We start from the raw sequence: 288,358 nt of genomic DNA on the forward strand, positions 1-288,358 counted from the left end.
GGAGAGACACATTTTATTGGTCTTTCCCTAGCACATTCGATATTTACCAGCTGTTTTATCTTTGCATTTATAATAAACAAAATAAGTTTAGCAAAGGGAAGGGATACAATGTCATCACCCAAAATCAGTGGCTCTCTTTACATCACTTAGAGAATGTGATAGAAAGTCAGGGGCCAAACATAATAGGAGTGAGTCTATACAGATGTGAGCTGGGATGACAGCACACAGGTGAACGAGGACCAGGGGGAGGGGCCGCACGTGAGGAGGTACCCACCTCACCTGAGTCCCAGACAGGAACACCTGCTCACTCGGCCCATCGCTCACACTTGTCACTTTTTCTATACAGAATACCATTTATTCAAAATTAGTGATCTTGAATACTATTAAAGAAAAAGAAACACACCTCTGTCAAAGGGAGGGATAAAAGTAGGCTTGGAAACCCTGCTGCCGCGGTAAGATTGTGCTGCCCCTGCAGCGTCTGCAAAGGGAAGGACCAGGGAAGCGGGGTGTGCGTGCTCACACCCAGCAGGCTGCACGGAAGGGCGTGGCTGGGAGGGAAAGGCCGGGCAGCACTCTGGACAAAGAGTTTCCTTCCTCAACTTCACATTTCTGTTCTTTTTTTTTTTTTTCCCTGCAGTACGCGGGCCTCTCACTGTTGTGGCCTCTCCCGTTGCGGAGCACAGGCTCCGGACGCGCAGGCTCAGCGGCCATGGCTCACGGGCACAGCCGCTCCGCGGCACGTGGGATCCTCCCGGACCGGGGCACGAACCCGTGTCCCCCGCATCGGCAGGCGGACTCTCAACCACTGCGCCACCAGGGAAGCCCCAGATTTCTGTTCTTGATGATTAAACACCTAAGAGAGAAGATAGGAGATCTATCTTCAATCCTATGACATTTTTTTTTACTGATGTGGAGTTGATTTATAATGTTGTATTAATTTCTGCTGTACAGCAAAGTGATTCAGTTATACATATATATACATATATACATACACAGTTATACACATATATGTACATATGTATAATTGAATCACTCTGCTGTACAGCAGAAATTAACACATATGCTATACATATGTATGTATATATTTTCATATTCTTTTCCATTATGGTTTATCCCAGGATACCGAATATAGTTCCCTGTGCTCTACAGTAGGACCTTGTTGTTTATCCATCCTATATATACTAGTTTGCATCTGCTAATCCCTAACTCCCAATCCTTCCCTTCCCCACCCCCTCCCCCTTGGCAACCACAGTCTGCTCTCTACGTCTGTGAGTCTGTTTCTGCTTTGTAGATAAGTTTATTTGTGTCATATTTTAGATTCCACATATAAGTGATATTGTATGATATTTGTCTTTCTCTGTCTGACTTACTTTACTTAGTATGATCAGCTCTAGGTCTATCCATGTTGCTGCAGATGGCATTATTTCATTCTTTTTTATGGCTGAGTAGTATTCCATTGTATATATGTAGCACATCTTCTTTGTTCATTCCTCTGTCAATGGACAATTAGGTTATTTCCATGTCCTGGCTGCTGTGAATAGTGCTGCTATGAATATAGGGGTGCATGTATCTTTTCAAATTATAGTTTTGCCTATGACAATTTTTAAATGACGAAGTTGGGGTTCACTCAATTAAGTCACTCCGTTAAGTGAAGCAGCTAGTTTGGACACCACTCACTCTAATTCCAAACGCTCAAGCTCCATGTTTCTGCCTCTAGTTCATGCTGTTTTTATAAAAAGGGTTTTTGTTTTTATTTTTCAAATATTACAATTACCTGGCAAAGCAGAAGACCTAATTTGCCTACTTAATTGGACACTTTGCTTTTCTCAGGGCTGCTAAGTGCTTGACGGTGGCCTAATTACACTGCAGCCCTCCCGCTTCACACCAAAGAGAGAACTCTAGAACCCTGTCATCGCAGATGTCATGAGGGGTGCTCTCATGACCTCAGCCTCTCCCCTCAACACACACACAGCCATCCTAAGTGACAAATTCTCTCAAAGTCCTGTTTTAAGGTACATAGCATAGTGCACAGCTAACTGCTCAGGGGGAGGAGAAATGTTATAGTAAATGAGACAGCTTACTTTAGAAAAAAATATCATTCTACAGGCTTTCCTGGTGGCGCAGTGGTTGGGGGTCCGCCTGCTGATGCAGGGGACACGGGTTCGTGCCCCGGTCCGGGAAGATCCCACATGCCACGGAGCGGCTGGGCCTGTGAGCCATGGCTGCTGAGCCTGCACGTCCGGAGCCTGTGCTCCGCAACGGGAGAGGCCACAACAGTGAGAGGCCCGCGTACCGCAAAAAAGAAAAAAAAAAAAATTCATGTCAGCTTTGTAAGGAAAACGTTTCTCCCCCGACTTCTGCAGAGCCCAAAAGAAAAAGTCCCAGGAACCCCATGCACGGGGTGGGGGAGGGAGGAAAGTGGCAACAGTCACCACGAGGCCCCTGACTTCCCCTAGGAAGACACGCAGGGCGCGGTGGCGCTGGTGGTGAGCTGCCCCGGCGGCTGTTGTCCAGAGAGGGAGGGACACCTGGGGAGTGTTACAAACCGTGTTCTATGGTTAAGTGTGTTCAGAAAGCAGATTCCGGCTCACAGACTCGGCGTCTAGAAAAGTGAGATTGGAGGACCCGCGCTGTTAGAACACGTCCCTGCAGTCAGTTCTCACGAGCGGGGCCACGTCTGACTCACCTTCGGGTCCCTGCATGTGGCGCAGTGTCTGGCACATAACAGGTGCCAACCAATGTCTCTCGACTAAACACATCTAGTAATGATGCTGGTCACAGCAACAGGAAGAAGCAGCGTCTGCCATGCACGTTCTGCTATTGTGAGACACATCAGGGGCGTTGGCAGCCCCTGTTTGGGGTGTTCAGACAGACATCACCAGAAGGGTATATCTGACCTAGATCTTGAGGAAGGAATCAGACTGGTGGATGATGGAGGAGGGGCACGTGGCTGGCAGAAGAGAGAAACTCACAGCTGTTCAGTACAGAGCACGTGGTGGGGAGGACCGGGAAGGACCCGGGAGGGGAGTTGGGACACGGGACGGATGCACAGGCAATGTCAAAGCTACCAGGAAGGCACTAGACACTGTTAAGCTGGGATGTGACCCCAGGAGTTGGTTTGATAGAAGTGACTCTAGTCTAGAAATCATGTGGAAGATGATATGCAGAGAGAAGCCCACAGAGGGGAGACCTGGGAGGATTTGCCTGTTGTCTCTGACTTGAACTTACAGGCAGCGAGATGGAGAGGACGGAAGAGATTTTGACGGACAGTGCAGGACCCAGAGACCAATTAGATGCACCAGAGGTGGGCGCATGTGTAGAGAAGACGGTGCCAAAATGGCTAGGGTGGGCATTTGGGAAGCTGCGGCATCTCGAGTTAAGTAGGAATTCAGGAGGAAACAGATGTTTAGGGGTCTGGGAAAAAAATAATGTGCTCTGGACATTATCTGGAGGTGTCAGCTGTGCAGCTGGACTTCAGAGAGCCTGGAGTTCTGGGGAGACGTCAGGACCAGCTCTATTTTGGGGATTCAGTGGCATGTAGGTGAGGTCATTCGGGGAAAGACATATCAAAAGGGAATAGATGGCAGAAGGTGGATGGATTTGAGAAACACCCTGTGGGAAAGCTCTGGCTGGAAGAGACCATGTGTAGTGTCCTGAGATGTGGTTGGAGAAGAAAAGAGACTGAAAACTTGGGCCCCAAGAGAGGAGAGGATCCAGGGCTGGGGAACTCGGTGAGGCAGGAGAGGCAAAGTGAACGGGTGGAGAAAAGCCAACACCTGTCCTCACGCTGGGGACAGAGGTCAGCTGGGACCCCACTAGACAAATTGGACACTGGAGGTGCAAAGTGTGGAATGTTCCACGATGTCTTCCTGTCTGGATCGGAGTCCAGGGGCTCAAAAATATTTTGAAGGAGTGAATACAGGAATGAACCCCCTTCCCTGTAAGAGTGAGGTGTAAGCCACAGCCTCTGTCAAAGGGCTTAAACTGATGCCTGGTACAAATCTTCACCCAGTAAATCCTCAGTTTGAAAGATGCTCAGTTGATTCTTGTGGCAAAAAATTGAGAATAAGCATTGCCATTAAAACTCTCAAGACCACTACCCCAGGGCATTCACAATCTGGGAATTAGCAATGCAGGGGATTCTCTATACGATGGTACCGGAGCCGGTGAACATCAAGGGTGCAGTTGATCTTGCGTCTAGGACGCTGTGACGCCATTCCCTTTGGGACCCCAGACATAGCTGCCGTGCTTCCCAATGGACGGCACCCCCACTTCACCCCCAACGCTGCTAGGGTCCCGCAGACAGGACAGCTCTGCCTCCCCTGGCAAGTCAGGGCTCAACAGTAACCACGGCTCTGTATCCAAAGTGGTTGTTCCCGAGGGACCCCTTGGCTGTGGGGTGTCTCAGTTTAGAGCCGAGGCAGTGCTCAGGAGCCAAGCTCCTCCCAACTTCATCTGTGGGAGCTTGGAGGTGGGGTTGTGGAACGCAATGACCTCTGAAATCTCTCTCTTAACGAGTGATTGCCTTTGGACAGCAGAACCTCCTTCAAGCATTCCGTTTCTTACCTCCAGGAACATCTTTGAAGCTGAACCAAATGTCCATGAACCACTTCTTGGCTGAATATTATTGAACACATGAAGTTGAGATGGAAGAAGCCGGAATATTTTCTCCATAAGTTAGCATGTTTTTTCCTCTCAAATGCCGATGAACCTTAATTTCGGCAAGAGGTAATTCCCATCCTGCCTCCAGACCTGAGCACCGGCCAGGTCTTACTGTGCACCGTGAGACAGTTTAGGATGGCTCTGTACCGATAATGGGGCAGGGGTCCTTGGCATGGCAAGCCAGAACCCCTAGGAAGTGCTGAGTCCTCTGCCTCACAAACAGTCACATCTCTCCACCACAAATCCTCTAGACAGCAACACTACTTGCTCATAGGGCCTGGGCTCTATAGGGTGGTCTGTGCCTCTGTGTTTCTTGCTGGGATAGGCATTCCTGCTCTTCACCCATGCCCAGTCCTTTTCTCCTTCCCAATAAACGCAAGGAGCATCCTTCCATGACTGCTCAAAGTTAGGTGGGCTGCACGACTAGTTGGGGGCAGAATTGTTATGCATCACCACCAGGCCAAGTTTTTAATCTTCAACGTGAGACGCGCTAACAGATGGAACGTCCAGGTGGTGCAGCTTCTGGGTCTGGCCTTTATCTCTGATTGCTGAGTCTCCACTTGAAGGAAAGTTGCCCTGGAGAGTTCCCAGAACCACATCAGACTTTGCATGAGCAAGGAATTCAACTTTGCTTGCAAACTCCTGAGCTACGGGAGATGTTTGTTACTATGGCCTAACCTCACCTATGCTGACAAATACACCTGCCTTGGACAATTACAGCTCCCTCTTCCGAATACCACCTATCATCTCTGCCCCCGTGACATGCTCTCTCCCTTGACACCCGTCACGCTGATCTTCCCCTGATCCTTTGGGATCCTGCTCTTACTTTGAATCCAAAGCCATGCTTACTGTTGAGCTCTCATGGGGCGCTTTGTCACACACTATTACCACTGCTTATTTGCATGTCTGCCTCTCTCTCTGGCAAGAGCTCCTTAAGGACAGGCGTTGTGCCCATCTTATTTATTGTTACAACCCCAGTGTGTGTTCAGGAATGTTTGTTAAACAAATGAATGAATGAAAGTTTTGCAAAGACAGGAAAAATTGTATGATGCAAACGACTGCTTACTAATTCACTGTTTGTGTGAATTAGGAGTATTTTATGTTGGGTTTGTTTTAAATGGGATACACATATTTTACCAGTGCTAGAATTTAGTTTTAATCAAGCAGACACTTCTGCCAAAGTAGTTTTTAATCTTTTAGGTTTAATCTTTTAATGTCTCTCGTTGTCCATGAGCAATTCTGCTTGTTACTTTCTCTTCAGCCGTAGGGAGACTGGAAGATGGTCTGGCTTTCATGAACAGATATCTGCTTTTGATTCAAAATGTAGTTAGCTCAGATGTGGGGCTTTCTAAGTGGGACTCCTAAGGGTGTCGGGGTGCTGGCTCGCATTCCAGGGTATCAGACGGGCTGGGAGAGCTGAAGTTGCAGTGGGGAGAGGTGTCTCTCACGCCTGATGAAAGGATGAGATGTGGGGTCAGTCTTTGGTGCAGGGTCTTGTCTGACTCTATTAACTGCTCTCTCATCCACATATTCACTCATTTACTCACTTTTCAACTCACTGTGGGTCAGTGTTTGAGATCCACGTTGAACAAGGCACATCCCTTGTCATCAAGGTGCTTGGAAGTTCTTTCTCTGGTTCTCTATATCCTTAGACCATCGACCTACAGCCCTTCCCCACCAGAACACATGCACACACTTGTACACACACATGCATACACATACACACTGCTCACAGAGACACAAAAATGCATGCACACGTGTATACACAGAACATGTGCACACACACATATGCAGGTACACATGCATGCATGCATATAAGGACACACGTGCACACACAGACCCACAGGCATAAACATACATTCACAGAGATACAACATACTTGCGTGCACCCCCCCCCCACACACACACACACGCCTTCAGACTCAGTGTGACGGGAGTGGGCTGCTGCATCCAGGGTACCCGTGGCAGTGGGAGGGCATGAAAGCACAGCACTGCTCAGGGCACCTAAGCCTGAAATCTTTTCCACCATAACCTTCAGAGGAGCCATGGACTATTTTTCAGCGATGTCATATCGCTGCTGTCACTGTGATATGTTGACACTTTTTCTGAGCACTGATACTGCAATCACGACTTAACGGAAGGGACATTATCTGCTCTCAGAAATTTCACCAAGTGCTTTTCCTTCTCAGCTTCAGAAGAAAATCCAGTCAGCCTGCAGACCATGTGAAGACATAATCGACCGCCTTCGACAGGGAAAACCACTGAGACGCGACAAACCGCTCGGAGAGCGACGGAGACAGGCCACCTTGGCCAGCTGCCCCGTGGGCTGCCCTTTCATTCCTGCGAATCTCTTTAGTTAAGAGAGAGTTAAAAACTGAGGGGTGCTTATGCAGGTGACTCAGACAGTCATGCTTCTGAAGTTAAGGAGGGCGCCTCTCATTTTACTTGTCTGAAATTTTCCACTCAGTGGGAACTGACTGAAACGGCTCTATTATGAGACTTGGAATCATAGTTTCTGGAAAGGAGAGTACAAAGCATGAAGAGAGCCCTCAGGTGTGGAGCCCCCTTGTGGCACCTATGAAGGTTTACCAAATGTTTTGCTCCCTTTACGTTGGGGAGCCTGGTCTTCGCTGGGCACAACCCGGCTTCCGTCAGGAACACAGCGCACCTGACGTTGGGTGCGCGGGGATGGCAAGGCCGGGCGAATGAGGTGCTCTGCTCCAAAGGGCCACAGTCTTTATTCTTTCCCCACGGCCACAAATAAGCGATGACAAGAGAGGAAGCCACGCTAACAAGGGGCACAGAGATGGCGCAGCACATTCTCCTCTGGGCCTTTCCCTGCCCACTTCCACAGCACTCAAACATTGTATGCTGTTGAGACTAAGGGATAGCCTGGGAGACAAAGCCTGTGATCCAGAGAATGGAAGATTGAACTCCAAATGTAAGTGGGGGAGGAATAGCCCACCGCCCTCTCCCTTTTGGGGCAAACAAGACATCCCTCAGAGCTGGGGCGTGTTTGATCGTGAGCTGCAGAGCCAGACAGTCAGCTGAATATTTCTTGTTAATGTGGAGAAAGAAAACAGCTATGCTGAGTAGACACATTTCCCCCCCCGAAAATCTGCAGTAATTGATTTTTAAAGCTTCTGTAGAAAAGGCTATCTTTCCTGTTCTTTCCTCTGTTGTTAAAATACAGTTTCATGTGAGCACATTTCTGGTCCTATCCCCTTACATCTCTATGCAATAACTAATGATTTTGTCAGATTCTCTTGCCAGGATATTCCCTCATATTTCTTCACCTAAACGTTCACTCGTAAGCAGCGGGCCTGCCTGAGTAGAGCTGGATATCAAGAATCAGAGACGCTCTTTACAAAATGATAGAGACATGATGTGAATGCTTGACTGATTTCCAGATGCTTGACAAACAATTAGTAAAAGGAAAGGCTCTGTTTACCCAATATCTCTTTACAAAATAAAATATGTTCCATCTCCTGAACCTGTGAGAGTCATTTGGAAACCCGAATCTGGAACGATCAGATTGGCCTCAAGAGGCATCAGGATTCCACGCTAAACCTTGTGATTACAGTGAGCTGCCTGTGTGAGTCAGGGTAATTCCGGGGCATCTCCTTAGGTAGATGTGAGCACACTGCGATTCCTCTAAAAGCACGTGTGTGACAGCGTCTCCAGAGTGCTGTCATCCGTGATAATCACCATTTGTTCTGGGTCTAGCATCAGACCGACAGCAAGGGCAGCGCCAGGAGAACTGAGGCCCACGTGGTGCTTAGTGGGGGCCTGCATCCCTCCCTCGGAGCTTCAAGCTGGATGAGAATCGGTAACAAGTCAGGGTGCAGACAACCGATGTTATGAACACAGAATACGAGCCCATAAGAACAGCATTTTCGCTAGTGGGAGATGTTAGTCTTGCGTTTCGGTTGAACTTGTATGTTTTTAGAAAGCCTCCCCACTGAAGGAACATAAAAACTATGTCGTGTTAACCCACCCCTGGTTTACAATTTTAATGGTGCCCAGTAAATTTAACACCACAGGATTTGTGGGGCTGGTTTCTGGCCTTTAGGATCCGGTTGGTCAGTGTTCCTGGGATCTTGGTACCCTGGGATGTCTCCTCTGTGTTGACATTTATCAAATTCCCACTCATCAAAATCTTGGTGTTATGAAAACAGATCAGCAAGAGTTTAGAGAGGGAAGGTTATCAAACACTGGGACTCAACGGCACAGCGCACTTTCCATTTTAAAAAATATAAACCCAATTTTATTTATTTTTTCCCTTTCTTTTTTATTGACGTATAGTTGATTTATAATGTTGTGTTAATGTCTGCTTACAACAAAGTGGTTCAGTTATACACATATATACATTCTTTTTTATATTCCTTTCCATGATGGTTTATCACACGATATTAAATATAGCTCCTTGGGCTATACAGTAGGACCTTGTTGTTTATCTGTTCTACATATAATAGTTTGCATCTGCTAACCCCAAAATCCCAGTTTGAGCTAGCCACTTTGGGGTGATAATTCTAAAACCTAGAATGAAGAAATGGCTGGTCCAAGGTCCCAGAGAAAACCTAAATGAGTCTGAATGGGGATGGAGAAGAGAATTCCGGTGATGGGCCCTCAGGTGGGAGCTTGAGTTCAGGGTGGAAATCATGTTTGTGAATCACAGATTGCCCCTCCCTGGCGTGGGACCTCACCTCTCATTCCTACAGAGAGGTTGGGATGGGGTGGGGAAAGGCACATTTAGGGTATTTGCTGGCTGTCATCCTCCATTCTGTGCTGAAACACTTCCAAGGGCAGGGTTGTTTCCCTGACACTGAGCTGTAAGCTGCTGTGGACTGAGATAAACAAGTTTGGAAGGAGGACGATTATCCCCTAACATGGCAAAGGGGGGAAGAGAAACTATTGGCTCACGCTGGAAAAAAAGGCCTGAGTAAATGAGAAGCTCGCTGTGTTTGGCATTGGTTCAAAGCATTTTCAGCTTCTATTTTAATAAGGTGACATTGAAAATAACCGCAAATTTCTCTTTAAACTCAGAAAGTGAAAAATCTCTTCAGATATTCCCTGCCATAAAAATGTGTCCAAATGTTAGGTGAGGAGGTTCTAAATTATCATCTAGATGCTTCTTGAGTTGCCCTGTGACTTTCAGCCCCAAACTGGTGTAGTGACCATGATCATTACCTTCTGCCAAGCACAGAAGAGCAGTGGGTCCCTAGCGCTGCAGATCACTTAGATTTGTGTCATTAGTGATGAGATGGCAAAAGGAAGCTGCTGCCCAAAATTTAGAGAGGATGCAAAACTGGGCTGCAGCGAAAAGAAAACCCACCCTGCAGCTAGAGATCCGAGCCAGGCTTCCTTGATTAACAAGAACGCACCAGGCCCCTCCTTGGTGCCCAGCGCTGTCCAAGGTGCTGCAGGTACAGCCAGGAAGGAAAAACATTAAACCCCCCTGTCTTCCATGAGGGGCGTGAAGGAACCCAACCAGAAGACTGGTCCAGGTCACGAGACCATATGCTAACCTATACGCTCTTGAGCAGTGATAAATGCATAATGATTTGAGACAAAAATTTTCCAACAACAACAACTAGACCTTATAGCTTTCATCTCAGTGCATAGAAACAGACAATAGGCAGAAAGTACACAGAGGCTGTGATACATCCAATGATAAATGCTATGGGGAAAACAAAGCAGGTGTGGAGGAGAGGTGAGCCACAGCACACCTGTGCACAGCAAGGTCATGGCCAAGGTAAGTGGGTGCCTGGCAACCCAGAGGGGTAGGGAGGAGGCCATGTGGAAGGGGGCATGGTAGGGTAAGGGAGGGAGGGACGGAGCAGGCTGAGCAGGGTCTGGGCAGCAATAGAAACACCTTGGCTTCGTTCTGAGAAGATGGGCACCACGGGAGGGCTCTGACTGAGCAGTGCTGGGACCTGTCCTGACCAACAGGAAGGCCCTCTACTGTGAGCACAGACGGGAGAGCAAAGGAGGGGTGGAAGGAAGCTGTGGTGATGCAGGAGCGAGGTGAGAGCGGCAGCGGGAGCCAGTGATCTGGGACCCGGACACATCTGCCGGGAGCACAGAGAGTGCGTGCTGATGGAGTGGACATGGGTTTGAGGGCAGGAGAGGAAGCAAATGCATGGAGGCTGCAGCTGAGCTTCGAAGGAGAGGGAGACAGTGAGTGCAGAATGGTCACTGGGTAGTGGTCAGCTCATGTGAGGGCTGGATCCTGGATCTGAGGTGAGGACATTCCACCCAGCATGGTGTCCCCCCCACCACATTCAGGAAGAGGGGCAGCAAGCAGCAGGCATGGGCTGGGTTCAATCCAGTTGGCAGCTTGGCTGAAAGGAGGGCGTAGGAGGGAGGGCACCTGCAGAGGAGTGACTGCAGTGGTGGTATAGCTGGAGTCAGCCTGACGAAGGGAGGTGAGGACACAGGCGGAGGAGCAAGGGGCCCTGGAGTATTAGTGTGGGCCGTGGGCGGCTGGTACCGTGTATCAGAGGATCCAGCTGCAAAGAAGGTGGCATTCAGGGATGAGCACCCTGGGCGTCGTGACTGTAAGTGAGCTGCGGTTCCTGGCGTTGACGGGGCCAAGCATGTGAACGTCGAAAAGAGCAGCCACAGTGGGACAGGAGAGAAGGTTCTGGACTAAAGAAGCCCAGGAAACCTGTGTGTTGAGTGGGTCACTTAGGTGGAAATTGAAACGACCACAGGTTAAGATGGGGTAACGGGAGAGAGCAACAGTGAGTCAGGAATGAAATTCATCGAGAAACGAGGGTAGAAGGTGGGTGGGGGCCACCAGACTAGACCTTGGCCATGGCTGTTCTGAAGTGTGGGAACACTGACAGCCAAACCTCGGAGCCCCTTCTGCTGTGGGGACTCCTGCAGCTGAGGGATGGGCTGATGTTCCCCAGCCACAGGTGAGCATGAAGGCCTCGGCCGCGGGCCGTGGGTGCTGCACGGACAAAGCCACAGGAGCTGCATCAGAAACTGCTGTGCAGCGGCCGCCCTGCGCACCCTCCGTGCTCCCACCACCTGCACATTTGCGACTCCTGGCAGCGGTGGGAGCGGTGGGCTGCGTCCGTAGCCCCCGGCTGTGAGGTGGCGTGAAGGAAGGAAGGAAGGAGGGCGGGGTGGGGGAGCAGCCCATCATCGGGTGCTGTACACTGCTGGGGGGTAGCATTTCCAGTTGATTCACACACCTACTTGTCCTCACCTGCCAGGAAGGCTGGATAGGACTACTGATTCTGAATTCAAACAGGACACTGACGTTAAGAGAATTGAAATGACACCCAGGTGCCAGTCCAGTGGGGCTGGGACACAGACCTGGGTCTTCTCCGCTGCCTCTTAGGTTCTTCCCACTAGGCTAGGGAAACCCCTGCCCTTGAGGAGTGGCCGTGAAGTTCAGAACAGGGCCTGGCTGACTTGGCTGGAGGCAGGAGCGTCGGGGAGGTGACAGCAGCCCCGGCCATGGTCCCGAGGCTGGCTCTGTGCCGAGAGACGGGAGGGGCTGTGCTGTGAGGGCCGAGCCCTCCCGGGTCAGTCGCACCTGTGGCTCAGATCTGCCCCCCCGCCAGACACGGGGATCCCTGCCTGTGTGGGTCCCAGGGTCACTCGAAGGGAATGACTTCTGTTGTCTGCCTAATGGGGGGCTGGTGGACCCCCCTTGTCTGGCTATGAAAACAGAGAAGCGAGGGTCTCCAGGCTGAACCTGGGGCCCTGCCTGAAAGTGCAGCACCCCTGCTCCACGCTCCCTCCGGATGGATCCAGCGTCTGCGGGGACACCTTTAACCTGTTTCTAACTCTGCAGAGAAGAAAACAGGGCTGCATCTATTCTCACATTGGACCGTAAACACCTGAGTAGGGTGATTGTCAGACTTCGTTGTCAACTTGGTCAGGCATTTTGTGGACCCTGGTTAACGCTTCCCTCGTTGACTTTAAGTAAAGCAGGTCATCTTCCATAGTGTGTGTGCCTCATCCAATCAGGGGAAGGCGTTAGAGAAAAAGCGGAGGTTTCCTTGAGAGGGAATTCTGCATCAAGCCTGCAGCATCACTCCTGCCTGAGTCCCCAGCCTATCATATAGATCTAGGTCTTGCCAGCCCCACAATGCTTTAATTTCTGAAAAATCTCTAACACCTCTACCTACATCATCTCTAACTGCATCACCTACCTTTATCTTTCTCTCTGTGTCTGTATCTACATTTCTAGCTGCATCCATACACACACACACGCGCACACACACACACACGTGCACACGCACACGCGCACACACACACGCGCACACACACACACGCACACACACACACACTCACACTCACACTCACACTCACCCCGGTGGTTTCTCAGAACTCCTAATTGATACCATCAGTCATAACAAGACATATAAATGCAAATGGGCTTCCTATTAATTTCTCCTGGAAAATATCAGAAGCATCTTAACCTTTCCCTCCCAAACATCTGCCCAGATGTCAGACAAAGTGAATCTAATCGGGGGCCGGGAGCAAAGGGAGCTTGAGACATCTGTCACCTGCTTCAGAAAGGACCACGTCACCCTGGGCTGCTTCCTTATGTGGGAGAATTTTATGTGAAATTATTAATTCTGAAAGCAAAATTATACAGAAACAGATTGTTTGAATGTTCTTGAGTCCAAGTCTCTCACCACTCGATTTATTCCCCGGAAGCTGGCAGGTTGCGTCAGAAATGGAGGACTCGGTATCTGGTGCATTGATACGTCCCACCTCCGACAAAGTAGCCAAGAAAGACAGAAAAGACAAGACGAGCAGCAGTCATGTAACTCTTCCGTTGTTTCTTACAGGAGGGTTTTGTTTGTTTTCTCGTATTCAGGAGTAGATCAACGCCAATGATAGTATTAGTTTAAAATCACAGTGATGGTCAGAGGTGAAGATAAGCCCGTGACGCCTCTGTTGAGCCCCCAGAACAGCCAACGTGCTTATTTCGGGCCCCACGGGTGAGGTCAGGGCTGGGCACCAAGGAGATGCAGGCTTGAGAGTCTACAGGTCAGGCTAGCTCCAGAGACAAGCTGGCGGCGGCTGAGCCTGCCCTGTCCGTGCTCCTGGGCTGGAGGGATCGGCTCTTGCACCCTCTCCTCTTCCAGACCCTGCCCGCTCTCCCCGCACCAGCGCTCCTCTGCCCCTCACCCTACTCCAGGGCGCCCTCTAGCCACTCCTCCAGGGCGCTGCGCATGGACTCCAGCTCGTCATGGCCAGAAGCCTGCAGGTCCCAAGGAGCAGCTTTGTCCTCTGGGGAGGTCTGCACTGATGGGACAGGGAAATGGTCTGGAACTGGACCATTCTCATCTGATGCCAAACTTCCTGTCTGTTCAGCAAGATGATTATTTCTTTAGAAAGCTGGTCTCCAGGAGGCTGGATTAAACTTGCTGCCGTGTTTGCTGCTGTGTTTCCTGCCATGTACAGGAACGGCTTTTGATGTCCTTGGTTGGGTGAACTCACAGGGCAGCAAGCGGACTTGCTTTGCTCTTTGCTACACCAGTTGTGAGCCACACGCAAGCCCAGACCTGCCGTCTTGACCTCATGCAGTTTTCATGATGTGTTTGGAGGCTGTAGAATGTGGGGTAAAAACAGACTCTGAGGCTCTTTTTAAATCCCATGTCTGTCCCTTCCTAGCTGTGTGACCTTATACAAATTACCTGACCTCTCTGTGCCTCAGGTTCCTCAAATGGGGATGCCAATAATGGGAGCAGTTGCCTCATAGGTCTTCTGTGAGGCTAGAAGGCGTTATGCATGTAGAGGACTCAGAACAGTGTCCGGCACCATTGTGCACCGTATGTGTTACAGCTGTTATTGTTTGAGATCCAGTGGCCCAGCTTCTAATCAGCCTTTGTTCTTCAGGACACTCTTTTAAGTATCTGGAAATTATGGTGAAAACACACCCGTGGCTCAAGTCTCAGGTACAGAGGGGAGCCACATCTCAGGGGCTGATAGAGGTACCCATCCTCCTGCTACCCCCAGGCGACCTGAAAAAGCCACAGAGCTCCACGTGGTCCATTCTCAATAATATGCCTCAGTCACAGAAAAAGGACCGAAATCAGTTAAAATAACAACAGAAAGAAATTCTGGTTTTGAAGATGTTTTCGTCCTTAGAAGATGGGGACAGGATGGTGGAGGGGGAGGAAAGGAGGATAACATGCCCTGAACATTCAGCAATGACATCTGTCTAACACACACTTATAAAGCAGAATGTCTGCCCATTGATAACTCAGTTCCAACCCATTAATTAGCCCTCAGCTCTTCTCATCAGGTTCTGAGAGAAAGAAAGAAGAGTTTGGATTAGGAAGGGACTCAAAAGGCAGGGCCAAGTCAGGCATCAGTGGAAGATCCCTGGTCTGCTGGGTGTTCACCTGGGACAGAGACGGGGCTGGTGGCTAGTCCGCAGCTGCGAGCTCTATCCCAGAGCCCATCGGCCTCACCAAAGGGCTGCTGCCTCTCCAGAAACGAAGCCTGTCCTGGCAGGGTTTCCACCCACCCAGTGCCTGAAGGCTCTGCCCTTCCACCTCCGCAGGAACACAAGAGACAGAGATGAAGCCCCTCCCTGCCCATCACTCGGTCTGTGAGCCTCCCAGGGTTTCCCCACTTCCACCTGACTCCTGTGTGGGGCAGGGGAGCTTAAGAGAGCCACCCCCTAAGAGAAAGGCAGCCCTCCCAGACGATCCCCATCCTGCCCACAGCTCGCTCTTCCACTTCTGGGAATAAGTAGCATCTTCAGAGACCACAGGATTTCATCAAGAGATTATTTCCTTCCAACAAGGACAATTGCAGTTTGGCTCTTCAGGATTTATGGACAATAAAAAATCTTGCCCCCGTAGAGAAATGCTCACAGCAGCCACGTGACGTATCCAGCAGTGCAGCGCAGAGCAGGAGAAACGTCTCCGAGATGTCGCTCTGTTATCCCAGCTACCTTTTAACCTCCGGGTGTGCTGTTTACATCAATGACGAGGCAGGAAAACGCATCATAATTCCGCGGGTCGCAGCAGCTGGAAGACAACCAGAGGGTTCTGGGGAGAAATGGGCTTTGACAAAACAATAGCCCAGGGTCTGTGGATAAATATTATACCAAACAGCAACCCCTGGAGTGCGATTGACCCCTGGGTAATAAAGACTGCGCACAAAGGTTTCCCTCAAAGGTGAACTGCGTAACTTAAAGCTAGACTGATTTCCCCTCTGCAAAGCCACCACCAGATGAGGGGCCTGGCTTGATGCCGCTATATTTGTACGTGTCTGACCCAAGGCTACAGGGTGCCAACAAGTAAAGCAAGTCAAAGGCCTCTCCTGGCGGCCACAGGCCGAAAGCCCCACTGCTCTGTGTCCTAAGTGCATTTCTCCCCCTCCAGTTGGGCCAGGGGCAGGGGGCAAGGGATGTTTTGAAGAGAAAATAAGAACTTAGAGCACTTACGTTCAGCTTGTAACACACACGGCAATTAGCCAGGGTGTTAAAATAGAGATTTTGACTTCCAAAGCCTGGGTGGGGCCCAGGAATATGCGTCATAACGAGTGCGCAGGTAGGAGAATCAGACGCAACAGGCCGCAGACACGCTGTGAAGACGCTGCCTCGGAGGAGGGTGAGGGTGAGGGTGAGCCTCCTTTGTCTACTCGTCCAGAAGTCTAAGCTCTGCTTCCTCGGACAGCACCAAGGCCAAGGGGCCTGAGGTTCGAGAGTCAGAAGGAAGAGAGGGGCTGCTGCAGGCTGGGGGGAACCGGACAAGAACAGCTCCTCAGGGGTTGACCAGAAAGCCCGACTGCTCAGGGATGGCCAGAATGGTCTATGTGGGTGGCCATGCCAGGAGGCCGAGGTAGGTAGAAGGCTTTGGGCTCAGCCCCCAGCCCCCGACGGGCCACCTTAGAAGTCGTGTGGAGGGATTACTGGTAAGAATTTTCCTAGAGTGAGCGCACTCTGGACAATGGAGGGGAGTTTGATCTTCTGCACACACCACCTGCAGAGCCCTGTGTGGGGAGGAATCCCTGGACCCCGGCAGGGCACCCGAGCAGCGGCTGTTAGAGCCAAGCCTGTGGATGAGGCCAGACTGCAGCAGGGCAGGGGCAGCTCTGGCCCCACCTCCAGCTCCCTCCAGAGGCCTCACTTGCTCTTGGAGAAGGAGCCGCAGCCAGGGAGGGAGGCAACCAGTTGATGCACTTCAGGCAGGTCAGCACCCACAGGCCCTACTTCCAGCTGCCACTTGGTTTTCTTGGAAACACCTGGCAGCTTGGCAAGAGGAGGCCGACAGTGCCAGAGAGCTCTGCCTGGGAAGCTTATGTTGCCTTGTTATGACTGGGACCAAGTTGGCCTTAAAGTAACTGAACGTCATTTACCGGAGGCCTGGTGGGTCTTTGCCAGAGTCCCCAGTGGAAGGACTCTATCCAGGGTGGTCAGAGTGGCCAGCCTGGACCAAGATGCCTTCTCCTGACCATCCCAGCACCACCAGAGTGTCCCCGAGGGGCTCTTTGTTGATGACGAAGCCCTGACCACAGGCACCCAGCCCCAGGCCTGTGTCCAAGAGCAGGGTCGCTCAGGTGGGGGAGCTACAGGTGAGCCTCTGCGCAGGTGCACACGGTGAAGACTTCCTAAGACATCAATCACCTGTTCCTCTTTGCCCCGGCAGCTCAGGACCATGGGCGCCCTGGGGCTCCCAGTCTGCAGGTGGGCTGATCTTCTGAAGGTCCCTGTGCTTTTGCTCTCCTGCTGTGGAATCCTAGAGGCTTGTGGGCAAGAGCTGCAGGAAGACAGGTTTTGCCATGAACTTTGTCTGCCTTGATGCAAAGCACGTGATCACATAAAAAGCCAGCCAGCCCAGCAGGCTTACCTCTGCACCGGCAATTCCTCCTATTTACCACCTGCACCTGTGCTTTTCAACGAGCGCAGTTTCATTTTTAGATACTTGTGCATTCCAACCAGCTACAGTGGTCAGGAAAATTTCTGTCATGTGACATCTGCTTTATAAGTTGTAACTGACTTTAAAGAAAGGAAAAGAAAAGAAAGGCTTTTTTTTTTTTTCCAGTTGCATCAGCAGCTGTTGCCTGTGTGGTTGTCTTTACCGTCCCTGTGATTCCTGAACTGAGAACAGGTCAGCCAGAGCCTGGCCTGCAGGGCTTGGAAAGGGGTTGTCAGAGGGAAGGAGGGAGGGAGGGAGGGAAGGAGGGAAGGAGGAGATAAGGGAGGGGTAAGGAAAGAAGAGGCAGAGACATGGCGGGGAGGCTGCTCTTTGCTGTCAGGTGCATCGTCCGTGAGCTCCTCAAAGCCGCCTGTTGATCCCCGCCCTCTAAGACTCTAACCTCTACGATGCTGGCCCAGTGGTGTCTGATGAATGTCTGTTATTGAATAAACACGTTGGATTGTTCAGCAAATACTTCTTAACAGATTTTTCTCCACTTAGCTCTGTGCCGGCTGCCAGCGTGTGATGTGAACAAAACTACTGCCTCGATTGATTTTTTTTAATGTCATATAATTATTTGTTCTTATTGACACTTCTCTTGTTTTAGTTTTATTGGAGTAGAGTTGCTTTACAGTATGGTGTTAGTATAAAGTAGACACTAATGAGAACCTACTGCCTTGTTTGATTGAGCTGGCACCTGAGTCATCCAGCCCAGGCCCCCTTTAATACGAGAAGACCCCAGCTTTGCAAGCGGGGCCTCTGTCATCTCATCCCGACGCCCGGTGGGGCCCTGGTGATGTTCCTTCAGAAGTTCCCGGTTTGAGGTGAGTGAGCTTTCATGCTGAGGCTGATGGTCAGACATGCGTGTCATTCCTCTGAGCAGGTAGTTCTCCTTGAACCTCTCTGTACCCCACACTATTAAACAGCAGTAGCACAGCAAAAACACAAAGACAACCCCAAATCTAGGAAACATGTTCATTCCATGTGACTTGAGGACACTGTGATTTTGAAAGTTAAAATAACATGTCCTTGATATTTCATTTGCTCTCTGTCAAATATATCTGTATATGTATATGTCTCTATCCACACAGACACACCCCCCCCAACACACATATATATAAAATCTCTGTTTCTCACAGAGATCCTGAAAAGTAGGACTTCTATCTGCCATTTTGGAGATGGGGTGAAGGAGCCACAGATCTTCTGTACGTAACTTAGGACCACAAAGCCAGTAACCAAAGAGCCAGAGTGCAAAGTGAGCAGCTATTGGATCCTAAAAGAACTTTTCTCCACATTGAGAGAAGCTGTGTCTCTTGGGGACACCGAAGTTTTCAGAGAATGAACACACGGGCCCTTCTCCCCAGAGTCCAGCAGCTACTCAGGTCCACAGAAGCCAGCAGTGCTGCGAGGACCATGTGCAGAGGTGGGCTCTTTCCTAAGCCCGACCCCACCAGAAGAGGATCCTGCTGTGATGGCTTTTCCATCATCCTCCCTGATGGCGCCTCCCTGGCTGACCCTGTAACAGACTGTCAGCCAACATGTTGCCAGCAGAGCCCAGAGGGCTGGGCTTCCCGGCCTTTCCCTCTGCCTTTGCCATGTTCCTGCTGCTGCTGGAGGATGAGACTCAGATGGGAGCCAGGTCCCTCAGGGGTCTTTGATAGACCATTATAGACCCAGTGGCAGCCATCCAAAGTCCAGACATGTGAATCTGGCCAGTTGCCCCACCCATGGATTCATGAGCTAAATAAATGTTTATTGTTTTACACCGTTGAGTGTGGGGGGTCCTTTGTTACACAGCGGGTCCTGTGGCAGAAGATAACTGATACACTTCGGGAATGACAGCTGCAAACCAGGCCCAGGGTGTCTCTCCCAAGGGAGCCAGGTGCTGATCGAGGCCAGAGGAGCTGGGATGGGAAAGACCTGCCTGTGAGGGCACCTGAGTCATCCACCTGCCTAGGATGGAGGTTGGAGGACCCTGCTTATTGCAGAAGGGGACAGGGACTGCCTGCCATATAGTTTTGTTGTAGATTCCCTTGTGGTGATCAGAGAACTCCTCTTTTCCCTTCTGTGGTTTGAATGATCACACCAAGTACTTTATGGGGAAAGAACAGCCCAAGGATGGACGTGCCTCCTTTCACGAAGTGAGACGGACACCTTCCTGGGAGCCAACTGTACTTCCAGGGACAGAGTGAATCACAGTCACGAATACAGGGAAGGCAGAGCCTGATTTTTCTTTCTGAAATGGAGTGTCTAATCTCACCATAAATGCAGCTGCATGATTTGACAAGCTTTTACAGCATGGTGATATAATAATCAATACTAAAAAGGTAAAATGATGCATTTGGACAGTGATGAACCAAAGAAGAACGGGATTGGTGGAATTAAATTAAACAAAAATCTGAAACAAAATAGACACTGACTTCCTATTATTTGAGCTATAGAAAAAGTTCATTTCTGTAAACCTTTTTTAAAAAGATTTCATCCTGTTATTTCAGGATCTCAATTACTTTTTTTGAAAAAATTATTTATTTTTTATACAGCAGGTTCTTATTAGTTATCTATTTTATACATATTAGTGTATATATGTCAACCCCAATCTCCCAATTCATCCCACCACCACCCCATCCCTCCACCACTTTCCCCTCTTGGTGTCCATACGTTTGTTCTCTACATCTGTGTCTCTATTTCTGCCCTGCAAACCGGTTCACCTGTACCATTTTTCTAGATTCCACATATATGCGTTAATATACGATATTTGTTTTTCTCTTTCTGACTTACTTCACTCTGTATGACATCAATAACTCTTGAAAATGAGACAAGCCAGCAATTTAAAACAGCTTTCTTTTAACTATTCAGTGCTAAAGGAAAACACAAAAATGACTCTATTTTAATGAGGAAAACCTACATAGACTATTGACCTTGTGTGGAACCTCCCATTATGTGAAATATTCTGCACCTTGTGTCATCCGATGTTCACTCTTCCTTTCATTTGGTTGACATTTAAAAGTACTTCTCAGAATTAAGAAAAATATCACAGTAATCTTGCTTTTCCATAATCAAAATAGAGGAGGGAGAGAAAGAGCAAATGAACATTTTTCATGGACATAGGGGCACAAAGGCGAAATTCCTGTAGAGCCAGCACCCCAGAGCATGTGACTCCTTCAGGAAATTCATCAGGAGAAGAGGGGAGGCCCTGAGGTGAAGCTTTGGGGTGGCTGAATTCTCAGGGAGAACCTGTGCCCTGGTTCCTTTCAAACACGTTATCTGGCAACCCCAGGAATGGGGTTCTGTGGACCCTGGGCTGCAGTGCCTGCCCCAGATACAGAGTCTGCAGGACCAGGAAGACCAGCGGGATGACAGTGTCACCAATGTGTCCCATCACCTCCTCCCCCTAAGCTCACCTGACTGTGCTTTGCTGGGGGAGGTGATGCAGTCCTGACTCCCAGGATGTCTTCCGGCAGAACTTGAAAAGCAGCCACTGTCAGCTTTCCAGCTACCCTCTTTGAGATTCTTGTGGTCCTTGTTTCTGCCTCCCTCCTTGCCTAAGGCCAGTCTCCCCATTTTTCCTCAAACCTGCCACACTAGAACGATGGCCAGTTTCCTCAGCATCTCCCAGGATGAAGAAACAGGTATCCCTGCCCCTACAGGAGCTCAGCACCAGCAGGGCAGCGGCACACACTCATTCCTTCATTCCTTCATTTCTTCATCCAGGCAGCATTTATTGAGGGCCAGTTGTGTGTGAGCAGATGAAATAACATTTCTGTCTTCAAGAAAAGCATAAGAAAGAGTATGCAGTGGTGTAATCCAGACATGCAACGAGCTATGGCAGGAGAGTGAGGCGTGGGATCAGAAATGCCACAGAGGTAATAAAATGCTTCCTAGGTGAAGATATTTGATTTAGGCCTCGAAGTATGAGGAGGGGAATAAAACATGGGGTAACCTTCTCAGGCAGAGTTCAGATAAGGGAAAGACATTTGTCCCATGGAAAAATGAGCAAGGGCCAGTAATTCACAGTACCTACATATGGACACTAGCAAATAAACATCTTTTAAAAAATGATTCAACCTCAGCAGGAATCCAATATATGTAAATTAAAACTACAAAAAGAGATTCCCTGTTGCCACCCAGATTCTAAGGATTTCAAAATGGTAACCCTCCATGAGAACATGAGATGAACGACCACACTCCTACACCATGACCTAGTAATACGTGTCAGGAATTTTAATAGGGTGAGTACCTTTTGGTCTTCTACAATCTAAAGACAAAGATTTATACACAAAAGACAGTCATGCAGTTCTGTGCACGTCAGAAAAATTGGGAAGCCCTAAATATTCAACATAGGAACATGGAACGCTCATAACGTGGGTTATTTGGAGGCTGTTCAAAATCATGTTTGTAAGAAATGTTTAGTGACTTGGAAAGATAATGATGGTATAAATAAAACTCACGTTACAAAATTACACAAGGACTGTTATCATAGTCCCATAAAATTTGTGTATCAGGGCGTATGCTGTCAGATGCAAGTAACATTGTGTGACTTAGAGTATCTTATACAATAAGAAGTTTATTATCCTCTATAACAAGACATTTGGACGTAGATGCCCTAGAATTAGGATGTTACACTTTTAAGCACTTGGCACTTGCATCTTTCCAAACTGTCAGTCTTACTATCATGGCCCCATCCTCAGGTTGGTCCCTCTTGCTGCCCACAAGATGACTGCCAGTGACACAAACTCACACAGCCATCTCTCTCTCTCTCATATATATTTTACATATCTGTAAAATATAAAATATATTTTCTTCCTTTAACTCTCCTCTTTTAACCAAGTCCCATTAGACCAGCCCTTACAAGCTTGCATTTTATTGACCATGGTTCAATATGTCCATGCCAAAATTTATTTCTGGTTAGGGGAATGGACAAGACAAATCTAACACTCACTTTCTTATGGTGGGAAGGAGCCAGGTTTCCTGAGCACGTTGCCACCTAACATCTGAACAAGGTCAAGAATTCTGCCAGTAAAGATTGTGAACAGAGGAATAATGGCGGTTGGGTAGACAACCAACATCTTCCCATAATACACTTGGAGTAAAAAGAAGAAATAACACCCCCCAAATAAACAGTAATTATCTCTAGGTTATTGTGAGATTAGGGTTGAATTTCATTTTCTTCTTTGTGTGTCTGAATGCTTACAAATATTTTCCATCAGTATAAGTTTATTTTAAAGACAGAGAACAAGTAAACGATAATTTTAAAAGAAGCACTTGTATGAAGAAGTTTTAGTACAATGTGAGATTTGTGTTGACTGTCTGTAACGAGCAACCGTTAGAACACCTGTATTCACTGAAAATGGATATTTTAGAACCTGTGAGTTGATAAGGTGTGTGTCTGTTACACGTCTTACGTAGTTAAGACATAACTTACCTTGTCTTTTTCCTTAAGGACTTCCATAGAATGACAGGCTGACAGTGGCGGTGAGGGCTATAGATGCCAAGACCAGGTTTCAGGGAAAATTTAAAAATAAAGGCAAGTTATATGAATAAAGCTTTGTGAAAGACAGCATGCAAAAAAAGTAGAGTATGATTTTAAAAACAATATATATAACGGTTAGAAATAATAATAGACTATTGTAAATATAAATGCATTTAAATAAAACTAGAATGTGGTGAAGAAAAGTATAAAATGATATAATATGGTTCCTATTCCACTTCCATCCATGATAGATTAGCTTATATAGACTCATCTTCACTCCATTATCTAGAAGACTTACCAAAATATATAAAACAACATTTTGGAGTCTGTCATTAACTGGCAGCCTGAGACTGCCATCCCTGAGAGGAGGTAAACAGATTAGAGAGCCCTATGCTGCCCTCCCCTTTCTCCCTGGAAGCATCTTCCAGACTAGGGCACAAGGAGTGGAACCTAAGTGGTGCATGACGATCTAGCTGAGCTGAGGACACAGCGTTTAACAAGGCTGCTGTGGCTGGAATTCACAGAGCAGTTTACCAGAGAGGAAGGAGCTATACAGAAAAGGAGCTCCAGAAATTTTCATGGGATCCCCACCGTATATTGGGTGAATATCAAGGTGCACAGGCACAAGGTGGAACTCTATAAAATTAGTGAAACACTAACTCCTGCATGGCTGTAAAATGAACAATTCTCACACCTCATACAGAGCTGGAAGGTGTTTGACTGGCCAATCAAAGGAGGGGGGCCTTATTTAGCACCAGATCATTCATCAAAGACATAAGGGAAAACAACAATATGTGGTAGATAACATGTAATGGAGTGAAATGAATGAAGATAACATGAAAGTAAAAGTGAAAACTGAAATATACTGATCTAAGTTTCTTACATTAAATGAGAATTTGTAGATCAGTAAAGGCTGGTTGTCATTTTAATTATGCATATTTCCTACAGCTCCTAGTAAAAAACAAACCAGGAGGTTTTGCGAATAAGCTGGTGGGAGAGAAAAAATAAATACCATATTTTCTCAATCAACCCAAAAGAATGGTGAAAAAAAGCAAAGTGAAAAAAAGTTAAAGAGGAACAGATGGGACAAATAGACAAGAAATAACAAAATGGTGGCCTTAAACCTAACCGTATCAGTAAGTACACTGAGTATAAATGGTCTAAATTAAAATGAGAAGGCCGAAAGCATTAGACTGGAAAAGATGCAGCACAGTTACATGCTGTGTTCATGCAATGTCCCTTAAACGTAAAAAGGGAGAAGCACTTAAAAAATAGAACGATGACAAATTCTGCCACGTTAATATTAGTGATAGTGAATCATTAAGTGGCTTTATAATTTACAGAGTGGCTCTATGATTACTAGTCAAAGTTTTCAGAAAGAGGGTCTATCACAGGAGATAAATAACAAACGTTTACAGTGATAAATGGATCAGTTCATCAAGAAGACACAGTAGTCCTAAATGTGCATGCGCCCAATACCAAAGTCTCAACAAAGAATAAATACTGAATTCCATGGAGAAATAGAGAAATCAATAACTACAGTTAGGTATTTCTCAGCTCCTCTCTCAGTTATCTAGGAACAAGTAGACATAAAATCAGTAAGGACATAGAAGACTTGAACAATGCTTTCAGCCAGATAAATATTGTGTTCATCGAACACTGCACCCAACAATAGTAAAACACACGTTTCTTTTCAAGTACACATGAAACATCACCAAGATAGAATGTATGCAGGGCCAAAACAAATCAAAATAAATTTAAAAAGATTGAAGTCACAAGGGTTATTTTCTCTGAATAAACTAGAAATCCAAAAAATCTCGAAAATATGAAAATATTTTAAGATTAATGTAAAAAACAGTGTCTTAAAATTTGTGGGATACAGGTAAAGCTGACATATAGATTTAAATTCTTATATCAGAGAAGAAGAAAGTTTTAATTAATCAAAAGCTACACTAAGAAGCTGGGAGAAAGAGGTATTCTATAAACCCAGAGTATGCAGAAGAAAGGAAATAATAAAGATAAGAGAAAAAAATAAATGAAATTTTTAAAATGGACAAAAAAAAGAGGAAATAAATGGAAAGTGACAGTTTAAAGTATCAATAAAATTGATGTCTCTCTACTTAGACTTATATTAAGAAACAGAAAAAATACAAGTTATTTATACCAGGAGTGAAAGAGCTGATTTCACTATAGATCCTACAGACGTTGATAGAATAATAAGTGGTTAGTAAGAACAACTATATTTCAATAAACATGAAAAGATAAATGAAATTGGCAAATTCCTTGAAAAGCAATAATGTACCACGAATGATACAAAATAAATATATCTTAACTGGTAATGTAATTGAATTTATATTTAAAACCTACTCACAGAGGAAACTGCAAACCCAGATGGCATTAATGGTGAATTTTCTCATGTCTAGAAAAGATGCAATACCAATATTGCCTAGGCTCCCTCAGAAAATGAAGGAGGGGGGACACTTCCCAAGTCATTTGTGAAAAAAAATTATAAGAAAAGTAAACTGTATTCCTCATGAATATAGATGTAAAAATGCTGAGCTAAATATTAGCAATTCAAATCAAGCAATATATGAAAGAAAAATACATTATTATCAAATGGTGATGATTCTCAGAATGCAAGAGAGATTTTACATTAAAAATCAATCAGTTTAATTTACCATATTATAAGAATAACAAAAAAGTGACCTTAATGTATGTGGAAAACGCATTTGACAGAACTCAACATCCATCCCTGAGGAACAAGAAATAAATTCACAACGAACTGTGAATAGAAGGGAATTTCCTCACTCTGCTCGAGGGCATCTAAAATAAACTATTGACCTTGTATACACTGACCTTGCTAAATTCATTTATAAGTTCTCTGATTTTGTTCCTTTTTGAAATTGTTTTGGCTCTTCCGGTTATTTTTTTTTTTTTTTTTGCGTTACTCGAGCCTCTCACTTTGTGGCCTCTCCCGTGCTCCGGACGCGCAGGCTCAGCGGCCATGGCTCACGGGCCCAGCCGCTCCGCGGCATGTGGGATCCTCCCGGACCGGGGCACGAACCCATGTCCCCTGCATTGGCAGGCAGACTCTCAACCACTGCGCCACCAGGGAAGCCCTCTTCTGGTTATTTTTAATTGTCATGTGATCACACTTATTCCGAGACTTTCTCTTAATCAAGAAAATGTCCAGTTTGCGTGAGTGTAGATCAACAGAGCAAATGAACAGAATATAATGTCCGGGTAATTCATTGGAGAACAGTCTTTTCAGAAAACACTTCCAAAGTGGGTAGGACCTCTGGAAATCCACTACTCCATACAGGCAGTAAGAACACCAAAGAAACATCAACATCAATTTTTTTCAGGACCTTGTAAATTAACCATAGACTTGCAACAATCTGAGAAGCATTTATCCAAGAAAAATCGCTGAATCTTAGGCCCGTATCCCAAACATAAAAAACTCATACAACTCAATAAGAGGAAGATAAACACTCCAATAAAAAATGGGCCGAAGATTTGCACAGACACTTCGACAGAGAAAGTATTAAGTTATACATATTGAACTATACACTTTACATGAGTGCATTTTATTCTATGTAAGTGAAATATCAGTGGAATTGATTTCAAATTTTATATTAAAACCTCAGCAAAATATTTTAGGGGACGTTTGACAAAGAAATACGCATGAATGACAAATTAGCCCGTGAAAAGATGCTCAATATCGTTAGTAATCACCAAAAGGCAAAATAAAGCTCCAGTGGGGAAGGACTGGCATGCATAAAATGTACAAGTAATAATTTTAGGGGAAAATATGAAGCAGCTAAAATTTTCTGTACTTCTGGAGATTAAATAAGGTACAACCATTTTGGAAAAGTTTGGCAGTTCATTATAAAGTTAAACATACACTTTCCAGAAATTCCAGAAACGTATACATAACCCAGGAAATCCACTCGTATATCTACTGAAGAGAAATGAAAACATACATCCACACAACGACCGTACACAAAGGTTTAGAGCAGTTTTACTCATTAAACCCCGAACTGGAAACAACCAAAAAGTCCATCCACAAGTGAATTGATAACAGAATCTGGGTATATTTACATAGTGGAGCACTGAGTAGTAATAAAAAGGGATGTATCGATCATCCTCATAAAAATATTCATGAATCCCAGAACATTGTGCTGAGCAAAAGAATCAGATAAAAATATGTGAATATTGCAAAACTGCTTTTATGTGAAATTTTGGGACATGCAAATCTTACCAATAGACCACTAAGCAGGTCAGTGTTTGCCTAGAGCCTGGGGTGGGCTTTTAAGAAGATGGAATTCAAGGAAAATTTGGGGGGTGATGGGCATGTCCTAGATCTTGATTGTGGTGGTGGTCACATTGGTGTTTGCATTTGTGAAGATATTTAAAATGGATGTATTTATTGCATATAAAATATATTTCATTAAAATTTAAGTTAGAAAAAAAAGAAACTAATGAAGCAAAACCAAAACAGTGTTTTCCTATAGCAAATTCACCTATCCAAGAACTTTAACTGGAGAAACGCCATATATTTCCCAAAGTTCTAGGAGAATCAACCACATCGAGAGAACGGTAGATTGGCCGTGTGACTACTTAGCCATCCCTGGTCCCTAAGTGGATGAACTGATGGCGGCACCTGGGAACCTCTGTGGAGGACCCGCTGGTGCTTACAGGACAGAGACATCATCAAATAAAAGTTCACTTTCAAAAAGGTGTGAGTGGAAAGGAGGCTTTTTAGAAAAGTGAAGTATAGTTAATTTACAATGTTGGGTTAGGTTCAAGTGTACAGCAAAATGATTCAGTTGAATATATATTTTATACATTATATTTCAGATTATTTGTCATGATAGGTTATTAAAAGATATTGAATATAGTTCCCTGTACTGCACAGTAAATCCATGTTGTTTATCTATTTTGTATATAGTGGTGTGTATCTGTTAATCCCATACTCCTAATTATCCCTCTGCCACCCCTTTTCCCCTATGGTAACCATAAGTTTGTTCTCTGTATCTGTAAGTCTGCTTCCAACTAGTAAATAAGTTCATTTGTGTCATATTTTAGATTTCACATATAAGTGATATCATATGGTATTTGTCTTTCTCTTTCTGACTTACTTCACTTAGTGTGATAATCTCTGGGTCCATCCACGTTGCTGCAAATGGCATGATTTCATTCTTTTTTATCTTGAGACAACCAACCAACAAAAGCACTGGGTGTTGGAGCTTCAGGAGGCCGCTTCTACTGGCCCCCACCAGCACAAAGCAAGCTGTTCGCCTCTCAGCACACGTGCATGACCAGCGAGGTGGTCTTCTTAGTCTCTGTTTCACTTGGTGTATAAGACAAAAATATGGCCCCAGTGGCAGTGTGCTGTGCACATTGAATGTGGATGCCTGCAGCGTGCCAGGCCCAGAGAGCTCAAGGACATTGCTGAAGGTCACTCAGCTCATGAGTCAGGATGCAGACTTAGGCAATTAACCAGGAAGGGTAGAGTGTGGTATCTCCCGAAGGGATATTCCTGTGTCCTGTAGTCCATCCCCTGTGTGTGACTGTCCCCGCGAGTCTGCTCTGAAACCATGGACGTAGCTCGCTGTAGATTTCTATTTTTTGCAAAGTCTAAAACCCCATAGGATGTTCTCCGTGGCTAAGATTGCTGCTTGTTATCTAACACCCTTTCTCCTTCCTGCAGAGTAATTAAAGTTTTCAGCTGAGACACCTTCCCCTCAAGTCCAAACGTTGAATTTCCCAGAATCCTTTGCCGATAGGTATGGCAATGTGACTAAATAGTGCACCATAGGCTCTCAGTGGATATGACAGTCTTTGGAACCTTCCTTAAAGACCAGCTGGCATGCACCTGTTGACTTTTCTTCTGCCCTTTCTCATTCTGCTATCCTTTAGCTGGAGCTCTATGTGGGACCATCTGGGACATACCCAGAGGGCTCATTCCCAAAGTTATCTGGGAGCAGAGCCCTGGCCCTGGATGGCTGCCCTCAGCACTTCTACACGTAAGAAAGAAAACCCCAAACGTTAATGCTTAAACAAAATAGGTGGACAAAGCAGATAGATGTTTGTTTTTGCTACTAGTTATATGAACCTAATCTAAACTGTTGGTAGAAAAGTACCTGCGATTTTATTTCTTAGGATTATCTTAACTGTGAAGTATTTCTATCAGATGCACTTATAGAGAAAGTCACCTGTCCTATGTATAAATGGAGTGGGGCCAGAGAATAAAAGAAAGGGGACCCTAAGGCATCAGTACAGAATGTGAAATGGGGGCAGGGCACAGGATTCCCTGTTTACCCAATGGTTACTGAACATAGCATGTCTGTGGGGCCTCTGTGACTGTAAAGACCCAGCCCATGTGCTCCTGGAAACAGGATGCAAAGAACTCTGCTGAGAGGGAACATTTACCCTGGCTTGGCACTGTCATTACAACGTTCTAAGGTGAATGTTAGGGTGTCTGTCCTGTTTCCCAGAGAAGACAGAGTTGCAGGTGTTACATGCCACTCAGAAAGCATTTGAACTAGGATTTTAACCCTGATAGTCAGACTCCAAAGCACGTGTTGTCCAGAAAGCCCAAGGTTTCCTGGAGATCGCCAGCTCACTGAGGATGAAGGAGAGGATGACAGCAAAGAGAGCTAAGAGGCTGAGAAAAGGAAGGGAGGCTGCAACATAAGAAAAATAGGTAAACTGGCCTACATCAAAACGAAATCTTCCGTGCGACCAAGGGCAGAATCAGCAGGGTGAAAGGGCGGCCCACAGAAGAGGAGAAAATATTCGCAACTCATGCGTCTGATAAGGGGTTAATATCCAGAATGTGTAAGGAACTCCTACATTCAACAGCACAAAACAAACAACCTCATCAGACAATGGACAGAGGACATGAAAGAACATTTCTCCACAGAAGATATGCACATGTCCAATAAGCACATGAAGAGATGCAGAACATCGCTAAGCATTAGAGAAACACATATCCAACCACATCAAGTTCCCATTTCATACCCACTAGGCCGGCAACTATTTAAAAGCCAAACAAAATAAAACAGAAAATAGGAAGTGTTGGTAAAGATGGGACGAAATTGGAACCCTTGTGCCCTGTTGGTGGGAATAAAATGGTGCAGCCACGATGGAAAACAATATGATGGTTCCTCCAAAAATTAAAAGTAGAACTACTGTATCATCCAGCAATTCCACTTCTGGGTATATCCCCAACAGAACTGAACGCGGGGTCTCAAAGAGATATTTGTACATTTACGTTCATAGCAACATTATTCACAGTTACCCAAAAGTGGAAGCAATTCAAGTGTTGACCATGGATGATGGATAAACGAAATGTAATCTATACACACAATGGAACATCATTCAGCCATAAAAAGAGCAGAAAGTCTGACACATGCACAACACGGACTGACCTTTCAAACGCTATGTAAGCAGAAGAAGCCAGTCACAAAAGGACACATGCTGTAGGATTCCACTTCTGTGAGGGTCCTAGCGTTCTCAGAGTCAGAGACAGAAAGCAGATGCTTGTTTCCAGAGGCTGGGGTGGGGGGAGGGGCAATGGGATTTGTCGTTTAAAGGGCAGAGAGTTTCAGTTCTGCAGGATGAAAGAAGTTCTAGAGAGGAACGTTGGTGATGGTTGCACAAAAATGTGAGTACGCTGAATGCCTCCAAACTGTACACTTTAAACCGTTTGAGATGATAAGGGTTATGTTTCGTGTATTTTACCATAGTTTTTAAAACTTAAAATAAAAAATCAAAAGAACATAAGTGGAGGTAAATGAAGGCATTGGACCAGGCACCTTCCCTATGGAAAGATATAGGAAGAAAAGAGAAAAAAACAAGTTCATAAACTGAAGCGTAAATGAGGGGGTGAAGCAAGTACTGAAACTGGTGTGCATTCTGCCAAGGCGGGGCTGGTCCCTGGGCGGACAGAAGTAGCTGTAAGGACGATGTGGAAAATAGGTACACATACCATTTTTCAGCGTCTGCCTCCCACCACCTGCCCCCCCCCCAATATTCTAAATAACTTCTAGCGATCGGCTTACCAAATGTCCTCTGATGTTGAGGTTTCGCACGGCAACCCTTCCCTGGCGATCTGTGAGAAATGATGAAATAGTGTGTGGGCTGATGGCAATTAACGCCTCAGAAAAAGTCTGTCCTTGGCATGAAATAAGATTCCTTCCCGATCAGCGGAGGGAGTGTGGGTTTTGCTTGGTGCTGGCGGTGCAGCTGGGTGGGTGGGTCTCCCATCCTTTGAGCCTTCCCACCTGATACCCAGAGCAGCCCAGGGGATACCTTTTGGTTTTGAAATTGCCTGTCTGGATACTTGATATTATTGTTGCAACAAAGCCAACTTATGTTTGCTAGAAAGGGTTTTGTGTATAGACTGACAGATTAAAAGAGGAACAGTGCCATTTTATATTACTTGTTTGTTGAAGGTATTTATTTATTTTTTAGAGATTGTGCATCTTCTTGTTTGTTTGTTTATATATAACAATGTTTTCAGGTGGCGGGGTGTGCATTTAACAAGCTGATTGCGTCACTAATCACCTATTCCATAGGCGATGTTGACGGCACAAAACCCTTTCATTCATACGTTCTCTCGTCCTCCCATTAATCTGCAACGTATTGGTGGAATGTTTGCTGTATGTCGAGCTCTGCACTGGGTCCTGGGGACTTGAAGGTCTTCCAGTTTGGGAAGAGATGACCAACACTACAAGTGTTTCATGGCCACTTGTGCCAACACTATGTGATCGTGGAAAAGGCGGTGACTAGTCCTGCTTAGATGTGCCGGGCCCACACAGAAGTGACTTTGAGGTGGACTTGGAGAGAGGGGAGGGTTAACATAGATGGGACAACGCATTCCAGGAGAGGAAAGCCCTGTCCAGGTCGGCGGGATGGAGATATCACCCTTTGGGGTGCCCCAGTGGCCGCCCAGGCGCCCCTGGTTTCTCCCTGTAAGGGCTACACTGCCCTCCTCTGACCTCTGGGCTGATCGCCCTCCTTCGCTGAGACTTGCCCTCTGTGTGTCTTTGGTGTAAGTTCCTGGCTTCACTCTCACAGCAGTGTCTGCTTCTAGGGAGAAAGGCTTGTCCCAGGGAAGAAGCCTTTAGAAGGAGAGCAGAAGAGGAAACTCTGGCTCCAGAAATCTCAGGGGAGCACATGGTTTCAAGCCTATTCTTCCTCTCCATGACTTCCAAGGAAGGTTTGTACCTGTGTGACCACACAACATGTTTCTCCATTGACCCTCCCTGAGAATTTCATCATCCTTCTTAGGGAGTTCTGCCCTGAAGCTCCCCTCTGCTCCCTGGGCTCAGCCCACCAGGAGGAACCTGGGGGACACACCATCCTTTCCATCAGGAGGACTTGGATGTGAAAGAAGCTTCCTTCCATAGCGAGGGGCTGCTCTGGGGGTCTTCAGGGCAACAGACACACCTCTGAGGTTGAACAGGTGGATGGCTGCTTCGTTCCTGGTGTTGGGAAGGTGCTCCGGCTTCCAGTGTGAGGTCCCATCTCACCTACCACCGCCCCCCTGCAGCTTCTGTCGAGCCCAGAAGAGTGCCTGCTTTGGCATCTTTTATTCATAGGCCCGCCATGAAGCAGGCTCCCAGGGGACGTCCACAACAGCATGAGTGATGTTATTTAAAACCATCTTGCCAGTTGATAGTAAAAGTGGAATCATTCTTGCAGTGCAGCTCATCAATCGCTAAATATGACTTGTTAATGCTTTTCCCTACGGAAGGTCAAGTTCGAATGAATAACGGGTGTGATATCTTTGGTGGCTGCTTGTGGCTTTATGTTTTTCCTTAATGTATCTGAATAAGGAGTTCCCCTTTTGGGATGTCATTTAAGAGAGGTCCCTTCCTCTTCAGGAGGAATGCTGCCGGACGTTCCCTGAGAGTGGAGACGTTCTGTGTATCAACACAGCAGAAGAATAAGAGGACCAAAGCTGGACCCGCCTTTAGGGCAGGATGCTTCATCAGCCGGGGGAAGGTCTTCACCACGGCAAATGGAAGCACCGCAGCCTGAGTCGTCCTGGTTAAAATGAAACCAGGAAAACATGGACAACCACTGGGATGGTGCAGACTTAGGTCATAGTGCAAAGGTCATGCCCACCTTGTCATTAAAATTAGCAACGGGAAGATTTAGGGTCCTGTTTGCTAACCTCCACTTGGTGTCTTACGGGGTGGACATAGAAAGATGGGACTTCAGTCAGGGAGGGAGGAAGCCAAGTTTTAAGAGACGGTTACCAAGTGGTCCACGTTGCTCCAGGTCACATAAGTGTTGATGTGTAGGCGTATGTGATAACTACTGGACCTGTTCCAGAGTCTCCACAGGATGGCTCTGTTGTGGTCATCTTGATGATAGGTCTATGGACATGGCTTCAAGGATCTCCTTTCTTTTGCTATTTTCTTATTCCGTGACATTGGTTCTCAGTGTTGGGTGGAGGGATGTTTCCCCTCAACGGCAATGTCTGGGGACATTTTTTGATAACTATGACTTGGAAGGTTGCTACCGGTACTCCCTGGGGAGAGGCTAAAGTTACTAACCATCCCACAATGGCCAGGACAGCCCCCATTCCAGGTTTTTTTAAAAACATTTGTAACAGCTTCATTGAGATACACAATACATCACCCATTTAGAGCGTATCTTTCGGTGCTTTTTGTATATTCACAGATAGGTACAACTATCACTTCAACTGATTTTAGAACATCTTCATCACCTGAGAAGAGACCTCCCCCAGACCATGTAGATATCCCTCCCCAATCCTTACATCTCCTCCAGCCTTAGGCAACCACCAGTCTATCTTCTGTCCCTAAAGACTTGTCTCTTCCGGACCATTCATAAAGGTTGAATCATATCATATGTGATCTCTTGCGACTGGCTTCCTTCACTTAGCATACTCTGTTTTCAAGGTTCATCCATGTGGTAGCAGGTGTTGGTACTCCTTTCCTTTTTATGGGGAAGGTTCCACTGTATGGATGTGCCGCGTTTTGTGTATCCATTCATCAGCTGATGGACATTCAGCTTCTCTCTGCCTGCCTAACTGATTTTTGCAGAGGTGCAAAAGCGACTCAAGGAAGGAAAGATATTCTTTTCAACAAATGGTGCAGGAGCAGTTGAAATAATGTAAAAGCAAAACAAACAAATAAACATGAACCTTTACCTAGATCTCACGCCTTCTTCAACTGTTAACTCAAAGCGAATCATGAACTTAATGTAAAATATTAACCATGAAACTTTTAGAAAGAAAAAAAAGCAGAGGGACAAATATTTTATGTCTAGGGCTGGACACAGAGTTCCTACACTTGACACTACAACTATGACCCACAAAAGGGAAAAAAATAATAAAATGGACTTAACAAAATTAAAATATTTTGCTCTATGAAAGACCTTGTTTGGAGGATAAAAAGACACAATAAAGACTGAGAGAAAATATTTGCTAATCACCTGTCCAGCAAAGGACTGTTATATAAACCATCCACAGAACACTCATAACTCAATGTTAAAAAAAACCAAACAATCCCATTAGAAAATGGGCAAAGATATGAGGAGATATTTGACCAAAGAGGATATACAGATGGAAAATCAGGACATGAAAGAAATTCAAAAGTATCACCGATTAGGGCAATGCAAATTTAAACCATCAACTACACACCTAACAGGATGGACAATTTTATTTTAAAGTGAGAGCACCAAGTGCTGGTGAGGTTGAGGGGAAACTGGATTTCTCGTACAGGAATGTAAAATGGGGAAGGTACTCTGGAGAGTACAACTTGACAGTGTCTTAAAAAGCTAAACTATCATATGACCCAGAAATTGCATTGCTGGATATCTATCCCAGGGAAATGCGAACATGTTTATACAAAAGCCCATGTAGGAATGTTTATGGATGCTTTATTCATAATAGGCAAACATGAAAACAGTCCAGATGGCCTTCCGTGGATAAATGGCTAAAGAAATTCCATGGTGTGGAAATGCATCCACACCACGAAATACTATTTACCTATAAAGAACAAACCCCTGACACATGCATCAACCTGCGCAGACTTCCAGAGAATTACACTGAGCGACAAAGAACAACCACAAAGGCTACACATGCCACATGATTCCACTTACATAACATGCCCGAAATGACAAAATTATAGGAACGGAGAATAGATTAGTGTTTCCCGGGAGCTGAGGAAGAGCCAACATAGCACTGAAGTGGATGTGGCTGTAACCGGGCGACCGCGGGGGTCCTTGGGATGGTGGAAATGTCCTGTTTCCTGACTGTAGCTCTGTCAGTGTCCTGGTTGTGATGACATTCTATAGTTTTGCAAAATGTTATCATTGGAGGAAGCCGGGTGAAAGTACACATGATCTCTGTATTATTCCTTACAATGGCATGTGAATCGACAATTATCTCAAACAGAAAGTTTAATTTTTAAAAGCATAAAACAAGCGTTTCCGTATAATAGAACTTACCCTCCCTAGGAGTCATTTATAATACTTATGCTTTTATGAGACAAACTTACATAGAGTGAAACACACAGATCTTGAGCGTAAAATTCGATGAGTTTTGATAAATGTTCACACCCATGTAACCCCATCCACTCAAGATACAGGACTCCCCCATCATCCCAGAAGGTTCCTCTGGGTCCCCTTCAAGTCAATCTCTACCCCCATAACAACCTCTGTCCTAATTTCTGTCACTATACATAATTTTTCCTGTTCTTGGATTTTGTAAAATATGGACATATTAAGTTTGTATTCTCTTATGTCTGGTTTCTTTCATTCCGTGTATCTTTTTTGGTATTAATCAATCTTGTAGGTATCAATAACATACTATTTTATTGATGAGTGGTAATCCATTATCTGAATAAGCCACAAGTTGTTTTTCCATTTTCCTATTGATGGACATTTGGGGTGTTTCCAATTTGGGACAGTTATGACTAAGTCTGCTAAGACAATTTGGACGAGTCTATTGCAGACCTATGTCTTCCTGTATCTCAGGTACGTAGCTCAGAGTGAGATTGTTGGTCACATGGCAAACTCCCAAAGTGGAAACGACCAGTAAAATTCTTCTCTGTAACGCATGAGTTCTGGTTACTTCACAGCCTCATGGTGTTTCGTACGGTCAATTGGTCAGTTTTGTTTGTTGGTTTCTTTGTTGATTTTAGCCATCCTGGGGAGGTGTGACATGATATCTCCGTTGGGTGTTAATTTGCATTTTCCCTGGTAATCAATGACATTCTGCCAATTTTCATGAGCATATTAATATTTAACTAGCATCAGTCATTTGTATACCTGATTTTGTGAAATGACTAGTCAGGTCTTTTCTTACTGGATTGTTATTTCTTTGTTGTTGATGTGTGGAAGTTCTTTATATATAATGGATATTCTTTATATATTCTGGATTCTTTTGTCAGATATATGTGTTATGAATTTTTTTCTACCAGTTTGTGGGTTGTGCTTTCATGTTCCTGGTGGTGTCTTTTGAAGAGGAAAAGTTTTAAATTTTGATGGAAACTAATTTATCCATTGTTTCTTTTATATTTCATGCTTTCTGCATCCTCTTATATTCTTGTCAGCTCTGAGGTTGGGAAGATTTTCAAACATGTTTTCTTCTAAAAAGGCTTAATACTTTTGGATTTTACTTTTAGTTCTATGACACATCTTGCATCAAGTTTTATGGAGTATAAGGTAGGGGCCCAATACTTGTTTTCTTGTGTTGTGTTTCATACTTTTATCCAGTAGTTTCAACACCATTTGTTGAAAAGACTTTTGAACAGTTTTCCCTATTGAACAGTTTGCCACGCCTTGGCTATTCTTGCTGTTTACACTTGTGTATCTATTTTAGAATGAGCATATCAGGTATATATAAAGCATGTATGTATCCTCACCTTTGATTTTTTTTTTTTTTTTTTTTTTTTGCAGTACGCAGGCCTCTCACTGCTGTGGCCTCTCCCGTTGTGGAGCACAGGCTCCGGACGCGCAGGCTCAGCGGCCATGGCTCATGGACCCAGCCACTCCGCGGCATGTGGGATCTTCCCGGACCGGGGCACGAACCCGTGTCCCCTGCATCGGCAGGCAGACTCTCAACCACTGTGCCACCAGGGAAGCCCCTGATTATTTTGTTTGCATTAAAATTATACATCACTTTGTGAAGAATTGACAGGTTTAAAATATTGAGTCTTCCTATCCATATATATGGTCTATCCACTTTTAAAGGTTTTTTTTTTAAAATAAATATCTCAAGAAAGTTATACAGTTTCAGCCATAGAGAAACTATACATTTTTTGTTGTTAGATTACTGTTAGGAACCTCATCATTTTTGTTACTATTTTAAATACTACATAATTTTAAATTATATGCTCCACTTGCATTTATGATGAAAATGCAAATAACTTTTATATACTGATTTTTCAAAACTTGCCAAACTCTATTTTTATTCTTTCAGTATTTGCTCTAGAAATTCTAGCATGCATATCTAACTTAAAGTTAAAATTTAATAAATATCTTTACTTCACCCCAGATTTCCATGCTACTTCTGTGCAGTGAGGTAGTTCTAAGTTAATTTTTACCCCCACCAAGTATGGTTGCGTTGGTGCAGGTGTATGTCCTGCCCGCGCCTTTACTGTAATACTTACTCTGCTCAGTCTTGCTTGGGGCGCCCCTGACCTTCCTCCTGGCATCATTTCCCTTCTTTCTCTAGAAGCTCACTGTAACTCCCTTTAGCGAGAGGCCCTTGAAGTAAGCACTCCCCGTTTTTATCAGTTTTCACAAGTTCTTATTTTGACCTTGTTTTTGCATTCCACGGATGTTGGGTACCGTGTTCCATATTTATCAAAAAAGGTGAATTTTGTTACCACCTTTAAAATTTTTTCTACACACTTGCTGATTTCTGTATTTGTCAAGCTGGTCTGTTGGTTACTAAGAGGGATGTGTTAAAACTTCCCGGTGTGTTTACTCATTTTGTCTACTTAAAAAATTCTGCTGATAATTATTTTTTATATTTTGAGGTTATGTTATTAGGTACATACAGATTTAGAACGGAATTATCTTCTTGTGTCATTATGTGCCGCTTCTCTTCAATCTCTAATAATGTTCCTTATTTTAGAGTATACTTCGATATCAGTGTACCTAAACCAACTTTCTTTCGGCTACTGTTTGTAGCCAGGGCTGTCCCTAGTGTTTGTGGGGCCCTGGGCAAGTATTTTATGTGGGGTGTTATCTATAAAACTAATTTAAATTAAATATATATTAGAAACCCATGGGTCTGTTTGAGGTATCATGATTTATCCACGAAGATTTAGAACAATGGACAGAGACGCAGCTTTATTCTCCAATCAGTTACGTGAAGATGCTTGGTCGTTGGGAGACACCATCTCTTCCTGTTCAGGTCCAGGAATCTTCTCTTTGTTATTTATTGCCAAGGGCACCATTCCTGGCCAATTTCTTGTTTCCCAGCAGGAGAAAAAGATGGCAATGCTGTTGTGACTCGCAGTGCGTGGCCCTGGGGACCTGTGTGCTTGGACCAGCCCGTGTCTCTCGCCTCTGTGGTTGAATACTGTGCGTGTTACTTCCTGCATCGTGACTCCAGAAACTGTTCCGTCGGTGCTGCTGGCCACGATCCCTGGCTTCCAATGAGCCACTCAGAGCTTGTCCCTGGGCTTCCTTTGCGGCGACCACACTCTCAAGTCTGCTTCAGAGCACACAGGGGATGAGCTGGGGTCTGTCACGCTTCCAGACACCGGGGACTTGTGATTTCTGTTCACTCCGGAAAATATTTGGCCGTCATCTCTGAATATCGTGTCTCTCCTCTCTTCTTTTTCTCTTCCCTCACTTCTGGGAACTCTTACTGGACATACATTAGCCCTTTCCCTTTGTCCTCCATGTTTCCTCTCATCACTTTCACGTCATCCGGTGCTTTCTCACTGCGGTGTTTTCTGGGAGATTCCTTCCTCCTCTCGTTCATTTACCTCTTCAGCTGTGTCTGATCTGCTTTTTAATCCACATGCTGTGTTTTAAACTTCAAACACTGTGTTTTTCATTTCTAAAAGGTTTATTAAATCAATTTACAAATTCACCTGCCTGTCTTTTATTATCTCTTATTTTTTAGAGGCAACTTTAGTGCATTATTTTAAACTATTTTGGAAGAGCTCACTAAAATATTTAAATGTTATTTGAAGATGTCAAGCACACCTATTTTATATTCCATGTCTTGTCATTCTAACACTCTTCATCTTTTGGGGTCTGACGCTTCTGTTTTAATCTTTTCCCGCAAACCTCCATCGCCTCTTTCCTCCTGTGCTTCTTGCTTTGCGATGTCCCTTTGATCGTCTCCTGTGACATGTCTCTGGGGACTGCATTTACTATGCCTTCCTCGAGAGGGTTTGTATTCCTTACTGCCAGGTGCCTGGGGCCACCTCCCATCAGGGACCACTTCAAATATGTTTTTTTTTTTTTCATGTGGGACAGTCCGTAGTTATAAATTATCCAAGGAGGCATTCTCCACCCACCAGCTGGAATCCGATGCACAAAGAGCAAGTTTCTGACTATCTCTGTTTGCAGGACAGTCTTCCTGGTGGCTGTGTGGTTCCTGGATAGCTAGTCCAGTGCTCTTCCTTCTATCAACAAGACCAGGACAAATTACAGATGGACAGACTTGTTTGGGGAGGAAAGAGGGCGCCCTCGGGGCCGTCACCCCGAAAGGCCCAGCCCGGCCGGACCCAGACCCGCCTGGGAGTCTCGCGGGCAGCCTGTTCCCCACAGCGGCAGCACAAGAAAGCAGGGGCACTTGGTTACTGGGGGCAGCAAGTCCAGGTCAGATGACGGATTCAGCTTAATCATGTTTCCATTTTGGGTTCTCTTGTCATTTTTAGCTTCTAGGAATCTCTCTACCTTTTCTTTTTTTCCCAATTCAGCCCTGTCTCTCTTTTTTTTTTTTTTAAGTTTTAATCATACTTTAAAAAAAATGTTTCATACTAGAAACTCTGTTCAAGACACATTTCATTTGACAAGTGTACGGATGAGTGCTGGTCTGTTGTGCTCCTGGTTCCAAGAACACAGTGCACGTGGCTTACAGTCTAGAGATTCCTGTGCTCAGGGCAGGGAGTGTCCAGATGACTCGGGAACCCCAGCGAGTGCCCTTCTTCCTCCCCACGCCCTGGGGAGTCACTGTCACTGTCCTGGGGCACCTGCAGCTGCTCCACCTGAAGTAGGAGGATGAGGGGGTGACAGATGGCCCTGGGACAGGTCGTGGGGGCCAGGTGCCTGCAGGCAGCTTCTCAGCGGCTACTAGAGGAGTGCGACTGGAGCAGGGGCCGCAGGGAGCCTCTGAGGGCTGTGCGGGAAGAGGAAAGGGGAAAACTCGGGGAGGTGGGGGGCTCTGACCATCCGAGAGGCAGCGGGCCTTTGGGAGAGCCGGCCACCCTGGGGCTCAGACCCGCTCCTCGGCTCAGCCCCGGTCACTGAGCTGACCTGTACCCCCGGCCCACCACGCCCAGGCAGGTCCCGGTGAAGGTCAGAGGCTCCCTGAGCGAACCCCTGTGCGGTGCCCACACCCACGTGCTACCCAGTTGTATATTAAAATAAGAAAAGGTGACACTGCTGCACTGGGCTGAGGGCTGCTTCCGGCCGAGGGGCCACGGACACGACTTGCTCCCCAGCGCTGGCTTCTGCGTTCGCGCAGACGGTCTCGGGCAGAAGCGCAGCAGCTCCGGCGCAGAGGCCCACTCAGCCTCCCGGCAGCGTGGTGATGCAGCATGGCTGTCACTTCAGGTGAACATTTAACCTTCACAGACTCAAACAGTCACCCTGGTCAGAGAAAGAGAGGGTGGAGAGGAGAGGCTGGGGGAGGGCAGGCGCCACTGGTTAGAACCACACAGCTGGGCCGGGCTCCCGGGGCCCTGCCAGGCTCTGGGCGGGTCTGGGTCCCGCCGGGCTGGGCCTTTCTGGGCGACGGCCCCGAGGGTGCCCTCTTTCCTCCCCAGACAAGTCTGTCCATCTGTAATTCGTCCTGGTCTTGTTGATAGAAGGTAGAGCTCTGGACTAGCTGTCCAGGAACCAGGACGCGGGTCTTGACTGGGCTGCTGGAGGGGCCTCAGGCACCCGGGGCAGCAGCGGGGACTTGGTAAGGAGCGCACAGCTCCCCGGGCTCCTGGAGCCCCAGCGTCGTGGGTGTCTCCTCTCCCACAAAGCAGAGGCCGCGGCAGCGTCCGGAAGGGTCTGGGGGCCCGGTCTGGGCTTGGTTCTGGAACGCACAAATCTGCGTCTGGTCGAGCGAAAGGAGCTCTCACCTTGAAATGAAGAGCATGGGGTCTGGGATGATTTACCTGCTTCCCTCCTTCAAGGCTGTTTTCTCCTCTATGTCGTATTGTGTTGTATTGTCTTGTACTGTAGGACCTTTGCCTTGTTCTCTGTGCTGAGGATGGTATCCCTAAGAGGGTGGCCATGTCTGGCTGGCCCGGTACCTAGTCAATGGACCCCAGGCAGTGAGCCGGACTCCCAGAGTTCGGGTGCCCAGGGGTGGGCGAGGCCCTGCGTCAGTTTTGCCGGTTGGGAGCGCAGAAAGCCTGCTGTGCGGTCACCGTCTCATGGGAGGAATGGCCCCGAACAGCACGAGCTCTTTGGGCTTTTGCACATTTTGTTTTATTTCGGGATGGAGTTCAGAAACTTTTGCACACACGTGCTCTCATTATGGACATTTGTGTGCCTCCCTAAAATCACGGTTGAAAGCCTAGCCCCTAATGTACTATGGTTTGGAAGTAGGGCCTCTGGGAGGGGATCGGGTGATGAGCTCATGGAAGAGGAGAGCCCCTATGACGGGATTCGTGTCCTTATAAGAATCCCAAGAGAGCTTGCTTTCCTCCTGCCCTCGGCCATGTGAGGACACAGCGAGAAGACAGCCACATCTGTGGGCCAGAAGGCAGTTCCTCACCAGACACGGAATCTGACGGCACCAGCCTCCAGAACTATGGAAAGCAAAGGCTTGTTGTACAAGTCGAGTCTATGATATTCTGTTGTAGCAGCTGATGGACTGAGACACCGTATCTCTCCTTGAGCTACTGTGTTCCAGGCAGTGGGGACACAGCCCCGACAACGTGGCTTAGGAGCGGTATACATGCTGCTGGACAGAGACACGAGGGCAGAAGGGCACACGTGTGCTTTATTGACCCTTCATGAGCCTCAGCGACATCCTACTCAGTGGATCGGCTGGCAAACATCCCCAGATGGTCTCCCTCGCTTTGCCTCCATCGGATCCCTGCTAAGTTGATGTGACTTACCTCTAGCTTCCGTTGGGGGAAACTGAGCCTGCAAAGGTGGCAGGACTTGTCCAGAAGCAGGCAGCCACTCAGGACACATGGATCACAGACTGAGCTGAGATCCCACGCTGCATGTTAACACTGGCTTGATCCAACTCTGTCTCACGTGTGGACAACTGAGGCCCAGGGATGTCAGGGACTCGGCCAGCAGGTGCCGGGGGCAGGGGGGCCCTGAACTGCCTGATAGGGCTTGGAGGCTGGGCCGTGGGGTCTCTGCCCCCCACAACCACTTACAGACATCCTGTGGAATGGCTTGCGTGCAGGGCAAAGGCTGCCACTCTGCTGAGTCATCCTGCCTTGTCTGATCTCCTGGGCACTCTGGGAAGCTCATAGAACAGGTTGTTGAGCAGCGAGATGGCCCAGCTGTCCTTCCACCGGCGTCCCTACGAAAACCTCACTCCTGGCCCCCGGTTTCATGTATGCACCTCTATTTTACTACTTAGCTCCTTAAATAATCAAAACTTTTGCCCTGTGTAGAGTTCTGAACATAGAAAAAGGTCAGAAGTTGGATGCCCCCGAGATTGGTCCCAAAGCAAGTCTATTTCAATACATTTATTAATGAGCTGGAGAAAAGGTTAAGTGGCAGAATGTGGTGAATGCACAGAATTATTTAAGCGAACAGTTCAGGGAAGAAAACACAGACTATCTTCTGTGAAATTGTATTTTTTTCTTACCCTAAGGATATTTTATCAAGGTGAAAACTATTAAGACAGTCAGCGGCGCAGAGAGCACTTTAGGCATCTCCACCTTTCCTTCTGCTGAGACATAACTCACCGCTGAGGTTAGAGAATTTGGATTTGCAGGATGATGGTCCCTGGGCTCAGGAAAGCAGCTGCTGGCGAAATCGAAGACTTGTAGAGAATAGCTGCCCGGCTGTACCCTGCCAACATGAAGGGAAGCGTGTGAACACGTGTGAGGTCAAGGATGGACGACGTGTCACCCTGGCCTGAGCACAACCGCCCGCTGGTGACTGGTCTGCTGAAGGACCCCACTCCCGCCCTCCTCAGCGCTCTGAGCGCCGGCACACGGCTCACACGACGGGTTGGATCCAGACGTGGACGGCCACCCTGCCTGGCGAGCCCACGTGGCAGGCCTGGCATCCTGGTGGCTTGGTTGCTGCTGGCAGGCAGGGGAGGGGTGCTGTGACCCTCGGCGTTCCGGTCAGCTCTGCTACTGGGAACGGTGAGGGCCATCCTCTCCCCAGGAATCTCGTTCTTCTGGTGCCTCTAAAGAAACGTGTTCTGGACTATGTCATGCATTCAGGCCCTGTACTTTGGAGTTGGTGCTAATTTGAACCTGGTTGGAACTGCAAAGTGTAGCCTTGGACAGAGGAGGCTGATGGCCTGAGAAGGCAGAGGGGTCCTCTCGGGGCGCTAACTGCTGACAGCTCACCTGCTCGAGTCTGCCACAGTGGGCCTTCCCCGACCTCCCGTTACCTCGTGCCCCCGGTTTCGCCTCCTAACAGTAAGACTGCGTTAAAAACGCACTTGATAATCTACATTCTTTCCCACTTCAGACCAAGCTGCTTCTCCTCCTGAATTATTTCCAATTAGCAGGGCTGTTGTAACAAGTCTCCCAGTTGTGGCCCCTCTTACGTGCCAGCGTGTGGCCTGGCCACCATATAATTAAGCAGAGTGACAGCCAAGGGTGCCCTTCAAGGGACACGGAGGGTGGGAATTCCCGCCCCCTTCTCGCTCCAGTTAGGAAATCCAGGGAACGAGCGCTTCATGTGGGACAGATTGGAGCAGGGTTAACACACTGGCTTCACCTGGTGTGAGATCAGCATGCTTTGACAAAATAAAATAAAACTATACACGAGCACAAATGTTTGTGTCCACGTAGGAAGTTCGGGGGTTTTCTGACTGGCAAAGCCCTACTTAGCACACATCATGACGGCTTTCCAGCTGTCTGGTCAGGCTCTGTAGAGAAAACGCACACGATTTCATGTCTCCAGACCCCACAGATCATGCCACGAGATGTGTGTGCCGAGAATAAGGCGATGAATCCTGTGGCTTGTGCGAACGCATGGCATCAAAGGTCTTCCTGTCCCTCCTTGTCTAAGTGCCCGTAAATCATGTTCTGATGAGATTAAAGGCCTCCGTCCCCTCCCCCAGCAGCTGGGATCACCAGAGAGCCCTGGGAAAGGAAAGGGCACAGGAAGGGGCCAGGAGCAGAAAGAATGAGCTGGAGGTGGGGTGACCTCAGAGGGGATGCTGGGCCAGGTCCTCTCCCACCATTGGCTCTCTGGACCCGGGGCACCTAGGATAAGCAGGGCCACTGCTCTTTGTTGTCACCTCTTTGGGGTTGTCACCATCTCCCAGACTCTAAGCTTCATGGGGGACATCTGTCTTCCTCACCATCATTCTCCAGAGCCCAGGCTGTCTTGGTGTGGGTCCCAGGAAGCTGTCTTTCTGGGGGGACACATTCCTGTGCCTGGCTGGACCCCAGTCCCTCTCCTGGCCGGGCACCCTTATGCAGGACACAACCTGCAAAGCCCTGGCTGGGTTATTGTCTGTTGGATGGGACGTGGTCAGACAGCTGGCCTGTCTTTGCACCCACTGGGGGCTCAGTAATGATCCCAGGCTGGGGTTTCAATCCAGCATGAAGAGTATTCTGTTCTAGTCACTGGACACTCAGCTGTTGTGGAGAGGAGAGGGGAGAGCACGCGGTTCCTGCCATCCAGGGCCTCTACTGAGCCGACCCGAGATCAGGGTGGACCTTGGGAAGTGCTCCACGGAGGGCGGCGGGTCTGGACGCAGGGGGGGGGGCCTCTGCGCTGTCTGAGCATCCCTCGATAACTGCCCGGGGTGTCTGGTTTTCAAGGCCTTCACTGTGTCCCACACGGCATCTATGCACTCCAGTGTTTGCGACATTTTACCTATGACTTAGATCGATGGACGGTGGGAAGTTAGGCGGGTAGACGGGTAGTTCTTTATAGCTACAAAATGGACCGGCTGCCGAGTAGGGTGCGCTGCTGTCCCACGTGGGCTACTGATTCCCACTCAGGGCAGACTCACCTCCACTCCTGCATGTCCTCCGTGAGCTTTCTGCTTTGCTGTTGATAACGGGGTTCCTCTAGGTATTTTCAACAATGTGGGGAACCCGCTCATGCTATGATGCTGAGTGAAAAATAAGGTTTAAAACGAATTATTATAAAATGCAATTTAATATAAAATGTCATACGATAAGATGCTATAATATATGCTAACGTATATTACTATATGTGATATATATACAATATACATTATCATGCTATATAGAGAGAGATGAGAAGAACAAAATACTATGGCGGGGAGGCCAACAGAAGGTTCCTATTCCTTTTCCCTGAGTGGGTTTGATGCATGATGCTTTTCTGCATTTTCCAGATATTCTGCAACACCACATTTATAATAAAAACAATAATAATACCCTTTAACAAACGAGCACACTCCTGCCCGTCCAGGGTGGTTTCGTGCTACCACCTGCCTCGGTTCCCCTCCGTCTTTCCTAGAGAGCTTCACTCCCCATGACGGGGACCCCCCCGACGGCCTCTCCTCTCCCGCTCTGTGCTCGCCTGGGGTGACCCCATCCACATCTCTGATCTCAGCCACCACCGCGGAAGGCTACCCCTCTCCATCCTTGTGCTAATTCCAGTTCCGTGTCTTCATCGAAGACTTTGCTCCTGACTCCAGGCAACCGCGACACGGACGGATCTTTCCAGGTGTCCCTCGGAGACTTCCAAGTCGTCCTGTCTGGAGCAACCTCTCCTCTCTGCTGCCCATCCCCAAAGGCCCCTCATATCTGGGAAGGGATGCTCAGCTGCAGACTCCCGAGTTTGGCAGAACTTTGGAAAAATCACTCTTACGCCCGCTCCGTGTCAGCCCACACCGAGTCAGGTATCAAATCACCAATTCCTCCTCCTGAAGATGCCAGTCTCCCGAGGCGGTGGTTCGCTTTCGTGGCTTTCATCCAGGGCCTCATCATAGCACACTTGGCGAGTCTTCAGCAGGGAGGGACCCAGTCGGATCAGCGTTGGTTTTGGAAAGATGTCCTGGCAGTGTGAGCTGGTGGGCAGGACAGGGCCGCTGCTGAGGCAACATCTCAGTTCTCCACCCCACATGTCCCCACTCCCGCCTGCCCCATTGCTCTGGGAATTATCTTAACTCGGCAGGCCTGGAGAAGGCATCTTCATGCTTCTCTCTCTCTTTCTTTTGAGGTGGGAGTTTCTCTTATATTTTACTTAGAAAAAGAGTAAAAAAAAAAAAAAACTTGAAAAAAATCCTTCTACAAGCTGCAAAATCTTACTTCATCCATCTCTCCCTAACACCCAACATTCTTTTTTCCAAAAAGGTGATAAACAATTCAGAACTCATTAGCATATGAGGATAATTCGCACTTTTCTCGTGCTGCGGATCTCGTCTTTCTTCAGTCTGTCACAGATTAGCTGGAAATTTCTGCTGGTTTTGCCTGAATGATACAGACGGACTTAAGGTTGTTTTTATTGGTTAGGAGAACTTGAGACTAGATTGTGTATAAAACCCATTCCAAGGAGAATTTGTCACTGATTGTTACAGGGAGATAAAGGGCCTGAGTTTATGGGGTGCTAACGCCCTGGGGGCACTGATAGGTAAGCGCACCTGTCCACCAGTGGCACAGGTCTACCTGGCATGGAGCCTCTGTGCACAGATGGGAGATCCCCTGATTTCTGGTCCTCATGGAGAACAAGTCTTCCTGCTTTAAAAGAGTCTTCTTAAATACCCATTGGAAAGACAGTACCCATAGGAAAGGGGGCTTCTCCTATCCACGGGGGTGTCTGGTTGTTCCTGGGTTGAGTGGGGTGTGTGAGGAAAACCTTGAGATGAATGTGATTAAAACAAGAGCCAGAAATAGGGGATGAGTCCATCTCCTGGTTCCCCTGTCATATCCATTAACTAATCAGTGAAAATCGCTCTGCACCTCTGTTGTCCTCTGCTGTGTTCCCAGAATTCAGAGCACAGCATGGTAGGGAAAGGGGTTCAAAACGCTGTAATAAATGAATACAGTCAAGCCCATGGCAGGAAGCAGCAAAGGAGTTTGGGCTACTTTGAGGTTCTTTGAATGAACATACTTGTAATTTCCCAGCTCTTGTTCGGAGCGACCAGCTGCCCAAGGCATCCTGTGCTCACGGCACTGGAAAGCCCAGGGAGGGAATAAATACAACCAGTTCACAGAAGCATACTTTAACAGAACCACTTCAAGGACTGGGCTGTGTGGGAACGGGTGAGACTCCCCCAGAGCACCTGCTGAAGCACCCCCAGCTCATGGCTAAATCCTGTTTCCTGGGAGTGTGGGTTCTGCGCACACTGCACTTGCTTTCGCCGAGGGCAGCATGCAAGCCAGGCACTGCCAGCCTCCAAACAATGGAGGAGGGATGAATAACTCCCATGCAAACAGGACCCTTTAAGGGTTCACCTTAGCCTGCCCAAAGCCACCTGCCCCAATTCCTTAGTCTGGCTGTGGCCACCAAGATCAAGACACATTTCACGAGTGTGTGCACATACAAATATATGCGCATGAATTAAGGGCTGAAGCTGAATAGTAACAGTCTTCTAATCTGCAGAGCTTTCTGACTGTAGGTGAGAAAAAACAAAATCTTGCCAGGACTTTTGCATCAAAGAGAGAGATAAACTTGCTAATTGAAAAATGGTTTGCCTGGAGGAAAACACGGAGATGCCAGCTATGTAAATTAGCATATGCCAGGATCTAAAAGAAATCATGCCAGGCCAGGAGGAAATAAGCAAATTAGAAGAATGAGGAAACAACCCTAGAAGCAAACTGAAAGCACTCTGGTGCTTTAGTTTATCTCAGGAGAGAGGTCGACGGATCAGTCCAGAGGTGAGGAGAGCCCGTGTTTGGAGAGTCCCAGGTGTGTCTGTGGTGTACCTGGGTGGGTGCATGCTCTCCTGCCCAGGTCAGGGTGGGCTTTTCATACAAGCTCTTAAAAGCATGCCTCATAATACCTTCCTTCTGCTTTAGGCGGCAGGAAGGCCCTTCACCAAATGCTCCTAAGAAACACCGTGCTTGCGCCGTTGACTGGTGGGGTTTCTCCGGCGTAGCGACCTAAGCAGTTTATTAGCACGTGGAAGTCTCCAACCAGCTCGGCGACGAACAGCCCACAGCTGGGCGGGGTCTCAGAGCCCCAGCATCACAAGGAGGTACCGCGCGGGACCGGGGTCTGCGGCAGGAGGGAGGTCAGCCGGGGCGCGCGCCGCCTGGCGGCGACTGCGTGTGACCCGCGCGGAACCAGCCTCTGCTGTGCGGACCGAGCGAGGGTTCTCGCAGGAGGGGTGGTCCTTGGCCTCAGGCAGCCCAGGTTGCACTGAAGAGGCCGCGTGCGGTGGGTAAAGGAGGAGTACAATTCTGGGCCCGGTAGAATCCAGGACCAGTTCACAGTGGGCAATCCCAGCGAGAACCGTTTGTCCCGTGCAGAGGCCCAGAGGCGACCCGCCTGGAGTGTGTGGCGCCTGAACTAGTAGGGCGTGGGGTAGGGGCCCCCGGGGCAGAGGACCCGCTGGGGTCTTAGGAAAGTGTTTGGCAGATTTTCCAGGGAGAGAAATCTACCTGTCCCCAGTGGCAATCGGTGCCCGCTGGGCGTCGGGGGCTGCAGGCAGCATCCCCTGGGCACCCTCCGCCCTCGACCCAGGTTACGCCAGGCAGAGAGCGGCCCGCGCGCGGTCCCCGTCGGCGGCCCCAGCACCGCCCGGCGGCTGGACGTGCCTGGCTCAGGCGCCGCCACTTTGGCCTCGCTGCTGCTGGTGGACCCCGTCTCCCGGCCTGGCCGGGTGCGCCTTCCCCGGCGTGCGCTCCGTCCGCGACAGCCGGCGGCCTCCAGCGGCCGAACCTGAGCTCCGGGCGCAATCCGCGGGAGCCCCGCGCCTCCGCCTGCTCCCCGCCCCCACCCCCGCCGCCGCCGCGGGGGTCCCGGGGTGAGTGCTGGCCGGAGCCCGGAACCAGGGGACGCTGCGAGCCGGGGCCGGGCCTGGGGGGCGGCGGCGGCGCGGGCGGCAGCGCTAGCAGAGGAGGAGGAGGAGGGGCTCCCGGCGCGGGGCAGGGGCGGAGCGTGCGGCCGCGCAGCGGAACCAAGTGAGTTCGCACCGGAGCCCGCGCCGCCGCCGGCCCGTGCCTCTGGCGCCCGCCGCCCCCGCCGCGCCCGCAGCCGCCGCCCGCGCGGGGATGTAGGATGCTGGTGGGCGCCGGGCTCCAGCGGCGGCGGCGGCAGCTGCAGCAGCCGCAGCAGCCTCGGCGGCGGCAGCCTCTCCTCTGGCCGATGAACGCAGACCCGCCGCCGCCGCCGCCGCCGCCCTGGGTTTGGATGGTCCCCGGCTCGGCCGGGCTGCTCCGGCTGGGAGCCGGGGTCGCGCCCCCGCCAGGGCTGCTTGCCTCGGCCCAGCCCTCTGCCGCCCCGCTGCTCCCGGGGCTGCCCGGCTGGCTGCCGTTGCTGCCGCTGCCCTCTGCGCCAGACCACGCCGCCGCCGCAGCTGTGCACCACTACCCCTTGCTCAACGGGCAGGTAATGTGTCCCCCGGCCCCCGGCCCCTGGCCCCGGGTTCGGGGTCGCCGGCTTCCCCCCTGGCCCCTGGGCGCGGCCCTCGCCCCGCTCCGGCGGCTCCGGCCCTGTGGCTTGCGCTCTTTCCTCCCGCGGTGGTCCTCGGCTCCCCAGCCCATCACGGCGCAGCCTGGCAGCCATGCATCGGCAACAAAGTTCATGCTTCGACGTCTCGTTCTGCCTCTCGGCAGTTTTTGCAGTATGTCTTCCCGGTTTCTCAGACGAGCAGTTTGGAGACCCGCACCCCAAGCCCAGAGTTGGGACCGCCTCGGCCACAACTTTCGCCCGGGCCGGGGTCGTTGTCCAGAGCGCGGTGCTTAAGTATCGCCTCCGGAGCCCGGCGTTGCAGCTGCCAACTGTGGCCGACTTACCGAATAGAAGTTAATACTTTTACAGTCTCTGACAGGCTTGGAAAGCAAGCTGGGAATCAATAGCTGTTTCTGATTCTGATCTAGTTTTTGTTTTGTTTCTGTTTTTTTCATTTGAAAATAGACTCAGGACAATGCTTAAGAAAATTCAAACCAATGGAAGCCTGCAGGGAAATCCTGCCTTTAGTACTGAGAAATGCTACCGGTGATTTCCACTCCCACCCTAGGTCTGCCTGAGTCGACCAAATTACCTAGTGTCATACTGCACTTTAGAAGAGTTTGGCGTTTAAAACCTGGAATTAAAAAGGAAAAGTGACTGTGCCTTTGATTAATGGTGTAACAGAGCAAGGGAAGCTGGTTTTGGCAAGATCCATTGTTTGCTATCTAACTAGGCAGATGCATTTAAATCAGGGAATAACATGTATTTTATTCCAATGACTGTCCTAATTAGCATATTCAAATGAGTGGATGTTAGAATACACCACATAATTAATTTAATTCCAATATTATATCGTGAGCTTTTCTAAAAGATGTTAACTCTCCTAAACTGGTCTTTACATGTAATGATACATCACATATGTGGTACTGGATATGGTATTTTGATGTGTGATGCAGTTCACGTTGGGGTTTTTTTTGAATAAGCGTTGGTAGCTTTTTTGATATTTTGAAGGGGTTGTCATATGCGAGTGCTACCACTAGAGGTATATGGTGTCAAGGAACTACCTTTTATTTTTTTTCCGTATAGAAAATGCTTTTTTTTTTCTTGTGTAAATTTAAAACGAAAAATCTCCCCAAAACTTAGTATTAATCTTTAAAATATTTTGTGCTACCATATTTTCTGTTAAATAACTATTTAAACCAGAAGAACATTTTCACATAACAGGAAATTCAAAAATGCTTTTATGATTTTAGAACAAATGCGTATTGAAGTATTCCGTACCATTGAACAATGATCTTATTCTCCACTGATAAGGATTCAGTTAATTTAATTAGAGAGACTGTCTCCTAAATTGTCTGCCCCCTTTCAACGTTTGCTATTTTATTCTGTGCATTGGGGTCTTCAGTTATGTGATAAGCTCATTTATGTTTTCTTTGCCTTGGAATCTATTTGCATTTGCGAACCTTGGGAAACTTTGAATCCTAACCTCTTATTTTAAAAATATTACTTGTGCCTGTTTTAAAAATGATAAATATAATTAATATAAAATGATATATGGAAAAGAATATCATAAAATATAGCTCTCTGCTTGCTTATAAAAAGAATTCAAGAATTATAAAAGGAATACCCAGCATTTCACCTTTCCCTTGTGGTTTTTCATATTCTCAGGGCAGAAATCCATTTCTTACCATGTTCTCATGGTTTTGTGCTTAGAAATTCTTTCTTAATATTACAGAAAGCAGTGTTGTAAATGCATTGTGATGATTCAGATATGAAAATTTTTACAAATTTTTAGAATTTTGAATGTTTGTGGGGGTTTTTTGGACTGGGAAAAAGGAGATTTTTCTCAGAATCAAATGCATGCATTTTAAAATTCCCTTTTAAAGCAGCTATCCCAGCATCTTTTGGTACAAAGGAGAGTTGATTGATGTAGGCTAATGAGCACACCCTTCTCTTTTCTTGGGTTTCAGTGGCTGTTTGGTGGTCATTCTCCATCGATTGGACTGTCCCCCTCTTCCACTGTGGAATTGGTGCCCATTTTCCCACATGTCTGCCCATCTTCTCTTCCACTTCCCATTGGGAAAAGTTGGATAGACAAAAGGATACCTAATTGTAAGGTAAAAATGCAGCTAGCCTGATTGGATAAATGGGCTGTTAATTTTTAAGTTGTCGGGTACTGCTGTAACAGAAATCACTGTGTATTTTTAGTTTCTAACTGCAATAGATCAACCAGCTCAGTCTGGAGAGAAGTCTTTTCAGAATAAGATTGGTCTGTTCAAAAGCACCAGTAGATGGTGGTGGTGGGGGGGGATTTTGTTTTCGCTTAAAATATTTGGTTTCCATAGGATAATATAAAATTCCTACTTCTGAATCAGAAGTACTACTTTTTGAATTTTTCAGTTTTTAAATCCATAACTATTGTTCAGAATCTAGCCTTCAACCTTATATAACTCAAGTGTACATTTTAAAAGTAAGTTTTCCTTGGTATTATTGCTTTGAGTGTTCATCTTTCGGATGGTTTTTCTTGCCTTTTGAATTCAAATATACTGGCTACACTTTGTTTACCTGAAAACCAATAGAAAGTAGTTCAGTGACTTGTTCTACAACACACTGCTTATCTCACTGGGGTGATTCTATATCTGTTAACTGGCTGCTGGGATGAACTAACCAAGTCAATAGCTGAAGACCAGCCCAGGAGACTTCACGAGAAGGTGACTGGTGTCAGAGCCCTGTGGATCCTCAGGTTTTAAGATAGTGGCCTTATAGAATCTCCATGCATAGAATCTCCAATGTTCAACGTGAGACAAGTATTCTACAGTCTTCAGCGTTTGTTCTGTGCGTGGCCTTAAGTGTTATGCTTGCTCTTTCTTTGGACAGATCTTTTTTAATAATTCCTTTGCTCTGGACTCAACATGGATCTATCCTGAGGAATCAAGATTGTTCCATGGGCCTGAGAAGCCTCAACTGTTGGCAAATCAAGTAGCCGTGTCTCTGTCCAGGCCCGCTCCTGCCTCTAGGCCTCTTCCCACAGTGGTGTTAACACCTCAGCCTATCCCAGGTTGGTGCCCAAATAGCTGTAAACATGTGTGGTTGGTTTTTGTTTGTTTGCTTTTGCTGTAGCTGCAAATTAGCTTTGGGTAGGAAAACTATGTCACTTTGATGAAGCAGTTCTTTCAGTAAAATATAATTTCTTTTTTCACGGGCGTGATTCCTTTTCATAACGACATTGAGTTTGGGGTAGATTATTCGCTGTGTTTTTGGAGGATGGAATCTGCCTGAAGGCGAAGAGATGGCTGAGGGGATTCGTACAGAATCATGTTTTTGGGGCTCTGTTTTTAGAATTGGACCAAATCTTCTGCTGATAGCTCTTAGTAGGAGCCCTAATTGATCAGGCAACTCATTTAAAAAATGTTCCTTATGTGGGGTGAGGTGCATAGCTCCCTGGTCCGCAGGACACGGGCACATGTAAGATTTTATACGTCTTGCCTTCACGAATATGGGGTGATGTTGGCGACGGTCTGTAAATGTGTGCTGTTGGGAAGATGGGTTTTGTTCTCTTTGGAGTCTAGTGACCTAAAAGAACAGTGGTCCTGGAACAGACTCCCATGAAATAACCCCTGGTTGAAAGATGGTGTAATAAACCTATATAGTAACAAGAGAATAAAATCATCTTATGAATTTTTAATTGATTTTTAAAATCACCTTAACATATGATATTAGAGAAGCAGATGTTGCTCATGCGCAAATTATCTTGCAACACCTTCCATTACGGAATATTTTATGACTTCAGAACTATATTATCTTCCTTGTAATTTCCTACCTACCAAGATTGTCCCAATATGTAGCGCTAAAATTTAGTAATAAGGACGTGTATCTGTGGATAGTTCAGTGCTGGTTTAGGAGACGTATTTACTTTCTTCTCTCTCTTTCTACCTTATGTATTATAATTTGCTATGTGTCCTGTTTAGTAATAAGTCAGGAAGAACACTCAACTCTGTGTGTTTTTTCATAGGCCTTAATGATTCTTGACTGAAACTTGCCTTCTGCCCTTGTAATCATCTGTTACTGAGTTGTTAAAATCTGAATAAGCGTCATACATACATACACTTATAAACATTTTACATGAAGATGATCACATATCCTTTTTAATTGAACGATGACAAAGGATGATCAGATAGCATGTAATACATGGTGTTCCAGGGCTTTGGACGTCTTTTTCGGTATATGAAAGGATAATATTTTACTTTCCTAATGCACTGGCAATGCTGTCACCAAAATAATCAGCACATTTAGTTTAAAAAACAGTGAAATTAGTTTAACTGTTCCAACAAGAGCTTCGAGTGACCTTTCCTCCTGTCCGCTCACTCTTGAATAGCATGTAGACATTTGCATTGTACCTCTGTCCTCTTAGAAAACTCATACTGTGAACACGCTAACTACCAATTTTGTCGAAGAAGCTTGTGGCAAATTATCATAGCGTTTATATCATGTGGACATTTTGACTTGCCATTGTGTGACACCTATTTCATACTTAAAGCATATTCATGTTAATTTTACCTTTTGACTTTTTTTTTTTTTTTTTGCGGTACGCGGGCCTCTCACTGTTGTGGCCTCTCCCGTTGCGGAGCACAGGCTCCGGACGCACAGGCTCAGCGGCCATGGCTCACGGGCCCAGCCGCTCCGCGGCATGTGGGATCTTCCCAGACCGGGGCACGAACCCGTGTCCCCTGCATCGGCAGGCGGACTCTCAACCACTGCGCCACCAGGGAAGCCCCACCTTTTGACTTTTTGACTAAGCCTTTTTAAAGGACAAAATAAAACAATATTTCTTACTAACATGGTCGATCATAGAATAACTGTCCACCCCATCTAACATTTATCAAATTTCTGCTTTTATTCTTCCTTGGATTTTTTTTTTTTTTTTTGGACTCATGAACCATAAGAATACAACATGCTTTACTTATCTTTTGGAGAATAATGTATCTGTGCCCAGAGGTATTTTACTAACAGTCGTATAGGCATTTGTTCTGAGATGGCATTTCTGAACTGCTTCATGAAAATTTTGATTTTTTGATACATTTCAGATTCTTAGAAATTACTATTCTAGAAACATGTGTTAAGTGACTGTTAGTCCAAAGAACACATTTAGGGTGTTGTTTACATGTTTGTTGTTTATATGTCACTAACTATTTAACCGAGAACCTGGAAGGGGGAGCAAGTAAAGGTGGAAGGTAGGGTAGCTCCCAGTCAGTTAAAAGTTAAGGTACATTGTTTCAATTTTAATGTAATTAATGAGAAAATATAGCCTCATTAAAACATTTTACATGTAAATTTTCAGATATGTTGTTAAAAGTTATTGTTATAATTGCTATTAAGTCGTATCTTGCTATATATTGATAAATTGAAATATTATATTGGTTTACATTATATAAAGTTATGCATTTATAAATGTAAATATTTATACACACTATATTAATATATAATGTATGAATATATTATATGATTGATATTTTAAGTGGATCCATTTGTAAATTGTTATATTCAGAAGCAAATGGCCTTAGAATCTTAGATATATTTTATTGATCCCTTTCAGTTAATCAATGAAGCACTATTAGAACTCCAGGAGAACCAGGAGAGTGAGTCAGACTCACCTCATTTTATTTTTTAATTTAATTTAATATTTTTTTTAGATTTTTTTAACATCTTTATTGGAGTATAAGTGCTTTACAATGTCATGTTAATTGCTGTTGTATAACAGAGTGACTCAGTTATACATATACATATGCTCCCATATCTCTTCCCTGTTGCGTCTCCTGTCCTCCCACCCTCCCTATCCCACCCCTCTAGGTGGTCGCAAAGCACCAAGCTGATCTCCCTGTGCTATGCAGCTGCTTCCCACTAGCTATCTCTTTTACATTTGGTAGTGTATATATGTCAATGCTTCTCTCTCACTTCGTCCCAGCTTACACTTCCCCCTTCCCTTGTCCTCAAGTCCATTCTCTACGTCTGCATCTCTATTCCTATCCTGCCCCTAGGTTCATCAGAACCATTTTAATTTTTTTTTAGATTCCATATATATGTGTTAGCATATGGTATTTGTTTTTCTCTCTCTGACTTACTTCACTCTGTATGACAGACTCTAGGTCCATCCACCTCACTACAAATAACTCAATTTCATCTCTTTTTATGGCTGAGTAATATTCCATTGTATATATGTGCCACATCTTCTTTATCCCTTCATCTGTCGATGGACACTTAGGTTGCTTCCATGTCCTGGCTATTGTAAATAGAGCTGCAATGAACATTGGGGTGCATGTGTCTTTTTGAATTATGGTTTTCTCAGGGTATATGCCCAGTAGTGGGATTGCTGGGTCGTATGGTAGTTCTATTTTTAGTTTTTTAAGGAACCTCCGTACTGTTCTCTATAGTGGCTGTATCAATTTACATTCCCACCGACAGTGCAGGAGGGTTCCCTTTTCTCCACACTCTCTCCAGCATTTATTGTTTGTAGATTTTTTGATGATGGCCATTCTGACAGACTCGCCTCATTTTAAACAGGCTCATTACATTTTCCTTTCTTGGATAGATAGTACATTTGTGTAATAATCATTCTTGACAATGGCATTACGTAGCATGAGCTCCAATGATGTGACACTAGAAAGTGGTTTTGTTTCAGTAAGCATGTGGTCTGTTGAACTGAGTTAGAAGGTGTGATGGGCAGAGATGTCAGGTGGGTGACCTCTGAGGCTCATGTTAATATCGCTCCCCTCCTGATCTATGGTTGGTTAAGAAGTAACTGCACTGCAGCAACGTCTCATAGAATATTAGCACAACTTGAACGAATTTGGGTAAGTCATCTAAAATTTAATAAATGTTTTGAAGGACTTTATTTTTGATATATACTAGACTCACTTATGTTAACGATAGAGGTAATGATTTGCTGTTATACTCAGACCTGAAGCAAGCCTGTTGGCCACTTAGAAGCGTGAAGGTCAGTCGTGTTCCCACCTGCATTCATCCGAGGAGCTCCTGCAGGCGGTGCAGACATGGGCTCTGCTAGGCGCCCTCGCAGCACATGTTCTCCTGGGGAAGTGCACTCTTAGATCATTACCCAGCACTGCCTTCCTAGGGGCTCTCTGCAGGCGTCCAAGGAGGGTCTCAGGAGGGTCATCAGGGAAGGTCTCCAGGGGATGGTGTACCTGAAACACACCACAAAGATCAGCAGAACCTGACCAGGGCAGGAGAGGGAATGGAGCAGTAGGACATGTAAAGTCACAAACTCACGACAGATGTTTCATCAGGTGATGACAAGCAGTCAAGCAGCCTAAACCAAGGAGGAGAGTGGGGGTGGGGTGCGGCCGTGGGGGTGGGATGGGGCAGTGGGGGTGGGGCGCGGCCGTGGGGGTGGGGTGCGGCAGTGGTGGTGGGGCGCGGCAGTGGTGGCGGGGTGCGGCAGTGGTGGCAGGATGCGGCAGCGGTGGCGGGGTGTGGCAGCGGTGGTGGGATGCGGCAGTGGTGGCCCAGCTCAGGGCCACTTCGTGCAAGATGAATCCCATCATCCCATGGGACCTGTGTAGTAAGTCCTGGGCGCTGTCCAGAGTATCCTGGGATGTTCCATCATTCTTCAGCTTGGGAGCCATGGTTTCTTCAGGAAAGTGTAAATTTGTCCTCAGGAAGCAGAGCAGACAAAGAAAGGGCCGAGTCTTCTCACCGAAAAGTAAATGCAAGCGTCCAAAAATATGCAAGTTACAACTGTACTGGAAAGTAAAGTCTCCAGTGAATAACTTAGTGGCTTTTTAAGGAATCATCCCTAATTACAGTGTGAATGGGTTGAACTGAGAAATAAGCTGGGACTCATTCATTCCCAGTCCTCAGAGGCTGATGCAGGAAAGGCGAGGACACATGAGGACAAGGCACCCCCTCCTCTTCAGGAGTCTCTGCACTTAGGATGAGACCCCATCACTTTGTCTCCAATCTCAACATCTCCCTTCTCCCATGCAGTGCTAAGTCCCTCTTCATCCCAGGGAGAAATGGGCTTGCATTGCTTCTAAGGATATGAGGTTTATCACAAATAGAGGTGGGAGTAGGGCCAGCGTGGAAATCGTGCTTTCCAAAGCATCCCTGTGCTTCACTTCTAAAAATGCGAACTTCAGAGTCCTTCAAGCTATTCAGAAATACAAGTGCTTAGATTCAGAGTATCAGGCAGGAGAATAATTTACTCAGCTTCTATCCGGTAAGGACACATGGCATTATAGTTTGCTGGAAACTGGGGATTTGTCTAAAAGTTGTGTATATCACATTGCCTTTGGGCTGAAGATCAAAGAGCGTGATTCTACCAATATCTTGTTGGAAAAAAAATCCTGGCTGTGCCATTCAAAGATGACTAGAGAGACAGGGAGGGAAAGTGGAAGATGAGGTGGGACAACAGAAACTGTTCTGCTTCATGAAAGATTTGTTTACTCAAAAGATGCAGAAGAAAGAAGAATCTGGGAAACAGCTTTTGTACAGGAGCTTGTAAGCATTTTGCATAAATCACCTTTCAGTTTACCTTAATATGAACAGAAGAGCTTTATAGAAAAGCAATAAAAGAAAAATCGAAAGCGAGCTGGCGGAGGCATGAAATCACGTGGCAAGACGGTTTGAACTGGATGATGGCAGACAACATAGATGGATTCTCAAGCATGTGTAGCTGTGGCAGTGAACAAAGGGATGGTAATCATGAGAAGGTGACAGTGAGATAGAGAGCAAACAACACATCGATGCTGATGTGATCTCCTCGAAAAACAAATACAATGTGACAGACATATTAAATGTGGCCATGACATATACCTTGCTCACTGTATCCTGGTGGAGTGTACGAATGGGAGAGCCACTCCTTCCAGGAACACTGAAGTGGGCACAGCTTCAGATCAATGTACAGCACTAGATGTGATCACCTGACGCGGAAAACTTTAGAGAATTAGGAGGAAAAACGTTTGTGATCAAAGTAATATATGCCCAACAAGAAAGGCCTCCATACGCATAAGCAAGGAAAAGACCTCAAACAACCGATGGATAGACTTGCTTCACGTCTAATGTACTCACCTCAAGTTCTGCTTTGTCTCAAGTTAATGTTGCTGTCACTCTACATTTCTGTTTTATCTTGCTTATCAGTGTTTACATTGTCTTTTGTTTTAAGCTTAGGTCAGTCATTTAAAGGCACAGTCTCTTCTTTTGCCTTTAAAAATGGAGTTTGGTGTACCTATATTTGAATTCCTATTTTTATGTTTCTTCTGTCATATTATTATATCCTGGTTTTTTTTTGTTTGTTTTTGTTTTTGTTTTTTTTGTGGTACATGGGCCTCTCACTGTTGTGGCCTCTCCCACTGTGGAGGACAGGCTCCGGACGCGCAGGCTTAGCAGCCATGGCTCACGGGCCTAGCCGCTCTGCGGCCTGTGGGATCTTCCTGGACCAGGGCACGAACCTGTGTCCTCTGCATCGGCAGGCAGACTCTCAACCACTGCGCCACCAGGAAAGCCCTATATCCTGTTTTTTATAGTGTTTTGCTATTTCTTTATTTTAGTCTGTTTTTATTCTTTTGCTGTGCCATGTATGTTTTGTTTGATTTTGTTTATTTTTGTTTTATATGGTGATTTGGAATATGTTCATACTGATCCTATTTTCTCAAGCAATTACCAGTAAGATTTTTAAAGAAACAGATTTAAGCTTTATGTTTCCCTTAATTTTCAAATTATGACAATACTCTCACTATGAAAAATTTGGGAAAAACTTATATCATAAATTTTTTTTTCTCTTCAGTTTCCTCCACTAATTGAGAAATTAATCAAAGCAAGAGCTAAGAATGGGGAAGTCAGGTTTCAAACTATCTATAATCGTCAACAATTTTTGTCAATAACATAGAATATATGTAAATGTTCATTAATTTGGTTACAGGAATGACTGAAAATTTCTAAGCAACTTTTTTCCCCCAAACTGAAGCTGAAAAGAATAATTATAATCTGAATACGTAACCTCAAATTATGTTGGTAAAATTGGGAAGAGGAGAATTGAGAAATCTGAGGATACAAATTATTTCAAAATCCCTTATATAGTTAAAAGAAGCTGAAACACTAGGAAACTCTCATGCTGGAAGCCCAGAAAACAAGGGTATTTAAGACTGACACGAGACAAGACATCCTGCCCCACAGCCAGCCTTATAAACATGAGTAAAAGCAACAGCCACCTACCACTGGTGCAGGGACCGGGTATGGAGAGTGACCCTCTTCTGTGATGCAGGAATTTGGGGATGACTGAAAGTTAGGGGGACACAAATATTAAGACTATCAGACACCCTAGAACTTACTCTAAGAAAAAGGCATCGTTAAAGGATTTTGAAGCCTCTGGGGCATGGTAGGAAACTGTGGCAACAAAATACAAATCCAGGTCAACACCTGAATACATTGACACATCTCATTCAGCTTGACAGAAGAAGGGGTGTGCCCATTTCCAGGAGTAAATGCTAAGTACCTCATTCTCTATCGTTCTAATCATGATGTCTGGCATTGAATAAAAAAGTTGCAAGACACACAAACAAAGCAAAAAATGATAAACCATTGTCAAGAGATAAAGTAAGCAACAAAACCAGATCCTAAGATGACATATTTTGGAACTCTCAGACAGGGACTTTGAAATAACGATGATTAATATATTAATGAGTCTAATGGAAAAGGCGGGCCACATGCATGAAAAGATAGAGAATTTTATCAGAGATATGGAAAAGATAAGAAAGCCAAACTGAAATACTAGAAAAAATAAAACATGGTATCAGAAATGAAGAATTACTTTGGTGGACTCATGAGTAGATGTGATACAGCCAAGGAAAGTATGAATGCACTTAAAGATAGGTCAACAGAAACTACTAAAATTGTAACACAAAGAGAAAACAGTGAAAAAATGGAGCATACTTTCCCAGAGGTATGAGATAATATCAAATGGTTTAACATACATATAATTGAAGTTTCAGGAGGAGAGAAAATGAGGGGGGAAAAAAACATTTGAAGTCACAGTGACCAAAGGTAATAAACAATTAATAAAAGTTATCAAAACATGGATCTAAGAGACTTAGAAAACCCCAAGACTGAAAATGAGGCAAAACATATTCAAACTTCTGTTTCCAAGGTTAAGAGAAAATCTTGAAGACAAACAAGGAAAAAAAGACACGTTACACAGATAGTAACAAAAATTTAAAATTGCAGGAGTTGTATTATAAGAATCTATACAAACCCCAAAGCAACAAAGTGACATCTTTAAAAGACTGAACTAAAAATCTCTCAGTCAAGAACTTTATACAAAGCAAAAACAATTATCAAAAACTAAGGTGAAATGAAGATTTTTCCAAAACTAAAACTGAAAAGAATTAATTGTTGGTAGACCTGCAGTTCAAGAAATTATGAAGAAGCTTATCAAGCAGAACTAATATGATAGCAGAGAGAAACTTGCATCTGTACAAAGAAATAAAGAGTACATTAAGGTAAAATATATATTTTACCTTGTTTTTAATTGCTCCGAAAGAAAATTAACTGTATAAGGATAAGTAATGGTGAGTGATGTAGTATGTGCATATAGCATGTGTGAAATCAAAACGATGTCAACAATCACAAAAGATGGGAGTAAGGAATTGGAAGGATATAACTGCAAAGCTCCCATCATACATTAAGTGGTATGATGTTATTTGAAGGTGAACTCTAATTAATTAAAATACATATTATAAAGCATATAGCAACCACTTAAGAATTAAAAAGAGTTATAACTAATAAAACAACAGAATAACAATAAACAATAAAATTGGAATCATAACAAATACTCAACCCAAATTCAGTCAGAAAAAGAGAACAAAAGATCAAAGCACAGAAGAAGTAAATAATTAAAAAAATAATAACTACAATATGGTATATTTAAATAAAAAGGTATAAAGTCACATACAGACCAAAAGTGAGAGGATGGAAAAAGGCTCTCCACACAAATGAAAATCACAAGAAAGCTGGAGCAGCAATACTTTTTCAGACAAAATTGACTGTAAAATAAAAACTGTAGCAGGAGACAAAGAAGGACACTACATGATGATCAAAGGATCAATCCAAGAAGAAGATATAACAATTTTAAATATACATGCACCCAACATAGGAACACCTAAATATATAAGGTAAATGTTAACAGACATAAAAGGAGAAATCAACAGTAACACAATAATGGGGGGGACTTTAACACCCCACTTTCATCAATGGACAGATCATCCAGACAGAAAGTCAATAAGGAAACACAGGCCTTAAAATGACACATTAGACCAGATATACTTAGTTTATATTTATAAAGCATTCCATCTGAAAGCAGCAGAATAAACCTTTTCAAGTTCACATGGAACATTCTCCAGGATAGATCACATGCTGGGTCACAAATCAAGGCTTGGTAAATTTAAGAAAACTGAAATCATATCAAGCGTCTTTTCTGACCACAATGCTATGAGGCTAGAAATCAACTACAAGAGAAAAAAACTGCCAAAAAATGCAAACACGTGGAGACTAAACAATATGCTACTGAAAAAAACAGAGAGGAAATCAAAAAACACCTAGAAACAAATGAAAATGAAAACATGGTGAACCAAAACCTATGGGATGCAGCAAAAGCAATTCTAGAAGGGAAGCTTATAACAATACAAGCTTATGTCAGGAAATAAGAAAAATATCAAATAAACAACCTAACCTTATGCCTAAAGCAACTAGAGAAAGAAGAACAAACAAAACCCGAAACTAATAAAAGAAAATAAATCGTAAAGATTTATGATAAACCTTAAATAAATAAATCATAAATCAGAGCAGAAATAAATGAAAGAGACTTAAAAAGCAATAGAAAATATCAGTGAAACTAAAAGCTTGTTCTTTGAAAAGATAAACAAAATTGATAAACCTTTAGCCAGACTCATCAAGAAAAAAAGGGAGAGGGCCCAAATCAATAAACTCAGAAATGAAAAAGGAGAAGTTACAACTGACACTGCAGAAATACAAAGGATCATAAGAGACTACTATGAGCAACTATACACCAATACAATGGACAACCTGGGAGAAATGGACAAATTCTTAGAAAGGTAGAATCTCCCAAGAGTGAATGAGGAAGGAATAGAAAATGTGAACAGATCAATTACCAGTACCAAAATCGAATCAGTAATTTAAAAACTCCCAAAAAACAGAAGTCCAGGACCAGTTAACTTCACAGGTGAATTCTACTAAACATTTAGAGAAAAGTTAACACCTGTCCTTCTGAAACTATTCAAAAAAAATTGCAAAGGAAGGAATATTTCTGAACTCATTCTATGAGGCCACCATCATCCTGACACCAAAACCAGACAAAGATATCACAAAAAAAGAATATTAGAGGCCAATATCACTGATGAACATAGGTGCAAAAATCCTCAACAAAATACTAGCCCACTAACTCAAACAATACATTAACATTACTCACTGTAGACGTATTATTGCCACAGGCATTAGTTTCTGCAAAAATCCCTTGGTCAATAATGTGTTAAAGGATCATACACCATGATCAAGTGGGATTTATCCCAGGGATGCAAGGATTTTTCAATATCTGCAAATCAATCAATGTGATACACCACATTAACAAATTAAAGAATAAAAACCATACGATTGTCTCAGTAGATGCAGAAAAAGCTTTTGATAAAATTCAACATCCATTTATGATAAAAATTCTTCAGAAAGTCGGCATAGAGGGAACATACCTCAACATAATAAAGGCTATATATTACAAACCCACAGGTAACATTATACTCAATTGTGAAAAGCTGAAGTCATTTCCTATAAGATCAGGAACAAGACAAGGATGCCCACTCTTGCCATTTTTATTCAGCATAGTTTTGGAAGTCCTAGCCACAGCAATCAGAGAAGAAAAAGAAATAAAAGGAATTCAAATTGGAAAAAGAAGAAGTAACACTGTCATTGTTTGCAGACATGTAGAAAATCCTAAAGATGCTACCAGAAAACTACTAGAGCTCATCAACAAATTTGGTAAAGTTGTTGGACACAAAATTCATATACAGAAATCTGTTGTATTTCTATATACTAACAATAAAATATCAGAAAGAGAAATTAAGGAAACAATCCCATTCACCTTTGCATCAAAAAGAATAAAATACTTAGAAATAAACGTACCTAAGGAGGAAAAAGACCTGTACTCCAAAAACTGTAAGATGCTGATGAAAGAAATTGAAGATGACACAAACAGATGGAAAGCTATACCATGTTCTTGGATTAGAAGAGTCAGTATTGTTAAAATGACCATACTTCCCAAGGAAATCTACAGATTCAGTACAATCCCTATCAAATTACCAGTGGCATTTTTCACAGAACTAGAACAAAAAAATTTTAAATTTGTATGGAAACACAAAGACCCTGAATAGCCAAAACAATCTTGAGAAAGAAGAATGGAGCTAGAGGAATCACACTCCCTTACTTTAAATTATACTATTGATAAAAAGCTACAGTAATCAAAGCAGTATGGTACTGGCACAAAAACAAACACATAGATCAATGGAACAGGGTAGAGAGCCCAGAAATAAACCCACACATTTATGGTCAATTAATCTATGACAAAGGATGCAAGAATATACAATGGAGAAAAGACAGTTTCTTCAATAAGTGGTGCTGGGAAAACCAGGCAGCTACATGTAAAAGAATGAAATTAGAACATTCTCTAACACCATTTTCAAAAATAAATTCAAAATGGATTAAAGACGTAAATGTAAGACTGGATACTATAAAACTCCTAGAGGAAAACATAGGCAGAACACTCTTTAACATAATTTGCAGAAATATATTTTTGGATCCATCTCCTAGAGTAATGGAAATAAAAACAAAATTAAACAAATGGGACCTAATTAAGCTTAAAAGCTTTTGCATAGCAAAGGAAACCATAAACAAAACAAAAGACAACTTACAGACTAGGAGAAAATATTTGCTAACGATGCTACCAACAGATTAATTTTCAAAATATAAAAACAGCTCATACAGCTTAATATCAAAAAACAAACAACCCAATAAAAAAATGGGCAAAAGATCTAAATAGACATTTCTCCAAAGAAGACGTACAGATGGCCAACAGGCATATGAAAAGATGCTCAATATCACTAATGATTAGAGAAATGTATATCAAAACTACAATGAGGTATGAGCTCACACCAGTCAGAATGGCCATCATTAAAATGTCTACAAATAATAAATTCTGGAGAGGGTGTGGAGCAAAAGGAACCCTCCTACGCTGGTGGTGGAGATGTAAATTGGTACAGCCACTATGGAGAACAGTGTGGAGGGTCCTTAAAAAACTGCAAATAGAGTTGCTCTATGACCTTGCAATCCCACACTTGGGCATATGTCTGGAAAAAACTCTAATTCAAAAAGATACATGCACCCCAATGTTCATAGCAGCACTATTTACAATAGCCAGGACATGGAAGCAACCTGAAAGTCTATGGACAGAAGAATGGATAAAGAAGATGTGGTACATATATACAATGGAATGTTAGTCATAAAAAAGAAAGAAATAATGACATTTACAGCAATGTGGATGGGCCTAGAGATGATCATATTAAGTAAGTCAGATGGAGAAAGACAAATAATATATGATTTCACTAATATTTGGAATCTAAAAAAAGATACAAATGTACTTATTTAGAAAACAGAAATAGACACACAGACTTAGAAAACAAACGTATGGTTACCAAAGGGGATAGTGGGGATGGGGGAGAGGTAAATTAGGAGTTTGGTATTAACATATACACACTACTGTATATAAAATAAACAACAAGGATCTACTGTATAGCCCAGAGAACTATACTCAATATCTTGTAATAACCTGTAATGGAAAAGAACCTGAAAGAGAATATATACATATCTGTATAACTGAATCACTTTGCTGTACGCTTGAAACTACTACAACATTGTAAATTAACTATACTTCAATAAAAATAGAACTAAGCCAAAGTAAAGAAATAAAGAAATACAAAGGTATAAACTTTATAATTAAAAGGAAAGATTTTCATCTTTATATATATTATGTCCACAAGAAACTCATTTTTAATATAAAAACCTAGAGCAGATGAAAGTAAAAACGTGGAAAAGATACAGCATGCAAATCAGAAGAAAACTGGAGTACTGTATTAATATTAGGTAAATTAGAATTCAGAACCAGAAGTATTGCAGGAATAGGAAGGGACACTCCATAACTAAAATTCATAACTAAATACATACCAAGAAGGCATAACAGTTGTAAATGTGTGTGCGTCTAGCAAAAGAACTTCAACATACGCGAACAAAAGCTAATCAGACTTAAAAAAGAAACGGACAAGTCCATAACTATGTTCGGAAATTTCAACACTCATCTCCCAGAAATTAATAGAGCAAGAAGGAAGAATACCAATAAGGATTTACAGAATTTACACAATACTATCCAGTAACTTCATTAAATTGACATTTATAGAATACCTAACAATAATACATTTTTTTTGTATATATGGAACATTCAGCAATACAGACCTTATTCTAAGCCACAAAAGTCAACAAATTTTAAATGAAAATATACACAATTTGTTCTCTGGCCACGGTATAACTAAATTAGAAATCAATAACAGAAAAATACCCAGAAAAATTGCCAAATATCTGGAAATTTAAAAAAATACTCCCGAATGACCCATGGGCCAAAAAGGAAGTGGCAAAGAGAATTGCAAAATATTTTGAATTGAATAAAAATGAAAATCAATATTAAAAATATTATCACAGAGCATAGCTCCAACAGTGTTCAGATGGAAACTTATAGCACTAAAATGCCTACATTAAAAAATAAATTTTCAAAAATTATTAGCAAACCAAATTCAACAGCACATTAAAGGGATCATACACCATGATCAAGGGGGATTTATCCCTATGATGCAAGGTTGGTTCAGCATATCCAAATCCATAAATGTGATATAGCATATTAATAGAATGAAAGATAAAAATCACATGATCATGTCAATAGATGCGGAAAAAGAATTTGACAATAATACAACATTCTTTTGTGATAACAACCCCCAGACTTCAGCAAACTGGATATTCAGGGGCCATACTTCAATATTACACTGACAAAGGACATCTATGAAAGAACCATATCTAACGTTGTATGTAAGAGTGAACACCTGATGTTTTCTCTCTAAGATAGAGAACCAGGCAAGGGCTTGTGCTTCCACCACTTCTTTGCAAAATTATACTTGAAGACCTAACCAATGCAACAAGGCAAAAAGAAAAGGAAAAAACAGCATGAAAAGCATGCAGATTGGAAAGGAAGAAATAAAGCTGTCTCTACGTGCAGACAAAATTGTTGCCATATCGACCGTCTCAGAGAGTCTACCAGGAGCTGCTAGTACCAATAAGTGAATTTAGCAAGGCTGCAGGATGCAAGGTCAGTGTGAAAATTCAGTAGTATCCCTGTATGACCAGTAATAAACAACTAGACATTAAAATAAATAGCAGTCTCACTAAAGCACTAAACCCAGAAAATATTTGTGGATTAATCTAACAAAATATGAATCCTGAAAACTACAAAACATGGAGTGGAGAAATCAAAGACTAATATATGGAGTGATATTTTGTATTAATGGGCTGGAAGACTCAATACTGTTAAGATGTCAGTGCTCTCCAAATTAATCTATCAATTCTGTGTAATCCCAAACAAAATCCCAGTTTCACAGAAATTAACAAGCTAATTCTATCACTGATATGGGAAGCCAAAGGAAGTAGAATGGCCACGACAGTGTTGAAAATGAACAGCACATGTGGAGGTCTCCTATGGAACAGATGTGAGTGCGCATGATAAAGCTGCAAGGATGAAGGCTTCGTGGAACTGGCAAAGTCGGGGGACAGAGATCAGTAGGACACAATCATAGACCCTTCAGAAACAGACACACGCATACATGGTCAACTGATTTTTTTACAAAGCATTCAGTAGAGAAAAACTTGCCTTTACAATAAATGGTTTTGGAACAGTTGAACATTCATCTTTAAAATAAACAAACCTTGATAAATACCTTGTATCGTATATAAAAATTACCTCAAAATAGCTTATAAATCTGATTTTAAAACCAAAGTCCTAGAACTTCTCAAAGGAAACATAAAAGAAAATTTTCTGACCTTGATTTAGGCAAAATGTTTTTAGATATGACATCAAAAGATGAACCATAGAATAAAATGCATTGATAATTGGATTTCATCAAAATTATATACTGTTGCTCTTTGAAATGACTTTTAATAAAATGAAAAGAAAAGCCACATACTGGGAGAAAATATTTGCAAAGCATAGATCTAATAGAGAATTGATATCCATAATATACAAGGAACTCTCATAAAACAATAATAAGAAAACAAGTAACCCAGCAAAATATGTGATCAGACACATCACCAACAGAGATATATAATGTCAAATGGGCACATGAAAATATGCTCAATGTTATCTATCATTAGGGAAACACAAATAAAATCCGGAATGAAGAGTCCCTACACACGTACTGGAAGGGCTATCTATTCTATACCCAGAAATCTCACTCCTAGGTATTTACCCAAGAGTAATAAAGAGATGTTTCCACACGAAAGCCTGTACACAGATGTTTATAATGGCTTTATGAGTAACAAAACCTGGGAACAGTCCAAATAGCCATTAACTATTGCATAGATTGACACACTCAGGCACATCCAAACTATGGACCACAACAGAAACCACCACGAATGGACTTCTAACACACGCGGTGACATGATTGAATCCTAATAGATCGTGCTGAGCGGAAGAACCCAGAGTCAAACGTTTGTATCATAGATGATTCCTTTTTTTTTTTTTTTTTTTTTTTGCGATACGCGGGACTCTCACTGTTGCGGCCTCTCCCGTTGCGGAGCACAGGCTCCGGACGCGCAGGCTCAGCGGCCATGGCTCACGGGCCCAGCCACTCCGCGGCATGTGGGATCCTCCCGGACCGGGGCACGAACCCGTGTCCCCTGCATCGCAGGCGGACTCCCAACCACTGCGCCACCAGGGAAGCCCGATGATTCCCTTTTCATGACGTTATAGGAAAAGGAAAACTATAAGACCAAACACAGATCAGTGGTTTCCAGGGATTGGTGGGAGGAGGGTACTGACCACAGAGGGGCAGAGGGCAGGTTTTGGGGTTGTGGACAGTTATCTGATTGTGGTGGTGGTTACATGACTGCCTTTGCAGAAATTCAGAGAACTGTACACTAAGAGAATGAATTCCACTGTAGATAAATTACACCTGAATGCACCCAACTTTTAGAAAAAGAGAGACTTAAAGAGACATACCCAGTAAAGTGTGTGGCGTTTATTGACCCTTGTTTGAACAAGGCATACAGAAAATTGTGAGACAACAGGAGAAACTGGAGCAGTTGACTAAGTGTTTAACAGTTTAAAGAAATGATTGTTTAAAATTTACGTATTTTATTTATTTATCTTTATTTTTGGCTGCCTTGGGTCTTCGTTGCTGCACTCGGGCTTTCTCTAGTTGCAGCGAGTGGGGGCTACTCTTTGTTGCGGTGCGTGGGCTTCTCATTGCAGTGGCTTCTCTTGTTGAGGATCATGGGCTCTAGGGCACACGGACTTCAGTAGTTGTGGCTCGCGGGCTCTAGAGCGCAGGCTCAGTAGTTGTGGCACACGGGCTTCGTTGCTCCGCGGCATGTGGGATCTTCCCAGACCAGGGCTTGAACCCATGTCCCCTGCATTGGCAGGTGGATTCTTAACCACTGCGCCACCAGGGAAGCCCAAGAAATTATTAATTTTGTTAATTTGTAAGTGTTGTTAGAGTTCTACGCTCATGCTTTTAAAAAGAACCTGTATATTTTAGAGATGCTGGCAGAAACATGTACAGCTGAAGTACAATCTGTTATGTTTTATCAGTAATCCAGGTGTGGGTGCTAGGAGTGCAGGTGTGAAGATGAAACAAGCCCAGTCATGAGCTGATAATCGTGGAGGGTGGGTGATGGGACGTGGGATTCATTATATAATTCTCTATTATATTACTGTTGAAAACTTTCCTAATAAAAATTAAAGAAAAAAGAGTAAAAAGTAATAGCATGAAGGACACTTCAAGAAATCGCAAAGAGTGATTTCATAGATTTCATATACCTGCCACAGTGCAACAAAACTGCAACCTTAAAATAAGCCAAAAAGAGATGCCCAGCAGTCTTGAAGTTAAAAGGCTGCCCCCAAAATAAATGAACGAGACAGAAATCAATATTACAAAATAAACCTTCTATAAGGTAACCAAACATGATGTGCCCATATTAGAAGTCATAATATGTAGCCAACAGTACTACAGGGCAAATGTGGAGCCAGAAGTGATATGTGAACTATGAGAGCACAGGCACAGAATAAATCAGCTTAAATCAAGGCATTAGAAAAGTTTCCTTAGCGAAAACCAAGGAAAATCTGAGGAAGCAAATGATAAAAAGTAAAGGCAAACATTTATAGTTTCAAAAACGGAAATGAATTAAATTGATGAAAATCTCCCCTCCCGTGATCAGGAAAAAAGAAACGCATTCAATGGAGACATCTCTGCTTGATATCGGCAGCTTCTTAACAATTAGAATAACTGATTTCTGGCAGCTTTGCAACTTGAATCACGATGGAGCAGCCCATCTACACGCCCACAGGTCTCCTCCCTCTTCTACCTGGGCAGGTGCGTGGGGACCTTATCCTCACATTTTCTCTTAGCCTGAGTCCCCTCTACACCCTGACACTCCGTGGATTGTATGGGTAAAATCTCTCAAACTCCAAGGAGAATCTTCTCCTGATACAGTTTTTTTCAGAACATAGAAAACGGTGAGGCATTAACATAGATTATGAGGTTGGTTACCCATTTTACCCATGTTTTTCAAAAATAAAAGGAGCAGCAAACATATTTTTGGGCAGATCTCAGCTGTAAAGTTAGCTGTACAAATCCTAAAAGTATTATTGAAAGTTTAACGGCATAGTGACATTAACATCTGCCAAGTTTAAGTGGAGTGCATTTCATGATTGTAGAAATTGTGTCACAATAAGAAAAGCATTGACAACAACATCGTGGCCATGTGTTCATTTCATTAGACTACAGGAAGATGTACCGTGTGAGAAAAGTAAACAGCCATTAAAAAATCAGGAAAGTAAAAACTGAACTGTAATTCCTTAACATGATACATAATATTTCTCTAAAGACTGCCACGTCACGTGGCAGGCATCACTGCCGTTCGCATGAGAATCAGTCACTATTTTTTCTTTACTTCGGCTGTTTTCTGGAAGTTCCAGCCAGTGCAGTAAGAAATGAAAGAGAAACACCACTTGGGGTTTATATACTTCTTTGTATTTTGAAAACTCACAAAATTCAACTTAAAAACTCTCAGAATTAAACAGCCGGTTCATCAAAATGGATTGATAAAATATAAACATACAAAAGACAACACAGTCCCTACATATTAATAGTTATTTAAATGTAGCAGCAGGGATGAGCCTCTGTTCACACAGCATGGGCGATGCATAAAGTTCCTGGGCACACTGTCAACGCAGGTATACAGATCAGAGCCTTCACTATGAATGAAACCTAAAAAAGAAAACAAAGAATTTGCTGACTTTGATATTTTTCAACTGGAGAGACTCACTGCGAGCTTGGATAGGAAAATGGAACATTGTGATCATATCAATTCTTCTCAAATTAATTTATGGATATAATATAATGCTAATTATATTACTTTTTAGAACATGAGAAGATCATTTAAAATTGTTGATCATGGAAATACGCATGAGGTGAACAAATATATACTTTAAAAAATCTATGAAGGACTTAACTTATTATTCTATTTTATTTATTTATTTATTTTTGGCTGCGTTGGGTCTTCGTTGCTGCACGTGGGCTTTCTCTAGTTGCGGCGAGCAGGGACCGCTCTTCGTTGTGGTGTTCAGGCTTCTCATTGTGGTGGCTTCTCTTTGTTGCAGAGCACGTGCTCGAGATGCACGGGCTTCAGTAGTTGTGGCATGAGGGCTCAGTAGTGTTAGTTGCTCTGAGGCATGTGGGATCTTCCTGGACCAAGGCTTGAACCCATGTCCCCTGCATTGGCAGGTGGATTCTTAACCACTGCACCACCAGGGAAGTCCCCAACTTATTATTCTAAAGTTACCTCATTTTTTAAAAATGTGATACTGATATACTAATCCACATATAGATTAATGCAATGAGTTTTAAGAGAATTGTTATATAGGACAATATTCTAATACCATAATAAAAGACAGACATAAACAGATGACTCACAGAATGATTATAATGGTCATTACGCAATATATGGTTTACTCACAAGTAATTCAGGTAATGCAAATTTAAACCACCGAATATAATACTCCCCTATTAAATTAGCACAGACTTTCAAAAAGCCTTGGTGCTCCTTGGTGTTTGCAATGGGGCAGTAGAATGTACGCCCATTCGTACGTGGTATTAAATGTAGTGTGTACTGGGTCATGGAAGTTGGCTTTCAGATCCTCTGAGAAAATTAATATAATTTCACTCAGTGGTTCTCCTTCTATGGCAAGTTAAAGGAAGAACAAATATGTATGCACAGTGATTCAGCACCTCGTAATTTATACCAAAAGGAAAAATAAAATCTCAAATGTCCACGACTAAATAACTGGTTAAGTGAGTTACAACATAGCAGTAAAAATGAACAGTCTTCAACCATTAGTAGCATCACGTTCGGAAGATTATTTAGATGAAAGAATGCTTTTGTTTTAGTAAATTTTTAAAAGCAGGTTACAACACGAATGAACAGGATGGTACCAGTTTTGAGAGCATCGTACACACACAGTTCACACACATGCTGATGAAAGACGGAAGGAAACATCCGAAAGTGTTCCTAGTGGTTATTTCTGGATGCTGGATGTAATATCTTTTATTTTTCATTTTTAATGAGCATGCGTTACTTAGGTTATACAGAATTTACTTATACAGTATAATACAGAATGCCATAAAATACATGAAAATACTTCTTTCTTCTTCATGCCATTGAAAATGAGAATATTCAGTGCTGTTTGAGCCTCTCGTCAGCCGTGTGACCCTGACAGCACTGTAATGGAGTTGTGTCCATCTTGGAGTTGCTGTTTCCACAAAGAAACAGCCCCGCTGAGGCAAAGCTTGATTTCTTTTAGCCACTCCTCATATCTGGGTAAGGAGGAGTTCTCCATCTTACAGCCGCAGCGTTAGACGTCTGGAAGAACGCTGGGCAGAGGTCTCTCGTTTCCTCCTTAGAACTACCCTGTGGGGCCTTGGGGTCCAGTGCAGGTGGCAGTGCAATGGTGTCCCCACAGAGCACCCCTCCTGAATGGTCAGGTCTGACTTCACCTGAGATCGTACGTCCAGGTGCTGGTGCCGGTGTGGGTGTGGAGTGTAAAGTGTAAATAGACTACTCACTCCTAGTCGGGGATCAGCCCCACTCACTAGGAAGTCAAACCATGATGCTCCCGCTGTCCCTCTGCCTCAGCCCTCAGACTGGGGGTGGGGGGGGTGACCCAATGCCTTGCGATTTCTGGAGGAAAAGGATAAACAGATACACCTTTCAGGTCCCCAATTTTACTTAGAAAGTTGGGGGAGACACTCTACCTTCCTATCATGGAAAAACAGATATTTCAGGAGAAGATGCAGATGTGTTTGACTCTTAGAGACAACAGGAAACCCGCAAGGGCACTTCAGCCTTGTGGTGGCCCATTTAGTTCCTGTCCTCCACCCGGCTGGTGTACTCGTGCCTCCCTCCAGCTCCTGAGCAAACTATTTTGGGTGCTGGCAACCGGGGCAGGGGGATACCTGTCCAAAGGCCGATTCCCCCCGTGACAGCCAGTGGGTAAGAGCTTACAGACAGAGGAAGGGGGCTACATGCAGAAGCAATACAGTCAGCTCTGGCAGCCATCTTGAAATTGGGCATCGGTGGTCTGACCAGCATCATCTTGATCGTTTTAGGTACAGGGAATCTTCAGTTCCAGACCAGCATCATCTTGATTGTTTTAGGTACAGGGAATCTTCAGTTCCAGGGCAGGTTTGTTCCCATTTTCTTGAGGTCAGTTCTCGGAATCGTGGCAGCTTATGTCATGGCTCCAACCCGGTCATCACGGAGTTAACTTCCTCCACCTGGCGGGGGTTTCCGTATCTACGAGACAGCTCCCAGGATACGGCTCAGAATATGATCTATAGCCCTTGAGGAGGAACTAAAGGTCCTTGACTATACTTAATGACTAAACTATTATGATTTGGTCTCCTTTGATCGTTTTCCTCTGTTTCTGCATTTTCTCACTTCTCTGATTAAACTTATTCTTTGGCTAAATTTCTTCCACAGACAAAAGGCAGGCTGAGGACGTGGGGTCGGGGGGGGGGGGGGAAGGACCCTAGGGTCCTGCTCCGCTTCAACTCCACTAAATATTTACAAACATCGCTAGTGCATCGGTGCTTCGCCGTGCGTGATGCGCTATTGTAACACAGTTTTGCATCCTACTGTGATTTACTATTTTAGTATATATTTCTCAATGATAGCATAAGTTAGTAAATGTTGTCTTGAATGAATGTTTCAGAATCCAGCAGATGAGGCAGAGTTTCCTTAACATCAGTAGCCAGAGAAAACGATTTCCAGATTCTGTCTGAAAATATTTTGTAGGCACGTTGGCATCATTTTGTGATAATGCTTTCTGAGACTTCTTATAGGCGTCTTTATCTAAGTCGTCAGAGTCTTTCACCTGCTTTAAAGGATGCAACGCTGCCTTGCAGAGCCACAGAAGAGTTGATGAACAGGAAAAGGATTTGTTTCTTTCCTTCTACTCTCGAGCTCTTTAATTTCACTTCTAAAATTCCGCTTTTGCCTTTGCTGTCTAGGACTCCCGGTGCGGCATCTCACGCAGGAGTGACGGTAGGGACTCTGCAGTTCCCGCTTCCGAGGGATGCTGCTAACCCTTCCCTCTGTCAGTGACATGAATTGTAGATTTTATTAACTACCTTTCCTCGAGCTCATTCCATTCCCAGTTCGCCAGTGGTTACGTTTTGTTATAGTAATTTAGATATGACTGAAAAGACTGGTCAGCTCAGTGGCCCGTACCCACTTATCTCTAGAATTGTGTAATAAGAAATATTCATCAGAGCATACATTTTTTCTCAGATTACATACCCTGTGGTCTGATAGCCAGGAAAAGAGCTGGATAGATAGGTTCTTAGATTTCTCTTGAGTTACAGATGATCACCGCGACTTTATTTCAGTCAAAATTTAGGTTCAAGGCCTGTAAGAAATAAATGGTGAGAAATAATGTTTTGGTGAAAATTAAATATTCCGCTTCCCCTACCGTGATTTTCTTCCTTTAAGCATTCAGTGTCCATGTCATTCAGGTAAGAAGATGTGTTCTCAACAGGGCAGTAGCCTTGTCTGTCTAATTTACTACTGAACCTCCAGTGCCTGGTAGAGTGTCTTGTCTCTGACAAGCACGTGGCAAATATTAAATCAATAATCAATACCACAGATACAGATTGAGCCCTACCGTGGACCGCGCGCTGGCACGCGTGCTGGTGGTTACTGCAGTAAACAAAACCGATGAAAACTTCTGCTGCCCTAGGTCTTACAGCCCAGCTTATTGTGTTACTATTTTACTGCCTAACTTGTATTACTAGACTAAAATACTCCTAGTGGGAAGTTTTCAGATAGGGAGACCTAGTCTTTCAGGTGTGACCCTTGGGGCTACTGTCCCTGGTTTCTGTAATGAAGAATCAGTTCCCTTCTGCTTCCAAATATCACCAACACTACAATCTTCAAAAAAAAACTGCATCAGGAATCACAAAAAATAATGTGTGTTCCTAAAACTCCCTGCATGTCATGGCCATCTGTGTCATCACTGTATTTCTTGAATGCATGTAAATGTGGCTTCAGTTAGAATTCTGAGAAGCTTGAAAGCTTAAGGTCTCAGTCTCCAGCTATCACGTGAGGGTTCGGAGATGAAGATTTGGGTAAAACCTTTCTCGGTGCCTTTGTGGAAGAATGGTTTTGCATTTGTATCCAGCAGTGTTTACCTTTAGGTTTTGAAGTTGGTGAGCAGGGGCAGACCAGGTGTTTTGGACGATGACATTTATGAAACTCTCTGTCCTCTTTAAGGAAAAGAATACAAAATCCCTGGTCGGAGTTAGGGCTGGAGGCTTGGTGGAGTTCGTATGAATGAAGACCCTGGAGCTCAAGCCTCGTCAGCTTAAGGCAGATCTGTCTGCCTTTGGAAAGAACAGAAATATGAGTGTTTCCCAATAATCAAGCCTTGCGTTTTTTCTCGTGATGATGACCTGGTGGTCTTGAGTCTTACTTGCAGTTTCCTTTTTCCTCTGGCATCAACTCAAATGCCGTTTATATAAACAACATATTATTCAATCTTTAAGGACAATAAGTATTCATTTCACGCAGTATTATCCTCAGTAGAGTGGATTTTTTGCATTGGAAATGAACCTTGAATCTCTTCTGAACTAATTAGCCTATTTGCATCCATTCCCTGTGATAGAGAGACAAACCTGCTTGTAGATTTCCTCATGCCACGCGGGCAGTGCAGGGCACTCGTCAGACGCGTTACTGCGAGACCGTGCACGTGACGGACACTCACAAATGTCGGTTGATTCAGGAAAAGGAAGATTGGATGCAATGTGGGTTGCAGAGAATGGGGTTTTACCATTTGCAATAGAAAGAAGGCTAGTGGCTCTTGGTGGTAGATCGTTGCCCTTGACATCCTAAGAGGCACATGGACTTTGACGGATGAGCGAAAAGGAGTCCTCAGAGGACCATGGCAACTTTCTAACTGAAACCTTGTGATGGACGCTGACGGCCAAGATATCAACGTTGAGACACAAAAGGAGGGGCAGGGCTGCAGGATTCCTTGGATGACGAACCTTTTCTGTATGCTGGAGGGATGCGCAAAGACAGGGCCCAGGAGCTCTGACTCGGGGTGCCTCTGGCCGCAGAGCCTCTGGTGACAAGTCCCACTGCTGCCCGTCCTGAGCCTGCCACAGGTGGCTCTCCAAGGCTACGCAGGTAAACATGTGGCTGTTTCCACACGAAGGAAACAGGTGCGTGTGTATCTTCCCAGAGGCACCGATGTCACGGGTAGCTTAGTATTAAGGATGCAGCTGGCTCTGCTCGGCTCCATTACAAAGGGAGACTCTCTCATCAAGGAATTCCCGGTGGGAAGAGGAAACACCGCCTGAGACAGTGGCTTCACCGGGACGATGGAAGGCGGAGGAGGGGCTGGAAGTGGGTTTGGATACGTTTGCTTGGGTGTCACGGCCACCTGAGACACGCTGCAGCCGTGAACGCATGCATGTTTTATGCCTTCGGACTGTTGATGGGCTGTTTCCCTGTCACGGTCGGGGTGGATCTGTGGAAGCGTGGCCATCCTCTCGGGGACGCTGGATGGCCGGCGTTCCTCCAGGTCTGTCTTGATTTTCTACCTTCTTTGCTTGGAATTTCCATGGATTCCAGGCTAACGTGGACACAGTCTTCTCTTTGTGTTGGGCACAGTAAACGTGCAGCATAAGTCTGTCTCACCAGTGTCACTTCTCCCAGGGACCCTTCACTTTGCTCTCAGCTCTGATGGTATGACTTTTCTTTGGCCTTTCCTGGGATGCTTTAGGCCATAAAAAATCTAGGTGTGACAGGATCCCTGGAAGTTATTGGCAAGAATGACAGTTACAGGTAAATATATTGCAGCAAACAGTTACTCTCCTGCCTGCCTGCCAACTGCTGCCTTCCTTTCTTCCTTCTTCCCCCTTCCCTTCCTCTGTCCCTTTGTAAAGTCAACACATGTGTAGAATGCCTTAAAATTGTAAGAAAAATGACGAGTTTTTCTTTGAGCACGAGTTACTTGCAGACACTTTATAACGACCTTGTTGTGCACGGGGATGACCTCACCGAAACCTCACAGGCCTCTGTGGAGCAGGTAACAGTGTCCTCACCTGCCCTGGGGGACACTCGTTCTGCGGTGAGGCTGGGCCAGTTTCCGGGAGGGCAGTGTTGAACCAGATCCACGTGGGCTGCCGGCACTGGCAGTTCTGAGCCTGCCCCAGGCTCCCTGGGCCGGGTCTGCGTGTGAGGGGAGAGTTCTGTTCCCTCCTGTTCCTGCGTCAGCAGGGATGTCACCCCCCAACCCATCCCACCGATGGATGCCTTGACTCTGCAAACTCAAATACTCGTGTCACTTAGGGCATCAGTTCCACAAGGACAGGCACAGACGCCCCCTGTTTGCCGAAACGTGGGCTCAGTGCAGCACAGTTTAGCAGCAGCTGCGTATGATGAGAACATTGTTCTGCAAATTCCTGTCTTAGACATTCCTATTATCAAACACCGGGCATCTTCCCTGGGGTTATGTGGAGCCCTGATCCAGTGGCTGTTTCCTGGGAGTGTGTTTGGGTTTTGAGGAGTGGAGATGTCAGTGTGGACGTGACCCATTAAAGCCCCTTTCGCCGCCCCCACGAGTCCTGTGATGGGCCGCACGCCGTTACCCGAGTGGGGCTCGGGGCGGAACCCACCCTGGGCAGGTGCTGAAGGGAAAGGCGGGTTTGGGGTCCCCATTGCGAGGCTGTCAATCATCTTAATTTCATAATGAGGAGAGACGCCGTCAAGCAGGAAGATTCCTAAACATCGTCCGCTGGTTGATCGCGTCGCTGTCTAAATGCGTCTCTGAAGAGAAAGACGCCAGCTGAGCATATTTCCTGTGCTTTATTACTGCCTGGGACGTTACGAGACAGGTAAGAGGTGAGCGTAAATCGTGTGCATTGAGCAGAATGAAGTGGTTGGAAGAGAGCTGCCTGGTGCCGAACAGCACGGTGTTGGTAAACGCCTCGCAGAAGCCCCTCCCACACTTGCGTTGTGCAGACAGACGGGATTGTGTCCTCTTTGAAGGTCAACAAAACCTCGGGCTGCCTGTGACGGATAGAATCCATCTGCTGCAGCTTTCACGGGGAAACGCGTTTATTTCAAGGCAGAAGGTTACGTTTTTGCCAATGCCACTGCGTTCCATGGAAGATGACACTCTTTTTGGGGACAGCCACGTGCACCCTGGGACCCTCCACGGGACAGGTGTGGCCGGACCCCCGAGGGTGACCCTGCTAAGAGTAAACTCAGAGGTTGGAGAATCTGCTTGGACCCACTGAACCACTTACGAGATGAATCCTTCAGGAGACAAATGTTGCCTGGGAGCCACTCGGTTGCTGTGGGTTTGTTAAGCCCCTGCTCTATACCCGGTACCTGGATGTGTCCCATGAGCACAGTCCTGCCCTCAAGGAGTTCCTGAGTGTGTGGGCTGGGCGTTCTGGTGGAAAGTGTGTCTGTGGGAGGGGCAGTTGCTCTGCTGAGCCCGCCCTGGGGTCCAGCCCTGGGGTCCGCTTGGCCACAGTGCATGGCCGCGTCACAGCCCGTTCCCACCCCAGGCCCCTGAGCTGCACACCCCACTCCTTCTGCAGTGGACCTGGGATTCCAGAGCAGGTGTGGGCCGCGAGCGGAGGCTACGCTGCCGGGGCTCCTTAGATGTCAGTGTCAGCCGGTCCGTTGTTTCCTCGTGAAGATGGTTCCTGCGCTGCTGTCTTCCCGTCTTCTTCACTGACTCGGCTCATGATGGCATCAGGACGGTTCCATTACCCAGTATCAGGGGCGGCTTGTTCTTCGGGCAGTGTAATTAATCTCTAGTTTTAATAAAGTGAATATTCAAATTATTGTGTACCAAGTTACATGAAATCATAAACATAACAGTAAATTAGGATTTCTAAGCTGATGCACGAAGCTGAGTGAATTTTCCCCCCTCTTAGCATTAGGTAACTCATATGTTCTTGCCTGTCACCATCTGCCATGAGGGGTGGGGCGGGGGAGGGCTGGTCCACACGTGACCCTCCCGAGGGGTGACTCTGCTGCGGTGCATGGACTTCTGTCCCGTGGAGGTGGGTGCAGGTTCACGGTGACCAAGTGGGTCCAGCACACCGTTGGCGCTTGTGCCATCAGTGACGCTGACAGAGACACACATCAAAGCCATGCCATGTGCTTCTCTGCTCTGTGGGAGGGGACCCGGCTGAGAGGGGAAGGGGCCGGACGGATCCTGGCTGGGATTCAGCGCCAGCTTCAGGGCCGGGAGCACCTTTCATCCTATGGTCGGTGACCTGGAGGGATCGCCAGTCCTGGGGTGGGGGCTCCGAGCACCGCCAAGGGGTCTTCAGGGTCGCTGCCCACAGACTAGATGTATCAGGGGTCACTGGGGTGTCCCAGTGCTGGGGCATAGCTGGAAATGTGTACGGATGTGCGGACAGAAAGCTGGAGTAAAATGAGTCAAACAGCGGCAGTGCCTCCTTGGGAAGGGCTGGTTCCTGATGAAGTTTCAAGTGAGACAATCAGACCGAAATCCACCCTTTGCAGAGCAGTTCTGTGCCAGACATGCCTGCAGATCCAGAAGAACCAAGAGGAGGCTCTGTGGGCAGATGAGGAGGATTTGTACGGGGAAGTCCTCTTCCAAATGTCAGAAATGAGGGGAGGCAGCCCAGATGGGTTTAGCAGAAATGAACACGTGCATTCGGGAGCCGGGCTTGTGTTACCGAATTAAGTTGTGTGGATAACCCCCAGCCCGGCTGGACCAATTGCCTTGGAGGGAAAAGGTTCTTTGCCCCTTCAGATCTGTGTGGCCAAAGAATGCAGAAGCGGGAACTTGGTTCACAGGTCGACTTCTTGCCCACGTGGGGAGGGGTTTGATTTTAGAGTCAAGACAAAGCGGGGAGGGGTGAGGCCGAAGATGGGGAGGCCCCTGCATTAGTCTCCGGGGAAGGGCAGGGCTCTCCCAGGGAGCAGGCTGCCACCCCTTTGTATCCTTTTTCAGTCCCTGACCTCCAGTCATGGCGTCATTCCGCTGGGTGTGTCATTTAGTCGCTAATGTAGTGAAATCAGCCTAGCATGAGACCCCGGGTCTGTGGGAGGTCAGATTCATCACCGTCTCGGTCCCAGCCGGTTCCTTCTGGTTTTTGGTTTTCTCTCCGTGTAGCTTCCTTTCTTCATCTCCAGACCCCGAGACTTAAAGATTACGTTAGTTCCTGTTGGGGGGCAGGGAGGCGACGGATTCTGATTGATGATCCAGTGTCAGCTCTGGCCACGCTGGTGCACCTCCCGCGAGCAGGCGTCGCCCTGAGAGGTGGTGCTGCGATGCTCCGTCGGTCCACAGGTTGGACTCTGTGCTGAGCATCATTTTAGGAACTGAACGATGCTTTAGAAAGTGAAGGCGTAGGTCCTTCTAGAAATGCTGTTTGCCAGTCTTCCCTTTCCAGTGCTTCTAGGTGCAGGACCATGCGGTAGGTGTAGTCACAGCCCAGCAGGGGAAATGAGGGGCGAAACTTCAGAGGGCTGTCACTTTGTATGACACGCCAAACCAACACACTGCTGTTCTAGCATCCGAACAGTGGGAAACGGGAGATTCAAACAGAGAATCTGGTGCATTCCTCACAGCAAACTGTGCATACGTATCCCTCTCACTGCTGACTCTTACTTAGGGACACATCCTGACATCATTTTCCTATTTCCTGAAAAAATGGAGAAGAGGGGTTTCCAGGCAACCGCGCACCCCCTCATGCCCGGGCTCACGTCACGGTTGAGCTAGGCCACCAGCTGAGCGCTGTAGCTCTCTGGGTCCCCTGGGGGAGGCAGATGCACACATAGGTGATTGTGTCAAAAGGGGACACAGAAAGGGGGCTCTTGGGTCAAAGGGCATTGTCCGAGCGCTCCCTCGGGGGCAGGAGGCAGCAAGGTACGAGACTCTGTTACTTGTGGGTCAGCACGTAACAGGGGGGTTTGGGGGAGATGAGAGGTGTCGCCTGGGAAGGCGTTTGTACTTGCTCCGTGGTATGGGGGGCTGGCGGTTCTGTCAGGAGGAGAGGAGAGCCCCCCCATCCAGCTTGCAGGTTACAAGGGCTCCGAGGGAGGGCACAGTCTGGGAGAAAGGGCAGGGCGATGCCAGTGAGCTGCGAGTGCAGGTTGCCAGGGTCGCCCACCCGCTGCCCGTGGCTATTCTTGGCAGACACACACTCCGTCAGCACCGGGGTGCTGCCTAGGTGCCGGGGTGGCAGAAAAGACAAATGTGGTGCGTGTCTTGCGCAGCTCACAACCCGCCAGAGCCAATCACGAAACAGATACTTTGCTGGGCAAGGTGAGAGCGGCCTTGGAGCTTGGGTGACCATCCAGCCCAGCTTACGAGTTTGCTTCCCCGGAACGTGGAAAACTTTACCAGCACCAGGAGCCGGATGTCTCCTTAAGAAAACTGCCGGAATGGCAAACACCAAGAAAGGCAAAGCAAAATCAAACACGTGTGCGGGAGCTTGGCGCCGGCTTTAACTTGGACACCAAGGCCCGTCACTGTTCTTCCTAAAAGGAGCCGGGTAAGCACTGACAGAGCTGGGGGTCAGGGCACAGGGACACGACGCCCTCAGAGCACAGGGGAGGAAGGAAGAGCCTGTGCTCTTGACTCTGTGCCCCCTCCCTCCCCTCTGCCTGTTGTCAAAGCCTCACATGCTGCCAGAGACCCCACACCCTCCTCCTGGCGAAGCCTCCACATATGGACCACTGCCTGAAGTCACCCCCTGACTGGTCCTGTTTGCAGAAATAATTACCAGTTGGCAGATACACCGCCTGAAGGATTCCACCAGAGCTGAATCATATGCTAAACGGACGTAATAAACGAAATTAGCCGATGACTGTTTGCTGTTTTGAGGACGTGGCTGAGAGGAGAGCACAGCATCTCCTGTGTATCAGGTGAGGTTCCTCTTCCTCGGAAGACCTGCTGCCATCCTGGTGTTTCCTCCATACACTCTGCATCCCAAGATAAAGGTCTTCCTCTCTGCGTGGTGTCCTCAGTGCCAGACGCTACAGGCGAGGCCTCCGTCCTGCTCTTTTGTAAAGATTTGGAAGCTAAATGTCTAGCATCTTATCTACTCTGCAGCCCACTAGTGGTTATAATTCTGGGGCTCCTCTGGTGCCTTCCACACCAAGTATTCCTCCAGTAGGGATGAGGTCAATGTTGTCTCCAGCACTGCCCTTCCCTTCGTCCTCTGGGGAATGCGGCCAGCGACAGAGAACCTGGGGCTGAGAGCAGCTCTGTTCCAGTGCAGGCCTAAGAGGAAGAGAAAACCCAAGGGAGCAGGAACAGACCAGACCGTCCAGCCTGAGCAGACACCCCTGAACTTGCACAGTCCCCAGTTAGCATCTCAGCCTGAGGCCGGATGGTTAGAGCCCCTGCCTGTCCCGCCGTCCCAGGGCCACCAGCCTTTCTCTTCCTTTTTTTTCTGTTGAATCCTGGGAAAAGCAAATCCAGCTGCTGGCTGGGTTCCAGTTCTGGAGGCAGGTACCGGGAGAGGTCAGTGGTCAGGGTGCCTGTGAGCACAGGTGGCCGCGCAGAGCCTGCCCGCCCTCTCCTGTGAGTCTATCAGTGTGTCAGTGACCGAAGCCCCTGTGCGGACAGCAGGGTGGCCTCTGGTGGCACAAAGGAGAAAGTCCTCCAGACGCTCCAGCCCGCCCAGGAGTCCAGCTGGGATGGGGCACGCGTTCAGCCAGGTGGGGCCCCAGTGCCAGCCCTGCAGAGGGATTTGGGCAGACACGCCTGGCCTTGAGTCAGTCACTGCGTCCTGCTCTCCGGCGACAGACAGGGACCGCAGAAGTTCTCCTTCGTCCAGCTATCCTGGGGTCACTCAGATGAAAAATGCAAAGAAAGCGCCTTTGCCGGTCAGGCCATCAGAGAGGGATCTGGAGGGAGGTGGCCGTGACGTGACGGAAGGAAGGGGCAGCGCAGGGCGGGATGGCTGCCCCCCCCCCCCAGCTGCCTGCCTGCAGAGAAGCACAGGGTTAATTACTGTTTTGCCTAAAACATTGGTTTTTATTAGTGATGCTGATGGGATTGCATTGCTGTCTTATCTCTTAGCTGGCTTAGCAGGTTTTTTTGGCCTCTTATCTCAGTTTATTTACTCAACTAAGGGATTCAGTGCTGTCCTTTGGGGAAAGCAAGTTATGATAATTACTTATCAGTCGACACAGTTTATTGAGTGCCTGCCTCATCTTCCAGGACTCAGCTCAAGAGGCATCTCTCTGGGAGCAGCTGGCGTCCCAGGGCCCCTTCGGCCCCGCCTGCCTCCTGGCGGGTGATTATCTGTTTGCAGCAGTGTTTCCTGTGGTAGCGTCTTCCTGGCCGAGCTGTGTGCCATCTGGCAGGTGGAGATGCTCCGTAAATGCCTGAGCTGGGGGCGGGGGGATGGAGTGGGAAGCCGGAAGTTGCCAGCAGCTCCCGCCCACACGGCGCTCCAGATGGGGATCAGGGGTTACCATTGGTCAGAGGAGGTTCCTGAGCCCCCCCTCCCAGTCTGCAAGTTACCTCTTCCACCTGCCGGCCAGGGTTGAGCTCATCTGTGCCCTGGAGGTTGGGAGCCAGATCCTGTTCCCACACCAGGTGCCTGGGTCTAATATCGACACACAACGCACCTGCGCAAGGCCTGAAGCTGGTGGGAGCTTGGCAGTGATAAGACCCCTTCTTTCCATCTCATCTCATCCACCAACTACGACAGTAATTTTGTCGACGTTGGTTATTAACTTTTTATCTCCACTGTTATTATGCAGTCGATTTTGTGAACTAACTGGTGAGTGGTGCGTTTTTATATGGACCCAGATGGATTCGAAGCAGGTTAAAAACTGTCTTTCCAGCGTCTTTTTTTAAAGAGGTAGATAAGGTTTACTTATTCTTTTTTCCTTTTTGGTTGACTTATCATTTCTGACAGCAAAGTCATGCGATGATAAAACTGTTCCCACACTTCGATCTGTAAAATGCTCTTGCCGTGGCACTGTTTCTTTTAAGTCACTGTTGTTACTTTCTCATTCTTTGCTGAAGGGTCATCTTCGTTTTGAACAAAAGATCAAGTTCAGTCAACAAATTCATCAGGTAGCCTATCACTGGGGTCATTGAACTTGGCTTTGAGAATCGCAGTTCTTTGAAGCCCTGTGTCACACCAGTGGAGCTGTCTCTGAACAGGGCCAACAAGTGGTTAAATTGCAGTGGAAACACCTGTGGTAAAATAATGTAAATAAAGGAATCTTGAAGGAGGGAAGCTGAATTTACAAAGAAATATTTGTGTACAGCTCCATAGTGTGTGGACTTTCACAGAACTGCCTCATTAAACTGACACATGCACACTCAAAATGCTCACCCTGTTTGGCCCTGAACAAGCATCCTGGAATGGGCAATAAATGCAGAAATTAACCTTTTGCACACAGTTGTTTATGTCATGTTTATTTATAATAGGCAACACCTATTATGATGGGGGCCGGTTAAGGGAGCATGGCAGATTCGTGTGGCGGTTCCACTGCCTGGAATACTAGTCTCTGATTAATAGCTGGACTTGGGAAGGCCATTCAATGACAGGAGAAGTGGGAGGGCAGTGTGTGCAGCGTACTGGTGGTCCGTCACCGGTACAGCCAGACCATGCCTCTGGGGACTTCTGGTTAGCTGCATGACAGAAGATCAACAGTGTTCAGCTGGGACCATAGGGACATTTTTAGATGCTTACTTACTCCCTTTTAGACCTTTTCTAGAATGTGCTTTTATTGTTAATTAAGACAATATATATTGAATAGTGTGGTATTTTTGCTGACTTTAAATCTGTCTGTGACAACAATGAGATCCACGACACACCTGCTGGAATGTCTAAAATCCAGGACGTTGACACCAAGTGCTGTTGAGGATGTGGACTGACAGGAACTCCTTCATGGCTGGTGGGGATGCAAAACGGTGCAGACACTTTGAGAGACAGTCTGGAAGTTTCTTACAAAGCAGAAGTTAGTCTTACCATATGACCCAGCGGTCACACTCCTTGGTATTTACCCAAATGAGTTGAGAACTCGTGTACAAACAAAGACACGCACACAAATGTTTATAGCAATTTTATTCATAATCGTAAATACTTGGAAGCAACCAACATGTCCTTCCATAGGTGAATGGGTAAACTGTGGTGCATCCAGACAATGAAATACTACTCGGTAATGAAAAGAAATGAGCTATCTTGCCGTGAAAAGACACAAAGGAGCTTTGGGTACATACAGGCACGCCGCTGAGATGGTGCTGGTTTGGTTCCAGACCACTGCAGTAAAAGGAATATGGCAATAAAGCAATTGTTTTGGTTTCCAAGTGCATGTAAACGTTGTGTTTGCACTTAATACAGTCTATTTACTGTACAGTAGCATAATGTGTAAAACAGTGTGCAAACCTTAATTAAAAATACCTTATTACTAAAAACGCCCGCACAATCTGAGACTTCAGCGGGTCGTAATCTTTTTGCTGGAGGCCGTTGCCTCGACGTTGACGGCTGCTGACTGGTCAGGGTGGTGGTCGCTGAAGGCTGGGGAGGCTGCAGCGATTTCTTAAAGTAAAGACAGCAGAGAATCTGCCGCATCAGTTGACTTCCTTTCAAGCATGATTTCTCGGTAGCAGGCAATGCCATTGGATAGCATTTTACCCACAGTAGAACTTCTTTCGAAATTGGAGTCAGTCCTCCCAAACCCTTTCACTGCTTTCTCAACTCAGTGTATGTAATCTTCTTTATCCTTTGCCTTCATTTCAATAATCTTTATAGCATCTTCACCAGGAGCAGATTCTATCTCAAGGAACGACTTTCTTTGCTCATCCCTAAGCAACTCCTTCCTCATCCATTAAAATTTTATTGTGAAATTGCAGCAATTCACTCACATCTTTGGCTCCACTTCGAACTCTAGTTCTCTTGCTGTTTCCACCACATCTACAGTAACTTCTTCCACTGAAGTCTGAACCCCTCAAAGTCACCCATGAGGGTTGGAACCGTCTTCTTCCAAACTCCTGCTACGGTTGATGTTTTGATCCCTTCTCACCAATCACAAGTACTCTTAATGGCATTTTGAAGGATGAATCCTTTCCAGAAGGCTTTCAATTTACTTTGCTTAGATCCACCAGAGGAATCACTGTCTGTGGCAGCTATAGCCTTATGAGATGTGTTTCTTAAATAATAAGTCTTGAAAGTCAAAATAGCTCCTTGATCCATGGGCTGTAGAATGGATGTTGTGTTACCACGAAAACAACATTAATCTCCTCTCCATCTCCATTAGAGCTCCTGGGTGACCAGGTGCATTGTCAAGGAGCGATCATATTCTGAAAGGAATTTTTTTTCTGAGAAGTAGATTTCTACAGTGGACTTAAAATGTTCAGTAAACCATGTTGTAAACCGATGTGCTGTCATCCAGGCTTTGTTGTTCCATTTATAGCACACAGACAGAGTAGATTTAGCATAATTCTTAAGGGCCCTGGGATTTTCAGAATGGTAAATGAACATTGGCTTCAACTTAAAGTCACCAGCTGCATTAGCCTCAAACAAGAGAGTCAGCCTGTCCTTTGAAGCTTTGAAGCCAGGCATTGACTTCTCCTCTCCAGCTATGAGAGTCCTAGATGCCATCTTCTTCCAATAGGAGGTTGTTTAATCCGCACTGAAAATCACTAATGATCTGAGCTGGATCTTGTGGATAACTTGCTGCAGCTTCTACATCAGCACTTGCAGCTTCCCCTTGCACTTTTGTGTTATGAGATGGCTTCTTTCCTTAAGCCTCATGAACCGACCTCTGCTAACTTCAGACTTTTCTTCTGCAGCTTCCTAACGTCTCTCAGCCTTCATAGAATTGAAGAGAGCTGGGGACTGGCTCTGGATTAGGCTTTGGCTTAAGGGAATGATGTGGCTGGTTTGATCTTCTATCCAGACCACTCAGATTTTCTCCACATCAGCAATAAGGCTGTTTCTCTTTCTTATCATTTGTGTATTCACTGGAGTAGCACTTTTAATTTCCTTCAAGAACTTTCCCTTTGCATTCACGACTTGGCTAAGGGTCCAAGAGGCCCCACTTTCAGCCTGTCTCAGCTTTCGACATACCTTCCTCACTGAGCTCAGTCATTTCTAGCTTGTGGAGATGAACAGGCAGAGCACACGGGATTTTTAGTTTTGCATTTGGCAAAACTCATAGAATGTACAACATAAACAGTGACCCCTAATGTAAACTATGGACTTTGGGTGATAATAATGTATCAGTGCTGGTTTATCCATTAATGGTAACAAATGTAGCACCCAACCCAAAAGGGCGATAAGAGGGGAAACCGGGTGTGGGGGAATATGTGGGAATTCTCTGTACTTTCTGCTCCGTTTTTCTGTAACCCTAAACCTGCTCTATAAAAAAATTAAATTGCATTTTAAAAATCTGTAAATGCCCATCATAGGACGTTTGGAAAGTACAGAAAAACAGAAATAAAAAGAAATTCAAGGATCTGGGAGTGAGCGTGCCCTTTCGATTTAAAGTGAGAGACGTGTGACTCTGTCCCTAAGAGCTAGAACATGCTTGGCATCTAACTGACCCAGTGAAATTTGTTGACCGAGTGACTGTATAGTGTAGAAATGGAAATGACTGTATAATCAGCTTTGTTTACTGAGCGTCGTATTGTGAGCTGCAGCAACGTGCTTCTCTTTGAGGCAGGAGTGTCCCCTGGTGACTGTGAGCCTTGTGAGGACACACAGCTCTGTGCACAGGTGACATTCGGGTGGGTAAAGAGCTCATCACACTTATTTCAGGGACAGTGGCCCAGGGCACAGGCTTCCAAGAAAGGGGGTTACCACGGCCTTGTTTTCTGGCTGCTCGTATGTTGCATGATGAAATGGCATCGTCTCCAGGGGACACCGGGCATCCTGTGCTGACCTCCCTGTCCCCCCTCTGCAGGTGGTCATCACAACAGCCTTAAGCCTGTCGGCAGCGGCCCCACCTTTGCCATCACCACTGCCACCGCCACCATGGTGTCCGTGGACCCCGAGGGACTTGGGGGCCCATCCCCCTCCAGTGTGCAGCCTTGCCACTTCCTGACCCTGGCGCCCATCAAAATACCCCTGCGGACCACACCCTTCTCTGGTAAGTACACAGCCTGGTCTCTCAGAGCCTCGGGGTGCATCGGAGTCCACAGCATGGAGACCAAGGTGGGGACCTGCCGTCCCCCAGATTCATGGTTACCTGCGTGCTGGGGGCGTCGGGGAGGGCTCATCCTCAGATCACGCAAACGGACCTCAGTTCCCTTGACCAAGGTCGTGTTAGTCAACCTGGGCATTTTCTGCCATAAAGCAAAGTGTAAAGTTTCTGTTTGAAGAAATGAGACATTCCTTTACTAACTCTTCATGGGGAGTGATGCACATGACTGAGAAATTTCTGATTTTCGTGTGTGGGGCTTGGAAGAAAGCAAAGGCAACATGATGGAAAACAGTTAAGCATCGGAGTTAATAAAACACAAAAAAGTACAAAACTCAGACTCGCATGGGGCCCTCACTGAGCCATCCCTCCTGGGCTGGCCAGCTGGGCCTGCTCTGAACACATGGAGTGGGGTCCTCCCCACCACGGCGGGACTGGTGCAGAGGTCCACCGAAGCCCGTGGCTGAGGAAGAGACAGGGTAGCCACCAAGGTTTGGAGCTCACCCGTTCAGCGGGTGTACTATTCTAAGTCCGCGGGGCGGAGGCGGGGCTGGCAGACATTCTGGTGTTGTGAGCGATGCTGAGATGCAGGATGAGATGCGGAAGGCCTGGTCCTGGATTGGTTGCAACTCTGTTGTCCAAACATGTTCTCAGCTGTACGCGCACATCTGCTAACTGTCACCAGCACTCCACGTGTCCCAGCTGTCCTGGTGAGTGCATGTTTGGGTCTGTCCTTAAATGTCACAAAAACAGCATTGACTTGGAATAACCTTTAGTAAGTACTGGAGTCTTGGGAGTCAGCACTATTACTTGAGTTTTAGTTTTTCACATGATACAGTAAGACCTGGATAGAAATTCTATGGAATCATAATATTAATTCTATACTAGAGCTAACCCTAGAATTGTATATTAGCACTATATCATTAATTGCCAGATTATCAGTGATAGAAGCATCTTTAGATTGTGAGACACATAATCTTTTTTCGTGGTAGAAATAGATTAACCTGGTTTCATTACTTTCCAGTTTGGGGAGTGCTTTTGGTTTTCTGGTCGTGTTTCTAGTAAATCTGGTGTGGTCTTCTCAACACTGGACCTTGGCTTCTGTGTTTCTATGTTGACCTGATAAATTCGTTGGTAATAGAATGTTGTATTCTCAAGAACAAATCTTATTTCTATTTCAGCGTGTTAGTGAACATGCAGTTAGGGTGTGACGGGGAGAATAAATAAAGCACATGGGTAATCTCCTGGGTGGAACATAATTTACAGCTGTGTCAAGATTCTGGTTTTAAAATCCATCAGTCCACTGGCATTTATTAAGGATGACTTACTATTTTCTGAGCAAATTAATCTTAGAAAGAACCCAAAACCAAGCCCTGTGTGCCCCAGGGGCGGCTTCACTCTTCATGTCTCTTATATGATTTATAAAGTGACATAATCATTAGGCGTCTTTCCATGTTGGCATTTTATAAGGCTCTATAATCAAATCTGCCATAATGTGCATTCAGTTAGAAAAAGACAACCTCCATGTGATCTATCTTGTACAAAACTGCCGAAGTGGACAGTCAGAAGATGAAGGGGCCCTACTTAACAGGTGCTTCTGATATGGCCTTTGTCTTGCTGGCGTTGGTCCCTTTGATCTGAAACTACAGGGGTTGAAACTGGGGCTGCGGGTCTGGACGAGTGACCCCAGCCCAGTGGGTGGTCCCTGAGCTCTTTGGCCGATCCCAGTGTTGGATATGGTACTTCCAGGGCTGCCCCTGTAAGTGGTTCTCTGGCAGGGAGGACCACCTACCTACCTAGAAGTGTTGCCCTGGCTCTCCTCTTTTTTTTTTTTTTTTTAAAGGAATAAAACTGTGGTTTTCTTTTTTTTTTTTTTGAAGATGTTGGGGGTAGGAGTTTATTAATTAATTAATTTTTGCTGTGTTGGGTCTTCGTTTCTGTGCGAGGGCTTTCTCTAGTTGTGGCAATCAGGGGCCACTCTTCATCGCGGTGCGCGGGCCTCTCACTATCACGGTCTCTCTTGTTGCGGAGCACAGGCTCCAGATGCACAGGCTCAGTAGTTGTGGCTCACGGGCCTAGTTGCTCCGCGGCATGTGGGATCTTCCCGGACTGGGACACGAACCCGTGTCCCTTGCATTAGCAGGCAGATTCTCAACCACTGCGCCACCAGGGAAGCCCTGGCTCTCCTCTTGATGTTAGAAGAAGGCATTTGAGAGAGACTGGCTAGGTCCCTGATGAAAACCTTCTCAGAATTTCCCTTGAATACTTTCTGAAAACCAAGCCTTGAAGGAGACTGAGGGCAGACAGTTTGTCCATCAGAGCTGGGTTTTTTTAACCCCCGTCAGTAGCCCTATGGAATGTGAGCCAGTGAGACTGAAGAGTGGATAGTCCTGATTCTCAGTGGAGGTCCAGGTATTCTGCTCAGAAATCCCTAACCCCCCTGAAAACAGATGGAGTGGAGGAGGGATGGGGATAGGAGAAAGGACGGCTGGTGGAGGGAGGGGGGCCAAGGGGATAGAATGGCATCGACAGAAAGAGAGATATCATAGGCCCAGAAAAACGCACCTCTTTGGGAAGTTTGCTCCATATTCAAATTGATTTTATAAAAGCACATGAACTTTAATTTATCTACAGATGAATAATCCTGCTTTTATTCAGAAGATAATAATTCCCATTTTAGATAAATGAGTTAGACTATTTTATTTACACCCTAAGCTTGGAGATAAAAGCCAGATAACCTCAGAAGCCCTATGTGGTTCAGCTTTATGGTTCTCAACTGGGGGCAGTTTTGTCCCCAGCAGATACTCGCCAGTGACCAGAGACATTTTTTGGTCATTGAAACTTGGTGGTTGCTACTGGGATCTAGAGGATAGAGACCAGGGATCCTGCTACACATCTGACAGCAAAGGACAGCACCTGTGCTAAAGGATTATCTGGCCCCAAATGTTAGTAGGGGCTCCATCAAGAAACCCTAGTTCGTGTTCTAGATGTCTACTTAAACCGCGGAAACCAGGACTGGTGTATGAAGAAGTTCTGGTCCAGTAACTGTAGGACCCAAAAGGAAGAAGGCTCTGTGCTGGAAAGAAGATCAGCCATGAGAGTGGCTGAATCATATGCCTTTAACAAGGTTTAGGATTTCGAGTAAGACACCCTATTTAAAAAACCCCTTGAAGGAGATTGGTTCAAGATGGTGGAGTAGAAGGACGTGCTCTCACTCCCTCTTGCGAGAGCACCAGAATCACAGCTAACTGCTGAACAATCATTGACAGGAAGGCACTGGAACTCACCAAGAAAGATACCCCACATCCAAAGACAAAGGAGAAGCCACAGTGAGATGGCAGGAGGGGTGCAATCACAATAAAGTCAAATCCCATAACTGCTGGGTGGGTGACTCACAAACTGGAGAACACTTATGCCACAGAAGTTCACCCACTGGAGTGAAGGTTCTGAGCCCCACGTCAGGCTTCCCAACCTGGGGGTCTGGCAACGGGAGGAGGAACTCCTAGAGAATCAGACTTTGAAGGCTAGCGGGATTTGATTGCAGGACTTCGACAGGACTGAGGGAAACAGAGACTCCACTCTTGGAGGGCACACACAAAGTAGTGTGCGCATCGGGACCTGGGGAAGGAGCAGTGACCCCATAGGAGACTGAACCAGACCTACCTGCTAGTGTTGGAGGGTCTCCTGCAGAGGTGGGGGGTGGCTGTGTCTCACCGTGAGGACAAGGAAACTGGCAGCACAAATTCTGGGGAGTACTCCTTGGCGTGAGCCCTCCCAGAGTCCAACATTAGCTCCACCAAAGAGCCCGGGTAAATTCTAGTGTTGGGTCACCTCAGGCCAAACAACCAACAGGGAGGGAACCCAGCCCCACCCATCAGCAGACAAGCAGATTAAAGTTTTACTGAGCTCTGCCCACCAGAGCAACAGCCAGCTCTACCCACCACCAGTCCCTCCCATCAGGAAACTTGCACAACCCTCTTAGATAGCCTCATCCATCAGAGGGCAGACAGCAGAAGAACTACAATCCTGCAGCCTGTTGAACAAAAACCACATTCACAGAAAGATAGACAAGATGTAAAGGCAGAGGGCTATGTACCAGGTAAAGGAACAAGATAAAACCCCAGAAAAACAACTAAATGAAGTAGAGATAGGCAACCTTCCAGAAAAAAGAATTCAGAATAATGATAGTGACAATGATCCAAGACCTCGGAAAAAGAATGGAGGTAAAGATCGAGAAGATGCAAGAAATGTTTAAAAGAGACCCAGAAGAATTAAAGAACAAATAAACAGAGGTGAACAATACAATAACTGAAATGAAAAATACACTAGAAGGTCCCATTTGTTTATTTTTGTTTTTATTTCCATTTCTCTAGGAGATGGTTCAAAAAGGATCTTTCTGTGATTAGGTCATAGAGTATTCTGCCTATGTTTTCCTCTAAGAGTTTCATAGTGTCTGGCCTTACATTTAGGTATTTAATCCATTTTGAGTTTATTTTTGTGTATGGTGATAGGTAGTGTTCTAATTTCATTCTTTTCCATGTAGCTGTCCAGTTCTCCCAGCACCACTTATTGAAGAGGCTGTCTTTTCTCCACTGTATATTCTTGCCTACCTTATCAAAGATAAGGTGACCATATGTGTGTGGGTTTATCTCTGGGCTTTCTATCCTGTTCCATTGATCTATATTTCTGTTTTTGTGCCAGTACCATACTGTCTTGATTACTGTAGCTTTGTAGTATAGTCTGAAGTCTGGGAGCCTGATTCATCCAGCTCTGTTTTTCTTTCTCAAGATTGCTTTGGCTATTTGGGGTCTTTTGTGTTTCCATACAAATTGTGAAATTGTTTGTTCTAGATCTGTGAAAAATGCCAGTGGTAGTTTGATAGGGATTGTATTGAATCTGTCGATTGCTTGGGGTAGTATAGTCATTTTCACAATGTTGGTTCTTCCAATCCAAGAACATGGTATATCTCTCCATCTGTTTGTATCATCTTTAATTTTTTTCATCAGTGTCTTATAGTTTTCTGCATACAGGTCTTTTGTCTCCCTAGGTAGGTTTAGTCCTAGGTATTTTATTCCTTTTGCTGCAACGGTAAATGGGAGTGTTTCCTTAATTTCTCTTTCAGATTTTTCATCATTAGTGTATAGGAATGCAAGAGATTTTTCTGCATTAATTTTGTATCCTGCTGCTTTACCACGTTCATTGATTAGCAGTTTTCTGGTAGCATCTTTAGGATTCTATATGTATAGTATCATGTCATCTGCAAACAGTAACAGCTTTACTTCTTCTTTTCCGATTTAGATTCCTTTTATTTCTTTTTCTTCTCTGATTGCTGTGGCTAAAACTTCCAAAACTATGTTGAATAATAATGGTGAGAGTGGGCAACCTTGTCTTGTTCCTGATCTTAGTGGAAATGGTTTCAGTTTTTCACCATTGAGGAGGATGTTGGCCGTGGGTTTGTCATATATGGCCTTTATTATGTTGAGGAAAGTTCCCTCTATGCCTACTTTCTGGAGGGTTTTTATCATAAATGGGTGTTGAATTTTGTTGAAAGATTTCTCTGCATCTATTGAGATGATCATATGGTTTTTCCCCTTCAATTTTTTAATATGGTGTATCACATTGATTGATTTGCGTATATTGAAGAATCCTTGCATTCCTGGGATAAACCCCCCTTGATCATGGTGTAGGATCCTTTTAATGTGCTGTTGGATTCTGCTTGCTAGTATTGTGTTGAGGATTTTTTCATCTATGTTCATCAGTGATATTGGCCTGTAGTTTTCTTGCTTTGTGACATCTTTGTGTGCTTTTGGTATCAGGGTGATGGTGGCCTCATAGAATGAGGTTGGGAGTGTTCCTTCCTCTGCTATATTATGGAAGAGTTTGAGAAGGATAGGTGTTAGCTCTTCTCTAAATATTTGATAGAATTCTCATGTGAAGCCATCTGGTCCTGGACTTTTGTTTGTTGGAAGATTCTTAATCACAGTTTCAATTTCAGTGCTTGTGACTGGTCTGTTCATATTTTCTATTTCTTCCTGGTTCAGTCTCGGAACGTTGTGCATTTCTACGAATTTGTCCATTTCTTCCAGGTTGCCCATTTTATTGGCATAGAGTTGCTTGTAGTAATCTCTCACGATCCTTTGTATTGCTGCAGTGTCAGTTGTTACTTCTCCTTTTTCATTTCTAATTCTGTTGATTTATTCTTCTCCCTTTTTTTCTTGATGAGTCTGGCTAATGGTTTATCAATTTTCTTTATCTTTTCAAAGAAACAGCTTTTAGTTTTATTGATCTTTGCTATCATTTCCTTCATTTCTTTTTCATTTATTTCTGATCTGATCTTTCTGAAATCTTTCCTTCTGCTAAGTTTGGGGTTTTTTCATTCTTCTTTCTCTAATGGCTTTAGGTGTAAGGTTAGGTTGTTTATTCGAGATGTTTCTTGTTTCTTAAGGTAGGATTGTATTGCTATAAACTCCCTTCTTAGAACTGCTTTTGCTACATCCCGTAGGTTTTGGGTTGTTGTATTTTCATTGTCATTTGTTTCTAGGTATTTTTTGATTTCCTCTTTGATTTCTTCAGTGATCTCTTGGTTATCAAGTAGTGTATAGTTTAGTCTCCGTGTGTTTGTATTTTGTACAGATCTTTTTCCTGTAATTAATATCTAGTCTCATAGCGTTGTGGTCAGAAAAGATAATTGATACGATTTCAATATTCTTAAATTTACCAAGGCTTGATTTGTGACCCAAGATATGATCTATCCTGGAGAATGTTCCATGTGCACTTGAAAAGAATGTGTATTTGCACAGCAAAGAAAACCATAAACAAGACAAAAAGAGAACCCTCAGAATGGGAGAAAATACTTGCAAATGAAGCAACTGACAAAGGATTAATCTCCAAAATTTACAAGCAGCTCATACAGCTCAATATCAAAAAAACAAACAACCCAGTCCAACAATGGGCAGAAGACCTAAATAGACATTTCTCCAAAGAAGATATACAGATTGCCAGCAAACACGTGAAAGAAGGCTCAACATCATTAATCATTAGAGAAATGCAAATCAAAACTACAATGAGATATCATCTCACAACGGTCAGAATGGCCATCATCAAAAAATCTACAAACGATAAATGCTGGAGTGGGTGTGGAGAAAAGGGAACGCTCTTGCACTGTTGGTAGGAATGTAAATTGATACAGCCACTGTGGAGAACAGTGTGGAGGTTCCTTAAAAAAATAAAAATAGAGCTACCATACGACCCAGCAATCCCACTGCTGGGCATATACCCGGAGAAAACCATAATTCCAAAAGAGTCATGTACCAAAATGTTCATTGCAGCTCTGTTTACAATAGCGGGGATATGGAAGCAACCTAAGTTTACATCAACAGATGAATGGATAAAGAAGATGTGGCATATATATACAATGGAATATTACTCAGCCATAAAAAGAAACGAAGTTGAGTTATTTGTAGTGAGGTGGATGGACCTAGAGTCTGTCATACAGACTGAAGTAAGTCAGAAAGAGAAAAACAAATTCCATATGCTAACACATATATATGGAATCTAAAAAAAAAAAAAAAATGGTCATGAAGAACCTAGGAGCAAGGCGGGAATAAAGACACAGACCTACTAGAGTATAGTCTTGAGGTCATGGGGAGGGGGAAGGGTAAGCTGTGACGAAGTGAGAGAGTGGCATGGACATATATACACTACCAAATGTAAAATAGATAGCTAGTGGGAAGCAGCCGCATAGCACTGGGGGATCAGCTCGGTGCTTTGTGACCTCCTGGAAAGGTGGGACAGGGAGAGTGGGAGGGAGGGAGATGCAAGAGGGGAGAGATATGGGATCATATGTGTATGTATAACTGATTCACTTTGTTATAAAGCAGAAACTAACACACCATTGTAAAGCAATTATACTCCAATAAAGATGTTTAAAAAAAAAATACACTAGAAGGAATCAATAGCCGAATAACTGAGGCAGAAGAACGGATAAGTGACCTGGAAGACAGAATGGTGGAATTCACTGCTGCAAAACAGAATAAAGAAAAAAGAATGACAAGAAATGAAGACAGCCTAAGAGACTTCTGAGACAACATTAAACACAACAAAATTCACATGATAGGGTTCCCAGAAGGAGAAGAGAGAGAGAAAGGACCCGAGAAAATATTTGAAGAAATTATAGTCAAAAACTTCCCTTACATGGGAAAGGAGATAACCACCCAAGTACAGAAAGCACAGAGAGGCCCAGGCAGGATAAACCAAAGGAGAAACATGCCGAGACACATAGTAATCAAAGTGACAAAAATTAAAGACAAAGAAAAATTATTGAAAGCAACAAGGGAAAAAATGACAAATGACATACAAGGGAACTCCCATAAGGTTAACAGCTTATTTCTCAGCAGAAACTCTACGAGCCAGAAGGGAGTGACATGACATATTTAAAGTCATGAAAGGGAAGAACCTACAACCAAGATTACTCTACCTAGCAAGGATCTCATTCAGATTTGATGGAGAAATCAAAAGCTTTACAGACAAGCAAAAGCTAAGAGAATTCAGCACCACCAAACCAGCTCTACAACAAATGCTAAAGGAACTTCTCTAAGTGGGAAACACAAGAGAAGGAAAGGACCTACAAAAACAAGCCCATAACAATTAAGAAAATGGTAGTAGGAACATACATATTGATAATTACCTTAAACATGAATGGATTAAAGGCTCCGACCAAAAGACACAGGCTCGGTGAATGGATACAAAAACAAGACCTATATGTATGCTGTCTACAAGAGACCCACTTCAAGCCTAGGCACACATACAGACTGAAAGTGAGGGGATGGAAAAGATATTCCATGCAAATGGAAATCAAGAGAAAGCTGGAGTAGCAATACTCATATCAGATAAAATAGACTTTAAAATAAAGAATGTTACAAGAGACAAGGAAGGACACTACATAATGACCAAGGGATCAATCCAAGAAGAAGATACAACAATTATAAATATATATGCACCCAACATAGGAGCACCTCAATACATAAGGCAACTTCTAACAGCTATAAAAGAGGAAATCAACAGAAACACAATAATAGTGAGGGACTTTAATACCTCACTTACACCAATGGACAGACCATCCAGACAGAAAATTAATAAGGAGACACAAGCTTTAAATGACACAATAGACTAGGTAGAATTTAATTGATATTTATAGGACATTCCATCCAAAAACAGCAGCTTACACTTTCTTCTCAAGTGCGCAGGGAACTTTCTCCAGTTATATCACATCTTGGGTCACAAATCAAGCCTCAGTATATTTAAGAAAATTGAAATAGTATCAAGCATCTTATCTGACCACAACGCTATGAGATTAGAAATCATTTACAGGGCAAAAAACGTAAAAACCACAAACACATGGAGGCTAAACAATACGTTACTAAGTAACCAAGAGATCACTGAAGATATCAAAGAGGAAATCAGAAAATACCTAGAGACAAATGACATTGAAAACACGATAATCCAAAACCTATGAGATGCAGCAAAAGCAGTTCTAAGAGGGAAGTTTATAGCAATACAATCCTACCTCAAGAAACAACAAACATCTCAAATAAACAAGCTAACCTTACACCTAAAGGAACTAGAGAAAGAAGAAAAAATAAAATCCAAAGTTAGTAGAAGGAAAGAAATCATAAAGATCAGAGCAGAGATAAATGAAATAGAAACAAAGAAATTGATAGCAAAGATCAGTAAAAGTAAAAGCTGGTTCTTTGAGAAGATAAACAAAATTGATAAACCTTTAGCCAAACTCATCAAGAAAAAGAGGGAGAGGACTCAAATTAATAAAATTAGAAATGAAAAAGGAGAAGTCACAACGGACACCGCAGAAATACAAAGCATCCTAAGAGACTACTCCAAGCAACTCTGTGCCAATAAAATGGACAACCTGGAAGAAATGGACAAATTCTTAGAAAGGTTAACCTTCCAGGACTGAACCAGGAAGAAATAGAAAATATGAACAGACCAATCACAAGTAATGAAATTGAAACTGTGATTAAAAATCTTCCTACAAACAAAAGTCCAGGACCAGATGGTTTCACAGGTGAATTCTCTCAAACATTTAGAGAAGAGCTAACACCCATTCTCCTCAAATGCTTTCAAAACAATTGCAGAGGAAGGAACACTCCCAAACTCATTCTATGAGGCCACCATCACTCTGATACCAAAACCAGACAAGGACTCTACAAAAAAAGAAAATTACAGACCCATAACACTGTTGAATATAGATGCAAAAATCCTCAACAAAATATTAGCACACAGAATCCAACAACACACTACAAGGATCATACACTGGGGCTTCCCCAGTGGCGCAGTGGTTGAGAGTCTGCCTGCTGATGCAGGGGACACGGGTTAGTGCCCCAGCCTGGGAGGATCCCACATGCCGTGGTGCAGCTGGGCCCGTGTGCCATGGCCGCTGAGCCTGCACATCTGGAGCCTGTGCTCCGCAATGGGAGAGGCCCGTGTACTGCAAAAAAAAAAAAAAAAAGATTATACACTATGATCAAGTGGGATTTATCCCAGGGATGCAAGGATTCTTCAATATATGCAAATCAATCAATGTGATACACCATATTAACAAATTGAAGAATAAAAACCATATGATCATCTCAATAGATGCAGAAAAATCTTTTGACAAAATTCAACACCCATTTATGATAAAAAACTCTCCAGAAAGTGGGCATAGAGGGCACCTACCTCAACATAATAAAGGCCATATATGACAAACCCACAGCAAACATCATTTCAATGGTGAACAACTGAAAGCGTTTCCTCTAAGATCAGGAACAAGACAAGGATGTCCACTCTCACCACTGTTATTCAACATAGTTTTGGAAGTCCTAGCCACGGCAATCAGAGAAGAAAAAGAGATAAAAGGAATACAAATTTGAAAAGAAGAAGTATAACTGTCACTGTTTGCAGATGACATGATAGTGTACATAAAGAATCCTAAAGATGCCACCGGAAAACTACTAGAGCTAATCAATGAATTTGGTAAAGCTGCAGGATACAAAATTAATGCACAGAAATCTCTTGCATTCCTATACACTTATGATTAAAAATCTGAAAGAGAAATTAAGGAAACACTCCCATTTACCATTTCAACAAAAAGAATAAAATGCCTAGGAATAAACCTACCTAGGGAGACAAAAGACTTTTATGCAGAAAACTATAAGACACTGATGAAAGAAATTAAAGATGATACCAACAGATGGAGAGATATACCATGTTCTTGGATTGGAAGAATCAATATTGTGAAAATGACTATACTACCCCAAGCAATCGACAGATTCAGTGCAATCCCTATCAAACTACCAGTGGTGTTTTTTACAGAACTAGAACAAAAAATCTTAAAATTTGTATGGAGACACAAAAGACCCTGAAGAGCCAAAGTAGTCTTGAGGGAAGAAAACAGAGCTGGAGGAATCAGACTCCCTGTCTTCAGACTATACTACAAAGCTACAGTAATCAAGACAATATGGTGCTGGCACAAAAACAGAAATATAGATCAATGGAACAGGATAGAAAGCCCAGAGATAAACCCACATACCTATGGTCAACTAACCTATGACAAAGGAGGCAAGGATATACAATGGAGAAAAGACAGTCTCTTCAATAAATGGTGCTGGGAAAACTGGACAGCTACATGTAAAAGAATGAAATTAGAACACTCCATAACAACATACACAAAAATAAACTCAAAATGGATTCGAGACCTAAATGTAAGACCGGACACTATCAAACTCTTAGAGGAAAACATAGGAAGAACACTCTTTGACATGAATCACAGCAAGATATTTTTTGATCCACCTCCTAGAGTAATGGAAATAAAAACAAAAATAAACTAATAGGACCTAATGAAACTTAAAACCTTTTGCAAAGGAAAGGAAACTACAAACAAGATGAAAAGACAGCCCTCAGAATGGGAGAAAATATTTGCAAATGAATCAACAGACAAAGGATTAATCTCCAAAATATATAAAGAGCTCATGCAGCTCAATATTAAAAAAACAAGCAACCCAATCCAAAAGACCTAAATAGACATTTCTCCAAAGAAGACATACAGATGGCCAAGAAGCACATGAAAAGCTGCTCAACGTCACTAACTATTAGAGAAATGCAAATCAAAACTACAGTGAGGTATCGCCTCACACCAGTTAGAATGGGCATCATCAGAAAATCTACAAACAACAAATACTGGAGAGGGTGTGGAGAAAAGGGAACCCTCTTGCACTGTTGGTGGGAATGTAAATTGATACAGCCACTATGGAGAACAGTATGGAGGTTCCTTAGAAAACTAAAACTAGAATTACCGTATGATCCAGCAATCCCACTACTGGGCATATACCCAGAGAAAACCGTAATTCAAAAAGACACATGCACCCCAATGTTCATTGCAGCTCTATTTACAATAGCCAGGACATGGAAGCAACCTACGTGTCCATCGACAGATGAATGGATAAAGAAGATGTGGCACATATATGCAATGGAATATTACTCAGCCATAAAAAGAAACGAAATTGGGTCATTTGTGGAGACATGGATGGATCTAGAGACTATCATACAGAGTGAAGTAAGTCAGAAGGAGGAAAACAAATACCATATACTAATGCGTATATGTGGAACCTAGGAAAATGGTACAGATGAACCAGTTTGCAGGGCAGAAATAGAGACACAGATGTAGAGAACAAACGTATGGACACCAAGGGGGGAAAGCCACGGCGGGGTGGGTGGTGGGATGAACTGGGATTTTGGGATTGACATATATACATTAATATGTATAAAATGGATAACTAATGAGAACATGCTGTAAAAAAAATAAAATGAAAAATAAAAAATAAACCTGAGGAAAGGCAAGTAAATAAATAAATACATACATACATACATACAAACCCCTTGACCAGTTCCAGACTCAATGGGAAAGTGGGTTTTCTCTTCCAGAGTGTCGCCAGCGTGTGCAGCCAAGTTAGTCCTTGCTGCTGCTCTTCCGCAGGAGCCCGTGCACACCGGGGCTTCCCATTGGCCTCGTGCTCGTGGCAGTCTGTTCACTCGCCTGCCCTTCCCAGCCTGTGAGTCACCCGCTGGAGGGCCCTGTCGCCCTGTCCCTGCCCAGCCTGCAGCGGCTCCGGGCGGTTTCCCGAACCTCAGGTCCATTCAAGGATGAATCCAGCTGATTCCACTTATCCACGTAATCCCTAACGCTGTTTCTCTCATGCTTGCTCCTGAATCGGGCACGGGCAGAGGGAAGCGTGGGCAGAGCGGAGGGTTTACTGTCAGAGGTCTCGTCGGAGGGCATTCACACGTGGGCTGGGAGCCAGCGGTTGAAGGATGAGCAGACAGGGGCGGGGGTGGGGTGCTCTCTTCGTTTCCTCCCAGCAGATCTCAGCTAATCCACTTTGCCTCGTTCCCATCTATTCCTTGAAGCCTTGGAATTTCAGGTTATAGAAGGAACACTTTCGGGGGGAAAGCATGTCTTGTATCCTATTTCTTAGTTTTTAAGGAGAAGGTGGAGTTTATCTAGGGGGAATGGAAGATGTGCGGAAGGATTTGCCCTAGGGAATGGGACTACTTTCCTGGCCCTCTGCAGGCTGGAGCCCTCCGGACCTGCACCCCCTCACCTGCCCCGCACCCTCTCACCTGCCCCCTCGATGTTACAGGGAAGTGGGAAGTGGGGGCCCACATTCGGGAGGATACAAGCACCAGGCAACTCCAGCGTCTGCCCCTCTTTGGTGAAATAAGCGAAGTGATTCTTTTTTAAGGATGATGGTAGCTATTTTCAAAACTTAGCCCACCATTTCATAAGCATCGAAGTGAAAAGGATAAAATATGAGTGAGAGCTGTGGCCTCCAGTACAGCAAGTGACTAGCAAATACAACTATTAAAAAGTACCATCTGCCTTGGAAGCCATTTACCACCTGTTCTTTTGCTTCCAGAACAATTTAATGGTCTAAATTTAACATTTTGTCCTGCCACAGAACAGCTGGGAAGTGACGATCCTTTTTTCAATGAGGAACGTACCCGCCAGGCTACATAACAAGGCAGGAAAGTCTCCAAGACACTCTCCGCGCAGCCTCTGTGGGGCTGTCCACTCATCCCATTAGCGAAGCCAAGGATGCTGAAATGGGCTCTGCAGCCACAGTAACCCAGCCGTTTGGGGATGCAGCCTTTTCTCTTCTTATCCAGGAATTGTTTCCTCCTCCAGTATAATAAAAAATGTCATAATACATATCAACATTTTGGAGATTCGTAGAGACAAAAATCCTGCTGCAATGTAATTACTTATACCCCAGAGTGCCTGAGACTCAGCTGGCTTCTGTGAGAAAGACATATGTGTTTCTAATGAGAGAATGAGCTGCTTTTAGTAGAAAAACTATTGGATTTAAACAAACGAAAAAGGACTTCGTATAGTTTGCTACCCACAAGTGAACTCGTACTATGCATGCGAGATAGAAAGAGTCAAGCAGGTGGTAACGCGTTTGGACCGTGCCGGGTGCAGAAGTGTCTAAATGGAGATCCAGCTGTGAGCCCTTCCTCTCAGCAAGTCAGCTTGTTTAAGGTTGTCCGTCTACAAAAGTCCTCCTGTGACCTGTCTGCTGCAACCTCCCTGAGGAGCTGCCATCACTTGAGCTGTATTCTTCGTCTGCACTGTTAGCTCCAATTCACTCTTTCTTTGAAAAGAAAAATTGGCAACCCAGCACGCACAGAAAAGCATGTCTATGTCTATGCCAAGTATAAAGAACACTGATACGGGCTTCCCTGGTGGCGCAGCGGTTGAGAGTCCGCCTGCCGATGCAGGGGACACGGGTTCGTGCCCCGGTCTGGGAAGATCCCACATGCCGCGGAGCGGCTGCGCCGGTGAGCCATGGCCGCTGAGTCTGCGCGTCCGGAGCCTGTGCTCCGCAACGGGAGAGGCCACAGCAGTGAGAGGCCCGCGTACCGCAAAAAAAAAAAAAAAAAAGAACACTGATACAGTAGACCCCCAAGTACCTCCCACTGAGCCCAAGAAATGGATGTTTCTGTACCCCTAGCGCTCCTGGGAGCCTCAGCCCTCCCCAGCAACGATTACTCTCCCAAACAGGTGCCAGTCGTTGCTGTGCTGCTTTTGAGAAATCTGTTTACATATAAGCATTATTTCTAAACGATGTATTTCATAGTTTAGGCGCTTTTTGAATTTTACATAAACGTCATCATAGTCCGTGCATTCTTCCGTGATTGCCTTTTTTGCTCAAAACGATGTATTGTTTTTTTGTGAAGTCCCCGCCGAGGGGGGACCTTGTGGTTGTGATGCCGTCACGTTCACTGCGGCATAGCATTGGCTGCTTGGTCTGAATCCACGCAATGCATCAACCATTCCGCTACTGGTGGCATCTGGACTGTTTCCTGAAATGTCAGGAACAATTGCCCCCTCTTTCCTTTTGGAAGCACTTTCCTCCCCTTCTGATAGTCCTTCCAGGTTTGGGGTGGGGGGGGTCTTTGCACAGATCTGTAGGGTCTGGGGTGTGCAGGACCCTCCCTCTCTGGCGTCCCAAGTGTTCTTATCCTAGGTAGTAACTGATCCCAACTTCATCTCAGTCCCTGTGTCTCCCTTGAGTGCTAGGTTGATAGAGCTAGTTTCCCCCTGGACACATGCAGTTTCTGACGGATACCTCAAGCTGCACTTTTCTACAAAAGCAGTATTGATTTCCTGCCCATGGTCCTGCTTATGAAACAATGCAAAACACCTGGTTTCTCCTGGAGGCTTCTGGGAAAGCCCCCTCTTCCACTAGCACTCTCTCATTCATAAGTAGCACTCGTCTGTCCAGTGTCTGCACCCAACACCCCAGGGTCATCCTTGGTTCCTCCTGCCTGGTAACCTCACATCCACCCATCAGCGCTGTCTTCCCTCCTAATCTGCAGCCCAAGTCCAACTTCCTCGTCCAGACCGATACCGTCTGTTGACTGAGTGGCCGCACAAAATCTCTCTGCTTCCGCTCACCCTTATCAGCCACTTTCCTACAGGAGCCAGAGTTCCCTTCTCAGGAACGTACAGCAGGCCAAGCCTGCGCCTGCTTAAGACTCCCACTGACTGTCTCCTGTGGAGCTTAGAACAAATCCCAGACTTCTCCCCAGAGTCTCTGGAAGCCACCTTTTGTGGCCCCAGCCCGTGCTCTTGCCGCCGCTGCTGGCCACTCTCCCTTCTCCCGGCGAGCCTCCAGCACACCCAGCCTGGCTGCCTCGGGGCCTTTGCACTGGCCACTGCCCTGCCTTAGAGGCCCTCCTTCACCGTTCAGGCCCCGCTGAGAAGCACCCCTGCTTGCTCATCCTAAGGACCCTTGGGAATCAACTCCCTCTCATCACCTGTTTACTTCCTTGATAGCATTTCTCATTGTCTGGAATTACCTCAGTGTCTGTTCCTGGCTTGTTTCCCTCTGCTGCCCTCCCCCATCCCCGGATGTGTGAGATCCAGGACGACAGGGGCCTCTGTGTCCTATTCACCATGAGTTCAGGGCCAAGGTCAGTGCTTGGGGCAAAACGGTCTCCCCTTTGCCTCTGCGGAAGGGGCAGTCTGCTCCCTGTGTTCTCGAAGACAGAGAGGAGGGGGTGGGCCTGCTTGAAGATGTTGGTTCAGCGCCCCCGCCCCAGCCCAGTGAGTCCTCACAGACAAGGTGGGAATCGGGGCAGCCGTCCACACGCCAGGGCTCCTCGGTGGTGCTCACGGCCGCAGAGCCTGGCTGCTGACGTCGCTGTCCATCTTGGCGTTGATCGGGACGTCCAATCAGGAAGCCCAGCAGAAAACCAGGCTACTCTGTGAAGGACTTCAAAGGACGGCCAACACCCAGGTGCGACATCCTTGAAGACGGGTGTGTCCTGAAACCCCAAATGTTCACCCTGAAAGTTTGCACGGATCCCATGCAGCTGATCCCATTCTTCAAACTGGGGGACAGAGTGGGAGGTGATTAAAGACCTCCTTACCTAAGTTCCAAAGGCAAGAAGGGCAGAGCGAATCTGGGACTCAGCCCCGTTTCCTGAGGGCCTTGCCTTTCTTTCATAGGCATCACCATCAACCCCTCCTACCATCGATCCCTCCCGCTAGCCACAGTTCACCTTGAGCCATTGAGCCATTGAGCTAGAACCCATGACCTGATGACTGAGACTTTGGCTGGGCTGTTGGCGCTATAGGGACATGGACCAAATTCAGCTCTGTGACCAGCCCAGGCAGAGAGGGTGGCCAGGCCACACTCACACACGTGATGCATGTGGTCTGATCCCTGGAACGGGCCTGAGCTCTTCCAGCGGGTGGGCATTTGTAGAAGAGACCCTAGAAAGACTGAGAAGATAGGTTGGTCTGCAGACGGAGGACGGAGGAAGGAGCCCTGAGGGTTGTCGCTTTAACGGAGAGCATCCTTTAAGAGCGCATCCTTGGTGGCCGCATGAGGTCCCGTTGCTACAGCCACAGGTCAGAGCCTGGTCTTGGTGAGTTCCCGGTAACGAGAGCAGCCACCCCCTCCTGGGCTGGGCTGTCTCATGTGATCTGTGATAACAGCGCCGTTGGAAACAGTATCCGTGGCATCTAGTTGAGGATGCGGGAGGGGATGAGGTGCCGGATGGGCACTCACTGGAGGCCGTGGTCCAGGAAGCACCTGGGAGCATCTGTGGGCCCAGCTGCTTTCGGCCACACACACAGAGGACACTGCCTCGTGGGAGTGCGGGGTCTGTGTTTATTCACTGGCCCAAGTCAGGGAGGCAGCTGGCATTTTGCCCCTGGGTGCTTAAGCTTCTGGAGCCCACGGGGAGCTGCTGGAAGCGTCCTCAGGGCGCCCAGTCCTCCGGCAGCTCCAGCTGTGGAGAGCAGCTAAGGAAGGGCGAGGACACCAGCACAGGGTCAGTGTCCGCCCTGCGTGTGACGCTGGGTCACGCGAGAAAGAAGTGAGCGCTTAGGAAACTTTAGCTAAGGAAGCTACGCCCTGTTGAAATATCCTATCGGTGGTTTGCAGTTTATAGACGCCGATAGTTAAGAGAGCGAGCCTACTTAGCTAACAACACACGAGCTCCTCATTTCCTCAGGAGCTCAGCTAACAGCTGTACCTGTCGCCACTGCAGGGAGTGGGGAGGGGAGGGCGCTGCTTTGAAGCAGACCCTGGGCAGCGCTGGCTTCCACCACTCGCCTCCCCTTCGCTGATGTATTTAAGAATGGCTGTGCTCGAACCTAGGTTATGACCGACGTCCAAGATTCAGTTCACCATCCGTGTGTCTCCGGAGCTCCCAGGGCTCTTGGGAGGAGACTTCTCCAGCTCGGATGCACAGGACGTTTTTCCACTTGGGAGGACTGACGGTTGGGGAGCGGCACGGAGCCCCCGCTTCGTGCTGGGGTCCCAGGCTCCCCCTGGCACCTTGTCTCAGCGCAGGTTGGGCCCATCCAGGGATGGGCTGCAGGCCCACCTTCATGAGAAAAGGGATATGAAAAGGATGCTCCTGGGAGGACCCTCAGAAAGGAGTCAGGACAAGATGGTGGAACCACCACCTACATGCTCACTGCTGGGCTCCCATCTGGCCCTGCTTGCATGGTCTTTCCTCTTGCTCTGTTCACATCCTGGCCTCTCATTGGAAGTCCAGTTGAGAGCTGACTTTGTCCATGGTGACTGCCTTGACCCTTTTGGTCCACCAAAACCCTTCCAGCCTTCAAACTCCTGTGCTCTCCTTGTCTCACCTGTCACTTAACTGACAGCCAAGCTGTTCACAAGAGTGCGCTTCATCTCCACGCTGAACGTCCACGGGGCCGGGCCACGGGGCTGGCTGTCTCCCCGCTCAGCACTTAAACCAGCTCTGGGGATATTTCCCAGATGGGAGGCTCGGCCACTAGAGGACAGGCAGTGACTTCCATCGGTCAAGTTAGGCTGAATTGTTACAGTTAAATCGCTTTGTAGACTAGCCCCCTCCTTGTTTATACAGCATGTAGAGAACATGTTTTTTCCTGTTCTCCGCTGTGTAAATACAGTCCTACCGACTGAAGAAAGAAACAGTCATCATCCGGTACATGTCCTCCTAAAGGTGTTATTGTGTTTCCCTGCCCACAGCTGCTCAGCCTCACTGGGGAGACGTGGGTACTCATGATCGCACCTCTAGCCACAGAAGGAGGCATCGGCTACCTCTCATTTGCTTTCTGCTGGAGAGAAAACAGCCATGCTCTGGGCCATTCAACATAAAAGAGAGTTAAAGGCACAGAGCCCGAGAAGGCCCACGGTGCTCACAAATGACCCACATCTGGGGGCTTACCTTGACTGGGGCTGGGAAGTCGCCCAGGATCACCTGTCTCTGTGCACTCAAGCGTGGGCTGGAGAGGAGCCTGGACCGGCCAGGTGCCAGGTGTTTACGTCCCACTGGTCCCAAGGGGTGAGGGGTGCAGGGAAGCCTGGGCAGGTGGAACCTCAGAGCCAGGGAGGTCTGGCTCCCAGGAGATGAGGCAAAGGGAAGCCCATCGCTTCAGGACAGAGGAACAGTTCCTGATCGTCTAGAAAAGAGCTGACAAAATGGTCCAGACCCCACGCCGCCCTCTCCACTACGCCCAGCCTGGGAAAGCTTCCTGCTCTCCACTCTGGTCAGGTCAGCTGGCAGCCCTCGTGGTCAAGCACGTGGTTAAACCACAGGCCCAGGGGCAGTGCTTATGCACGGGGTCCAGTCTGGGCGTTCGGGCAGGTGTGAGCTGACTTCTGTGAGCAGAGCTCTCTCAGGGGAGGAGAGCAGTGTCTGAATTATTCTATGAGCGCCATACAGGACTGTCTGCTCCCAGGTCCCCAGCTGCTCTTGTTGTCCTGCAAAGATTTGAAAGGAAGGAGACTCGGCTTCCACTAACTGTCCCCTAAAGCAGCCACCGGTGTGCGCGCGCGGGCGGGGTCAAGGTCAGGACGCGCCAGGAGAGCCGGCAAGGACTCATGCGCCCCAGGTTCTGACAGCAGATATAGTGCAGGGAGGGATGCGGTGCGCTTGGTTTGTGACCTGACCTCTCTAAAGGTCAGAACAACCAAAGATGAAGTGTGAGGTCATGAAGACCTGTGGACTGTTCTCACAGCTGTGACGTTTCTTACCAGGTGTGGCTGTGGGGCCTGCATGCCGTCCTGTGTGTGAACAGTGAAGGGGACTCCCGTGGTTCACAGTGAATTGAGATGTTGGCCGGGGAAGGAGGCCTCAGCTTCCAGGCCGTCCTTCAGGGCTCCCCCAGGCTTCTCTTGACCGTTAGGACAGCCTCTTTCCGGGTGACGGGGCGGCGGCAGTGGCCAGGCAGACACAGGAGCCAGGGGAGGCAGCCGATGCGGCTCTGCTGAGTGATGGGTGCCAGGACTGGGCTTAGCCCATGGAACCATCCAGCACACGGTGGGTGTTCAGTGAGTGCCCATTGAATAAACAGGTGGACATAAGAAGAAAACACCAGCAGAACCACCGTGACAGCAGGGGTCTACGGAGGTCCAAGTCCCAGCCCCACAGCGGGCGGCAGTGGGGACCTGGAGTGTGTGCGAAGCCAGGAAGAGCCCCGTGGCAAAAGAGTGCCGTGATGTTAAAGATCTTGGCAGAAAGAGATTTCAGCTTGGGGACCCTGTTCAAAAGGGCTCAAAAATCTAAGGGGTCCATCCGCTTCTCTCTCTGGCATTGCTTTGGTCAGCGGTGAAATGGGACGCCAGAGTGAGGTCATCCCTGAGATGCCCCCGGCTCTACTGAGCCATGAGACCGCAGAGCAGGGTCCGTGCACCCCGGTGCAGGGATGCAGGAGCCTGGCACCTTCCAAGGTCAGGGCAGACCACAGCCAGGATGCCAGGTGCATTTTGTGAATGTCTTCCTGGTTCAATGCTCTTGCATCAACCCTGTTGGGTCTTTGTAGTGTATTTAAGGGTCGTGTGCAGTCTTTATTGGGTTAGTTTATTCTGTTTTGGACAGCCAAGCAGGGAGGGGGCTACCAAGGTGACACGAGTGTGAGATGCTAGAGGTTGGACCAAGCAGATCATGATGGGGGCTGGGGAGCGGTCTGAGTTGGGGTCTGGATTCAAGGTCCACTCAGCAGACTAGGTGCTGAATGTTTGTGGATGTGCAAGAAGGATGGAGTCAGGGGTGGCATCGAAGATTTGTCCTGAGCAACTGAGCGAATGGAAACGCCCTGCATCACACAGGGGCCATCTGAGCAGGGCTGTCCTGGGAAGGCAGATCCGGAGTTTTCTCTGACCCTGCTTCTTCCTGTAGCACCAGCCTGCGTCTCTCTTTCCTTAGACAACCTTCCTCCAAGTAAGCCGCCTATTCCTGGTTATAATTTCTGTCTTCCTGTTTTCTTCTGAGCTCAATCCAAGCAGGTCTTGGCTTCTCCACCCCACTGAAAGTGCTCTTATAGACGTCACCAGCAACTTGGATTTTCCTGAATTCACATGGTGCATTCTCTGTCCTCCTGTTACTGAACTTTATGCCATTTGACGGAGTTAATCACTCTCTCCTCCTTGACACACCCTTGTTGGATTTGCCTCCAGGTCACCATGAGCCTGGTTACCCCACTTTCCTGGGTGCACCTCCCCTTGTGTGTGCTGTGTGTCTCTGGTGACCCCCCATCCTCCAAATACGGAGCCAACCTGTGTTCAGTCCTTCAGAGTCTCCACTCAGCTTCTCCAACAAAGCCGCCTGAGTTGATGGGTACAAATTCCAGTGAAATCGCCCAGTCTCACGGCTACATCGTCACCTCTACAGCGTCCCCCCCAATTCCAGACGCGCGTGGCCAGAAGTGCACGTGACATTCCTACCGGTATGTTTAGTAACCACCTCGCACTGAACAGATCTCAAACTGTGCCCAAGTGTCCTTATAATTCCAACAAATAAGCTATAATTTTTATTGCACTCATTTTTCCTCAAGGCAGCCACTGGGGAAAAATAAAAAGAAAGGGGATGTAGGGTATGAAAGTGGACAGTATGTAAGGGGCAACGGCTGGGGGCGGGAGGCAGGGACACTTGTGGCTCTTTGGGCATCCTTTGGTAGTAGTTTTGTGGTCACCGAGACTGTGCCCTTGTTCCTGGAGAGGCTGTGTGGACGTTGGTAAGAGGCCCTGGTCTAACAGAGAGGAGCTTGTGTGCACTACCCAAGCCATCCGATTTGCGTTAATTATGTGTATGTAGCTGCCATTTGCCACGTCATAGAGTTATGACATTTGTTAAAGATTCATTTGGACTTATAAAAGGATATATGCAAGATAAATAACCCAATTAATACATAAGCAAAGGATCTGATAGATGTTTCTCCAAAGAAGACATACAAATGGCCAATAAACACGTGAAAAGACGCTCAACGTCATTAGTCGTCAAGAAATGCAAATCAAAACCACAGTGAGACACCACTTCATACTCACTTCATGGCTGAAATTAAAAGATGGACAGGTGTTGGTGAAAATGTGGAGAAGCTGGAACCCTCATACGCTGCTGGTGGGAATGCAAAATGGTGCAGCCACTTCTGGAAAACAGCCGGGCAATTCCTTAAGTGGCTAAACATAGAATAACCGTTAAGACTCAGCAGTTCCGCTTCTAGGTATATACTTGAGAGAGATGAAAACGTATGTCCGCACAAAACCGTACACAAACGTTCACAGCGGCGTTATTCATAACAGCCCCAAAGTGGGACAACCCAGGTGTTCATCAGCTGATGAATGGGGAAATTAAATGTAGTTGATCCAACAATGGAATATTAGCAATAAAAAGAAATGATGCGCTGACACAGGCTACAACGTGGATGAACTTTGAAAACATTACGTTAAATGAAAGAAGCCGGTCACAAAAACCGCATCGTACGATTCCATTTATATGAAATGTGCAGAACAGGCAAGTCCGTAGGGACAGGGGGAGATTAGTGGTCGCCTAGGGTGAGGGTGGGAGGGAGACTTGTGTGGAAAAGGAGAGCGAGTGCTAGCGGCCCGGGGTTTCTTTGCTTGGGGGGTGGGGGCGGTGGCAAAATGTTCTGAAATCGTTTGTGGTGATGGTGGCCATTCTGTGAATCTAGCGAAAACCAGTGTCTCGGACGCTTTCAGAGGGTGAATTGTATGGTATGTGAATTATATCTCAACAAAGCTGTAGTAGAAAAACAAATATACACACACCCCATCTCGCTCCCCTCCCCCCAGCCGTGTGCAGCTCCGCGGGGAGTTGCAGTGCGTCCTTCTGGAATAAGGTGACGTGTGAAAACCGCTTCAGGTCCCAGGGGTTAAACATCCGTCCTGGAGGGAGAGCAGGCGTGGTCTGTCAAGCCCATTCATTTCAGTGATTTTTCTATTTAAATACGTTTTCAGGTCGTTTCCAGCCCTTTCCTGGTAGCTTTGCAGATCTGCATGATCGTAGCCGTTGTTACCTCTGAGGCCGGGGTCCTTTAGCAAGGGGCGCTCGGGCCCTGAGAGGGGGGATGCTAGCTGCCCCGCTGTGTTGGCCTGGCCACCTGAGGTTCCGGCCCCTCGTCCTCAGGGGAGGGTCCCCTGGGCGCTGGGATGGAGGGGTGGAGATTCAGGAGAGGCTGTGGGTCAGCTGGGTGGAGGGATGGGGGATGGGGGAGAGGACTCAAAGGCAGTGGGATGTCAGGCCTGGGCAGCGCCCGGATCCCGTCAGCGGGAGGAGGATGCTGACCTCTCTGGCAGCGTCTGCGCCTGTGCAGTGAAGACAGGGGGCGCTGTGACCGGCAGGGCCTCCCGGGGCCCTTCTTTTGGAATGCGTCATTACCTGTTACAGGCGAGACCAGGAGCGCTGCTGAGGGGACCCGTAACCAGAGTGTGTGTCCGGACCAGAGGTGCACGCACATCTGGTCAGCAGACATCCTCAGGCACATCGAAGTAACTGGTGAACCTGTGACTTGAAATTGACTTTATGGTTTTCCCAACGGCACATAAACTTATTTTAGCATTTCTATGCACATTTATGGGAGCGGTTCCCTTTGTCCCTTTTCTGTAGAGATAACATGGGGAGGTGACCTATAGTCTAGCTTTGCTCGTAGCTAACAGTTCCGGCTAAAGCCTTCTGAAGATCCTTCATTGACTTACAGAAGGAGTGACATCCGGAAACGCACAGGCTTTGCCTGCGGGAGGGGCTGAGTTTACCACAGCTGCTGTTTATTTCCCTTTTTTTTTTAATCCAAGGAGCCTTTCCCTCCTGTGTGTGTAAGGCCCTGCCCTCCCCGGTGCCCCGGACTGGACGTTGGCGGTGAGGCTTCTGGCTGTGGTCGGCACAGGCGGTAGCCCCCGTTGTTCCCCAGAGAACACACAAGAGGGGCCACATCCTTCTCAGTAGGGCAGAGCAGAGGCGGGCTGGGTGAGGTTCCAGCCAGACAGAGGCCGGGCGTCCGTCCACAGGGAGCCCCCTTCCTGCCCAGCGCTGCCCAGACGCGGCTGACAGCACCGCCTGCTGAAGGGATGGATTCCAGCACCTCCTGGCAGCCGCCTGTCCCCCAGCTCTAAACCCCTGTGTCTGCAGGTCTGCCCCCTCCGTCAGCCATTCTGGAATGTTCCTGTCTCTTGAGGGAGGGCAGGCCCCATGGAGCTGTGGAGGAAGCCGGGCCCCTACATGCTCAGGGTCGTGGCTCCCGCTCCGAGGGTGAGGATGTGGCTGCGGGATGCGTCTCCGTAGCCTCCGCATCAGTAACCCTTCAGGGAAACCTCCCGCTCATTCCACGTGTGAGCCAGAACCGGGAACTGTGTTGGTCTTTCTTACTCATTTCAAAGATTATATAGGGATCAGAGGACCTGGCGTTTCTCTCCAGAATCCATAATGTTTCCTCCGGTTTGCTCAGTGACTCACACAGATTTACAGTTGTGTGCAAACGTGTGTGTGCTTGTGTGTCCCAGGGTGTGAGGTGGTGTGTGTGGGTGTGATTTAGGCCGAGGCTGGAGGCCAGGTGACCATTGCTGGTGCTGGTGGGCGGTGGAGAGAGGGAGCTTTAAGGGGCAGGTTTGGGAGCCGTTTGGGAAACAGTGCACGGACAAGGCTTGGGGGTCTGTCCAGGATGGACGTGGGGAGAAAAGTCCAAGAGGATCTGTCCTAAAATCTCCTTCATGTGCTCTCATCCGGGGGGAGCTTTACTCACTCGTGCTTCTTCTCATCTCTTTTGTCCCATCTTGTCCTACCTTGTGCTTCTTATCAAGTTGTAAATTCCTCTGCCTCAGAAACGCTGTCTTGTTTCCATGCCCCATGGGGCTCATCCGTCAGGGCTATGGGTGTGTGAGGTCATTTAAGGGAGGGACCCCTGGAGAGAGCAGGGGATAAACACGTGCCCTGTGGACACACAGATCTGTGTACACACGTCTCAAAGTGTGATGACCGTGCACAAGAACAGCTAACGCATATACTCAAATACATAATACTTTCTAGTAATTAATTGAAATAAATTACGCACGTAGACACTTTGCCCAGCCCAGCATAAGGCAGGTTTGAGTCATGGCACTAGGTGCCCCTTCTAGTGAGTGTGCCAGTTGCTGTGTGTGTGGGGTGTGTGGGGTGGTGTGGAAGGGGGTGCTGGGTGTGTGCTCTCATGGCTGTGCACATGCAGAATTCATGTTTCCATCTCTACCTGAGATGGTGGTGTGTTTCATCCACGCGCAGTGTTCAGTGAACTCACGTGTCTGCGTCTCTGCACATGTGTGAACTTGGGAATTCTTTGAGCCCAGGCTCCTGAGTGCTGGGTGCCAAGGATGTCAGGGGAGGGGTCTGCGTTTATGTTTCAGCACCGAGTACTGGTGACTCTGTCCTTGGAGAGTATAACTCGGGATACCAGCTGATGCATGAAGGCAGGTGAGGGTGTGGAGGGGACTTTCATGGCCCCCCGCTTCCCCTTTGCTCCACCATCCTTTCTGCCACTGGCAAAGCCCCTTGGCTTCTTCCGGCCGGCTTGCCCACTCTATCCACGGCCAGGCGTACGTTGCAGCCCGAGGGCCGCCCCAGCCATGTGGGCCCCGCCCTGCACCCCCGCCGCTCCCCAGGCTCCAGCATCAGGTCCTGGCCTGGCATGCGGACCTGTCCCCACCCCGGCCTCTGCTCCCCCTCCAGCCTGCCCACCATGCTGGCTCTTCTCTCCAGGCCCAGCGTTCTCTGCTGGGAACCCCCAGGCTTCTCTCCACAGTGGTCCCGGCCGACACTTGCTCAGCCTTGAACGCTCAGCTGGTGTCGCCCCAGAAAGCCTCCCCGAGTGCACGTGGGTTACGTGTGCTGTGCTCAGCGCTGTGCCCGTCCCTGATTGTCCATTGTCACCAAACTGAACCTTTGAGGGCCCGGATGAAGTGTGACCCTCCCTGCTGCCCCGGCCCAGCCCAGCACCCAGGTGGCCAACAGCACCGTGACTGGGATGAACATGCTGCACGTCGGTCGCAGCATCGCCCCCAGCAGTGACCCTGGGGGCGAAGACCTCAGAGCCTGGAGGTGCTCGGTCTTCATGGGGGATACTGACTGTCGGAGGCCCTCCGCCCGCACGTCTGCCCCCCGTAGAGACCTCTGCCGCCCAGGCCAGGCTTCTAGTCAAGTACTATCATCCCCAACGCACAGGACACCTCTGCTCAGATTACACAGCCCGCACAGAGTTCCTAAACGCGCGCAGCGCCGCCGTATCCCCGCCGCCAGCGCACACCTTGGGCCAGCCCTGTGTGAGGACTCGGTCCTAATCGTTAACCAGAACAAATCACTCTGGCAGCTTTGGGCGGCCCCACCTCTGGTCTGGACCGCGGAGAACCGCGCGTGGTTTTCTGGGAGGGTCACGCGCTGCTCACTTCACGCACCTGCTGTTGCCGCACTAGGAGAGCTGCGCCTTTGTGGGGAGAGGATGCAGATGCAGGAGGACGCCTTGGGAGGAAGGGGATGGGCTGGCTTTACAAGGGAAACTGCTGCGGGCAGCTAGGAAGCTAAAGCCGACGCAAACCTCTCACAGTGTTTCTGTAATTTGTTATTTTAAACCTGTTAACAAGCTGTGATGTCGGCTGTTACTTCCAAAAACAATTGATCGAACTCAGAATTCCGAAGAGGTTAAGCTGGCAGCGCTGCCCCACGGGTTAAATGCTGTGGTTACTATCGCTCCTGCAGCCTCCTTTCACTTGCCTCTGTAACTATGTTTCACCAACACTCCTTCCAGTGTGTTGTGGGTCACGGTGCCCTGCTTCTCACGCCAGTGGCAGAAATACCAATGAGGCCCTTTCGAGAAAGCGTGGGGCCCTGCTGGCCTTTCATCAGTGCAGATCTGTCACCAGGGAGTCCTGATTTCTCCAGTGGGGAGGATGGGACTGAGTCAGGCTCATTTCCAGCGAGCCCGCCTAGGGTCTGGGCGTGGTTGACAGTGACGCCACCAGTGTATCTCGGTCTCTGGGGCTGGAACATGGCTTTTTCCAGGCGTCACCACAACAGCCCTGAGTGGGGCTTCTCTCTCCTGGGTCCCCTGCAGGACCTGCTTCTTCCCGTGATCTCCTCAGCTTCTGCTGCTCCCGGGCTGCTGCCCCAAAGCCACCTTGCCCTGGCTAGGAAGACACCCGGCCCCAGTTGAGCTCGTGAGATCGGAAATGCACCAGGTCTTTCGTGGTTCCCCCAACCCGTAAGGGGAAGGACGTCAGTAGTCTAGGCAGCAGCTGAGCCGGGCTGGGGACACCTGGGCCCTTCAGTCTATGGCGCTGTTGTGGCCACACAGATGACTCTGTCCAGAGGGAAAGAAAATTCAGATTCCTCCATGATTTCAGTGGCCGTGAGCTGGAGGAAGCCCTCGCCAGCCAGTCATCTTGACCAGAACCCATCAAGGATGTCCCAGCACACTGGGACACCTGACACTGAGGTCCCGGCTGGGCGGTAGGGGACACGGCGTCGGGAGCGGGCTGGCTGCTGGCTGCTCTCCAGGCAAACTTTAATTGTACCTCCAGCCCCCTTTCTGTAAATCTTGGTGACATCACACTCGTATCCTCTACCCATCACACCTTAAATAACCTTTGCAGGCTGCCTCCCTCGGGTACCCCCAAACCACCCCTCCCACTTTACACAGTTCAGTCCCTGGGGCTGCCCGATTTGAACCCACATCTCCCTTTCTCGTGGGCATGTGCCCGCCACATGGCATGGCCCATCCAGCACTTCTCATCTGTGGCTCTAAGGCCATAGGTTTTGCACGTGTATTTTTACTTATGCCTCTGGGCACATGGGGACAGAAGACCAAGACGGAGAGTGAGGGTCTCCTGCCGCAGGACCTCACCCACCTCCTGCCCCACCCCAGAGGCAGCTTCTTTCTATGGCCGCTACTTTTCAGTTTTGTATTTTTGTCAGTTAACTTTTCCACTGTAACTAGACTGTTGATATTTTTATTTCTTGATTTCTCAACCTTAGACAACGGCTATTGATGTCATATGAGAGATGAAGAATTTTGTTGGTCACCTCCGGCTGCATAATGGAAAAGTGAGCTTTTGGTGACTAACCAAACAGCCCGTGTAGCGGCTTAAAAGAATGACCACTCATTTAACTCATGACTTTGTGGGTCAGCGATTTGGGCTGGGTTCAGGCTGGTGGTTCTTCTGCTGGTACAACACTCAAAAACTTTGTGGGTTTTCCACGCGTCAGATTCAACAAAAGCCACACCCACGTGGGTTAAGATAGACCTGTCAACAGTCACAGGGTTAGGCTTCTGTATGACTGCACCTGCAAAACTGCTTGGAAGCCTCTTTCTCTAGCCGCCAGGCATCGCCCTAAATCGTTCAGAGGTCTTATTACCGAAGTGTTTTCCAGTAACTTCTTTTATTTGGCCCTTGGCATAGGCTTCACTTCACTTTGAAGATCACTTACCAGCTGGGGGTGAGTGATCACTTACCCCCCAGCATGGAGGGAATGAGAAAGGGTTTGCTTTTCCCAGCTCAGCGGGTCATCGCCCCTCTCAGTCCCACTCGCGAACTGCACAGTTCTCCCTGTAGCTTGTGTCCTCCTCTCACATCTCGTCACCCGCAGACAGTGGGCTGTCTGGCACTTGCAGCCTTTGGCCTGCAAATCGTCTTCCAAGGTCAGTGACTCAGGTCCCTGAGTGTATTTTCCATCTTCCAAATGACCACAGGCCGTGGCCTTGCTGATGGTTTCGATGCTGCATAACAGGACCTGGCATCCGCTTTCCGACCGGTCCTGATGTAAATGCCACGCTTTTAGGCTTTTTGCTTTGGCGGCTCTCTCCATCCCACTCTCTGTGACAGTCACCTACTGCTACATAATAAACTACCCCAAAACCTAGTGGCTGAAGACAGCTGCTGTTGATTTAGCCCGCGGTGCCCTGGGTCAGCACTTGGGGCCGCGCTCAGCTGGGTGGTTCTTCTGTTGCGCCCGGCCGGTCCCTCGTGCATCGCTGTCAGCTGCCGTTTTGCCCTGTGGTGGCTTGTCCAGGGTGGCATCACCCACATGCCTGTCGGTTGGTTTCAGCTGGGAGGAAGGGGGATGGGCCACGTGCCCCTCCTCTCTGAGACCGCATTTTCCACATGGACGTTGCAGGATGCTAGGAGCAGCAGGAGGGGGCAAACCGCACTTGCAGGCACTTTTCAGGTCTCTGCTCGTGTCACGTTTGCTCCTGTCCCATTGGCGATGCAGGTCTAATGGTCAAGGTGAGGGCTGGGGTGTGTGCACATCCAAGGGGCTTGGACACAGGGAGGCGTGAGCAAACAGGAGTCCGCTGTCTACTGCCACTGCCTCTCAAGAGTTGAGCTCACTTACACAGTCCCAACCATGATGCTTATATTGTCTTAGATATTTCAAACTAAGCACTCTTTCAATAAATTATAGGTAAATAAAACACTTAAACGTCCAATTCTTCTTCCATAAGATGGCGAGTTTCTTCCCTAACGTGGTGACTCTCTTTTGCATAACATGAGGGTTTCAGCCTCCCCATTTCCCTGCCAGCCTTCCCATTGCTAACCTCGGTCAGCTACACTTTTACATGGTCAAGGGTATATTCTACAGGGACCATGGAGATTTTCTGGATTCATTCCTAGACTGGTTCTACAAGTTAATAAATAAGTAGGTAAATAAGTACATTTTCAGTGTTATAATTAAGTAGATGCTGTTCCGGAGAGAGTCCCCCTGGGACTACTTGTTATCGTCAGAGCCAGACAGATGTGTGACGCACCTATAATTGCTTAAAATTATGCCAGGTAAAGCCATGGCTTTCTCACGTCTTTGGCTGGCTGTCCTGCCATTCCTTGTTTCTCTTCTCTCCCATGTTGCCGATATCTTTTTCGAATTGCTCGCTGTGTCTTTCTATTCTGTTCCTCTTCTTTTTCCCCCGGGCCCTTCCTTCCTCAGAGCATCTATCTCTGTGATTCACATCCTCCTGGCAGTTCCCTCGGGGCTGGGACGCTAGAGCTCCCTGTCACTGCTCTGCTGGCTCCGAGCCACCATCTCTCGAATTTAGAGCTTCTCCTTTCCTCGTCCACGGCCACCCTCTCCCGGAGGCTATCCTGAAATAACGTCCCAATACGTCTGATCTCTTTGATGCTTAAAATTCTCATTTGCCTTCAAACTTGGTTGATAGGTTGTCGAGTTATACAACATTTGCTTGAATTGTTTTTCCCTAGAAATTTTAAAGACATTCCTCTAATATCTCCTAAATTCTGAACTCTCAAAGGGAAAGACACGTTCCAGTTGGTGTTACTTTGTAGGTGACTTGTGTTTTCTATGTGAAATAATACTGTGGTAATGGTGTCACATTTCTCTTTGACGTGTAGTGATTTTCTAATGATATATACACATTTTAAAAATATTAATTTCATGGAAAATTCTATGAACTTTTTCAATACAAAGCTTCATATTCTTTAGCTCTGGGAAATTCTCCTCCATTTATACACACACACACACACACACACACACACACACACACACACACACACGTATTCACACATGCCGTCAATATATATGTTACATCTTTCTGCTATATTTACAGCTTATACTACATATAGTATAACGTAGTATATTGTATAACATATAGTATGAAATGCATATGACGTATAGTCTAACATAAACGATCTGTTCTACGCGATTTCCCCCCCCGTGTGCTTTGTTTCTGGGTCCCTATCGCTGGGCTGCTGGCTGTCCTGGATTGTTCCCCTTGGTCTCTTCTTCTTTCTTCTCATGTTTTCTGCCACTTTGACTTCTTTTCCACATTTTGGGAGCGTTCCTTGTCTTTGTTTCCCAAATCTACTGAATGTTTTTCAGTGTCTGTCTGCACGTCAGAGCACCTTTCTGCATCCTCTAAGCGCGTCTTCCTGTTCCCGTGGCTCACGTGGTGTCTGCCCGGCGCGCCCTGGATGCGGTCCCTCATCCTGCTTCACTGTCAGCTCTGCTCAGCTCCCCACCTTATCTGCCCTCACTGCTGGGTCTCGTCACGTGTCCCTCCCGTGCTCGGCTCTTCTTTCCTAGTTGAGGCTAGGGTCTCCTCTGCGCTGGAGTAACGCGGCCGGAGCCTCTCAGGTTTCAGCCGCATTACCCGATGCCCCTGCCCCCCGTCCCCGGGGCCTGAGGCCTTGGCTGCGTCTGCCCCTCACCTCCCTGAACCCTGTGGACCCCCTGGTGGAGGGAGCCCGGCTCCCCCTCCTCTCATCGCTTCATCCCCTGGCGCTTGTATTTCGGGAGGGATGGACATCAGGCACCCGCACCTCTCCATAACCTCGAGGCATCAGGATGGGCGTTAGTCCTTGAGAGCAGTGGATTCGTGTCCTCCCACGAGACTTAACTCCATCCGGGTGGGGACTGCGTTGCTGGTCATTGTCACATCTCCACACCTCGTCTCAGGAATAGACCATCATTCATTCATTCAGCAGACACTCATCGAGGTCTTACTGCTGCCAGGGATTGTGTCGGGTGCTTGAGGTTGTCAGTGTATGGAAAAGGCCAAACTCTCTGCTCTCAGGAAGCTTCCAGGGTAGCAAGAGGAGGTAGATAGTAAACACAATAAATCAGCCCCTAAATGTACTCAGTAAATGAACGAAGGGGACAGCACTGGGCACGAGAAATACATCCCTAACTCCCGTGCTGGTAACAAAACGCCTGCAGCCAGAGGGAGGACACAGCCAGGGCGGCCACATGGCCAGGGCACTGCCTCTGGTCTCAGCAGCTTCTGTGCCCAGGACTGGCATGGCAGGTCACTGTGTCCCCCAAACAAGGCCATGTCTCTGCACAGAATTAAAGTCGGGGGTGACATGGTGTTCCTGGGCTTCCAGGGACGGCATTCTAAGATCCAGGGTCACCTCCCATCACAGGGATGGGCAGCGAGAGTGGTCCAGGGGAAGGACTCTTTCCCCAACCCCAGGGTCGCATTTTCTGACCCCACCTGACCTGTGCCCGACCGGCTGGGATCGCAATCCTCTGTTTTCTGGGCACTTTATGACCTCCCCCCCGCATTGTAGGGGGTCGTGAGGACCCCGGAAGGGTCTCGGTGCTGAGCTGAGCTGGTGCAGGGTCTCTGCAGATTAGGAAGCAGCCACAGCCCCCTTTCTGCAGGATCCTGGGTGAAAGTCAAGCGGCTAGATTTCCACAGTACAGGAAGCAATTTCTCGCCGGCATGCCTGGCGTCGAGGGCTTTGAGGCCAATCCCATAAAAACCCCTCTGCTCTCTGCTGATCCGCTGACCTCTCATTACTTTGTGTCTCAGCAGTTGAGCTCTGAATGGCAGAGGCGTTTGGCAGTCCCTGCAAATAGAAACTGTGGACCGTGACGTTTGGGAAAGATATCTGATCATTAACAAAGTTGTTTCCACTATTTGACCACTTGTCAAAATCTGTGAGAAGATTTCTTTTGAGGTAATAAACATAACAAACGGGACATATTCTTTGTTTGACGTGGTTTTATCTTGGGGAGATAAGATATACAGTGACATTTAATTCTCGGTTTTATTCTGGGTGCCCCGTACATGTCTGCGGCGGCCGTACCTCTGTCTGCTTATCTTTGGTTTCCGTATCAGCAAGCAAGTTAGGGACTGCTATTCATTTTTCTTTTTTAATGTCTGATAAAGGCTGCCTTCAAGTGAAGGCGTGGAATTACATTTCAGAAAGGGGGCTGCAGATACGACTTGTGTCTCTGGTGAGAGCGCAGGGCTGTCCCAGCTCGGCTCTGAGCTGCACTGTGTCCCAGCTGCGTGGGTCCTGCAGCCCCCATGGCCTGTCCTTTGGGAAAAGGGCTCTGCTTGCCCAACAGCAGATGGAGGGGCACACACTGGGCGCTGGTTCAGAGCTTTCTCCAGGCTGAAGGGAACGTTCTGAGCCAGCGTGACTCACACTGCCATGCCCTTGGGATCTGGGTGACGTGCAGGTTCTGATTCCCGCGTCTGGGGGGGTCTGAGAGCCTGCAGGCCTGATGGTCTCAGGCTGCTGCTGCCGCTCAGGCCACCCAGAAGCAGCGCCCAGCCTTTGTGGTCCCTGACGTCGGGAAAGATCGGCCATTAAATGCTCCATCACACATGAGTGAGGTTTCCCTTTGACACATATTTACATATTAACAATTAGAATCTCAAAATTGTCCATGAAAGTGAAGGTCCCGCTTCACTTTAAAGGTATACACATGCATCATACAGATACATGCATACACATGTACATCTCATACACTCGTGCATACGTGCAGACACGTGCAGACGCTTGTACGTATGTTGTATTATTAAGGGTTCTATAGCCTGAGATTGTAGGATTATAGTGAGATTTATTGTACAGTAGTGGCTCTGTGATTACGGATGCTGAGAAGTCCCACCATCCCATCTGCCGGCTGCAAGCTGAGGCCCAGGAGAGCGGGCGGGAGGTTTAAAGGCCTGAGAGCAGGAAGGCGGATCCCAGCCGTGTCTGAAGGCCTGAGAACCGGAGCACGAAGACAGGAGCAGAGGACACCCCAGCGCCGGCTCAGGCAGAGCGCGGCTCCTTCCTCCACTCTCTCCCTCCATCTGGGCCCCTGCGATGGACGGCCCCCCTCCCTGCGGGGAGCGCAGGCTGCTTCACCCAGGCTGCTGGACGGCCCCCCCCCCGCCCCCCGCGGGGAGCGCAGGCTGCTTCACCCAGGCTGCTGGATGCCCCCCCCCCGCCACCTGCAGGGAGCACAGGCTGCTCCACCCAGGCTGCTGGACGGCCCCCCCGCCCCCGCGGGGAGCGCAGACTGCTTCACCCAGGCTGCCGCTCCCTGGTGGCCGTTTGCTCTCAGGTTGCTGACGCCTGGTAGGAACACAGCTCTAAAAAGTGCTCCCGCTGGGCTGTGTAGACAGTCAGCTCATCGTGTTGGGGGCTGGGGGCTGAGTCTGTTGATTATCCGTGACCAGCGTTCCCCTCTCTGCAGATCAGAGAAACTTCGGGGCCAGTCGTGGGGGGCAGGCTCTGTTCTCTTAAACGCAGTAAAGGTTGTGGGGGGGAGCCAGACGGGATCCCGTTCTTCCAAGGTCACACTTGTACTCGAATTAGAAGGCTACTCATCCTCCCCTTGATTCTTAGTCGTTCGCTTTTCTACGTAGACTGTCCCTCTATTTCCTGGGTGATTTAAGGCTTTCATTCCCCTCCCAGAATCAGAGGTTCGTGACTGCGCTAATCAGTCGTCGGCATTTCTGCTTCCCGGCGCACAGCCTTTCCGTTGCTCCGTGTCAGGCGTGTGCAGGGAGCGACGCTGAACAGCCTTCTTGCTGGAGGGTGAATGTCAGTAGGCACTTTGGCGGCGGGTGAGGGCGGGAAGCATAAAACACGCGAACGTCGCTGACTGCCGACGTTCGTGCTGCTTGAAGACCTTGATATTTTATTGAAGGCATTTAGCTTCCTCCCCAATCCATCTATTTGGGGAGAAATAAAAAATCTGTGTGGAATTCTGAAGGAAGAGCTAACCCCCAGTTTTGTTGTCCTGGGACGTGGCCCCTGCCGGCTTGGAGTGACTCTGACCAGAGGTTACACCGGGAGGAGAGATTCGAAGGGTCACTGAGAGCTACCGTTTCCTTACTCTGAAGTACACGGAAATCATCCAGAGTCTTACTCCTGGGATGTTACTGAGAAAGCGAAGGACAGGTGGGGCTGGGCAGGAGAGGCGGTGGCCTTACTGGGGGGCCGGGGGGAGAGGATCAAAGTCGGGATGAAGGGAGGACTGGGTTGATGAGGGCAGAGGTGGGAACTGCCGGGGCAGCGGGAGTGAGACATGGTTGAGTGTCTCCAGCAGGTGTGTCCAGGCTGCTGCTGAATTCGACTTTAAAGATGAAAATGCTAGACAGACACCATGAGCAGAGTTTCCCTTTTCTGTTAAAAAATGAGAAATAAAGAACATTATTGGTGACTAACTGGATTTAGGGGACAATGACCTTGAGGTACTTCCAGGTTCTGAGTTAACTTCTGAATTATCTAATAATGATATAAATTTGTTAGTAAGTACAGTAAATAATAATTAAGACTATTGTCATTGCTGAATATACTTTATTATAGTCCAGTTTATTGAGCATCTATTAATATGCAAGGCATTGTGTTGCATACATTATCAGCGTCTGTAATCCTCTAATCATATCCTCTAATAACTCTGCCAGGCACTTGTTGTTATATTCAGCGTATATATCTGTGGTTGATAGATTAACTGGGAATATTTCAGTAAGTCTGAACTTCTGTGAATGCAGCCAGGACTTGCCATGTGCCTCTTATGCAATAATGCAAACACAAGAATATACAATAAAACGGAGGTTTTAGAGAAAAAGAGAACATTCGTAAGTGATCAGTGTTTCAGCGAGTATGACTGTAATCTTTCTGTAATAATCACAGCACGCCTCTTAGGCCGTGTGCTCCTGTCCGTAACCTGTTCATCTGTTCAGTCCCAAATGGCCAATTCAGAGACAGCCAGCCTGATGGACTCTGAAGCTTCGGCTGGACCGGTTGTTTGGCTCGGTGGAGAGTCAGTTCAGTGAAAAGCACAGTGTTTGTGGTTTCAGATGTGCTCCCGTTCCTTCTTGGAGGCGTTGCCATCTCAGGTCTGTGTCAGGTGTATGTGAGGGATGGGTGGGCTCTCCCTTCTGCTCCAGCCCTGACACCGGGGATCCACAGCCCCGCCTGGGAGCGGGCAGAGCCTGGGGCTGCGTGGGGGGGCTGTGTCCATGGCCGCCCGTACCTCCTGACCCCCAAGTGCATCCCGCTCCTGAGTTTCTCAGCTCTGCGTGCAGCCCGGGAGGATGAGAAATGGAGGCGGCCTTTCCCCAGACCACCCTGCCCGGGCACAGAGATGGGAGCCCTCCACGGGGACAGGTGCTGGCGGCTCACGCCTGGTGGTGACTCCTCACTAAAGGGAATCTCCCTGCCTGAGACCCGTGGCCACCGCCATGGCAAGTTCTGGACAGCAGGCCTCTGATGGGCTGTGGCTCTCTCCTGGGGCTGCCAGCCTTGCTGTGGTGAGGAGGCCAGAGGCAGGGGACACACCGGAGGGAGGACGTGAGTAGCGGGGAGAGAGTGGGAGGCACGTCCCGCCTGCTCCCGGAGCCCACCTGGCCCGGCGCAGCGACCTCCCGCAGCTGGGAGCTGACACGGAGGCCAGCAGGTGTAAGAATGTCCCACATTCCAGTCTTTGTTGGCTTCTGTGCTTTTATTTTGAAGCAGGAAAGCTCAGTTCCTTCCAAATTTTGCACAAACATTGAAACACAACATTTTCTCTGTCCATATGCCCTGAGGCAAAAACAGGATTCCTCTTTGTTCAAAATGAACCCAGTTTTCATTGCTTGGGCTTTTAAACTTATAAACGATAATTATTATTTTTGATTATGTGTACTTACTGTGTGGCTAATTTACCTTGAATGCCTTGAAATTGAATTTGTGGATGTAGTTTTCTCTCCTTCACACCAGCTGTTGCCCTGATTATTTCTCACTTCCTTTAGTTGTCTGCTTAATAAGACCATGCTTCAGGTCCTCAGCTGCGGAGCAGGAAAAACTGCTGCTTCTGAATTCTGATTTCCATGGCTCTAATCTTAATTTTTATGGCTCTGAAGGAAAACTTGAAAACCCAATCATTTTCTGGATTCTCCACTGTGCTTTGAAAGGTGGTCACCTGTTTCTAAGACTGACAAGAATTCTGCCGAGTGGAGAAACACAGGGCAAGTTAGGTGCTTAAGGGACATTCGTACGTGGAGTCTGGGGTTTGTGACACTGAGGTGTGTATCCTTTAAGTCATTTCATCTCATTATAATGATTTAAAACAAAGTCACTAATTTTGAATCTGCATTCATGCAGCCGAGAACACTTATTTTAGCCTAACTTTGGGTACTGTTACACACACACAGAGCACTGCTCATGTGAGGGACGGTGTGTGAGATCCAGGGATGTGCAGCGACTTGGGAACGTTTCTTCATCTGCATCTCAGGGGCCCATATCCTAGTGCTTTGGGGGGACCCCTTCTGTACTGGTTGTGAGATTTGGGGGCTTCCTTCTGATGTGCTGCTTCGGGTGTCAGCGTTAAATGGCAACTGGGTCTTGAAATTAATCGAAGCATATCCTCGTCTGGAATAAAAACAAGTGGGAGTGTCACAAGGGCAGTGCTCTGAGCTGGTGTCCTTGGAGTCCTTTCGTTAAGAAAATGAGGACGGCCTGCGTTCTCCCCGACCCCCACCCCCCGGTTCTGAATGTGCTTGTTCTTAGATCAGGTGCCAGTCTTCTTAGATCATTATTGACGATTCGGGCTGTAGTTTCCGGTCTGAGCAGCTTGGCCAGGTCGCTGTCCCTGGGCTTCGCTGTTGGATGTTCGTGTCTGGGGTACGTGGTCCGTCACAGAGGAAGCTTCATCAGCCTGTAGCAGTTTGCCTGTCCTTGCAGTGTTTGTCCTCTGCTAAGCTGATAAGATGCCTGAGGCGGAAGGAAGCCCGCGCTCGTCCAAGGGGAGCGTGTTGGAATCCCAGTGCTGCAAGCTTGGATCCTGGACAAGGGCTGTGCCCTCAGCGCCTCCTTGTTCCCGCCTGTGAAATGGGACGAGCAGGTTTCCCCTCAGTGACATGCTGATGGCATTAATGAGCAAAAGTGCCCAGACCAGGACTTGGTGCGGGACAGACACACTGCAGAGGGACAGACACACTGCAGAGTGATATGGGTTATTCTTCTATTATACACCATGTTGTCATTGTCCTGTTATCTCCAAATTATTATTACTGTCTCCAATGATCAGGAACACTTTCTACTTATCACTGTATTCACAATTCTTAAAGCAGAAGTGCTCTCATTAGCGTAGAAACAGTGATTTTATGAAGATTGAGATTTGCCAGACTTGCTTTCTTTTTTGGTTATTTGCACAGATTATTGGTGTTTTCTTATGTTTTATCTGGGAGATCTGGGGGAGGGACTCGGGACAGAGTGACCAGGAGGACCCTTGGGCAACGCCGGGTGTCGGAGGGGCTCGGTGAGCGAGGGGCAGACTATGAGGGGGTGACCCTGACCCTGACCCGAGAGCTGAACCAGACCTGCAGGCCGATGGGTCCCAACGATGCTTCCCCAGGACGCCCGTCACCAGCATCTAGTCTCAGAGCAGCCATGTGGGCAGAGCCAGGGTAGACCCTGCGCCCTTTGTCTGTAAAGTCACTGCAGTAAGAGCAAAGTTTATCTGATTATCTTGTCACTGGCTGGGACGGGGGTTAAAGGGGGCAGGACACAGACTCAGAGCAGAGTCTGATGTTTCAGGAAAGTGCCCTGGAATAAGAAAGCTGACCAAGCGGTTACGGGACCCCACCTGGGTCAAAGTGTGTGCGTGTGTGTAAGCCTCTGTGTCGGAGTGCCGTGTGACCCCGTGTGAGTGTGCACACACACACACTTTGTTTAATGTTTGTAGTTACTGGTTTTTAGGCTAAAGACTTTGGGATCTGTTTATATGCTAAGAGTCAACAGAGAGCAATTGAAGACACAGAAAAGGGTGGTCTTCAAAGAAAACTTGAATAAATCACAGTGGTGTCGCTTCACCCTCCCTGGGGCAGAACACAAGCCCAGCTGTGGTAATGGGGGAGCCCTCGGGGCGAAGCCCAGGGGAGCAGAGAGGCGAGATGGCCCCAGGCACCCGGCGGTGGGCCTCTGACGGGTCTTCCTGTGCCGAGTGGGACGCTGCTCAGCTGCTCCTCTGCCCCACTGCCCACCGGGGCGTCTCTGAGGCCCGTGGCCACCGAGTGGGACGCTGCTCAGCTGGTCCTCTGCCCCGCTGCCCACTGGGGCGTCTCTGAGGCCCGTGGCCGCCAAGGCCTGATGTGGAGTCATTAGTTAACAGTGAGGTGCTTGACCGAGGGAAATGGTGACACGCAGCTCTGACGAAGTGCGCAAATCACGTCTGGTCTCTGCTCCCTTAGACGCACAGCTGATTGGGAACTTTTGGGGTCCCCGCCCCTCCTAGTTGATTCGTGGGGAATTAAGAACTATGCTTGCGTGCTCTGTGGCCCCAGGGATGGGGCTGGGGACAGGTCGTTACCAAGGATGGAATTCTGCCCCAAGGTCAATGACACAGGACAGGGAGGGCAGGTGATCAGACTGGGCATAGCCACTGCCCCCGCCTGACGGGACCCCAGGGCTCCTCTCATGGCTCTGAATTGGGAAGGACCCTGCCCACACGTGAGAGGGGGCACGAGGGGACCAGGCAAGAATGCCCACGTGAGACAGGCCATGCCGGTGGCTGTGTGCGTGATGTCCTCTGCTGAGAGGGACGGTCCCACACAGCCAGGCCACATCTTCATTGTTTCACAGAGCTTCATTTTGCAGAGATCCACTGCCCTGAGCAGGGCACCCGAAAACCTCGAACTTTCTCCTCTCTCATCAGGAAACTTAGTACCTTGGCCACACACACACCCTGTGGTGCCTCCTGATTTAGATGGAGACATTACAGTGAGTCTCCCGTCTGCCAATAGAGATATGCACCTTTCTCAGAAGGCTGAATTTTGTGTAAAGGAGCCCACGCACTTTTCAGACTCATGGGCCGTTAGAGCAGCACGAATTCACGCACGAATAGTAAGCAGAACGTGGTTCCAAATACAACCATCGCTCTCCAAACAAAAACACCCTGCGTGAATAATTCTGAAGTGTTTGTCAGAGGTGGGACATCTTTGGATGAGTCATCGTGTTTGCCAGGATAAAACCAGCACCTGCAGAGAGACAGCATCTCAGCGGCCTGGGACCTGTGACTGTTTCATTTTTACCACGTAACACATTACACAGTTGAGCTCCAGACGGAGGAAGGTAGCCCGGGTTTGGATTGCTGCAGAATGTGGACTACTGCCAGGGCTTTGAGGGATTCAGTGGGTTTCCGTGTTCCCTGAGGGCTAGGACTTGTGGGCCTGGGAGGACCCGGGTGGAAGGGATCCCCCTGTGGCCGCAGCTGGGCTCCTCCATTCACCGCAGGTTGAGGTCACTGTAGGTGGGGGGGCTGCACAGGCTCTTGTGCGAGACGGGGCCAGCAATCCGCAGAGGGACGCCCACTGCTTCCTGGATGATGTCAGTGCAGCAGACAGTGGCCACGCTGCCTCCTGTCTGAGGATGACGCATCCTGGGGTCTGTGTTTAGTGGCAGCCCGGGGACTTGCCTGGCTGTAAAAAACATGGTACCAAGTTCATTTTGCAAAGAGCTCAAATCTGTGTGTGTTTTTTTTTTTATATTTTATTTTATTTCTTCATTTTTGGCTGCACTGGGTGTTCGTTGCTGCGCGCGGGCTTTCTCTAGTTGCGGCGAGCAGGGGCTACTCTTCCTTGCGGTGCGCCGGCTTCTCATTGCGGTGGCTTCTCTTGTTGCAGAGCATGGGCTCTAGGCACGGACTTCCGTTGTTGTGGCATGCGGGCTCAGTAGTTGTGGCTCGCTGGCTCAGTAGTTGCGGCACTCAGGCTCTAGAGCGCAGGCTCAGTAGCTGTGGTGCGCGGGCCTAGTTGCTCCGCGGCATGTGGGATCTTCCCGGGCCAGGGTTCAAACCCATGCCCCCTGCATTGGCAGGCAGATTCTTAACCACTGAGCCACCAGGGAAGTTCTCAAATCTGTTTTTAATGAACAATAAAAGCACATGTAATTTTTAACCTGTTTGGCGTATTTTAAGCGTGTACTACTTTCGGATGCTGTATGCCTGTTACATACCTTTTGGAAATCTCCCACTTGGAGACCTGGTTGGAAGAGCCCGTCTTTTGCGGGCTGCCTGCTGCTGCTCGGAGGAGGTGGGTTTCTGGGGATGGTGCTCTTTTCTCCTGCGCAGGGTCCTTCTCCACTGCCTTCCCTGCCCCCACCGGGGGGTTCTTCTCGTGGCATCTCTTGGCAGTTTCTGTAGAAGTTGACATTGAGAGGAAAGCCCCTCGGTTCTAGGTACTGGTGTTACCATCTCAGAACTGAATCTCCTCCCTAACGCATAACAGCATGTTTCTCAGCATAAAAACTGTGTTTTTATGTATACAAGTAGACTAGCGTAGCATAAAAGAAGAAGTGTGGTTAAATTTTTTAATTCACAGGAAATATCTCCTTTAGGAATCTTTATAAATTAAATGCATAGAAATATACAGTTGGTGTTACCAATGAAATTGGCTGCTAATGAAGAGATGATTTCCTTGATAAAATTTTAAGACGCATTCTCCTCAAAATGTCTCTAAAAGGCATAGGTTTGAAAATTCTGAATGTGTTCTTTCTCTAAAATCGGCTGATGAACTTTGGAAACAGCACTTTCCTTGAGCTGAAAACGTTCCGGAGAATTAGGTAGGACATTGGGTCTCAGTCATGGAGAGGAAAACACTTTTGAATTTACTTCCTTCTTTCCTTGGGAGACCAGGATCTCTATCCTCACCTGCTACTTGGAGACAGAAGCTGCTCTGCATCTGAGGTGACCTGCTGACGTGTGACCTGCCCACCCACACTCGTGTTCTGGGGTCAGTTTTCTGGTGTCTGCAGAGTGGAGGCTGCGAGTCAGAGTGTCCTCTCTGTTCATTCTCGGATCAGTCCAGGCCGACAGGGAACGGTCCCCCGTTTGGTCCGTGCCTGGGGTGTTAATCAAGTCTAGGAAAGACAGGGCATCAGCCAGTATTGTAAAATCCTGCTTACAGAGCGCCGAGCATTTATTCAGCACTTACTTAACTAAGTATTCATTCAGCACCTGTGAAGCACTTACTTCGTGATGTGCACCCTTCGTACATCTTACCTCCTGTGACCCTCCAGTCAAGCCCGGGGCAAGGTGCTGGTCGTATCCCCATTTTACAGGAGAGGAAGCCGCAGCCCAGGTAGCTTACGGAAGAACTCCGAGGCGGTGCGTCCAGAGCCGAAGTCCGTGCTCTGGGTCACGATGTAAAACATGCCCAGCGGGTCTGGGGAGCTGGGAGGGAGGCAGGGCTGCGAGGCGTCCCCGGCAGCGCTGGCGTCTGTTCTGGGCTGTTTTTATTTCGCCAGCGTCTCCGTGGGTTGAGACCCAGGCACGTTGTCCAGGTCACAAAGGCAGGATGGCGGATTCTAGACGGTGCCTGTCTGTGCACGTGTGTGGTGTGGGTGTGGGTGCGTGTGTCCCGCGCTCTGCTCTGTGCTGGGTGCCAGGGACCTGCCGAGCAGGCAGAGCTCCACCGGGGCTGGGGTTCAGCCCACCCCCCAGGAGGGTCCTAGGGCGGCAGAGGGCGGTCTTTCAACCACAGCCTTTACGGTAACAATCGACTTTAATTTCGCCTTCCAGTTGTTTCATAACTGTTTTGTGGTGACAACTCTGGTTTAAATCGCTTAGTGTGGCATAAATGGGAGATGCAGGTAGGTGAGCCTTAACTCCCATGGCCGTGGCCTTGGGGTGCCTGCCCGTAGGTGGACTCTGTGCCCCAGAGCCTCCTCGGGGGGAGCGGCTGGGGAAGCTTTCCCGGGGGATTTGGGGATGTGGACGGAGAGCAGAGAGGAAGCCGCCCAGGGGCCTGAGCACCACACCCTGTGCAGCTCAGGGTCGGAGACCATGGGCTGCTGACTGGTCTTGGGCCAAGGGCCATGCAACCCCCAGCAAATATTTATTGAGCACCTACTGTGTGCCAGGCTCCATGACCAGCACAGGGATCACCTGGGAGAGAAGGAAATGTCCAGGCAGCCCGTTGCTGGTGGGGACGACTCAGACCAGAAGTCCACCGCCCAGCCCCTGCGTGCGCATACGTCTAGGAGTGGTCTGGTCCTCCAGGAGCGCGGCCGGGGCTCTGCCTGGCGGGAGGAGGACGGGCAGCTCCTGGAGGTGGCACCTGGGTCAGAGTCTGAAGGATGCACAGGACGTATTATACTTCTCTAAGGGACAAGGGCTGTCTGGGAAGCAGGGGACTCTGGCCACTCTGAATTTTCAGTGCGGCCGGAATGCACCAGGGCTGCCGAGCACGTGCTTGTGTCTTTGTGGAGGACAACATGGTGACTTTAGAAGTGATCTGGGTCCATCCGGGACAGCAGAGCTACTCCAATAACCTGCCCGGCTTTGCCCAAATGTCCCTTGACACTGATGGTCAGACAGTTACCCACTGAGGGCTAACTGAAGAGGGGAAGGGACTGAGGTCTGGTGAATCAGCTTCACGTGGGAGCTCAGGACCAGCCGACCTGGCTCAGACGTGAGCCCCGGCCCCTCAGAACCTCACCCTTCTCTTGGCAGGCCTCAGAGCCACGTGCAGGAGATGCCAGGAAGCCTGTGGGTATCTGCAAGGCGCTGGGAATTCACACAAAAGATGCCCAGTTCTTCAGTCAACAGAGTCACTGAGTTTTGTTTCGTTTTGTTTGTTTTACATGGAAAGTCCGTCCCCATTCTGACACACAGGGAACCTCTGCTGGGTTAAACTGATTCACAGCATCTCCACTGTAGGACAGACCGGTACCTGGGAGGGTTTCTCAGGACCCGGGAATGCACAGTCCTCCCACTAAGCATCCCAGCCTCTTGCGGGGCAGGTGTCCGGTTTTCCCCGTTTTTGTCTCTGGAGCTCAGCACATCAGTAGCCCTAAGCTTCTGCTGACCTAAGTTCTCACATTCATGTGTCAATCGCTCTTTGAATCAGGCATTTGTTGAGCAAACAAAGCAGAGACAGGATACAGCAACCGCATTTGTTCAGGGCTTACCTTGATCCACATGCCCTTGTAAGTGCTTTGCTTAAAGGAATTCACTGAACCTCCCCCGCAGCACTGGACACAGCTCTGGGGATTGTCTAGATGTGCAGAAAGGGACTGAGACACAGCCTGGCTGGACAGACAGAGAGCGGCCCCATCTGAGCCAGAACCTGACTGAGTCTGCGGGGCTCCCGGAGTCTGAGCTCTTAGCTGCTCTCTGACAGTTTACTAGGAATTTGAAGAACAGAATCATGTTTAAGTACCTTATAGACGTTCACAAATGGCTGGTCCTAGTGAAGAATTATTTTATAATATGAGCTATGGCTTCAATTACATCTGTTTTCACTGTTTGAATTTCTGTAGAAATGTCCTGGATTTCCAGCCCTCCCAGCATCTCAGGGAAGATCGAAATGCAGGTGCTGATTCTGTAGAGTCTGGGTGATCCTTTCTCCCACCCTGAAATGCAAGACATTCCGGGGTGTCAGGACTGCACCAGCCACAGGAGGGGCCCCGCCTGGACTCTAGGGGGCTGCAGCCGCTCCACACCCCCCATTGCTGATGCCGCCTCTGATTGAGGCCGATTAGGAAATGGTTTTCTGGGCTGCCTGCCTCGCAGGGGTGGAAAGGGGCATTTGGGGGCTGATTAGTGATTAAAGTCTGCAGATCCGACAAGCGCTGAAGGTCTAACAATGGGCTGTGGGGAGGGTGTATTTGGAACCTTTCTGTAAAGAGTGCTCCAGGGACACAGCCCTGCAGGGGCACCTTTGTCACCTGTCATAGCATGTGTCACCCAGGGCCTGCACCATATCCTCTTAAACAGTCCTAACTACTCACGCCTTAGCAATTTTCATCTTATTGTAAAATGAGCTTTTATTTGCATCTGTGGTTACTCAGCATTCACAAGTTAATTAGTTGTTTTATCAGCCATCAGTAAACAACAGGCCTAATTTAGTAGTTTCAGGTGTAATTAAGAATCTTGGAATAGCAGACTTCTATATGTGCAAATTAGAGGGACCCGGAGACCCTTCAAAGAATTATCTACACACATTTGTCAAATCACCTGGAACCTCGCCTCTTTTATTTTCCCTTCCTTTCTGCATGCTAAATTTAATTATGGGTTCATTAGGTAAGGTCTAATAATTATCATCTTACAGGTGCCATTTCTAAATGAATGAAAGTTCCCATCATGCATTTGGCTGGATGGATGAGTTTCCCATCATGCACTCGGGATACTCAATATCAGGTCATGGATATGGACGTTGAGGAGGATTTTCGAGATCTTTTCTATAAGATCTTGCAAAATAAACTGAGCCATGGGTCTGAGGGCAATGGGGAGAGGGGACGGCTTTCTTGCCTGGTCTCTGAGGCTGAGTTAAGATGGTGTGAGCAGGCAGAGAGAGAGGACAGGGAAGCAGACACAGCTTGGCTGACCTTACCCGCACCTCAGTGCATCACTCAGGGGATGAGACAGTCTCCTGTCCACCTGAGAGATGAGGGTAACGAGGCTCACTGCACCTTGTGTCTCAAAGCCTTTGTGTGTTGTGTCTGAGTTTTGCTAGAGTGAGAGCCAAACCAAGAATTAAATGTAGCTGGGAGATTTTAGCAGTGGGTACAAACGTAAGCTTGCAGCCCAGAAATGCAATTCTGTCCAAGCCAACTCAGGATGCTAAAGTGCTCCCCTAAAATAATCTAGGCTTCTCTGGTGAAACTTTTAATAATCCCATGAGAATAATAATCGTAGTAACAGCATTTATCTTGCTCACCTTGCAAGCCCTTGGGGAAGGCACTGGTAGGTGCTGCTATGATTCTCTCCCCAGATTAAGATGCTGAGGCACAGAGAGGTTGTGCCTCTCTCCTGGGGCCACACAGCCAGAGGGCCAGAGTGGTTTCTCCATGGAGTCCCCTCCCTGTGCTTCCCCAGGCAGCACCAGCTTCCACAGAAAGGATGCATGGCCCTCAGTGTGTTTGTGTACATGTCTGCACGAAGACTTAGACTTACCGTGTCTTATCATCTGTCGTTGCTTCATAACCTGGAGAAAATAAGAAAATCTATGAGTGGTTGTATACCCGCTCAGCAGTAGCACCAAGAGGATCTTCCCCAGGACTAGTTCTGTGGACACTTCTGTCTGTTTGATGACTTGGATGCTCTACAGTTCTGGCATAATCCTTTCAATCAGAGAAATGGGTGCTGCCAGCCACTGGGTGTCCAGGAGGTGCCTATGGGTGAGTGGCCAGGTAGCCAGCTCTCTGGCATTTCCTGGGGCAGAGCCCGCCCTCAGGCCTGAGTCCACATCCCAGAGTCATCTGCCTCCGCTTGGGCAATTCCTGTGCCGTGGCTGAGCAGTTAGCGCAGCATTAGGGCAGCTCGAGGCTCTAAATGTTAACGTACACTGTGTGGATGAAAGAAGCCACTTAAAGTCTTTCTTACAAATTTCCACCTCTGGCTGGAACTTGGGCTGCAGCCTGGCTTTTCTTCCATGGGTCTGGGAGGTGAATGAAGGTGTCGCTGTGCCCCAGGGTGTAACACTTCGTGGCAATTTATGAGGTTCTATCAAAGCGAGCACCTGAGTCCTGGGCCCTGCAACTGTCTACCACCCACGGGTCTCCCATTATGCCGCACCTCTCCACACCATGGATTCTTGTTTTAAAGGATTTTGCCTGCAAAATAAACTGCATCAGAGGCATAGTTCCTTTTCCAATTTGAATTGGATATGAATGGTTCTGATTTGAATCAACATCTGTTCATCTGCCTGTTGGCCATCCGTATGTCTTCTTTGGAGAAATGTCTGTGCAGGTCTTCTGACCATTTTTAATTGGGTTTTTGGTTTTTTTTTGATGTTGAGTTGTATGAACTGTTTATATATTTTGTATATCAACCCCTTATCGGACATATCATTTGCAAATATTTTCTCCCATCCCATAGATTGTCTTTTCATTTTGTCGATGGTTTCCTTTGCTGTACAAAAGCTTTTAAGTTTAATTAGGTCCAATTTGTTTATTTTTGCTATTGTTTCCTTTGCCTTAGGAGACAGATCAAATATATATATATATATATATATATATATATATATATATATGGCTGCAATTTATGTCATATACTGTTCTGTTCTGCCTGTTTTCCTCTAGGAGTTTTATAGTATCTGGTCTTACATTTAGGTTTTTAATCCATTTTGAGTTTATTTTTGTATATGGTGTTAGAGAATGTTCTAATTTCATTTTTTTATAGGCAGCTGTCCAGTTTTCCCAGCACCACTTATTGAAGAGACTGTCTTTTCTCCATTGTATATTCTTGCCTCCTTTGTTATAGATAAGTGGACCATAAGTGTTTATTTCTGGGCTCTCTATTCTGTTCCATTGATGTATGTGTCTGTTTTTATGGCTGTACCATACTGTTTTGATGACTGTAGCTTTGTAGTGTGGTCTGAAGTCAGGGCGCATGATTCCTCCAGCTCTGTTCTTTCTCAAGATTGTTTTGGCTATTTGGGGTCTTTTGTGTTTCCATACAAATTTTAAAATTATTTGTTCTATTTCTGTGAAAAATTGGTATTATGATAGGGATTGCACTGAATCTGTAGATTGCCTTGGGTAGTATGATTATTTTAACAATATTGATTCTTCCAATCCAAGAACATGGTATATCTTTTCATCTGTTTGTGTCATCTTCACTTGCTTTCACCAGTGTCATAGTTTTCTGAATACAGGTCTTGTACCTCATTTAGGTAGGTTGATTCCTAGGCATTTTATTCTTTTTGATGCGATTGTAAATGGGATTTTGTTTCCTTAATTTCTCTTTCGGAGAGTTCACCATTTTTGCCAGTGCGCTGAGCTCTTTCACTTCACCTGTACACTGTCGCCCCAGGATCCTCATGGGTGAGGATTGTGCTCTCTGAAACATGCAAGATGGTCCAGAAGCCCCCCCCACCCCTCCAGACTTGGGGGCTGTTTCCTCAGTTTGATAGCCCCTGCTCTTCAGTTACTAACTTCAAAGTGCAGGAGAACTTCACTGAGGCACTCAGCAGAAAGGGGAAGAAGCTTTCTGAGAACACCTGGTGACATTGGATTGATGGACCCTCAAAACGTCGTAAGCTTTTCCAACAGTGGGTTTTAACTTGTCCACATGCAAACAATTATTGTGGTTCTCTGTATCACTTTGCCTGTTGGCTGATTTCATTCTAAAACTGTCTCCTTCAGCTGATGGGATGTGGCAGGTTGTGGCGGAGGTACCTGCTTCCCAGCCTTATGTATATGGGTCCATAGATAAGCAGAGCAGACGGGGCAGGGAGATAGACAGAGAGAGAGGGAGGGAGGGAGGGAGGGAGGGAGAGGTGCTAGGCCATGTAAAGGGGACACTCCATGGGAACCTGTCTTTTGTGCTGCCCATCTACACTCTCCTTCCGGGATGCCATCCCCTGCAGGGCCTTGATGGGGGATGGGCTCTCTCCTCTGGGTGCCTTGACTTCCAGGCGGAGGCCGGCCTGTGTCAGCGTCCAGTGCACTCCCTTCTTTCACCCTGGAACCCCCGATCCTGTGGCTCCGTGCTCAGTCTCTGGCCAGGAGTCGCTCCCTGGGAACCACATGGAGTGATAGTCAAATGTGCATGGCAGAGCTCAGGGAGACTCAGGAGGCTCCAGGGAGAAGATACACGAGGTGAGGTGGGCGTTTAGAACTGGCTCTGCTGATTCTGATCTCCCTGCAGGGAAACCAGCCACTGTCCAGAGGACCATGACACCTCCAGCTCAGTTCCAGGACACAGCAACACGAGCAAGAGTTGAGGGATGCCCCGGAGGGGGACCTGGATGGGCATCCAGGCCACAGGTCACAGGTCAAGGGGGAGTCGGGGCTGGCAACCTCACCTTCCCATCAATGATGGTCTCGCACTAGAAAAGAGACATCTGGCCCAGAGATGAGGAGATTGAAACTGGTTAGCACTGGACAGTGTCGGGGCCCTAATGAATGGTTTAGGGCTTAGACACCATGGTCCTAGAATCAGAGATCTAGGGTTCAAAATTAAGCTTTATCATGTAAAAGCTGTTTGATCTTAGGAAAGTTACTTTACCTCTCTGTTCCTCAGATTCTTTACTATAAAATGTGGATATTTATAGTGCAGAGGGTAGAGGGAAGAATTTAATTAAATGCTACAAGTGAGGATAATTAATGCAGGGCCTTGTACCAAGTAAAGCTCCAAAAGTGTGAGCAGTTATAGTGAAGATGGTGATGGCAGCTGCCATGGTGGCGGTGATGGTGATGATGATGGTGGTGGTGATGGTGATGATGATGGTGGTGGTGATGGTGGTCATGGTAGTGGTGATGATGGTGGTGATGGTGGTCATGGTGGTCATGGTAGTGGTGATGATGGTGGTGATGGTGGTCATGGTGGTCATGGTGGTGATGATGGTGGTGATGATGGTGAGGCTGATGGTGGTGATGGTGGTCATGGTAGTGGTGATGATGGTGATGATGGTGGTGGTGATGGTGATGATGATGGTGGTGGTGATGGTGGTCATGGTAGTGGTGATGATGGTGGCGATGGTGGTCATGGTGGTCATGGTGGTGATGATGGTGGTGATGATGGTGAGGCTGATGGTGGTGATGGTGGTCATGGTAGTGGTGATGATGGTGATGATGGTGGTGGTGATGGTGATGATGGTGGTGGTGATGGTAGTGATGGTGATGATGATGGTGGTGGTGATGGTGGTGGTGATGGTGGTCATGGTAGTGGTGATGATGGTGATGATGGTGATGGTGGTGGTGATGGTGGTGGTGATGGTGGTCATGGTAGTGGTGATGATGGTGAGGCTGATGGTGGTGGTGGCGGTGATGGTGGTCATGGTAGTGGTGATGATGGTGATGATGATGGTGGTGATGATGGTGAGGCTGATGGTGGTGGTGATGGTGGTCATGGTAGTGGTGATGATGGTGGTGATGGTGAGGCTGATGGTGGTGGTGATGGTGGTCATGGTGGTGGTGATGATGGTGAGGCTGATGGTGGTGGTGATGGTGGTCATGGTAGTGGTGATGATGGTGGTGGTGATGGTGGTGGTGATCGTGGTCATGGTAGTGGTGATGATGGTGGTGGTGATGGTGGTGGTGATGGTGATGGTGGTCATGGTAGTGGTGATGATGGTGATGATGGTGGTGATGATGGTGGTGGTGATGGTGGTGGTGATGGTGGTCATGGTAGTGGTGATGATGGTGAGGCTGATGGTGGTGGTGATGGTCATGGTGCTGGTTATGATGGTGGTGATGATGGTGAGGCTGATGGTGGTGGTGATGGCGACGGAGGCGGATCTGGTAGCAGTAGTGGCAGTGGTGGATGATGTATGTCAGTGTTGGTAGAAGTGCTGTGTTTAAGGGCAGGGCCCCATCACAGTCTGGGTCCAGAACACCAGGAAAGGAATTGCAGCAGGAAGCCCTTCGTCACCTCCTGGGGCGATGGTGGGGTAAGACAGAGCCGTGGGTACCTGCATGTTCAGGTGCCCAGGCACTGTCCTGATTTGGGGCATCTGGTCTAATTTTAGTCCTACCTGCTGCAGGCCTGAGGGCCCAGGATGGCCCTTGTCCCCACCAGGCCGTCCTAGTTTTTGTACTTGCAGCTGGAGGGCTGTAGTGCCTCTGGCATCAAGCCCTGGGCCACACTGGGCCTGACCGCACTGCACCAGCCACACGGCATCCCTGGACAGTCTTCCCTGCCCTGCTGCGCTACCCTTTGCTGCCGACCTCAGAGCACAGATGCATACGCTGCAGGCAGAGTCCGAAAACAAGCATCAGCAGGTCCCCAGGTGGGACTGAGTCAGAAGGGGAGACTGAACGCAAAGTCTCCAGACATTTTATTTTGATTAAAACATTAAAGTGTGTGGCAGCTCCTCATGGAAATTGTAAATCTTTACAGGCGGAAAATGAGAAAACAGGAAGAACGTGAAATAATGGCTTCGTGTTTCCCAGGCTTGAAGCGCCTGCTTGAGTTTACATAGGGCGCTGGGTATTGCTGCTCCCAAGTTAATTTTCGGAAAATGAATTATCGACGGCAGATTTAATTTTGCTAATGAGCAAAATATGTTTGTAACCTGGGCCTGATGGGGTGGTTAGCAAAGCCGGAAGAAGGAATACTAAGATGTTGGCGAGGGGGTGGGCACCCCGAGGGAGAGGGAGAGGAGTATGCGGCCCCAGGACGGAGCTGCCGGGCTCCTCCTGACCTAGAACTTCATCCTGTAACGCTCCCAGGGCTAAGCATGTTCTTAGTGTCCGCAGTGTCAAGAGTCGCCAGGTTTAAATGGCTCAGCAAAGCCACACCACCTGTAAGGGGCAAAGCCTGGATGCACACCCCCTAGTTTCCCCAAATGATCTTCTTTCTCCTGTTTCCCCCTTGGCATTTCCCATTTTGCTGTCTCTCTGACAGGAGGGGCTTTGCAGAGAGGGCCCCTTCAGAGGTGGCCCAGGTGAGAGCGGGGACTAAAGCGAGGACGGCAGCTTCTCAGCTCTGCTTGGGGTGGGATCAGGGCTGGGGGTTGGCGAGGAACCAGGAGGTGCTGGTGTCGGCCTGTGAGCTGACACTCCCTACAAAGCTGGAGCCCTTGGGGAAAACGCGTCCCTCCAGCATCAGTGCCTGCATCTGCAAAATGGGCACAAGAACAGCTCCCAGCGTTCTTGAAATGATGGCTATACTGAGACAGAGAGGGTGTCAGGATGCGTGAAAGTGTGTTATACTAAATTTCAGATCAGGCCTTTTATATTTCTCCTGCTAATCTTTATCTCCTGGATATTTGTTACAAAAATACCTTTTTGAAAACTAGGGAAAGTATTTTTCTAGATTTCAAAATTCTCACTTTTGTTGGTGTGACCTGACCAGCCCAGTGAAATTACGGTGTCTTCCTCATACAGTCTGATCCATGAATGCTGCATTTGTAGGTAAACAATATATCCGAAATACAGCTATTTGGGCTGACGTATCGTTAAGATTCTGATATATTAAACAACGATATTTATAAAGCATTTATTTCTGAAAATTAATATTAAAAACATAAAGTATTCTCTCAGCGTAAAATCGATACTTTATTTAGATAATTTAAAATGTTTTATTTCATAACTTATTTTAATAAGTATTTAAATAGTTATAAAACATAGTGATTATTGTAATGCTCTTCTGTGGTGCCGGTCATTATGCGGGGAAGACAGATAGGGGTGTTTAGCTGTCAGAACCTACAGAATTTGAGTGACTGTTCAGAGAAGGTTGGCAGGTCTCACAAGGGGTAGCGGTTGTTTATTTTCTATCGCTAAGTACGTTTATCTAGAACATTTGCATTTGTGATAATAGAATTATTGTATTCATCATGCCATGTGCATATAAAAATTTCCATTCCTCTAAGCTGTAATAGTGATTTCTTAATGATTTTTAAACAAAACTGCTATTTTTAATCACAATTACAGTATGCAGGTAAACACTCCCCTTACCGTTACACTGGAAATTATCCGAGAACTAAGTTTGCGTTTGTACGTAAATGGTTCATGGTTTCCCAGATTTTCTCATATCTGTTAAGGATGGGCTGAGAAGGGGGGTTCTGCTGCAGGCAGACTGTGTTTCCCTGTGGTCAGGCAGGGGACAGATGACACAGCACCTAGACATCAGTGCTGTTTATATTTGACTCTGACCACGAAACTCTGTCTGCTAAGACACCACCTCCACAGAGGCCCGCTCAGAGCCCAGGCTGGAGCGCGTCATCTCTACCGACCTGGTGCTTCTGGACATGGCTGGAATGGGGGAGCCAAGCTGGGGAAGTCCAGGACCGTGGACCCTCCCAGGCATGGCGGCCAGGACGACTCAGGTGACGGCGCTGTCACAGCTCAGGCAGAGAGCTTTTCCAGTTGAAGTAATCTGGAGATCCTCCCTGCAGGAGGGGCACTGGATTAGGGGATCCCTTAGGGGGAGGGTCACTGGCTTTGGGGATCCTTCATGGGGGAGGGGTGTTGGACTGGGCCGCAGCAGAGGTCGGTGGAGGAAGGCCAGGCTTGCTGACCCTCCCGGGCATTGCAGCCAGTGTGACTCAGATGATGCGGCCAGTGGTGGCTGATGAAGTTCAGGCCTGTCCTCTTGCAGTCCTCAGGGTCCTGGGGGCTTGGGTGAAGCTGGTTAACATTGTGTCTGGGATTTAATTCATAGAGATGACTTGTGACCACATGGAGAGACAAGTGCCACTGGAAGGCCAGAGCCTTCGTGGTGGCTCCTGAGGAGAGGGCCCAGGACCGCTGGGTTGAATGTCCTCGGTGGGCTTTGGGTGCGGGTGGTCTCCTTCAGCAGGGGAGACGGCACTGCTGTGGAGGCAGGTTGGGAGATGGCTGTGCGGTGTAGACTCTGGGTCGGCTGGTGTGCTCAGAAAGGTGCGTTCCAGGCCAGAGACTCCAGGAGAATTTGTTAGGTTGGCCCTGTGGTCCATGGAGGCTAAACAGACCAACGGTGCCCAAGAGAACAGGGTGGGACGGGCCAGGTGGGAGGGGTGGGCCGGCCTGCGGGGCAGTTCAGGCCCCTGGGGGTCTCCCAGCCCTGCTTCTCCTGCCTCAGCCCTGAAGCTGCCTGGCCTGGGGGGGCTCTCGTTCGGAGGTCAAGCCTGTCCCCAGCTGATACTGGTGCCCTCTTTCTTCCTTACGTCAGTGCCACCCTGCCAGAGACCCACTGGGGAACCTTGGTTTTTCACAGCTGGCTGCCCCTGGGCCTGCTGAGTCTGGGTCGGAGGGTGGTCACCGGGAGTGCCCTGCGTCTGCAGGGGCGGTGCTCGCGTCCAGGCTGGGGTGCACGTTCCCAATCTGCGTGACCCTTCTCTCCATTTTTAGTTTTTGCCAGTCCGCGTTCTTAAACCCCATGCAGCTCTTCCTCGCCCACTGGTTGCAGCCAGGACAGGATAAAACGGATGCGACTGAGGCGAGAGAATGCTCCAGCCTGAGTGGAAGGGGGCATTTTGTGACTGGCTTCTGGTGGAGGACCTGAGATGGCACTGTGCCTGGGGACCCTCCTGGCAGCACGGCCTCGGTCAACAGCAACCCCCTCTCCATGCGCAACACTTCTGCTGCTTTCAGCTGGTTTGGAAAGCACAGGTGACAACACCGTGTCTCCAACAGACCCTTCCTTCCTTCGGGGAAGCTGGCATCACCCTGCCTGGAGCAGAGGTTGAAGTGGGGACCCAGGTGCTGGGATCAGAGAGGGGTAACCTCCCCACGAATAAGCATGCAGCTTTCTCTGGGCTCTGCCGACGGGCAGCGTGTGTGGAGCGCCCAGTCCCAGAGTCACAGACAGGGACACAGCACCCCTGGAAGATTCCTGGATCGGGTCTGAGACCGGGCACTGAGGAAGGCGCCAGCCACGGGTGCCGCATAGACCTCTCCGCGGTTAGGAGAGTCTGGCAGACCGTCTGCTCCCTGGCCCTTCGTGGCCTCCCTGGGCGCGAAGTGATTGTCCCAAACCCTACAGTGCCCCACCCCTTGCCTGGATGCACCCCATTCTCTCCCCACCTTCCTAATCCTCTGCGCAGTGAACCCAGCCCTCGAGCTGCTTCCCGGGAGGTCTGTGCCCCGGGGCTGCCCCAGGCTCCCCTCGGCCCCTCGTTGATCTCAGCCCTCCCTCCAGGCTCCAGGAGCAGGGAGCACTTTCTCATGGCTCTCTGGCTCCCATCATGGTCACTCGCTGGGGATACAGCCGCCCTCCCCACTGGCCGTGAGCTCAGCCACGCGGGTCCCTGTCTGGGACCACGAGCCCCACCGCCTGGCTCACAGTTGGCCTCCACAAATGCCGGTACGCGCACGAAAGGACCACGGCTCTGCCTTTTGTCGTGTCCTGAAGCCAGGTCCCGTCCGTCCCAGTCGTCAGAGGGTCGTGGAGGCAGGGTCCGAGCTCCCTGAGACTGTTCTCTATCCACATGCCCGTGTCCGAACCAGCAGCCTGTGTCCCCCCGGAGGACCCTCTGCCGTTCGTTGCCGCCTGAGTCCACTGGGTCATGGACCCCAGTCACCAGCCCAGCTGTTCTGGCGGGACCCCTCAGCCGTTCTTGGGAGGCCCCTCTCTTGTGAGGCCGGTTGGTGCCCAAGGCACTGTTAGGTGCGTCTGTGCTTTTTTGTTCTAGAATGCAGGGCTGCCAGCTGGTTCTCCAGACCGGGGAATCTTGAGGGCAGGTGCAGGGGTCTGCAGCATCCATCCATCTCTGCCCCTGCAGAGATCCCCAGGGCTCTGCAGACCCCGCAGAGGCTCAGGGGTGGGGCGCATGGGAAGAGAGCTGTCACCTGGGCCCTACGCCATCGGCCACGTGCCAGACGCTGTGTCCGGGGCTCCTGTGCCTCTGGTCCCCTTGGGCACTGCATGTTAGAAACAGTCAAGTCCCTGCGATGCTGGGCCTGAACGGCCGGTGTCCTCAGCGAGGAGGCCCCTGGGTCGGGGGTGAGGTGCTGCGGTCCCAGGAGGCAGTGCCCCCTGCAGCTGGGCTCCTTAGGAGGAAGTCTTTATTTTTTTCCAAATAAAATGTCAGCCTGTGAAAGCAGTTCAGTGTGAGAGAGAGGCAGGAATGAGGCAATTCTACAGAGAAATCATCGTGGGAATAATTCACACTGATGTCGTTTCGGGGCAGACAGTGTTCCCGAGTCTCTCTCCTTCCCCCGTTTTCTCTCACTTTTTGATTTTATTGCCAGTTTTTGACGTTAGGAGAAATTGAAAACCTGTTTAGATTTCATCGCTTCACATTTTAGAAGTAAGTGACACAGCCAGTAGCCAGGATGTGTCTAATTTATGCTGCACAATGAGACCTTCCTTCCCTTTTTAATTATGCAGCTTCCCACAAAAGAGATCTGTTGGGATGAAAGGATAAAGCACTAAGATGAACATTTTCTTTCCCTTTTTAAGGGAATCGCTTATCAGGAACAAAAGGCAATAAACCAGGTGTGATGAGATTGGATTGAGGGAGGATGGGTCTGCTAACAAAATGAGCCAGTTGACTCGGCTGGGTTCCCAGAGCCTCCCCAGGACAAGCAAAGGGGCAGGGTTGGGGGGTCAGTCCCAGAGACAGAGATGGAGTCTGGATCCCAAATATAGGCAGGCTGAGCCCTGGCCTTGCGGGAACCTGACCCTGGAGTCCAAGAGTCTCCAGCCTTGACAGGAACCTCTTCCTCCACCCACTGATAAAGCCAGGAGGTGGGCGGCATTATTCCCCACATCCCTTCTTAGTTCAAAGGACCAAGTAACGTTTACACCTTCGAATATCTCAGTGTTTTCATTCCTGTGCAAACCCCTTGATGGTTTCAACTTACACCGACTTGGAAGCAGGAACCATCCTTGTAACCTCTTCTAGGAAGAAATCTATTTCAGAAGGTGTACGGGGTTGGATAGCATCCCCTCCCACAAATTCATGTCTACCAGGAAGCTCAGAATGGGACTTAATTTGGAAAGAGGGTCTTTGTAATATCGTTAGTTAAGGATTTTGAGATCATCTTGGACTTAGGATGGACCATAAGCCCAATGTAAGGACTGGTGTCCTTACATGAAAAGGAAGGACACACGGAAACCTAGGGACCAAGGCCATGTGAAGACAGGCAGAGATGGGGGTGATGGGGCCATAAGACAAGGATGCCTGGAGCGGCCAGGAGCCGGAAGGGGCAGGAAGGACCCTCCCCTAGGTCCTCAGAGGGACCTCAGCCCCGCCGACACCTTGACTTAGGACTTCTGGCCTCCAGACTGTGAGATAATAAATTTCTGTTTAAACCAGTTTGTGGTAATTTATTTCGGCAACCCCAGGACACTAATACACTGGGCAACGTGACATTGTTTGGATAAATTAGGGGTGTGTGTGATGCCTACGACACAGCACAGGACATCGTGACCACCCCCCACCTTAGACGTCTCCCCCCACTCCCCAGTGTTGCTGCATCTTCGTCTGCGCTGCTTTACCCATGCAGAGACCCTTTGACGTCCAGGCTCTCACAGGTCTGGTCCCCTTGCAGGCCGGTTGCGAAGGGCTGATGGAAAATACACCCCACACGGGCGGGGCAGGGGGAGGGGGGGATGAATTGGGAGATTACGGTTGACATAGATACACTAATATGCATAAAATAGATAACTAATGAGAACGTGCTGTGTAGCACAGGGAACTTCACTTCGCTGTACAGTAGAAACTAATACCGCATTGTAAAACAACTGTACCCCAATGAAAAAAAAAAGAGGGGCCTCTCCCTGAAGGCTTCTGCTCTGAAAACACTGCAGGTTTATTGGTTTGTTGTATCCTCCAGAGGAAGAATGTTCCACCAAAGTCCTTCAACTTGAGGACACGTGCATTTGGTTCACCCCATCCTTCCACCCACAGAGCTAAAGCGATGGTCAGCTGTGAGCTCTGCTGCCATCTGATAGGACTCCTCCCTTTGGGAAGGGCTGGACAGGTGTTTGCTAGCGCCTGGGATGGGTCTGACCCTCTCACCCCATTTCTCAGTCGTGCGTGTGGAGGTGGCGAGGACAAGTCACTTGGCAGGGTTTTCGGAACCTGCCGAAAACAAGCTTTCTCTTCTCTGTGGCTCTGGTTCACGGTCAACATCCTCTCCTGGAACCCGTCCCTGGCCACCCCCTTCACTTCCACCTGGAATACGCTCAGTTTGCACAGGCCACAGAGAAGAGAAAGCTTATCGTAGACGGGAGGGAACAGACCCCTCCAGGCAGGCTGACCCAGCCCCTCCCAGCCAGGGCCCAGCGGGACCCTTCCCACTACACAGAGGATGGTGCACACCTGCGGCCCAAGCACCTTTTATTGTTGGAGGTCTGGTAACAGCACTGGCAGCTCATGAAGGTGCCATGACATTGGAAGTGAATGTAATTCAACAGAGAAGCCCAGTAGGGGTGGATATCCTAGCTACATGCCCACGGCCGACTTCGTCAAAATATTCCACTTATTTCTACGACGTAATAGAATTCACGCTGGGTGGCAGCACACCCAAAGGCCAAATGACCCAATTAAAATGACAGTAATTAAGAGCAAACATTATGGGCTTCCCTGGTGGCGCAGTGGTTGAGAGTCCGCCTGCCGATGCAGGGGACGCGGGTTTGTGCCCCGGTCCGGGAAGATCGCACATGCCGCGGAGCGGCTGCGCCCGTGAGCCATGGCCGCTGATCCTGTGCGTCCGGAGCCTGTGCTCCGCAACGGGAGAGGCCACAACAGTGAGAGGCCCGCGTACCGCAAAAAAAAAAAAAAAGCAAACATTATAATTCATTGTCTCCTACAAAAATATCCACTTTGTCCTTGGGTGAGCCAGTGTCTACAGTAGTGACCCTCCGTAGCACTTAGAGCCACCAAGTGAGTTGCGGGCATGATGTTGATGCCCCGGACCCCCATCTTGGATGCTCAAGGGGACCTACATGAGGGTTACCAGCGATGCCGAGACCCGGGAGCCCTGGTGATCTGTGGACACCTGAGAGGTGGAGCCCGTGACATCAGCCCACTTCTTGGTCTGTGACTTAATGTCCCCCCCTCCGTGCCAGCTGTGCTGTGCTGAGGCACTAGCCATCCACTCAAGGTTGCTCCCCCTGCCAGGTGCAGGCTTGTAGCTGGAACGTGGCTGCTGGCTCAGGACTGCATTTCCCTGCTTCCCTGAGTTGAGGTCATCCACCGTGGACCACACACCGGCAGACTGAGCAGAGCGGTGAGACCAGCTCCCCGGCACGGTGGCCAAGAACAGGACTTGCCTTTTCCACTCTTGTCCCCCACCTAACTTTCATTCTAACTCCTCTGAGACTCTGGGGCTGGCAGGACCCCCAAAGGAAGGGACCATGTCCCTGAGTCGTTGGTTCTTACGCGGGATGACTAGTCTCCAACCTGAGTGGGTTGACACAGAGCGACATTTCCGTGGCAGAGCTAAAAAGGCCTAGACTGCATTTTCTTAAGGTGAAAACATCTATGCGTGCCTGGCGCCAACTTGGGTATTCCACCGGAAATGGTGTGTCTTATGACAGAAGAGCAGCCTTGGGGACTGCTTAGTCATCAGCCTCACTAAACACGCCGTCCTTCACCAAGATGAGCTGGTCTGAAGAGCTGGGCCCCCGTGGCGTCACCGTGGAGCATGCTGAAAGTCGTAAGGCAGACCCTCCTCCCACGCGGCCGCTCTTGGGGACTGGAGTGCGCGAAGCTCTGAGGCTGGCGGTGGGGCTCAGGCGTCGCTCATAGGTGCAGTCGCTGCTCCTTGAGGAGCTGTCGCAGTCATTCACGCTCTGCAGGGGCTGTTCTCAGGGATCCTTGAGTTGAGAAGCGGCACTCCCAGCGGCGTTGCGATAAACCAAGCAGACGGACGCGCGTCCGCGTGGCCTTTGCCCCCGCCCCCCACCTCTCATCGTCCAGGAATCAGAAGCAGCCTCTTCACCCCAAACGACCACTTAGGATGGAGACTGATTAACATAAGTCACCAGGCAATCTGAAGCTGAGATGTGTGTCTCTGTAGACTAGAAACTTAATGATTTAAATGTTTACATTTTTTCTAATTAAACAATAAATTGTGAATATATTCTATTTCAGACATGGAAACAATTTAGATGTAGCTTCTGCTCCTCTCCACCTTATTCTTCTCATAAAGGAGACTTCTGTTAGCAATTTGGGGTGATAATCAAATATTTCCTACTCCTTATGGCATTCACACGTATTCTTAAAAATATGAAGGATTTTTTTAAACTAGCGTGGGGCTGTATCGTGCATGTATTTCTGACTTTTTACTTAGCAGTGTACCTCGAAGACCAAAATACAGTGACATAGAAACGGTATGACGTAGAAGCTGAGAGGAGGCTTCATTTCTCAACCACACCCACTCAAATGCGAGTCCTCTCTGGTCCAGTTATATTTTATAACACAGCGTGTGCCCAGTGACGGGGATGCCACAAAACAATTCACCTGAATGCTTGCGCCTTTGGGCGGGGACGCTGCACCCGCCCAGCATGTCTGCACGTGTGGAAACAGCTTTAGGTGCGGCGACTGTTGCCGGCGAGACTACAGGACAATGGAATTACATTTCTGTTCTCCTATAGAGCGATGCGACGATTTTACAAAATGATCATATGAAGCAGCATTTGACAAGGATGCAGCCTGAAGATGTAGGAGCAAAAATAATTTTAGAAAAATGAAAGGGAATTGATGTAAATAGTATGTTATTTTTCTGGACTTGGTGATACATATATACAATATTTGGTGATCTATATACGTATACATATACTTTTATGTTATTTTTCTTAGTGAGGGCCCAGCATCTACATGAGCCTTCTGCCCTGAATCGTCTCAACTGGGTTGGTGTGTTTATCGGTAAAGGTTAGGATGTAAACACAATATTCACTAGGGTTTAGTTATTGTCTCTTGATACTGGATTATGGGTAGTTTTCTTTTTCTGCTTCATTTTGCATTTTGATCCTTGACAAACGTTCTGCGGTTAGTGTCAGAGAAAAACAGAGGAAGAAGGGAACCCCTGGGTGATGCCTAGGAAGAGGGAACCGAGTTGGGTCCCCACTGAAAGCTGTGTCCGATGCTGAAGGAGCGGGAGGGAAGTGCCGTGTGCACAAAGGGAGGCGTGTGTGGCTGGGTCTCCCAACCGGGCTGTGCTCCCATCGGCAGCTTCCTATTGCCCTTCTGCTTCCCTGGAGAAGCCCCGACTCTTTTACTGTCCTGTTGCCCAGTTCCCTCATTCTGCCTCCCTATTAGGGCCCTTCCTAAGTACCTCCTACTCTAAAAAGTTCTTTCTCTTCTCTCAGTATCGCTGGTATCAACAACACAAACTGACCCACTTATACTGAGAGGTGAATAAGCTACGTGACGTTAGTAGAAGTGATCGGTGCTTGTCTTTAGAATGTTTACTTTAAAAATTGCTTGGTGTTGGCATCCCAGCCAGTCTGGCCAGGCAAAGTGAATCCGTTCAGGCCGCAGAAAAGCTGAGACTCTGGGCAGTGACCCCGAGGGGTGGGAGGGTGGGCTCCTGCCCCCACGGCCCCTCCTGCCCTGTCTCTAAGTCTGCACTGGAGCTCAGGCCCTGTTCACAGACTTTCAGGACCGTGGAGACTGGCCCTTCCGAGCCCAGAGAGCGGAGACGTCCCCGGCGCATCTGGGCCGTCTGCAGGGACTACTCCAGCCTCAGGCGTGGGTGCACCAAACTCACTAACGCCCCCTGTGACCCAGGCCTCCAGTGTCCTGCCTCCTCTTCCTCTTGGGAGGGGCCCGCACGCCTGCAGACGTGGGAGGTGACTGTACAGAGGCCACATGCCTGCGCCTCTGTCTCGGCTTCAAGGAAGACGGTGATCACCCAGGCTTGGACGAGCAGCGACCAGAGGGTGTTGTCACCAGGTGTGCAGATGGCGCTGAGCCTATGAAAGCCCCGTCTCCAGGGCAGAGGTCAGATCTCCATCTGCTGGGACAGACGGAGGCGCACTTTACAGTGCATGGAAGTTACTCTCTTCCCTGACATAAAGCACCCCGTACCCACAGCTGCTGGAGACAGAGGCTACCCCCAAACTGAAGCTGTCCAGGGGGCAGGCTGTCAAGAGGCTGTAGCCCTGACACCCTGGCATCCACCCAGGGACGGGTCGTGAGCTAGCTTTGTCTGTTATTAGTTTATACTGTATTCAGAACATCTTATCACTTTCATTTCTCTATTAATTTCCCCTTGTCATTGTGTCCCCTACAATGTGAGTTTCATGAACGTTGGACTCTTTACCAACTGGCAGCCCCGTAGGGCTAACGAAAATGTGGGCACAGCCAGTGGTCAGGGTGGCTGACCTTCATCCTCGTTTAGTGTGCCCACTGCGTACCAGCCCCGGGCCAGGCTCTGGGGATGGGCTTCCTGTACCCATGTGACATGGTTCTTCGAGGACCCCCAGTCCAGTTGAGACTGGGATGCAAGCGGCTGTGCTCACCCCCTCTGCACTGCCAGAGGGATGAGAGAGGCGTAAGCAGAGCTGACGGCCCTGGCTGTGCAGGGGGGCTCTGCAGAGGGGCGATGCTTGAGCCAGGCATCCCTCATAGGGTGCATAGAGCAGGGGGAAAGGATAGGCTTGGGGAACCACAGTGAAGCATCCCAGCCCAGGGGAAGAACCAAGCCCACAAAGAGGGCTGGTGTGTGGGGACCACATCCTACTGCTGATGGACGCTCCAGGCACCCAGGGGCAGGCGGGGCTCTGTCTTGGTCCTGTGGGCCCCTCCCCGGCAGCCCTCAGGGAGGGGAGCTGGGAAGACCATCCAGGAGGGCCTCTAGAAATAAGTCAGCCTTCTTGTGGTCCATTTCAGGAAGGGATTCCCAATGCCAATCAACCTTGAAATTAGGGGAGTTCCTTGTTTCAATGTCAGTTTGATTTCGTTGGCCGGTCTGGTTATACTCACGATGTTCTAAGCCTTTGACACGAGGGATCTGGTGAGGTGCCCTTCTGTCAGTCAGCACTTGTTTCTGAACTGAAATGTGCACCCACGTGTAAGGAAGACGGCACGCCCACCTGCCAGGTGAGGACGAACAGGCTGTGATTCGGGCATGGTGTTCATAACATCAGGCTCCCGCGTGGGTTTGCTAATCCCCATTTCACCTCTGTTCCCCGCACTTGTCAGCACGAGTCTCAAGCACTTGACCTTGAAACACAGCCTGGGCCATTGTCTCGAAGGTGAATTCTACAGACACCAGAAGGGCTGGCTTTCCAGGGCTGTCTGCCTCTGTCAGGGACCTCGAGAAACGGAATGGTAAAAACCTTGGTGGGTTGGATTTAGTAACGTGTATCATCAGCCACATTTTACCATCTTAAAGTAGCATGTGTGCATGCATGTGTGTGTGTGTAAAAGTATATGGACAGTACACGCACACCTCAGAGATTTTGCAAGTTTGGTTCCAGGCCATTGCAATAAAGCAAATACAGCCATAAAGCCAGTTACACAGATGTTTTGGTTTCCCAGTGCACATAAAAGTTATGTTTACACTATACTTCAGTTTATTAAGTGTACAATAGTATTATGTCTAAAAAAACAATGTAGATCAGCTCCGTACTTTGTGACCACCTAGAGGGGTGGGATAGGGAGGGTGGGAGGGAGGGAGACGCAAGAGGGAAGAGATATGGGAACATATGTATAACTGATTCACTTTGTTATAAAGCAGAAACTAACACACCATTGTAAAGCAATTATACTCCAATAAAGATGTAAAAAAAAAACAATGGAAATACCTTAATTTAAAAATACTTCCGTTATAAAAATGCTAATTATCGTCTGACAGTGCAAGGCTGCCACAAACCTTCAATTTGTTAAAAAAAAAACACCACACCTTCGAAGCACAGTGAAGCAAGGTGCAATAAAGCGAGGTCTCCCTGTATCTAAATATGTGCGTATAGGTCCAGGGATAGACTCAGGTCCCTGCGGGCAGTTAGTGTAGGATGAGAAGGCATTTCAAAGCAAGGGGTGAAATCGATCGTCAGGGTGATGGTGTTGAGGAAACAGGGAAGCCACCTGCTGAATTACAGAGGTATAGCCACACGTCACACCTTCACCTGAATAAAGTCCAGATGGACCTAACAATGGCATATGCAGAATGAAACCGTGAAACTCCCAGAGAAAAATCACGCGAGAATTTTTACCAACTTTTGGAGTGAAGCAGGTCTTTCCCCAGACAACAAAAACCCGGAAGCTCTAAAAGAAAAGAATGGTAAATTAAACCCCTTAAAAAACTGGGGGCGTAGAAACCCTAATCACAAGGAAAGTCAGAAGGAAAGCAGTATTTTGCCATTCTTATCCTAGACAGAAGGGCCCTTCAATCTATAAGACGATAGAGCCACAACCCAAAAGGGAGAAGAGCAGAAGCACGAGTGTGTAGGTCGCAGAAGAGGAGGCACAGCACAGCGGCGTTGTCAGCCTTGGGGAGGTGCTCAGCCTCGATCGCAATGATACACTGTCTGCCGCCATCAGGATGTAAGTTCCACGGGGCAGGGAATTTCATCTGTTCTGTGCTCTTCCAGGCCAAGGACAGTGCCGGGGACACAGTAAGTTCTCAAAAAGTATCTGTTGAATGGAGGAGTGAAAGTTAGGTGAATCTCTTTTAAGACCTGCATTTTCATTTCTCAGGTTGGCACAGGTCATGAATGTCCCATTGTGAGGCCAGGACGCAGGAAGCCAGGGACTCGCCTCCAGGTGGGAGGCTCAGTCATTCATTACAATTGAAGATGAGACGGTCAGTTTGGCCACGTTATCAAAATCACAAGTTCGTGTAGCTTCTGACCCAGCTACTCCCCTGAGGGGACTGGGCTTCAGTAAACTCCCTGGTGCCGGGTGGGTGTGTACAGCGCTGCATGTTACAACAAAAGACTAGAGAAAACAAACGCTGGTGCATCCGTGAAATGGGTATCTTGAGCTGCTCAAAAGGTCAGTGTGTGCTTTATTCACCTGGATCCCAAAGACACAGTAGTATATCTATAAAAATTTTAATTGATTTAAAAAGAAGAGTCCCGTCCTACTTACACATGCAAAAAATACAAAGTCAAACCACTGAAACATTTGCGTGAGACATCGTTTGAATTTTTCTGTAATAATTGTCCTGAATTCATGTTAATTATGTGCCCATTACTGAATGTAGAAGTAAGTGAAATGTAGAAATTTAGCTGTTTTTGCCACACTAATTAGATGTTGCGGCTGCCTTACCAGTAAAGTTATTTTCGTTTATGTTCACCTCTTATTTCAGAAGCTCATTTCTCCCTGACTGCTGCCCATATATTTCCAAAGTAGATAAAGTAATTGTGTAGGCAAGAGGGAGATTTTATCTCCCTGTAAAAACTTAGAAACCCATTTTCTAGGTGTTCTGCATGGAAATCAGCAGAGCCTGCCCATTTTTATTGTATTGTATCCGGTGGTACTTTGATTCCCACTATTTCAACTTGTAAACCTGGCCGTCAATGAAACGAATTGCATCAGAAACAGCCAGGGAACATCACAACCATTCAAAACACATAAATAACGCCCCCAATTAGCCGCCGGGACAGCCAAGCCCTCCATCTTCTTGTCGAAAGCTGTGTGCTCCTGGCTCTAATTGCACCGAGGCGGGCGCTGGGGGTGTCTGCAGTCTCCCAGCACAGAGTGTGCTGGGGACAAAGGACAGGCTGCCTTTCAGGAGAGTAGGAACATCCTGGGATGCAGGGCGTGCACTTATCTCACCTCCAAATGGACCCCCTTCCATCCATTAGGCAGGAGGCAGGCTGGGAAGGTGTGGGGCTCGTGCTGACCATGTAGGCTGTGTGGGACACCCCCTCTGTGGGAGACCGTGTGGTCCTTTCCTTCTTTTGACCTGTTCATCTTGAGTCCCCCAAAGCAGGGGACAGAGCATGTCACAGGGGAGCACAGCACGGGCCTGCGTGAGAGTCCCCAAGTGACCCAAACACCACCATTTAGGGCCGTTTTGTGGGTGAGGGATAGGGAGGCGGCTGGCGGGAAGTTGGGAAACTGAGGACCTGAGGAAGACCAAGGAGACCCCGGCCACAGAGGCACATACCTCAGCCTCTGGCTTTCCGTCTCGGTGTTAAGGACACAGTGCTGGAGAGATTGGCTGCCTCCTGCAAACCTGCCCTCCTTACAAGGAGCACAGGGAGGGACCAGGCAGTCCTGAGTGAGGCCACCAGGTTGACCATCAGCAGAGCGGAGCGCCAGGTGGGATGCTCCCTGCTGGGCCTCTGGGACGTCCATTGTCGTGTCCTGGATGACGGGAGGGTCCAGGACAGCTGTGGGTTAGGGTGGACCCTGACTCCGAGGTCACGCAGCCCTAGTAAATACCTGATCCTCCGTGAATCACCCCCTCTTCCAAAAGACCCTCCTGCCCCAGAGCTGGGGTCAGGGTGGCGGTGACAGTGAACTTGACCCAGGTGCCCTGCCGTCACCGAGGTCACTGTCTTTGGTATCTCCAGACTCTGTCCTTCGTCCAGCTTTCAGCCTATGCTTCTCTGTTACCATTGGAGCCACTGTGCGTGTCAGCTCTGGTGGACTTGCCTCTGGTCACAGGGCCAGAGCTGTGTGCTGGAGGGAGTGAGGGAGTGGGCTGGGTGGGAAAGGACCCTCATGGGGTGAAGGGCCACTGGCCTACAGCTGGCAGTGTGGGTTGGGGATTAGATAGCCAGTGGCGGCTCCCCAGATGCCTCTCTCATCCCCAGCTTCCAGGTCTTCAAAACTCTTGCATAAATATCACCTTGCATTAGGCTAACAGCCGTCCTGTGGGGTAAACAGAAGTATTATCTTCATCCCAGTGAGACTGGTGAGAAAAGGCAAAAACCAGCCAATGAGCAACAAGGATGTTGAGGGCATCTCAGTGGTGTGTGCGATGCCCAGTGTAGAGGGGCAGACCCAGGTCTAGAAGTTTCTGTGCTGAGGCCGTTCTGCCTGTCCTCAAACCTGATGCACAAGGACAGGGGTCTTCCTATCGACCACGTTTAATGCTCGGCTACCTGCAGCCTGTCCTCATCCTTTTGTAGGAAAATAGGTTTTATTTTTCTTTCTGGAACTTTCTAGATTGATCCTTACCACTGCTGCTCCAAAATATCTCTTTGATCTATACAGATGTAACTCTGTAGCCATTAAATCTGAAGCTTTCAGAAACCCTCCCCGTCACTCTCTGCTCTCTTTCTGGGCCTTCTATTAATTGGATGTTCAATTTCCTGGATTAATTTTCTATGTCTCCTTGTTTCTTACGTTTTCTCTTTTTTCTTTTGAATGAAGTAAAATTCACATAACTTAAAATTAACAGTTTAAAAGTGAACAATTTAGTGGTGTTTGGTGCATTCACAAAATGTGCAACCACGACTTCTGTCTACTTCCAAAACCATTTCATCACCGAGAAGAAGACCCCTCATCCATTAGTTAGTCAGTGCTCCCCACTCCTCCCTCCCTCAGCCCCACACAGCTACCAAGCTATGGCCTGTCCTGTGGATTTGCCTAACCTGGATATTCCATGTAAATGAAATCACATAAGGTGACCTTTTGTGTCTGGCGTCTTTCATGTAGCATACTATTTAAAGTTCAACCATGTTGCAGCAGGTGTCAGTACTTCATTATTGTTTATGCCTGAATAATATTCCATTGTGTGGATAGACCACTTTTGGTTTATCCAACCATCCATTGATAGACTTCTGTGTTATTTCCACCTTTTGGCTATTATGAATAGAGCTGCTATGAACATTTGTCTGTAAGTATCTGTTGAGTACCTGTTTTCAACTTTTTGAGAAAATTTCACACCTAGGAGTGGAATTTCCAGGTCTCATGTTGATTTATGTTTAACTTTTTGAGGAACCACCAAACTGTTTTCCACAGCAGCTACACCGTTTTACATTCCCACCAGTAATGTACAGAGATTCCAATTTCTCCATATCCTGACCAACACTTACTTTCCTTTTTTTATTGTTATCATTCTAGTGTCTGTGATGTGGTCTCTAGTGTCTGTGATGTGGTCTCTAGTGGGTGTGATGTGGTCTCTAGCCGTGGTTTGGATTTGCATCTCCCTAGCAACTAGTAATGTAGAGTATCTCTCCATGTGCTTGTTGGCCTTTTATGTATCTTCTTTGGAGGAATAGCTAGTTAAGTTGTTGCTTATTTTTAAATTGGGTTGTCTTTTTCTTGTTAAGTTGCACGAGTTCTTTATATATTTTGGATCCTACACCTTTATCAGATACCTGATTTCGAAATATTTTCTGCCATTCTGCAAGTTGTCTCTTCACGTTCCTGATATTGTCCTGTGATACACAAAAGTTTTCAATTTTGGTGAGTGCAATTTATCTACTTTTTTTCTTTTGTTGTTCATGCTTTTGGTGTCATATCTAAGAACCCATTGCCAAGTCCAAGTTCATGTCCCTCTTTTTAAAATCTTTATCACATTCCTCTCTAGTTGGGGATATTTACTTGATAGTGCCTTTCAAACCTCTAGTTATTATTTTTCTGTTTGGATGATATATATCCATATCTATATTAATATACATATGTTAATATAAATATATACATATATTGTATTTATATACATTATAGAGTAAGAAAGTTCTCTTTGGGAAATATAAACGTAAGTATATATAAATATAATAGGAGATATATATATATATATATATATATATATAGCTTCCTAGAGCTTATTTACGTTTTCTGATTGTTATTTTTTGATAGCACTTTGTTCTTGTTTCATGGATAAAGTACCTTCTCCGGTCCCCCTAAGGACACTATGTAAACATGAATAGACCCTAGGTGGGATGTCTTGCCTTCTCCTCTGTAGTCTGAGATCCACTGCCACTCTTTGCCCTGTGTTTACAGTTGACCTTATTCTTTCACACAGCAGACTTGCTCAGGTGTCCGGCAGTCCTGGGCTGCCCATCCACACTTTAGAATCAGCCAGTAGAAAAGTGAGCTCCCGCTGTGGTCTCTTGCGTTCCCGCAGAGCCTCTGTAGACAGATCTCACCTGGGGTTGGTGTGGGTGTGCTGGGAGCTCACCCCTTGGTAGTGGGCTCCTCAGCTGACTGGTGCGGAGGGCTTTGCTCTGGAGTAGAAACCCCACACCCGCTGCCTCGGCTCTTGCCAGGCGTCGTGTCCAGTCTCTGGCTTGTCTGCTGATTTGTTCCTCTTCGTTTGGTTGCTCTCTGCAGGGGAGAGGGCAGTTGACAAGCACACTTACCTCTTCCGGGGTAGATTCATCCATCTGTGTGCACATTTACTCAACCATTCAGCACTTATCAAGCACCTACTTTGTGTCATTCACAGTTGATTTAAAGTAGATTTAAAGATGAAAAGGCATGGAGAGGGTGTGGAGAAAAGGGAACCCTCCTGCACTGTCGGTGGGAATGTAAATTGATACAGCCACTATGGAGAACAGTACTGAGGTTCCTTAAAAAATGAAAAATAGAACTACCATAGGACCCAGCAACACCACTACTGGGCATATACCCTGAGAAAACCATAATTCAAATAGAGCCATGTACCACAATGTTCATTGCAGCTCTGTTTACAATAGCCAGGACATGGAAGCAACCTAAATGCCCATCGACAGATGAATGGATAAAGAAGATGTGGCGCATATATACAATGGAATATTACTCAGCCATAAAAAGAAATGGAATTGAGTTGTTTGTAGTGAGGTGGATGGACCTAGAGTCTGTCCTACAGAGTGAAGTAAGTCAGAAAGAGAGAAACAAATACCATATGCTAACACATATATATGGAATCTATATAAAAAAAAAAGGTTCTGAAGAACCTAGAGGGAGGACAGGAATAAAGACAGACATAGAGAAAGGACTTGAGGACACGGGGAGGGGGAAGGGTAAGCTGGGAGGAAGTGAGAGAGTGGCATGGACATATATGCACTACCGAATGTAAAATAGCTAGCTAGTGGGAAGCAGCCGCATAGCACAGGGAGATCAGCTCGGTGCTTTGTGACCACCTAGAGGGGTGGGATAGAGAGGGTGGGAGGGAGACGCAAGAGGGAGGGATATGGGGATATATGTATATCTGATTCACTTTGTTATAAAGCAGAAACTAACACACGATTGTAAAGTAATTATACTCCAAAAAAGATGTTAAAAAAAAAGAGCTCCTTCTGTTTTCAAGAAACTCACAGCTATGAAATCAGTCATTTAAAAGTGATACGCGGGAATAGAAATATGTATCACGGATTTTCAAACACAGAAGGACATGAGGTCTTTACTCCGAGTGGCACTGAGTGCAGGCTTTGCAGAAGAAAGGAACAGCGGTGCTGACAGTTGTGGAGGAGCGAAGGACTTTGTCAGGCAGAGAGGGAAGCAAATTCCAGCAAACAGAAAATTCTAGTGCAGAGGCACAGACACAGGGAGTGTGGAAAAGCCAACATCCCAGCCCAACCAGATGCAGAGAGAAGGAATAGTCAAAGTGGGGAGGTGACTTTGGCCAAAGGGGTCAGACGATCCCTGCTGAACACCAGTGCCAGAGTAGGTACATGGCTCTTACCTTATGGACTTTATCTTCCAGGAGAGATGCATCGACCAATTCAGTAAAGAGATAAGAAAAGGACAGAGCACAGGGCAGAGCAAGGATGCTCTGCTCAACGTGGAAAGTCATGGACAGCGTCGGAGAGGATGAGCCCTGAGCCCCTTTTGCAGGAAATCATTGCAGACACAGCGGGGACATGAAACTGCACCCTGTGCTCATTCTGGGGAGGGGTTCAGAGCAGCAGGAGTCCTAGAGAACAAGACTGACAAGTCCTAGGACAAGGAAAGGACGGATTGGATTCTGTCCTGTGGAGAAAGGGGTGCCACTGAAGGGCATGGGAGGTCCAAGGTCAGATTTACAACAGAAGGGCTGATTTCTGGACCAATGCTTCTGATTCTAGTTGACAAAGAGCTGATCCAGGTGGTAACCAGCCCCACAGAACTGGGGAAGGGTAAACCTAGGATAAGAACCTTCATTTGAGTATTTCCAAAACAAAGGGTCTCTTTTTACCAGGTGCTTCATGGTAAGTGTAGGATTGACTGTTTTTAATTTTTAATACCTTTAAAAAAGCTAGTCATTAAAAATGCAAGTCCCTTAGAAAACTTCTCCTGTGCTCTCAGCCAGTGCAAGCCCTGCTTGGGCGGCACCGAGCAGAATAGACAGGACGTGGATGCAGTGGGTCTCCTCGACCCCATCCTTCCAGGCACCTGCACTTGTCATAAAAATACATCTGTGTGCGGCAGTGGGCTGGCTTCTCGATGGCCTCAACAGAGGAATCATTCTCCCAGGTGACGGGCTGTTTACTCAGACGTCGAACCAAATTGGATTATACAGCAGCCGTGACAAACCAACTTGTGGGCGCTGCACTGTTTCTTCTCCCGTAGCGCACAGACCTGCAGTCCCCAGCCTGTATTTTTGTTAAAGGTTATGTTTGCCTTAAACTAATTAAAGCCATTTGTATCAAATGACTGAAACAACTTCCCTTTTGAAAATAAAGAAAATAACTGGAAGATGTTGGCTGCCCCCCCAAAAAAGTCTGAGTTAATTTCATCAACTGACATAGAACTGCATTATTAATTTTATTACATCTAAATGTGAAAATAAATCAGCTCGGCCAGGGCTGAAGGTTCATATAGATTAGTCTGCAGAAAGTCAGAGCTGCCTCAGTATGAGCTCTTTGGAGAATAACCAGCCTACAAATGCTAAAGCAGGGGCTATATAAATCCATGGCCACCACATCAACTATGCAGGGAATCTGCATAGCTCTTTCCAAATCACCTTTTGCTTTAGCCATGCGGAGTTTTAAGAAACATAAGGACACGTTTGTGCATTGGGCATACACGTATCCTTGTAAGTATCTGTTCACTTAAATCGCACCAGTGGGTTAGGTTAGGATGAATTTATCACACATCATGATTTATATCTAAGAAAAAATTTTTAAACAGGGTCTTTTTTGTCTCCATACAAATTCATGATCCTTTTAATGTGTTGTTGGATTCTGTTTGCTAGTATTTTGTTGAGGATTTTTGCATCTATATTCATCAGTGATATTGGTCTGTAGTTTCCTTTGTTTGTAGTATCTTTGTCTGGTTTTGGTATCAGGGTGATGGTGGCCTCATAGAATGAGGTTGGGAGTGTTCCTTCTTCTGCAAGTTTTTGGAAGAGTTTGAGAAGGATGGGTGTTAGCTCTTCTCTAAATGTTTGATAGAATTCACCTGTGAAGCCATCTGGTCCTGGACTTTTGTTTGTTGGAAGATTTTTAATCACAGTTTCAATTTCATTACTTGTGATTGGTCTGTTCATATTTTCTATTTCTTCCTGGTTCAGTCTTGGAAGGCTATACCTTTCTAAAAATTTGTCCATTTCTTCCAGGTTGTCCATTTTATTGGCACAGAGTTGCTTGTAGGAGTCTCTTAGGATGCTTTGTATTTCTGCGGTGTCCGTTGTGACTTCTCCTGTTTCATTTCTAATTTTATTAATTTGAGTCCTCTCCCTCTTTTTCTTGATGAGTCTGGCTAAAGGTTTATCAATTTTATCTTCTCAAAGAACCAGCTTTTAGTTTTACTGATCTTTGCTATCGATTTCTTTGTTTCTATTTTATTTATTTCTGCTCTGATGTTTATGATTTCTTTCCTTCTACTAAATTTGAATTTTGTTAGTTCTTCTTTCCTAGTTCCTTTAGGTGTAAGGTTAGATTGTTTATTTGAGATTTTTGTTGTTTCTTGAGGTAGGATTGTATTGCTATAAACATCCCTCTTAGAAGTGCTTTTGCTGCATCTCATAGGTTTTGGATTATCGTGTTTTCAATGTCATTTGTCTCTAGGTATTTTCTGATTTCCTCTTTGATTTCTTCAGTGATCTCTTGGTCATTTAGTAACGTATTGTTTAGCCTCCATGTGTTTGTGTTTTTTACGTTTTTTGCCCTGTAATTGATTTCTAATCTCATAGTGTTGTGGTCAGAAAAGATGCTTGATATTATTTCAATTTTCTTACATTTACTGAGGCTTGATTTGTGACCCAGGACGTGATCTATCTGGAGAATGTTCCCTGCGCACTTGAGAAGAAAGTGTAATCTGCTGTTTTTGGATGGAATGTCCTATAAATTCAATTAAATCTATCTAGTCTATTGTGTCATTTAAAGCTTGTGTTTCCTCATTAATTTTCTGTCTGGATGGTCTGTCCATTGGTATAAGTGAGATGTTAAAGTCCCCCACTATTATTGTGTTACTGTTGATTTCCTCTTTTATAGCTGTTAGCGGTTGCCTTATGTATTGAGGTGCTCCTATGTTGGGTGCATATATATTTATAATTGTTATATCTTCTTCTTGGATTGATCCCTTGGTCATTATATAGTGTCCTTCCTTGTCTCTTGTAACATTCTTTATTTTAAAGTCTATTTTATCTGATATGAGTATTGCTACTCCAGCTTTCTCTTGATTTCCATTTGCATGGAATATCCTTTTCCATCCCCTCACTTTCAGTCTGTATGTGTCCCTAGGTTTGAAGTGGGTCTCTTGTAGACAGCATGTATATGGGTCTTGTTTTAGTATACATTCACCGAGCCTGTGTCTTTTGAATGGAGCCTTTAATCCATCCATGTTTAAGGTAATTATCGATATGCATGTTCCTATTACCATTTTCTTAATTGTTATGGGCTTGTTTTTGTAGGTCCTTTTCTTCTCTTGTGTTTCCTGCTTAGAGAAGTTCCCTTAGCATTTGTTGTAGAGCTGGTTTGGTGGTGCTGAATTCTCTTAGCTTTTGCTTGTCTGTAAAGCTTTTGATTTCTCCATCAAATCTGAATGAGATCCTTGCTGGGTAGAGTAATCTTGATTGTAGTTTCTTCCCTTTCATGACTTTAAATATGTCATGTCACTCCCTTCTGGCTTGTAGAGTTTCTGCTGAGAAATCAGCTGTTAACCTTATGGGAGTTCCCTTGTATGTTATTTGTCATTTTTTCCCTTGTTGCTTTCAATGATTTTTCTTTGTCTTTAATTTTTGTGAATTTGATTACTATGTGTCTTGGCGTGTTTCTCCATGGATTTATCCTGCCTGGGTCTCTCTGTACTTCCTGGACTTGGGTGGCTGTTTCCTTTCCCATGTTAAGGAAGTTTTCATCTCTAGTCTCCTCAAGTATTTTCTCGCGTCCTTTCTCTCTCTTCTCCGTCTGGGACCCCTATCATGTGAATGTTGTTGTGTTTAATGTTGTCCCAGAGGTCTCTTAGGCTGTCTTCATTTCTTTTCATTCTTTCATTCTTTTTTCTTTATTCTGTTTTGCAGCAGTGAATTCCACCATTCTGTCTTCCAGGTCACTTATCCGTTCTTCTGCCTCAGTTATTCTGCTTGATTCCTTCTAGTGTATTTTTCATTTCAGTTATTGTATTGTTCATCTCTGTTTGTTTGTTCTTTAATTCTTCTAGGTGTTTGTTCTTTAATTCTTCTAGGTCTTTGTTAAACATTTCTTGCATCTTCTCAGTCATTGTCTCCATTCTTTTTATGAGGTCCTGGAGCATCTTCACTATCATTATTCTGAATTCCTTTTCTGGAAGGTTGCCTATCTCCACTTCATTTAGTTGTTTTTCTGGGGTTTTATCTTGTTCCTTCATCTGGTACAAAGTATTCTGCCTTCTCATTTTGTCTATGTTTCTGTGAATGTGGTTTTCCTTCCACAGGCTGCAGGATTGTAGTTCTTCTTGCTTCTGCTGTCTGCCCTCTGGTGGTTGAGGCTATCTAAGAGGATTGTGCAAGCTTCCTGACGGGAGGGACTGGTGGTGGGTCCGCCAGAATGGTTTTGACTTCTGTGTTCTGATTTGCAGCTACATCTTAACATGAGCGATGGTGCTTTGGAGCAATAAATGGTCTTTCCTATAGTATTTGCAAAGGGCTGACAAGTTTCCCTTAAAATTTTCATGATAGAATAGTTGCTACTACAATGTTTTTGAAGATCTGGCCAGAAGAACCAGCTGTATTTTGCATGGAAGATAACTGGACCTGGGGCTGAGTTTACACATGTGGGGAGCAGGGACGCAGGGAGCCCCTCTGCTCCTGACTCACAGGGCCCCTCCTGGGTCTCCATCCAGCCTGGGGTGTTCTCTGCCTGCTCAATGGCAGGCAGACCCTGTGCAGTAGACGAGGCTAGTTTAGGACGATGTTGCCCCAATTATTGCTGGGATCCCATTTCATGAGCACCTGCCTTGGCAGACGTTGTGCTCAGCACTATAGTATACTAAGTATCTCTGTCCACAGCCAGAACATTCATGTGGTACTGCTATGGACTGAATGTTCCTGCCACCCCCCTCAAATTCATATGTTGAAGCTGTAACCCTCAATGTGATAGGATTTGGATGTGGAACCTTTGGGAAGTTATTAGGTTTGATGAGGTCATGTGGGTGAGGCCCTTATGATGGGATTGGTGCCCTTATAAGAGAGACACAGAGCAGTCTGTCTCTCTGTCGTATGAAAACTCTTGGAGAATGTGGCATCTGTAGAGGAAGAGATCTCTCACCAAAACCCCACAATGCCAGCACCCCGATCTTGGCATTCCAGCCTCCAGAAGAGTCTGGAAAAATAAATGTCTGTTGTTTAAGCCACCTCATCTGTGGTATTTTGTTATAGCAGCCTGAGCTGACTAAGGTATTATTTTTCCTATTCTGTTGGAAAAGTTGAAACTCAAAGGAGGTGAGAGATTGTCCCCATATTTCAGGCCTAAAATAAGTAGCTAAGCTGGGTTTAGACTCCCAGGCCTGCCTAATTCCGAACCCCAGTCTCTGTGCGGAGCCCAACACCAGTCTGGTACCCCAGGAGGCAGTGGCTGCTGTGCCAAACTCCCTGGTCCCTGAGCTTCCGAAACCAGGTGAAGGGAGAGTGTTGTCCCTAACTGAACCCCACTGCAGCTCCCTCCTCCCAGGCCAGGGACCCATTGCTGGGGGAGGGCCCAACCCCGGCAGGAGAACCAGAGGGTATGTCCCAACCGCACAGACCCAGGAGATTCCTCAGACTCAGGACGGCTGCTTCAGTTCCATGGTGGGCAGTGTGTTGAGGGGAGTCTGTGCCCCCCTGTCCTGAGCCCTAAAGTTCCCCAAGATGAGAATCCCCTCCAATGGCTACATCAAACCCAAGGGCCCAGCCACACACCTCCTCTTCATGGGGCTGGACATTGCTAACAATAGAACATGCTCAGTGATCATAATTCCCATTCCAGCAACAAGGGTTTCACAAATCTCCCTTTTATATTACAATTGCTTTAATATTGAATTTTTTTTACATAAATGTTCCTATTCGATAAAATTTAATGATGTAATTTAGAATATGAATATATTTAATCATGCGTTTCTCTTCCATATATAACTAAAGGTTATATAAAAAATGTACTTTGAGGATGTTTTAAAATCTGAGGCCATGAATACTTATGCCAAGGTAACTAATGTGTTAAATACGATATCTGAACTCTAAGACTCTAACGCTTAATTTTAGCATTGTCAAAAGGCTCCTAGGACTGCTACAGGCCTCACTTGAGATTCCTTTTCTATGAAATAATAGTAACAGTAGCTAGTAGCCTTGAAAAAATCTTCAGTGTGAAAATAAAATGTAATTACTTTGTTACATGTACAAAGCACTCTATAATATACTATGTGTAATGCAGTATGTATAACTATTTATATTGACAATTTATATGCCATTGTCCGCGTATTTTTAGCTTTCACTGCTCCTTGTCATATCCACGTGGTGGGGGGGAGGGGGATGGCTGCTCTCTCGCTGGCCTGCGTGGCCTTATCTCCCCACTGGGCCCTGCCTTCTGTCACTTGCCCTGGCACCTGTGGTCCGAGTCCTGTCCCGGATGTGGGTCTCAGCTCTGGGACTTGCTATTCCTTGTTTCCATAAGTTGTTCCCGCCCCCTGTCCCAACCCCTGTCCATCTTTGGACCCTCCCTCCACCTGTCGATTCACCTGCCAGCTCCAGAGGAACCTGTCCTGTCCTCTCCCAGGTGCCCCTGGCCGCAGGGGTGGTTGGTCCTGAGGCCTGCAGCTCACCTGGCTTCACGTGCCTTTCTTTTCCTTTTTTTTTTTTTAAACGTCTTTATTGGAGTATAAGTGCTTTACATTGTTGTGTTAGTTTCTGCTGTATAACATGGTGAATCAGCTATATGCATATGTATATCCCCATATCCCCTCCCTCTTGCATCTCCCTCCCACCCTCCCTATCCCACCCCTCTAGGTGGTCACAAAGCACTGAGCTGATCTCCCTGTGCTATGCCGCTGCTTCCCACTAGCTATCTACCTTACGTTTGGTAGTGTATATATGTCCATGCCACTCTCTCACTTCGTCCCAGCTTACCCTTCCCCCTCCCTGTGTCCTCAAGTCCTCACGTGCCTTTCTTTTCCCTCTACCCACCTTGTACCTCATGCCACCTTAGAGCAGGGCCACACCTGCCACATGTTTTGACCAAAAAATGAAGAAACTGTCGTGAGCCTTTTGGAGCACTGCTGTCACCAGGTGCAGAAATGAGAATGTGGTGACTACTGAACCTACTGGCAGTCACCCCTCTGCGGTCAGATCAGAAGTGGCTTCTGGGGAATCAGGGAACATGGGCCCCCTCTCGTGGAAGGACCTGCCCTGATCAGCGGTGTGACAAACCGTCCCTGTGACGTGCCAATGCGGGTTCTATTCGTCTGCTGTAGATCAGAAGTTAGTAACCTTTCCATTAACCTCAAAACCCACATCAAATAAAAATCTGGGATCCTTTTGCTTTAATGACCTCGGATTTGAAGAAATTGCTGGAAGCCCCCGTCTCCCAGCCCTCCACGGTGGTCTTACTGGTGGTTGGGCTGTGCCTGAACTTCCCAGGTTCCTGGGCCTAGGCTGGCTCGGCCTCCTGGCTGCTGTGAGGCTGACACCCAGGGAAACCCGGGGGACCCAGTGGCCTGTGCGGCGGGACAGGCTGAGCTCTTCACATCCCAGCGCTTTAAACAGAGGAGTCTTGACACCTCTGCTTAGTGCATTCTCGAATAGAGAAGAAGAAAGTTTAAAAATTAACTTAAATGATACCAATTTGATGTTTCTGTGTTTTTAACTGGAGCCAGTCCTGCCCTAGGGCACAGCGTGGGCTGTCACCAGGACCCAGGAAAGGAAACAGAGAGGTTCTCCCCTGGGGCTGCTCACGCGTGTAGCTCCCACCCAGGTGGCCTGGGGACCCCACCTGTCCACTCTGTGACGGGGCCCCGCTCACCCTTCCCACCGCAGGGAGGGCAGGGGGAGGTGTTGCCAGGTGCCCACACAGGTGCCCCAGGGAGAGATGTTTGCCTGGTGTCCCCACGAGAGAGAATCATAGGCCCTCCTCGGTGGGGACCGTACAGGAGCGTGTCCCCAAGGGACCAAAACCAGCGTCAAGGATCATGTCGAGTTATTAAATGCTGGAGTCCAATGAAGGAGTTGGCGCTTCTCTCTGGGAGTTGCTGTGTCTCCTCATTAAACAACTAATCTGGGGCTCTTTGGGGGGTACAGTAGGGTCCTGTCTGTTGGTTCTATTCTTTAACTTGATGAAAGAGACAGCCGGCAGGTGTGGAAACTGGACAGTCAACCTGGCAGCATTTACACTGAGGCAGATGCTGGATCCTGAGGGATCTGGAGACACCTGGTAGGTGGGGCGGGGGGAGGCCGCCCCGTGTCGTGTGCTTCCGCCGGAGCCCCAGCGTTGGGGAGACCTCACATCTGGGGGATGGGGGAGAGTCTCCACGACCAGGTTCTACATTAAAGCCAGTGCCCGCGAGAGCTGGGGGTCCTGTCCCCGAGGCTGGAGGAGCCCTGCCTGTCGAGTGAGACCCTGGAATCACGCTCAGCCCCGAGGGGCTTCCTTCAGGCCTTTTGAGGAGCTCTCAGCAGTCGTGAGATGCTCATCGTTACATTCGTCGAAGCGCAGCTGATGGAACGAGAGACGTTCAAACTGCGAAGCACGTCATCCCTGTCCAGAACGACTGCAAGGACCTCAGCCAGCGGGCGTTCTCGTTTCTCGCACCAGCCCACGAGAATCTCACCACTAAGCTCCTACGAGCATCGCTCTGGCCATTGTCTGGTTTCAAATTCAATGTCCTATTAAAACAGGTAACCTCGGGATGCAGAGGCTGGACGAAGCTTCCTCAGGCGGCCCTCCCGAGGAGACTTCGGCTACGAGGCAGAGTTCTCAGGGGCCCAGGGATGGGCTGAGGTCTGCACCTGCCTGGCGGGGAGGCGTCCGGCTTTGCCATTTTGACCACACTAGGTCAGAACCTCCCTCCCCTGTCACTTCAGTCCCCTGTGGAAGCCGCGATTTCTTAAAGCTCTGAGAGGGACGTGAGGGAGCTTGAAAAAGCCTCAGAACAAAGAGAAGGAAGAGACTTAATAACTGTCCAGGAAGGTAGAGGCGACTTAGGTAAAAAATGGCAACATGCCGGCCCTGTTACTGGAGAGAAAAGGACTACGGCAGAGGGGCTTGGGGGCTGGACGGCTACAGTCTGGGAGCACAAGTGTCATTAAAGACAAAAAGAAACTGTAGTCTGGATCTAGAACGGTCAGACGTCGGTGGAGACGGGAGATATGGGGGGAGCATACAGGGGGTATCGTGGGGAGTCCTGTCCTGGGAACCCGCCCCCCAGCTTTTCACCTGCCCACCAGCTGACGTTTGTCCCATGCCTGCTGCTCAGTGCCAGCCCCGGAGGTGGCTGTTAGCTGTGGCCGCGGGAGGCTTGCTGGAGGCGGGGACACGGCGCACACTCCACCCGTCACGTGCATGCAGGCGTGAGCGCCCAAGCAAGAGGAGGTGACAGAGCACCCTCGGAGGCAGAAGAGGGGAAATGATAGACCGTAGGACAATTTTCAAAGACGCTGTCCGTGTTTTGAAAGCAATGCATAGTCTATATAGTTCTTATAACAGACAACTTATTTTTGATGTCAGCTGTAGAAAACGTCATCACACTTCCTGCACTCATGTGTCATTCTTTTCTGACATGGGTGGACCAGAGAGTAACCTAAGTAAGTAGTGGATTTCTGTGTAATGCATTTAACTGCTGTGATGGCTGGAAAGTCATCAAAATAGTAGTCTTTTCTGTGTGTTTGGGTACGTGTGTGTGTCTGTCTGTCTGACTGTCTGCGTGTAAGCATGTGGCCGTGTGTGTTGGGGGTGCACCCTTGCCTCTCAGGTGGATGGGCTCCTGAGCCCCTGGTGCCAGCTCGGGTCCTCAGGGTAACCGCCGTGACAAGCCCAGCCGTGACCCTTGTGACACCCACTTTGGTGGCAGCAGCACTGCCAGGTGTGTGCTCTCTGGCATCCCCGGGGCGAGGTCGAGTGATGGGCGGGTGTTTTCCCCCTTTCAGCAGCTGTAATTCCTGTGCTGCCTTGAAAGGTGGGCGTTGCTGACATAAGTCAGCCTGGGACTGTGCAATGGATTTATGCTTTTTGGAAAAGATCGAATGCCGCACTTTTGCAATATGCGCCACCTGAACCAAAGAGAAGTGTTTTAAATGATGGTTCGCAGTCTACAGGAATGTATGAAAAATGTAGGGGGGCTCACAAATGATATGCCATTTGCCTGAAAATGATATTCAGTTACAGTGGAGGCTGGAAGGCCTTGTCTAGTTTTCTTAGGTGTGAAATGAGATGACTGTTTCTGCTTTGCTTAAGCATCGCAGAAATTATTTTAAGGCAGCACTTACAGGAGACAGTATTCGAGATGAAAATACCATTCATTATTCTCCTTAAGGCATTTCTTTAAGTGATACACTATTGGTTCTTGGAGGTGAGAACATTCATGTATGGAAGTGGGGTCACTAGATCGTGGCAGACACAGAAAATGGGACCCCAGCACTCCAGGATTGCCCCTAGCACCCCATGTCCTACACAGGCTTCTCCAGGACTGGGGGGGGGGGGTCACTGGGGAGAAACCTCTGTTTCTGAGCACATTCCCCAGCAGGGACCCGTCTGTTCACTTCCAGTCTTTGCAGGCGGAGGCCTGTGCGCACGTGGGGTTTAGTGGCGTGGACTGGCTTTGTCAACCTTCCCATCGTGGCCAGTGGTCTGCAATGACCAGGGAACTCAAGTCATCCTGCTGTCCCCCCAACCTCACGGGCTCCCCCAGGAGGTCACAATCAGGGTCGTGTGGTGCAGACCATCTGTGGATCAGGGGTCCCCTTGGTCTAAGAGGAGATGCCCCACTAATTCCAAATTCGTCACAAGCCACTGTTGGTTTTCAGGATAGAAAAGGTTAACTGTCTCTTCTGCCCTCTTCCTTGGGGTTAATCCATTTCCTTCTTCCCCGGGAGGAAACCAGAAGATTATTCTGGCCCTCCAAGTTCACTGCTCATATCTTCTATTTTGGGGGAATATACCCCAAGCAGTTGCAGATGTCCTGTTGACTTTCAGAATCCCAGAATTGGAAGAAACTTAGGAGATCGGTCCATTTTATAGATGAGGAAACTGAGACCAAGGGAGGGCCAACTTTATTGGATTAAAATGAGATTGAATTTCAGAGTCACCTTTTGAATTAAAAGATGCGGACGTGTTTTTATATCTTTTTGACAAGTTAGACAATTTTGACTCGTCTGCAGTGGTTCTTTATGTTAATAATTAAGAAAGCAACTTTTAAATGTTTAAGACAATCCTAGTGCTTTATTCAGTATAGTTTTGGGTGTATAGTAATTGTCCCATTACCACTGTATATGAGCTATCTTTGCTCTGAGGCCTGATACCAGATAACTTTGAGTCTTCACGTCCCCGGGACTCTAAGGGAACAGGTGGCTTAGATGGGGACTGATGACCAAGAGGTGACATGCTGGGAAGCTGACATGGACCCCTGACCTCAGATTAGGACACAGCAAGCCCACCTCGCTCTTCTTCTAGGGAAACGAGGTTGATTGATTGCCGAGCTAGACGTTTCCACGGCTAAGTCTCGCCTATGAGGAGCATGGCTTTTCTGTCCCCTTTGTTCCACGGGACAAGTTTTGCCGACTGTTCACCTTCCGAGGGCTGTTGTGTATCCCCTCCCGTCACCCTTGCCAACTCCTGCAGCATTTTGAGGGAAGGTGCTGTCTGATCGCTCACTCCACTTCCCCCCACTTCTCCCTGCGAACAGCCAGGGTTGTGCTGGATTCTGTACAGGCAGCAAGTACGTGTTTTCAGTGGACTGTGTGCAGTTTTCACGCAGGCCCCTTTCTTCTTCCCGGCTTCCATGCGACCTTTCTGGGCCTCCTTGTCGCTCAGCCCTGGCAGGAGGAAAAGCAAACTGTCTGAGAGCCCTTCCCCTCCCAGGGCTGGGCTTCATCAATAGACCAACCGCCCCCAAAGATCTGACCATCCTGCCCCCCTCACAGGGTGGAAGGGCATCACACACGCCCCTAAGTACTTCAGCACCAGGTCTTCAGACTTGTTGATTCTCCTCCACAAACTAGTTCTCTTTGACACCCAAGGGAGCATCTGATGGCAGCATCATCGGGGTTTGTGGAGAGGCCCAAAGCACAGGGTGGTTCAGCAGGTCAGAGTGGGCCCCGGAGTGGCCCTCGGGGAGACGTAGCATCGGCTCTTCCAGGACGAACGTGGAGACCCAGGCTATTACGAGAGGGATCTGGGCGCCCCAGCTGAGCCAAGCAGCGAGGCTGCACGAGCCACGGCTGTGCGGGGGGCGGGCTCTTACGGAAGCCGCGCAGGGCGAGGCTCAACGTCTGTCACAGGCGCTCTGGGGGCGCGTGTGCCGCGAGGCCTTCAGCGTGATGATCAGGGCCGTCTTTGCAAAGGAGCCGTCACAGCGAGCAGCGCCGGGCATGCAGCCCAAATGCCAGATTTGAAGAGCTAAGTTTTACGAAGATCAGGTGTTTTCAATAAAGGAAAACAAATTAATATACTTTCTCAGAATAATGAGGGCACACACGTAAGCAAGACTACTCTCATTGAGAACTGCGTTACGATGGGCACCCAGGGCCTTGCGGTCGGTTTCCTCGCACTGTTTTTACAACGTGTAGTATTTGCATGAGGTGAGAAGATCCTCCCATTTCCAGCGACGCCCGACTGCTTTGTTTTCTGTGCGGAGCCCCCGCATCGGCACACGGCCCCTCCCTCCGGGCATGGCCCGTGCGGACTGGGAAGGAGCCCAGACCGTGTGCTCAGGCGGTGGAAAGCTGCTCATTTCTACTCACCCCTCAGGTCTCGGTCCAGCAGCTCGAAAGTAGAGCCCAGGGTCATAACCAGGCCCTTCCACTTCGTTGCAAATTCAAGCTTTTCTCCCCTTTCCTTGGGCCTTGCCGGGAGGCAAGGTGGGAGCAGGGAGAGTTCAGCTTCCTTTTTGTTCTCTGGCCTCCTTCACAGAGCAGGGGTCGAGCGTCCCAGGTCCTGCGGGCGGCTCTGGGGAGGTTCTGCAGGCTTGGTCTCCTGGGCAAGGCAGTATCCCTGTGTCCCCGGCCTCTCTTTCGCACAAGAGCTGCTCTGGTGGCCTCTTCAGACACCACCCTCCGTGGCTCTGTCCTCAGTGCCCCCACCCCGGCGCAGGCCCTTGCGCTTTTCTGGCCGGTGTAGACCTCTTGCTAAGGCTGCCCACACCCAGGCATCCTTGCAAAGCCCCTCTGCCCACCTCGGGCACCAGCCTCCCACCCTGTTCCTCAGCTGCAGCGGCGGGAAGGGCTGGGTTCCAGGACTGCCCCGTGGATGCCCCCTGGCAAACCCCCGTTCCCGTCTGGCACGGAGTTGGTGGCTGGTGGGATCAGGGCCTGAGCTGAAGCCCAGACGGGGGTCCCCGGCTCTAGACCTCGTGACAGGCCGGGCTCTGCAGGACGAGTGGGGACAAGGTATCAGAGAATCTACTGTTGACTCAGTGGAACCACCCGCATTCCTCGAGGCTGGGGTGTGGCTTGTTGACTGAGGTTTGCTTTACAGTCCCTTCCCCAAGGCCGACGGTGAAATGGCCCTGTAAGTGGTGTTGCCAGGCCCGAGGCGAGCCTCTGGGTGGTGGTCACGGCTCCCCGGGAGCCCAGTGGTCGGCACTTACCGCCCCCGTGTGAAGGGGATGTGCGTTCCAGGCTCCAGACGCACGCGGTTTGGAGATGTGAGGGCAGCCGGAAGCCGCAAGGTCTGGGGTCCACACTTGGTCTGTTTGCCACCAGCCTGAGCTAAGGTCCCTTTAAGAGCCAGGACCAGCCAGCTGGCCCCTGGGGAGAGCCTGCAGGCCAGGCCACGCTTCAGAGTGACAGCAAGCCTGGCTGCGGTCCTAACAACCTCTGTCCGTCCATCCATGTCCGTGACAGGTGGAGGCGGGGCCTCAGGGCTGGCTCCCGCGTGCTTCCGCCTCGTCCAGACGCAGCACCTCTGTGGGGACTGGACTTTTGGTCCAGGTCCAGAGCTGGCCCCGGGGCACTGCTGCACCTCTGAGGTACAGTTGTTAGTGGGGTGCCTGCTCCCTCACCCAGGCTCTGGGGCGACTGCCCTGCAGCCTGGACCTGGCTCTGCAGCCACTAGGGTGCCAGGTACCGATGCCCACCGTGGCACCATGGCCGGGCCCCAGGTGGGAGCCAAGCCCAAGCATGCACACACACACGTACACACACGTACATTCGTGAGAACACACAGACGTGCACACACACAGACACGTACACACACGTACATTCGTGAGAACACACAGACGCGCACACACACAGACACGTACACACACGTACATTCGTGAGAACACACAGACGCGCACACACACAGAGCAGTGCTTGTTGTTCTCTCCTCCCTTCCACTGGGAAGGAGAGACCCTGGGACCTGCTCAACTGTGTTGCACAGACAGGAGCTCCAGGTCAAGCAATCCCTTCCAGACCCTTCCAGGGTCTCCTCGGTGAATTTATCTATTTGTGAGGCTGGTGTGTTTAGGTGGCTTGGTGTTTCTACTAATCCTTGCTCCTAACACCGTGGTTAATCTTGCTGTCCGTCACTGCCCGCAGACGTCTGAGGCTACGCAACGTCTTTGAATAAGATGAAGCCTAAGTCTGTTTTCATATCTGGAGTCAGGTTGTTTCCACTTTCCCCTCCCTCCTCCCAGACAGTCACTGTCGGCACAGTCAAAGCACTGTGCAGGCCACCCATGGGGGCCAGAGTCCACTTTAGTGATGGGCAAACAACGGTAACAGGAAGTCTGGCCAGCATGGACCCCCAGCCCCTGTTGGGACAGGGCTCAGGGTGGCCCATCACGGCCACTGGCTGTTGAAGCCTACGGAAGCCTGCCTCTGCTGCCCACATTGGCCCCCTTGTCAGGGAGACCTGAGTCCCGTCCATTGTGACCCACGTGGCCTGGTCCAGGATGCGTGCGTGGCCAAGTGCTCCGTGGACAGTGCTGTGCAGGCTCAGATGCGGTTGCCAGGACCTCACCATGGAGTCGCAGTGGAGGCGTGGCCAGCACCAGTCGGCACAGCTTCCCGTGGGATGCACCGTGCGCACCACCACTCTGAATTCTCCAAGCCACTGTCTGTCCTTGTTCAGTTTTACAAACTGACAGGACAAACAGATGCTAACGACGGTTGTTTTGGCCCCGCAGATAAAAGCAGAGAGCACAGCCGGGCGCCCTGCCCGCCGGCCCTGATGCTGCACGGGGAGACGAAGAGCCCGGCGGGAGACAGACCAGCCAAGGTCAGTGGGCTGCGAAGATGTGAAACCCCGGGCTGGGGGCTGCGGGGCCCGCACGGCCTTCGTCCCTGTTTTCCCACCTGGCTCTCGGCAGTGGTGCTTTGCAGTCCCCTGGGTGGAACAGGGCCGGATCCAGCAGGACAGCTCCAGAGCCCCGAGGAAGGGAAGGGGCATCCGGGAGCCGGGCAGACGCAGCCTGGCCTTCCCTTCCTGGTCTGGGTCCAGAGCTCGCTGGCCAGCACTGCTCAGAGGAGTAGTGACCCTGGCCTTCTGGGTCCGCCGCCCTCACATCTCAGCAGGCACGGGCACGGGCACGCGGGCAGCCAGGCCGTGCAGTTGGACGCCCCTCAGGCGAGGCTGCGGTCTGCGTTTGGTTTCACTGTTATAGGAAAACCAGCACACGTTTGTGTTTCCTGAACGCATTAGAGTCTCAGGTCCTTCCCTTTGCTCGTTTACCAGACGGCATTTTATAGACTGTGAACGCGTTGGATGCATTTCTCTTCCCACGACTCACCCAAGAGATCAGCGTTTATTGCTGCTTTTGAAAGTCACAAACGGCACTTTGGCCTCTGGCCTGATCTGTCAGCTACGCTGCGGGCCTCTGGCCTGCCCCGGTGTCGTGTGAACATTCTCTCTTCCTTTGCTGTTACCGGGTGTGTCTCTGCCTCAGCCTGGCACGTCCCCGTTCCCGCTGGTTGTCATACCGGTTCCCTGTTAGTGACGTCGCTGGGCACACACTCACCTGTGGGCCACGCCTTCCTCCCCATCATTAGTGCCGATGCTAAATGGTATAAATGGATCACGAACGTTAGTGCAAATTAAACTGTTGCTCCCTGATGTAGGATTTCTCTATAAGAGATTAACATCCGTGTCAGAATTACATGTTTATTAAACAGATCGTCTTTCTTCTGTTTTAGCTGCTTTCTTCATCTCTGGGCTCTGTGCCTCTAATTCATTTTTATTACTTCAGTGTGAAGGGGAGTTTTATGCCATGATTAGCCTTTTTTTTTTTTTTTTTTTTTTTGCGGTACGCGGGGTTCTCACTGTTGTGGCCTCTCCCGTTGCGGAGCACAGGCTCCGGACGCGCAGGCTCAGCGGCCATGGCTCACGGGCCTAGCCACTCCGCGGCATGTGGGATCTTCCCAGACCGGGGCACGAACCCGTGTCCCCTGCATCGGCAGGCGGACTCTCAACCACTGCGCCACCAGGGAAGCCCATGATTAGCCATTTTTATCACCCACAGGAAATCATAACCAGCGTGCATCTCAAGAAGGCGACCTTGGTAATTTGAGAATTACCAAGAGAACCCCAGCTTTGCCAAATTGAAATGTTAGTCCCCATCAGAAATCACGTCCCACCGTATTTACTTGAATAATTAGTGGGGGAAATCTACTACTCGAGGCCCCTCGTTAGGTTTCATTCTTCAGTAGCTTCATAGTGAAAATCCCTCCTCGTTTTTCTGCTTGGATTAGTAACGTAAACTCTGGTCTTGATATAATCATATATTTCTAACACAACTGTTTCTCAATACTCCCAGTTATGCTATTTTCTCACAGGAAACAAAGACATTTTCTACCACCCCGAAATTCTACAAAAAGATCGTTCCTCAACTTATGAACTTAGGGATAATCACGTAAATTACAAATCATTTAGTCAGTGTAATTGTACGTCACAATGAATGAAGGGCCCCAGGAAGCCCCCAGTAAGAGACCAGGATGGACAGACGTGAAAGAGATCACCCCTCACGTCATGGATCTTACCTGTCTAACCTTTAATTGACGCGGTTCCCCATGGTCCTTGCGCAGAGGCCGCGCTAGACCTGGTCCGGATGAGCTCTTCATCCCGGCCCTTCCATCCATCCTCTGCCTGGCTCTGCCGGCACTGGCCGTTCTCTCCTGATGTCGCGGGCTCGACTCCCGAGTGAACAGGGGGCAGGTTCACCCCGTTGCCTGTGGTTTTGCCGGCGTTCACGTGACTTGTTTGGGGGTTTTCCTACCCTTATAGACCCTTGGTGATCTTTTAACTTTATATTTGAATTTATGTTTCAGTGCTCTCATAACGTAGCACTTTGCTCGCTAACGATTCTGTTTCAAGGGAGGTTGGGACGGTGGGCATGAGTGCTGGTCCCGGTGTGGCCCTCGGGGGCCCTGGAACGAGCCTGTGGACTCCTGTCCTTGTGCAGCCGGCCTGGCAGCGGTGCCCACGTGGGGCGTGGCAGCATTGGCATCCTTGACTTTGAATCCTTCCCACAAATGGCTAACCGTCTCCTCACCCACACCGCCTCATAAAGCACTGACGCTGATGATGGTAGAAACAGATCCGCAGAGTTTAGGGTGACATTTAATTTTTTTAAAACGAATCTAGAGCTTTGATCGCTCCTGACTTTCTCAGCTCAGAACCTGGCTGCTGCGTTGAATAATTATGCACTAGTATCTTTTAATCTCACCTGATTTTGTGAAAGAGAACACAGTCCTTATTATACTGTTCTAAATTTGAGATTAAAACCATGGAAACAGCTGGTAGAAGAAAAAACAGTGTTTCCTCACCACTAGAATTTATTGTGCTAACTACGGTTTCATTTCTTTCTTATAGCTGTTCCAAAACTGAGATGGCACTGACTTTAAAAAAACAAAAATTCCTCATGGTAATTCTTCAGTTCCACCTGTAGGAGTTTGGTTCTGTTTCCCTTTGTTTAAGAAAATCTTGATACCTGTCGTACATCAGTGCAGCTAAATAAGTTCATCTGAATCTTGGATCTGTGTTTCTGTTGGCGTCATAATTGCCCATGTTTTCTAATCTCAAACAACTTCTGTTTCTCTCCAGATTCTGACCATAATGAACAATGATCAAGTGTCCCAGCCATAGTTTTTTTTTTTTTTTTTAACTTTAGGGAATAATCTTCATTTTCTTCTGGGTGATGTCATATTCAAACTTTATTTTCTACCTGAAGACAGAGACGGAGTGATTTTCAAACCCAGCTGTGCACCACAGTCACCTGCACACGCCCTGAACTCTGCCCTCACGTGGACGCTCTAGAAGGAGGGGGTGGGGGGAGTCACCGCAAGGACACAGGCTTGTCACGTCCCCTGCCTTCAAGGGACGGGACGGCCCAGCCCAGCCACACCTGGGACCCTCACTGCTCCAAGGTTCTCTGCCGCTGAAGGCAGTGTTTGGCCGTAGAGTGACTCCAGCCCCTGGGTCAGCCCATCTCCAGAGACGAATCCAGTGGGAGTTTCTGCCCCCAAGACACTAAGGCATCTGGAAGCAACCTCTCAGCCGCCACCACCTGTGTCTGCTTCTACAAAAGCAGGCAGCTGAGCCCATTTGGGATAATTAGAGGGAAGCCTTAGTCTGAATCACTCAACACGGTCAGTGGTACCATTAATTCTAAATTCTCATGTGGCTGCCGGGTCCCATTAGCTGGCTCTGCTGAGCAGGCCATTACCTAATAGCTGCTGTGGGCAGGTCTGTCTGCAGAAGACTTGTTATTCTTTACTCGTTTGCCTGTAGCTGAAGAGGACTGTTTAATTTTTTTTTTTAAAGTTCTCTCCTTCTCTCTCTGCTGAAAGGAGGTTCCATCGATCCTAGTGACGGGCGAAGACAGAGCGGCCAAAGGCACAAGACCCGTGGCCTCCACCCCGGTGCCCGGATCCCCCTGGTAAGACGCCCGGAGGCTGGGAGCCCTGTCTGATCCAGCATTTGCTTGTTGTCCCCAGAGAGAAATGCATACTCTGTCGGTAATGCTGTTTTAAAAAATTAACTTGCAGCTCCTGGCAGGCAGCTCTCCACACTGTGGCCACCTTCTGCCGAAAAATAGCATTTAAGTGATAAGTTATCCTGCTCGAATATATTTGCAAATATGTATTCAAATAGTAATGTTGTTGCATATGTATCCGTGAAAGGCAGTGTCTGAAGAGACGGCAGCACGCCTTGAGCTTCAAAGGCCTTTCCCTCTACTCCAAGAAGAGCGTAACTGAATAGCTGTTAATTAAAGATGTGTCTGGCTCTCTGCAGCTGCCCTGTGAGGATTCCTGGTCTTTGAGTACGCCACACTCAAAGCGCCCTCCACGAGGGAGCCACTGGCTTTGCTTTTTTAAATGTCCTTTTATAATGGAGTCATTTGGAAGCAGAAAAAAAGGTTATTATAGTAAAATTAGCTTTAAAACCTGAAGATTAGATTGCAGGATACAGTTGGGAGGAACAGCTAATTTAGAGAACAGAAGTAGAACCATTGGCATCGTTTTATGCACCATCAGGGCGGAAGCAGCAGCCGTCCGTGGTCCCAGGCTGTGGCATTCGCCCTGCATGGTGTCCTGAGTGACGTCTGGCATCTGTCCTGCCCTGCAGCCCTGCCCCGGTCACCTGCTCACTGCGAGAACCTGTGCTCTTAACTGGACAGGCGGGGCACCCGCTCCTCTGGTCGGTCAATGGTCGGTCGGTGTTGCGGGCATCTGGGGGCCCCCCGCCCTCTGCCTTTAGCTGAAATGCTCGGCACCCTGGGGATGCCTCACGGGTCCGGGCTCCCTGTGCTAACACTTAGTGACACAGTGTTTCCAACGCCTACAGAGTGTCCTGCAATTAATTCAGTTGGTTTCTGACACCAACTCCTGGGTTAGCCAAAACCCCGCAGGCTGAGTGAGGGCTCAGTCCCACCCCTCTTCCCCTCCTTCAGACCCAGCCGGCTTGCCGGCATCTCTGCCCAGCTGATTGCGAACTCAGGGCTTCCCACGACCTCCCCTCGGTTTGAGAATTTGCTAGAACAACTCACAGAACTTAGAAGAGTGATTTACTTATGATAGCGGTTTTATTATAAGGACACAACACAGGAACAGCCAGGTGGAAGAGAGGCACAGGGCAAGGTGTGGGAGGGGTCTCGGGGCCCCCATTCCCTCTTGGGGGCATCACCCTCCCAGGACACCAACGTGATCACCACGTTCAGCCTCTCTGACCTGAAGGAGGTTTTATGGACGTCTTATTACTAGGCACGCCCTCTCCCCTCCTGGAGGGCGTGAGGTGAGGCCACAAACCAGCCCTCTCGACCCGTAGCGGGTCCTTCCGGGCCCAGCCCCGTCCTCCAGGAGTCACCACGTGGGGCATGGGAGCAGACTCGAGTGTGCTCAGAGGGGCTCCTTGTGAGTAAAAACAGACGCTCAGTCACTTAGCTAATGCCAAGGGCTTTAGGAGCTTGGTGCCAGGAACCGAATGGGGGACAAAACAAAATTCAACTATTTATTTTTTATGACGCCACGAATGCTGTTTGGGGTCTTCTGTAACCAGACTCCTCACATGTGTTTCTAAGGCCAGCTCACTTTGCCACAGATCGTACTGGGGGTGAGAATAAATTCAGTGCGGGCGCGTGGCCCTGCTACTGGGTACATGATGCTGCCCTTGGGGATTATAACTGGGGAGAAGACATGACCTTGGGCCCTAGAAGCTTCTGATTGTGGAAGCTGTGGTGTCAATTCCTCAACAGTACTGTGTTACAGCACAAAATGCTTCCTGAGGTCCTGGAGTCACACCGTCCTCGTCTGCCGCTGCCCCTCTGTGTGGGTCCTTGGCCTTGAATTATTAGCGTGGCGGCCATGGAGGGAGCCACCCTCTCCTGACTCACAGGCTGTCACACGGCACGAGCAAGTCGTGCCGCAGGGCAGGCGTGTCCAGGCCGCGGTCCGGACTTTCAGATGAGGCCGTGGTGCGCTTTCTGAGTGGGAGTTAGGCCCGCCGGCCGGACCTGGGCATCCTTCCCACCTCTGCTCCCCTATTTCCCTGCCTTCCTGACTCAGGCCCACCTGAGCGAGGCTGCCCGGCCTCACTGAGCAGCCCGGGGTAAAGGGTGCCAGTGTGTAAAAAACCCCACACCTGGGAGGCTGGGTCTGTGCATCCCCTGAAAAGTGGAAGAGGGACCTGGACCTCGCAGGGAGCAGGGGGGCGTAGGGGCAGCACCAGACCGGCTTCTACTGCAGCCTCCCTCCCTCCCGACTGGGGGAGGCTGTGCGCAGCGTGGTCTGACGCGCCCTTAACCTTGGTGTTGCACCCACGGAAGCCTTGGTGAGGACACGCCCTGCGTGACCGCAATCTGCCTCTGGGAAGAGCTCCTCTGCCCAGGGGGCTGCACCTGCTGCACCCAGTGAGCTCGGGTCACCCGCCACGACCCCGTCCAGGGAGCGGGCTCGTCGTCAGCCTGGGCCTGGGGTCAGCCAGGTCCTCAGGAGACGAAGGACAGAGAGGCCTCCTGGAGGTGCGGGAGCCAAAGCACGGCCCCCCCCACCTGTCGCCCCCGCCGGCCGCCGCAGGCCAGGAAGCTTGAGGAGGCCCTCGCCCAGACCAAGAACGTGCCAGGGACCCGCTGCCTGTAACTCTCTGGTAAGCAGGGGTTCACAGTGGGGCGTCCACGCGACAGTGCACTGGGGAGACTGGGGGAGGTGACTGGGTCTGTAAGACTCAGCGAGTCCAGGGATCCCGGCGGGTCTCCAGGCGCTGTCAGAGGCTGTGGTGACCAGAGGAGGGGGCAGGGCCACGGGAGGGCACGGCTGTCTCCACCGAGTGGGTCTCCACCTCTCACGGCCGAGCGCCCGGAGTGCCTCTCTGTGTCCGAAGTCAGTGTGTTCTTCCCTTGACGGTGCGTCCTCTCCATGGAGGCCCCCAGCCGGTCAAACTCCGGGCCCGCTCCCGCCGAGCCGACCCCCATCTTGCCCTCTTGGGCTGGCAGGGAAGCCAGCGCTCAAACTTCCCTGCAGTGAGAGACCCCCAGGTTGAGGAAGCTGGACTCTGCAGCGGGTCCCCGGCACATTCTCTGCCTGGTTGAGGGCAACGGCTGGTTGATGTAACAGCAGAGGAGGAAACACTGACTGTTCCTGAAGGCGGATTCTCCTGGACACCCTGGGCCTTGGTCGAGGTGGAGCCGCCCGGAAGCCGTTTGTTCCGTGAAGATGGCCTGGGGTCCTGGACGACGTTCTGATGTGAGAACAAGCCTCCTGCGTGGGCCACTCTCTCCGCAGGGCTGCCTGACGCTTCTGTGCTGTCCCCTGTCTCCACCACTTGAAAATGGGACCATAAGTTCATGGTCAATGACCGAGGGCTGGCAGGCAGCATCTTTCAGGAGCTACACAAAGAAGTTAAAGCAAGTGGGGTCTTCAGGGGCACAGGTGGATCCCCTCCTCCAGGCAGCTCCCACGCCGCCAGGGTCTTGGGGCCCTTCCAGACGCCTGTGTCCCAAGCTGGGAGCTGAGGACGCGCGGGTGCTTCCCCTGCACACACGAGGCGTTCCTGTGGCTGGTCACTGCCCTCATCTCCAGCCGGCAGGTTATCAGGTCACTAAACGCACATTGGTGTCGGTGGGCGCGGCAGCCGGAGGTGCCCAAGCTGGAGACCAGGCTTAGAGGGTGAAAAACAACACGCCGGTGTGTCCTGTGCTCTCAAGACCCCCCTGAACCTTGACCTCACTTCGGACACAGGGTGTGTGGTCCACCCGCATGGAGCGGTTCTGCAGCACACCAGCTGGGTGTCCCACAGGTCAACCCACCTGACACTGTCAGACCCCACGTTCAGGGCTCAGACCCACAAGACTGTACCCCCTCTTCAGATGCCGAGTGAAAGTCCAGGTTGTCACCTGTGCTTCTGACCGACCGGCTCTAAATCAAGGTTCGAAGCACCTCCTTCTGTGTTCAGTTAATTTGCTAGAGCGACTCACAGAGCTCAGGAAGACCGTCTACTTACTAGGTCATCGGTTGTTATTAAAGGGTACAACTGGGGAGCAGCCAGATGGACGAGCTGCACAGGGTGAGGTATGAGGCAGGGGCTCAGAGCTTCCGTGGCCCCTCCAGGCATCACACTCCCCAAATCTCACATGTTCCCCAACCTGGAAGCTCTCCAGTCCTTGTGGGGTTTTATGGGGGCTTCATCCCATAGGCACGGTTGATTAAATCATTGGTCGGTGGTGACTGACTCAACCTCCAGCCCCTCTCCCCTCCCCAGAGGTTGGGGCGGGGACAGAAATTTCCCACCTTCTAATCACAGGCTTGGTCCCCTGGTCACCAGCCCCCTTCCTTAGGGACCTTCCCAGAGTCCCTCACTGAACTCGGGCGTGGAGGAAGGAGCCTGGGATGTGAGTAAGAAGACGCTCCTTCCACCTCGACCCCTCCTCCCTCCTCCCTTGGGAAGAGTTTAGGAGCTCTGCGCAGAAACAGGGACGGGGACCAGATACACATGTCTGGGCATAAATCACAATATCCCAGGAGGGAAAGTGGGAGTGAGGTTTCTACTCTCCCTCAAATCTTCATGTCTGCGGGCCCCAGTGTGCCTCACCCAACCTGCCCCGTGAAGCCGGGGCTGCTCAGTCCTTCCAGGTCAGCCCTTTCCCAGGGACAAAGGTGGGCAGAATGAGGAAAGGAACAGAGAGCAAAGGACACAGAGGTGCTGCCTTTTCAGCTCAGAGACCTCAGCCCTGGGGATGTGACCCAGTGAATGTCCAGCAGATGGGACACTCCTCCTGGGACAGGGCGCTTGGGGGCAAGCAACAGGTGCAGAGAGGGACCTAGGTGTGTCTCTGTCGGGGGTGGCAAGGCATGTACCCCTCTCCCCACTGGGCTGAGATGGACGCTTGGAGAGAGAAGCAAAGATGACTTCCATCTTGCAGAACCCGTAAACATCTGGATTTGCAATGTGAAAGTGAGTGCAGGGATCCTTTTGTATGACAAACCAGCAGTCCCCGATTCCATGCGCTAAAATCCAGATCTTCCTATAACAGGGCTGCTAAGTCTGGATGCTTTGTACTGGACCTAACTAACTCTGGTGCACTAATTATGTCCTCTGGGATCTGCGGACAGATAAAGAGAAGAGGGAATGTGGCAACCATCCAGAAATTTTACAGCAGTGATTAAAGCAGAGGAACGTATACATATTACTTAAAATGTGCATAAAACGATACATAAAATTAATTTTGCGTGTCACAGCTGGCTTGGTCTAGCCGAGACCAACCGTAACAGGTGGATAAGCAGATTTCTCTTGGGGAATCATGTTTATTTACCTGGCCACCAGCTCCTTGCTTCAGTCCCACACGTGTCCCTACGGCACAGGAACTGGGTTTTTTGTAGCCTAGATAGGAACATGTGCCGTGCTAATTGTTGCCACTCCTCTATCTCCCAGGTAATAATCCCCTATTAAGTCCCTAATTAGCTCCTCTCTTCCCTCGCTGGAGAGGCTCAGTGGGTGGTGAAAGTAGGAGGTTGTGAATGTTTCCTACACCGTGGTCCTGGGCACTGGCTCTTCCCTGCGATGAAGGTGTGGTGTGGGCGTCCGTGGACACAGCCCCGGGCGCTTACAGAGTCAGTGCATCCCCGAGGCAGCAAAGGTACAACACAGACCCATCCAGCATCGGGGAAGAATTGGCCCAAGTCAATCCCCCAATGGAAAGCTTCTTTCCTAATAGCCAGGCTTGGAGCCAGAGGGGCGGGTACCCAGGAAACTGAGATGCTGAACTGTGTCCACCTGATAAAGAACATGTGGGGCCTCGCGTCAGGGGGACTTTTTGGAGCGCATGTTTCCCTGTGTCTGAGTGTATCCGATTCTTCGGGGAAGGACACCTTCCCAGCTGAGCCGTCTGCCCTCAGCCCAGCATCAGGTGGAGGTGACATCTGTCAGCATCTACCGGGGCTGAAAGTTGAAACTCCGTTGCTCTTCACCCCGCAGCAGCACAGGACGGGGCCCGTTCCCCGCAGCCAGGGGCCGGGACACCTTCACTCACCCATTTCCAGCTGCTTCTTATTACCCAGGCCCTGCCCCTGCCGACCGGAACCTTCTCATGTCCGGCAGGCCCCCAGCTCCAGGACCTCAGGACGCCCTGCAGAGCCAGTGGGAGGACTGGGGTGTGCTGAGGCTGGTCTCTCACAGCCTTTGGGGGGTTGCCCTGGGGCTGCTCTCTCTGCGCCCATGGACACATGACCACCTCCCTGCCTCTGCGTCCGAGGCTGCCGGCTCCTCAGTAATTCTCGCTGAAATACCCTGTCCCCTGTGGGATGGAGTTACATTTCCCACGTGGGCAGATCCTAGTTGACTGCACTTTCTCAGCAGGCGCATCGCTCCCTGGGTCCTTCAGCTGCTGTAGCGATGGCGGTGCTGGGTTTGGTGGGACCAGGTCTCATCTTTGAAAACCCAGAGTGCAGGTCTTTAGGGAAGAGGGAGGTGGTGGGGGAGGGTGGCCCGTCCCAGACACCACCTGCTGCCTTGCTTTCGGAAGGTCTTCCTGAATACTTAGTCCTTCCTCACCTTTGGGGTCTGTCCTGAGTCGGGGTCCCCAGAAGCAGCACCTGGGACAGCGCTCTGGGTGCCTGTGAGTTACCAGTTACCTGAGGAGTGATTTCCAGGGGTGGGGCAGTGGGGACGCAGGACAGGAGGGGGCTGGGCTAAGGGAGGATGTGGTCTCAGCTGGAGGCCAAACCTTGGGTGCCTTGGGCCATGAACACCTGGATTTGTCCCATGCTTTCACCCCCTGGCTGTTAGGGGAGGCGGCCCTGGGGTGGGCGTGGTCTCCAGGTGAGGCAGTGACCCACTGAGCACGACTCTCCGTAGCCCAGGGCAGACCAGCTCAGGGGGCTGGGGGTGGGTGCGCCCATGAGGTTGATCCAGGGGGAGGGCACCGACTTGACCATGACTTGGGCCCTGGACCGAACTTGAAAATTAGGAGACAAGAACAGAAGCTAGAATACAAGTCAGAAGGGATTTAAGAAATCACCTGGGGCTAGAGCCTCGCCCACTGAGGCCCAGGAGACTGAATTCGCTGGCTGAGGTGTTGAGACACAGAGCCGTCCTGGAAGGCAGGTCCCCACGCCCTTGGGCTCCTGCGTGCACGTCCCCGCCCCCAGCTCCCCGTCCTGGAAGGCAGGTCTCCACGCCCTTGGGCTCCTGCGTGCATGCCCCCGCCCCCAGCTCCCCTCTATGACTCTTAGAGGAGGGAATAGACCAGTCAGCTGTGGGCATGAGGCTGCTGGGGGCTGGGCTGTGAAGCCCAGATCTCTGGTGTGTGCGTGTTTGTGTGTGTTTGGGTGGTGGGGACAGGATGACTTCCTGCCAGGACAGCGGTACCTGTCAGGTGTATCAGCTGCAGAACTTCGTTGTCCTACAAGTGAGGTCAGGGGTCCTGGGGTCCACACGGCAGCTCCTAAATTTTTCAAGTGTATAGACAGGGATGCAGGGAGCCAAAGATGCTTCTAGAAGTTTTCACTCGGGCCAAGTAAAGTCAAACATCATGAAAAAAAAAAAAAATTCAAGCCAGACTGTTACGAACGGAGCCTGGTGGCTGCCAGGAGCTTTGGTCTTGGAGCAAATCTTTCCAGCCACAGCCCAGCCAAAGAAGGCTTCAGAAGCCTGAATTGGGTGAGTGGGCAGCTGCCTTTGTGCCCCAGACAAACCTGATTCGATGCGCTCAACAGGGAGGGGGGTGCCCGGGTGGGACCTGCCATCACCCCTGTGCTGCTGCCGGCCTGCTCGCCTCTTACTTGACATTCACTCGGGGCGGAGCTATACGTAACCTGCAGCACAGCGTAATTACCTGCAGCTTTACACTCGATAAAAACGTCTCATGCCAGCTGAGTTCTGCACCAAAAGGCACGCAGCTTCCTCCAGGCCCCGAGAGGTTACCTGTCCCCTGCCTGGGCTCGCTGGGGCTGGGGGCGATCCAATCCATAGGCAGGGATCTAGTCCAGTTTGCCTGCATTGCCCCTCGACTTCCAGCCCCTGTGGGCCCAGGAGCCGCCCATCGTCTAAGAAAGGCGGGACCCTCGTGTCTTGCCTGAATTTTCCCACAGCGGTGAGCATGTCAGAACAACACAAATCTCCACTCCAGCCCCCGCCTACGCAGATGATGGAACGAAGGCCACAGAGGGTGAGGGTGGCTCTCAAGGTCACCTGAAGGTCAAGGGCAGGTCTAGAGCTGGAGGGTGTGTCCACCGAAGAGGCGGGTCGTGGCCTTCCACCTGGCTGACCAGGCCAGCAGGGGCCAATGCTGTGGGCACAGTGCTGGGGTCTGGGTCTCTGCTGGAGGGAGGCAGGCCCGGATGCTGGCACCCAGGACGGAGAGGGGCCAGAGGTGAAGCGTGCTGGGTAGTCTACCATAGACTCAGAGCTTTCATCTCCACAAATCTGCCATCTCATTGCTCTGGAGGTCAGAATCCAACACGGACCCCACGGAGCTGAATCCAGGTGTGGGCAGGGCTGGTTCCCTCCGGAAGCTCCAGGCAAGGATCTGGTCCAGGCCTTCCCAGCTGCTAGAAGCATCGGCATTCCTTAGCCCTTTCCTCTAACTTCAAGGCCAGCAGTGGAGCATCTTCCAATCTCTCTCTCCCTCTACCCACCCACCCCAGGTGTGTGCGTGTGTCTGCCTGTCTGTCTGTCTTACTTCTGCTTCTGTCCTCACACCTTCTCTGACTCGGACCCCCCCCCCCCTTTTCTCTTATGAGGACCATGTGATGACACTGAACCCACCTGTACAGTCCAGGCTACTCACCCCATCTCAAGATACTAACTTAATCACATCTGCGAGGTCTCTTTTGCCATGTAAGGTAGCATTCAGAGGTTCTAGGGAGTCAGATGTGGACCTCTTCAGGGCCATTATTCGGTCCACCACTCCCATGAACCTGGCCTGGCCGGGTAGTAAGTCAAGCAGACCATCTCAAGGTCATTTCTACGAAGGAACTTGGTCTGTACAGAGTTTCCCTAACATGAGGCTCGTCCCCTGAACCCTCTGTCCAGCCTGTGGGAAGTGGCCGGCTGGGCTGAGCATGGAGATTCAAGGGTGGAAATGATTTTCTCTTTGGGAAGCAGAGTGGCTGTGCTGGCTCAGATGCAGAGAGAGGGCAGACACCCACGTGTGTCTGTCTGGTAGGGCCGGAGCTGGTTGCTGGGAGCCCTGGCACCGCCCAGAAGTGTCCCTGTTCGGTCTCCCCCTAGAGAGTCATCAAAGATCAGAGGGTTTCAGGTCACGTGGACTTGTCCTGCCCCTTCCCGCAGCTTCTGAGGTGCCTGAGGAGAGTCCTGGAGCTTTCAGGGCCCTCAGAGGCCACTGGGGGAAGCTGAGGTCCGGGAGGGGGAGAGGCCTTGCCCAAGAGGAATCTTCTGGAAGGCCCAGACCAGAAACAGGTACAGAGCTCATTTCTCTGCACCATCACAAGACTGGTCACAGGACACAGCCAGAGGCCAGTCTGGTGGCCTTAACTGGCCTTGTTTGTTGGGACACATTGAGGCCAAATCCGAATTCCTGTGTGCGTTCCCGCGTTACAGACGTATTCCTTAGGAAGGAAGCGTTTCCTTTCTTCTGTTTTTCTTTTCTTCACTATTTTTCCTTTGTAATCCTTTTCTCCTCCCTGATAACCTTTCACAGATAAGAGGTCTTAAAATTGCATACTATTCCTTTCGGAGATTTTAGAATCCTACACGTGAAAACGCAAAGCTTAATTCCCTGCTCTTCTGAAAACACACCAGGCCTGAGCTGAGGCTCAGGCTGATTCAAGCGGCCCATGTGCTACTTCTCTGCTGCAGAGGGTGAGCTGCCCGCCTGTGTGGGCCTCCAGGGCCTGTGAACCCTGCCGCACGGGCAGCGCCCAGCCGGGGAGGTTTACCGGGCACCACGTTCCATGTTACTCGGTCCCTGGATCCAGGGCCAGAGCGGGAATTCCGCTAAAAGGAGAGAGCTGGCCTACAGGAAGAGCTCAGACCTCCTGGGGTCCGGTTAAGCCGCTCACTTCTCTGAACTTTGGTGTCCTTACCGGTAAAATGAAGGTGAGGACGATGTCTACCTGTGAATCAAATGAGATCACATATGAGAAATAGCTGTAAATGACCCTGAAAGCCAGACATGGCTACTGTCATTCATACTTTGCGTAAATAACCTTCGCAAATGTGTGGATTTCAGCCCTGAAGGGCTTTTTGAGGCAGGGCTCATGCCGAGGGTCTTCGAGGGAAACTTAGAGGAGTTTCTCGATTCACACAGGTGTGTGGTCTGGACGGGCGATGACCGGGTTTTCTTCTTCAACCCGACGATGCAGCTGTCCGTCTGGGAGAAGCCGATGGACTTGAGAAACCGCGGGGACCTCAACAGGATCATCGAAGACCCTCCCCACAAGCGCAAGCTGGAGGCAGCAACAAGTAACTAAGAGACGGGCCCTGTGAGCCCAGTTTTATGAGAGTCTGAACTGTACATTCCCAGTGCGCGTGAAAGGGAAACAGGGTTCTCCCGGTTATGTCGGCTGTTGATTTTGAAGGAATCGTGTTCCCTGTTTCAGAATTTAGTCATTAAGTTTCTGTGGTGCTTTCTGCAGAAACACTGATCCTTCCAAGGGGGAGGCTCTGGCTTTCTTTTTTTTTCTTTTAATTTAATTTAATTTATTTATTTTGTATACAGCAGGTTCTTATTAGTTATCTATTTCATACATGTTAGTGTATATATGTCAATCCCAATCTCCCAGTTCATCCCACCCCCTGCCCCCGCTTTCCCCCCTTGGTGTCCATACGTTTGTTCTCTACATCTCTATTTCTGCCTTGCAAACTGGTTCATCTGTACCATTTTTCTAGATTTCACATAAATGCATTAATATACAATATTTTTTTTCTCTTTCTGACTTACTTCACTCTGTATGACAGTCTCTAGGTCCATCTACGCCTCTACAAATGACCCAATTTCATTCCTTTTTATGGTTGAGTAATATTCCATTGTATATATGTGCCACATCTTCTTTATCCATTCGTCTGTCAATGGACATTTAGGTTGCTTCCATGACCTGGCTATTGTAAATAGTGCTGCAATGAACATTGGGGTGCATGTGTCTTTTTGAATTATGTTTTTCTCAGGGTATATGCCTAGTAGTGGGATTGCTGGGTCGTATGGTAGTTCTATTTTTAGTTTTTTAAGGAACCTCCATACTGTTCTCCATAGTGGCTGTATCAATTTACATTCCCACCAACAGTGCAAGAGGGTTCTCATTTCTCCACACCCTCTCCACCATTTGTTGCTTGTAGATTTTCTGATGATGCCCATTCTGACTGGTGTGAGGTGATACCTCACTGTAGTTTTGATTTGCATTTCTCTAATGACTTTCTTTTCGCATGAAGTTACTAACCTGGGGAAGCCCTCTCATCTGTCAGCCACTCAAAACTTCCTTTCCAGCACAGACAGTAGCCTACATTTAACTTTTTTTTTTTTTTTTGCTTTTAAAATCTGTTTTCTACTCTCAAATTAGCGTGTACTGGTTAAACATTTTAGAAAATGCAGAAAAGTCTCACCTTTCAAGCTCACGCATGGTGGTCATTTTGATGTACTAATTCCTGTTTGGTTTTTTTCCTCCAGCATTTAATTTTTGTTCCAAATGTCATAGGAACGCCCCTTGAGACCGCATGCCACGAATGGGAGCACGTAACCCTTCCTCCTCACACACCCACTTCAGAGCTTTGTATGAAATCCATCCGTTCCTTATTTGAAGGGATGCTTGATTTCAGTGGAAGTGCATGTGGAGAGGAGAAAGATTCTTCTCAGCTGTAGAGGAATAGGATGCTTGCAGAGGCTGACTGTTCCCGATGATGCCCCAGCAAATCTCGTTTCCCCAAGAGTCAGAGGAGAACACTTAACATTTTCAGAAAGGATCCTTTCCGATTCGAGCTCGTACATTTTTAATCAGCTGCCGTGTTGGGAAAGGCCCACTCCCTGAGCGCAGGGGTTGAAACGGTACTGGCTTCACTGGGGAAACTTGAGATCAGCAGTTCTCCCTGATTGACCCGCAGAGCTTGGCTGAAAGGCCCGGACATAGGAGCTTGACCCCTTGAAGAAGCGTTTGTTTATTTCTGTGGGTGTTTTATTGGGTTTGCAGTGATATTTTTGATTCCGCCTCAGGTGGGGCTAACACAGATGACAGAAACCAGCCCCCATTTTTAGTGAGAGCCAGAGGTATTTGAATGGAGATTTAGGAAAAGGTATCATAAAAGTTTTAACATTTTTATCAGTGCTGAAAGACATGGGAAAGGTTGTTCTTGCAAAGCTGGTAGCAGTTTGCTAGGATGGGGAGATTGGCACGGTTAATAGGCCCCCCCACTTAAGATAAAGAGTAAACCCCTGTACCCGCCACCCCACCTGCTGCCAAGAGTCAACTCAGGTCAACTGCTGTGGAGAAGAAGGAACGTTCTAGGTGCACATCCAACTGAGTCTGTAACACTGAGCTGTGCTTAGGGACAGTAAGAATTGGGTTTGTGATTTTGTTTCCTCCTTTGATTCAGTGGCATCCATTTTTAAAAGGGGTGCTTTGCATGCTGAATGGAGGCTTGAACCCCAAACCCCTCGCAGACACCCATATCCCAAGGCCCTCACTCTGGGCAAGAGAGAACAGCACACCCTGGGAGGGGGTGTCCTGAGACCTACAGACCTCAAGGACACTCGGGTGCAGTTTGTTTTGTTTTGTTTTGCGGGCCTCTCACTGCTGTGGCCTCTCCCGTTGCAGAGCACAGGCTCCGGACGCGCAGGCTCAGCGGCCATGGCTCACGGGCCCAGCCGCTCCGCGGCATGTGGGATCCTCCCGGACCGGGGCACGAACCCGCGTCCCCTGCATCGGCAGGCGGACTCTCAACCACTGCGCCCCCAGGGAAGCCCTGGGTGCAGTTTGTCACAGCCATGATGTTTATTTTCTTGGTAGACGCAAACAATGCAGGCAGATTCCTTGCTCCTTTCTTCTGCTGTCATTCTTGGAGATAATTAGGTGCTGTTTCTTTTTCTTTCCCAAGGCCTGGAAGGAATGAGCAAGGAAGGCACTCATTAGCGGTCAGCATACAGTTGTTGGCCTGTTTCTCTCCTCTGGACCCAGTCGAGTCAGGGCTGCGAGAGCAGAGAGGGGTCTGCAGAGTCCCCCACTGAGTCTTCTGCCCTTTCAAGGCTTGTGAGGACTGTACGTGGAAGACAGCGTTAAAAGAGTAGCAGGCATGTCAGAAACGCGAGGAGTTCATTTGAGCAAAAATCGATTCCAATCCCACAGAATCAGGCTGGACGTGGTTAGAGCCTGGGAAGGCTGACCTGGTGAAGGTGCAGAAGCAGAGAAAGGAGATCACCTGACGGGTGGCAGGTAAAGCCCGGCCAGCTGCCGAGCCTGGTCCTCCTTAGCGTTTCCATCGATTTGTAGCCTTGAGGCTTCTGCTGGCTTAGATGTTGGTCCAATGGTCTCCTTGTATAATTAATTGAATTATCTGGATCATAGATCATGGCTCCACTTCACTCTGCTGACCTGAATCTCATTTTACACTTAAAAAGGTGGAGAATGGAACCTTAAATCTAACAGACACAACCGGAAATACCTGATTCTCATAGATTTAACATATCAAGTCATTTTGTGTGCCGCCTTTATAATGGCGGCCCCTTAACTACTCTATCTCGATAGATGTGCGATTGTAAACTTACAAGCAGTTACAAAATGAGCTGTAACCTTACTTACTCTTAGAAAAAGAGGAAGACACTGCCTTAAACCAGTGTATTTTAACCTGAATCTTAAAGGTATGCAAATGACCTCAATTCTCAACTTGCCCTTGCGGAGTAGAATTGGCATTTAAATGCATTACTTCTAATTTCCTGAGAGCCACTCACCTCAATTGTTCTGTTTGCTGCGAAAGAGGACAGGAGGTATTTCTGGAGGACTAATTAGCAAAGAGCAGGCAGAGTGGGTGACCTCAGGCCACCAGCAAGGGGCGTTTTTCCCTGGCTGGTCATCCATCATGATTCACCCAATGATTTGACCCTAATTTTTATAAGAACCAGCTCTAGAAGAGATTGTTCTCAGTGTAGAATTTTGTTTTTCACATTTTGTTCAACTCTGAGTCATTATAGATTTGAGTATTAAAGCCTGTTTCTCTCCTGAAATGGAAGCATTAAACATTCCAGTTGATATTGATTATTTTTCAATAGACAAATGAAATAAATGAATTTGACAAAATCACTGCCACGTTTAACTGCTAGTAGGTTTGAAGGGGCGTGTGTGTGTGTGTGTGTGTGTGTGTGTGTGTGTGTGTGTGTGTGTACTAGGAATGTCAGCTGTGGAAGGGAGAGCTAAGAGTGTCAGACAACTACGGGGAAAAGGATACCGGGATGCCAAAAGTGCTAAGCAGTTCATCATTCAGGAACTAAGGGAAAATTCGCCTTTTTCTCCATTCTGTTTTCATTGCTGAGAGGCTCAGATGAAGGCCTGAATTATTTCCTAATTATCTTGCAGCACATCCAGATTGTTTAGGTCTCTGGCAGACACACTGTTAGTTGGGAATAAGGGCCCGTTGAGCTAACGTGAAACGAGAAGTACCGCCTTCACCCCGCATCCGTTCTCTGTCCTGATGCTCTCGGGGCTGCTACAGGCTCTGCAGCGTGGAGGGTACCACACCCATGCGTGTTCTTCCGCCAGCTTCAGCGTTTCTCAGATCTCTTAGCGGCTCAGTTCCTCCACGGTATTTACCTGCAGCACCAAAGACCTCTCTTCTGAGCGATGGGGAGTGTAGACTGAAGGAAAACTGAAAGTTGTGAGTTAACGTTTTATTCGGGGACCTACTGAGGACTGAAAGCCAGGGGGACAGCCTCTCAGATGGCTCTGAGGATCTGCTCCAAAGAGGCCAGGGAAGGAGCCAGCGTATGTAGGAGGTTTTGTTGAGGAAAAACAAAAACGACACACACATTTAATGGAACATCAAAGATTACAGCTAATCATAAAAACCAGACATCTCAAGTGAATGATTCCAGTGCTTTTCTGTGGGAAGATCCCAGAGTCTGGGCTCATTGAAATCATTCCTTAGATATGCATCTCAACTATCTAGGGCCGGTATCCTGCTTTTCTCCATCCTGAAGTCCCCTCAGGGCCCACCATCAGGACAGCTGCTGTGGCTCATGGCTTGTCAGCGGTCAGACAAACATTCTTCGTTGACTGCAATGGCAGACGACCTCTTTTCTTGTCCGAGGTAGAAATCTCCCTGCAGTCTGGCTGAGGCACCTGCTGCCTGGTCCCCTGCACCGTCCACAGCGGGTTCCGTCCCTTCTGCTGGGAGGGTTTGGCGCAGTCTGGTGGGGTGTACCAGAGGGCGATCAGATGAAACGCCTGTGGGCCCATCCTCTGGGGTGGGGGAGACAGGAGGCGGGGACAGAGATTAGGAGGAGTGTCTCCCAGCCCCTCTCTCCTGCCTTTCGTCTCCCTTGGGTGCCTCCCAGTGGATGAGGAGGACAGGAAGCGGGGCTGGGGCGGGGGGCAGGGAGCATTGGGGGGGGCGAGAAGTGCTGAGGGGGGAGCAGGGAGGGAACCTGAAGGGAAAAGGGGCGCTTGTTTCCTCATGCTCACCGCAGCCGCAGGAGGTGGGCACCATCTGTCTCAGCTTCCTTTTGCTGCTGTAACACATCATCACAAACTCAGTGGCGTAAACCAACACCAATGTATTACCTTCCAGTCCTGGAGCTCAGAAGCCCAGCTTACGTCTCACTGCTGTTGTTGGACCTGCATTCTTTCCGGAGGCACTAGGAGAGAACTCGTTCCCCTGCCTCTTCCGGCTTCAAGAGGCCACCTGGTTTCCTGGGCTCCATGGCCCTGCCCACCCGCTCCAAAGCAGCAGCAATGCATCTTCAGCCCTTTTCTCTGGCTGAGTCGTCCGCCTCCCTCTTCCACTTTTCAGGGTCCTTGTGATGACACTGGGCCCCTCTGGATGGCTTAGGCTCACCACCCGTCTCAAGGTCGACCGGTTAGGAACCTTCATCCCCCTCGCCAAGCAACCTAATGTATTCACAGGTCCAGGGATCAGGTTGTGGACATCTTTGGAGACCATTATTCTGCAATCCATCATCTTTATACCTGTTTTACAGAAGAGGGAATTAAAGAAAGGAGACCAACTGACATGCTCAAGGTCACACTTCTATCCAGTGCGGGACCAGGGTTTGCCCCCCAGAGGGTCTGACTCCAGATCTAGCTAAGGAGGGGCGGCCTCGCCGGGCATCTTACGAGCATACGATAAAAAGGAGCTTCTGGAAATCGTTTTGCTCCCTGCGCCTGACACAGGACAGTCAGGTGCGGGGAGCCTGGCGCTTCCACGTGGCAGGAAGTCACTTGGCTTCAGTTGCTCTGTAAACATTTCAGTCGTTTATATTCAAGACAAATGTACATGGACAATGACATGCATTTCACCAAGGAGGACATGAAACCGTCCCTGTGAGTAATCCCAGCTAGGACTTGTGAACGGGTCACGTTCCCGAGCACTGTTTGCCCAGGGACGGTGCACTGATCTCCACCACACAGTGGGACCAGGTGCCCGGTACTCCAGAAGACCCAGGACTGCTGAAAACGCAGATGCTGGGTGTTCTCCAAAGTGGCAAACAGGTGCCTCGTTGTTCATCCGCGAGGACTCAGGTGGGTGAGAGGGGCTCTCCCCCTGCAGAAGTCATCTGCCCTGGCTGTTTGGGAGGAACTCTGACCATCACCTGGGACCTGTGTTCCGTCCACAGCCCGATGCCACCTGGCAGCCTGGCCTACGCCTCCTCTTTGCACAATGAATGAACCAGGTGGGCAGAGCACACGTTCGCTCGGCAGGGTTCCCAGCTCACAGTCTCAGGAGCTGACGAAGGTTTCAGCTCAGCGCTGCCTCACTGGGCAGGCGACCCACTAAGGGTCGATGACTCGCAGAGACCAGGACGGAAGCACTGCATCATTTTGTCTGCTAGGTTCCCAGACTGCCTTGTTTGCAGACACCCCGGTGAAAGGACCGAACTTCGGCCGGAGGGGCCATCCCACTGCTATGACAGCCCCATCTCGGGCCAGCACTCCTTGTGGGCTGTGAGCATTTCCAGGGGTGGAGAAACTTTGAGGTCTTGTTCCGCTGAGCAGACTGTGCATTTCTTGAATATCAAGGCTATTTGACCCACTGTCAGTCTTTTCAGCCAGATGTTTGCAGACGCCCCTAGAACTTCCTGAAGATCTCAGGTCACGTGCTTTGCTCACGTGTGTTAAGGTGGAAGCTCATCTGTGTTAAGGGCATACGGCTCCCCTGGAAAAAGCTAGTGAGTCCGGAAGCGGAGGAGCGGAGCCCGCTCAGGTGATGGACGCGACCCCAGCCTTGGTGACCAGCACCTGCCATTAAGGAGTGACTTTGGACTCGCGCAGTTCACAGGCCGGAGCGCCACTGTTCCTAGGTCCCCGGGGGCAACTACAGCCCTGGACTCTTCCAAGTTGCATCTGCCTGGGGCACAGGTGTATGCCGCATACCAGGGTTCTCCTCTGAATGCAAACATGCCCTCCCCCAACAAATCCGCTCCTGCAGTTCTCCAGCAAGTTTAACCAGACATTGTGCCTTCCCTTCTGAGAGAGGGGACCGAACATAATAGGGGTCATCACCTCCACTTGCCCAAAGGAAGACATTTGACTCACAGACTCAGAAGAGCTTTGACCACCTGCTCCAGCCTCACTGTATGCTCAGTGCCTTTTTTTTTTTTTTTTTTTTGCCGTACGCGGGCCTCTCACTGCTGTGGCCTCTCCTGTTGTGGAGCACAGGCTCCGGACGCACAGGCTCAGCGGCCATGGCTCACGGGCCCAGCCGCTCCGCGGCATGTGGGATCTTCCTGGACCGGGGCACGAGCCTGCGTCCCCTGCATCGGCAGGCGGACTCCCAACCACTGCGCCACCAGGAAAGCCCGCTCAGTGCCTTTTTTAAAAAAATGTACATGCCTTTCCTTGCCAGTTAAAGGCATAAGACAATAAATTTTGAAAATAGGTAGATGTCTGTGAGTATGTATTGAATATATTTTTAGTAGGACAGCTGAGGAATTGACATGTTGCACTTTCTGCTTTTCACCATTGTGGGTATCTTTCCGGCTCCCCGTGTTCTGAGCCCCGCTCCCCCCACAGCCCATCTCTCTTCTCTCTCTTTCTCTCTCTCCCCCTCTCTCGGCTGGATACCCATGACTCTTTCCAGTTGGTGGACTTGTAGGTCATCTGTTTGTTCATGCACACACAGAATGCTGATATGAACACCTTTGTACACATATATTTATCTTAGGAGCATTTTTACGAGTACTTTTCTTGTATAAATTCATATTACTGGAATTGCCAGGTCAAAAGGTACATGCATTTTACTTTGACAGATATTTTGCTAAATCGTCCTCCTAAAAGATCACCCAGTTCACATGCCCACTAGTAGACTCTGCCTGTTCTCATAAGCAGTGTACATCATCCAATCTTAAGTTTTTAGACCCATTCATTGTGTCAGTTGGCATTTCTTTAATTGTGAGTGAAATTGAACCTTTCAACTGGTTGATTGGCCATTTGTGTTGTTCTGTATTCCTGTGAAGTGTGTGTTTGTCTTCCGTATTGAATTATACAGAGTCCTGTAAATCAAGGAGATCAATATTTTGTCTATAGTGTGATTCCAATATTTTTCTTTTGATTTCTTTTTCCATAAAACGAATTGATCTTGAATTTTTTTCTTACTGTGGTAAAACACGCATATCATGAAGTTTGCCTTTTTAACCATTTTTAAGTGCCCAGTTCAGAGGCATTTATCAGTAATACCTTCACAGTATTATGTAACCATCACCATTATTTCCCATCTTTTTCCTCCCCCGAAACAGAAACCCTGTAACCGTTTATTGATAATTCCCCTGGTAACCTCTCTTCTACTTCCCATGTCTATAGATTAGCCTGTTCTATATGCCTCGTGTCAGTGGAGTCATGCAGTATTTGTCCACTTGTGTCTGGTTCATTTCACTTAGCATAACGTTTTCAAGGCCCATCATGTTCTAGCACCTGTCAATGCTTCATTCCTTTTCACAGCTGAGTAGTATTCCATTGTAGGGTAAACCACACATTGTTTATTGGTTCACCTGCTGATGGACTCTCGGGTTGTTTCCACTTGTTTGCTCTTGTGAATAATGCTGCCATGAACGTTGGCGTACAAATACCTGTTTGAATCCTTGTTTTCAGTTCTTTTTGGTGCATACCTAGGAGTAGAATTTCTGGCTCACATGGTAATTCTATGTTGAACTCTTAGAGTAGCGGTCAAACCTTTTACCACAGCAGCTGCCCCATCTTTCATTCCCACCATTAGTGCCCACGGGTTCCACGTCCTTCTCCATATTATTTGCCAACACTTGTCTTCCTTTTTAAAATTCTTCTTATTATTATTTTATTACCATCAGAGTGTGTGAAGTGGTACCTCATTGCGGTTTTGGTTTCCATTTCCCTAATGACTCCGTGCTGAGCACCTTTTCGTGGGCTTTCTGCGCGTCTTCTTTGGAGAAAGGTCCATTTAAGTCTTTGCCCGTTTGTAACTGGGCTGTTGTTGTTTTAGTTGTTGTGGCTGAGTTGTAGGGGTTTTATATATATCATGAATCCCTTATCAGATATTTAATTTGCAAATGTGGTTCCTATTCTGTGGTTTGCTTTTTCACTCTGTTGATAGTGTTCTTTTATGCAAGAAATTTAAAATTTTTTATTAAGTCCAGTTTATCTATTTTTTTTCTTTTATTGCCAGTGTTTTGGTGTCATATCTAAGAGACCATTTTCGAATCCAGCATCATGGCTTTTAGCCCCTACGTTTTTGTCTGAGATTTGCATAGTTTTAGCTCTTAAGTTTAGCTCTTTCAGCCATTTTGAGTGAATTTTGGTACTTGGGCTTTTTCAGAGATGGTTGCTGTCAAATTCTTTTTTTTTCATATGAATGGACCATACTTTCTTTCTTATTTCTTTGCATGCTTTGTAGTTTTGGTCGAGATCTGGACTTTCTGAGTGTGATGACGTGGCAACACTGGCAACGTGGTTCTCCTACTCCTCAAGGGTTTCTGATTCCTGCTTGTTGAGGGTTGGAGCCACCCATTTGTGACTTTTCCAAACTAGTTTGTGAAAATATTTATTTATTTACTCGGCTGCACTGGGTCTTTGTTGCGGCATGCGGGCTCTAGTTCCCTGATCGGGGATCAAATCCGGACCCCCTGCATTGGGAGTACAGAGTCTCAGCCACTGGACCACCAGGGAAGCCCCCAAACTAGCTTTTATGTGTGTACTCCTTGTCACTTTCAGTCCCCAAACTGAAGTTTCTGTTCCGTTGTCTCTGAGGTCAGCTGAAGGACAGCAGCCTCTCCCCGCAGCCAGCACTGCCCTTGATGTTGAAGCTTCCAGAGTTCTCAAATACTTGACTCCCATCACTTTTCCAGTTCAGCAGCTCTTTTGGTGGAGGGACGGACCCGAGAGTCCCCTATTCCACCGTTTTTCCTGACATTCCTTTGGTCTTGTATTTTTAAAGGCAGTAAATTTGTGTTTTCCTTTATGACTTCTGAATTTTGAATCTTGATCAGGAAACTTCACTCGTGATAGAATTCTTCAAAATAAACAAAAACACCCTAGAAAATAACCAACATCTTTATAATTGTGTGACCTCATGTAAAAACAGTATTTCTTCAGTTTTCCTGGCTTGCCTTTGGTCTTCCCGAGTGTGTCCTGTGTGGGGTGTGGGGAAGGGCTGCCTCGTCTACACCTTAGTAAATGTCTTGATGATGATGTCTCTGCGTATCCGCCTGAAGGACAAGCAAACACAACCCACTCCTTCTTCAAAAACCAGCCAGAGCCAGTGGGGGCCAGGAGGGGCATCGTAAGGGAGAGTCGCAGATCCTACGTGGAGGGGTGTCGGCGGACTGGAGGCTGAGACGGGAGAGTGGGAGCGAGGGTGGATCCAGGTGGAATGTGCTGAGATGAGGGGCCCGTGGGACACGGAGGTGGAGAGCCGGGCAGGAGCCGGGGAGGTAAGTGTGCCTTCTGGGGGCACAGCAGAGAGGGGATTGACTGTCGGCGCCACGTATGGGCACGTGGGGAGAGAGCATGGGAGTGAAGAAGAAAGCCCGTCCCCTGCCGTCAGCTCGGTCACCGCAAAGGTCTCTCTCTAGACCACTGGTTCTCATCGGGACAGGGGGTGGGGTGAGGCTCTGTCCCTTGGGGGACACTTGGCAACTACTGGAGACATCTGTGGTTATCAGTACTGGGAGGGGTGCCGGGCGTCTGGGGGTCAGAGACCAGGGATGCTGCCAATACCCTATGGTGCACGGGACGCCCCATCATCCAGCCCCACGTGTCACTGGAGCCAAGGTGGGGAGAGCCCCACTGGAGAGCCCCGAAAGGCCCACCTGGGCTTGGGCTCTCGCCGAGGGAGCGCCCACTGGTCCCACAATGCTGTACTGGGCAGGACCCGCTGTGGATGGGCCGTCGGTGGGAAGAGGCCACCAGAACCCAACCCTCTCAGCTCGCTGCAGCCCCACGCTATGCACCGAAAGCGAACCGGAGAGTAGATGGGGGTTGGAGCCGGAGCAGGGGGCACTGCTGGGATTTCAAACCGCGCGAATGGAGAATCGTCAGGTTTTATAGAAAGAAAAGGTGTGGAGGGCTTTGCAGTCGTGGAAATTCATATTTTTTCCCATAAGCTTCACATTCATTATGAGCTCATTACAGAGCGTCCTCAGGAAGGACGTGGGTTCAAGCAGTCCTGGGGGACGGGGGCAGCGGGTGAGGACATGGGTCACGCACTGCAGAGCCCAGAACCTTGCCCCTGTGCCCACACAGGACGTGGTTATGAGAAAGTGGTTTCTTGGGGATGACAGACACAGAATAAAAAGCAGGCGAGGAGGCCGTTGTGATGCCAGGGAGTGTTTGGACCTCATTCAACCTGTCAGCACCGAAACAATGATGCTCTAGAACCATCTTTATACTCATTTTTCCTCTTTCCTTTTGGAGACAGATATGAAACACCAAAGCACCTTTTTACTTTTTCATTCCGAAAGCTCATCTAACATTTATAGGGCCAGCCTCTTCAGGATGTAAGTAGGGGACCCGACTTCAAAATCAATTTAGCTTTTAGAAAGGAGACTTGTAGACAGCAGTGGTGGGCACGCCGCATGCAGGAGAAATCGGGTTGTTCATTGCAGGAGACAAAGCGGGGAGTCCGGGTCTGTGGTTCAAGCACAAGGACGTGAAGGCAGCGTGGCTAGCAGAGCTGGTCCAGGGCCTAAGTCCTGTGAGGGGTGGGGACGCCCCTTCCTCTTCCAGCCCTTCTGGAAGGTCCAGCAGCCTCTACACAGCCAGCAGCTAGAGATGACTTCTCTGCACCAAAGCACATCAGATTTCTCTTCTGCTGAAATATGAAAGGGGTGCACCCTGAGAGCGTAGTTACAGGATTTGAGGTCCATCTTTAAGGGAAGTCTGTTTTCTTAATTTCAAGATGAGTCTGCTCGAAAGTGATGCTTCCCAACGGTTTGTCAAAGCCACAGGCTCCGTGTTAACAGGTGACCTTGGCTTTCTTTCAGCCAAGCCCGGCGATGGATCCAGTTCCGAAGACGGCAGGGAAGACCCACACGTGAGAACCAAGAGGAATCGGTAGGTGGCCACATGCTTTCCTGCGCATCTTTCTCGAGGGATGATTAGGTGGTGGAGAAAGAGAAGGGATCACTGTGACTCTATTGACTGATCCAAGGATGGGTCCAACCCCTAAACAGAGGGCGGGAGGTCCCAGGTCTGTCTTAGCAGAACGTGCTCTGGGTGCCCCGGGTCTACCCTGGATGTCCTCTCCCCTCCCCTGGCCTCCCCGGGGCCACGTTCACCCCTAGCCTTGCTTTGGGGGCCCTGAGGAGTGGACAGAGCACGGAGGTGAAGGTGGCGCTGGGTGGGCGGTGGGTTGTGCGTCTGGTAGCCCCGGGCTGGAGGTCCAGCTCCGTGTCTGCCTTGCTTAGTGACTTTGGGCAAAGTAATTTCACTCCCACATCAGGCTTCTCATCTGCAAAGTGGGTGATGCCCTGGTGAGATGTTGCCCGTGTGACTTCCTGTGGCCCCAGGAGAATACGTTCTCCATCCAGGTTTGCTTGTTACGGTTTACCTGTGGCCACAGCACAGGAGGGAGGGAACTCCGCCCCTTCCTTTCAAGCCGGGGGCGGGGAATGGTGGTTCCCGCTTTCCCCTCCCGGAAGGCCCGGTCTGTGGTCCCTTTCCTACTGAGTTCTACGTAAAGGGGTAAAATTGGGTCTGTGTGTCCAAGTTCCCAGAAGGGGGAGGTGGGAGGCACGAGGCAGGGAAGGAGGAAAGCGAATCTAAAACAGGACCCACGAGGCCACTTCCTGAGCCAACGTGGTTCCCGTGTCCCGGCGGGAATGGCCCTCATCCCAGCCTAGCAGTGCCTTCGGTCCTGTACCGGGTGCCCATTTATCAGCCCCCATCATGGGACACCCCAGGCCTGCGGCAGGAATCCCCGAGCAGCTGTCAGGACGTTTGCACTGTGCGTATTTTCTCTTTAAAAAAATGCGCCTTAGAAGAAGTCCTTTTGCAGTAACAAGTGTTCGCGGTGATGGAGGAAGATGCAGTCTTGACTCAGAACCGGTGCCCGTTCTCACCTCTTCCACCCTTGCCCTGTGGCTTCCTGGTGAAAGACGGTGGGAGAGGAAGGGAGACAGGAAGTGGAGGCAGGGCTGGCAGCCAGGGGTCAGGGTGCCTGTGGAGACACAAGCCTACAGAATTAGTCCTAAGTGGGTACATTATTCCTTTTATTTCAACACCTTTGGCCTTTTTCTACTGTGCACCCCTCACAAAACTGTTTCGCTGACCAGGGCCCAGGTATATTGTCATTTTAACTGGTACCAAGCAGACACCACAGAACTTTCTGGAAACAATGCAGGGAAGGGTAAGCAGTGTCCTTCCCAAGACAGGAAGGCAGTCTGGGTGGAGGGTGGGGTCTCCTTCCGCGGGTGAAGGAGACCAGGGGCAGCAGCTTGGCGGGACCGGGGGCTCCCTGCGGTGCTGGAGCAAGGTACCTCCCACCCAATCGCCCAGGCCTCTGTTTTTCTGCTCCCCCATATCCTCTGCTTAGACAGTCACTTTTGGGGTCAAAGGACACTTGCGTGGGCCGCAGGGGATGGACACCAAGTGTCTTCATTGGGGACCAAGGGCTCCAGGAAAGGAAATCAAGCGTCATCTCTTTATTGTTATGTTCACACCCTGGTTGTCAGCTAAGCCAATCTCTGTGATCTTTGGATATATGTATATAATTTTAAAAACAAGATGAGCTTCCTGAGGAACAAGAGAAGCAGCACTCCGGCCATTACTGGATGCGTTTTGAACTCGTGCAGGAGGGAGGTCTCAGCTAGCTCCAAAGGAGTGGGGACGTCTGCTTGTATCACCCAGTTTTATTCGTTTTCCCGTGCGACTGGCCCCAAACTCTGAACACTTGGCATTGAAATAATGTCAAAGCATTAGTCTCGGTTTTCATCACCTGAAAGACTTCTTCCGTGACTCAGCACTGACTCTGAAACCAACACGGGTGTTTGCATGAAGCTTTTGGCCATCATATGATTCCAAGCCCCCTCGGCCCTCAGGTGCCCAGGCACCTGGCTCCCGCCATGGTTCAGGCCTCGGTCCCTGGGTCACTCTGTTCTGCCACTGAGATCCAGGGGGAAAAGGTTTCAGCGGAAGTTGGGGATCTGCACTCAGGGTCTGGAATGTTCCGTGAGTCCTGGTCATTCACTTCTGAGCCGCTTTGCAAACTGCGCCCACTCTAGGGGAAGCCTCGCCCTCGTGGCTTCTTCCAAAGCTGCCTCCCAGCCTGGGCCTGTGTGCCCCTCGCTCAGAGCTCTTCACTCGGGTGCATGGACACCAGCATCGTCTTGGCACTTTTGTCCTTTTGGGGAAGATTGTTGTCAGTAAGCCCAAGGACTCCTCAAGCTTCCAGCTGCTTCTGGGCACTTGTATTTAGTAGACGCTGCCTAACTAGTAAGAGGCCAGGCTCCAGAGGACCTGCCAAAATCAGTCCCTTTTGACCTTCCCTTTCGTATACATAGTGTAATTTTTCACATCAGAAAGCACTTAAATGCTTCTGCAAATTATGAGTCTTCAGCGGCCATATCCTGGCCTCAACCACAGGGCACATTCTGGACGCAGCTCTGTGCTCCCTGCGTCTTTTCCACACCCTGGCCCGGTTCATGTACATTTTGAATATTCTTACACAGGTGGGGTTAAATCAGTTGTGCATATGATTCAGGTCCAGATGATAACTTTTCCTAAAGTTCCCTGGGAAGGGAAATATGTCACAATGACAAGCTTTCAAATTCCCCAAGTATCTTCAACTGCCTGGTAAGCGCGGTTTCAGATAGCGTGTTATTTACTGTTTAGTGGAATGTGTTTGTGACGCACGATGGTGTGTCTCCCCCGGGACCGGAAAATTGATGGCTTGCGTCTCCCCGCTGTGTGCAGTGCCCAGGGGTTCGGCTGGTTTCTGACGTGTAGGTTGTTTTTGGTTCAGACCTGCTTTTCAAATGTGCTGTCTACTTAAAGAATTTAGAATTTATTTCAAATCATTGAGTTGAATTATTTGAAGGATTCAGCAAAAGTATGTCATTTGGTTTAAAAGCCAGAGTGAAATGATCACTCTTTACAAAACCCGTTAGTAAAGAAACTGTCAGTGGTACGTATGGCTTCCAGCCCCTTCACGGGGTGCCGGTTTCTGCCAGCTGCCGAGCCAGGGGATTCCTGCTAAACTAGTGGTTTTCTGTAGTGTGACGGGTGCAGTTACTTTTTTGACTTTTTCAATATCATCGGCCCCACGGCTTTGGAAATGTGTTTATGTTTCTAGGCCATTTGGTACAGGAGCCTTTTACGGTAAGTGACTAAAAGAAATCTCTTGGTTTGGAACATTGTTTATTGTGGTAGCGTGTAAACTTTGGGGAAGCCCCGCTGATGGCCTTGGATGTAAGTGGTAAAGCTGACCTTCTACAGTAGGTGCTTCCATGGAGTCACATACAGCCACGGCTGGAGACACAAGAGCGTGGAATTAGCAAGAAGTGACCTTGTGGCCCTTTTCTGCTTTCCCCAAATACGCCCTCCATTACTCCCCTCTTGACAAACCAAGGTGACCAAGTCACACTGAAAGCGTGTCCCCTGGACCAGGCTGCATCTTTAAGGATTTGGGGGCAGCCTGAGGAGGTAGTCCCCAGCCCCCACGCCCATCTGTGACACCGAGGTGCCCTCACAGAGCTGTGAGGCTATGATCCATCCACCTGCAATTCTGCATCCCACCTGGGGGCCCCCTGGGGCAGGGGGCATCTGTCTAGGACAAAAAACGGATACCACCATCCAAAAGACAGGACAAGACCAAACAATCTAGTGTCTGGAGGCTTTGTAGCCGCCACCCTGAGCCTGTCCCCAGATCAAGCCCACACACCTAGAGTCAGCTGTGACAGAGGAAAGGAAACCCTCTGTTCATAGACAGCTGCTGCTGCTGCCACCCAAGGTGCAAAGGCAAAGGATGGTCAGTGAGTGTGGGCAGCAAGGAGGGGCCAGCATGCTGCACCTGTCCTCACATGACCTGTGAGACCAGCTCTTTCATTTCCATATACATGATTTCCAGAATCCCAGACAAATTAGCTATTGAGAAAGTAAGAGCACGGCTCCTCTGAAATGCTATAAGGTGATGCTAGGAAGTGTGTGCATCCCAATTAAGATTGCTATAAAATTACGTCTTTGGGGGCTTCCCTCGTGGCGCAGCGGCTGAGAGTCCACCTGCCGTTGCGGGGGACGCGGGTTCGTGCCCCGGTCCGGGAAGATCCCACATGCCACGGAGCGGCTGGGCCCGTGAGCCATGGCCACTGAGCCTGTGCATCTGAAGCCTGTGCTCCGCAACGGGAGAGGCCACAACAGTGAGAGGCCCACGTACCGAAAAAAAAGAAAAAAATTACATCTTTGATGTGTCCCAAGATAACAAGAGAATGATCTGCAGTCCAGTGCCGGTGCCGGAGTCTGGATTTCTTCATAAGATGGGGCAGTGTGCGTCTCTTTGTGGCCTTGGACATGCATGGAAAATGAATTATTAACATCCACTTGCCTTGTAAGTGAGTCTCTGTACATAGTTCATGATTTTAGTTTCTATAGAAACCTGCGGTTTTGTAAACCGTACGGAGTCTGTGCCCTGTGTCATTAGGGCATCCTACCTGGGATGGACGCCTCGTTGATACCTGTCCATGAGAAGACTGTGTGCACAGTCATTTGTCATGGTATTTTAATTTGTCCTTTCAGACTGAAGCATAAATATTACCTGGCATTTATTTTCTCTCCACAAAAGGATTATAAAACATGAACCCCTGGCTTCTCCTTAGGGTCTCCGGGTGGACAAGCCTGGGTCTCTGCATGTTTGGAGCCGTGGCTGCTGTCTGATTTGAGTTCCTGCCGTGGGCAGGGATGGCCCAGGGGTCAGGTCTCTGAGATTCCCATCAACACCCGAGCTATTGCATCCCAGCCAGTGCTGTATCCGTGATAAAGCAGTTCGGGGACTTCGACAAGGCCATGGAGACATCAGGCAACCAGGGAGGTGACGTGTCAGTTGAGTCTTAAATATTGAGTAGGTTTTTGACAGATTTCTCAAGGGAGCAGAGGACTCTAGGAAGCGGGCACTGGAGGAGATGCGCCTCCTTGCAGATGGCAGGTGTGTCTTCAGCAGTCCTTCTGTGTGATCGAGTTAATCCCTATTTATTTTGTGATTATGGTCTGCCGGAGGTTTGTTGCACCTCATCGCAGGGACACAGAGAGACATCGCCAGGCGGGGAGTACATCTCACATCGACCCACCATCCTCTTCCCAAGATTGGTTATCAAGAATCTTGGCCCATTCTGTACAGCCCCTTGGAGGTATAACTGTGCAGTCAGCTGAGAGTCTTCCGTCGTATCTCCACGTATTTGGCCCCTATTTGTGGTAATTAATGGTTTAGCTCTGTTCAATCTTGCGACGCCTTCTGCCGGAAAGCGTGCTCAGCTCGATGTTCGCTGCCCCAGTGATGGGGACGGAGGCTGGTCCTGAAGAGGATGGAGGACGGTGAGAGATTTGCTGTCAGCGCAGGGAGAGGCCACGGAGAGATGAGCGCCGAGGGAAGAGGCAGCTCAGGCAAATTCAAAAGGCCCAGCTGAGATGACTTCTAGTAAGGCAAAGAGATCTTCATATGATGGGAGGGGAGACAGAGAGCGGCTATGAGTTTATTCCGCTGTCAGACATGGTGCTGGAAAAGGCCCAACACAGTGGAAATGGCTCAATGTGCCCAATGAAGAGATCAGAGTTGATTTGCCCATTTTTAACTTTTTTTTTTTTTGGCCACACTGCATGGCTCATGGGTTCTTAGTTCCCCGACCAGGGATCAAGCCCGGGCCCTCTGCAGCAGACCACCAGAGAAGTCCCTTTTAACTTTTTAATATGACAAGTTTCAATATAAAAAATGGAACAGGATGTTTAACCCCCAGGTACACATTTCCCAGCTTCAGGAACTATCTCGAGGCCAGTGTTCATCTTTAGTTCTCCTGCCCCGTCAACTCAGATGATTTTGAAACAAACCCCAGCTGTCATATAAATTTCATTTGTAAATATATCAGAGCACGTAACTAAACAATAAGGATTTTTTTAATGCAACCATAGTCACACCTAAAAAATAAACAACAAATAATAATTCCTTTCTATTATCAAAGAGCCTCCCAGACATTGTTCAGATTTCCTTGACTTTTATTTTATTTTACAATTTTATTTTTCAAATCAAGATCTAAATTAAGTTTGTACATAGCCCTCTGTGGCTCTCTCCTAAATCTATTTTAATCTGTAAGTTTCCTTCCTTCTGCCTCAGCGTTTTTTGTTTTTTGTTTTTTTTTTTTCATTTGTGTTTAAAGAAACCAGAATTTCTTCTCAACTGTGGAGTTTCCCATAGTCTGGACCTTGACCCACTGGTAGCACTGAATCTCCGTGGTGTGCTTTGACTGGTTCTCCCGGCCCTAGTAAGTTCTGTAACTCTGTAGTCAGACCAGGAGGCTGTATCAGTTCACGTTTGATTACTGTCTGGGGAAGGATTCTTCATGGTAGTGTTAAGTTCCTTCTGTCGAGAGGCATGTGATGTCTGGTAGTCTGTCTTTTGTGATGTGAGCAGGTGACTTGTCCAGATCCTCTATTTCTAGAAGGACTTTTTCGTGCTGATATTTTAATTATATTATTTCATTTGCATTTATTACCTTAACTACTTTTATAAAGAAAAACATACCCTCATAAACCACTTGGTTCCACTGAGGTATGGTTCAAACAGAAGAAGCAGGGTAGATGCTCGGTTCCTTCCCTTTCATACTGATTTTCAAAATACTGTGTCAGCTCTCTAGCAAGAGCATCCTCCAATGATGACAAATTTATTATGAATCCCTAGATTGACACACAGTTGATGTGTTTCAATCCATCTTAGTTTTTAATTTTAGCCTTTAAATGACACAGTGTGTCTCTATCTTGGTGATTCTTGGGTAATTGTCCCAGGTATGATGTGCACCTTTTCAAAGTGCAGGTGTGCATCTTTTCTATATAAAGGTATTTTTTTGAATTACATTTTAGTATTCGTTCTATTTCTTTGCTTTGAGTTTCCACGTCGGCAGCTCCAAGTATGCTGTTTGGTTCTTCTCTGCCCTTCTGCTGTGTCACTTTGTTTTGCATCCTTCTTATGTATTTTCTTGTTGTTTTTTGATTTTCCTCTCCTCAACTTCTGTTAGTCTTAAGGCATTACCTGTGTGGCATTTATTCTACTCAAGTTTGTGCAACTTCTGGTTTATGCTTCATTTCTGAAGTGTTTTTTTCCTTTTTTATTTCTAATTTCTTGGATCTCTGAGGTGTCTTTTCAGACCTCTCTTTGGTCCAATAGCCTTTCTTTCCCTGAATTTGTCTGATATGTGCTGCTACTTTTTGGCATCCACCATTTGCTTTGAAAACTTCAGCTCATTTTCAGAGTCAGTTAAGATTTCGTCAGAGTCTCGGGCTGTCTTCCTGGCTCTTCTGCCTGCAGGAATATGCCTGAGGGAATATGACACGAATACCTCTCCGCTGGACTTTTCATCGCTCAGAGTCTGGTAACAAAGCCCCTAAAATACAGCCTTGGGGACACGTCCAAGGTCAAATGCACAAACTGGGTGACAAGCATGGACCAAAGGGCGCAGCCTCATGTGCAAACCTGCGTGAAGCTTGTGATGTCAGCAGGTCAGAGCGTCTGTAAAGCAGCAAGGGGAATGCACGGTACTAACAGCCCCGAGAGCCTCTGCAGGGGACGCGGGGTCTCTGTGCACGCGCTGCACCTGTCAACTCCGTCCTTCCCCGCAGGCAGCAGCAGCATCTTGTGCGCCGCCTAGAATAATGAAGGAGCTGGAAAAGCACACCAAGGAAACAGGCATTCAGGAATCGTTTCATGTCCAGGAAACGTTTGGGAAGATGTGGGCTGGCGAACCTCAGCCCCCCGGAGTCTTGAGGATGAATAACCACGTGCTCCAGATGCAGGCCACGGTAGGGACCCCACGTCAGCTGCCCGAGCCGGCCCTGGACCTCACACCTGGGGCATCGCTGGCCGAGCAGTCAAAGGGGCAGAGGGCCCAGTCAGGGGTTGGGGCAGCGGGGACCGTAGGACACACCACGCCTAACCTTCCGGTTCTCCCCACTTCACTCGGGTAACAGGCCGTGTCCCCCCGCCACCACCGGGGCCCAGGAGACCCCAGGGACCTGTGAGCACTGCCCCTGTGAGCACTCAGGTGCTCCAGCCACGTGGCCTCCTTCTGGCTGTCTCTGGAACATTCTGGATGCTCTGTAGGGCCTTTGCACAGCAGAGCCCTGGTCCCCTTCTCCACACGTGCACGGACCTCCTTCACTCTCTGGGATGTGCTCCCAGGCACCCTTTTCTGGAGGCAGCCCTGACCCCCAGGGTCCCGCCTGCCCCCATGATGGCCCCTATCCCACCCGCATCTGGGTTTTTTTGTGTTAAACTTCCTAGTCGGGTAACATCTCTGAATACCCCACCTAACTGCACACTTAGTAGGTTGATTAGTTATTGCTCTCTGCCCCTCTCTCACATAGGTGAGCCCGGGGCCGTGGGGGGCCTGTGTCCATCCTACAAGTGTGCCCCTCGGGAGCTCTTCCAGGGCAGGGAGATTAGCTGAGCCCTACAGCCAAGCCGGGGTCACTGGGGTCACCGATGAGGGAACGGTGGCGCCCGGGAGCCGTGCCGGCTGCCCTGGCTGACGAGGGCCACACCGCTGCACAGGGTTGATACAAACTGAGCTGCCGCTCCTCCTGACAGCACTGCTCTGGCCCGAACCCCTGGAGTGAGTGCAGACCCCAGGTCAAGGGCTCAGTCCCAACAAGACCCCGCCCCACTTTAGATGTCAGTGGAAAGTGGAGTCCCCTGGCCGTGCCCACCTCTGGCTCACTTGGCTGTAAATTCAGGGGTTCCCATGACCGCTCTGCAGGTTTGATGATTCTCTAGAATGACTCACAGAACTCAGGAGGGCGCTATGCTTCGGGTGACGGTTTTGTTATAAAGGGTACAGCTCAGGAACAGCCAGAGGGAATAGAAGCAGGGGGTGAGGTCCAGGAGGGGCCCGAGCACAGGAGCTGCCGTCCCCGTGGAGTCGCAGTGTGCGCCTGCCAGCCCCTCCCTTTACACGGATATGCGATCCCGCCTGGACGATCCCCAGCCCCATTCTGCAGAGTTTACATCCGGTGTCGTGATGCAGGCACGAGCGCTTCAATCACTGGCTGTGTGAATGAACTCAGTCGCCAGCCCCCTGCCCTTCCTCAGGTGGGGGGCGTGAGGCTGAAAGTTCCAACCCTCTAGCCACAGGGTGGGCCACCCCTCCTTTGAAAGCATCTCGGGGCCACTCTGCATTGCCTTGCTGGCATCAACTCAGGTGTGGCCAAAAGGGCTCCTTTCACTCAGCAGTTTTCACACCTTTTTGAAGCTCTGTGCCAGGAACGGGGATAAAGACCAGGTACATTCTTCGTTGTCTCATAGGACCATCCTTGCAAGGACACCGCTCTGCTCACCCGCCCTGGGGGCTGGCGGCTTGTGGCCCCCAGCGGTCACAGTTTATGGACAGCTGGTGGGTTAAGCAGGAAGGCGTCCCAGCCGCCCTAGCAGGGAGGGAGCAGCCTAGGGGCAGGGAGGGAGGAAGTGTGGGTTGGCACAAAACCCAAGTCACTCAGTGGCCCTCCTTACCCGGGGCTGCACAGCCTCGGAGGCCACCATGGGCCGGCCACCAGCGGGGACCCCAGACGGTGGCCATGGCAGGAGCAGACACAGACTGTGCAGGAGGCAGACCAGGGCCCCCCAGACCTCTGGGCGCGGTGGCCGCCCTGCCCCCGCTCATCACCAGCAGGAAAGCATGGATTGGACCAAGAGACAGGAGGCTCGCTTATCACATTTATAGGAACTGCAAAATTGGGAGACAGAGCTAATAAATTGATGGCAGAATCAAGATGTTTAAATATTTCAACAGGACTGAAGAACAGGATCGCATTTGCGTCACAGAACTGCAGTGCCTAGAGACGTGTAAAGAGCTTCCTGTCCAAACTATCCGTTTTACCAAAAAAAAAAAAAAAAAGGTCCAGAGCGCTCCCATCATTTGCCCCAGGTTTTGCAGCAAGACGTCCCCACCTGGGAAGCGTCTTCAACCCCACCAGCCACATTTGGTTTTTTCTCCAGAACCAGGTGATGCTCAGATGTCAGCACTGTCTTTACAGCAGATGGAATCACCAGGGCTGCAGTCGCCCATCTCAGCCTGAGTCGGCATTTATTTCTCTTCCCATCTCAAGTTCTGCGTTCAGGCAATAGTCAAATCAAAAACCTTCTATTTCTTCAAAGTCTCTCAAAGTATAGTATTAGGAGGGAAGGACAGAAGGAAGAAGGAGAGAGGGAAGGAAGGAAGAAAGGGAAGAAGAGAGGGAAAGAGGGAGGGAGGGAGGGAGGGAGGCACCCGCTGAGTGAGGGGCTGCCCTGAGGGAGTGGCCTGGATTACTTCATTGAATTCTCACAACGACCCTACAAGGTGGGCACTGTTGATGCCCCACGTGAGGACATGAAGGTGTGCAGTTTGCCCCAGTTGTCTCTGTATGCATTCCGCTCTGTACTCTGAGCTCCTGCCCATCTGGGTGGTGGGATGACGACACATGTGTATACAGTTGTCCCCCCCTACCTGAGCGTTTGCTTTCTGCAGTTTCAGCTAATCTGTGGTCAAACGAGGTCCAAAAATATTAAGTGGCAGATTCCTGAAATAAACAACTCATGTGTTTTAAATCACATGCCGTTCTGAGTAACGTGAAATCTCATACCATCAGCTCCATCCCGCCCGGGACGTGAATCATCCTTCTGTCCAGCCTGTCCCATCTGGTCGTCACTTGGTAGCCATCTCGATTGTCCGACCCACAGTCACAGTGTCACAGTGCTTGTGTTCAAGTGACCCTGACTTTTCTTAATAACTACCCCAAAGCATAAGAGTAGTGATGCTGGCAATTCGGATAGCAATTCAGATCTACCAAAGAGAAGCCAGAAAGTGCTTCCTGTAAGTGAAAAGGTGAAAGTTCTTGACTTAATAAGGGAAGAAAAAAAATTGTATGATAAAGTTGCTAAGATCTCCGGTCAGAATGAATCTTCCACCCATGAAATTGTGAAGAAGGAGAAGGGAATTCATGCTGGGTTTGCTCTTACACCTCACGCTGCAACACTTCTGGCCACAGTGCGCGACGAGCTCAAGATAAGATGGAAAAGGCAGTGAATTTGCATGAGACATTCTGAGAAAGAGAGACCACGTTCACATAATTTTATTACAGTATATTGTCATCATTGTTCTATTTTATTATTGTTGTTAATCTCTTACTGTGCCTGATTTATAAATTAAAGTTTGTCATAGGTATGTCTAGATAGGAAAAAAAGCATAACATATATCTATATCTTTAGGATTCAATACTAGCCAATGTTTCAGGCATCTGCCGGGGGTCTAGGAACATACCCCTTGTGGATAAGGGGGCACAACTGTATTGATACTTGAGTCATCTGGGGGACCTCAGACTTGCTGAGAAATATACCTCCCCAGTGTGCACCTGCTGAAACAACAGTGCAGTCTTCTGTATCAATGTCTCCCTTCCCTCTCTCGCCCTCCCCTCCCTCCCTCCCTCCCTCCCTCTCTCGCCCTCCCCTCCCTCCCTCCCTCCCTTCCTTCCTTCCTTCCTTCTCTCTCTCTCACCACCTCCCCTCATAGACTGGACAATAAAAAAAACACTTTCCTTTGAACTGTAACAGGCAGCTCGTCAGTGGCTATAATTTCTTTGCCAGGGTGACCATTCCGACCCCAGGATGGCTCCATGGAAAGATTCAGGAGGCGGAAGGAGGTGTGTCTGTGTGTCGGAGAGGTGGCCTCTGGACAGGTAGCAGATGTGCCAGGTCCAGAGGCCCGAGTCCCCTCAGCCCCAGATAAACTAATGAAAGTTTGTTGTTCGTAAAAGCACTCGCTGTGTCTAGAATCCAGTTGCGCTGCATGTGGTCTAGCGCGTTGGACAGAATAATGTGCTGCACTGTGCGCACGGGCAGAATCCGAAAACCCTGGCCCCACAGATCACCCACATGGGACAGACACGCGTGTGCACGTGCACACCCGTCGTTAGGGGTGCAGCTGGGTAAGCTCAGTGGCAGTTAGAGGGCTGGGGGAGGGGCAGTGCAGGGTGTGTTTGGGGGCAGAGCTCCAGGAGGGTGTGGCCACCATGATGTCTCCAAGAGGGGGACAAGGTGCACGGGACATGAGGCCCCTCAGAGTGAAGAGACCCCAGCACTGCAGCTGTTCCCAGCCCCCCACAGCCAGCAAGGCTTGGGTACCCAACTGTGTCCCAGGGGATGCTGCCCCTCACCGTCCATACAATTTTGGCTTGAGCTCGCTTTTATTTTAAGTGTTAGAATTTACTCTTTTTTTTTAAACATCTTTATTGGACTATAATTGCTTTACAATGGTGTGGTAGTTTCTGCTGTATACAAAGTGAATCAGCTATACATACACATATATCCCCATATCTCCTCCCTGTTGCGCCTCCCTCCCTCCCACCCTCCCTATCCCACCCCTCTAGGTGGTCACAAAGCACCGAGCTCATCTCCCTGTGCTATGCAGCTGCTTCCCACTAGCTATCGGTTTTACATTTGGTAGTGTATATATGTTCGTGCCACTCTCTCACTTTGTCACAGCTTATCCTTCCCCCTCCCTGTTTCCTCAAGTCCATTCTCTAGTAGGTCTGTGTCTTTACTCCCATCTTACCCCTAGGTTCTTCATGACCTTTTTTTTTTCTTAGATTCCATATATATGTGTTAGCATACGGTATTTGTTTTTCTCTTTCTGACTTACTTCACTCTGTATGACATACTCTAGGTCCATCCACCTCACTACAAATAACTCAATTTCATTTCTCTTTATGGCTGAGTAATATTCCATTGTATATATGTGCCACATCTTCTTTATCCATTCATCTGCTGATGGACACTTAGGTTGTTTCCATGGCTATTGTAAATAGAGCTGCAATGAACATTGTGGTACATGACTCTTTTTGAATGATGGTTTTCTCAGGGTATATGCCTAGTAGTGGGATTGCTGGGTCATATGGTAGATCTATTTTTAGTTTTTTAAGGAACCTCCATACTGTTCTCCATAGTGGCTGTATCAATTTACATTCCCACCAACAGTGCAAGAGGATTCCCTTTTCTCCACGCCCTCTCCAGCATTTATTGTTTGTAGATTTTTAGATCATGGCCATTCTGACTGGTGTGAGGTGATCGCTCATTGTAGTTTTGATTTGCATTTCTCTAATGATTAGTGATGTTGACCATTCTTTCATGTGTTTGTCGGCAATCTGTATATCTTCTTTGGAGAAAGGTCTGTTTAGGTCTTCTGCCCATTTTTGGACTGGGATCTTTGTTTTTTTTGATATTGAGCTGCATGAGCTGCTTGTAAATTTTGGAGATTAATCCTTTGTCAGTTGCTTCATTTGCAAATATTTTCTCCCATTCTGAGGGTTGTCTTTTCTTCTTGTTTATGGTTTCCTTTGCTGTGCGAAAGCTTTTACGTTTCATTAGGTCCCATTTGTTTATTTTTGTTTTTATTTCCATTTTTCTAGGAGGTGGGTCAAAAAGGATCTTGCTGGAATTATGTCATAGAGTGTTCTGCCTACATTTTCCTCTAAGAGTTTGATAGTGTCTGACCTTATATTTAGGTCTTTAATCCATTTTGAGATTATTTTTGTGTATGGTGTTAGGGAATATTCTAATTTCATTTTTTTACATGTAGCTGTCCAGTTTTCCCAGCACCACTTCTTGAAGAGGCTGTCTTTTCTCCATTGTATATTCTTGCCTCCTTTATCAAAGATAAGGTGACCATATGTGCATGGGTTTATCTCTGGGCTTTCTATCCTGTTCCATTGATCTATATTTCTGTTTTTGTGCCAGTGTCATACTGTCTTGATTACTGTAGCTTTGTAGTATAGTCTGAAGTCTGGGAGCCTGATTCATCCAGCTTTGTTTTTCTTTCTCAATATTGCTTTGGCTATTTGGGGTCTTTTGTGTTTCCATACAAATTGTGAAATTGTTTGTTCTAGTTCTGTGAAAAATGCCAGTGGTAGTTTGATAGGGATTGCAATTAATCTGTAGATTGCTTTGTGTAGTATAGTCATTTCACAATGTTGATTCTTCCGATCCAAGAACATGGTATATCTCTCCATCTATTTGTATCATCTTTAATTTCTTTCATCAGTGTCTTATAATTTTCTGCATACAGGTCTTTTGTCTCCTTAGGTAGGTTTATTCCTAGGTATTTTATTCTTTTTGTTGCAGCGGTAAATGGGAGTGTTTTCTTATTTTCACTTTCAGATTTTTCATCATTAGTGTATAGGAATGCTAGAGACTTCTGTGCATTAATTTTGTATCCTGCTACTTTACCAAATTCTTTGATTAGCTCTAGAAGTTTTCTGGTAGCTTCTTTAGGATTCTCTGTGTATAGTATCATGTCATCTGCAAACAGTGACAGCTTTACTTCTTCTTTTCCAATTTGGATTCCTTTTATTTCTTTTTCTCCTCCAATTGCTGTGGCTAAAACTTCCAAAACTGTGTTGAATAATAGTGGTGAGAGTGGGCAACCTTGTCTTGTTCCTGACCTTAGTGGAAATAGTTTCAGTTTTTCACCATTGAGGATGATGTTGGCTGTGGGTTTGTCATATATGGCCTTTATTATGTTGAGGTAAGTTCCCTCTATGCCTACTTTCTGGAGGGTTTTAATCATAAATGGGCATTGAATTTTGTTGAAAGATTTCTCTGCATCTATTGAGATGATCATATGGTTTTTCTACTTCAGTTTGTTAATATGGTGTATCACATTGATTGATTTGTGTATATTGAAGAGTCCTTGTATTCCTGGGATAAACCCCACTTGATCATGGTGTATGATCCTTTTAATGTGCTGTTGGATCTGTTTGCTAGTATTTTGTTGAGGATTTTTGCATCTATGTTCATCAGTGATATTGGCCTGTAGTTTTCTTTCTTTGTGACATCTTTGTGTGGTTTTGGTATCAAGGTGATGGTGGCCTCGTAGAATGAGTTTGGGAGTGTTCCTCCCTCTGCTATATTTTGGAAGAGTTTGAGAAGGATAGGTGTTAGCTCTTCTCTAAATGTTTGATAGAATTCGCCTGTGAAGCCATCTGGTCCTGGGCTTTTGTTTGTTGGAAGATTTTTAATCACAGTTTCAATTTCAGTGCTTGTGATTGATCTGTTCATATTTTCTATTTCTTCCTGGTTCAGTCTGGGAAGGTTGTGCATTTCTAAGAATTTGTCCATTTCTTCCAGGTTGTCCATTTTATTGGCATATAGTTGCTTGTAGTCATCTCTCGTGATCCTTCGTATTTCTGCAGTGTCGGTTGTTACTTCTCCTTTTTCATTTCTAATTCTATTGCTCTGTGTTTTCTCCCTTTTTTCTTGATGAGTCTGGCTAATGGTTTATCAATTTTGTTTATCTTCTCAAAGAACAAGCTTTTAGTTTTATTGATCTTTGCTATTGTTTCCTTCATTTCTTTTTCATTTATTTCTGATCTTTATGATTTCTTTCCTTCTGCTAACTTAGGGGGTTTTTTTGTTCTTCTTTCTCTGATTGCTTTAGGTGTAAGGTTAGGTTGTTTATTTGAGATGTTTCTTGTTTCTTAAGGTAGGGTTGTATTACTATAAACTTCCCTCTTAGAACTGCTTTTGCTGCATCCCATAGGTTTTGGGTAGTCGTGTTTTCATTGTCATTTGTTTCTAGGTATTTTTTGATTTCCTCTTTGATTTCTTCAGTGATCTCTTGGTTATTAAGTAGTGTATTGTTTAGCCTCCATGTGTTTGTAGTTTTTACAGATTTTTTCTTGTAATTGATATGTAATCTCATAGCGTTGTGGTCTGAAAAGATACTTGATATGATTTCAGTTTACCATACTTGATATGATTTCAATTTACCAAGGCTTGATTTGTGACCCAGGATATGATCTATCCTGGAGAATGTTCCATGAGCACTTGAGAATAAAGTGTATTCTGTTGTTTTTGGATGATATGTCCTCTAAATATCAATTAAGTCCATCTTGTTTAATGCGTCATTTAAAGCTGTGTTTCCTTATTTATTTTCATTTTGGATGATCTGTCCATTGGTGAAAGTTGGGTGTTAAAATCCCCCACTATGATTGTGTTACTGTCGATTTCCCCTTTATGGCTGTTAGTATTTGCCTAATGTATTGAGGTGCTCCTATGTTGGGTGCATAAATATTTACAATTGTTACATCTTCTTCTTGGATTGATCCCTTGATCATTATGTAGTGTCCTTCTTGGTCTCTTGAAATAGTCTTTGTTTTGTCTGATATGAGAATTGCTACTCCAGCTTTCTTTTGATTTCCATTTGCATGGAATATCTTTTTCCATCCCCTCACTTTCAGTCTGTGGGTGTCCCTAGGTCTGAAGTGGGTCTCTTGTAGACAGCGTATATACAGGTCTTGTTTTTGTATCCTTTCAGCCAATCTGTGTCTTTTGGTGGGAGCATTTAGTCCATTCACATTTAAGGTAATTATCGATATGTATGTTCCTATTACCATTTTTTTAATTGTTTTGGGCTTGTTTTTGTAGGTCTTTTCCTTCTCTTGTGTTTCCTGCCTAGAGAAGTTCCTTTAGCATTTGTTGTAAAGTTGGTTTGGTGGTGCTGAATTCTCTTAGCTTTTGCTTGTCTGTAAAGGTTTTAATTTCTCCATCAAATCTGAATGAGATCCTTGCTGGGTAGAGTAATCTTGGTTGTAGGTTTTTCCTTTTCATCACTTTAAATATGTCCTGCCACTCCCTTCTGGCTTGCAGAGTTTCTGCTGAAAGATAAGCTGTTAACCTTATGGGGATTCCCTTGTATGTTATTTGCTGTTTTTCCCTTACTGCTTTTAATATTTTTTCTTTGTATTTAATTTTTGATAGTTTGATTAATATGTGTCTTGGCATGTTTCTCCTTGGATTTATCCTGTATGGGACTCTCTGTGCTTCCTGGACTTGATTAACTATTTCCTTTCCCATATTAGGGAAGTTTTCAACGATAATCTCTTCAAATATTTTCTCAGTCCCTTTCTTTTTCTCTTCTTCTAGGACCCCTATAATTTGAATGTTGGTACATTTAATGTTGTCCCAGAGGTCTCTGAGACTGTCCTCGATTCTTTTCATTCTTTTTTCTTTATTCTGCTCTGCAGTAGTTATATTTCCACTATTTTATCTTCCAGGTCACTTATCCATTCTTCTGCCTCAGTTTTTCTGCTATTGATCCCTTCTAGAGAATTTTTAATTTCATTTATTGTGTTGTTCATCGTTGTTTGTTTGCTTTTTAGTTCTTCTAGGTCCTTGTTAAACGTTTCTTGTATATTCTCCATTCTATTTCCAAGATTTTGGATCATCTTTACTATCATTATTCTGAATTCTTTTTCAGGTAGACTGCCTATTTCCTCTTCATTTGTTAGGTCTGGTGGGTTTTTACCTTGCTCCTTCATCTGCTGTGTGTTTCTCTGTCTTCTCATTTTGCTTATCTTACTGTGTTTGGGGTCTCCTTTTTGCAGGCTGCAGGTTCCTAGTTCCCATTGTCTTTGGTGTCTGTCCCCAGTGGCTAAGGTTGGTTCAGTGGGTTGTGTAGGCTTCCTGGTGGAGGGGACTAGTGCCTGTGTTGTGGTGGATGAGGCTGGATCTTGTCTTTCTGGTGGGCAAGTCCATGTCTGGTGGTGTGTTTAGGGGTGTCTGTGACCTTATTATGATTTTAGGCAGCCTCTCTGCTCATGGGTGGGGTTGTGTTCCTGTCTTGCTTTTTGTTTGGCATAGGTTGTCCAGCACTGTAGCTTGCTGGTCGTTGAGTGAAGCTGGGTCTTGGCGTTGAGATGGAGATCTCTGGGAGATTTTCGCCATTTGTTATTAGGTGGAGCTGGGAGATGCCTGGTGGACCAATGTCCTGAACCTGGCTCTCCCACCTCAGAAGCACAGCCCTGATGTCTGGCTGGAGCACCAAGAGCCTGTCATCCACACAGCTCAGAATAAAAGGGAGAAAAAAAGAAAGGAAAAGATAAAATAAAATGAAATGAAATAAAGTTATTAAAATAAAAAATAAAACGTAATTATTAAAAAAAATGAAAAGTAATACAAAAAGAAAGAAAGAAGAGAGCGACTATACCAAAAAACAAATCCACCAATGTAAACAAGCGCTAAAAACCATACTAAAAAAAAGAAAAAAAATGGACAGACAGAACCCTAGGACAAATGGTAAAAGCAAAGCTATACAGACAAAATCACGCACAGAAGCATACACATACACACTCACAAAAAGAGGAAAAGGGGAAAAAATAAATCTTGCTCTCAAAGTCCACCTCCTCAATTTGGGATGATTCGTTGTCTATTCAGGTATTCCACAGGTGCAGGGCACGTCAAGTTGATTGTGGAGCTTTAATCCGCTGCTTGTGAGGCTGCTGGGAGGGATTCCCCTTTCTCTTCTTTGTTCTCACAGCTCCCAGGGGCTCAGCTTTGGATTTGGCCCCGCCTCTGCGTGTAGGTCGCCAGAGGGCGTCTGTTCTTCGCTCAGACAGGACAGGGTTAAAGGAGCCGCTGCTTCAGGGGCTCTGGCTCACTCAGGCCGGGGGGAGGGAGGGGTGCGGATGCGGGGCGAGCCTGCGGCGGCAGAGGCCGGTGTGACGTTGCACCAGCCTGAGGCGCGCCGTGCGTTCTCCCTGGGAAGTTGTCCCTGGATCCCGGGACCCTGGCAGTGGCGGGCTGCACAGGCTCCGCGGAAGTGGGGTGTGGATAGTGACCTGTGCTCGCACACAGGCTTCTCGGCGGCAGCAGCAGCCTTAGCGTCTCATGCCCGTCTGTGGGGTCCGCGCTGTTAGCCGCGGCTCGTGCCCGTCTCTGGAGCTCCTTTAAGCAGCGCTCTTAATCCCCTCTCCTCGTGCACCAGGAAACAGAGGCAAGAAAACTTTTCCCCGCACTCCCTCCCGGCTAGCCGTGGCACACTAACCCCTGCAGGTTGTGTTCACGCCACCAACCCCAGTCCTCTCCCTGCGCTCCGACCGAAGCCCGAAGCCCGAGCCTCAGCTCCCAGCCCCCGCCAACCCCAGCGGGGGAGCAGAGAAGCCTCTCGGGCTGGTGAGTGCCGGTCGGCCCTGATCCTCTGTGCGGGAATCTCCCCGCTTTGCCCTCCGCACCCCTGTTGCTGTGCTCTCCTCCGCGACTCCAAAGCTCGCCCCTCCGCCTCCTGCAGTCTCCACCCGCGAAGGGGCTTCCTAGTGTGTGGAGACCTTTCCTCCTTCACAGCTCCCTCCCACTGGTGCAGGTCCCGTCCCTATTCTTTTGTCTCTGTTTATTCTTTTTTCTTTTGCCCTTCCCAGGTACGTGGGGAGTTTCTTGCCTTTTGGGAGGTCTGAGGTCTTCTGCCAGCATTCAGTAGGTGTTCTGTAGTTGTTGTTCCACGTGTAGATGTATTTCTGGTGTATCTGTTGGTAGGAAGCTGATCTCCGCGTCTTATTCTTCTGCCATCTTGAAGCTCCTCCCAGAATTTACTTTTTGTACCAAAATATTTCAGCCATAAGAATATTGAAAATATATTTAGCAAGTTTTCATTTGCTTTTGATTAATTCTAATTGAACTGATAGCTTTGCAGCCTGGAAGGTGCCCAGTGGTTCCGAACACAATATTTTGTGGAATAAGCTGGAATCCGTGATCATTGCCACACTCACAACGTTCTTATTAATCTTATTTCAAGTTACAACAATGCGAGACTTGTTTCCACACTTCTATTTTTAACTAATGAAAATTTATTACAAAGAAATCCTAATTATACCCTTTGGAGTGTGATTCAATGGCAAATCCACTGGTAATTTTCTTTTTTCAAAATTCCGCATAATTGCATAAGAAGCTAAGAATGTAAGTTCTCCTGCAATAGTCGGTCTATAAATAAGATTCCCTAATGGGCTGAGCAAGCAGGTATTTTTCTTTGCACATTTTGTATGAGGTTTGATTAACCCACGTTATAACCCTGATGCGTGAAAACCCTTGTTAGACGTAGCACGTGGGATACCACGTTCTCATCACGTCCCCAAATTGGTGACCTGCATATTTTCACAGCACCCTGGACAGAGGTGGGAAAGCTGCAGATCTGGTGGGCGTCAGGAGGTGGGGCTGCCCTGGTTGAGTCGTTAAGTGACTGTGTGAGCTGAACGGGCCGTCTCCTTCTCCCGAAATGCGGGAGTGCAGATGTGCCCAGATCCTGTGCACCACTGACCTCTGTCCCTATGTGCCGGAGCGCCTTCCCAGTGGTGACAACCCCAGATGTCTCCAGACACTCTGCCCAAGTCCCCCGGGAACAAACCCCCCGGGCCTGAGCCCTGATCTTGACCTACATCAGAAAACCCGGATGTGCGTGGCGTGAGCACCTTCAACCCTGCAATTCCCGGGTTGAGGCTGGTTTTGCAAAGAGGGGGGGAAGCGCCAGGCTTCTGATGTGTGTGTGCCCTGCTGTTCGGGACCTCCAAGCACTTAGGACGCTATCGCGGATGCAGGAGACACGAGGTCCCGGTGCTTCCCAGCGGGCTGCTCTTCAGGTTTGACAGCCTCGCTTGACCTGAGCGCATATCAGAAAGGTGGCCTCAGGATCAGGTTTGCACCAGCCTGTTGAAGTCTCTGCCCGAGGGCCCAGGTCCTGGGGGGGGGGGGGGGGGGGCAGGGCTAGGCCAGGAGGAGGCCCCGCAGAGGGGTCTGGGTGTCTAAGCAGGGCTGCTGTCTAGGCGGTGGAGGTCCAGTCTGTGCATCCTGGCTGAGAACAGGCTGCCTGGGAGGAGACCGGGGGTGGGGCTGGGCAGACCCCGCTCCCAGGTTGGGGAGCGAGACGGACAGGAGTGGGGGTAACACGTCTGCATTTGGCCAGACGACTTCTTCCAGCAGCAAACGTCAAGGTGCTTTAGAAGGAGGTTTCCAGATGCTTTCAGAAGAAGGTGTAGAACCATAAAGAGATCTCTCAAATGGCCAGTTAAATAGAAGTATGCAAGTTGCCGAGCCGGTGCCTCGTAAAAGCAGGCTCTCTCCTTCCTCCCCGCCGCCCTGCCTGGCCCCTGCCCTGGGCCCGCGGCGGGCCCCCCTCCTCCCTGCCCCTTGTGTCCGGGCCGTGGCTGCGGCCACCCCTGTGGGGGGGGACGGACCGGCTGGGCTCACGTTGCCCAGCTGTCCCCGTCCCTGTGCAGGTCGCCCAGGTGGCATCCCGTCTCCCCGCTGTCACTGAAGTGTCCCTCGCAAGTTAGACGTCGGGACAATGTTTTCTGTCCCCTGAGTGTGGATAGAATAGTCTCCCCATAAATGTCTTCCATGCATTTATCCGAAATGAAACAGTATCTAAAAACAAAAGCGGAACCAGGTTGAAGCTCCACCGCTTGGTCCAAGTGACAGGCTCGCTCCGTTCCCTCGGGTGACGACCGGTCTCTGGCGGTGAAATGGTGAGGGACTCACAGCCTCCCTCCTGGTGGCCCAGCGGGGCGCCCTCGGCCCTCGGGCTCCCAGCGCTGCCTTCCCTCCCGAGAGCGTCCATCCTGTGAGGGCTTCAGTCTCAACCTTCCGCCCCAAAGGCAGCAGAGCTGTTTGCATCCCAAGAGCAAAATCTCTGCTTTGCTGGGCTGACTGTTCCAGGCTTTGCAAAGTGTCCAAAGAATCTTTGCCCCTTACCAGAGGGTTTTGAAAGCTTGCAGTGAGAAGCAGTTGGGTCTCCGAGGTCACGCTTGACTCTCTGTGTCTTGTGCCCTGAAGGACGGAAGGCCACGTGAGTCCCGGGCCCGAGGAGGCGGAGAGAAAAGACACGGGTGCCAAGACGCCGCCGCCCCAGATCCTTCTGCCCCTGGAGGAGCGGGTGACCCACTTCCGAGACATGCTCCTGGAGAGAGGGGTAAGGATGTCACACGATAGCGCCCCTCCGTGGGAGTGGCTGAGCTACTGTCCCCCAGCCCAAGACCCCTCCCCTTCCTCACCGAGCCCGCAGTCACGCTGCCTGACATTCAGGGGCCGCGTGATGTGAGGCCAAAGCAGAGGAAAATGGATCCCGCCTCTTGTCCTGAAAGGGAAGGAGGCTTTGAAGGGGCAGCTGTCGCCGCCTGTCCAAGGAGGTGGCTGACAGGTGAACAGGTGTGGGTCACCTGGAAGGACGGTCCCCGGGGCCATGTGGAGAAATGACTGGTCTGTGTTGCTGACCTTCCTGCTGGGGCCCTGCTGGCTTCCGGAGTCCACACCCCCAGAGGGACGAGCCCTCCCCTTCACTAGGGAGGGACTCATACACCTCTTCATCAACCAGCGGTTTGCGTACACCTGGGCTGTCTCAATGGTAGTTGACGTCTGAATCTCATTTTGAATTGAGGAGGAAAAAGCAGTTTATAATTGAATCTCCTCCCAATGACTGTAGTTCCTGTTTTGGCTTTTGGGTATAAAATGGGCCCGATACAATAGTTTAGCCCAGTTGGATTTCTTCATAAAATGAGGCCGAACGCAGAAGGCAGTAATAGGAACCGGTGTGTAATGATAATTATAATGAACACTGTAAATGGCCTTGGGAATTCAAAAGCAAATTCCCTCTGCAGTCAGCACCCACCCAAGGCTGCTTCCTGCGTGGCCTTTCCCAGAGCAGGTGCAGCTGGGAACTGAGGTGGGGGGCGGCCTGGGGAGACCTCCTCTCCCCCAGAGCAGCAGGTCTCAGCAGTGCTGGCACCTGGGCAGGGTGAGGCCCTGGGGCTACAGGGAAACTAAACAGTGCCAGCGCTTAAGAATTAGGAGTAAGGAGATTATCTCAGGCACCTTCCGTGAGAGACCTCTTTTCCTCTGCACCATGAATTTTAATGCATGCATTGCTCTATCTGTCTAGAGACTCACTCAAAAATAAAATACAGCCCTTGGCACAAGGACCTGGAAGGAAAAGTAGGCTTGTGAGCTTAAAACTGCAATGCAATGGATTAAGCCTATATTCACATATATGCCGAGTAACCCAGAAGTGCAAAATGGGAAGGCCGCGAACACACACGCACACTGGAGTGGTCCCTGGTGTAGATGGAGGACGTGTTTTTGTAAAAAGACATAATTTTAAAAACTATATTTACTTGGCTAAAATTTTATTTTTAAAAAAAGACTCCCTCCCCATGCAACTTTCCTTTATTTTTTACCAAGACATAGAGATGATTTGATTAAACAAATCCTGCAGGATGAAATAGCCTTGAAACAACTGACTCTTGTGAGAGGTGTGTCTCTGTGTGTATGTGTGTGTGCGCGCCTGTGAGTGCACATGCTTGTGTTTGTGTGTGTGGTGTGGGCTCCCTGCCCGACGCACCGAAGACTCCGCGTGGCAGTTGGGAAAGGGCTCCGGCCGACCTCTCCCTTGGCCCATTGCTCGGCCCTCGCCCCATTCTCAGCCTTCCCACTTCAACAACAGAGACGTGCAGACAAAGCCAGTGTCACTACCTGGCTAAGGAGAGGAGGCCAGGAACACAGGCCGGGGCTCCGAGCTCTGGCCATCCAGCCCCTCTGTTCCTACAGCGGAGAAATGGGTCCAGTGCCCGCGTTCCCTTCTCCAGCCGCCCCGGGAGGATTCTGCCAACAGGGCTTTGACTCCATTTAGATGTCGTCACTGCCACTCGACGGGGTTGCTTATTCCGTGGCTGTCAGTGTCCTCCTGGTCCTGGAGGCTTGTACCCAGTGTCACCACCGGTCACCATCCCTGGTGGCCGCCCTCAGCTGTCTCACAGCCCCCCTCACCCACCTTCCACTCTTGGCACGGGGTCCCTTCCCTGGGAGGCCCTCCCTCCCTCGCCCCCTGGCTGCCCAGCTGACACACGATGCCACACGGCTGCTCTGTGTCCCTCCCACGTCGCCAGGTCACCGTGCTGGCTCGCAGCTCCTGGAGACGCGGGACTCTCCAATGCGCCGTTGGGTTCCCAGGGCCTGGCTCCCAGGAGGCGCTCAATGATTTCCCAGGACTCCCTTCGTGTCCGAGCTCTGGTCTTGCTGCACGTGCCCCGGGCCGGCCCAGCACTGATCCCGGAGTGGGCCCGTGAGCCTGGGTAAGGGGGTTTATCTCCTGGAGCCGCTGCCGTTTCTGTTTCCTTCTCCCCCACTCGTGTGGCCGCAAAGCACCTGCACGACAGGGCTCATGGCGTCGCTCGTGTGGATGTGATGCAGCAGATTCCTCTGCCTCAGAGCCACTGAGAGTACGGTTCTCTCTGCAAACCCACTGGGAGGGACACTCCCGAGTTTTGCTGCCACACCTCTTCTGATTGCAAGGACAGCGCAGAAATGTTCATAATCCCGAGTATCTGAATGGACCCAGCCAGTCTGTCCCAGTGGAATTAACTGGGAGGCATGGCCCGTCCTCCGTGAGACGTGATGGCCTTGTGAGCATTTGAGAAATACATGCAGCATCTCTCTCATCAATGTCTAAGTTTTCCACCCCTTTGTTTTGGAACCAACCAGGCCCATCTTACCGGCACAACATCAGGCTAAGCCACGTGGGAGATTAGGGCCGCCGGAGACGCCTCCCTCTCCTTCCCAAGGATGTGCGTCTCTGACTGTGTCCCAGTGGCCTCAGCTGAGCAGTTCTACTGAGGAGATTTTCAGTGTGTTCTTGTCTCGTTGAGGTGGCTGCTTCCATTCGCCCACCCATTCCATAGGTACTCATGCGTGATCCTCAGCAAAGACACCTGGGAATGGGAGGCACCAGCTGCAGTGCTCTGGGTCTTCTCTGGAGAGAGACTGGGGTGAGCCTAGACCCCTATCTCACAAGGGTTTCGGAAGAAGCCCATATGCTGTTCACGAGGAGAAAAGGCCAACCTGAATGCACACTGATGTCGTAAAGCAAAGCCAGCATTTACGACTTTTGTTGATTTTGTTTTTGTTTTTGTTTGTTTTTTGCGGTATGCGGGCCTCTCACTGTTGTGGCCTCTCCCATTGCGGAGCACAGGCTCCGGACGCGCAGGCTCAGCGGCCATGGCTCACGGGCACAGCCACTCCGCGGCATGTGGGATCCTCCCGGACCGGGGCACGAACCCGTGTCCCCTGCATCGGCAGGCAGACTCCCAACCACTGCACCACCAGGGAAGCCCCATTTATGACTTCTGGACGTTATAAAGTGTGCCGGCAGATTTCATGAGTCGCTCACACTCAAGAGGACTTGATAGCTAAGCCCATCAGATTCCCAGTTGCTTAAAAATGAGGCCGAGAACGGTCCCTTTTTTCATAGGTTGGGTGATAAATAAGATTTTTTAATCGCATTTTTCAGGACTTCAGCTCAGAAACTCATGTGCTTATAGAATGATGGCACTAGGTGTGTGGATTTCTAGTAGTTTAAAAAGGGCATGGTTTGGGGCATTCCTTGGGGATTATGGCTTGGGGAAGGGGCCTTCGGTTTTGTGGTTTTGAAATATGTAAGTGGAAGGTTTCGTTTTTATATTGTTTCACTAGTATAAACCACAGTAGGGCTTTCTTTAAACTTTGGTCTATAAAGAGGCAGGATTCGTTGAGTAGCAGAGGATTAATTTAACCCTGTCTATTTAGATAAATGCGTTAGAGACATTTTATTGAAGGTGTCTTCCTTCTGCAAAGTATCCCTTGGAAGTGGCTTTCCCAGGCGCCGAGAAAGAAAGACTCTTCCATACCTTGGACTTTGATTCAGGCCCTCCAGGGTCCGTCTGCGGGTGACCCCCAGCCAGCTTCCCAGCAGCGGGCAGCCTTGGGGAGACTGACTGGCACAGCGGCCAGCTCTGCAGCTGAGACCCCTGGACTTGGGTCCAAGTCTGTGTTGAAATATGGAACCCACAGGCCGCAGGCCCTCGCCAGCCCAGCCACGGTGGTCTCTCTCTGCGCTAAGAGAGGCATCCACCATGAGGTTTCTGGTGCAAAGTTGGTCCAGATGAAGGAGAGGTTCTTTACCAGGTGTCCTCCCACCATCAGGGAAGCTGCATCTTCTCCCATGTGGCAGGAAGACCCCCTCCCTGGTGGGGGATGGCCGGCGCCCCTTCCCTCAGATGCAGAAGTGGTGTTGCCTGGAGCTGTAGCGGCACTTGGGCCGAGACATGTGAGGGAGGGTTTCGTTCACCCGCAGTGCAGGTACACATCACAGGCAAGACGGCTCTGGAGCTGAGGTGCCTGAGCTGTAGCTCTGGAGCTGTGGACACCCGCAGGGTCTCTTCCACGAGGTGAATCTTTGCTCCTTGGGAAACGTATGCGCTTCGTGTTCCGATGGCAGCTCTTCAGAGCCTCACCAGGCACATACAGCTAATAAGACAGAATCGTGCTCTCAGAAGAACACATGCTCATCATAGGAGAGTGGCAACACCCAAAGAATAGAAATACGAAAACCATCACCTGAAGCCCCGCCCCAGTTATTATCATCAATGGGTACCTTCCTTCCAGTCTTTCCTTCTAAAAGCAGATTTTAAAGGAATAGCAAGGATAAACATCCCCACCCCAGTTATTATCATCAATGGGTACCTTCCTTCCAGTCTTTCTTTCCAAAAACAGAATTTAAAGGAATAGCAAAAATAGGGCTTCCCTGGTGGCGCAGTGGTTGAGAGTCCGCCTGCTGATGCAGGGGGCGCGGGTTTGTGCCCCGGTCCGAGAGGATCCCACATGCTGCGGAGCGGCTGGGCCCGTGAGCCATGGCCGCTGAGCCTGCGCATCCAGAGCCTGTGCTTCGCAACGGGAGAGGCCACAACAGTGAGAGGCCCGCGTACCGCAAAAAAGAAAAAAAAACCAAAGAAATAGCAAAAATAAACATTTGTATTATACAGTATAACCAAGATTGAACTGTAGTTGAACATGGCTGAACCAAAGTTTTTTAATATAGTCAATTTCATAAGGTTCAACCTAACTTATACATTTGTATACTGTTTTCTCCTTTTACCCATTTTTAAACTATTACTATAAACCTTTGGAAACATTTTTGATGAGGGTGTAGTAGTCAATTCATCGTCAGTTCAAAAATCCCTTTTTTCATTTATTTAGTTTATGGCCCAGTTTTGCTAGTTTAAATAATATTCTGGTGACATATCGATGCCTTGATGTTGGTTTTTTTGTGTGTAGGATTGTTTCCTACACGCTGTCAACATTTGACCTATATTACCAAATAGTTTTGGAAAAAGTCGTTTTCTTACAATGTATTCTCCCAGCGGTGTTTGACCGGCGTGCTCCACCAGCACTGAATAGTAAGAAGTATAAATATTTACTGTTTGTTATTTTTTGAATCTCATTCTTCTTCACCTTTGGTTTGGGTTTTCTCTTGGTTTCTATGCTGTGGTTCTTCTTTCCTGAATTAGCTCTCATGGCCTTTGGCGATTCAGCTCTGCAGTTATTACTGTGGTCACCTCTCTATTAGTGAGTAGATGGCGGTCTAATCATGAAGACGACCTTGGGGGAGTTGTGGACCACCCACTCTAATGCCTGGAAAGGGGTTATAACTGTCCCTAACGTGAAAGAAAAGTAAGCAAAATTAGCTGAGATACGGTGGAATAACGGTACAAAATTTTATTTATCAAATCAAAATACCAAAAAAAGTGCCAAAATTGGCAAAATACCATGAGTACTAGGAGTTGAGGGTGGGAATCGACACGTCCCAGAGTTTGGGGGAAGTACGCAGCCCCTTCTCACTTCTGGATCACCTGTGGGTCACCTGGCTCACCTGGGCTCAGGGGAACCTTCCACATGCCGACCACTCCCTCCTCTAAATTTAGGGATCGAGCATCTCCAGGGGCAGCGCTCCACCAGGGAGGGTGGGAGTGGGAGGTAAACCCCCACGCCCCCGCCTTCGGTGGGATGAATTGCAGGCAGATTCCAGCGTGTTCTACATGAGTCTCCATGGTTCCCTGGGGACACGGCGCCCTGCAGCCCCCCAGGGGCCACCTGCCCACTTAGGCACCATCCTTGGTTCTTCTCCCTCCACGTGTCAGTGTCCTGCACGCCTGGCATCACCTCCCCAATGCGCCGCCGTCACCCAGGCTCCCTTCTTGCGGCTGCTTCTAGATGACTGTGGAGATGACACGGCCTCCTGTCCGGGATGAGCCAGGAGCGCAGTCAGCTCACTTCGTCCTGTGCTGTGTCCACCTCAGGCCACTTTAATTGTCGGGAGCTCCAGAACCAGAACTAGAAGACACAGCTGTGCCTTCCAGGAAATCGGATAAAGAGGGTAATGGCGTGAGTGCTAATTACAAGCAACACGCCATCTGTCATCAGCGGAGCCTGCAGGCGGCGTGGAGGACAGAGCAGAGGATCAGGGGATGCTGCGCACATCCTCACACGTGACCCGCAGTGTCAGGGCGGCAGGGTCTGGCGCTCAGGAGGGTGGCCCCGCAGGGAGAGCTAGTGGGCAGGGAGGGGGTCTGGGCTCGGGAGGGGTGAGGTGAGCACCGACGGAGGGAGGTGGTGTTGGGGCGCAGGTGGGGGCTGGAGGTAGAGAAGCCAGGAGGGCGAACTTGGACAAATGCACGGAGGGGCTGTGGCCACGGTCTCCGGCCCCTGGAAGCAGAGGGCAGTGGGCTCAGGCTGGAGGGAGACTCGGGGACCGTCTTCAGGGGCCACTGGGCCTCCTGCATGGCTCAGCATGTCGGGTCCCACCCAGTGGCCTCGTGCCCCCTCAGAACTCCCGCACCTGCTTCTCCCCTTCCCAGGTGAGAGAGGCCTTCATACCTCCCGGCTGAGGCCTTGGTCCGTTTCCCTGAGACCAGGAGAGACCAGAGGTGATAGGAAGGGGAGAGAGGATGCCAGCCAAGGGTCCGACCAGCACGTGCAGGCAGACAGACAGGCAGACGGGTGCCTTCCTCTCTTCCTTCGGCTCCTGGCCTTTTCTGTGACCCAAGGGTTGACAAGCACTCAAAACTGCCTTTGGTTTCGGAGACGAAGCATGCCTGCCTCCTTTGGGTGCCCAGCCTGGGGGCAGGACCCCAAGGGGACGGCCATGGCCCCGTGGCACCCACGGGACTTGCATTATTATCTCGCTTTTTAGCCTTAACCCAACGCTCTCAGACCACGTTACTTAACGGAGTCCCTTTCCCCAGGAGCAATGCAGGACCCACTCCTTGGCCTTCGGAGAGGTTTCCGTGAAGGTGGGGCTGAGGTTGGAGGCGGTGTCATCCGGGGAAGGGTCATCTCATGGTGGCTTCCGAGGAGGCGTCACCCTGCCGTGCCCCGCAGGTGGAGGGGGTGGAGGGGTCAGCCACCCGGCGTGGGACCCTCGCTGGTGGGGGTCGCTCAGGGCCGCTCAGCTGGACAGGACGCTGGGTGGACAGCTGGGGCCAGACCCGAGAGGCCTCGGTGCTGGCCGAGTGGCCGACCCATTGGTCTGAGGGCTCTTGGAAAGATGGGGGCTGCGGGTCAAGGGAGAATGATGCTGGGGGGCGGGGAGCCGTCAGGAGGCCGCTGTGGCCGCAGGCAGGAGACGGCCACCCCCAAAGGCGACAAGGATGACGTTGTCATTTTGCTACTTGTGCTGGCACGATTCTTTGGGGTTTTAAACAAGGTTATTTTTCTGGGAGAAGCTTGACAACAGCTGTGACACGAAGGACCTGGTGTGTGTGGCCGCAGAGAGGGTACCCGTGTCTCCCCTTTGATCTCCAGCCTCGCTGGAACTGTCATGCCTCCAGCAGTGACACCTGTAGGTGCAGACAGCGCCACACGGGATGCCCACGTGGCAGCCAGCCAGGCGGCAGCCTCGGGCCAATGCCGGGGGCGGACGCCTGCTGACAGTTTCCACTTTATGGCGGCATCTGTCCAGGTTTGGGAACTGCGCCCTGGCCGGTCCACTCTGCGGCTCCTTCTCTGTGCCTGTGTTTCAGACCACCAGCGCTGGTGTCTTCTGTTGTAGAAATGGCAGGGAACACAATTCAGACAACCGAGGATGACTCAGGGGGGAGGCTGCCGGCGGGAGAAGCACAGGACTGCAGGAGGCTGGCCTCCAGTACAGCTCAAGGGACGCGCTGCCCATGTGTCCCGATTCCCAGCCCATGGGGGTGATGTTCCAGAGGGGAGTTAAATAAAGCTGTGCATGAGTGTTAACCAGAGGCCAGCGGCATGGGCCGGGACAGTGTCCAAACACACTCTCACCAAGACAGTTACTGCTGACCTTCGCCCACGGCACAGAGTCACCTGGTGTCAGCACCCTGAGATGGAATAGGTTGCCAAGTGTCAGGAGATGTATACATCACAGAACACGGCCCAGGAAGGGAGACGGAGGCACTACACAACACGGTCAGGCTGCAGGGAAGGATGGGACTTCTGCAGGAAAGGATCTAAAACTGGCTGAAGAATTCCACGATCCTGGACCAAATCACATGTAAAATGTCAAAGATTCAAAGGACTGTTGGGCAGACGAGGGATGGAGATCACTGTTGAGAAACGAAGGCCAAGTTAGAGGCAAGAACATGCATTTGTCTTGGGGACCTGCTGTGTGGGCAGAGTTCTAGGGTGGCCCCAAGACTCCCACCCCGGGGCACACATCTTGAATAACCCCCTCTCTTGAGAGTGGGCAGGACTCCAAATAGGATGGGGGGGCCACCCCCATGTCGGTGTGACACCATGTTATGTAAGATTGGGTATCATATATAGAGATTCTCCCACTGGCTTTAAGGAAGCCAGCCTATTGTGGAGGGCCCACCGTGGAGAACTTGGGGACCCCTGGGAGTGGAGAAAGGCTCCCCACAGCCCTCCAGCAAGAAAGGGGAGGCCTCAGCCCCTGCCCCATGGAATGAACCTACCAGACAACGTGACCGTGGGGACACAGGTCCAGGGAGGCTGGGCTTCCATCAAGAGTGAGTCTCACAGTCGAGGGAATGACAGTCATCAGGGTCCTTCTTTGGGAAGAGTCTGTCTCACAGACAAGGCTGTGTCCACCCGCAGGCAGTGATGGGCCCTGTTTCACACTCAACTGTCCAGACTTCCCTTCTGCTCCAGCCTCTGTCGCAGGTCCCAAGCCCGGCTGCCCCTCTGTCCAGAACTGCCACCCTCCTCTGAACTTCAAGAGCATCTGTTAGTGTGGCTGTCAGGTTATGCGACGACGTCTGTTTTATCACAAATTACAGTCACTGGGGAGACGGCTCATCTTGCCTTGTATACAGATTGTAAATTCCTCTGGAGGCAAGGACAATGTATTATTTTTTAAAAATATAGTTTATTATACATCTAGAACTCCAAAACTTCTCAACAAACTGGTGGCATCAGTTATGTGACGCCAATTCTTAACAATTGTTGGCCTTCCTTACAAAACTAGGACCTTGGAGGGGTTTACAGGTCTACATGGTGGATAGATGCCCGTCTGATTGGGCTGTATTGAAGTTGGCCATTCCTTCTCTCCAAAGCCACCCTAATGCTCACGTGGTCAAGTGTCAGCTCTCGAAAAACAGAGGAATCATTCTGCCCTGATGCTTTTCCAGAGCCCCTACCCCCAATCCCTGTAACGTGTCAAAATTTCACCATGTTTTTAGTCAACTGAGAAAAGTCCCTGGGTGGAGTTTGGGTCACCCTGCCTGATAGAAGAGCTCATGAGTATTAAAAAGGGCTTTCCTTTTTATTACTGAAGATAGGAGTTGTCAAGTTTGAAAAATCATTATGTTACGATGTACAAAGCAAAGCACAATTCCTATTGAAATAATATCTCTACCGGAAATATTCTAACCTGCTCAAAGTAAGAATGTGAAGGGATCTTGGTTTTGTAAACTGCCCATTGGCTTCACCTCCCCACGTCCCGGGAGTCCCTCCCCTGCCCCGGCTCCTAGATACACATCACATCTGGCTCTTCTTCCCCCGTTGCTCTCCAGACAAGGCCCTAGTTCCTAAGTAGGTCTGGGAGTATCCTGCACATCTGCTCTGCCCGTCTCTCCTGCCTCTTCCCAGCCCCTCACAGCCTCCTTCATCCCAACCATGTTCCACCCTTGTAATCCCCACATTCCCCACAGTTCCTGGAGCCTGGCCTTCGCTCCACAGACACTTCCTCCTGAACACCTCCCAGGCCCTTCATGGGCCCAGTTCCAGCACAGTCATTATTTGAGACAACTTCTCCCCAGGCCCTTCTCTGTGTCCCCTTGGCTCCTGGGCATGTCTCTGGAAGGACGCTAATGCCCCCCAGGAGATCCTGAGTTATAGCTTTTCTGCCTCACCCTGGACCGTGGGCCTCCTTATGTCAGTGGCCTTGATTTATTTTCTCTGATCCCTCAGCACCCAGCATGGGGCCTAAGGCACAGTCAATATTTGGTCAATGCTTTTAAATGAATAAATTATTTTTGGATGACTTAAATGTTTCACTGCTCCATCAGCTGAGAGAGTCTGGATCAACAACATCCCAGCAGCAGTGAGCTCACCCGGCACCCAGGTCTCCAATAAGAGGGACCAGGGCTTCTTGGAGAATGCTGATTCTAGGGCCAAGGTAGGAGCGATATGAGATGACCCTGGAGCATCTTGAAGGGCCCAGAAAACAAAATGATGGGGTACGTCCCAGGGACACAGGAGCCAACCACAACAGCCAAACCAGGAGCAGATCGATAATCATGTTAGATTATAACCCAAAGTATGAAATAAATATCCATGAGTCATATTGATATAAACAAATGATTGAACAAATACGTAAATGGGAGAGAATGGACAAATATCCCATCCAGAAGAATGCCAAGGAGCTTATACAGATACTCCCATCTCAGGAGGTGGAGCCGGACCCCTTAAGTGTGGGCTATACATTGTGACTTCCCTCCAAGGAGGACAGCATGGGATAGGGGAAAAAGAATAAATTCATAGAGGAAAGACCTCAGCTGGTCAGTCAAGGTCAACGTCAGCTCCGATAAGTTACATTGACTGTATGGACCTGATAGGATGTGACAAGAAGGGCACGTTTTCTGGGGTCTTCCTCCCCAAACCCACAGCCCTGGTCGAACCAAGAGAAAAACTGAGACAAATCCCAGCAGAGGTACATGTCACAAAACACCTGACCAGTACTCCTCAGAACGATCAAGGTCATCGAAACCAAGGAGAGTGAGAAACTGTACAGCCCAGAGGAGCCCGAGGAGACATGAGTGATGTGGTGTCCTGCGTGGAATCCTGGGACAGAAAAAAAGTTAGGCAAAAACTAAAGAAACCTGAGTAAGGTGTGGACTCCTGTTAATAACAGTGTAGACACGTAGCATACTAACATTAAGATGTCAGCAATATAGGAAACTGGGTATGGGGTAGACGGTAGCTTCATAATAGTTTCGAAAATTTTCTATAAATCTAAAACTATTAGAAAGTAGGGTGGTTTGTTTAAAAAGGTGACTTACCTAAAAAAGGTTTAAATGTTGATTAAAAATCAATTGAAATTGTGCCAAACTCTGATTATTTCTAAAACACTGTCCTCTGTTACGACCTGCGGTGCCCTGAAAAGTTTTACAAATACGTCCTTTCACAATGTGTCATTTCAGAATGTCCCAGCTTCACAGGCGTAGTTGGAGTTTTAGATCAGGACGCATGGCTCTGGAAGATATCCAGGGAGGAAATAGTGTCATGAGTCTAGAAATTCGATTTTCAAATGCTCTAAATATTGATTTTCTTAAAAGTTTGACAAGTTGAACACTTTTAAACGATGCCACATCCCTCAACCCCGGTTCCTTAGTGCTGTGTCTCACCATTGATCATTTCAGTGTGACTCCAGGCTCAGCATGAGATGCTAAAAGCAGCTCTATTGACTATCTTTCTTCAGGTGTCAGCGTTTTCTACCTGGGAGAAAGAATTACATAAAATCGTGTTTGATCCGCGCTATCTCCTGCTAAATTCCGAGGAGCGGAAACAGGTAAGGTGGTAGGAGGTGTGGTGACGGACTCGGGGACGCAGAGTTAAAGTGATGCTCCGTCCTGACAGCTCTGCGGACGAGCAGGTGCCTGTCACCTTTGCCGTGTCAGTGGGGAAGCCATGAGAATCCACTGCTGGCCTGTGAGCTTGTGAACGGGAAGAGCTACGGGTGCGGCGGGAGGCTACCCTGCGCCTGCTCTTGGCGAGCCGCCTGGTCATGACCCCATGAGACAAACACAGAGGTGAAAACTCAGCTTTGGGGAACATTGCCCACATCCTGGGTGACTGTATTAAAAAGACTTAAGATCTGATATAATAAAAGTGAAATAGGAGAGGGTCCAGGGAACAACAGTAGCAAAAGTAAAGGATGGACTTTTCTAGAAAGTGGGTCCCCAGAAAAGCAAGAATGGATTAGAGGTAGCTGGCCCGGAGGTCACTTTAAATGGACACGTGACAGGGGTCCGCCCTGGCTTGTTGAGAAGTCAAGTCACGGAGCCAGAACTGTCTCCCGGATTAAGCAGACAGACAGAGGGACGGGCTGTGCTGACCGGTGGGGACGCCTAAGCTTTCACACCCTGCCAGGATCTGGTGGCTCCTGGGGCACATCCAGCAAGGGCCCCGAGATAAATTCCAGAAGGATCCAGATTCTGCGTCTGCATCTGTGTTCCCGCCCCAGTCACGCGTCTCCCTCCCTCTGCCCTCTGCGTGCAGAGCAGATACATGTGGAAAGTGGGCGACCAGGCGTCATCGCTGGAGACACAAGCCCACGAGGGTCATCTCACCTCCAATGTCGCGGCCCTGGCGGCATCCATCTGATTTCAGACAGCAGGGTCTGGGAAAGCCCGGGCCAGGGGGATGGAACGTGCAATTTTATTTTCAATTCTGTCCTCAACTCGTGAAATTCCCTTAGGTGTAGACCAAGGGGCTCCACGCAGGCCAGGCGGGCGGGGCCTCGCTTTGTGTTCGGGTGTTTTATATCTGTTTTCCCCACAGCCGAGGAAACTCGGTGATTTTAACCATTGGTAATATCTCACCCTTTTGTCGCCCTGTTACAAATCACAAAGTTCAGCTCTCCAGCTGTGACCAGAGAGAAGCCCGTTTATTTTGGTGGCAAGATCACTTTAAACCGTAACAGATAAAGGTCAGCACAGCTGCAGACTCTGTCACTGACTGTCGTGATCAACGCTCTTCCATCTCTAGTCCATGGATGGTTTTAGAGGCCATCAGCCTCTTTAAAGGAAGCTGAAGAAGTGAAGAAGTAAGACCCTTCCCACCACACCCCCGAGAAAAGCCGAGCTGATGATTCAGTTATTAAGCCCCGTCTCTCAGACGTCAGGGAGCTCAGGGCGCTGTTTGCCTGGAATGGACCAGGCTCTTGGGCAGGGCAGGGTCTCCTGCCCTCCGGGTGTCTGGGGGGTGGTCATGGCACAAGACTCACCCACGGGAGCAGGGCGGCTGGACTCCCACAGCCCTGGTGAGAAAGACAGGCGCTGACCGAGAGGGGCTGTGACTGCCAGGGTGCTCTCGGGGCAGACAGATCAGACTAGAAGGTCAGCTCACAGCCAGAGCCCGCCGTTTGGTGGGGGGCCCTCAGACGTCCCTGGGAAATCGTGCAGAGGAAACAGCAGGCCTGTGTTCATACCACAGCGTGGTCCCAGAGCCCCACCAGGAGGAGGAAGCAGGGCTCCCCGTAGCTAAAGGCCTCAGATTGCATGCCGGCATCGTAAGGGAAACCCCACCCCAGCAAATCGACAGGGTTGTGGTTTCTAAGAGGCACAGGGCTGAAGCTGAACTGATGAAGGAAACAATATTTGGGCCCCATTCAGAAAACACAGTCCTATTTATGAATGAATTGGGCCGGCAACACCAGACATGGACTCTGTGTGGGACCTACTGTCACGTAGTGTTCGTGGGAAAAGCCGAGGCTCATGGTGTGTGCACTGCACCCACCCTTCCACGGGGTCTGCAGAGGAGATGTGACTGAGCCGAAGTAGAGAGTAGGGGTCCTGGGAGCGCTCGTCAGACCTGTTTCTATGGTAACACAGAGTGTTCCATCTTATTTCACTGGGACACGCCATGACGAGATAATGGCCAATGGTCTCTCTTTTAAAAAGTCATGCCCCATTTTGAATAAAACTGGTATAATTTGTTAAAGAGGAGGGGGAAAAAAAACTGTTACATTAAATTATAGCAGCATAAATAAAGCAGCAGAGCAGAGGCAGAGGAGAGAGCAAATCTGATTAGAGGGATAAATGATTCCAGGCAGAGAGAGAAGGAGGCCTTTCTCACCAGCTCTGACCCCACCACCAGCCAGGGTTTCTATCCAGATTTAGAATTAATAGAGCAAAACTCTGACTAATGATGGACCCACACGCTTTTATTTGCATAATAACCCTGCATTTACCTTCTTTATGAGCTTAAATTATAGAAGAACTGGAGAGTTTACATGACCGCTTGCCTTGAAGGTGAAATAAGCCAACCGTATTCTTACTGAAATATATACGCACGCTCTCCATCTAAGGCCTGTTCCTGAATATTTCATTTCGCTGATGATTCTTCAGGAGGCGAGTAGCATTTTGTACTTATACTCCTGTAAAGGCTGGCCGTGACTGAAATGGAATCTGAAACCATCAGGCAGAGCCGGGACACCTGTTCTGCAGGGGAGTGATGGGGTTTCGGCCAAGTCGCCACCGCCCGGTTCCATGTCCTCGGCAGGAGGGCGGGAGATTCCCTGAGCTCTTCGTCAGATTCCAGTATCTGCAGTGGCCACCGATTGGGTTGGTACAGAATTGCTATTCATTGGCCTCATAGGATCAGATGTGGGCTCTTTGCCGATCTTCTTATCTGCGTTCGTACACACATCTAAATTTTCTCCAGTTTATTCTCCTTTCAACGTTTTCGAGGCTTGGAGAGCTTTGGGAATGAAACAGCTGTCTCCACCTCCCTTTGGCTTTAGTCTACAAATGACAATTTTCTGATATTAGAACAATGAGCGGTCTTAATCCAAGCAAGGGAGGCTCACTCTATGGTCTACTGCAAAGGATGATTCCCTGCTGGCATTTTGTCATGTCGGCTGCCAGTACCCAAGAGAAACCTTCCCAGGGTCTTGGATGGATTTGCCTACCAGACAATATCGATATCCTGTGGGCTAAGGGTCTGGTTTTCCTGTGGAGGTAGCCTTCAAAGCCCATTCTCGTCGAGCTGGGGAGAGGGAGTGCAGTGCCCGGTGGTCGGGTCTCCTCATTGGGTGTTTCCATGACACCAAGGAGAGGCTCACCTTGCCCACAGGAGCCCCTGGGGAACCAGACCCGTGTTCACAAGTGGGTCTTCTTGAAGACTAGAGTGTGGGAAACGAGAGATGCTGGGTTGACTTTCTTTTCACAAGTTCAAAGTCATTTTGGAGACTCAAATGCCAGTTACATTGCCACAGGGATTACTAGAACAAAGTACAGACTCTCACGTGTCATGGTACCGCTGGCCAGGATGTGAAAGTCGGTGAGACAGTGCGTGCAGGTAAGTGGTGCTCAAGAGGTTCCAAAACAAGAAATATCGGAGCACTGGAGCTGGGATTTCCAAACTGTCCACTGCTCCCGCCACACCTCTAGAGAGGGCCGCCCACTCATACCCAGGATTTCCAAGCAGGCTGATTCAGCGTTTGGCCCCCAGATGGTGTCTGGACGTGGAAAAGCGCACTGGCCTCGTGGGAGAGCAGGTGTAATTGTCCAGACACTTGCTTTCACGGAGAGGCCAGATTAAAGGCTCTGGTTTTTAGCTCCAGCAACTGTGAAAAAGACAGGCTTATCTCAGATTCTTGCTGTGTTTTGTGTGGTGTTGGAAGCGCAGGAGTTCATTTCCAATACGCATTCTTGTAATAGTTCTGTTTTGTGTGTGTCTTAAGATATTTGAACAGTTTGTCAAGACAAGAATAAAAGAAGAATACAAGGAAAAGAAAAGCAAATTGCTGCTGGCCAAAGAAGAATTCAAAAAACTTCTAGAGGAATCTAAAGTCTCACCCAGGTATGGAAAGTGAGTTAAGTCCAGGCGATTTCTGGGGCTGGGAATTTACCAAATTTTGTAAGGGGTCTTTTAAAGTCAGTTTGGGTTAAATCATGTGACCTATGTTCCACAGACATCAAACATGTAATTTTGGAGAGGTAAGCCTTTCTCCCCTGTGCCGGCCGTGAGCAAACCTCCCAGCCCTGCTTGCTAACCAAAGGCATCCCAGCAGCTCTGTCCAGCTTACGTGGTGGTTTTCCACAGGTCAGCAGCCCTGACTCTAAGGCCAAAATAACTCATCAATAGGTCAGCCCTCGTGAGATGGGGCCTGATTCCCCTGATCTAATGATGGAGGGGTACAGATGCAAGACAAACGATACACAGCAACAGCAAAATAAACCCCACCAGCCCCTGGGTTCCACACGCCTGGGCAGCTGTCCAGAGTGTGAAGTGAAGACGTTCCACACCAGCAAAGGGCCTGAGTGAACTTGGCTGTCAACCTCACCTGAGATACTCAGGCATTATTCCCATGAAATACAACAAACTAATATGAAAACGATGTTAGAAACTAGAAGAATACATAAGCTGAGCTCGACTTTAAAATTAACTTTAATTGACATTTAAAAATTAATGTACAAGAACTACTTAATTATACAAGTATAACTTTTAAGAGCGAAAAATGGTTGATCTTGATGTATTTTTATTTTAAATTGGGACATTATTTTTAAATGGACATTTACACATTATGATTTTTAATAATAAGGCTGACATCATGCATTTTTAATAATAATGCATAAATCATATTTAAATGAACATTAATTGATGTTTGCCTTCCATGCAGATGTAGGCATCTACATTTTGATCAATAATTGCTTAATTCATTGGCCAATAATTGGATAATATAATTTAGTGTTGGTAACATAGGCCTCAGAAAACTTCTTCGACTATTTAAAGGATAGATACTTTCTGAATGGGAAAAAAATTCACATGAATCGTCCCCATCACCAAATGCTAACCTCGGAAAGCAAATGTGGGCCTAACGACTTGTAAATTGTGATTTTCTGTGAGAACTCTGGGTTCTAGCCATGGCTTTGCCCTGTCCCCCCAGCTGGTGACCCTGGGTGGGAGGGGGGAGTTGGATCCAGAGCCCCTGCCTCAGTGCGCAGCAGCCCTGCCCATCCTTGGCCCCCGCTGCAGGGTCAGGCACTGGACCTTCACAGCTCAGGTGTCTTGATCTGAGGGGGTGTAGCCGCCCTGCCCCCCGGGCCGCTAGGAGGATGGTGTGTGGGGCTTCCTGGCAGGTCCTGGAGAGCTCCCATCATTACCACCGGTGCTGTCTGTGTCCATCCATTGGCAAAATGTTAACAAGAGCCAACCTAGTCCCCCTCCCATGAATATGTTATGAAGGCAAAGGAGAAATGTTCAGAATGTATTCAGCAATTGCGAAGACGATTCCGCACACGGAGAAGGAAAGTCAGCGGTAGAAATGAAGCTACTCTTCTTTGAAGTTAGATGTGATTGCCTGCCGTTTGTTAGCAATGTACACTGGGCATATATTGCTTTTATAATTATAAAGCTAGTTCTTATTGCAAACGTAGCTAATTCTGCGACATTTCAAAACCCTCTTCAGGTCTTCTTTACATTCTCTTCCCGCCATTTCGCAGGCGTCCACTGGTCGCCAGCGGGCTCAGCGCAGGCATCCTGAGTACCCTCAGCCCCGCCTCCAGTCATCCTGGCTCTGATCCTAGCCGTGGGGATAGTCCAGGGCCAGATCCCAGCCCTGCCCAGCTCTCAGGGCCTTGGAGAGGGGAGAGGAGCCTCCGGGGACCTCCCCGTGGGCTGGCGGACTGGTGCTCTGGCCACAGCGGCCACCTCCTTCAACTGCGGGTGGCCACGTCCCCAGGGGAAAGAGAGACGCAGTGCAGGTGACTCAGAGGACTTCCCCAGGCTCACTGGACGGTCCGCCAGGGTCAGCAGTAAGCCAGGCTGTCCCCGTGGGCCCGGCTAAAGGGTCGGAGTTTTCTTTTTTCTTTTCAGGGATACTTCTGTTTAGAGGTGCCCAGAATAGGACCTCTCTAGAAGGGGCTCCGCCCAGCCCCTGATTGAAGATGCTCGGGCTCCCCCTAGACACGCGACCAAAATAACAAGCCCCCTGTGTCTCTCAGCATCTTGCTTTTCCCAAGAAGGTCAGCGATGGAAGCTCAAATAAGTGTGTGTTAGTCACACCTCATGGCAATTGTGAAATCATGGAAGGAAGGGAGGGAGGGAGGGAGGAAAAGAAGGAAAGTACGAACGGAGAAAGTTGAAAACCGGAGAGAAGAGTTTTCTCTCCTCGGGAAGCGTCTGGCACACGGAATCCCGGGGTGTGCAGGGAGGAGAGCAGTGCTTGGTGAGGAAGGAATGAGACTCATCGTTTAGTGACAGCAGTGAGGATGGGTCTACTAATTATTCATCTTGTCTCCTAACAGCCATGTCAGTATAATCTTGTTATTCACGTATAAAGAGAGAACCATTAAGTTATAATAATTTAATGCAACAATTAAATGTCTGCAATGAAATATACATTTCTCCACAAAGAGAAATAGGAGGAGCAAGGGGCCTCCCCGGGCACAGGGCGAGCACGCTTCTGCTCACCCAGGGCCCCTCCTGCAGCTCCAGCCCAGCTCTCTGCAAGCAGAAGGCAGGCGGAAGCGTCTGCAGGAACCGGCTCCTCCGCTCTCCCCTCCCGCCCCCGCCCCACCGCCTGGAGCCGCCCCAACCACCGGCTTCAAGCTCCGGCCTGGGAGAAGAGGAAGCCGTGGGGAGCTGCTGCTGGCAAAGGTTCCATTTGTCTGCAAAGCCACGTCCACTCCTTCTGCCCTTTGAGCTGCCCCACCCGCTCTGGCCTGGCCTGGCTGGCGCCACTGAGTCTCTTACGGGGGACTCCCTGGCCTGGCAATCATGGACTCAGTCAGTATCTGGGTGCTGAGCACACGCCGGCCACTGGGCTTAGACATTCGAGATGCTCCACAGAAAACAAAGCAGGTGACACACTTCTCCTCGAGCAGGGAGAGGCGAGTAACACTGCACAGTTGAGGCTCATCGAGATGATACCCAGTTCTCTGACCCGTAGATAGGACGCGTTTCCCTGAGGAAGACAGGCTGGTCCTGACGTCTAATGAGGAGAGGGCTTCACATGGTGAGTGAAGAAATGAGGGAAGGGTGTGCCAGGCAGAGGGAACCGCATAGGCAACGACCACGGCAAGTTGCAGCACGGTGAGAGTAGCGGACAGAAGACCTGTGTGGCCGGAGCGGGGACGGGGGCGGGGAGTGAGAAGCTCGGAGTGACACCAGGCCCAGGAGGCAGGTGAGGCCAGGCTCATGCCCACAGGCCGGTTGGATGCAGAGATGGGCAAGTGTGTGAGTTACGTGGCTCAGGCCCCTGCCGGGCCGAGTGGGGAATAACAGCCCGTGAAGGGAGCAGGCAGGTGGTGTCGGCGGCCCAGCGCTCTTTCTTCTGCCCATCCTCCTGCCAAGGGTCCTGCTCCCAGGTCTGGAAGAGGGAGCTCGCCACCCTGAGCTCGGGCAGGAGGTACTCAGAGCCCCAGGACCTGCTCTTCTCCAGGAAGGGGTCACAGGATGCTTTTGGTCTTTCAGGACCACATTTAAGGAGTTTGCTGAGAAGTACGGCCGGGATCAGAGGTTTCGACTTGTCCAAAAACGGAAGGACCAGGAGCATTTTTTCAACCAGTTCATCCTTATTCTCAAGAAACGGGACAAGGAAAACAGACTCAGGCTGCGGAAAATGAGATGAGTGTGTGCAGATGCCATCAGGCTGGGCGTGGCAGGGGCTGGGCGGACGGGCGCCCACGCAGCCAGGTCGGGAGCCCCAGGGGCCGTGGGCTTCGTTCTCAGAGGGTTATTGTTTCATATTGAAGCTCTCTTTGGTACAACTTTCCGAGTTTGATGCATTTCTAATTGCCATGATATGTTGCTCCCTTCATTGCTTTAATTATGCAAATTACTTGTAATGTAGACAGATTCTAAATCTGCTGCAGGTTTGTACCTCAGCAGAAACAGACACCATCTCAAGGTGTTTTCATGAGTCGAGCTGATTATCTGAAACTTTTCTGAAAATCTTCATGAGTTCCTTCCATCCTTCAGGAGTTCTGTGGTGTTGGGACATCCCGGCTCGGGTCCCCGGGTCTAGTTTTCTGAGTAGTAGTGTATAGGCTGTTCATCATCATAGTGACACCTGTGACCGTTGGACACATGGACCGTGGACCACCTACAGGTCAAAGGGCGATCGCCCCAGCCCCCTCCGGGGACATCGGGCCTGGAGAAGGGGGCTGTGCTTTCTGTGGGAGGTCCTACTTAAAAAAGAATTATTTTGTACAAAATCATCCTATTAATATTTAAGTTATTTTCTTGTATGCCCAGAGTTTGCATGAGATTTTTCTCACCATCTTTGTATAAAAAATTAAAAATTTTTTTGAATTAATAAATATTTTAAACCAGTGTATTTTTGTGGCTTAGACTTCCAACACAATCTTAAGCAACAAAACTGTGTTTCAGCTAAAGATACTCTATTTGGAAAGATTCATACAAATATTTACGATTGCACGTAAGGGCTGTGAAAGCACTACTCAAATAGAAATCTTGCTTTTCAAATTACGAGTTCCGGGTGGAACCATACTTGATAGAACTCCAGCTAATTAATTGCATTCTGTAAGTTACTGAGCATCTGTCCATAGAGTTCAGGTTTATGGAGTCACTGTCGGATGCGCTGTCTTTGTCCCCAGCTCACAGCGGCACCTCCTCCACACCTACCCTTTTTCTCATCAGTCAGTTCCCAAAAAAAGAACACTTTTTGCCACACATATTAGGAGGGAAGTGGGCAAGGAGGGATCCTCTCTTTATTGGGGTGCGCCCTGGTCTTAATGCCCGTATTGTTAACTGGTTACCGTCTATGCCAGTGACCTCTGTGGGTTCCGGAGCTATGGCTCAGGTTCAGACCATCACCCGGTGGGGCTGGGCGTCTGCGGCCGTCGGCGCTGCAGGGATGGGCTCTGAGATGCATGGCAGATCAGACAGGGTCCCTCAGGAGATAGAAATCCCCTTGTAATGTGAAGGGAGGAACTGAACAGAAAGGGAACTGGGGTGATGAGGGCTGTGAGTAGAGACAAGTCTGAAGGACATGGGAACAGCAGAGGTAGGAGTGGCCATCCTCACCCACTGCCCCAGCTCAGACAAGCTTCCCCACCAGCGCAGAGGTCCAGACACAGCCAGAGAGGGCACAGCTCAGCTGAGCAGACTGCCGGGAAGCCGACGGGAGCTGCTGGTCAGCCACCCTCTGGGGGAAGGTCGCCCTGTGGCCATGTCTCATTAGCTGCCCTCTGCCCAGAACCACAGGAAAGGTGTCTGGGAGGGGAGGCTCTGGCTCCCTAGCCCTTGGGAGCTGCAGTAAGGGGCTTCTGGGGAGCCCTGGGGCTCTGCACGAAACCTGTGCTCTCTCCTGCCATCTGCACCATCTGCAAGCCAGCTGCTTGCTTCTGGCCCGGGGTGTGGGGAGGTGTTGGCCACCTGACTACAGAACACCAGACGTCTGCAGCCCGGGTCGCCCTCCATGAACTGCCGTCTGATCCCGCAGCATAGCACCAGATGTGCATGACAGCATCGTTTAAAATGAACGACTACAGGGCTTCCCTGGTGGCGCAGTGGTTGAGAGTCCGCCTGCCGGTGCAGGGGACACAGGTTCGTGCCCCGGTCTGGGAAGATCCCACATGCCGCGGAGCGGCTGGGCCCGTGAGCCATGGCCGCTGAGCCTGCGCCTCCGGAGCCTGTGCTCCGCAACGGGAGAGGCCACAACAGTGAGAGGCCCACGTACCGCAAAAGAAAAATAAATAAATAAAATGAACGACTACAGCCGAGACCGGGCCTCAGCCGTTCTGGAGGCATAAGAGAACCCACGGCCCCCTCCGGTTGCCTCTCCCCGTCTACGGCTTTGCCTCCTGCCTCCTGCGCATCACCTAGAAGGTGCGGCCTGGGTTAGTGATCTAATTCACGTGCCGCTGGCCCCAGCCATGAGCTGCTGTTTGCCCCTCGCAGCCCTGATCAGGAGAGACCCCAAAAGCACCAGTGGAGGTAGAGTCTCTCGGTGGGGAGCTTGAGGCTGTTCCAAGCAACCGTTCTGGAAACTGCGTCATCCGCTGCACTAGGGGGAGGTGGCCCGAGGCAGGAATCCACGCTGCTCTGGGCTGGGGTTCATGCGGCACCAGCGGCTGGGGTGATGGGTGATGATGAGGTCACCACAGAGCTGGGGTACTGATGCCCCACGAGCGTCACAAAGAGCTTTCAACGCCAGGTGGGCCAGGTGGGCAGTCCTGCAGGATGTCAGCCGCGTCCTCCCCTGGATCCTTGCTCCGTGGTCCAACCTGCAGAGAGACTGCGATGCTGGGTGTGTGTGTGTGAGAGAGTTTAGCAACATCGCTGTCACCGTGGCGTAGCTGTTGCCACAAGAGGTGGCTCTGAGTCCCCACTGCAGCCCCCTTCCAGGCAGATCACGTGGATCCTCCGGCTGTTAACGGGGTAGCAATTTCTCCTCGTGCAGAAATGAATCCCTAAGATGTAGATTCCTGTCCTGCCCAAAGCGCTTCTGCCATCATTACAGTCCATGCTCTCGCAGGAGGACTTGTCTATCGTCCTGGCTTCCCACAGAACGTCCTGTTGACCACGGAACTATTTTTAAGGGAAACAATGCAACACTGGGCTTCTGCCCACCAAATTCACTGGTGCGACTGTGGGTCTCATCCCCCAGAAGCAGCTGGCTTGATGAAGTGCTGGACAGCCCGCTGACGGTGTGGACACGATGCCACTGGAGGGACAGACCCCGTGAGGCTGGGTGATTCTCACAGGAGGTGGCGAACCTGCAGCTAGGGTGTGGGGCTGTCTCCCCGTGCCGACTGCAGTGGGAGGGGAGGGGGCAGGGCCCCCTCTCAGTTACCCACGCAGGGAATTCTTACTCCCACTGCCCACAGCTTGGTAAGTTTGGAGGGCCTGGTGCCCAAGGGCAGAACCCAGCGCCTTGGTTCTGCTCAGTTAGGCGCTTGGATTCTGGCCGTGTTGACTCCTCTTGGAACTGAAACTGTAACCGGGAAGAACAAAGCTGACTCCACATTGGATCTGTTTCTTTTACTTTAACCTTTGTATTCTACTGCTTTTGCTACAAGTTAATCACTAAAGGAATGTTGCCTATAAGCTTAACTTATACATATCTTAGTGCTTAGAGAGACACAGGTGCCTGACGGCCTGTAGGAAAATTTCTAGACGTTTTTGCTTTTCACCCAAGTATTTGGAAGCTTACATTTTAGTTCACATAATAATCGTGATTTTGAATCTAAGAAAATTAAATGGTTTAAAGTTGTAGATGGATAGACAGATCATCTCTATGATTGTCTTTATATCAACATCTAGATTCACGCCTATCACTTATCAATCAGTATGTTGCAGGAGGGGAAAGGGCAGCTAGGGTCTAATCAGACAAGCCCTCAAGGAGAAACACAAGTTTCAAAAAAGCTGGTTTATCTTTGTACATGGACTATATTTGAAATACTTGCTCCTTTTCAGGGCTGCAGAAGTAGTCAACATTTTTTAGACTTCTGTATATATTTAAGTCATTGTAAAAATACAGTAGACAAAGATTTCTTTTAAATGGTAAGTTCAATGTTTGCACATTTCACGTTCGTTTTAAATGCCACTAGCATAGATTAGGTTAACGCAGTAGTGACTTCTCAGCTGTTAAAAATTAGTAGGACACTAACCACTGATTGGTGGTTGCCAGGGGCAAGAGGTAGAGGTGGGAGAAATGGCTGAAAAGTAGAGAAAAAACATAAACCTCATTTGTGTCTCTTAAAAAAAAAGTTAGCAGGAAACTGTGAGCATGTCACTCAGTTAACACCTAAGCCAATCAAAGGACAAAGGTGAGTTTTGGAAGAAGAGGTGGGTCTCTCTGTCATTGATCATTGCATTAAACCTCCTTTCACGCCCCAGAGGCCAGAGCTTCAGGACACGTGGCTCCGATCCTGGTCCTCTGTCACCTTGTACCCGGAAGTGGGGTCCGGCTGCTCGACGCTCAAAAGCCAATAAAGAGGCAAGTTGGTGGAAAGGAAAGTTTGCTTTATTTTGTATGCCGGTAACCGGGGCGGGGGTGGGGTTGCAGAGCGGAAGCCTGTCCAAAGGCCGCCCCCGCCCCCGCCATCCCTCCCCCTCCCCCTCCCATCAGGGGGCAAGAGATTTTACAGGCGGAGGGAGGGGGCTCCGTGCAGAAACAGCCCAGGCAGCTCTGACAGTCATCTTGAAACTGGTCATCGGTGGTCTGACCAGCGTCCTCTTGACTGTTTTAGGTACAGGGACTCTTCAGTTCCAGGGTCGTTTGTTCCCATTTCCTTGAGGCCAGTTCTCAGGATCGTGGCAGCTTATGCCACGGCTACAGCCTGGTCATCATGGAGTTGGTGGGTGGAGGGTTTCAGTATCTACAAGACAGCTCACGGGCTACGGCTCAGAATATGATCTACAGCCCTTGAGGAGGAACTAAATGTCCTTGACTTTGCTTAATGACTAAACTGTTATTATTTAGTCTTGTTGGGCTGTTTTCCTCTGTTTCTGCATTTTCTCACTTCTCTGATTAAACTTATTCTTTGGCTAAAGTTTTTCCACAGACCAAAGGTAGGCGGAGGATGATTAGAAGGGGAAGGACCCTAGGGTCCTGCTCCGCTTCAACCTGACCCCCTCCCTTTGCTTCTCTTCCCGTGTGTCACCCAGACAAGAACCTGTCCTCCAGACCGTGCTTCCCCCGCTATCCTGCCACACACCACTCACAGGTGGGGTCCTGTCTGCGGTCCTCGGGTCGGCAGTGACCCGCTTCCTCTCTCCAGCTGACAGTTTTCAAGTCCTTCTTGGTGATGCCACGTCCCTCACTTCCTCATCAACTTAGGACCTCTCGCTCAGGGCAGACGTCCTGGGAGAGCTCAGCCCCTTTGATCTCCCTCCTCGGGTCCCCAGCCCCGCAGGGAGGGTCCTTGGAAGGCGGGCAGTGGGCCTGGACCTGGGTCTTACTGGCCTAGAGCAGTGATATTAGGATGGACCTTTGAACTGTCTGCTGACACGAACGAGAATGACAAACACGAGTGGATTCCTTCCCACTTGTGTCCTTATTGGCAGCTGTGACAGATTTCTTGTCCTTGATCTGCTGAGTGTTTATTTTCTTACTAAATGTTTACTGTCTTTACTGTTCATTTTCTGGTTGCTTCATTGGGATGACATGCTTCAAACAATTCATCAACAATAATGAGGGAAAGTTGTTCCTGTGTCTTTTTCCCCCCAAATACGTAAACTTTGCTTTGTTTATATTTTCCCCATAAAATATTTGAAGTGTCAACTAGGTTAAAGCCTCCTGACGATTCATGAAACAGCTGTTGAGATAACGAAGCGATGATTTCGCAGGGGGTCACTGCTATGAAAGGATGCTTAGGGGAAAGCCTTTGAAAAACCACCGTGCTCGCCTCTGCAGACAATTATAAGGTCCAAAGGCAGAGCCGGGGGGTGGGGGGCAGAGGGATGATGTGGGGAGAGAAGAGGGCAGGTGGGCACGAGCGAGAGGAGGGAGGGGCTCAGACAGCCTCTCAGGAGAATGGAATGCGGGGCAAACAGGGTTGTTTAAATGGAACGTTAGAGGTTTTTGCCGTGTGATCATTCTCCTCCTCCACTTTCTATTTCCCAAGAAACAATCTTTAAAAATTGCATTACATTTAAAACTGTTTTTATGACCATGAAGAGGATCCATGCTCTTTGCAGAAGTGGGAGAACAGGGAGCTCTGACCTCTCCTAGGACCTGGGTGTGCTTTTCCCAGGCACAGGGCCCAGCAGCATCCTCTTGTCGACTGAACAAAACGCACAGCCTAGAAGATGCGAGTTATATTTTATTCGGTGGACAAAACTGAGGACTTAATCCCGGGACACAGCATCTCAGATCGCCCTGAGGGACTGCTCTGAAGAGGTAAGGGTGAAGCCAGGATACAGAGGAGTTTTTGCAACAAAGACCAGGCAGTCAGAACATCAAAAGATTACTGTCAAATAAAGAAAACCAGACACATCTCAGGTTAAGGAATGGAGCACTTCTCTGTGTGTGAGAAGATGCGGGAGCCCGGGCTCACTGAAATCCTTCCTTTGATGTGCACCTCAGCTCTCTGGGGCCAGCGTCCTGTGCTTTCCATCCTGAGTGCCCTCGGGGCACCGCTGGCTGCAGGGGCTGACAGCTAGGTGGGGGAGTGGGCGACAAATCCTGCCTCTATCCCAAGTTCCCTCGGGCTCACCAGCAACATCCTTTGTTTGCTGGTATGGCCGTGACATTTTTAGTCCACACACTTCCCTCTGGTGCAGTTTTGTGGCCAATCGTGTTGCCCCAAAATGAGTGCCCCCCTTCGCACCCCGCCTGCTCGTCTTGCCTGACACTCCCAACAAGGTGGGAGCTGGTGGGAGTTTGCACCCGCCTGCACCAGCAGAGAGACAGATGCGGTGCCGAGCCTCCCCGGGCCAGGAGGGGAGAGGGTGCCGCCTCTCCTAGCTCCTCCGGGGAGCCGCCGTGCTGTGCGGAAGCCCTGGCCCCTGGGAAAGGCCCGGTGCGGGTGTCCCACTCACGGCCCCAGCTGGAGGCCCTGCACGTGGTTCCCGGCCTCAGAGAGGCAGCAGCTGACCCTGCGGGGAGCAGACACCAGCCTCACCCAAACTGCAGGCCTGGGAGCAAATCGGGACATGCCCTTGCTGGGAGCCGCCGCGGTTCAGAGCGACTCGGTAACCGGGACAAGCTCCTGGCTCCAAGTGACCGGCACACCTGATGTGCAGATAACGGAGACACCAATCATGGTGGCTGGTGTCACGAACGCTGCTCCGTGCCAGGCACTGGCCGAGGGCCTCCCGGGTCCTCTCGGCAGCCTCTGGGGTGGGTTCTGTTACCACCCTCCGTTCACAGAGGAATCTCAGGTCTGGAAGGGTGAGCACTTTGCCCAAAGGCACCTCGACTGCCACGCGGGCAGGGCTTGCACAGAAGTCGGTCTGACTCTGGAATCTGTGCTCTAAACCACCACCCTCCCTGACCCCCGACCCCCACAGGGCACGTGGGACTCAGGCTCCTGTGGTCGGAAGTGGTCATTCCTTGCTTTACTCAGGGACGTTCACATTTTACCGTGTGTCTTCGCACCAGGCCCTGCGGGAAGGAAACCCCAGCAGTGGCTCCCAGGCCAGCAGGAGGGTCAGCCCGTGATGGAGCGGTTAATGCAGAGCTAGGTAGGTGCTGCAGGAGAGGCCGCAGGGCAGCGTGAGGAAGGGCAGGGCTGGAGGGGGAGGGAAGAGCTCAGCAAAGGCTCAGAGGAGGGGGGCGAGGTCAGCCCCGGGAACTTCCCGCGACATCCTGCCCCAGCATCAGTGACCCCGCGAGGGCATGTCTCACGCACCTGAGGCCCAGGGAGGACCCAGTTCCCGGCCCCTCCTGGGAAGCACGCAGCACAAACACACCAAAGGCTGAGTCAGCGACATGGCCCGGGAGCTTCTTCAGAGTCTGCCACATGTGTGTCCATGGAGAGCAAGGTCATATTGTTGGTTGGTCTCATTCATTTGACCCACAGATATTGGGGAGCTTCTAGGAGGTGTCAGGCAGGAAATGGGGAAACGAAGAGATGTGACCCCGCCCTCTGGGAATGACCTGGCCCGTCTGTGGGGTCACAAAGGGGTCGTGGCTGGGACAGAGGTCCAGGGGCATGTGCCCAGTGTAGATAGTCAGGGGAAGCCTCCCAGGGAGCGGAGATGGGGCTGGGCAGGCACGGGAGGGGACAGGTCCCAGGTCAAGGGCTCAGTGGGACCAAAACCCCAGGGCCAGTGAACATGCTGCGCCGTGGTTCTTGGGAGGATGCGGCGGTTGTGGTGGGAGCAGAGAGCACCTTCTGTAGGGGTGCGTCAGCCACAGGAGTGCGAGGGCTGCACGTTCACCCCTGTGAGGGGACGGCCTTCCCCAGGCGCCCATGGTCCTCAGGGTCATTTCACCCAGCCTCCACCCTGGACAGTACTTGAATCAGCACCGTTGGTATTTGCCCCATTTTCTCCCAGGTCTTCCAAGCCTCACGCCCCCTTGTTCTTTAGAAGCATGGAGCCCTCCATCCCGGCGGAGCCAGACCTCGCCGGTCACTGGCGGGAGCCTGTCTCATCTCTGCCCTTACCCTGATTCCAGTTCACGTCTGATTTGGGTCCCGTCACGGGACCATTCTCATCCGGTCCCTGCCCTGCCCTCGGTCTCATAGGCTCAGGCCCCGGGGGCTGGGACGTCAGTGTCCTCTAACCCCAGGAAAGGGAAGGGGTGACTTTAAATCCACTGTGTGCCTGGCCTGGGTGACACCAGCTGGCAGCTCCTCAGCTCCGCCCATCTCCCTGCTATCGCGTGAGAGAAACGGTGAAGCCAATGAGCTGTGCAGTCTCCCCGTTCACCCAGCACACAGGCTCCGGGTTTGCAGATGCAGTTGGTGTCAGGCGGCTGTGAATTTGCAGCACTGGCCGAGACCGTCCTGAAATGACCAATTACTCCCAGCCCGGTCACCTCACCCCGAGGCCTTCAACCTGGTGACCTCCTGCAAACCACAGATGAAAACAGCTGCTTCCCTGCTCCGTAACACCTCGCCCCGACACAGAAAACTTGTAATCAGATGACTTTATCAACTCATGCTCTTCGAAGCCCGGCACACGCGTTTTGCTGTGAACACTGAGAGAATAACCTGAGAACGGAGTGTGCAGAAGCCGAGCCCTCAGCCGAAACCCAACTCCAGCTGCATCCCGCCCAGGGCATCAGGACGCACCCGAACACATGGGTGACGGACCCTCCCTGGAGCCGCTGTGAAGCCAGACGACACCTTTAGAAATGGCCCATGTCGCCCCGTGGAGGGGGGGTGACAAGGGTGCTCATGCCTTAGCAGGTTGGGCCTAAACCAGAGGGTCCCTATTTTTCCACTTTGCCCCTGTCCCCAGGATCCTGGCTTTGTTCCCAGGCTGGCATGATCTGGGATATCCTTGTCGCCCCAAGAACAGCAGAGGGTGTCCCATGCAGTACCCAGGAGGTACCACTCTCCCGGCGACCCTAGCAGCCCCCCGGCCGGGTTCCAGCCGCTGCTCATGGAGAATGTCCTAGGGGGCTGCCGTCCCCATTCCCCCTTTATTCCAAATGCCCTCCTCCACGTTCTCCAGGAACACTGTCCCCAGCAGGTAAAGCCTCACGCCAGCAGTGCTGTGCCCTCACGGTCAGTCCTCAGCCAGCTGTCTGCCAACCTTCTGTCCAGGCCAGCCCTCCACCCGCCTCTTTGGTGGACTCTGTTTGGGGGTATCGTCAATCCTCCGGGAGTTCCGGACACTCAGGTCAGCAGACCCCCGCGCACCTGGTGGGAATGCCCCAGACGCGGGCTCCAGCAGGCCACCCAGCTGGTTCTCTGAGGACACACTGAACTTTGTCACTTTTCAATTTGTGGTGGATCGGGGGTCGGGAGGAAAGGGAAATAAGGATCGAGTAACATATCGGCAGGTCCCTTGTTCTCAGAAATGCCACGGAGCTGATGGGAAGAGCCCAGGTGACCCTCCTGCTGCCTGGTGGCCAGCAGCACATGTGCCCCTTCACCTGCTCTCGCGGGGACCCTGGGCTCCAGGTGCCCCGGCCTGGGAGTGCCTGTGCCCGGCGGGCCTGCCAGCCTGGGGGACACCTGCCCGTGTCACATCCTCCACCGCGGCCCGAACCTCTTTCCTCCAGGCCAAACACCAGCTCTTCCAGGACCGTCTCAGCCTCCACCTGCCGGGAGGAGACGGGGACCCACAGCCTCTGTGCTCAGCTCACCGCGCGGCTCAGCTTCTTCCCTTGCAGGGCTTTTCCACGCGAGAACGTGTGTTTTCTGCGAGAACGTGTGTTTTCTGCGAGAACCAGAGGCAGGATTTTACAGCAGTATCTCTACCGGTAGGTTCACGTCCGTGAGATGGGCACCTACTCGCCATCCACTGCTCACGCAGGCCTGGCTCAGATGGTCCAAAACAGCGTCTCTGTGGACGGGGGGACTCCTGTCCTGTGGTCTGGATTCTTGTTTCTCTGCTTTTGCTGGGCTATGACCTTGTGAGCTACAGGAAGCGGGCTCACTGGACACCGGTCAGAGCAAGAGGACACTCTCCACCTGCTTCCGTGTCGTCCCTCGGTCCCGGAACCATCCTCACTGCCTCCACCACCCCTCGCAGGAGGGGATCGTCTAAGAGAAGGCAGAGGGGGTCGAGGCGCCAGCTGCGGCGAGAAGGAGTAGAAACATTTTCATTTCAAGAGGATTGATTGCAGTATCAGGAGAAATAGCCCTGTGGCTTTGCTGCCCTGGAGAGCAGAGCCGGGATCAAGCCTTCTGTGTGCCTGGTGGCCGGCGGCGGAGGTCCCAGCAGCCCGTGCTGCTCCCGCCTCAGTGAGTGTGTGTCCCCGTGTGTGAGGTGTGTGCACGTGTCTCTATGTGTACACGCGTGTGCGGTGTGTGTGTGAACAGCCCCGTGACAGCGCCTGGAGCACAAGTGTGCACCAAAACAGCGCCGTCTCTCTGCACCTTCTGTCGCGCGCTCACCTGTCCTTAGGCAGTCCGTCCCCTCAGAGGCTGTTTTAGAGTGAGCGTCTCAGCAGGATGCTGGGGACCATGAGTGGTTCCGGTTCCCCTGTGCCCCACCTGGATGTGTCTGTTCTCTGAACTCTCTTCCGTGAGCCGTCCTCCAGGGGCCCTGTCTTGGTCCTGTGTGGACCAGTCTTAGGGAGATGATTGCCACCTCGTGGGGATAACAGCCAGGACCCTACGACCACAGACAGGACGACGGTTCCCCGGGGAGGACAGACACCCCTACAGTCACGGGCGGACTGGGTGGTGGCGTTGGTGGGTAGCACTGCTGGATTCATCGGAATTCATCTCCACGTCGTCCGAGGTGAACCTCTCCGTTCCCATCCTCCTATTCTGCCAGCGAAACCTTAGAATGTGGGCATCCCATATGCCTCTTACGATAAATCACCTTCTGGCCAGGGGTGTCGAGGAATGACACACACTTCCACCCCTTCCAACTTCTACCACTTTGCCGCCAATACCCACACTCCATATGCAAGTCTGAGGCCCACACCAGCACCCCCCATTTTGTAGGTCTGACCGACAGCGCTGAGATGCTCTCTGAATCCAGCAGTATTTGCAAACATACTGTCTTCACCTTTCTTACCTCTTACACAACGCACTGCCCTCCGAGATCTGAAAACAGAAATCCTGATCTAACCATGGCTCCTGAAGGCAGGAATCAGCATATCAGAGGCCACTTCCCGTGGTTTTTTTTGTTTGTTTGTTTGTTTTGCGGTACGCAGGCCTCTCACCACTGTGGCCTCTCCCGTTGCAGAGCACAGGCTCCGGACGCGCAGGCTCAGTGGCCATGGCTCACGGGCCCAGCCGCTCCACGACGTGTGGGATCCTCCCGGACTGGGGCACGAACCCGCGTCCCCTGCATCGGCAGGCGGACTCTCAACCACTGCGCCACCAGGGAAGCCCCACTTCCCGTGTTTTGAAAGCTGTCCCTCTCAGCCATGCCCCCCTGCTTTCCGCCCCCCTAGGGGTCTCCCTTCGGGACAAAGGTGATGGAACCTACTCTGGGCACCAAGTGCTGACAGCTGCCTGGGGTCGGGGGAGCCCCACAGTAGCTCACGTTCAAGGCCACTACATTTTGGCTAAATCACAGGGCAAGGTCCATAATGGGAAGACATAAAATAGGCCCACAAAATGCTCATGAGTTTTAGGTTTTATTTAGGATATAAAAGAAATATTTGTTACGGTCCTGCACATGATAAATATTTCTTGTCACATGCGTTACCACTTGTCAGCTGACACCATATTTTAGAAATGGAAACAGCCCATAAAGAAGCCGGTGAGTCCGCCGTGAACGCATCAGCACAGCCCGGGAGGCAAAGGGAAGGGCTGCTTCCCTCCAGGCTGCTCGCAGTAAAGCGTAAAGGGTTCCTGGCGCCAATTCAGGGGACTGTGAACTCCGGCAGCCGGGACAGTTTCCTTGAGGTCAGCTCAGCAAACCCTGGGTTCTCGACTTGAGGAGCCCCTTGCCCAGGGGGTTGTCGTCTGTCCGAATCCTGCCACCACCCTTATCTCTAGCTGTGGACGGTGGGACAACTAGGTCCCACGTGGCAACTTGGCAAAACAGATGCTGCATCCCTACCAAGTGTCAGGGCCAGTTACGGTCTGGAGATGGAAGGGGCAGACCCAGCCTCTGCATCCAGGGCTCACAGTGGAAACAAGGGAGAGGTGAGACGGGGCCCTGCTGACCTAGCGCAACCAGGCCCAGGGTGTTATGGGCCGAAGGCAACAATGGCCCTCAATGCCCTCAGTGCAAACCCCCTGCCAGGCATTTCTCTGCTTCACACTGCAGACTCCTGTGGTCCTCACGTGCACCCAGGAGCTGGTCAAGATTATCGCCCCATTTTATAGATGGACAGACTGAGTCAAAGAGAGGGCGTGTGCACTGGGGCGGTGACTGGAGCACAGCTGGCTGTCTCGAGGACCTGGGTGTCCAGCCACCGTTCCACACGGCCCCCTCACAGTCAGTACGGGAGGTGACCTCCAGGGAGAGAGACCTTCCTGTGATGACAACTCTGGGCCCAGAGCCCCATCAATCCTTTTAACCCCTCCCCTCCCGCACTCACCCAGGTCTCAGGAGTCCTTTCTTATGCCTTCTGAGGCTCAGACAGAAGGCACATACCTAGGGCCACAGACCTAGCCCACACCCGACCTCGTGGTCCCTCCAGGGTTGACTCAGGTCCAGTGTTGTTTGGAATAGAGCCAGAGGGTCAGCGAGGGCTGGCGGGCAGCCAGCAAGCTAGGGCTGGCCCTGTAAACTCTCGGAAGAGGCCATTCGGTTCTTCTGCTGCCAGATAGCGGTTCCCGTCTCGTGAGGGCTGCAGGGCGAGGGGGTCACACGTGCAGGCGGCTGGCACAAGAGAGGCCCAGCCGATGCCACATGCACAAAACATCTTAGGCCTCCAAGACGTCCTTATCTCAGGGAAGGAACCCTGGGGTCTGGACTGCACTGGGCGTGGCCAGGACCCTGGGCCTGCGGAGGCGGACAGTGGAAGCGGGGCGGAGGAGGTCGGGGAGGTGGCAGGTATGGGGACAAAGACTCCCCCCGCTCAGCTCAGTTGGGGAGGAGGCCAGCCTTGCTGCATTTAATCGCCCCTGCAGAGATACTATTATAATCCCATTTTCTTATTATTCAGGCAGAGTTAAGATAGAGAATATGTAACCTGATTATGTACCATATAATATATGAAGCCAGGAAGCTCTTAAAATTAAAACATTTAAAAAGAACTATCTGGGGAGGTAGTTAAAATCCATTTATATCCTTATCAAATAATGAAAATATGTCCAGAAAAAAAATCAGCCTTTCAGCTATGGTGTTCACTTCCACGATCATTTGTGGTTTTAGTATTAAGTCTAAAGACAAATTTATGTGAAAATATTGAGGATTTAACTGTTCCTTTCGTCCACAGGCTGAGAAAGCAGGCCAGGCGCAGGGTGGCTTTTTAAAGAGCCTCTGATCAGGTGGGGGGTCGTGGCTGGGGGGAAGCGGTGTCCTCGCCTGTGCTCCGCCCCCCCCCAGCAGCACCGCCTCCTCCTGGTCTGGGCTTGGCCTGGGGGGCGGCATCCAGCAGCACCAGCCGGCCAATCCCTCCTCCTCTGTGGGGCTGTAATTCTCCACCCGTAGGGGAGGGTTTGGGTTCCATCATCTCCAAGCCTCCTTCTGTGGGTTCTGTGCTGCTCCCAGCCTCTGGCAGCGTCCCCGGGCTGTGAAGGAGGTCGCCGCAGAGGCCTTGCTGAATGCTCCGAGCTTAGTGGAGCCTCTCGTTACCTTTATGCATATTGCATGAATTAGTCACCTTCTCAGCAGTCCTGGCACCAAACCGAGAGGCTGTCTGGGAGCAAAGGCAGGGAGGCGAGGGACGCTGCCGGTTCAGATCACGCTGGTGACCGAGGGGTCCAGGCCAGGGCTGGGCCGCCTTTACGGCAGGCTCTGGCCGCGTCTGGGTTGCTCAGCCCGGGAGCGGATGGACCCAGGAGGCAGCGAGGCTGGGACCGCATGGGGAGTAACACGTCTCCTCTCGGCAAGCAGTGATGGCCCGAAGCGGATGGAGGCACGGCTGGGACCAGGACGGGGAAAGCGAGGTCCCAGGAGGGAACAAGGGCTGACTCGGCACCAGAAGAATGAAAGGCGAAGTCCTTACACGTCCTAACCTTCACCCTTCCCTGTTTCTGAGCAACACTCAGACGGACCTAGACGAGATGCTGACCTGGATGAATTAAGGCCTTTAAAAAATGTTAAGATGCTGGGCTTCCCTGGTGGCGCAGTGGTTGAGAGTCCGCCTGCCGATGCAGGGGACGCGGGTTTGTGCCCCGGTCTGGGAAGGTCCCACATGCCGCGGAGCAGCTGCGCCCGTGAGCCATGGCCGCTAAGCCTGCGCGTCCAGAGCCTGTGCTCCGCAACGGGAGGGGCCACAACAGTGAGAGGCCCGCGTACCGCAAAAAAAAAAAAATGTTAAGATGGAATTTTTCAAACATGTAGAAGAGTGGAGAGAAAGCAGTGACCCCCAGGACCCCAAATCCCAGTCCCCACAGCTGAGCCTTTGGGTGCCCCGTCCTCCTCCAGATCCAGACTTCAGACTCCACAGAGCTAGCACCTAGGGTCAGGAGGTGACGGAGGAGGGCTCCTGGGCACAAGGCCCGCATCAGCACCCCTCTCAGCCCTGCCCGGAGTGGAGACGGCCCTGACCCTGTGGTTGTGACATGACGAGAGAAACAGTCCAGCCCCCAGGCCCCTGCTCCCGCCTCGTGCTGCCGAGGGATGACCAGCCCACGTCTACCTCCCAACAAAGCCCACCTCCTCCCTAGGCCCGCGGAAATCCAGCCTCTCGGCCCGCCGGGTCCTCTGTGCACCGGCTGGTTTGATGTTTCTTTTCGTTTTCGGTTCTGCGTGCACTTGTTTGGGCGGCGTTGTGCCGTGTAGACCAGTTTCCGTGGAGGTGACATCTGGGTGTGGCCGGCCCAGTTCTCCTGGGAAGACGAGCTTCAGCAGGTGCAGAAACCGCTCGTCCGCGTGGCTCCAGCCTCTCAGGTCCTGCTGGGTCCTCGGTCATCAAGGGCCTGACCCCGCACTGCTCAAGGTCAGCCGACCTTCCTGCTGTTCCTTGAGTTTAGAATCAGCTGCTCGAAATAGAAATTTGTGATGAAGGGCCAATAATGAGCTTAGGACAAAACCTACATCTTTAGAAGTTTATTGATAGTCTCAGCAGAGTCGTTAGACAACTATTGATTAACTAAAAGACTTTTCTTTCTACGAGAGGGGCATTGAGAACTCTCTTGGTCAGACTCAATACAGAAACGCAGGAAAAGAATGTCTCCCGAAACCCCTGGACCGAAAAGCTTGTGCTTTGAGTGGACTGGAGGGTAGTTACTCTGCAGCCAGGGCCGGATGAGCTCCCCCCATCATAACCAGGCCCTTCACTGAGGCCACATGCCCTGCCCGGGTGCAGCCCTGCAGGGAGGGTCGTGTGTGCCATTGTGAGGCTGGAGGGACAGTGCCGGTGACGGTGACGCGTGTGCGCCTCTGGCTTCAGCAGCCTTCGTGGAGGTGATGTGAGGACTCTCCCTGTGACTAGGGTCTTCTGTAAGGGAGTGCTCGGGGTGCTTTGCCGTCAGGAAAGGAATGGGCTGCAGAGATCTGGAGGAGGGGCCGGGGATCTGCTTGAGAAGGGAGCGATCTGAAGATGGGGTCATGTGCAGGAAGGAGCACAGCCCCGAGGCTGTCCCACAGACCCCACAGAGCCGCCTGGTTCTGGGTGGAAACTTCTGTGTTCCTGGGCTCTTTCCTCCCGTGTTCTAGACAGCCTGGTGCCGGTCCTCAAGGGGCCACAGCAGCCCCTTTTGTGTTGCAGGGACACATGCCACACCCTTCCCTCCAACAGAGTCCCTGGGGGCTGAGACCATGGCCAGAGCACATGCCCAGCGGGGCTCTAAGGTGGGCCCTCCCCTGGAACATCACACATGGGGTCTCTCCATCTGGGTCAGGGTCATTTCTGTCCTTGCTGACCTGTGGCTCTCAGCCACTCATGCCTGTTGCCATGAGCCCCAACCCAACAATTTCACTCTGCTTTTCTCAATTACCTGGACGACATTTACTGAGCTCAGCCTGGATAGACAGGCAGCAGTGGAGGCCAGGCCAGGCTGGGTGCAGGGGTGCTCAGGGTAGAGGTAGCGCGAGCTGTGTGGGCCACCAGGATGCAGGGACCACTGACCCATTGGGCTGGGATGCTTTGAGCTCTCACACTCTGGAAGCATGGATGCTGTAGGGACCCGCTCTACGGTCTGAGCTATGAGGGTTAAACATGCAACGTAGAGTTGAAAGCACCTGGGGAGCAAGGACACACGTGTGTGTGTGTGTGTGTGTGCACGCGTGTGCACGTGTGTGTGCATGGAAAGGAAAGGAGAAGAGTGCCACGTGGTGGGTGATCTGTCCACACCTGGACTGCAGGATTGGATGGCAGGCAGCAGCAAGACGGGGCCTATGGTTTCCTGACAACGGGGAGAACAAAGCCCTGGATGTGTGTTCATTCAACACAAGACCCAGCGCACCCTGTGTCCACACACCCACACACGCTGGGAAATGCAAGTGTGAGATAATTTGGGTACGGAAATGATTAAAGGCATTACTTCCTTTTGAAATATGAATTTTATTTTGCTATAAAAATATTTCGTAGTGAGCACATAAACATCGGACATCACATAGCTGTTGCATGAATGGAATCATGGGCGAGTAGATTCATGCCGAACAATTTTACAAGCGTGTATTAGGAGGGATACAGCTTAGGGAAGGGGGTATTTTTGAGGAATCTCTGGGCATTGAAAACAAACCACCCAGCCAGGGATGGGAGGGCAGAGACCAGGACACTCTGCCCAGGACTGGAGGAGGATGCGGCCGTTGTCCACATTGTGCCCAGAGCCCACTCTTCCCCCGTGTCCCAAAGGGCCAGAGGCAATTCCGGTCCCTGTCGGGTGGTGGCCTGAGATACTTGCTTTTCTGAGGGATTCCTTCTTTTCCAGCTAGAATCAGCTCTGACTCACCTTTCATATTAGTGATTAAAGAAATGACCTAGCTTTGTGTACATAGAATTATTCTTTGTTACCTGGCTTCCAGTTTTAAATTTTGAAACCTACAAAAAAAGTTTAAAAATTGTAAAACAAACAGTCCTGTACTTTTCAAATTCATAAGTTTTCAGCAGTTTGTCATATCTGTGCTCTCTCTTTACATATGTATACACATACGTACACATACACATCTATGAACACACTTACCTTTTTTCTAAATTATTTGAAAGTGCATTTAAGACATCGTGACATTTTACCCCTAAATGCTTCGTCATGAGTCTCCAAATAAGGACTCTTGCCCACTTAGCCAGAAATGCCATTGTCACACGTAAGGCGTCTTGACATTAATGCAATAACATCAGCTCACGGTCCACATTCAAGTTTTTTCTATTTATGAAAACATGAGGGGCTTCCCTGGTGGCGCAGTGGTTGAGAGTCCGCCTGCCGATGCAGGGGACACGGGTTCGTGCCCCGGTCTGGGAAGATCCCATATGTCGCAGAGCGGCTGGGCCCGTGAGCCATGGCCGCTGAGCCTGCGCGTCCGGAGCCTGTGCTCTGGAACGGGAGAGGCCGCAACAGTGAGAGGCCCGCGTACCGGAAAAAAAAAAAAAAAGTCGGACTTTTTCCTCCCTCAGGATACAATCAATTTCACTCACTGGATTTGGTCAGTTGTCTTTGGACATTTAAAAATCCGGAACTCCCTTTGCTTCCCAGTATTTTGTTTATTTTTCAGGACCTTGGTTCTTTGGAAGATCAGCAGCGGCACTTGGGATTGTCGGGTCGTCCCACGTGGTTAACCACGGAATCAGCATTTTCGCCCAGAACGCGACTATGTCATCCTCCCCCTGCCTCCTGTCAGGAGGCGCATGATGGCGCTTGCTCCGTCATCGGTCCCCAAGGTGGGAGGTGTCCTTGGAAACGCGCTCTGCAGTGCTGGGCACTCAGTGGGCGATGCTGAGCCTGCGTGGACGCCTGGTTCCAGCCGCCTCCCTCCCAGGGTCACGACCCTTCACTTAGGGAACGACAGGCGGCAGAATAGTGGGACACGTGTGTTACACTGGTGAAGAGAAATATCCCTTTCTGCCTCTTCCTCTCTCGTGGTCTTCTGTACAAACAGGTTTCTCAATGCGTTATCACCAGTATCCTTTTTGATGCTCAAATGGTCTCAGATGTGGCCAGTCAGAGGCCCTTGAAATCGGCATCTGTGTCCTTTTGCCATGGAGTCCTTTGGCTTCGGGCTCTGCCTTATTTCTGGGAGAATGAGGTGTCCTGGGTTCATGTGCCACTGTCCCTCTACCAGGCTCCAAGGAATGCTGATTCCTTTTACTGGGCAGATACAGGAGATTACATATACATACACGTATAGACACACACATCACACATATATGCACCCGATTACACCAGAGATACATGGAATTTTATTCATATATATTTTTTTTTTTTTTTTTTTTTTTTGCGGTACGCGGGCCTCTCACCGCTGTGGCCTCTCCCGTTGCGGAGCACAGGCTCTGGACGCGCAGGCTCAGTGGCCATGGCTCACGGGCCCAGCCGCTCCGCGGCATGTGGGATCCTCCCGGACCGGGGCACGAACCCGTGTCCCCTGCATTGGCAGGCGGACTCTCAACCACTGCGCCACCAGGGAAGCCCCCTATTTTTATATTTTTAATTATAGAATGTATACCTTTAAGATCATAGGCTATACCGACACGACTATTTCAAAGCCAGCATCACAGGTTTCTCTTACACCCTCTGTCGTTCTGCATTTTATTTCCCTTCCGCCACAGTGAGAGCTCTCATTCATTTGCTCTCTCCTGCAATGCACACAAAATCATTTCACAATTACTACATCATTGCCACTTTCAACAATAAACCTAACTAAACTTAAAACTTTTTTATTTTCGTTCTCAAAATATATCCCACTAAGGGTAGACAGAGTGCACTATTTAAAAGATCTTTGAATTATTTTCCTGTTTGCTTTTTGTTATAAATTTGATATACACTTGGGCCCATGTAGTTCTGTTTGAATTCAGTTTTATGGCTGCTTTTATTTCCTCTTTCTTAACTAATTTCATTTCTTGAATATGGAAAATATTTACATGGCTCAAAATTAAAATCATAAAACAGATTAATCAGAGGAACCTCACACCCATTCCTGCCCCTTCACCCTGTGTCCTTCCACACCACACAGTTCAGTCTTCCTGGGCTTCCTTAAGTGATTGTGTACTATGTGCATTTTTTTGTACTTTTTGTTTTTACTTACAGACATAGAAAACAAACTTATGGTTACCAAAGGCAGGGGGAGGGACAAATTAGGAGTTTTGTATTACCAAACTACTATATATAAAATAGATAAACAACAAGGGCCTAGTGTATAGCACAGGGAACTCTACTCAGTATTTTATAATAACCTATAATGGGAAAGAATCTGAAAAAGAATATATATATATATATATATAAACCTGATGCTATACACCTGAAACTAACACAACATTGTATGTTAACTATACTCCAATTTTTTTAAAAAAGTAAAAGTAATAATAGAACAGGTCCTGCCCTCTCAGCGTAGAGAGGCCCCTGGTCATTTCTCCAGTTTCCTGACTTCCCACCAGCAGGAGGTGCTGTGGTCCACATGACTATCTCCGGGATGCTTCCACCATTCCCAGAGGGAAAAACGCTGCCCTGGTGAATGTGTGCAAAGGTGGGTTCATCTTTGAGGGGGTTCCTAGACGTGCACCCTGAGGCCAAGGTGCGTGCTTATGCCATTTTCTTAGACATTCAGTTTAGTTCCCGCCACAAGGAAGCAGCATTCTGTACGCCAACCGTCACTGGGAAAGGGGCCCTTCCTCCCCCTACCTGCCAAGGGGAGTGTCGTCAAACTTATGAATTCGTGTTAATCTGAGAGGTGAGAAATGGGATCAACACGTTGTTTTAACGTATTACTCTCCTATATGAGTAAAGCTGGAAATACATTTTCACAGTTTGCTCTTTTCCTGAATTTATTTATGGGGATTTGTACCACACAATTTTAAAAGTATGCTGCTGCGTTTATCAGTCTTTCATTTTATTGTTTCTAAATTTTTATTTCCAAATTGAAAAGCTTTTCTCATCTCTGGGTTACAAAGAAGTTCACCCCTGCTTTCCCCTAATGTTTGCATATATTTATTTTTATCTTCAGATCTATCTGAACTGTGTTATGATGAAAGATGAGAGGGATGGCCACATTTTCCAAGGGGCTGTCAAGTCCCTAAAATCACTAAACAACATTTATATTCTCCCCAGAGACTTGAGAGATAGTCAAATATACTTTAAAACATACTAAATTTCCACATATAATTGTGTTGATTTATAGATTTCTATTTTCATCTATTTGATTCATGTCCCAATATTACACTGTTTTAATCATAGATGCTTTATCATATTTTTAATATCTAATGTTTCCCTTCATTGCTCTTTTAATTTTTTTTTTTTTTTTTTTTGCAGTACGTGGGCCTCTCACTGTTGTGGCCTCTCCCGCTGCGGAGCACAGGCTCCGGACACGCAGGCTCAGCAGCCATGGCTCACGGGCCCAGCCGCTCCACGGCATGTGGGATCTTCCCGGACCGGGGCACGAACCCACGTCCCCTGCATCGGCAGGCGGACTCCCAACCACTGCGCCACCAGGGAAGCCCTTCTTTTAATTTTTTTACAAATTTATTTATTTATTTATGGCTGCGTTGGGTCTTCGTTGCTGTGCGTGGGCTTCCTCTAGCTGTGGCCAGTGCGGGCTACTCTTCGTTGTGCTGCACGGGCTTCTCATTGCAGTGGCTTCTCTTGTTGCGGAGCACGGGCTCCAGGCATGTGGGCTTCAGTAGCTATGGCGCATGGGCTCAGTAGTTGTGGCCCGCGGGCTCTAGAGCACAGGCTCAGTAGTTGTGGCACATGGGCTTAGTTGCTCTGCGGCATGTGGGATCTTCCCAGACTAGGGCTCGAACCCATGTACCTTGCATTGGCAGGTGGATTCTTAACCAATGTGCCACTAGGGAAGTCCTTCTTTTAATTTTTTAAAAGATCTTTTGCTTTAGCTTCCATATGAAATTTAGAATCTACTTGTTTGTTTTCAGAAAAAAATAAACTCATTAGTATTTTTATTGGTATCGTAGGAAATTTATACATTAACCTGAGGGACCTGGCATCTTCATAACTTTGAATAGTCTCACCCCAAAAGAGAAGACACCTTTCTATTCAGGCAAGTCTAGTTTTATTTTTTTTAAGTACTTAAAAGATGTCCTCATATAAGTTCACAGTTTTGTTAAGTTTAGTTTTTGTATTTTTTTTCTTCTTATTCTATTTAAATGGTGCTCTCTAATCCACCATCCCCTCTATGTGATCGTTTCTACACACAGAAGCTATTTATTATTGTGTTAATTTTATATCCTGATACTTCACTGAATTAGCTTTGCTTTTGTACATCTAGGTTTCAGTTTTACTTTAGTAAATTTAGCTTTATCCTTGATCCTCCTGGGTTTTCTAGGGATATGCTTACACAGCTGCAAACAGGAGGTTTTCTTCCTGCCCCTCTATTCTTTCCTCCTGTCTGATTGCACTGGCTGACACCTCCTGTGCAACATCCAGTAGGCATGGAGACGGTGCTCGTGGCGTCTCACCGCGTTTTCTTATTAGGAAGCAGCTTGGCTTTGGGACTGAGGGATATGTTATCACGTCAAGGTTGTTACCATCAATTCCTACCTAATTGAGCATCTTTGTTGTTGCTGTTTTAATCAGGAACTGGCCTTGGGATTTGTAGAAGCCACAAATCAAGCATGAAGTTCCACACAGGGCTGTCTCCAGGCACTGTGTCCTTGGAAACTACAGGGTGAAAACAAGAGGGGTTCACTGTGTCTGCTTCACCGGCTGTGCAACCTCTGAGATGTAGACCTACCATGGATCAGGAGCTGTGCATTCAGGACTTGGGTCGACCGGCAGAAAGGAATAAAAGACTGTAGGAGCAGAGGCCGCAGCTTCTGTGTCCCACATGCAGGGTGGCCCTTGTCCATGGCAGCCAGACATGCTCAGGTGAGAGAGGCCCAGCTCCTGAGATAACTTCCTGTGAGAGGAAAGGGCCGTGTGCTCTGAGCCGGGCCAGCCTCCTCCCTCAACATTAAGCAAACCAGGCATTAGATGAACACCTATTGTGCCCATTGAGTTTGAGCACCAGCTGGATGCACTGATGGGTCGGGGTTAAGTTCTTTAAAAAGCTATAAATAAAACGGATAAACAACAAGGACCTACTGCATAGCACATGGAACTATACTCAGAATTTTGTAATAACCTATATGAGAAAAGAATTTGAAAAAGTGTATATGTATAACTGAATCTTTTTGCTGTACACCTGAAACTGACACAGCATTGTAAATCAACTATACTTCAATTTAAAAAAATACAGAAAAAATAAAATAAATAAATAAGCAACAAGGATCTATTGTATAACGCAGGGAATATAGCCAACATTTTATAATAACTGTAAATGGAACATAACCTCTACAAATTGTGAATCACTATGTTGTACACATGAAACTTATATAATATCGTAAATCAACCATACCTCAATTAAAGGAAAAGAATGGAAATTCAATGAAAAGAAAAGCTGTGTTAATTCCTCGGTTTGGTGCTCTAGGCTGGTTTTTTTTGTTTGTTTTTTGCGGCATGCGGGCCTCTCACTGTTGTGGCCTCTCCCGTTGCTCCGGACGCGCAGGCTCAGCGGCCACGGCTCACGGGCCCAGCCGCTCCGCGGCATGTGGGATCTTCCCGGACCGGGGCACGAACCCGCAACCCCTGCGTCGGCAGGTGGACTCCCAACCACTGCGCCACCAGGGAAGCCCTAGGCTGGTCTTTAATCTCATGGCAAGCTCCCCCGCTCTGGACCCCAGTGTTCGTGAAGAAGTGCTTGTGTGTGAGTGGGAGGTGCCTGAGAGGTGACCCCCATAGCCCTCACCCTGTGCCGGCTGCTCTGGGGGCCGAGCTGCTACGGAGCTTCCAGGAAGCACCACTGTGTCTGACCACTGTTCCCATCCAACAAAACTCTGAGAGGGAAGCTCTCCCTCAGAGCAGGTGCTGGCCCTGCTGCTGTAACACAGCCCCGAGTGTTTGGGATCCGGCTGGGAATGGGGCAGGATCCACAGTGGCCACAATTCCAGACCCTGGGGACCACCTGGTCCTTACTGGCCCCACAAAGCCAAGTGTCAACCCAGACACCCACTTCCTGTGTGTCATCAGCAAACAGATCTTCCCACAATCCGGGGCACCTCATCCGTGGCGAGGATGCCAGGAGAGCTGGCCCCGCAACCACAAGTGTTCCTGGCGCGTGTGCGGTGAGGGCAGGGGCACTGGTGGGGCTGAGAGGTCGACGCAGAGCCGAGCTGTGGTCGGCTCCTGCCTCAGTAACTGCTGTGGAATAGCAAATGCTCCCCCACACACTGTTGGAGACGCCAACACGATGACAGGTGGGAGAGTCACGTCAACAGCAAGCTCTGAAGGTTGCCGGGACGGCTGCTTCCCACTCTTTCAACAACGCTTATCAAGTACGTAGCCTGTGCCAGGAATTGGGCACCACGGGCTGAAGGAAAGTCCCGGTCCTTGCCCCACAGAGTTTAAAATCGAATCTTGTTTTATTTTCAGTTGTTTACACGTGAGGGCAGAGAACCACTCTTACTTACTTCTGTGTTTCTCTCAGAATGTTGGCATTTAAAACTCTCAAGAAAATTCATTCATTGAATGATCACTGGTCAACCTTGAATTTTCCTTTTGTGAGCTAAGTTAAAGATGTATGCAGGATATAGTCTCTTCTCCTATTTTTTTAACAAACAGTTTTTCCTATCTTTCTAATAGTCATGGATTTTATCATGTTAGCATTCCTGCTGGAAGACGGCACTCAGACGAAATGTACATTTTAAGGCTGACTTTTTCAAAAAGTGTCCCCAGGTTTCCGGATGAAAATCCAGACTTCCAGCCTCTTCGAGGATATTTCCTCAAATTTCCTCATCGGCTTAGAGTCACTCCTGTTACTTTCTGTATCAGAAATGACATTTTCCCAGCCCAGCTTCCTTATCCAGACTCACGCAGTGCACTGTCTAAAGGAAGAAACCGTAAGTCTGGTCCTTGGAAGGCATCACTTCAGGATCATCTCCTAGGTGGTCCAAGGAGCAGAAGAATCTCCCCACCGCCGAGAGCCTGCGTCCTGATAGGCCCCGCCCCGTAAACTCTGTCTCAAACTTGGTTCCATAGACTCTGGACCATCTTCACGGGGGCAGTAGTGACTCGCTCCCTGTGGCTCTGGAGGGCTCAGGTCCTTGCGGGTGCAGGAAGCCCCAGAGGGGTCAGCAGCCCTGAGTCACCAAGGATGGGCCCCTCAGGGGCCAGGGCGGGGGCAGGCGGCAATGCCACAGGCCTCGAGTGGGGTAGGATTTAGGAGGTGGACTAGGTGGCCCTTGAGCCTGCTGGCCTCCAGCATTCCACCCCCTTGTGCTTGCAGGTGGGCTGTAAAAGTGCAATTCCCATGAAGGGCAGGGGCAGCGCTCCTTTCTTAGACGCCCATCGGACAGTTGCTTACACTCGGTCATTCAGAGAAACGTGTTTGAATAATCGGCAGGTGAGAAGAGCTGGGGCCATTTTGGAAGAAGTCTTCAGATGCTGTAATCCTGAAGGAACTGGAACAGTGGATGCCTTTGGAAGAATGGAGAGATCAGAGAAACAGAAAAGACTTTTCACAGATGGAACCAACTGAGTCTGAGGGCTTAATATTTAATCAGAGAATTGCTGCTGCTTAATCAGGGAGAGATGCATTAGTCAGTGTAATCTACCAAGACATTTCTTATCTTGAAAAAAATAAGGGGGCCGTAGGGTTCTTACACTACACGATTATAACAAAACAAAAGCCACGTGGAGCTAAAGGCAGAAGCACGGCGCTGAGGACAGGAGAAAAGAAGGAAATTTAGGAGATTATCACCTGATATCTGGATGAGTGGAAATTTCTTGTTTGCTGTTTCCTTTTTTGTTTGAAGTAGATAAACAATAAAAGAAATCACAAGAAGGTGATGTTCTGGATAGGATGAAATAAATGTTTAAAACATTATTTGAAAAGCACATGAGATGATTTATAACCTGGGGAGCAGGAGTTAGGGAAGAGAATTTCTACAAACAAACAAAGAGTTAATTTCCTAAGTGACGAAATCTCAAGAGAAATCAATAAAGTCTTTTGTTTTCCTTAATTGAAAAGTGGTTGAAGGAAATGAGTAGATTATTTACCAGGAGATTCCTGATAAACCAACTTAAAAATTATTCAAATTTGCTGGTGATTAGTGAGAGACAATTTATCACAACAGTGAGATATTTGTTACTTACTAAATTAGAAAAGTTTAAAAATAACGACAATAGTTATTGCCTGTCCGGGAAGAGTGCGGCGAGCTTTGCTTCTGCTACTTAAGGGGTAACTGGCACATTCTTTCTTGACTCACAAAATTTGACCCAGTGATTCCTTTTCTTAGTATCTGTTTTACTTTTCTTAGTATCAGGAAACAGTCAAACTGACCACCAAAGACTTCTTGGTAAAGGTACTCGTCTTGATATTACCCATAACAGTGAAAAAATGCACAAGTCTTACGTCCAACCACAGGGAATAATTAAATCGTGCCAGATCACTCAACAGATAATTGTACCGCCAGGAAAATACCTCTCGAAAATTGTCAACGACACGTACAAAATTTTACTACACAATATTAACTGAAAAAAAATCAGGATACAAAATTGCACATGCAGTATAATTCCAATTATGTAAATCTCTGTGCATAAGCCCAGCAGAAAATGCAGATGAATTTAACAGTGCTTACCCCTGGGTTGTGGCATTATAGGCCTTTAGAATACATTTCTGCTTTAAAATATGTCTCTTCTTTATACTTCCTTATAAGCATGTATCACTTCCTAAAAATAATAGTAATGACAAGCACTCAACCCAAAGACAGCCACGTCAGTAGAGGCCCAGAGGGCCAAGAAGTGATACTGCTTAACCAGCGAGAGGATGCTTCAAACATATGCAGGAACACGTGGTCTCCAAGCATCAGCACAGGGAGATCTTAGTAATAACTCATATCTGCCCCTCGTGTCACAGTTGAGGAAACCAAGGCCCTTGCTTGAAACTCAAGGGAGGGAGATTATCACCCAGAGTGAAAGATTTCCGGTTTTGATATTCCATAGCAGGTCATTTTTAGACCGAGACTGACGTCATTGTCTCAGAGACCTGAGCACCGTCTCTCCGAAAGGCAACAGGGGCGCAGAGCAGCGAGGGCTGAGCGACGCTTTTAAGCAAGGCCTCCTGGGCCTCGTGCGTATGCTCTTAACCCAACGCATCGCGCCTCTGTTTTCTGAGGACAGCAGCTTCTTTCTCATCTTCCTTTCTCAGTAAATAATATGCAGATGCTCTAACCCAGCGGTCCCCAACCTTTTTGGCACCAGGGACCAGTTTCGCGGAAGACAATTTTTCCATGGACTCAGGTGGGTGGGTTGGTTCAGGCTGTGATACGAGCGATGGGGAGCGATGGGCAGCGGGAGGTGAACCTTCGCTCTCCCACTACTCACCTCCTGCTGTGCGGCCCAGTTCCTAACAGGCCGAGGCCCAGGGGTCGGGGACCCTTGGTCTAAACTACACTCTGCAAGTAATTCCTACTGGGAAATTCTACAAGTTATTAAAGTCTAGAAGTTCAGTGCTTCTTCACTATATATATATATATATATATGATCATGGATCTCTGTGATTCTGAGCAAAGCTATATTCTACTGACACATGCTTATAGACATTTGCATACAGTTGTGGTATATCGTACCAGAGACAACTATCTTTTTTTTTTTTTTTTTTTTTGCGGTACGCGGGCCTCTCACTGTTGTGGCCTCTCCCGTTGCGGAGCACAGGCTCTGGACGTGCAGGCTCAGCGGCCATGGTTCACGGGCCCAGCCGCTCCGCGGCATGTGGGATCTTCCCGGACCGGGGCACGAACCCGTGTCCCCTGCATCGGCAGGCGGACTCTCAACCACTGCGCCACCAGGGAAGCCCCGACAACTATCTTTAATAAAAACAAGTGTCCACATTTTGTAGGAAATGTCTTTTAGCCTTCATTTTTTCTCATGCAAAAATTGATTTCCAGTTCATGTAAGATACCTTACACAAATGTTCGTTAGACCAGTAAGACAAATAATGCATAACAGAAAAAGTCAACGAGAAGATTTCCACAGACGGACTTAAGTGAGTTGAAAGTGGAGCTGGCACTTGGACATGGCAGCCTGTCATCCTTGACCTCCGAGGTGGCTCACCCGTCCACGCTCCCTGCACGGGCACAGTCTTCCCGTGTCTATAACATGCACAGCATCTGGGGTGGTGGTGGACTCAGTGGGAAGCACAGGGAAAAGTTCATCTACTCCATCTTGCTGGAAGAAGCCCCAGGTTCCTTTTTAAAGAGAAATGGAAAGGTATTTTCTTCTGGACTTTTGTCTGCAGAAATATGGGAGAGGCAGCCCTGAATTTCTGAAGCAGCACAAGGCTCTCTTCCGTGGAAACTTTGCAGTCGCACTCAACGTGGTGGTGGTGGGACTTTTAATCACATTGCTTACCTTGCCCATATGTCAGCAGAATTCACCAAGCGAGCCGAGCTGTGAATTACATCTCTCCTGTCAAACTGTCCCCAGAGCCACCTCCTCTTCTCCCGCAAATCGAAGTGTATGTACGAGTTTCAAGTGGGCACCTAAGAACAGATTGAAAAGCAAAAGGATTTCTGCGGAGAAAAATCTTACATCCTACTTCCATTTCTTGACAAAAAAATCTCTTGAAAGGCAGTAATTCAAGACTGTCTCTTATGAATTTGATAAATCCATGGTCATAGACATTTTCCAGGTAATTGATGGTGTTGGAGTGTAATCTGATATTGGATGCGAAGAGACAGGATGGTTCATGGCACTTATTCCTACACCAAAAGCAGCACAGCCAGATGGGTTGCCAGACACAGGAGGCATCCTGTCTGTGTATTGAATACTAAGATTATTATTAGAGTCAGACTTACTCTTAGAATGAAAACTTTCCACAATTTCAAAGATACGTACATCCTTTGAAGTTTAAAAAAGAAGCAGGAGATGGAAGAGAAGGACAGGCAAGCGTACAGATCACGATGGCAGAGTGTGAAACTGAGCAGGACCCTGTGGGACCCTCCCGGGGACAAATCCTTTCCATGTCCCCCACTTCCTGTTTGGAGGAAATAGGTATCATTCAGCCTCCTAGAGCTTCCCTGAGTTCCAAGGTACAGATTCAAACAGTTGTTAATCAGAGAAGGGAGGGAATGCAGAAAAAAGGGAGGAATAGTCAAGAAATGGTTATCCAACAATTAAAGCAGGGTCCTGGCTCCTCCTCAAGGGATATACATAACAATATCTTTGAGTTCTTCTGCAGCAACTGAGGCCTGCACCCGGGCTGAGGATGGTAACTTCAGGCTTAGCACAAGATCCCTGGAGCACCACCACTAAAAAACCAGAAGAAAGTCATACACCCTGCAGCCCTCACCTGAAATTTTGCCTAGAAACACTTTCCCCCCAAAGCCATCAGTGAGTGAGGGTTTTTAGACCTTGAACAACCTGTTCTCATTGCTTGGCCCTTGCAATAAAACTTTCTTTGCTCCAAACTCTGATGTTTCAGTTTGTTTGGCCTCGCTGTATGTCGGGCACGTGAACTTGTGTTTGGTAACAAGTGGACACAGTGGAAAGCAGGTACCAGTGGAGTCATCTGGGCGCATGAGGAGGGGACACCTGCTCAGGTGTGTCACATGAAAGGGCTGCATCATTAAACAGAGGCAGTGCTTCCCTTCCGTTCCTCCACTCTAAGCTACAAATCCAGTTTCTTCCAGGACACCCAGGATTTTTTTCATGGCTTCCCACTTTTATGTGGCTTTTTCTACTTGGCAGGAAATGAGCAGCCTTTCAGGGTGTTTCAAGGCAAAGTTTTTGCCTTGGGACCAGTTTGAGTTTTGCTTAAATTACAGTCTTTTCAAAAAGAGCAATTCTCCTCTGAAATGATCCAAATTCTCCAATGTACTTATGCAGATGCACAGAAGTAAAGCACTGCTAAGTGTGTCAGTTGCCAACAACCTTAACAAGAAGCTCTGTGCCCTTTGACTCCCACTCCACTCAGGGACAGAAGTAAATTCCAGGACACTTTCTCTCTGCTGTGCTTTCCTTTCTTTGCTTACCTCAATTATGTTAAAAGAAATGTCAAAAAAAACATCAATAATGACAAAGTAGTTTTTAAAAATTCTGGCTGCTGGACATAAAGATTATTAGAGGCTATAACATGGTGGTAATGATTGGTATTCTACCTGATTCTGTTAGGGAATTGTTGAAAGAAACCACTGCCTTGGCCAGGCACAATGATAACCGCTTGCATGACTTGTCTCACAGCAGGAGGTCTGATAAGGAACATGATGCTACTGCCACCAAAAACTACCTGGGAGAATTCGGGAGGGGACACAAGAGGGCGGAGACACCAGCCCATAATATGTCCTGCCAACCTCCCAAAAACCCTCGTGCTGGAGTCCCTCTTGGATGAGAGATATTCGTGCCCCCAGGAAGGACCCTGAGTCAGACCAAATACGGGCCAAGCAAGACGATTGGCCAGAGACAACCTGAAAACTAACCCCATCCCCATAAACCCTGAGACTGCGAGCCAGCTACCAGCCAGCTACTTCATTCTTCATTCTTACTTCTTTTAATCTAGGAGAAGAATCAGCAGGTCAGGTAAGGCATGGTGCGGATTGAGTGGAGCATGTCAGAAGTTAGGTTAAATTGCCTGGTGATCACATTCCTGTAATCAGGTTCTTTTTAAGGTTAGAGGGGAACAGGAACGGGCAAACAAGAAAAGGGCAGGGCTTCCCTGGTGGCGCAGTGGTTGAGAGTCCGCCTGCTGATGCAGGGGACACGGGTTCGTACCCCGGTCCGGGAAGATCCCACATGCTGCGGAGTGGCTGGGCCCGTGAGCCATGGCCGCTGAGCCTGCGCGTCCGGAGCCTGTGCTCCGCAATGGGAGCGGCCACAACAGTGAGAGGCCCGTGTACCGCACAAAAAAAAAAAAAAAGAAAGAAAAAGACAAAAGAGTTGCTTTCAAAACCATGGCTGCGGTGGGAGCAGCCCCACAGTCTTGCCCAACGGGCTTGGGGATCCCAGACTCAGCACTTCCTATGAGACAAGCGCCATGACACATCAGGTCCATGAACTACACACTGGTATTATGGTATTTTTATGGATAAGGAAACCAAGTCTTGGCGACGTGAAACAACTTGCCCAAGGTCACCGAGAGGAGGTGTAGCAGGATTTAGCCCAGGTGGTCTGACTCTGCACCCCACAGTCTGAACCCCTGAAGAAGCAATAATAAGTCAGTGAAGTTCTTGCACAGAGGATTATGGCAAGCGATGCCCTAGACCCGTGAGGCTACTGAGCCCTTGAAATGGGGCTGAGCAAGGCTGAGACGGGCTCTAAGGCTGAAACACGCGCTAGAGTTCAAAGACTTCGTGTGAAAAAAATGGGAAATGTTTCATTAACAATTTTTATATTGATTACATGTTTTAACAATAATATTTTTGATATATTGGATTAAATAAAATACTATTGAAGTTAGTTTCGCCTGTTTCATTTTTTTTTAAATGTGGCTGCTAGAAAAATGTTGTTGTGGGTTTTTTGTTTTTTTGGCTTCACCCTGACCAGGAATCGAACCCACGCCCCCTTCAGTGGAAGCACGGAGTCTTAACCACTGGACCACCGGGGAAGTCCTCAGAAAACTGTTAAAAAGTGATATTAGTGGCTTGCCTCACTGCGTGGAAATTACAACTGTATTTTACTGTGTGGTAGCATTTCTGTTGCTCAGTAAAGTGTTGCTTTGACGAATCAGACCAGGAGAGGGATTAGGAGAAGAACCAGGATCCCTGGAGAGCAGGGACCAGGCACCCAGACAGCCCAGGGCAGCACCCACTGGGGTCTCTTTAGCCTGAGTCATCCAAGCACAAGGGATGAGTAATTGAAAAATATTGTCATTTGTCCCAATCATCATTCCCCCTGCAACCGACTGGGCCCACTGAAGTGTGCCCCTCCTGTTGACAATCCTGAAGATTAACTCTGTGGGGGGCAGCCTGGAGGAAGACTGGCTCATTTTCCCGTTTGTGATGCTAAAGGGATTACACACTGTGCAGTGGAGGTGGGTGGGCGGAAACCTTTCATTAGTTCACTGAGCACAGAGGCAGGTTTTTTTCCAATAGAGCAGATAAAAAGCAAACTCTGAGAAGAGAAGTTACTCTTTCACGTGGAGGGTTCCTACTTTCCTGTAAAGTGGCGGTGTGTCTTTACTTTTGAGCAAATGAAGGCAAGGTGCCGTGAGAACAGCTGCTGCAGTCTTTGCTATATATTGATGGGCATTATCTGCAGTGTCCACAGTGGAGGGGGGATATTTGGATTTTGATCTTTTCTCAAGAATGGGGTCAGATCTAAAGTGCTGGTTCCTGTGTATGTGTTGAAAGCACCTGCCTGCTGGACTTTCACTTTCAGAGCGTACTGCCAAGCTTTCCCTCTACGCTGAGGTCTCATTCCTCTGCAGCCCCAGTTCTAGGCCCCCCGGTGCTCAGGGGAGCTTGGGGGGGGTGGTCTGAGGGGCAAGCGCCCCAGCTATTAGCATGGCGCCTGTGCCATCCACTGCTGCTGTGGCTGAAATGGGAATAGGGTGGAGAGGATGTGACTTGAACACCAAAGGCATCTCCCGTGGTCATTAACTGCTGCTCCAAGTTCAGAGGAGAGAGAATGTTCACTCTCCTTCCAGGTAATGTTCCATTTTTCTTCACAAAACAGGAACAACAAAGCTCTGTTTTTCTTTCAAGGCTCGTGTTCTCTTGAGAAAAGCTTCCCTCTTCCTTATCTGTTATCTACTCTTGTCCTGGTCGCCCTGAAGACGGTGTTTGGACAGTATGATGCTCTCCTGGGCCCGAATGCCCGCCTGCATCTGGAGTGACCTAGGTCCTTGGGAACGAGCCATCCGAATGCCTGGGCCTCGTGCCTTGTTCTCACCTCTACACGCTGCAGCCCCCGCACCCAGTTTCGCCGTGGCACGGGGGCATCTCTGAGACCCGAAACTAACATGTGCCCTGGCGCCTGTCATTCTGCATCGCATGTCCTGGTTCCCAGCACCCCTCTTGGACCTCATCAGGGCCAGCAGCCCCGGGTCCTTATTCTGCCCCACCAGTTCCTTCTCGTCTTCACGTCCATCTCCACCTGGTCTGGATCAACAACACGTCACTTTATCTGAGCCCCGTGTCCTTCCCTAGGAAGACAGTTATCCTTTCCTGCCTGCTCCATCACCTGCCAGGCCCTGCTGATGGGGAGGAAAAAGAAAAACCCTTGAGAAAGACAACGAAATGACAAATGTAAGTTAGATACGCAAATACATATGTATAATGACAAGAGAAATCACAACAAATTACAAAATCTGAAAATAATGACAACTACCAGAAACATCACAAACCCCTTCCCCCAGCAGAGAATCCACCGTACGTGTGTCAGCAGCCTGACATTCACAGGATCCTTTGTATTTTTACTACATTTTTGACCGTGGGCTCTTCAATGACTCTTCACTTAACGTGGTTTTGCAAAACATTTTCTACATAGAATAATAAGATGAATCAGTTCTTTCCTCGAGCACGGTAGATCAAACTTTTTTTTTCTTTTTTTCTTTTTAATCTATAGCTTAGACAATTGCTTTCAGCTTCCCGACTTCTTGGGAACGTTGTGTACATTTTAGGACTGTGGTCAAATGTGGGAAAATCTCGTCAGGTTTCTTTCATATACGAACCCTAATACTTCAGGGCATTTGAGTGTCCTATGCAGCTGCTGAATCTCAATGAGTCACTGAGCTGCCAACACTCGTTAACTAGTTTGTCATTGACGGACTCATGCGGTATGAGTCTTATGTTATCTTCTTTGATGCAAACATTCGTGTCATCTGAGCAGAGAATATAAATACTTCCCCGGTGAGTCTATGTGAGTGCGTGAGAGCAGCGGACTGGGTGGGGAAAGGGGCTCTAGGCAGTCCTGCTAATTGTGTGCCATATGGGATGGGAATTTTGATAAATTCTATTCCACGCCATTTCAGTCAAAAGTAATTGCAGGGCTTCCCTGGTGGCGCAGTGGTTGACAGTCCGCCTGCCGATGCAGGGGACGCGGGTTCGTGCCCCGGTCCGGGAAGATCCCACGTGCCGCGGAGCGGCTGGGCCCGTGAGCCATGGCCGCTGAGCCTGCGCGTCCGGAGCCTGTGCTCCGCAACGGGAGAGGCCACAACGGTGAGAGGCCCGCGTACCGCAAAAAAAATAAATATAGAGGGACTTCACTAGGGTCCCTCCCAGGGCTTTGGGAGGAGAGGAGATCTGGGGACCTAGAGTTTGGAGGCGTCATGGGGCTCCAGGAGCCCCATCAATGTCCCGACCGCAAACCTGCAGGTGCTCCTGCCTCTGACACTTCCCTGGCTCCTTCCCGTGCACTGGGCTCCAGAGGCGCCCTCCCTCTGGTCCTATCTCATCCTCCTACCTGGGCACCTCCTCCAGGTGAGCTCTTTGTGCATCTCTGGCAGGTGTCCTCCAGGAGTGTCCTCCCCTCGGCATTCACATGGCTGTGTCTCTTGTCAAAAATCTCTCTCTGGAATCCATGCCCAGAGCCAGGGTTCCCCACCACACGCTCTTTTCCTTCAGAAATAAGCGTCATAGAAAAGAATGCTTTGCTTTAGGTCTTCTCACCTCTTCAGCTCGCGTTCTTCCCTCGAAGTGTGACATCTGAAAGAGGGCTTCGGCCTTGGCGGGAAAGCCAGCGCACGTTTTCTCCCTTTCATCTCCCTCTTTTGGAAGAATCTGGCACCATCTCCATGCTTTAATTTTCAAGATGTTTTCTCTTGGCTTCTTTGACCCCACATTCTCCCATTTCTGCTCAGACATCTCAGACATCTTCTCACTCTCCCCAGAGTCTCTCCTCCAGTGCCCTCCTAGGACTTCCCCCTGTCCCTCCTCTCATGCCACCGTCACAATGCTTCCCTTGGAGGCTCAGCCACTCTCTTGGCTTTAGGTACCATCTTTTACTCATGAGACCCCAACTCTATTGCTCTTGACCCTAATTTCTGACGATCTACATAGTTTCATTCACAACCTCTCAAACTCAGGTGTTCGAAAGTCTCCCACCCCTTTTCCTTTGAGACTCACTCTACTTTCTCTGTCCCCTACTGGAACTAACCATGGCTTCTGGGGTCCCGCTTTCCGGAGCCAGAGACCTGGCTACCCCATCCTTCCCCTTAAGTCCAGCATCTAGTTATCCCTCATCCCACTGTCCCTTTCACACAGTGCTCACAGCATCGTAGCCTCCTCCCCGACCGTGGTTAACACCCTCCCAGCCCACCAGCCACTTCCCGCCCAAGCCTTTGTTCTCACAGCTTCTCTCCTCTGTAATCCTACATTTTCCTCTTCCCCCCTGCGCGGCTGGCCAGCTCTCAATCTCCCTGGCCTCTGCCCCCCAGGACTGTCCCCTGGCCCCCAGCTAGGCCAGAAAGTGGAAGCTCCCGTGGACAAGGCTCCACGTGCACGAGGCCGCCGTGCCTGGGGACGGTCAGTCCTTGTGTCCAGGATGCAATGACAGCACTCTCAGTGTGGCCTTCTGCCCCTGACCTGGGGGACCAGGCACATGGCATCCATCCATGGGGGCCGTGCTGGAAGTCCACCTCGCCCATGCTGTTCCCCCTCCAGGTGTGACAGCCTGGCAGAGTGGCCTCTGAGCTCCTAAATTCTGTCTCTTCCCCCACGAGATTCTCAGAGGCAGAAGGAAGGTCCACTGCAGTTATGACAGGGACCAAACTCTTGTCTTAAGCGTTCCTGGTGGTGGCCAGAAAGGGGAGTGGCGAGGAGAGAAGCGAGGGAGGGGAAGTGTTATTTAGAGGCAAGTTTCTTGTGAAAGGGGTTTTGGGGGCACTGTGGGGAGATTAATGGTGCCGGGATCAGGCAGAAATTTTGCTCTGAGTTACACGATGTCATTTCTTGATACAGCCCCTTAAAAAATGCCTTCCTTGAATACTCATGTGCACTTTAAGGCTTCTAGAGGTAAATGTATTTCTTTCAGATGTGGAACTAGGCTGAGATGGGCCTTAAAGCAAGTAGCAAAAAGGCCAGATTTATTTGGGTTTCATAACACCTTGGAACTAACCTGTGACTGACTGGGTGTTTCACATGAAAAACATGAATAGGAAAAGAAATGTTATAGCAAATTCATGTTCCTCGGCATAATTTTATCAGATGACTACTTTGTTTAATGTATATTTTATGATTAAATTCTGTCCCTATGCTAGAATTTAGATAATACGAAAGTGGAGGAAGTGCTGGGGAAACCACACCTTTTTTGGTCACTATTTCCCTCCACAGTGAACCTACACGTGCCAGGCAGAGAGCAGATGCAAAATGCATCTTTGTCTCAAAAATTAGAAAATTTGCTCTATTTTTCTAGTCATATGTTAAGGTATGAATGGTACCTGCTCCCCTTATTTAATAGTTGTTTTGTAGTATTTTTCTAGTGGAGAAATTTCTCATTTACAAGCTATACCCCCAGGATGCCAGATCAAGATGCTTAAGGTGGAAAAATTGAACAAGAACTGCCCGCCTTTCTCTATTCTCCACCCTCCCCTCCCCTCCCCTCCCCCTCCTTCTCTCTTTCTGTCTCCCTCTCCCTCTAATGAGATGCCAAAGGAAGGATGAGGTAGCCCATCCCCTCACACTGGAGGTGCTTGAGGCTGAGTTCCACATAGACCAACAGCATGATCTTGGCTGGAAGGGACCTCAACAGGGCTGTGGGAGAACCCACCTGCCTTCCTCATTGCGGTGCCCTGGCCTGATCTGGACTCAGGTCGGCTCCCCAGGCTCTGCGGGGGTCCTCACTCACCTGGAGGGGGCAGACGCACCAGCCACGGGACCAGGGTCTGCACAAGAAGCCTTTCTGGACCCTGGCTACTGGTGTGGATCCAAGGACACTGTGCGTCGGGGCGCCAGCGCAGGCCCGGCTCACAGTGGGCTCCGCGAACGTTGGTTTCCCTTCTCCTGCCCCTGTGGCCTGATTTCTGTGGCTATAATTAGTGCGATATTGAAGCTCAGTGATCAGAAGCTCAGCTGCACCCACCCAAGTACTCTGGCGGAGTGAAGGAGAGACATGAAAACATCTGCTCGAATTGCCATGGTGACTGCAAGAAGGGGGGGGGAGGGAGGGAGGGAGGGAGGGAGAGGTAGGGGTTGGGGGAGAGAGAGAGGGAGAAGGGGAAGGCCTGAGCTTCTTGTTGTACTTTACTGGCCCATGTTACAGGGAACAGGTCCCTGGGGACGACAAGGCAGGGGCAGATGCAGGCCACCCGGTCCTGTCCCTCACTTGTGCTAAGCACCCGGGAACACGAGCATCTCTTCCCCGGCAGCAGCTGCCTCATCGCACAGCAGCAGGAGGAGCTCCCTTGTCCCAGGGCGTCAGCGTCTTCCTACAAAAGTGTGACCCCGGGGCGCCCAGGTCCTCGGGGAGGCGCAGCTTGTGTCCGGCCAGTGTCCAGCGAGGCTCCTGACATGAGTGCTTCGTGGCTCTGCTTAGGACAAACGAGCCCAGCCATGACCTTGGACACAGTGACCAGCCTGCGACAGAGCCTGGGAGCTGCACAGGTGCCCCTGCAGACGCTGGGGTGCCTCCACGCCTGGCCTCGCTCCCCTCAGTTCCTGGGACGGCACTCTGGACAGGGGACAGGAAGCTTGCAGTGAGTCCTGCAGCCCCGGCTCCCGGAAAGGAGAAGCACTGAGGAGATGGTCTTTCTACGCATCACGTGCCCTTTCTCGGGGAGAAGAGATGGTGCCTTTACTCAGGCAGTGAGCTGTGAGCTTCACACCAGTGAGCACAGGGGCTGAGGGTGTGGGCGGGGACGTTCTTGAGAATGCCCTAGAGCCAGTTCTGTGGCTGTGGGACTCACCTTCCCTCCTGCCTGTAACCATCAGGAAAGGGGAGAGGCGGTGCCCCGGTTGACTGGATCTAGGTAGCGTGCTCGTCCCCCAGCAGTCGTTGCTTCCGAATCTCCGATCCTGTTCTCCTGGGCAGAGGCTGTGGGTAGAGGACCCCCTGGAAGCCTCCTTCTCCATCAAAGGCAAGAGCATGGCCCCCTCCACACCAACAACCCACGCAGGCACTGCTCCACTCCCATCGCACTGACTGCGGCGCCCACCCACCTCCTAGCAGTCCTCACCCCTTACTAGGATGACCGTCAAAGCCAACAGCCCCTGTCTGTGGTCCTGGCCTCTACGCTCCTTCGTCTCTCCTGCCTGGTTAGTCTTACTAAAGCATCGCTCAGATTATTCCCCTAATCAAAACGCCTCAGTATCGCTCCGTGGACTAGATTAGCCCAGGCAAATAGAGTCCAAGTCGCCTGCCCAGCCCGAATGACCCGTGATGCCTTCCCGGAGCGCTGCTTTGGGAATGATTGAGAGGCCAGTGGTCAGGAAATGCGCTCTGGTCCACAAGGGATGCTTTCCTGGGAAAGGAGGAGCACGGCCACCATGCAGGTGCCTTCGTGGTCTCCTCATCTAAACTCCCTTTAAACTCCCTTATCTAAACCCTTATCTAAACTCCTTTGCTGGGCCCCCGTCAGGACACACGAGGAGCTGCTATTGCTACTTAGACTATAAGTTTCCCTCCACTTGCTCCCTGCTGCGCACTCCGCCTCTGACCATCTGGAGTCAGCACCTCCCCCAAGCCTCCTCGAAAGCAGACGTGGAGGCACATTTACGGGATGGACATCACACAGCGCGTCTGCATGAAATCACCATGGGGCAGATGAATGGATGTATGATGGGGAGAGAAGGGAGAAAGGTTCCCCTGCATCTCTTTCCTGATTTGAAAGAGGCTTCCAGGGCCCTGAATGGGATGATAGCAAGGAGTTTCCATGCTTTCCCGTGAGATTCCACAGTTCAGAATGAAACCAGTCTCCAGCCGAGACCCACCCTTGCTTAGCTGTCCCCAGCCCCACCCTCTTCCTTCACCCGCATCCTCAGGGCCATCCCCACAACACATCAATGGACCATGCATTCCCATCTCCAGTGCTGGTTCTAGGTGACCAGACCTGGGCCAGTAGCTATGCAGATTTCATAAAGTCTGGGTGTCTGGGGGATTTCTTAGACTGCATCTTAAGCATTTGAGATCCTCACATCCCAGTGCTCATACCAAGTTCTCCTGATGCCAGAATGGTGAACAGCTAAGCTATGAACCCCCTCTCCCACCACTCTCTTGATGGCCGTAGACACTCCCAACTTCTTCTCTCCCACAGACACACTACTGGGTCTAAAGTTATATTAGAAAAGAAAACCCAGCTATATTCTTAAGGTGAGAAAAACAACACTCTTAGAGGTGCTGAAAGTACGTTTGGCCTGGTGTGAGCTCCCTGTGCTAGAATGTCTGTGCACAGGGGCTCGGTTCGCCCGGGGGGCACACTGCAGCCCCAGGTCCCGCCCAGAGCCCAGACAAGCAGGCCCTTCCGGAGGGTCACTACTGTCGCTCTCCACCTATGGCTGAAAGACAGGGAATCCAGTCTTGTCCGGGATCTCCTCCGTATGCCCAGCTGTCCTTTCCGGAGGTCACGCCACCCCGCACGTCATAACCCCCCTACCCCGAGACACTCACCCCAGAGCTTCCCCAAGGCCCCAGTGCTGTCCTTTCGTGGTTATGCTGGAAATTTCCACTGTAGGCTGAACAGAGACTAGATAATCGATAGTTCCCTCTTCTGCAGGAAAAACACAAATTCTCTAAAGCACTTGAACTCTGATCCCAGCTCCCCATTTACTGTTGAGCTCTTTACCACCTGTCCCCATTTTACTACCAGAAACCAAAGCATCCATTATTTTCACACAGTCTGTTTTTATTTAGATTGAACCCCATTCACCAGTCTTGTTGCCCCCTCAGATGATCCTCCTGAGAGCACGGTCCTTCCCCTTGAAGTGCATCTCTTAGAACTCCCTGGAGCAGGCTTTGAGGGTGGTCAATTTGCCTGGTTTTATTTTCCTGAAAACATTTTTTATTTCAAGGTGGTTCTTCAAAACAATGAATTTGCTGTGCCTGCAATTTTTAAACGTGCCTTAGACTGTGTTCTAGGCAGCCTGGGTTTAGAAACTGCCTTTGTTTCCTGATTTGAAATTTAGACAGCATCTTTGAAATTTAGAGTGTTTACCTTATAAAAAAGTTGCGGTATTAAATATTACATCATTTCTTAAAGTACTGCCTTGCACACAGTGGGGCTTTCTGAGAGGAACCTTTTATCAGAACATGTAGCTCTTTCCTTTAGTTATATTTTACTAAGTTATTTTTATGATATTGTAAGTGCCAGCAAATCCACTGTCAAAAACAAAAATTAGGATCTTGCCAAAAAAATTATTCTTAATTTTCATTATTCTTAATTTTCATTACTCTTAATTTTATAAAAATGCTATTTTCTTGCCTGTAACCTTCAGGGATTTAATTGTTCGCTTAATGTTATATTGCTAAGATTAAGCCGTATCAGGTTGTATTATTGTGTTTATTCGCTTTGGTTTCTAGAAAATGCTTTGCTGAGTGCACCACAGTTTTTATCCATCCATTTACACTGATGGGCATTTGACTTATTTCCAGGGCTTTGCTATATCAACAGTGCTGCTAAGAACATACGAACGTGTGTCTCCAGGTGTCCATAGGCAGGAATTCCCCTTGGGTATTTATCTAGGAGTGAAATGTCTGTGGAAAAAGGCATATGAATATTTGACTTTAGGAGAGAATGTCAAACAGTTTTCCAAAGTAATTTTACTAATTAATAACCCCCCTCTTCCAACCCCCCCCCCCACCGCCCCCCCAGCAAACCGACAGGAAATCTTGTGGAGCTCCCTGTTCTCCACACCTGCATTGATTCCTGGGTGACGAGCATCTTTTCAAATGTTTATCAGCCAGGGAGCCCTTTCCATCCAGGAAGGCAGGCAGGGGTCCTTTCCTAAAGGGACCATACTCTCTGCCTCTCTCTGGAGACAAAACAGCTCGATGACATCTGATGCAATAAAAGACATCACAAAGGACGCAAACAAAAGACTTTTAACTGGTCCGAGCTATGCACAAAATGGATTTGTGTACAACTGTGCACTAATCCCTGTGTTAGGGTCTAGCATTCAAAAATGAACGAAATACCCTCGGGGCATCACAATGCAGTTCAAATTCTCGCCGTGTGTTTAAGCACTGAAATCATTCCCAGGACTTAATGAAAAGTCCGCAGGCATGGTCGGTACGACCCGGGCTAACGTGTCAATAGTTTGGGTGCAGGTCTGGCTCCACCACTCTGAGCTCTTAAGCAAATCTCTGAGTGCATCCCAGACTCAGTTTCCCTTTTTCAGCATCCCAGCCTCATCCACTCTTCTGTGCCCGCCCCCTGCAAACGTGCCGCATCTGCTCTCCCTGCCACTGAGAGAACCAGATGGGGTCACGGAGAGCAAGGGGCTTTTCCAGCTGCAAGCCCCACCTCCGACACTGTACTTCTTTGCTGCCAACTGGAGCAGAATGGTTTGCAGGGTGCAGTTAACTGGCAAGACTTATGCAGCTCCTTGTAAACACAGGCATGGATCAATGGAGGGGGGACAGTCCAGGGGATGTTGCTGCTGCCCCCTTGCCCTGACCCCCCGGGCCCCGTGTGCTGGGGGCGGGGAAGCTCCTCGGGAGTCAGGGCTCCCCGGAAAGACGCAGCGTTTCAGTGAGAGCAGAATGCAGCATCTTCAAGGCTGCCGAGGGGCCTCAGCTCTCTTGCTCTGGAGCGTAAATCTGATTTCTCTCCTCATGCCTGGCAGCATGAAACAGACCCAAAATGGCCATAAATATCAGATTAATTTTGTTCTCTTCATTTATCACAAAACTTATGACTTAGACGTGTTACTTGTGTTCCATTCCCAGCTTATAAAAACCATCTATATTTTAGCACCTCAAGGTCAACGTGCAGGTAATTTAACTTCCTAAGTAAATAACATATCGATTAAGGCAAAGGAAACAATCTTTCACAGAACAGGTTCTTATGTCATCGGTGGGGATGACCCATCCTGTGAGACTGGCAGAGAATGGGTGTGGCAGGAGGGGTGGGGAAAAGAATATTAACGTCGGATCTCTTACCACAAGTTTGCAGCCCAGGGGAATGATGGGCACATAGAATCCCTTTAGCAAGCCTTGGGGAGGCTTAGTCAGAATAGAAGCCTATTGGCTTTTTCTTGTCCTCAAAACCAGAGCCCAGTTGTGACATGAGAACATGGAGAACCATTATAAGAACCAAGATGGTAGCTCTGAGGAAACTATATTAGGCCACGGTGGGGTGACATGAACTGAAATTCACACCCTCATCATTTCTGAGGCCAGACAAGCAGGAAAGAGAGAAGGGTCATTATTTGCATGCTGACACTTTGCTGCTCCCCATCACCACCCATGGATCGCTCTCCATCCCTAACAGGTCCTTAACCAGCAGCAAATTTGGCCCGGAGAGATCCCGCCATTCGAGCAGGAGAGGCGGTGCCCTTCCTGCCGCTGGTGCCCACAGCACTGCTTGGCCGTGACAAGGCTGAGACAGGTGCAGACTGGATTGTTGAAAAGATTTGTAAGGCCATATGCTGCCTTCGAACTTGACTGTGAAACCAGATTATATTTTTGTGCAAAGCCAGGATGCAAACGTCTGTGGCGTGGCCAGGCTGGCCCCCAGAACTGTCAGAGGCATTCATGAGGAGTGAGAGGGGTCATGGCCGTAAATCTCTTGGCCTCAAATATTTCAACAGGTGGAGTCGTATTTCCACCAAATGCTTCACCAGAATTCCGTCCCTGCCTACGTCCGTCTTGTGTCTAATAAGTGAAAACAAGAATACTTGTCTTCCTTTCTTCTTTTTCTTACAGATCCAGTAAGGGAAAAACTCGTATCCTGAATACTGAGCGGCGGCCTCATGCAGGCGTGGGGATCCCCCCAGGACCACACAGACCAGAGCCCTCCGAGGATGACGGGGCCTCTTCCCACAGCCCCGAGCCCCCCCGATCCCACCAGGGGTGTTCTGTGTGCAGGAGGCTCCTGGCCACACGGTGCACAGAGCCTACAGCTGAGGAAGGAAGAGAAAGCCCCCCTCTTCCCCCCTTTCTCCGTCCACACAGACACATCTCCAGGCAGCTCTGAGTCCCTGGGGCCAGGAACCCAGGAGTGACTGAGATTCAAGCGGGGGGACCACAGCAGGCAGCCAGAAATCGGAGGCTTCAAAGGCTTCATCAGTTCAGCAAAGCCCGTTCTGCCTCAGTCACTTCTGGTGGAGGAAGCCAGTCTTTTGCAGGGAAGCTCGCTATGCTATGGTTCTTTAGGGAACATGAGTTTCTAAGACAGGGAACACTTTGCCACTGTGTATGAAACTGGGCTGGATCCCTGGCGAAGCCAAGACTAGGAAAACGTTCTGGGAATCAAAGACCTATGAAAAGATGTCCTACCATTTAAGGGGGTGCAAAGTCACGTGACACGTGGCTTCTCCCACAGGGCAAGGACACTTGGGGGGATGGGCGGGGCTGGGGACACACCATCACAGAGTAAATGGATAATTGACGACCAGCACGTATTCCACCCAGGCAGGTGGCCTCCTGTTCTGCCCGCACTTGCCTTTTGTGGGGGGACCAGGGAAGCCCTGCCTGTGTGTCCACCCGTGGCTGTGAAGGGGAGAAAGATGCCCACCAGGCCGGCAGGAGCCCGGCTGCCCGAGGGCGTCTCCGCCCCCAGGCACCCCAGGCAGGGAGTGAAAACACCAGGTCAACTCCTGGACCCGGTGGGGATTGTGTCTGAACCAGGGGTAGAGCAGGGGGTCTGGAGACCCAGAGGCTGAGAGGCATCAGAGCCACAGAGGAGGTGAGGTGAGGTGAGGCCAGCGCCCAAGGCGGAGGCCCCGGGGAGCCCGGCTGTGGCTTCCCCTGGTCTTCTGTGGCTGTGAGTGGTCACGGGGTGAGGGGGGAAGGAGAAAGGGGGAACCCAGTCCTGGCCACTCTTCCAAGGGAAGACCCCACCCGACCACAGAACACAAGGGAATTCTGAGCACAGAGAAACTCCTGACTCCCGCTGACATGGGTCACTTCTGGGCCCCTGGCAGCCCTTCCCGTCCGCCCTGCAGGCACGTCAGCCGGGTCCCCAGCTCTCAGGCTGTACCGAAGCTTTGCCAGGCCCCTCGTTTCCTCAAGCTTCTGCTTCTCGCTCTGCATCACAGATGGGTTGGAGCTCAACCTCCCGCCCCCGGAACAGGGACCCCCGCCCCCCAACCCTGTTCCCATACCCACTGCCTCTTCACAATATCTTTCATGGTCTCCTTGAAAACACAGCTGGCCTCCTCTAAGACTTTTTCCCTCAGGAAGAGGGAAAAGAGAGGAAATGTTTATTTTTGTCCCTATAACGATGACAACGTTTCTTAAATAATATGCAAAAAGGCTTGGAACGTTGGTTTTAGAAAGGGGGGAAAAAGAAGCCTGTCTTATTGAGAAACAGGTGCTTTGAGCAACACGGGAGAAAACATTATGCTTGACAAATACCAGTGGAGATGCTCTTGGTGCTGACGGCTCAGCCAGCAGAAGTGAGAAACCCGAGCTGGGCAGCCCAAGGGGTTTCATCTCAGGAAAGACATGCTGCTTCCGTGAGGGCGGGCGGCTCCCACGTGGACAGCTGGACACAGGGACCCATCGCAGCCTGTGAGGGAGTCGGGATGATGGATCCCTTTGAGGACGAGCCCCAGAGCCTGGGCAGCCCCCTTGGCCTCCCGGGGGCTGTTGGAGGGCAGGTGACTCCCGGGTGGGGCAGGGCAGTGAGCCACGGTAAGCAGGACCACCAGAGCACCTGGTGGCTGGTTATTCCTCGTGCCTGGAGCCCGAGGTCTGAGGACTGGTGAGCAGCTGTGCCCAGATGGAGCAGGGCCTGAGCGCTCCTGGAATCCTCACTTTGCCCAGCTGTCCAGACAGGTGTCCACTGCCAGTGTCCACCTCGGACATCCCCGTGTGGACATGACACACGCTATTCACTCGTGGAACGTAAGAAAAGCCTGATTTTGTGAGCGTCTGGTTGTTTCTGTCTCCCCTTTGCATCTGGCGACCTTGCGCTTGGATGTCCAGAGGCCGCCTCACTGTGTCCCTACCCCCTCCAGCCCTGGACAGCAGGGGCAGGGCAGCACGGCCTCAGGGGATGCCATCCTGGAGTGTGTACCTTTGCCAAGAGAAGACGCTCAGTACTGGCTCGTGTTCAGTGTTCTAAACAGGAAATGCCGTGCTCTTCCTTGTGCGGGCTCTGCAGTGAACATGATTCTGCTGACGGTTTTTGTGCCCACAGCAGAGTTGGGACGGGGAAGCTCGGGGCCTCACTCAGGACCTTTCCCAGGTCCTGTCTCAACCTCTGTTCCTCATCCCCAAGATAGAATGATGGCATGTCAATCTTTAATTCTGCAGGGATGCTTTTCTTTCTTCTTGTAACCTGCCAGGATGACTTCTGTGCCTTGCTTTCGGATGAGAAGGTGAGAACAGCAGGGATCCATCTGCCTGTGTTGTCTCAGTAACGAGGGAAGCAGGAAGATGTCCTCGCCTTCCCACGGCCTGGTACCAGGTACTGGTGTTGCTGATCGCTCAAGAAGCGGGGTTAATTCTCACCTGCTAACATCTCTACCGGCACCCCTCGCTCCATCTGTCACTTCCGTGGAAATGGAGCAAAGCCACTCATCCCACTCAAGGTCCCTCCATCCAAACCTGAATCTCACTCCCAAAGCCCTTTGCAGACCCTGTCCCCACATTTACGCCTTCTCCTCCTGTATCACTAAATACTCTCTTTTCATTTCATCCTCCCCAGCCTATAAAGAAGTATTTTTCCCAAATTTGGAAGGACAAACACAGAAAGTAACAAAAAGTTAGAGAAAAAAAAAAAAAAAACTCTCTCCACCATCCGCTCCTCATCGCTTCCTGCAGGCTTTTCTCACTGTCATCAGGGTGAAATCCCACCTCCGCAGCCAGGAGTGGGCCTGCTCAGATTCGCATCTGGCCCAGCTCTAACGCCAGAGAGCGGCCCCTCCTGCCCCCCTGGTGTCCCATGAACAGCCTGTGTCCAGAGCTCTCTGCTCTCGCGGGGAGGCGCCCACGGGCACTCACACTGTGGAGTCTCCCTGTGATTCAGGAAGGGAGTGTCTGGAACCCCACGGGCAGTCGACTAGCTCGTTAGGTACCATACATCAAGGAGCACAAGTACCAAAGTAATTGATGGAATGGTCTCTGACACAGTTTGATTTGAAACCCTAGGGAACTGTACAAAAACCTTAGCAACAATGTTTTGTGGGTACAGTAATTATACTCTGATTTCAGCACCTCATAATTTAATCACAGAATGATTTTTTTTTAAGCTGACTAGTAGAGGTAAATGATTAAGCCTATTGTCACCATCTTGTTGAGTTTCTAGCTGTTGCCTAAACCTAAAATATGGCCTTTTAAACATTCTTCCTTAAGAATCCAGAATCAGTGTTACTTAACCAGATCGTTAGCAAAAAGCTATTAGAGGTTAACGACCTTCGCTTAGCAAACCAACTTGCTCACAGATAATAATCATAAATGTTAGACTAAAAATATTTTTCAAGAATATACCTTTTGGCAGGCACTGAGGAAGACTGGAAACTAGGGAAACTGGGGGGAATTTCTGTTGAGCACTGAACTGCAGTTGGTGAGGT

General features: G+C 49.0%; 1 protein-coding gene across 1 annotated transcript; it reads left to right on the plus strand.

Moving 5' to 3' along the window:
• Positions 1-49,467: 49,467 nt before the first annotated feature.
• Positions 49,468-242,143, plus strand: TCERG1L (transcription elongation regulator 1 like). Its single transcript, XM_079899219.1, has 12 exons — positions 49,468-49,902; positions 51,936-52,082; positions 52,843-53,023; positions 88,843-89,028; positions 174,014-174,105; positions 177,672-177,760; positions 188,084-188,238; positions 200,420-200,489; positions 222,256-222,391; positions 234,191-234,280; positions 238,178-238,296; positions 241,912-242,143. The coding sequence occupies exons 1-12, from the start codon at positions 49,573-49,575 to the stop codon at positions 242,066-242,068; spliced, it is 1,752 nt and encodes a 583-aa protein (XP_079755345.1). The 5' UTR covers positions 49,468-49,572; the 3' UTR covers positions 242,069-242,143.
• The last annotated feature ends 46,215 nt before the right edge of the window (positions 242,144-288,358 follow it).

Source organism: Stenella coeruleoalba (assembly GCF_951394435.1).
Source record: "Stenella coeruleoalba genome assembly, chromosome: 16".
Classification (NCBI taxonomy): domain Eukaryota; kingdom Metazoa; phylum Chordata; class Mammalia; order Artiodactyla; family Delphinidae; genus Stenella; species Stenella coeruleoalba.

Coding starts and splice junctions, on each gene's coding strand:
- TCERG1L (XM_079899219.1), top strand. CDS start 49,573: ATGCTGGTGGGCGCCGGGCTCCAGCGGCGGCGGCGGCAGCTGCAGCAG. Junction 52,083..52,842: donor AAAGGATACCTAATTGTAAG/GTAAAAATGCAG, acceptor TTCTTTGGACAG/ATCTTTTTTAATAATTCCTT. Junction 89,029..174,013: donor GCGGACCACACCCTTCTCTG/GTAAGTACACAG, acceptor TTGGCCCCGCAG/ATAAAAGCAGAGAGCACAGC.